General features: G+C 43.1%; 1 protein-coding gene across 1 annotated transcript; it reads right to left on the bottom strand.

Annotated features, from left to right (window-relative positions):
• Positions 1-59,057: 59,057 nt before the first annotated feature.
• Positions 59,058-197,919, bottom strand: ADCY4 (adenylate cyclase 4). Its single transcript, XM_082244054.1, has 26 exons — positions 197,714-197,919; positions 161,704-162,070; positions 114,419-114,616; positions 112,176-112,340; positions 110,250-110,399; positions 104,626-104,771; positions 103,793-103,904; positions 103,578-103,705; positions 101,990-102,148; positions 99,614-99,746; positions 98,543-98,722; positions 98,408-98,451; positions 82,412-82,489; positions 82,244-82,313; positions 77,376-77,473; positions 73,978-74,062; positions 71,551-71,688; positions 70,734-70,817; positions 67,697-67,881; positions 65,760-65,844; positions 62,997-63,155; positions 62,741-62,887; positions 61,731-61,838; positions 61,428-61,542; positions 61,167-61,291; positions 59,058-59,904 (listed from the first exon to the last, which is right to left on the bottom strand). Exons 2-26 carry the CDS (start codon positions 161,884-161,886, stop codon positions 59,752-59,754), a joined length of 3,228 nt encoding a protein of 1,075 aa, XP_082100180.1. The 5' UTR covers positions 161,887-162,070; positions 197,714-197,919; the 3' UTR covers positions 59,058-59,751.
• Between the last annotated feature and the right edge of the window lie 26,982 nt (positions 197,920-224,901).

Below are 224,901 nucleotides of genomic sequence, written 5' to 3'. Positions count from 1 at the left end.
AAAATGTTTTTCTTAATTTGTCAGTCAATTTTGGAAATAAGTAACTTTTCTCCTTCACTGATGTGCACTGATGAGGTGGCACTGATATGCTGCACTGATGAGATGGCACTAATGGGCACTAATAAGAAGGCACTAATATGCCGCACTGATATGCAGCGCTGATGGGCACTGACAGGCAGTACAGATGAGCAGGTGGTGGGCACTGATTGGTGTCACTGGTGGGCACTGATTGATGTCACTGATGGGCACTCATTAGTGTCACTGGTGGGCACTGATTGGTGTCACTGGTGGGCACTAATTGGTGTCACTGATGGGCACTGATTGGTGTCACTGGTGGGCACTGATTGGTGTCACTGATAGGTACTGTTTTTTCATTACTGTAATCAGGTCCTGTCCTGGACTCCCCTTTGAGGAGGAGCCGCCGATCGGCTCTCCTCTCCACACTCTGACAGTGTGAGGCGAGGAACGCTGATAAACGGCCCTTCCTCATTTACATGTGACCTGCTTTGATTGGACACAGCCGATCACATGGGTAAAGAGCCACATCATTGGCTCTTTACCAAGATCAGGATTGCACCGTGTGGCGGCTGTGATCCCTGCTCTGCACCCCCCCGCAAACGGCCATTCTGGAGCGCCGTCACATGACTTCCTCCCAGAACGAGAGCCGCACCGCTCCATTGTCATTTGCGGCAAGTAGTTAATGAATTAAAAAAATAAATACCCTTTTTTTTTTTTTTAAAATGTGAAAGATGATGTTATGCCAAGTTAATAGATATCTAAAAAGTCACGCCTTAAAATTGCGCACGCTCATGGAATGTCGACAAACTACGGTACCTAAAAATCTCGATAGGCGACGTTTTAAACATCTTTACAGGTTACCTGTTTAAAGTTACAGAAGAGGTCTAGTGCTATAATTATTGCTCTTGCTCTAACGTTTGCAGCCATACCTCACATGTGTAGGGAAAACACAGTTTACATATGCATGCTAGACTAACTTATGCGTTGGCTTCTGCGCGCAAGCACGGAGGGATGGGGGCTCTTTAATTTTTTTTTTTATTATTTATTTTACTTTTATTTTTACACTGTCCCTTTGAATTTTTTTTTTTTTTTATCACTTTTATTCCTTTTACAAGGAATATAAACCTCGCTTGTAATAGAAATAAGAATGGCAGGTCTTCATTATGGAGAGATCTGGGGTCAATAAGACCCCAAATCTCTTCTTTACCTTTAAAAGCAAAAGATCAAAAAAGAAAAATAATACAGTGATCAGTGCTAAAAAATATGCACTGTCTCTATACTAATGACACTGGCTGGGAAGGGGTTAAACTTCTGGGGCGATCAGAGGGTTAACTGTGTGTTTATGTGTATTGATGTATTTCATCGCACCAAAAGTCTCAGAATTTTTCTACCATTAACATCACCTCTCTGGGTGCATACGGATAATCATATCCATACTCGAGTGCCACCTTTTTCTGCAGCCACCTCTGCATTCAGGACAGCTGGGGAAGAGTTCTTCTGTGACCCCTCACCTGTGGAGAAAATGGAGTGAACACTCTTTGTATCATATTCTCATAGGCCGTGTTCTGGTCTCTCGCTCTAGCAGGGCCGATCCTGGGCGGGTGTGCGGGGTGCACCGCACCCAGGCGCCACGTGAGGGCGGGGGGGGGCGCACGCCACATATAACCCTAATCTCCCGCAAGTCGCGGGAGTCTCTCACTGCAGTGGCAGCCGCTACATCCTTTCTAGTTCCGGCACACAGGCGGAGTGATATCAAATGCACTCCGCCTGTGAGAGGAGGAGCCGTACAGAGGAAGCAGCGGCTTTGCTCTCTGCAGCCGCCTGCTTTCTCTGTACGGCTCCTCCTCTCACAGGCAGAGTGCATTTGATATCACTCCGCCTGTGAGCCGGGACTATGAAGGAATTAGAGGCGCCATCACAGTGACAGCTGCATCCCCGCCGGGATCTCGCACAAGAGCCCACACCACAGAGCCAGCAGCACTGCCACTACAGAGCCCACACCACACCACAGAGCCAGCACTGCCCCCACAGAGCCCACACCACAGAACCAGCACTGCCACCACAGAGCCCACACCACAGAGCCAGCACTGCCACCACAGAACCCAGCGCCACAGAGCACAGCACTGCCACTACAGAGCCCAGCGCCACAGAGTCCACACCACAGAGTCCACACCACAGAGCCAGCACTGCCACCACAGAGCCCAACGCCACAGAGCACAGCACTGCCACTACAGAGCCCAGCACCAGAGAGCCCACAGAGCACAGCACTGCCACTACAGAGCCCACAGAGCACAGCACTGCCACTACAGAACCCACAGAGCCCAGCACCACATAGGCATGTACCACAGAGGCCAACGCCACAGAGCCCAGCTCCACAGAGCCCAGCACCACAGAGCCCAGCGCCACAGAGCCAACACCGCCAGCACCACAGAGCCCAGCACCACAAAGCCCACACCACAGAGCCCAGCACCACAGAGCCAGAACCACAGAGCCCGGGCACCACAGAGGCCAGCACCACAGAGACCACAGAGCCCGGCACCACAGAGCCAAGCACCACAGAGCCCAGCACCACCGGCACCACAGAGCCCGGCACCACAAAGCCCGCCACCACGGAGCCCAGCACGACAGAGCCAGCACCACAGAGGCCACACAGCCCAGCGCCACAGAGCCCACAGTGCACAGAACTGCCACTACAGAGCCCACAGAGCCCAGCGCCACAGAGCCCACAGAGAACAGCACTGCCACTACAGAGCCCAGCGCCACAGAGGCCAGCGCCACAGAGACCTGTGCCACAGAGCCAGCACCACAGAGCCCAGCACCACAGAGGCCACAGAGCCCAGCACCACAGAGCCGGCACCACAGAGCCAGGACCACAAGCCCGGCACCACAGAGGCCGGCACCACAGAGCCAGGACCACAGAGCCTGGCACCACAGAGCCCAGCACCACAGAGGCCACAGAGCCCAGCACCACAGAGCCAGCACCACAGTGCCCAGCACCACAGAGGCCACAGAGCCCGGGAACCACAGTGCCAAGCACCACAGAGCCAGCACCACAGAGCCCGGCACCACAGAGCCCGGGACAACAGAGCCCGGCACCAAAGAGCCCGGCACCACAGAGCCAGAACCACAAAGCCCAGCACCACAGAGCCAGCACCACAGAGGCCACAGAGCCCGGCACCACATAGGCCAGCACCACAGAGGCCACAGAGCCCGGGAACCACAGAGCCAAGCACCACAGAGGCCACAGAGCCTGGCACCACAGAGCCCAGCACCACAGAGGCCAAAGAGCCCAGCACCACAGAGCCAAGCACCACAGAGCCCAGCATACCACAGAGACTGGTACCACCGCACAGCATACCACAGAGACTGGCACACCACAGAGGAGCCAGGAATCGGGACCAGCAGCCAAGAATCAGGACCAGCAGCCAGACCCCAGGAGGACCAGCAGCCAGACCCCAGGACCAGCAGCCGGAAAACAGGACCAGCAGCTCAGCCCCAAAAACCAGGACCAGCAGCCGGGAATCAGGACCAGCAGCCAGGAATCAGGAGGACCAGCAGCCAGAACCCAGGACCAGCAGCAAAGCCCCAGAAGCCAGGACCCAGTCCCAGAAGCCAGGCCCCAGGACCAGCAGCCAGCCCCAGTACCCATTATGTAAGGTAAGTGAAGTCTTCTAGTCTTGGGCCCGGACATCAAAGTGCTATTAATTAATATAATATTGTTTATTTTTCTATTGTTCAGTGACACTCTAATGTAGTTTCTCATGGGGAATGGAGGGGACTCTTTCTATCAGAGACTCTCCAATAGGAACAGAGAGGGCTTCTGTAAGATAACCCCCCCCCCCCCCCCCAGGTCCCATTAGACTCAGTTGTAGTCTCTAATGGGGCCTGGTGGGGGGTCTTTCTAACATAGACTTTAAAATGCACACAGAGATGACCTCTGTTCGAGAGACCCCCCTCCAGGTCCCATGATACGACCTCATTGTAGTCTCTAATGGGGCCTGGTAGGGGGGTCTTTCTAACAGACAGTCTAACAGAGGCCCTCTCTGTGTTCCTTGGAGAGACCCCCCTCCAAGTCCCATTAGGAAAAGGGGAGGAGTTAGTAAGATGGCCACGCCCATGTGGGGGGCGCCATAAATATTTCTGCACCCAGGCGTTTGTTACCCTAGGATCGGCCCTGCGCTCTAGCAATGTTTCCTGGAGGGGTGAGGTCTGGAATTCTCTCAACATACGTATCACAGAACCCCAGTTTCTGAGTTAAGTCTCCCCTCTCCAGGGCTTCCTTGGCCTCTTTATCAATGATCATTGGCAGGCACATCAGGCCCTGGGGAGCTGCTACCAGCTTCCAACCCCCAGTCCCACTCTGTTTCATCTGTGGATCCCCAGTCATCGATCCCCTCTTCTATTGAACCGTATTTGTACTGAAAAGACGCGGACCCGATGGGTGCAGGGCATGTTTCCTCCTCACCACTAGTGCTGGTGGGTGAGGCCTGAGTAACTGCAGACTTTTCAGGCTGCCGGATGCTAATAGGGGCGGATCCTGCCATCGCTGCTGAAGTTGATACATCCTCTGGCCACCCTCCGGTCACCGATGCTGGCATGGATCCCCTCCCAAGGGAGCTCTGCGACCAAGTTCCCCTTCCACATATTGAAGGCCCACTGACTGATGGCAAGGCCTCTAACTGCATCATCAGACACAACATGCCCCTCCCGCCTCCGCGGAGGAAGTTGGATTCAGTCCTGGTCACCTCCTGTGTGAAGCCTGATTCCCATGTAAGACATAGCTTCTTGGGTCGGCCCTCAATATTTTCTGCCCGTAGCAGCAGATAACCACACTGCCCACACTGAACCCACGCTTGGACTCTTAACATGACAGTGGCACACTGAGGACATACCGCTCCTAGAAACTCCTAGCCGTTTCCTGTGCACAGTGCGAGTCCGCCGTCCGGCACCATCCGGATACTGGTGTCCCAGACTAGGGACGGATTCGGCTGGTGGATCTGCTCCCGATTCTGCCTGGCAGAGTCTTCATCCATGGTGGCAGTGATAGCGGGTACACTCTTCGCCTCGCTCACGAATGACATGCTCCTCTCTCCTACACGTGTCTCCCGCACAGCCACACCCGAAGGAGGGGATATTAATAGGGTCCCCTTGGTCACTCCTGATTGGCTGGATGTTTCCGCTGTCTCCACCCTTTCGCCATATTGGGCGATGACTCCTCCTGCTAGGCAGGTCTGCATGTGGCGCGCTTTCCCGCGCAGTGCTGTAACTCTTCCCCTGCCATTCTCTTCTACTTTAGCCCACAGGGAAGTTACTGCTAAGCGGATCATGTCACTTGCCAGACATGCATCCACTCTTCTCAATTGCACTAAGGCCACAACTGTGTCTTCCTTCACTGAAACCAGCTGTCCCTCCTTGCTCGGCAAGAGTAATATCCCGCTGTCGGTCGCAAGGTCGATAGTACTCTTTCCAGCCATACATGTGCAATTCACATCTTCCATACTGTCTCTGAGGCTAGCCCCATTGCCCCTCTCGGCATGGCCGACTACGATCCTCACAGTATCTGGATTGGTCACCAATATCGTTGAAATAGCAACTAGGCAGATTTTTACTCTTGCATGAGAGAACATAGCAAATATTGAGTGCAAGGATTTTTTAACCACTTTACCACCGGAGGATTTTGCTGTCTTCCGTCCAGGCCACTTTTTGCGATTCGGCGCTGTGCAACTTCAACTGACAATTGCGCGGTCGTACGACGCCGTACCCAAACGAAATTTACGATCTTTTTTTCCCACAAACAGAGCTTTCTTTTGGTGGTATTTGATCACCTGTGCGATTTTTACTTTTTGCGCTATAAACAAAAAAAGAGCGTTTATTTTGAAAAAATAACAATATTTTTAACATTTTTTTATATGAAATTCCCCCCAAAAAAGATGTAAAAACCAATTTTTTAAAAATTTTTTGGCCAATTTGTTTTCTGCTACCTATGTTTGGTAAAAAAATCGCAATAAGCGTATTTTGATTGGTTTGCGCAAAAGTTATTGCGTTTACTAACAAAGGGAAAGATTTCTGTCATTTTTGGTGTTTTTTATTTTAACGCGTAATGGCGGCGATCTGCGATTTTTTTTTGCGGTACTGCGACATTGCGGCGGAACAGATCGGACCCTTGACTGACATTTTTGACACTTTTGGGGGTACCAGTGACATTACTGCAGTAATCAGTGCTATATATATGCACTGTTACTGTAAAAATGACACTGGCAGGGAAGGGGTTAATTTTATTGGAGAGGGACGGGTTAATGTATGCCTGGTGCTTACTGACGTGTAGGGGGGGAGGTGACTGAGTGAGTCATGGACAGATCGGATGTCCAGCTATGCTGAACAGTCCGATCTGTCACTCCCTGTCACTATGGAGATCCGCCCGCTGTGTTTACACACAGCGGGCGGATCTCCAGACTCGATCCCCGACGATCGGGTAAGAGCAGCGGCGATCGCCGCTGCTCCTCCCCTGGCCCGACTCCCGCTGTGAATGAAAACAGCGGGAGCGAGCCTCCGGCGGCGCGCAAGCGCCGCCCAGAAGGGGGAGTGTCTGACGACGTTAATACTACGTCGTCAGACGATAACGAGCCACTCTGCCGCAGTAGTATTACTGTGAGCAGACGCAAAGTGGTTAAACACAACGGTATCAGCACACAGCACTTTATATTTGGTAACACTGTATGATTATTGAAGCGGGTTACACATTTATTTATATAATCAGCATTGGAATCACATCAAAACATTGACTTTTCACGAAACAATTTATATCACACAGGTTTATATATATATATATATATATATATATATATATATATATATAATGTATACAGTTGATTTGGGCTGCTCATTCACAAGAATTACGTATATATATATATATATATATATATATATACAGTGGGTACGGAAAGTCAGACCCCCTTAAATTTTTCACTCTTTGTTATATTGCAGCCATTTGCTAAAATCATTTAAGTTCATTCTTCTTCCTCATGAATGTACACATAGCACCCCATACTGACAGAAAAACACAGAATTGTTGACATTGTTGCAGATTTATTAAAAAAAAAAAACTGAAATATCACATGGTCCTAAGTATTCAGACCCTTTGCTCAGTATTTAGTAGAAGCCCCCTTTTGATCTAATACAGCCAGGAGTCTTTTTGGGAAAGATGCAACAAGTCTTTCACACCTGGATTTGGGGATCCTCTGCCATTCCTCCTTGCAGATCCTCTCCAGTTCTGTCAGGTTGGATGGTAAACGTTGGTGGACAGCCATTTTTAGGTCTCTCCAGAGATGTTCAATTGGGTTTAAGTCGGGGCTCTGGCTGGGCCATTCAAGAACAGTCACGGAGTTGTTGTGAAGCCACTCCTTCGTTATTTTAGCTGTGTGCTTAGGGTCATTGTCTTGTTGGAAGGTAAACCTTCGGCCCAGTCTGAGGTCCAGAGCACTCTGGAGAAGGTTTTTGTCCAGGATATCCCTGTACTTGGCTGCATTCATCTTTCCCTCTAATGCAACCAGTCGTCCTGTCCCTGCAGCTGAAAAACACCCCCACAGCATGATGCTGCCACCACCATGCTTCACTGTTGGGACTGTATTGGACAGGTGATGAGCAGTGCCTGGTTTTCTCCACACATACCGCTTAGAATTAAGGCCAAAAAGTTCTATTTTGGTCTCATCAGACCAGAGAATCTTATTTCTCACCATCTTGGAGTCCTTCAGGTGTTTTTTAGCAAACTCCATGCGGGCTTTCATGTGTCTTACACTGAGGAGAGGCTTCCGTCGGGCCACTCTGCCATAAAGCCCCGACTGGTGGAGGGCTGCAGTGATGGTTGACTTTCTACAACTTTCTCCCATCTCCTGACTGCATCTTTGGAGCTCAGCCACAGTGATCTTTGGGTTCTTCTTTACCTCTCTCACCAAGGCTCTTCTCCCCCGATAGCTCAGTTTGGCCGGACGGCCAGCTCTAGGAAGGGTTCTGGTCGTCCCAAACGTCTTCCATTTGAGGATTATGGAGGCCACTGTGCTCTTAGGAACCTTAAGTGCAGCAGAAATCTTTTTGTAACCTTGGCCAGATCTGTGCCTTGCCACAATTCTGTCTCTGAGCTCTTCAGGCAGTTCCTTTGACCTCATGATTCTCATTTGCTCTGACATGCATTGTGATCTGGAAGGTCTTATATAGACAGGTGTGTGGCTTTCCTAATCAAGTCCAATCAGTATAATCAAACACAGCTGGACTCAAATGAAGGTGTAGAACCATCTCAAGGATGATCAGAAGAAATGGAAAGCACCTGAGTTAAATATATGAGTGTCACAGCAAAGGGTCTGAATACTTAGGACCATGTGATATTTCAGTTTTTCTTTTTTAATAAATCTGCAACAATGTCAACAATTCTGTGTTTTTCTGTCAGTATGGGGTGCTATGTGTACATTCATGAGGAAGAAGAATGAACTTAAATGATTTTAGCAAATGGCTGCAATATAACAAAGAGTAAAAAATTTAAGGGGGTCTGAATACTTTCCGTACCCACTGTATATATATATACACGTGTGTGTGTATATATATATATATATATATATATATATATATATATGTATATATATATATACTGTATATATATATATATATATACATATATTTACTAAAAACATTTACATTAAAACTGCAGGAAAGGGCACTGGGGGGCAATGTAATGTGATTTTTTTTATTTTGAATGATATCAGTGTGCTTGGTGTGTTTTACATTTGAATTTGCTGCCGGTTCCACCCCCCGGCGGACGTCACGTCGCCGGAGACGGAAGCCGGGGCTCGCAGACGATCGGGAGGAAGCTCCGCCGCTGCATACCGCCCACATTCTTTGCTGGATCACGGAGAAAAGGTAAGTAAAACCTCTACCAGGATCCAGCGATCTTCCTAGCGCTACCCCGAGTGTGGCTCGGGGTTACCGCTTTTGGCTCTAAAATCTAACCCCGAGTCACGCTCGGGAATACCGCTAGGAGGGTTAAACACAACGGTATCAGCACACAGCACTTTATATTTGGTAACACTGTATGATTATTGAAGCGGGTTACACATTTATTTATATACTCAGCATTGGAATCACATCAAAACATTGACTTTTCACGAAACAATTTATATCACACAGGTTTATTTTATTTTATTTTACATTTTTGGATAGCACACCATACACAGTACAATCTGGATTGGTCACCAATGTCGTTGAAATAGCAACTAGGCAGATTTTTACTCTTGCGCAACACTATTTATTGTATTTATAGCACAGAGCACTTTCTGAGGAGTGAGGTGTTTGCGGCAGTTGTAAAATCTAGATTAGGGGGGTAGCTCGCAGGATTCCAATCTGGTGCAATCACTATACAGAATAAATGTCCCGCTGTCAAATGCACGGTCAACATCAGTCCACATAGCATGCACGTACACTCGACCCCTGGCACCTCTCTTCCCGTGCCCCCTGCCTCCATCTTCACCATCCCCACTGGAACCTCTTCCTGTTAAGCAGTTGCAGCATTGATGCACTTTAAAACTTTTTCCCCCTGCTCTCCATTTTCTGACAGCAGAGTCCATATTAAAAGTTCTCATCAGATTGCAGGTTTTACTTGAACATTTGCATTGTCACAAGCAACTTTCCATATGTTCTTCTAGCTTCATCCCACTCTCCCTGCCTCCCGCAGATCCGGACTCACACTTGGCTTGATACTTGAACAATAGTTCTGGACACAAAAATGGACTTTCCTGACTTTTTCTTCTGTCGTTGCCAGGGGCAACCGGCCCAGTAACCAATGGCAAAATCCCGGACGAGCCCCCAAATGTTGCAATATTTCCAGGCATTTGGGCCTGGTATGTTTCTGCCATTGTTACTGGTAACACTTCCAACACATTTAAGTTGAAAACCCAAGTGTGAGAGCTGAGACAATGATCATTCCGCTATCTTTGGTTTGTTTTGTTTATTTTGTAATGGGGATGGGAGAAGGGAATGAGTGGGATACTCCTCTGGCTCAACTAGGTTCAACTGGGACACTGTACAGAAAAATGCCTGTTAGCGCTGTCTTGACGCCAGCTGAATGCCGGTCAACACTTCCTGGCGCTTGAAAATACTGTTTTGCTGAATTGTACTGAAACTTCGACTTTAATACTCAGAATAACTCAGAAGATCCAGGACTGTAGGGCATTTGACTCCTGACACTCTGTTTAGCTCAAAAGTCTGATGAACAGCTCCCTCCAGCCCTTCACTGACTGAGGTAGCTCCTTGTAACTGCTTCTGCTGCTGCAACCCTTAACACTGCACACTTAACTCTTCAGGGCCCAACCGCTGGCACCCCCTCTGACACTTCAGGGTCCTCTCGCTAAGCACCCCCTCTAACACTTCAGGGTCCTCTCGCTAGGCACCCCCTCTGACACTTCAGGGTCCTCTCACTAGGTACCCCCTCTGACACTTCGGGGTCCTCTCACTAGGCACCCCCCCTTGACACTAGCTGGCTCCTGGATCCCTGGGACCTTAACTGGAGTGGTCCCCTCTACACTTCAGGCAGACCCTCAGGGGTAATTTACAGTACTCACAAACTTGGCATGCTTTCCTGGAACTGAACCCCTCTATCTCCACTGGTCCTTGGCACACCGGATCCTCTCTGCAGCTCAGCTTAGCTCTCTCTCTGGACTCTCAGGCAGCCACCAGAGACATCCTTCTGACAGGAGGAGAGACAGCTGTACCCTCCCCAGTGGCGTACCTAGAGCATTTGGCACCCGGGGCGGATCCTATATCTGGCCCCCCCACTTTAAAATGTAAAAACATCCGCAAAAAATTGTAATGTCTCCAAGAATATTTATTGCACAAATTTCACAGCCCCCCTATCACAGTGCCCTTTGCAATCTGCCCCCCCCCCCTGTCTCTCTAATCACAGTTCCCCCTTTTGCACTCTCTGCCTCCCCTGCACAGTCCTACCTTTGGCATAAACAGATAGATAATACTATTATCAATGTGTTTAAGTTTGAGTAAGAGATTGGAGACATGCTAAAGGAGATAGTCAGAGACTGAGGACATGATACAAGAGATGTCAGAGACTGAGGACATGATACAAGAGATGGTAAAGAAGGTCAGAGACTGCAGACATGATAGAAGATAGAAGAGCACAGGGCAAGCAGAGAGCACTGGAGGAGCTGAAGGGCGCGGGGGGGGGGGGACTGAAGATAATTAAGAGGGGTTTGAAAAGCATTGTAGGGGGGTTGGAAGGCGCAGGGGGTGGAGAGCACTGGGGGAGACAGGGAAAACCAGGGTGATGGAGAGCATGGGGGGAACTTGAACTCACTGAGGGGGGAGCCAGGGTGCACAGGGGGTTGAAGAGCACTTGGGGAGCCAGAGAGCATAGGGGGGAGATGAAGAGCACTGGGGGGCTAAGGAGCGCTGGGAGGGCCAAGAGCCTTGAGGGGTTAAGAGCATGGGGGGATTAAGAGCAGGGGGGTGTTAAGAGCAAGGGGGTGTTAAGAGCACTGGGGGGGTGTTAAGAGCAGGGGGGGTGTTAAGGGCACTGGGGGGGTGTTAGGAGCAGGGGGGGTGTTAAGAGCACTGGGGGGGTGTTAAGAGCAAGGGAGTATTAAGAGCACTGGGGGGGTGTTAAGAGCAGGGGGGTGTTAAGAGCACTGGGGGGGAGGTGTTAAGAGCAGGGGGGATGTTAAGAGCAGGGGGGTTTAAGAGCACTGGGGGGGTGTTAAGAGCAAGGGGTTGTTAAGAGCACTGGGGAGGTGAGGTGTTAAGAGCGGGGGGGAGGAGTGTAAGAGCACTGGGGGGTGTTAAGAGCAGGGGGGTGTTAAGAGCACTGGGGGGTGTTAAGAGCAGGGGGGTTTTAAGAGCACTGTGGGGGGGGGGGGTGTTAAGAGCAGGGGGGTGTTAAGAGCACTGGGGGGAGGGTGTTAAGAGTAGGGGGGTGTTAAAAGCATGGGGAGGGGGGGCTGGAGAGCACTAGGGGGCCAGCAAGTTGTATAGGAGGGGCATGGGACAGCTGCATATAGACAATTTGATCTTTACATATTCCTCCTGCAGCCGCTGAATGACTGCAGGAGGGATAGGAGAATCAGCCATTCAACGGCAGCAGGAGGAATACGGAAAGATTAATTCCTCTATATGCAACAGCTGTCCCATCTCCTCTCCTATCCAGTCACACACACAGGAGGCTGCTCAGTGCTCACCTTCTTCCCGCCGGCCGCCGCCCCCGCGAGCAGCGCGGACTGAAGGAGCTGCTGCTGCAGCTCCTTCACACTGATATGCGGGCCAGCCTGACACCCCCCAGTGCGTCGCACCCGGGGCGGGCCGCCCCCCGCACCCCCCATTGATACGCCACTGACCCTCCCTCCTGGGACTCTGCTTCCTGCCAAAGACGCTGCATCATGCATTCCCCTCAAACTTATACCCACTCCCAGAATCCTCTGCGGCAGAATCTGCCTTCTGGGGTAGATACAGGCCTGAATGAGCCACTGATTGGGTTTCCTCCACTGCCCAATGAGAGTCCTCTCATGGAGGCAGTGGGGAGACTCCCCTCTCAGCAGCCACACCTGGGAGACATGACAGCCCAGATGAAAATCATGGCCCTGCTATTAGGCAGCCAAGGCCCACTATGCTTTTATCTAGCACCTACCTTGTAGGGTGCTACATGTAACAATTAAGTCATGTATGTACAGTCCTTTATAAATTACATCCAGATTTTAATTTTTGAAGTGTTGATGAAGAATTGTGAATTATACTAAATGTTTTTCTAATATAATCTGTGTCCAATGCAAACAGCTTTTAAAAATTTCAAAAGATCCATGTGTTTAATTATTAATATTTTAATCAACACAAGTCCATAACTTCCGTAAATGGGTGCCAATATTTGGAGGTGGTATGTAGATTGTACACAAGCCACTAACGTTTTATAAACACTTGTAAACCAGGTTGCTATGATACCAACTGCCGTTCTTGTAAGAAAACAGCAGCGGTATGAAAAGCTCAAAGTTATAAAATGAACATCGGAACTGCTCATTATCTTGGAGCAGATATAGGAAGAGAAGAGATTCAATATAGGAAGAGATTCAATATCAAATTTCAAAGAAAATACGACCTAAAGTAAGTTGACGAAGTAAGTTGACATAAGTTTGGCAGATAGGGGTTGATTTACTAAAGTCAAATAGGCTGTGCATTCTGCAAGTGCGGCTGCTCCAGAGCTAGGTAAATGAGTAGAAGCTCTGATGACTTCCATCATCCAATTATGGGCACGCAAAAATGCTGCTTTTTAAATTTTCCTTGCACATGATTGGGTACTTTTTTTTACTAAGCTCTGGAGCAACTTCACATGGAGAGTGCAACTGCACTATGCTACATGTACAGCCATTTTGCCTTTAGTAAATCAACCCCAAAGTGTCTAAAGCCTTTGTGTGATGCTCTTTGGTAAGGATCGCAAATGAGGTACCGCAATCATATTTTCGGTTTCCAAGGTTTTTAACTATGATTTTCACTTATTAATTTATTTTTTTTGTTTAGGGGCAATAAGTGTCTAGTCCTAGATGATGACGAATTGTTATTTGGTCTTTTGGACCCAGCAAATGACAGGATCATTCTAATTTGTCATCCATGATGAGGTAGTTTGGAAAACCTGAATGTTGTTAATAATACATTTAATTCCAAGTAAAGAAAATATTTAGCTAAAAAAAACTCCCTACAGCTTTAGCCATGTCACTTACCTGTAATGAAGTATGTCCCACATTCTGCAGGCAGCTGGATCCTGGAGGGATGCCTGTCCTCTTCCTACTGCTAAACTTCCAGTGCCGCAATGGTTAATAGCCTTGGGTATTCAGGCAGAACAGCAGTAAATATGGTCCAGACAGGGACCTGCCCCCTCATTCCCAATGGCGAAAGGTTCTTTGATTGTTTATATAGCCTGTAAGACGATATGTGAATGAAGGAGAGTCTGATCAGTCACAGGATTCTCTCCCCCATTCACAGATCGTGTTGTAGGCAGTGTAATCCATGAAATAACTTTTCTCAATAGAGGAGGAGGCAGGTCCTCCACAGGACCTTTTTCACACAGCTTCACAGAAGATTCATAAGTATTAACACCCACAGTGACAGAAGATCAGCAGCAGGAAGAAGATGGGGCAGACCAGCAGTGAAGATTTCGACAGGTTGCAGCTGCCTACACAGGATATACGTCATTACAGGTAAGTTATTTGGCTAAAGCTGTAAGATTTTCTTTATAGCTAAACTTCATCTTTAAAGAGAATATATTATCTTTTTTCATTTATTTTTCTAAATAAAGACAAGCAAGATCAGTTTGATTTTATTCTATATGTAAGGGTGTCAATCATATACAAGGCTGCGCTGTATTGCTCCTTCCAGAAGAAACACCCTAGCTGGTCATACAATTTTTAATTGATTTCAGCCACTTTCCATCCACCAAGTATTGCAGGTGGGGTATTTCCCAGAGGTTGGATAAAACCACCATTTTATTTCTTTAGTTGTTTGTTTTGTGATTTTGACAAGAGTTGGAACTAAAAGTTTGATTGCTGCATTACCTTGCCATGTATATGGCCAGCTTATACTTATATAGTGGCAACTCAATGAAATCAATGCACCGTGTGACTAAAAACATAACCCCTCATTGTAAAGGCAGAAGTATAGCTTATTTTCAGTGAGAAAATATTTTTTGAGTTATTATTGCAATATTTACCTTACTTTTTGTCTTATCTTTTATCTCATTTTTTGTATAATCCCTTTTTGAGTGATTCAGTGTTACAGTGTGGGTAACACAAATTCTTTACATTCAAACACCGACAATTCTTCTGGCTAATGTTGAAGAATGTCAAACCTTTTAAACCTCCCAAACTGATATCAACAGTTTAGTCAAAAGGATATACTGAGGTATACATCTTACCTCACACCTGACCACAGCAAAAGACAGGATTGCTCAACTAGTCATTTCTCATATTCTCACTTTCTGGGCCTTCCTGAAAAAGTCAAAGGCCCAGACCAGAGGTATCAGGACTTGGATCACCTACTGGTGGCACTGTGGTTCCCTGGGCAGTGGGTTGTAGTTCCAGGGTCCACCAGTGGGTGTCTCTCAGCAATCAGTCTCCAGCCTGTGTTGGCTGCTGGGAGGGTAATTTTTTAAATTCTTTTTATTGTCTGCTGGGAGGGTATTTAGTTCCTCCTTTACTGGTGCATCTCGCTTTAGTATTTTGCCTGCAAGCCAGATGCACGCTTTCTGTTAAGTCCTGAGCCTGATTCCTGCCTTGCACCTACTCCCCCTTGTTCCTGATTCAAGTCCTGGTTCCTCCTTCTTTGCATCTTCAGTTTTACCCTGTGATTTGTGTTCCTCAAATTGTATATAATGTATTAAAGTTCGGTATTTTGTCACTTGGTTTATGGTTCACTTGTGTTTTCACATTTGCTGTGTATTTTGGTTACGGGCAGATAGACAGATGGATGCCTAACACGGCACGCTTTAAAATTGTGTTTACCTATAGAATGGTGGCAAACTACATGTAACGCTCTGGGGTTTGATTTAGTGAACTGGATTTGCAGCTGCAGAATTTCCACTCAGTAGTCTTGTAGAGATGTGTTGAATCACCTTATCCAACTCTCCTGACTCATCATAGTGGCTCAGCCCGCTTCAGTATGCACATACACAAACACTCAGATAAGATGTTGCTGGAGTGATAGATATCTATGCAATAGTATTGAGGTGATATACTGAAGGAATAGGCTTGAGTAGTGATAGCAATTAATGATAGGCACTATCATAGTAATGTTGCAGGAGCGATAGCAGATGGTGATAGATAGTATGCAGAAGGGTTAGCAATCATGTACAAGTAACAGGTGGTAGGGGATAGCAGATGAAGTGTACAGGAGATGCTAAGTTAATGCAAGGATATAAGTTACAGGTGGTAGTAGGCTCAAGAGCTAGCAATCTAGGTAACGATGCAGGTGATAGATATGGTAGTGCATATATCCTAGAGTTTAGCAACAGTTCTTAATATGCAAGAATAGATAGCATGTGACTTGATAGGAAGGGATCCCCTGCGGGGTACTTATCACTAGCTGGTAAGCGAGGTAAAGGATCAGGTAGCGAGGTAAAGGATCAGGTAGCGAGGCTCCGGTCAATCCAGGTATAGGAAGATAGCTGGAGGATTCGGCAGCGTCAGACAGGGATGTATAACGAGTGGTTGCATGAACACCTTGTGAGTGCACAGCGTCAGTTGAAATAGCCGCTCAGAGCGGCGCCTAGTGATGACTTCATCAGATGTTAAAGAGACATGCAGCTATATGCGTTCCACCTACCTGAATGGTGGAACGCAATGCGGAAGTAAGAGGCTAGAAAGGTACTGAAAGTACCAGGATCTTACAGTACCCCCCCCCCCCCATAAGACCGGCTCCAGAAGGCCTATAGCACTGGTCTCTCAGGGTATTTAGAGTGGAACCTTCTTATAAGCCTGGATGCGTGAACGTCAGAAGCATCCAACCAGGTGTCATCTTGGGGTCCATAGTTTTTCCATCTGATGAGATATTGGAGTTTTCCTCTGTGGATACGAGAATTCAAAATCTCCTTAATCTCAAATTCTTCTCCCCCTTCAACTTGTACTGGAGGTGGAGGCAAGATGGTAGGTCTAATTCCTTGGTTGGGTATATGTGGCTTTAGTAGAGATACGTGGAAAATTGGGTGTATCTTAAGATCTGCCGGTAAAGTAAGTCGAACTGCAGATGTCCCAATGAGTTTCTCGATTGAGAAAGGTCCCAAAAACAGAGGTCCAAGCTTTTTACTGGGGATTTTCAACCTCAAGTTTTTTGTAGATAGCCAAACAAGATCCCCAATAGTATATTGAGGAGAAGGTCTTCTACGAAGGTCGTAGTACCTTTTTTGTTGGCTATGAGCATGTGAGATGGTGGTGTTAAGTAAACCCAGAGAGTCTTTTATTTGGGTAAGATAGTCAGAGGCTACTGGATTACTTGATGGTAGGATGCGTGGTGGAAGAAGTGTGGGATGAAACCCATAGTTTAGGTAGAACGGACTTTGCTTAGTAGTACTGTGGGTTGCATTATTATAAGCAAATTCCGCCAAAGGGAGGAGGTCCACCCAATCATCCTGTAGGTATGAGGTGTAGCAACGCAAATATTGTTCAATACACTGGTTGACTCTTTCAGTTTGTCCATTGGTCTGTGGGTGATAAGGGGAAGTAAGTTTTCGCTCAATACGTAGTATGTGACATAGAGCTTGCCAAAACTTAGAGATGAACTGTGAACCCCGGTCAGATAGAAGAGTCTTTGGAATTCCATGTAGTTTGAACACATGTTTCACTAGTAATTCCGCTGTTTCCTTAGATGAAGGTAGTCTGCGAATAGGAATGAAATGTGCCATCTTTGTCAGATGGTCCACTGACACTAGGATGGTAGTAAATCCTTTGGAAGGTGGTAATTCTACTATGAAGTCTAAAGACACAACTTCCCATGGAACCTTGGGTATTGGTAGACTGCAAAGTAGACCAGATGGTTTTGTAGTGTCAATTTTGGACCTTGCACAGATGTCACATGAGGAAACAAATTTCTGTACAGACGTCTTCATTCCAGGCCACCAAAATTGCCTGGTGAGCAAATTAAATGTCTTAGTCATACCCATATGTCCTGCCATAAGTACGTCATGTGATAGTTCCAAGATTTTAGTACGCATACCAGGAGGTATGTAAAGTTTGTTGTCAAAGTAGAGGAAGCCTTCTGCATCAGCACTTAGTTGTGGTGGTGGTGAATCCAGTCCTAGACTGTGCAGAATCTCTTCCTTTAAGGAACGAACAACACCAATAATACGGTTATGGGGTATTATAGGAAGTGAAGGGATTTCAGCACAGTTATCTTCGGTTAACCGTGATAACTCATCCGCCTTCTTGTTCTTATCTGCAGGTGTGTAGGTCACTAAGAAATTGAATCTTAGGAAGAATAATGACCAACGTACCTGCCGATGGGAAAGGGTCTTGTTGGTCTGAAGGTATTGGAGATTCTTATGATCTGTATATATGAGTATTGGCAACCGGGTACCTTCAAGTAAATGTCGCCAATTTTCAAGTGCCAGTTTTATGGCAAGCAACTCTTTTTCACCCACTGGGTAGTTCACCTCTGGGCTACTTAGTGCTTTAGAGAAGAAAGCAACTGGGTGGAGTGGTGAAGTATTCGTTGGTCGTTGGGAAAGAACTGCTCCTACAGCCATATTTGACGCATCCACCTCTAGGATGTATTGGAGGGATGGGTCTGGATGGCGTAGTATGGGAGCAGAAGTGAAGCTTGATTTTAACAAGCGGAAAGCTTTATTTGCTTCTTCAGACCATTTATATGTTTTTTTCACACTTGTAAGTTGTGTGAGCGGTCTTACAATAGAAGAAAAGTTCTTAATGAACTTCCTATAAAAGTTTGAGAACCCAAGGAATCGTTGTAATGCCTTACAAGTTGTTGGTACAGGCCAATCCAGAATACACGATATCTTGCTCATATCCATCTTGATGCCATTCTTTGATATAATGTATCCTAGGAATAATACTTCTTCCTTATGAAATAGGCATTTCTTCAGCTTTACATATAAATTGTGTGCGAGTAATCTGGACAACACAAGTCTTACATGTCTTACATGTTCAGACAAGGATTGAGAGTAAATGAGTATATCATCCAGATATCCTACAACACAAACATCGAGTAGGTCTCTGAAGATGTCATTTATAAACCGCTGGAATGCTGCGGGAGCATTACACAATCCAAAGGGCATCACTAGATATTCGAATAGTCCGTATCTAGTTCTGAATGCCGTCTTCCACTCATCCCCATTACGGATACGGATGAGATTGTATGCCCCTTTTAGGTCCAACTTCGAAAAGTAGGTGGCTCCACGCACTTGTTCAATGAGTTCCGGAATGAGAGGTAAAGGATAGCGATCCTTTATTGTGATAGTATTTAACTGCCTATAGTCAATGATAGGCCTGAGACTTAGATCCTTATTGCGGACAAAGAAAAGTCCTGCAGCTGTGGAAGAAGTAGAGGGTCTAATAAACCCTTTCGCTAAATTCTCATCCAAGTATTCCTTAAGATGAGAAAGTTCATCCTGAGATAGAGGATAAACATGTCTGAAAGGTAGTTTACTATTAGGGAGTAGATCAATAGAACAATCATAGTCCCTATGGGGAGGCAATACTTGAGCATTTTTCTCAAGGAAGACTTCAGATAGATCCTGATAGCATGGTGGTGGTGTGATTTCATCTGACACCATGGACAGGATTTTTTTATAAGATTGGAGGTTACACGTGGTCTCGCAATAGTGAGAGGGGAAGGTTAGTGTCAGCGTTTTCCAATCAATGTTTGGTTGATATATGTGTAACCAGGGAAGCCCCAAAATAATGGGAAAATGTGGTGAAGGTAATACATCAAAGGAGGTGGTCTCAACATGAGACTCGTTAGTAGTAACAAGAAGTGCTTGTGTCTGATTGGTAATTGGACCAGAAGATAACGGAATACCGTTAATTAAACGAACAGAGACAGGAATAGGTTTTGAAATAATAGGTATTTTATTCAAAGCAACAAAACTAGTATCAATGTAGTTCCCACAAGATCCTGTGTCGATCATAGCCTTGGTAGTGATTCTATTTTGGTCCCACTGTAAGATCAAATGAATGAAAAGATAGGGATTAGAAAAAGAAGTCGTTAATCCCGCCAGTAATACATGTGAACACTCACCCTCTTTTTTGCGGACAGGGGACAGACGCTTATCAGATGATCAGCGGAAGCGCAATACATGCAGAGATTTTGAGATTTTCTCCTGGCTCGTTCAACAGACGATAATGGTGGGCGTATGATTCCTACCTCCATAGAAGTAGGGTCAAATGACGAAAACCGAGAAGGATTGGGTAATGGTACTCCCATTTTCTCAGCCTTCCTTTCTCGTAAACGTCTGTCAATATTGATGCTGAGTTGTATTAAGGCATCCAAAGTGCCAGGTAAATCCGCTCGGGCGAGCTCGTCTTTAACGGCTTCGGATAACCTGAGCCTGAACTGGGTTTGCAGAGATGCATCATTCCACCCTGAATCAAGGGTCCATCTCTTGAACTCTGCTACGAAGTCTTCAACAGGTCTCCTTCCCTGTTTTAAAGCCCTCAATTGGCTGTCAGCAGTACTATGCCTATTTGGGTCTTCATATAGGCTAGAGAGTTCTGCTAGGAACGCAGGATAGGAGTTGAGAAGAGGGTAATTTTTCTCAAAGAGAGAGTCTGCCCAAGCCGTGGATCACCTGACATATATGAGATAGTGGTGCAGACTTTAATTTGGTCTGTATTGTAAGTACGAGGTTTTAAATTAAAAAGCAATTTACATGCGTTTTTAAATTCACTAAATTTTTTCCGATCACCTGTAAACACTTGTGGAGGGTTTATTTTGGGCTCACGGGGTTGAGCAGCAGTGAGCTGTGATACACGGGCTATCTGCTGTCTCAAAGTCTGATTTTCTTTTTGCACTTCGGTAAGAGAAACAATTAATGCATCTACCTTTTGTGTTAGGTGCATCACATGAGTGGCTAATTCTGCTGAATCCATTTTTTCTGGTTCGTGCAATCTGTAACGCTCTGGGGTTTGATTTAGTGAACTGGATTTGCAGCTGCAGAATTTCCACTCAGTAGTCTTGTAGAGATGTGTTGAATCACCTTATCCAACTCTCCTGACTCATCATAGTGGCTCAGCCCGCTTCAGTATGCACATACACAAACACTCAGATAAGATGTTGCTGGAGTGATAGATATCTATGCAATAGTATTGAGGTGATATACTGAAGGAATAGGCTTGAGTAGTGATAGCAATTAATGATAGGCACTCAGGTAGTAATGTTGCAGGAGCGATAGCAGATGGTGATAGATAGTATGCAGAAGGGTTAGCAATCATGTACAAGTAACAGGTGGTAGGGGATAGCAGATGAAGTGTACAGGAGATGCTAAGTTAATGCAAGGATATAAGTTACAGGTGGTAGTAGGCTCAAGAGCTAGCAATCTAGGTAACGATGCAGGTGATAGATATGGTAGTGCATATATCCTAGAGTTTAGCAACAGTTCTTAATATGCAAGAATAGATAGCATGTGACTTGATAGGAAGGGATCCCCTGCGGGGTACTTATCACTAGCTGGTAAGTGAGGTAAAGGATCAGGTAGCGAGGTAAAGGATCAGGTAGCGAGGCTCCGGTCAATCCAGGTATAGGAAGATAGCTGGAGGATTCGGCAGCGTCAGACAGGGATGTATAACGAGCGGTTGCACGAACACCTTGTGAGTGCACAGCGTCGGTTGAAATAGCCGCTCAGAGCGGCGCCTAGTGATGACGTCATCAGATGTTAAAGAGACATGCAGCTATATGCGTTCCACCTACCTGAATGGTGGAACGCAATGCGGAAGTAAGAGGCTAGAAAGGTACTGAAAGTACCAGGATCTTACACTACAGCGCCTAAAATTCTCCATGAGCGACACTTTAAATGTATTTACAGTTTACCAGTTTAGAGTTTCACAGGAGGTCTGGTGTTTTGGGGGGGGGGGGGGGGTTTATTTCATTTTATACAAAAAAAAAATGTTTTTTACACTTTTTTTGTACTAACCTTATTGCTTTCACAAGGGATGAACAACATCCCTTGTGACAGCATAGGCTGTGACAGGTCCTCTTTATGGAGAGATTTGGGGTCTATTAGACCCCAAATATCTCCTCTGGCCCCCCATGCAGCCAATCAGACCCACATTGGTCTATTTGGCTGCTTTCCTGGCCTGCTGGTGGCCAGGTAAAGAAAGGGGCCAAACTGAAAGTGAATAATTACTCGTCGCTTTCCGGTTTCCAGGGTAAATCTTCACTTCCAGTTCTGCCCCCACTTCCAGAGAGGAACAACGTCAGTTCCTCTCTCTCTGTACAGGGCAGCCATTGCTGCTGGCCGCATCGCTCCCGGCACCTGCAATGGGACCAGAGAGCCCAAGAGAGGCTGTGGCAGCAGCGGGAGGGGGGTGGGACCCCCTTCCGCAACCCGCAGAAGTGATAGAATGGCTGTTTAGCCACTTGGATCACTTCTGCATTGTACAGAATCGCGGGCTAAAAACCATGGTACAGGGATGTTGCCTGTAGGTGCGGGCATCATCCCGGTATAACCATTGAACCTGAAAGGACGTACAGGAGTGTCCTTGGGTGGGAGGTGGTTAATTAATTTTCATTGGGTTTACACATTTGTTATGTGCGTTCCTTTTAGATGTCAGACTAGATAGATTACAATCTCTACATTTTAAACAAACATCAGAGAATGCAATGGCAAATTATAGGTCAGCTTTTGCATATTGCTCCTGAAAAATCTGAAATATACCATCTGCCTCCACTTTAATTCTCTAGTGAATGCTATCTACCTTTTTAAAATAAGAAATTGGCTTCTAGCCGGATTTGCAACAGTCTTTTCTCTATGCATGTAAAGATGCCTCGCAAATTACCACTTAAAGCTGATCTTTAGCCTTACCTTTATTTTCCCTTATTTTCCACAAATCCTCTCCTTAAAAGGGAGTACTCACTTTGCTGCTTATGTCATATCCGCAATATAAATATTAGAAGCTGTAGTAGCTACCTTGTGCCCACCTAACTTCCATGCATCATTAAGTCCCCTCCTCCACATCTATCCTGTCTCTTGCCTGTCTCCTGCTGATATTAGATTTCAAATCTGTTAATCAATTATGCAAGACATTATGTGTGTGTATATTCTATAGGAGCTAATCAGTGTATGTGTACATAGTAGCAATACTCAAGACACTGATGCTGGAGTGGTGACAGGGGAAGTAAATGCTCCTCTTTCATTGCTTATGCAGCCACCCACAAGCCTGCCCATCAAGGCAGACATAATTTACATCAACACAACCAAGAGCCAGCCCACTGGTTTGGAGGGCTCTTGAAAGATGATGTTGTGATGTGGTGCAGGGATACCTTTTAGCCCCTCCCACAATATAAGAGCCTATGGATCAGCAAGGAATGAATGAGAGACCTAGTAATGACATCACTGGATTATCAAGGAGTTTATATTTGCAAATGGAAACTTTACATTCACAAATTTTGATTTCTTGTTGATCAGGAGGAGGGTAGAGGGGCAAGGGAACCCTTTATATGAATACAGTAAACTTTAGCTTTCACACAATCTTAGCAAGTTAAAGTAATTGTAACCCTAAGAAAAAAAAATGAATCCTGTTCCTGCCTGGTTCTACCCCCCCCCCTGTAAACTGACCACGTTTATCTTGGCTGCTGAGCCCCTGTCACCGTGGTCAGTTTGCATGCCTCCATAATCCTGTATGTGCTTTATAAAAAAAAAAAAAAAAATCTACTTTATTTCAAAGCGTCTCTCGCCGCTCACGTGACCGCCCACCGCTCTGCTCCTCTCCTGCCCTCTGCCCAGATGTCATGATGTCAGCGGGAGTTCTCGGCCCCTCCCCCTGTAGTTGTCAGACTGGGACAGGAGAGCGACGGGCAGTCACGTGAGGGCCGGGAGCCGTTTTGAAATAAGGTAGAAATCTGCATATTTTCTATAAAGCACACACAGTGGGGCATATACAATTATCTAACAGAGGGGATTGTATGATCATGACAAAGTGGCTTTACAACCACTTCAAAAGGATACTCACATACAGTACTTCTTTTTATTAGTTGAAGTTCTTCATAATTTAAGATAACAAAAAAAAAGCAGTGGAAGTGGAATGCAGGATGGGAAATTGGGTTTTAGGTTTTATGTTATTTTACTACTTTGGCATTCCTGTGTTAGCCTGCACAAATTCAGCTGTCCTGACTGTGTACTGTACTACCATAAATATTAGACACAGCACTATATTTTACTATGGCTATTCTATGAATATTGACATTGACCAAGGACATAGGTTAAAAATGACTGTAATCTTACATATCAAATACCAGAACCTAAATAAAGTTTCTAGTAAAATAGGAACGAATTCAATTAGCTGATTTACAGCTTGAACTCATGACATATTTGGGTACATCTATTTAACAGTCCGCTCTCTTTCTTTGCAGATATTTTCCTTCTATATACCTCCATCATTTAATGGAGCAATCACGCAAAAAGGCAAAGCATTTATAGCCACTTATCTCTCTAATCCAGTAATTAAAAAGATTTTAATGTTATCATTGATATTGGTCTAAATTTAGGAAAAATGCAGTGACACCAGACTCTTCTCAACCAATCTGGGAAAACAATGTCCAAATGGGGTCTATTGGATGGGTAGTGGTCTAACTCAGTGTTTCTCAAACTTTTTCAGTCAAGGCACTCTGTAAAATCGGGAGGCATCCCATTCTAAATTAATTACATAACGCAGCAACATGTAGGACACCCAACACTAGAGGTGGTTTATTCTTCCAAAACAAACACACCTTTGCACACTGGCATTGATCAATGTTTCTCTCCCTCACTCAGCTAATGTGACCCAAGTTCTGAAAGAGAGGGTAAAACAAGGTGGCTATATGGCAACCAGAAATTACGTTCCAGCAGGGTTCGTCGGTTGGGTGAGAAACCAGCCTTTTGGTGTGGTGTCCGCCGAGACCATGGGATGTGAGACGATATTATTGTTTTTAACACATATATGGACTTATGTGAGTGGAATCTTTGAGGATTTTTACTAATAATAAATTGGTGTGAAACGTATTACACTATCGGAGCTCTCCCCTTTCTTTTTATATGAGCCGTTTGATTCACTATTTATGGGCTGGAGATTGCTGCAGATGATACATTAACCCTGTGGGGTTAACTATCTACTGTATTTGCCAAACATGAGAATTTGAGGCAAATGTATCTGGTGAGTCTAAACCTACTGGGGAAGTGGTGGCATGCTCTCTCTTACACTATTGTGTTTATTTGGATTTTATATAAACTTTCCTTCACTGTCAACATTGTTTCACTGGGTAATATCTCAGTTGCTTTTGAGTTTAGCATACATATGGTTATTAAGGATTATATGCATTGATTATATTGATTCACTATTTAGCGCTGCTCTTTACCTTGAAAGTTTTTAGATGAATTTGGTTTTTGTCAATGTCATTGGTTATTGGGACGCCAGTGACTGGATGGTTGTAATGGTGCACAATGAAAACCTGTGACTTTGTGTAAATATAAAGTAAGCCTCATCCACTTGCTGGTTTCTATACAATTTTTGAGCAATTTTTGGGCATTTTGCCAAGGCACCCCTAAAGAGAGACCTGAAGGCTCTCTGGTTAAAAAAGGTTGGTCTAACCCATCCATGAAGGTACTCTTTTGCCCCTGCACTTCATATAACCTCCTCTCCAGTTAGTACAGTATTATTCTTATGTAACCCTTATTTTTCAGGATTACAATAGATAAAAACTGCTTGGACCTTAAAGAAGGGGACATACCCCAAAAGCTTTTCCTAAAAATTTAGATGTTATTGCACATAAAGTATCACGGACAGTGCTCAATTGTTCTTGTTGCAAGTGCACTAATACAGCTACATTCACCTCAAGATAGTGGATATAATCCCAGAATGTTTGAATTCACTCTTCTGCATTCAATTACAATGACTTGCCTGTGACGGTGGTGGGTATCAGACCCCTGGCCTTCTCATCCACCTTGTGACCAAAGACCAGGCAATCCCACACCCTGCCGTCACTTGCGTAACAATGCCACTCTCAGCTGCACCCAGCACACAGATTGTCCAACTTACGGGACCACAATGTAGATGCCAGCTGACTAAGAGCGATTGTCACCGGGCTAATTAAACAATTAACCCTTTCTCTGCCACCTCCTCTACGTTATAATGAGCCTAGAGGACGCTCGTGATTTTACAAATATCAATTATGACTTTAGAATAACCGTCTGTAACACACACTGTCACCTCAAGACAAGAATGTTTCAGATAGGTTAGCCTAAACAGTAGCGCGCTTTCAGGAGGCAGGTTCTTTTGGGTCAGTTTTCGTTTAGGAGCTTAGAGACAAAATTAACACTTTTCAAAATAAGGTTTAATTATAAGAAAGGTCAAAATTAGTGTTGAGCGAACACGGACTGTATTATTCGTGTTCGTACCGAATAATTGGATTTTTTGTACCCGAACACGGACACGGACACTTTACTGTATGTTCGGGTAAAAATCCGTGTTCGGTCGTTTTATTTCCGGGTTTTGCATGCTTTGGCGCTCTTTTCATGGCGGGCTTTCAACAGCCAATCAACAATCGTTTAACTGGTGTGCCTTAAGCCATCCCAGCCATGCCTGCAAATGTCTCAGTAGCTGTGATTGGCCGTCTGAAGCATGTGACCAAGTCTTTATAAGTTCGAGGCAGCCGCAGCGGCGTCATTATGCTGCTTAGATTCAGGGACAGAGCACACATCAACGTGCTGGCTGCTGATTAGGGAAAGATAGGCAGGAAAAAACCATTTGTGTCCGGATAGAATTGAGGGACAGGTCGGAGTGTTTAGGCAGGGCGAGTTGTAGGCATTTTAGGGATAGAGTCTGCTGAATTATAGGGTCAGTGTCTTCTACAAACTACAATCGATATTGCTGTGTGGGGGGTGGGGTCTGCACTCAATCCTGATCTACGATCTCTTCTCAATCCTGTTAGGGACAGAGTCTGCTGAATTTTAGGGAAACTGTGTTCTACAAACTACAATCGATATTGCTGTGTGGTGTGGGATTGGAGATAGGCAGGTGTCAGTGATCCACATCCATTTTTCTGTGTGTGAGCTGCAGTGAACACAATCTTTTTGGGCTGCAGTGAACACAATCTTTTTGGGCTGCAGTGAACACAATCTTTTTGGGCTGCAGTGAACACAATCTTTTTGGGCTGCAGTGAACACAATCTTTTTGGGCTGCAGTGAACACAATCTTTTTGGGGTGCAGTGAACACAATCCTTTTTGGTGTGCAGTGAACACAATCTTTGTGGGGTGCAGTGAACAAAATCCTTTGTGGGGTGCAGTGAACACAATCTTTTTGGGGTGCAGTGAACAAAATCCTTTTTGGGGTGCAGTGAACAACATCCTTTTTGGGGTGCAGTGAACACAATCTTTTTGGGGTGCAGTGAACAAAATCCTTTGTGGGGTGCAGTGAACACAATCTTTTTGGGGTGCAGTGAACACAATCTTTTTGGGGTGGAGTGAACAACATCCTTTTTGGGGTGCAGTGAACAAAATCCTTTTTGGGGTGCAGTGAACAAAATCATTTTTGGGGTGCAGTGAACACAATCTTTTTGGGGTGCAGTGAACACAATCTTTGTGGGGTGCAGTGAACACAATCTTTTTGGGGTGGAGTGAACAACATCCTTTTTGGGGTGCAGTGAACAACATCCTTTTTGGGGTGCAGTGAACACAATCTTTTTGGGGTGCAGTGAACACAATCTTTGTGGGGTACAGTGAACAGAATCTTTGTGGGGTGCAGTGAACACAATCTTTGGGGGGTACAGTGAACACAATCTTTGTGAGGTGCAGTGAACACAATCTTTGTGGGGTGCAGTGAACACAATCATTGTGGGGTGCAGTGAACTCAATCTTTGTGGGGTACAGTGAACACAATCTCATACTTCTGAAGGTTTGAGGGTGCTGCCTGTTCCATACTCCCCCTACTCCTCATCTAGCCTTTTAGGGGTACAAACAATAGTAATTGGGGCCTAGTGTGGTTGTGTACGTGTGATATACATACACTTTTTTGGGATCATATTTTCTATTCCGCTATTTAATCAAAAACCTTTGGGGATCAGTTAAATTGGGGGATAGTCTGTGTTGGTACGTGTGAGAGAGATCCACCTTTCCAAGTTGTTGGGGTTCATCTCATACTTCTGAAGGTTTGAGGGTGCTGCCTGTTCCATACTCCCCCTACTCCTAGCCTTTTAGGGGTACAAACAATAGTAATTGGGGCCTAGTGTGGTTGTGTACGTGTGATATACATACACTTTTTTGGGATCATATTTTCTATTCCGCTATTTAATCAAAAACCTTTGGGGATCAGTTAAATTGGGGGATAGTCTGTGTTGGTACGTGTGAGAGAGATCCACCTTTCCAAGTTGTTGGGGTTCATCTCATACTTCTGAAGGTTTGAGGGTGCTGCCTGTTCCATACTCCCCCTACTCCTAGCCTTTTAGGGGTACAAACAATAGTAATTGGGGCCTAGTGTGGTTGTGTACGTGTGATATACATACACTTTTTTGGGATCATATTTTCTATTCCGCTATTTAATCAAAAACCTTTGGGGATCAGTTAAATTGGGGGATAGTCTGTGTTGGTACGTGTGAGAGAGATCCACCTTTCCAAGTTGTTGGGGTTCATCTCATACTTCTGAAGGTTTGAGGGTGCTGCCTGTTCCATACTCCCCCCTACTCCTAGCCTTTTAGGGGTACAAACGATAGTAATTGGGGCCTAGTGTGGTTGTGTACGTGTGATATACATACACTTTTTTGGGATCATATTTTCTATTCCGCTATTTAATCAAAAACCTTTGGGGATCAGTTAAATTGGGGGATAGTCTGTGTTGGTACGTGTGAGAGAGATCCACCTTTCCAAGTTGTTGGGGTTCATCTCATACTTCTGAAGGTTTGAGGGTGCTGCCTGTTCCATACTCCCCCTACTCCTAGCCTTTTAGGGGTACAAACAATAGTAATTGGGGCCTAGTGTGGTTGTGTACGTGTGATATACATACACTTTTTTGGGATCATATTTTCTATTCCGCTATTTAATCAAAAACCTTTGGGGATCAGTTAAATTGGGGGATAGTCTGTGTTGGTACGTGTGAGAGAGATCCACCTTTCCAAGTTGTTGGGGTTCATCTCATACTTCTGAAGGTTTGAGGGTGCTGCCTGTTCCATACTCCCCCCTACTCCTAGCCTTTTAGGGGTACAAACAATAGTAATTGGGGCCTAGTGTGGTTGTGTACGTGTGATATACATACACTTTTTTGGGATCATATTTTCTATTCCGCTATTTAATCAAAAACCTTTGGGGATCAGTTAAATTGGGGGATAGTCTGTGTTGGTACGTGTGAGAGAGATCCACCTTTCCAAGTTGTTGGGGTTCATCTCATACTTCTGAAGGTTTGAGGGTGCTGCCTGTTCCATACTCCCCCTACTCCTAGCCTTTTAGGGGTACAAACAATAGTAATTGGGGCCTAGTGTGGTTGTGTACGTGTGATATACATACACTTTTTTGGGATCATATTTTCTATTCCGCTATTTAATCAAAAACCTTTGGGGATCAGTTAAATTGGGGGATAGTCTGTGTTGGTACGTGTGAGAGAGATCCACCTTTCCAAGTTGTTGGGGTTCATCTCATACTTCTGAAGGTTTGAGGGTGCTGCCTGTTCCATACTCCCCCTACTCCTAGCCTTTTAGGGGTACAAACAATAGTAATTGGGGCCTAGTGTGGTTGTGTACGTGTGATATACATACACTTTTTTGGGATCATATTTTCTATTCCGCTATTTAATCAAAAACCTTTGGGGATCAGTTAAATTGGGGGATAGTCTGTGTTGGTACGTGTGAGAGAGATCCACCTTTCCAAGTTGTTGGGGTTCATCTCATACTTCTGAAGGTTTGAGGGTGCTGCCTGTTCCATACTCCCCCTACTCCTAGCCTTTTAGGGGTACAAACAATAGTAATTGGGGCCTAGTGTGGTTGTGTACGTGTGATATACATACACTTTTTTGGGATCATATTTTCTATTCCGCTATTTAATCAAAAACCTTTGGGGATCAGTTAAATTGGGGGATAGTCTGTGTTGGTACGTGTGAGAGAGATCCACCTTTCCAAGTTGTTGGGGTTCATCTCATACTTCTGAAGGTTTGAGGGTGCTGCCTGTTCCATACTCCCCCTACTCCTAGCCTTTTAGGGGTACAAACAATAGTAATTGGGGCCTAGTGTGGTTGTGTACGTGTGATATACATACACTTTTTTGGGATCATATTTTCTATTCCGCTATTTAATCAAAAACCTTTGGGGATCAGTTAAATTGGGGGATAGTCTGTGTTGGTACGTGTGAGAGAGATCCACCTTTCCAAGTTGTTGGGGTTCATCTCATACTTCTGAAGGTTTGAGGGTGCTGCCTGTTCCATACTCCCCCTACTCCTAGCCTTTTAGGGGTACAAACAATAGTAATTGGGGCCTAGTGTGGTTGTGTACGTGTGATATACATACACTTTTTTGGGATCATATTTTCTATTCCGCTATTTAATCAAAAACCTTTGGGGATCAGTTAAATTGGGGGATAGTCTGTGTTGGTACGTGTGAGAGAGATCCACCTTTCCAAGTTGTTGGGGTTCATCTCATACTTCTGAAGGTTTGAGGGTGCTGCCTGTTCCATACTCCCCCTACTCCTAGCCTTTTAGGGGTACAAACAATAGTAATTGGGGCCTAGTGTGGTTGTGTACGTGTGATATACATACACTTTTTTGGGATCATATTTTCTATTCCGCTATTTAATCAAAAACCTTTGGGGATCAGTTAAATTGGGGGATAGTCTGTGTTGGTACGTGTGAGAGAGATCCACCTTTCCAAGTTGTTGGGGTTCATCTCATACTTCTGAAGGTTTGAGGGTGCTGCCTGTTCCATACTCCCCCTACTCCTAGCCTTTTAGGGGTACAAACAATAGTAATTGGGGCCTAGTGTGGTTGTGTACGTGTGATATACATACACTTTTTTTGGATCATATTTTCTATTCCGCTATTTAATCAAAAACCTTTGGGGATCAGTTAAATTGGGGGATAGTCTGTGTTGGTACGTGTGAGAGAGATCCACCTTTCCAAGTTGTTGGGGTTCATCTCATACTTCTGAAGGTTTGAGGGTGCTGCCTGTTCCATACTCCCCCTACTCCTCATCTAGCCTTTTAGGGGTACAAACAATAGTAATTGGGGCCTTTTTTTGGATCATATTTTCTATTCCGCTATTTAATTTAACTGGGCCTCCATGCGAGACCTGTGTGCCTTGTTGCGCTGTTTTGAGTACTCCACCAACATGGCCAGTGGCAATGACGCCGTTCTCAGCTTAACTATCCCACTTCCATGCCTCCTTGAAAAAACAATTCGGGCGATGATGGAAGAGGATGTGGCACAGGATGAGGAGGAGGAGGAGGATGAAGAGGTAACATTTCCAAGGCTTTCAGGGCAGTCATTCGCAAGGGGCTCCGAGGGTGGGTTCCTGCACACGCAAACGCCAGGGACGCAATTGTCCAGCAGGGGCACAGTTCTGGAGGATGAGGAGGATGAGGAGGAGGAGGAGCTGGAGGAGGAGATGGAACCATGTTCACAGCAGGGTGGCACCCAGGCCAGCTCATGGCCATCACTGGTGCGTGGCTGGGGGGATACAGAGGACACGGACGATACACCTCCCACAGAGGACAGCCTTTCGTTGCCTCTGGGCAGCCTGGCACACATGAGCGATTACATGCTGCAGTGTCTCCACAACGACCGCCGAGTTGCCCACATTCTAACTTGTGCTGATTACTGGGTGGCCACGCTGCTGGATCCCCGTTACAAGGACAACGTACCGTCCTTAATTCACTCACTGGAGCGCGATCGCAAGATGCGCGAGTACAAGCGCACGCTGGTAGACGCCATGCTGCTGGCATTCCCATCTGACAGCGGGGCCACAGTGGAAGCACAAGGCAGAGGAGGAGGAGGAGGAGGTCGCCAACGCAACCAGGGCACCGCCAGCACCTCAGAAGGCAGGGTTAGCATGGCCGAAATGTGGAAAAGCTTTGTCAGCACGCCACAACAAACAGCAGCACCAGCAGCTCAGATGGAACGTCTTAGCAGGAGGCAGCATTTTACCAACATGGTGGAGCAGTATGTGTGCACACGCCTACATGTAGTGAATGACGGGTCTGCCCCCTTCAACTTCTGGGTCTCCAAATTGGGCACATGGCTTGAGCTTGCCCTTTACGCCTTGGAGGTGCTGGCGTGCCCTGCAGCCAGTGTATTATCTGAACGGGTATTTAGCACGGCTGGGGGCGTTATAACAGACAAGCGCAGCCGCCTGTCCAGAGACAATGTGGACAAGCTCACGTTCATTAAAATGAACCAGGCATGGATCCCACGGGACTTTTCCGTACCTTATGCAGAATAGCAATGGATACCGACCTTACCCACCCATTGTTCCATTTTTGCTCTTTCTCACTCTTTTGGGGTGTACCCTCATTTAAAATTTTTGAAAAGAAGCAGTGTTGGCTACCTCGTCCTCCTCCTCAGGGCCAGATTAATGTAGGGGCTATTGGAGCTGCAGCTCCAGGCCCCTACCTTTTATATAGGCCCCGGGTTGGCCATATTCACTGTTACCGCTCTTCTGTCACTTGTAAACACAGAAGTCTGGCTTCTATGCTCGCTTCCCCAGGCAGCACCCTCAGAACCTCCCCACACAGCGTGAAGGCCGGACAAGGAGGGACAGTTGGCGATGCATGGATGTGTTTATGGGCTTCAGAGACAGCATCCCATGTTGAATTAGGCATGCATGGCTGCACCCTTCCTCCTCTGGGTGCATGGCAAGGCACGGCCCTTAAGGCCCTTCAAAATCCTCAGCACCAAGCCCATGATGCTGTTAATCCGGCCCTGGTCCTCCTCCACCGCCGCTTCCACCTACACCGCCCATAGGTGTGCGCAGCCTATTGCATTAAGGTGTGCACCCCAAAGTTGAAATACACATGCATGTGTTTGCCAGCAGGGAGAGTAATGTATCGGGGCCATGTACCTGTAGGCAAGGAGAAATAGAGCAGAGCAGGTCCCAGGGAGATCTTTCCCATCTCCTCACTGGCAATGCTATGTGCCCTAGGTGATTAGGGTGTGCCCAGGCACACCCAGCACACCCTGTGCGCACGCCTATGTCACCGCTAGGCTTGTGACGGTATCAGATTTTCATGCTGCGATTAATTGATTAAGGTTTTGCCACGGTATACGGTATTATCACGGTATTCTATTATTAAATTTAAATTATTAAATTTCCACCTCACTTCAATTTCATTGCTGAATTTAGGGGCTTTGGTTCACTTATGCACATTATTATATAGTCAGTCAGTACAGACTCTGTGAACCAGGCCTAAAATAGGTCATCAAGCAGTGTCTGGCCTAACTGGTGATAACTGGTTCTGGCGCTCGGCTCCGATCCGATGGCCTGGTCATTAAGAGGGCAAATCCTTGTGGTCAAGAAGTGGTTAAACCTGAAGGAGGTGTTGTTTATAAATTACTTTACTATTGCTTTAGGCCTGGTTCACATGTATGCGGGTTGGTGGTTCACATTTGCACAGGCATAGCAGCCCATTGATTTGAATGGGCTGCTATGCCCTCATTTTCCGCAGAAAAAAGGTGCATGCAGCATTTTTTTAAAATTCAGTGGCCTTGAAATCCATCCTGCTTTTGCACCATGCGACTAACCTGCAGTTCCTGCTCTGGCAAGCTTTCTGCATTTTTTGTATACGTGGGCACGGCATTTAAAAATAAACAGTTTGCGTGTGCAGCAACGGCAGGTAAGTCGCATGGTGCAAAAGAAGGATGGATTTCATGGCCACTGCATTTTTTTAAATTCTGCATGCACCTTTTTTCAGCTGAAAACGCAGGCATAGCAGCTCAAGCCCATTCACATCAATGGGCTGCTATGCCTGTGCAAATGTGGGCCCCCAACCCGCATACATGTGAACCAGGCCTAAAGCAATAGTAAAGTCATTAATTGGTTAAACCTGCAGGAGGACCGGTGTTTTTATCTATTAATGACTTTACTATTGCTTTAGGCCTGGTTCACATGTATGCGGGTTGGGGGCCCACATTTGCACAGGCATAGCAGCCCATTGATGTGAATGGGCTTGAGCTGCTATGCCTGCGTTTTCAGCTGAAAAAAGGTGCATGCAGAATTTAAAAAAATGCAGTGGCCATGAAATCCATCCTTCTTTTGCACCATGCGACTTACCTGCCGTTGCTGCACACGCAAACTGTTTATTTTTAAATGCCGTGCCCACGTATACAAAAAATGCAGAAAGCTTGCCAGAGCAGGAACTGCAGGTTAGTCGCATGGTGCAAAAGCAGGATGGATTTCAAGGCCACTGAATTTAAAAAAAATGCTGCATGCACCTTTTTTCTGCGGAAAATGAGGGCATAGCAGCCCGTTCAAATCAATGGGCTGCTATGCCTGTGCAAATGTGGGCCGCCAACCCGCATACATGTGAACCGCCAACCCGCATACATGTGAACCACCAACCCGCATACATGTGAACCAGGCCTAAAGCAATAGTAAAGTCATTAATAGATAAAAACACCGGTCCTCCTGCAGGTTTAACCACTTCTGGATCGCAAGGATTTGCCCCTTTAAAGACCAGGCCATCGGATCAGAGCGCCAGGACCAGTCATCACCAGGTAGGCCAGACACTGCTTGATGGCTATATAATAATGTAATGTGGGCTGCTAGGCGTGTGTGTGTGTATATATATATTTATTAGAGCTGCACGATTCTGGCCAAAATGAGAATCACGATTTTTTAGCTTGGAATAAAGATCACGATTCTCTCACGATTCTCTGTGTAACAAAAAAAAAAAAAATTGGGATAACTTTACTGTTACGTTTTTTTTTTTTTTTTTATTCATTAAAGTCTAATCATTGCGTTTGAAAGACTGCTGCGCAAATACAGTGTGACATAAAATATTACAACAATCGCCATTTTATTCTGTAGGGTCTCTGCTAAAAAAATATATAAAATGTTTGGGGGTTCTAAGTACTTTTCTAGCAAAAAAAAAACTGATTTTAACTTGCAAGCAGCAAGTGTCAGAAAAAGATCCAGTCTTTAAGAGGTTAAACTTCCTTTCTCCCTGGCAGAGGGAAGGAAAAGATACAAATGTAATCATTTTTGTTTATAGTTAGGAGACTTAATGCTGAAAGGTGTTAGCTGAGTGAGTGAATGAGTCATCCAGCTCACTGAAATGTATCAATTCACAAGTCAGGCAGACTTGACAGAGAAACTCGGTATTTTAAAAATGCCACAATAACAATACCGTGGCTATGCAATACCGCGATATATCGAATTACCGAAAACCGGCATATGTCTAGTCACCGCCACATCCACCACCACCTCAACCTCCCTCCTACTCCATATGGGCCTCGTCCTTCAGAGATGAAGAAGAACATTGTTTTATTTTTCTGTTTTTTTTTGTTGTTTTAAGTTATTTCCCTATCCACATTTGTTTGCAGAGCACTTGCCATGCTCTTAATTACGTTTTGCTGCCATTTGCAGCACTCTAGCCCTTTCCTTTGGTGTTTTAGAGCCATTTTAGTGCCTTAAAGTTCGGGTCCCCATTGACTTCAATGGGGTTCGGTGTCCGGGAAAAGTTCGGTAAAAGTCCGGGACACGGACCCGGACTTTTTTTTAAAGTTCGGCCGAACCCGTCGAACACGGACATCTAGGTGTTCGCTCAACCCTAGTCAAAATTGGTGCGAATAAAAATATTTACAGAAAAATGGGTTACAAAGAAATAGAGACACAATACAGCAATTTAGAAATATGAATATAAAGAGTGAAAATACTTGCATTAAAACGGTCCTGGTATTACCTTAGTTTCAGAAGCTGAACAGGTATGATTGGTTCCCCTTGGGCGATGTTATGGCTTCGATGTTAGGATGAGAGCTGAGCTCTCGATCAGTTCCTGCCCTTTTTCACTGACCCCCCAGGGGGTGTCACCAGAAGTACTTGGCCAATAGGCTCTGAGTCTATAAACTGCTAAGGGACCTCCCGGTTTGACAGATTATTAAAAGCACTCATATCTTGAGGTATGTAACGGTTACATGCTTGAAACCGATATTTTATGGTCCGATTTTGAATGTCCTATCTTTAGACACTAAACATGGGTTATCTCGGAATAACCTCTGACCTGTAAGGCATCTCATCGCTAGCTTGTCTTTCCTAGGCATGAAGGTGTTCAAGTTTGATCTTAATTCGATCGGTATTTTATCTGACATTCAAATACAGTAAACCCCGCTCCATCGCGGTTCAGTTTTTGCGGTCCCGGTAAGGCTGGTAAGAATGACCCATTTGGTTTGAAACACTGTCAACTAAGCTCGACATACAAGATGAATGCTTGCGACAGCGTTTGAACGAAATGGCTGCCTGACAAACTACCATTACACCTCCCCTTCTTATGGGCGCATAGGCGGGAATTTAAATTTCCCGCCCAACGCATTTGACTCCCGTGGGTTCGGTTTGTCGCGACAAACCACCAGCATTGCCATGGGTGCTGCCTTTCTTCTGCTGGGTGACAGAGGCTGCTCCCCTGGGGAGCAGCTTCCGGCTCAAATAGAGGATGAGAGTATCCTCTCCTTTAGCATCCCTCTGGCCTAGGGCTGCATCTGGCCCAAAGGTAATGGCATCGGGTTGTGCCGGGACTGGGCGTTTAAATTCTGGGCCCCATGTCCCAGGTGCACAGACCAGTACCTCCGTCAGGGCCGGACGGTCCTTCTGACACACTGGTGTCAAGGAGGCCCGTTGAGCCAGGGTACCGTTGGGTGGGTCAGTCACAGGTTCAGCTGAGCCACTCTCGTCATACCCAAGCATCCTCCTGGGGCCAGCTGTACCCAGGAATGACGTACCCAAATTTGTGGTTTGAGGAGTAGGCGAGGTCCTGGTATCCTCAGTTCCAGATCTCTGGGTGCCTACTCCTTCCTGCTGTTCCCAGTACCAAACCGCTGACAGGTCCATCTGACAGTTACTACGCCGCGCTGTCAAACTAGGCCATGCCAGAACGTTTGGGACTGTGGACAAGAGCTCTGGGTGTTCCACCCAGACAGGGCCAAACACTACCAGGCCCCTAAAGCAGGCCACTGCACCAGGTTCAACGTGACCCTTAGGGAGGTGTCTGATGCGTTCCCAACCCCATCTAGCATTGCCGTAGACGCAGTTAAGCCACATGGGGTGGAGAAGGCTGGCTCGTCCTGAGCCTTCCAGGTTAGAAGGTTTGGTCCACGCCCCCTGCTCAGGTTCAAGGTGGTTAGACAGCGGGCACCAGCCAGCTACTTTGACACCTCATGGTTCCTGGGCACGGGGTAGGCCACAATCGCAGGGCTGACGTTCAGCCTGCTAAAGGCTCCACAAAGCCTTCTCTCGGTTTCCTGTTCCCCATCGGCCTGCGCCTCCTGTGAGAAAGGGGGGGGGGTCGCAGGTATGGGGGGAGCAGACACCCAGGCACCCATCTCGTGGACATCAGGGTGTGTCCTCCCAGGGTCTCCAATATCTCTGACGCGGCATGCGGTTAGCACTGCCAGCGGCATAGATACCTGGAGGGAGAAGGGGGGCTTCAGCTGAAGGCCCAAACCCACGCCCTTAGTGTTAGCTACCGCTAACAGGACACCTGTCTTTCCCAGTTCAGGGGTATTAACTCTGCCCCTAGCATGTGCTGTGCTAGGATGCTGTTTGAGGATCAGGTCAAGCCATAAACCTTGGGGTTTCACTCCAGGCCCGGCCCGCCTAATCCCACAGGGATCCTTACAAATCATGTGACACCTGCAATACATGTCTGTGAGGTTGACTGGACATAGTGAACAGATGTTTAACCCCTTCAGTCTCCAGGCCTCCTGCCTGTTGTCCTGTCACACCTATCTGCCCATTGTCCCAGTCAAGCTGTTTACTCATCACAGCAGGGGGCCATTCAGCTCCATTCCTGAGTGATTGGATAGTCCGGTCGATCCGCAGTGCTGCCTGACAGGCAGTACTATAAGTCCCAGCCAGCTGTCCTGTGGTGAACAAAGACAGCTGCTGAGGCCTAACAGAGGTGGAGTCCATTGGGTCCGAACAGGGAGAGGGCCCCGAGACCTCCTCCTGCTGCTCTGCAACCAGGGCCTGCATCTCCACTGCCTGTGCCGCACTGCGAGGGACCACCAACATGGGTAAAACATCATTAGCATTATCATTAGTATCAACATTATCATCATCATCATTTTTATCATCATTAATATCAACATTATTGTCATCAACATTATTACAGCATACCCCTGGTAACTCCACAGGGCCCCCTTCCTTCTTCAAAAGATGGAGGACCTGGTAATTCAACACTACCCTTCCCCTCCCCCTCCCTCTGTCCATCCATAGGTTGCCCAGACATTAACCCAATATCTGCACACAGTACCTTGTCAAGTCCAGAGAGTTCCGTGGAGGCATCCAGGGTGCTCTTAGCAGGGGTGTAGTACGAAACAAGGGTACCTAGGTCGGCACCCAACAAAACATCTGTGGGGATTTCCTCAGAGACTCCCACCTCCCTCATCCCACTCCCAGCACCCCAATCAAGGAAAACACGGGCACGGGGTACCTGTGAGCGGGTCCCCCCAACTCCAGTGAGGGTAAAAAACTTTCCAGGAATGATGTCACTTCTTCTTATCACTTCTGGTCTGACCAGGGTGACTTCAGCTCCTGTGTCCCGGAAACCAGTGACTGTCCGGTTGCCCACGGTGATGGGCTGCAAGTTGGCGGCGGTCACCCGGGATCTCCTGCGGACAAACAGCACTGAGGACGAGTTGCTGGCTGGCTGACCAGGTGATGTCATCTGCTTCTGCTCAGGGCACTGTGTCCTGAGATGTCCGGCTTTTCCACAGGTGTAGCATCTGCAGGTGTCAGTTGCAGTGAAGGTGACATCAGGGCTGGTTGCTGGGGAGCTTGACTCCTAGGTGCAGGAGGTGTTTCCATGTGCGATTTCCATCCTTTCGCGCCATACAGAGGAGCCTTGCAATGGTCAGATACCCGAGTGTGGATGTAGGTATCTGCCAGTTCTGCTGCTTCTTGGGCAGAGGCTGGCTTTCGTTCCAGCACAAACTGTCTGACGTCTGTAGGACAGATGTGCAACAATTGATCTCCAATCATGAGATCCTCCAGGGACTCAAACGTAATGGCCTTCAAGCCCTTAGTCCACTGACGGAACGTGGTGTGTAAGCGGCTTACCACATCCATATATGAGTCCCCAGGTCCCTTTTGCAGGGACCTAAATCGCTTCTGGTACACTACCGGGGTTAACTGGTACTTTTGGGTGATTGCAGCCTTTATGGCCTCATAATCACCATCCTGTTCCGTTGGCAATTCGACGTAAGCGTCCAGGGCCTTGCCTCGCAGTCCTGGCGTCAGGTACCGAGCCCATTGTGCTTGGGGCAGCTGGTACTGACGGCAAGTCTTTTCAAATGACAGCAGGTACACATCAATGTCTCTGTCCTTTTCCATGACTGGAAATTTGGCTGCCGGGCTCACAAGCAAAGAGGTGTCCCTGTGCTCTATGGATCTGAGGTTCTGAGACTGGGGCTTCAGCGGGAGCTTAGCCATCTCCAGTTCGTGCCGACAATTAGCCTCCCTCTCAGCAGCCTCTCTCTCAGCCCTGCGTTTTGCTCTCTCAGCCTCTTTTTCAGCCGCCGCCCGGCGTTCCTCTCTCTCAGCCGCAGCCTGGCGTTCCATAAACTGCAGGTATGCCATAGGATCCATCTCCTTGACACGTTGTAGTGTTTCCTGCATTTGAGGAGAGTCTATGCTGGTTGCAGGCAAGCTGGGGCTGGTCTGCACATGCTGTGGAGTGGAGGTGACATCCAGTGGTATTCCAGTGTCAGTCTCTGCTGGCCCATCCTGCGTGGCCGTGCCTGAATCACTGGGCTCTGAAGAAATGGAAGCCCCTTTGCTCTGGTTCCGCCAGATTTTAGCTTGCCCGGATATCATACTCCTGCAGGGCATGAATCATTACTTCACGAGTTTTGCCACTGACGTCAAGTCCTTTTGATGTGCACTCCGAAGTAAGTTAATTTTTGTTCATTTTCTTATATTCCGATAAACCAGGCATGTTTGCAAGCAGAAAAGATAGAACAGAAAGCAAGATAGGAAGGAGCTGTAGAAAGTAGAGATTGCTGTATGTCTCTTTTCAAAAAACAAAAAATATGCACCAGTTTGTCTCTAAGGACTGCTTTCCACAACCGTTACAATCCTTCAGTGCAGAGCTAATTCCTAACAGTGCACTGAATACTCTTAAATGCAAGACTATCCCACGTACGCTGCCAGCTAGTATGTGACGGTGGCGGGTATCAGACCCCTGGCGTTCTCATCCACCTTGTGACCAAAGATCAGGCAATCCCACACCCTGCCGTCACTTGCGTAACAATGCCACTCTCAGCTGCACCCGGCACACAGATTGTCCAGCTTGTGGGACAACAATCTAGATGCCAGCAGACTGAGAGGGATTGTCACCGGGCTAATTAAACAATTAACCCTTTCTCTACCACCACCTCTACGTTATAATGAGCCTAGAGGACGCTCGTGATTTTACAAATATCAATTATGACTTTAGAATAACCGTCTGTAACACACACTGTCACCTCAGACAAGAATGTTTCAGATAGGTTAGCCTAAACAGTAGCGCGCTTTCAGGAGGCAGGTTCTTTTGGGTCAGTTTGCGTTTAAGAGCTTAGAGACAAAATTAACACTTTTCAAAATAAGGTTTAATTATAAGAAAGGTCAAAATCGGTGTGAATAAAAATATTTACAGAAAAATGGGTTACAAAGAAATAGAGACACAATACAGCAATTTAGAAATATGAATATAAGGAGTGAAAATACTTGCATTAAAACGGTCCTGGTATTTCAGAAGCTGAACAGGTATGATTGGTTCCCCTTGGGAGATGTTATGGCTTCGATGGTAGGATGAGAACTGAGCTCTCGATCAGTTCCATTAGTTCCTGTCCTTTTTCACTGACCCCCCAGGGGGTGTCACCAGAAGTACTTGGCCAATAGGCTCTGAGTCTATAAACTGCTAAGGGACCTCCCGGTTTGACACATTATTAAAAGCACTCATATCTTGAGGTATGTAACGGTTACATGCTTGAAACCGATATTTTATGGTCCGATTTTGAATGTCCTATCTTTAGACACTAAACATGGGTTATCTCGGAATAACCTCTGACCTGTAAGGCATCTCATCGCTAGCTTGTCTTTCCTAGGCATGAAGGTGTTCAAGTTTGATCTTAATTCGATCCGTATTTTATCTGGCATTCAAATATATATTTTCTAGAGACATATCTTGCTTGTGTATGAAATTATGAAGTTTGTGGTTACTATGTCCTAGACCTAGGAGCCATATGGCTGTGTTCAGATTACCAATTAACTCTAGAGCACGAGGAGACGGAATGTCTGGGAGGTCAGTCTGCTTGTGTATATTAAAGGTGTGAAAAGTTTTAGCTGTGCAGGAACCTGGCATTCAGTGACCCAGGAAGTCATTAACACTGCCAAAAGGCTGGGGGGATGAGGCTGGTAAGAATGACCCATTTGGTTTGAAACACTGTCAACTAAGCTCGACATACAAGATGGATGCTTGCGACAGCGTTTGAACGAAATGGCTGCCTGTCAAACTACCATTACACTGCCCACCCATCATCTCTATTGGGGGACTACTGTTTTTATGTGTGTGTATTTATTTCAGAGCAAAATTCAGGGGAAAGGTTTTCGTCACCAAAACTACAGCAGCACTTCAACTTTAGAAGTATGTGAACCCTTTAAATTATATAAAATTTGCTTTTTCATCTTCTATCGCTTTATAAAAATGTGTATAAAGTTACAATTAAAACTAAATAGGATGGCATTGTTTTTTATTGAGGCTAAAACCCTTTATGCTCACAAATGCAATGGCAGATAAATTGTGTAAATGCCTGGCAACAATCTACCAAAACTTATGGCTTTATTCCAAACAAAGGTTTTCACAATTTTGTTACACCTTCATTTGATTCTCTTATAAGGGACCTATAGACAATATTTTCTGTTTTAAGAACAAATACACTGATATATACTGTTCTTCCCTGTCTCTTCATACAAAAAAACCTGAAGAATCTGCAAAATCTTCAGTTCCTTGCCAATGTACATTTCCTAGCACAAAGGGCACTACTGGGTGCACCACTAACTAGATTGGAAGTAGAGTCTACCATAACCACGTAGGCACGGACTGTCCGTGCAGAATTTTAAAATGAAAATACCACCCCTGTGGTTCAATTTTCCTCATTCCTACCTCAAGAAATGTAGGACAGAGGCGTCTTGCTTTTAGACAAGAAGGTCTCATTATAATCCTCTTAATTCTGCAGTGACCTGGTGGCATATGCATCTTACTGACCTATTTCACTTCTGAAAACTAATTTTAAAATCCTTTCTGAGTTATAGGCCTTGAGGTTAATAAGCATGTGCTTGAAAATTATAATTAAGTCCATGCTCAGATAGGCACCCGGAGTACTATTATGCTAGATCTAAATGCCAGCAAAAGTGTCAGTAGAAAAACGTAAAAAAACGTATTGGCAACTAGAGATGGGTGAACAGTTCGAGCTGAGCATAAGTTCGGCCAAAACATCGCCTGTTCGTCCCTTTCAGTGAACATCCGAATTTTGGGGTAGCCTGGCGGGATGTTCGCCACCGAGAGCCCCACAATGCACTGCGCGCTTCACAGTACATTCTAGGGCCCTAATGGACCACTGGTGCAAGGCTTCCCAATTAGCACTGTCAGAGCCCTGATTGGACAAAGTGATTATTACTTTCTCCAATCACGGCTCAGTACTCAAAGTCCCACCCCACACTATAAAAGCTAACTTCCCATAGCCAGCGCTTGTTGTGTGTTGGAGTGGTGATAAATAAAGCAGGGCTCATTTTGCTACTAGCAGTTAGTTTGTTCACTTATTTTGATTCTTTTGTGTAGAGTGTGTTAGTTTAATGTTAGTATAATGTCTAATAATAGTATGTTTGTGTAGTGCAGTGTTTAACACAGCATTACAGAACATTTAGTGCTGTATACAGTGCTGTTTACCTTATTTTTTATTTTTTACTTGCTGCATGTTTTTTTTTTCTGTCCTCTGCCTGCCCCCTTTTTTAAATTGTCACGCCAGACGCAGTTTTTCTGACTGCGACATGGTTTTCCCCCTTTTTTATTTATTGAATTTTTTAGTTTTTACATTTCTGTCAGCGTCAGTCCTCAATTTAAAGTGCACCAAACACCACTTTTAATTGAATAAAGTGCATCCAATTACACCATTTCCAGTATCTATAATATTTGGGTAACAAGCCCCCTCATCATGTCTGGGGGACCAACTAGGAGAGGCAGATGTTCCCATGCCACTATGAGGGGACCAGCAGCATCTGTGTCCACAGGCAAAGGTGGATGTGGTCCATCCTCAGGCAGGGCACCTTTTTCTCTGTTTACTGATGTTGCTCATGCTATCCAGCCACAGCATATAAAGGAGATGTTGGGCTGGCTTACTAAACCATCCTCATCCCCCTCATCCTCTATGACCCAAGCTGGCACTAGTGTGCAGTCCACTGCAGCTGCCAGAGTTGCTTATTCTGCCTCCTTGTCCACAGCTACCCCTGCCATATCCCCCGCATCATGCATGGAGGAGTCAGCTGAATTATTTGAACACAGCTTCAGCCTCTTGCTTCTTGAGGATGCACAGACATTACATGATTCTGATGTTGGTCATGTTCCTCCAGCCGCAGTGTATTACCAAGTTGGCTCCAGTGATGATGAGGATGGAGGGGATGCTGATGAGGAGGTCACTGATGCGACTTGGGTGCCAGATAGAGCAGAGGAAGAAAGTGAGGGGGATAAACAACCCCAACGAGGCAGGATGTCCTCCAGACGCAGGCATCTTGGAAGAGTAGAGAGCAGCCACCCTATGCCGTCAGATTGCTGGCCCACTTCCCAGAGCTCAGCTGTGTGGGCTTTTTTTAGCACATGTGCAGCAGATTGCACTGTTGCAATCTCCTTTCGCAAGCAGATCAAGCGTGGCAAAAACACATGGGTAACACATGCTTGACAAGGCATTTAACCTCCCACCACTCTTGCCCATTGGCAAGAGCACCTGAAAGAGACACACAAGGGACACAATTCTTCTCCTCACTCGTCCTCACCTCTCATGTGTAAATCTTCTATATCTCATGACCTCTCAGCAGCCTCCACTGAAAGGGAAGACGTCTGCCAGGACCACACCACCAGCTGTAGAGTATAGCAGGCAAATTTCCCTGCCCCAGCTACTGCAGCGCAAAAAGAAAAATACACTCCCTGCCACCTACATGCCCAGCGTCTAAATTCCAGCTTGTCAAAACTGCTGACTTTACAACTCCTGCCTTTCCGTCTATTGGATTCTGCCCCCTTCCATGAATTGTGCTGTACCACAATGGCAGGTTCCCAGTCGCCATTCCAGCTCTGTACTATCACGTGGAAGCCACTATTTTGGCATCATTGGGCAAGGCATTTTGCCGCAAGGTCCACCTTACTGCTGACTTGTGGTCCAGCAAGTATGGTCAGGGACAAAATATGTTGTTCACAGCACACTGGTTAACTCTGCTTGCAACTAGGAAGCATGCAGGACAGGACTCAGTGCTAGAGCTTGCTTCTACAGGTCTGGCACATGTCCTCAATTTGGTGGTGCAGCATTTCTTAAACAGGTACCCAGGTTTGCAAGATCTTCTTAAGCAGAAGACTCTGTAGCCATTTCATGCGACCATACTCAGCCAGTGTTCAGTTGACTAAAATTCTGTGAGAATTCCACCTGCCAGTGTACCGCCTGATTTGTGACATGCCCACCAGGTGGAACTCAACTTTGGCAATGCTGCAGGAACTGCACATGCAGCAGAGGGCCATCAACAAGTACCTGTGTGAGTATGGCACAAGGACAGGCTCAGGGCACCTCTCCTTTTTTTTCCCACGCCCGCTTTATGCAGACACTATTCTTGCGACGCTACACACACAAGAACACACAAGTGAAGAGGTAGGAGGAGGATTCTGGCAGTTTTGGAGGCATTAAAGCAAAAGAAGACATACGCCAAACCTTAAGAGATGGTTTTCAGTCCCCAGAAACCTTGGGAGTAGTATGTGGCTGGAAGGAGGCAGTGCCAGATACTGTTTTCCTTAGAGATCTTCTAATGCCTCCACAAACTTGCGATGCATGGCTTCCCTTATTCTTCAAAGCCTGAGAAAGGACCCAATAATTTGTGGCATCAAGGATAAGGATCATTATTGGTTGGCAACCCTCCTTGACCACTGTTACAAGGAGAAAGTCTCAGAACTCATCCCGTCGTCACAGAGAGAGCAGAGGATAAAACATTTTGAGGACACCTTAAAGAGGAGTTTATGTAATGCCTTTCCAGACTCTGGTAGGTTACAGTCTCATGGAAAAGCTACTTTTGAGGCTTCTGTTGGTCAAAGGAGGAGCGGTGGAGAAGGGGCCACCTCAGTGATGCATTTCAAAATTTTTTTACTCCTCGACACCCAAGGCTGTTAGCTTCAACATCCTATCGACAGCGTCTGTATGGAATGGTGGAGGATTATCTAGGGGTGGAAACTGACGTGAAAGCTTTCCAGTAGATGATTCAGTGGGGTTTCAGGGTCATGAGAATAGATCACTGGCCAGAACTTGGCCAGTATGCAATTGTCAGGAAAAGGCTCACCTGCTGGTGGCACTGTGGCTCCCAGATCCATAGACTGCAGTTCCAGCATCCACCAGGGGGTGTCTTTCAGCCACCAGAAGCTCATATCATTATCCATCACCTAATTCTCGTTGTAGGAATTATGTTTAAGTCCTGTCTGTCCTTCTCTTGTTGCCTTGTCTTGTCTCTGCAAGACTGTCTAGGCTACCTAGTTTTGTGGGTGTTGATTTTATCTTGAAGTAATTTTATGGTATAGATTTAATGGGCACAATTAACACACAAGGACCAATTTTTCTGAACCTGTTTGACAGGTGCATCAAATTTAAATTTTTTTTACAGCAAGGCCAATCCTTGTTTTCATCAAGAGTACCTCTAGAACAGGCATCACTAAATGGCGGCCCGCGGTCCGAGTCCAGTCCCCATCACTCTACCTCCCTGACCGCAGAGGTCACGCCATTTAGGAGCCTGTTTTCCTTTCAGCTGTCATGCTTTCTTTGCAGAACCAACAGCATGAGGCGGGACAGTTCTGGAGGGAGGGTGGGAACTGCCAGAGGTAAACAAGCCAGTGATTGGTTGCCAAGATGAATGGCAATCTGGCAATCTACAGTAAGCAACCAATCACTATCGTGCAGCTTCCTTCCTCCATTCAGACCTGCTATGCCTCGAGTCCTCCTGTCTGTGTAAAGTAGGGGAGACGTACTGTAGGGAGGGGGGAGAGTACAGCAAAGAAGAGGACTCTAATGTGTGTGGGGGCTGAGTACTTTGATGTGTGTGGGGGCTGAGGACTCTGATGTGTGCGGGGGCTGAGGACTTTGATGTGTGTGGGGGCTGAGGACTCTGATGTGTGTGGGGGCTGAAGACTCTGATGTGTGTGGGGACTGAGGACTCTGATGTGTGTGGGGGCTGAGGACTCTGATGTGTGTGGGGGTTGAGGACTCTGATGTGTGTGGGGGCTGAGGACTCTGATGTGTGTGGGGGCTGAGGACTCTGATTTGTGTGGGGGCTGAAGACTCTGATGTGTGTGGGGGCTGAAGACTCTGATGTGTGTGGGGGCTGATGACGCTGATGTGTGTGGGGGCTGAGGACTTTGATGTGTGTGGGGGCTGAGGACTCTGATGTGTGCGGGGGCTGAGGACTTTGATGTGTGTGGGGGCTGAGGACTCTGATGTGTGTGGGGGCTGAGGACTTTGATGTAACTAGCCAATTTATATTACTAAATTTTGTTTCAGAGACAGAATCAATAGTGATGTCTTTTTTTTTTTTTGGGAGGGTAAACCCGCCAGGATTGCTAAAGATACTTTACATTTAACCACTTGCCGACTGCTCACTGAGCTGCTACTGCGGTAAAGTGGCTTGTTATTGTCTGGCGACTTAGACCTACGTCACCAGACTCTCCCCTCTCTCGGTGGCACGCGCGCGCCGCCGGAGGCTCGCTCCCCCTGTATTCAGACACAGCGGGAGTCTGGCCAGGGGAGGAGAGGCGGTGATCACCGCCGCTCTTCCCCGATCGTCGGGGATCGACTGAGGAAATCCACCCGCTTGTGTCCTATGTGAAAGACAGTGACAGATTACAGGATTCAGCATAGCTGAACCTGAGATCTGTGTCTATGTCACACAATCCCCTCCCCCCCCCCACACGTCAGTAAGCATGAGGCATACATTTAACCCCTTGATCACCAACAGTGTTAACCCCTTCCCTGCCAGTGTCATTATTACAGTAACAGTACATATTTTTAGCACTGATTACTGTAGTAATGTCACTGGTACCCCCAAAAGTGTCAAAAATGTCAGTCAGGGGTCCGATCTGTCCGCCGCAATGTCGCAGTCCCGCAAAAAAAATCGCAGATCGCCGCCATTACTAGTAAAAAAAAATAAACAATAAAAATGACAATACTTTCCTGTAGTTAGTAAACGCAATAACTTTTGTGCAAACCAATCAAAATACGATTATTGTGAATTTTTTTTACCAAAAATATGTAGCAGAAAACAAATTGGCCTAAAATGTTAAAAAATTTTGATTTATACATTTTTTTTGGGAATGTTATACATCAGAATGTAAAAAATATTGTTTTTTTTTTCAAAATTGTCGCTCTTTTTTTCAAAAATTAAAAATCGCACAGGTGATCAAATACCACCAAAAGAAAGCTCTATTTGGGGGGAGAAAAGGACAAATTTAATTTGGGTACAGCGTTGCACGACCGCGCAATAGTCCGTTAAAGTAACGCAGTGCCGAATTGCAAAATATAGCCTGGTCAGGAATGGGGTAAAATCTTCCGGTCTTAAAGTGGTTAAAAATACGCTCATTGAGAATTTTTTTGTCAAAGACATGTAGCTAAATACATTTTGGTCTAAATATATGACAAAATTTTATATATTGGATATTTTTTAACTGTAAAAGTAGAAAATGTAAATTTTTTCGCAAAATTTTCGCTCTTTTTTTTTATTAATATCGCAAAAAATGAAAAGCGCAGAGGTGATCAAATACCATCAAAAGAAAGCTCTGTTTGTGGGAAAAAAAGGACATAAATTTTGTTTGGGTACAGGGTTGCATGACTGCGCAATTGTCAGTTAAAGTCGCGCAGTACCAAGTTGCAAAAAGTGGCCTGGACGTTAAGCAGGAAAATCCTCTGGTGGTAAAGTGGTTAAAGCCTTCGGAGGGTGACCTGATGGTACCTAATTTTCAGACATGCTATTTTGCCTAACAAGTTACTCATGCCCACTGATGGCTATATCCAGAAGCCAAAAATGCAGCTGCTGCTTTAGAAGTGGCAATCCTTACATCATATGAATCCCTTTAAAATGTAATACATAGGCGATGTACCCTAAAGCGTGATAGTACTTAATTTTAACAATGACACTTTGTATATTCTGGGTGTCCCACTAGGTCCCGCCAGGTGGGAACACTGCCTGCTCACCTAATACCCCTTTGTGACGTAACCCACAACTGAGGGAATTTTTCTTGAGGACAGACAGTTTATTCTCACTGTGAAATATGTCTCTTATCTTCACAATTAGGGTACTTTCAAATTTTTTTTCCGCATGTTAACAGGAATTTAGGCTATTAAATACATTGTACTTTAGATATTTGCAAATATGCCACACTGTTTCAGCTAAGTTTGGCCTTACCAATGTAACGCTACAGCTCACTGAACCTGAAAAATGTCTCTCTCAACCAGATCATTGTAAATTACCTCCCTTATTTACTCCAATCTAAAACTAAGAGACTCACACCTACGGAATCTCACTGGAGAAATTATATTCCTGAATAACAGATGAGGCATGGCAGGCCATTATGTCTTCTCAGGTCCCTACTGTAATTTCTTCCAGAGATAAAATAATCCAAGTAAAATTTCTGCATTGTATATACTATTCTCCCTATGTCCTTTTTAGAATGTGTAGGCTACATCTCCTTCTTGCCCCAAATGCCTGGGAGCCAGTGACAAATTTGACCATATGGTATGGGATTGCCCAGTTATACACATCTTTTTATTCTGCAGTTACAAATTTTACTGGTTCTGTGCCCCAGCTAGCTAATATATGTAACCCCTCCCGGTGTTTACTGGGATATCTAGAGGATGATATTCTACCTAATTTCACAAAACACCTTCTTCACCCATTGTTTCGCTATGCTAAGAAAATGATAGTTACTTAGTGGAAATGACCAAATTGTCCTACACTGGACCAATGGGTTAGCTAACTGATCAAGTTATCCCAATGTATAAATTACCATACGAAGCCCAATATTGCCCTAGGAAATTTGAAAAAATCTGGTCACCCTGGTTAAATACACGAGTCACAATACCACCTAAATAAGAGCACATACAGTGCATCCTGAAAGTGTTCAGTAATTCCCTTTTTCCACATTTTGTTACGTTACCGCCTTATTCCAAAATTGGTTAAATTCATTATTTTCCTCAAAGTTCTACAAACAATAACCCATAATGACAACATAAAAGACGTTTGTTTGAAATCTTTGCAAATTTATTAAAAACAAAAAAATCACATGTACATAAGTATTCATGGCCTTTGCACAATACTTTGTTGAAGCACCTTAGGCACCAATTACAGCTTTAAGTCTTTTTGAGTATGATGCTATACCTATTTTTGGGAAAGTTCTTTGCAGGACCTCTCAAACTCCATCAGGTTGGATGGAACACGTTTTTATCAAGGATATCTCTGTGCATTGCTGCATTCATCTTTCCCTCAATCCTAGTTCCTGGCACTGAAATACATCCCCACAGCATGATGCTGCCACCACCATTCTTCACTGTAGGGATGGTATTTGCCAGGTGATGAGCAGTGCCTGGTTTCCTCCAGACATGACGCTTGCCATTCAGGCCAAAGAGTTCAATCTTTGTTTTATCACACCAGAAAATTTAGTTTCTCATGGTCTGGGAGTCCTTCAGGTGCCTTTTGGCAAGCTCCATGCAGGCTGTCGTGCCTTTTACTGAGGAGTGGCTTCCATCTGGCCACTCTACTATACAGGCCTGATTGGTGGAGTGCTGCAGAGATGGCAGTTCTTCTGGAAGGTTCTCCTCTCCCCATAGAGAAACGCTGGAGCTCTGTCAGAGTGACCATTAGGTTCTTGGTCACCTCCCTGACTAAAGCCCTTTTTCCCCGATTGTTCAGTTTGGCTGGGCGGCCCGCACTAGGAAGAGTTCTGGTGGTTCCAAACTTCTTCCATTAATGGATGATGGAGGCCACTGTGGTCATTGGGACCTTCAATGCTGCAGAAATTTTTCTGTACCATTCTTCAGATCTGTGCCTCGATACAATCCTATCGTTTTTGGTTTTACATAAATTTGCAAAGATTTCAAACAAACTTCTTTCACATTGTCATTATAGGATATTGTTTGTAGAAAATAATGAATTTAATCAATTTTGGAATAAGGCCGTAACATAACAAAATGTGGAAAAAGTGAAGCGATGTGAATACTTTCCGAATGCACTGTATATGTATATAATGTTATGCAGCTATGAGCTACAAGGGTTTTTTTACTCTCCCCTGGATAAACTTACTGGTCCATATACTATGTGCTGTTGGGACCGATGACATGTACTCTTGCTCTGTATGGTAGCGATGTATTGAGTGAACTCAAGTTCATTTACTTTTCTGGTCTTTTCTCTTTGTTTTAGTTTGGTATATTATATGTTTTTGTACCTTTTGTATTTGTGTTTATGCAAAAAATAAATATAATAATAACATCTCTCCTCAAAACAAAACACCTCTTCCTGTCCTAGGATGACAACGTTCATTCACTGTACTGTATCTATGGAGTAGCAGCATTTTCACCCTAGGCTTCTCTCCTGATTTACACTACAGAACACCTCCCTCTCTCACTTTCATAATATATAGGGGAGGAGTTCTGTAGTTTACCAAAGATAGCTAGGGAGGCTGATCATACTGAGAATTCAGTTCAGTGAAGTTACAAGAACATGGAGTTTCTGGCTGCATCAACAGGCATTTTACTTGCAGAAAATATACTTGGCCCAGTGGCATACCAAACAGGGGGAGCGGGGGGGGGGGGATTGGGGGTCCGTCCCAGGTGCCACACATTAGGGGGTGTCAGGGAGCACCAGGGTGACACGCGGGGCCGGCCGCCGGACCCCCTGGCAACCAATCACCTGCTCATTAATTAGCAAAGTTAACTCCGGTAGTTCCCACTGTTTATTCAGGGCTCCTGAGTCTCTCTCTTCTGTTCTGCTTGAAACAGTTCCTCCTGCTCTGCTCTCCTCCTAATAAGGTAGGAAGGGAGGGGGTGGGGGCTTTGTACTGTAAAGGGTTCTATTGGGGGGGGGGGGCTTTGTATTGTAAAGGGTTCTATTGGGGGGGCCTTGTATTGTAAAGGGTTCTATTGGGGGGGCGGGGGCTATATACTGTAAAGGGTTCTATCGGGGGGCAGGGGCTGTGTAATGTAATGGGGTTCTATGGGGGGGCGAGGCCTGTGTAATGTAATGGGGTTCTATTGGGGGCGGGGGCTGTATAATGTAAAGGGTTCTATGGGGGGGCGGGGGCTGTGTAATGTGAAGGATTCTATTGGGGGGGCTGTGTAAAGGGTTCCATTGGGGGGACGGGGCTGTGTAATGTAAAGGATTCCATGGGGGGCGGGGCTGTGTAATGTAAAGGGTTCCAATGGGGTGACTGTATAATGTAAAGGGTTCCATTGGGGGAGGGAGCGGGGGCTGTGTAATGTAAAGGGTTCCAATGGGGGGGTGGGGGGGCAGGGGCTGTGTAGTGTAAAGGGCTCTATGGGAGGGGAGCGGGGGCTGTATAATGTAAAGGGTTCCATGGGGGGGCAGGAGCTGTGTAATGTAAAGGGTTCCATGGGGTTCAGGGGCTGTGTAATGTAAAGGGTTCCAATGGGGGTCTGTGTAATGTAAAGGGGTCCATGAGGGTCAGGGGCTGTATAATGTAAAGGGTTCCAATGGGGGTCTGTGTAATGTAAAGGGGTCTAGAGGTACGGGGGCTGTGTAATGTAAAGGGGTCCAGAGGTACAGGGGCTGTGTAATGTAAAGGGGTCCAGAGGTATGGGGACTGTGTCATGTAAAGGGGGTCCTCCTACATTTTACCAGCAGTTATAGCTGCACACATGCGCTGAGGTGCTACACGCGACATCACGTCAATGTGCGGTGCGTCACCTGCCAGCCTGGGGGGGGGGGGGGTTGGGGGTGCCAGATATAGGATCCGCCCCGGGTGCCAAATGCTCTAGGTATGCTCCTGACTTGGCCTGAAAAAAATAAATAAATGCAGTCACCACATCTATTACATTTTTGTTCTCCGGTTCAGATATCCTTTATTCTTGAATACGCAACCTTAAAAAAAAAATAAAGTATGTTTAAACCCCTAAAAGTACCTTTTAAACAATGAAGTAGTGGGGCACCAATGCCGAAATCGCCCACTTTCTTTTTAAAAGGATACACTTCTGATGCAATTTTACTTCTAGAGTTTTACAGTGTAACTGAAGCTACATTTTTTTTTAGTTTGAATACAGAGTGGGAAAGGATGAGTTTTTAACATGTCTAGTTTGGTCTAGGACTTTTTTTGAAGACCTTCCCAATTTTCTACCATTAGGACAGGAGGGGGGTGTCCTCTGAAATAAGGACACAGACAATGTCTGGACAGTGTGGATTGTCCCTGTGCTGATCACATGCCCTCTAAGAAAAAAAAAAAATCTCATAGCAATACACACTAAACTGAGCATGTGCAGAATGACTCCACTGAGTCTTATCTTATCCAGGCTTGTTGTGGGAACAATGCAAGAAGGGAAGGATCTGTTCATACAGGATCAAACAGCCTTTTTACGCAATGCTTTACTCCATACAATGAGTATAACAAGCATGCTTTACTCCATACAATGAGTATAACAAGCATGCTTTACGCCTGTGAGTTTAGTAACACTATAAGATAAAGTGCATTAAATCTGTTGCATAGTGTGTTGCAGCACTGTTCATTTTGAATGGTGACAACAAACTATTGCACACATGCTCTCTGTTGTGGTCACAGTGCCTCACCAATCAAAAGTAGAGCTGAATGGGACAGATGTCAGTGTTTTAAACATCAGTGTCTGTTCATTTTGTGTCCGCATGCACCACACAGTAGACAGGGGTGGACTTGCGATGACTATGAGTGGCCAGATGTAAATGGACTTGTGTCCATTTACTGGGGGCTACCTCTGATGTCACATTTTAGGTCTGGAAAAATAGAAAACGATGCAGTCCTTTTCAAAATTTTTTTTTGGACCTGAATGGACACAGAGGCAGGCAGTTGTAAACAGAAAAAGTAAATTTACATCCAGACTCCTGTAGACCTACATGGAGCTTCCAATCAGGACCACATGAAAAACTGACAGACGGCCCTAATTGAAAAGCTTGGGTGAAAGGTTCTTAAAGGGGAATGGTTGGGACTCACATTACAGGTAGGCTGCAATTGGCCCTTAAACGTCCATGGGTGGGCTGGACCTATCATGCCACCCATTCCTTCTATTCACGGGTGTCTCGATCTTAGCAAAGTCAGTTGCACTCAGTGAGCACAGACCCCCTTGAAAGATACATTTTTCGACATGCCTCCATCTTTGGCCACCCATTGTTAATTCTAGCTTGCTATATCCCTCCCCCATACAACTCGACAATACTCACTGAGGGCTTAGCCTACATGTCACAGCACCCAGCTCCTCCTGTTCTGGTTAGGTGACTTTAATATGGCGCTAAACTCCAGTCTGGACTGTCTGACTCAGGGACCTAATCCAACTCTCACGAATCATCCCACTAGACTAAATCGTCTCCTTACTGACTTTGCTCTTACAGACTCCTGGTCTTATAAAAATCCTTCCCACAGAGCATACTCCTGTTTTTCAGCGCCACACTTGTCCATGTCCCAAATAGACTATCCTTTTGTCCTGAACTCTACTGCCTACGTTGCAGGATGCCGGTTTTTGTCCTAGAACCCGGTCAGACCACTCTCTATACTGGGTACAATTAAACATAGGCGCTTCATCACCAACACCCTTCTGGTGTTTAAACCCCTTTTGGTTAACAACTCTGGGGGACCCTCCAGCACAAGCTGCGGAATGTAGGTATTTCTTCTGCATTAATCCAAACATGGCACCCATGGTAGCGATATGCAAAACCTTTAAAATGCATGCACATACCATACATCCCTCACGTATTTCTCATTTAAAATCTTCCTCCAAAGAGATGCTGCAGTTGGCTATGAATAGACTCAGCCAATTAGAGGAGGCATTTATACATAATCCTATCTCAACTAATGCCACAGCACGGAGAATATACTGTACATGTTGGACAAGCTAAACAACACTTGCTTTTTAGTAAAACACATTTTTGAACATGGAGAGCGAACAAGCAAACTACTGGCATACTTGGTACATAATGACCACAGGCCTCAGGTGGTAATCTCTTTAAGCATCCCAGATGGGCCCCATTTTACAGATCCCAGTTTAGTGGCCGCAGAATTACGTACCTACTTCTCCAACATTTACACTTCTCTGGTAACTCACTCCACTGACTACCCAGGATTTCCTTCACACCTTGGATTTTCCTCATCTCACAGAACAAGTTAGATGTTTAGGCTCCCTAAAAAAAGATTTTAACAGCACTATCTCAATTGGCTGCTGGTAAAGCCCCCAGATCCAATAGACTCCCTCTCAAAATTCTATACAATTTACATTGAGACAGTTACTCTCCACTTATTGACCTTATATAATGCCATTTTTACATGGTCTACTTTACCTCCCTCTAGGAGAGAGGCTGTAATCATTGTCCTCCCAAAACCCGGAAAAGACCCCTTACGCTTATACTGCCCTATTTCCTTATTAATGGCAACATTAAGATTCTAGCAAAAGTTTTGGCCTTCCGCCTGAATTAAGCAATCATATTCCTAATTCACTCTGACCAAACAGGCTTCATGCCTGGCAAAAATACAGCCATCATTATCAGATGCCTATACATGAACATCATATGACCAAGTTGGCACCGGAGTGGTGGTAGCATTGGATGCCGCCAAGGCTTTTGACTCAGTGTAGTGGGGATACTTATGGGAGTGCCTAAGGGAATTTAGGTTTGGCCCCAAATTTATTAAGTAGACACGTCAGGGTTGTCCCCTGTCCCTACTATTATACACCTTGGCAGCTGAACCCTTGGCTATACATTTAAGATCCCACACTGGTGTTCGCAGGCTACGATTTTGTACCTAGAAGACCGTGGGCCATCCCTCCCATCTTCTCTCCAGGCCAATAAGCAGGTGGTGCCCATTCAGGATTGAGTATTAATTGGGACAAAGCCCAGATACTCCCCCTCGACCAGTTCCCTCCAACTATTTACCAGGCTTCAAGAAAAAGAACTCACTGCTCAAGGTGGTCTATAAGGCAAATGACACACACCGGTGCATGCCCCGGCTCGCCTCCGTGGATAATCAGTGAAGAAAAAGAAACGGCTGCACTCCAGATGAAGTCAAATTCCAGATTTATTGACTGGACATCCCAATGTGACAATAGTGACAAGGTAGACGCGTTTCACACACTACAATGTGTGCTTAATCATTATTAATTATTAATCACTTCATCTGGAGTGCAGCCGTTTCTTTTTCTTTATTGACCAGGCTTACCTACCCCTGGCACGTGTATCCCATTTTCGATACCTATGGGTAAGAGTATCTCACTCTCTATGGGACTACCTGCCATTAAATGTTGAACCTCTGTTTGCCTTACTTAAGCAGAAAACACAAGTTTGGTCCAAGCTTCCCTTAGGTGTGATAGGAAGGAACAATGATAAAAATGGTGCGGTTACCCAAACTTTTGTACATACCACTGAAATTTTTCCGTCTATAGACTCTATACCTTTGTGTGGGGGAGTGACCTGCACAAACTATCTTGGCGAACCTTGAAAAACCCAAAATCGTTGGGAGGAGCAGCATTGCCAGCCTTTATTGCATCTCAGTTGTCTCATCTATACCACTTTGACAAGACAGATTTGGAAAGATATCAAACAGTTTATAGACAGCCCACTCACCCAGCGCACACTCCACTAGAGTCAATTTTCCGAGGTGCTCTGAGTACTAATTTCCCACATGCCCAGGATAGTATACTTTTTCATCACCAACTTGTATGGGAATTACCTTTACACAAAATTGAGAAGCCTTCATTTCATAGGCATACTCCACTCTGGTACAACCATCACCTACCGGAGCTACTGCAGATCACAGACTCGGTGGTGTGGGCCTCTAGGGGCATTATATGTTTAGCTCATATATTCTCCGCAACAGGTTTGAAAAACATTCTGCCTTCCTATATTTTTCCGATATATACAGCTACGTCATGCAGTGAGAGCACAGTTCTCTGGAGTGACTCCTTTACATGACTGTGACAGAGGTGGTAGCAAGTTCAGAACCCACAAAGTTGATCTACACACAATACAATGCCCTACAGACACCCTCTGCAACCAAGCTTGCATACAGGGCTAAAAACCAGATGGAAACCCAACTTGGGCTCTATAAAGGATGATGAATGGGGGGAAATATTTGACAATTACAAAATGGTTTCTTCTAGGATCTCTGATAGTCTAACCCAAATGTGTATTTTACACAGAGCATAATTGACACTAGTGAGTGTCTCTTGCTGCAAACCGATACACATCTCAATGTGTCCTCTTCTGTGGGCAGCAATCAGATATGTTTTTTCACCTATTATGGTCTTGTCCCATTGTGCAGGCATTTTAGGCTCAGCTGATTAGATTTCTCCACGATCACATGGGATGTCCTCCTTCCCTGGACCTCAAACCCTGCTTGCTCAGGTTTTTCCCCTGACAAAAATATGGACACGTTTTGACCATATTTTTGCACAAGATGTTATTTGCGGCTTGCAAGGTGATTGCAGGCAACTGGATGCAGACGACTCCACCAAGACTGGAGATGTGGATACGGGAAGATAAAATCTCACCTTTCCATATAAAAAATAGATTTATACCCACAGAGGTTGCCCCACCAAATACAATAAAGTGTGGGACAGATGGTTAGCATAACCAGATACATGTACGGGAGAAGGCTTTTGAACTTTATAAAGCATGTCATCGTACTGGCTCCATTTTCATTTTGCGATCCTTACCTGTAAATTACTTTTCACGCGTAAGAGTATTGAACCTTGCAGAGCATATGAATAATACTTTGTCATTTGCTCTCAGTTGTATCATTGACTAAGCAATTGACATATTGTGACATTATATTTAATGGTATGTATACTGATGGTGATGTTCCTTGCTGAAATACCTGTGAAACCTCAATAAAAGTTTTTGTTTTGTTTTTTTAAATGTGAAAGGAGGAATGGCTGGGGGTGGTAAAAACAGCTCAGTTGCGTGTTTTTACTGCCCCCACAAACACATGTAAACTAGCATCTCACTGTGCTTATGATCATTATTATCACAGCACAGCAGGTGCTGTATGGCTCTGTCACAGTGTCACATGCCTCTTGGGTGCTGACTTTGGTATGGCTGTAAAGTGTTATTCTCTAACACACAGCACAGCCATAAGTTAACAAAGTCAGCACCAAACAGCCATGGGACACTGATCGAGCCATACAGCATCTGCTGTGCTCATCATAATGATGATAATCATAAGCACACAGCAAGGAGTCTGGGGACTGTACCTTCATTTTTACAGGACCTGTGTCAGTGTCACTGTGAGTGCGGAGTGCTGCTTACCTGTGCACCACCACCCACTGCCAGGATTAGTTGCCGACTGGTATCAGTCTCTCTTAGGCCCCTTTCACACATACGGTCCATTTGTCCGTTTTTCATCCATCCGTTGACGGATGAAAAACGGACATCAATGATCAAACGTTAACATCCGTTTTCATCCTCTTCCGTCAATGTCTGTTTTTTGGAATGGATGAATGCTCTTTTTTTCATCCGTAAAAAAACAGATCGGATGAAAAACTGATGTAAACGGACAAACGGTCCGTTTTTCATCCATTTTTGCATTGGTAGCGGATGTAAAAAAAACGGATCCAAAAACGGATGAAAAAACGGATGCAAATAGGATGAAAAACTGATACATTTTGACTAAACTGATGAACTGAACGGACCCTATGTGCGAAAGGGACCTTAGGCTTCAGCGCCGGCACTTGAGGGAGAAGAGCGGATTTACATTGGAATCAATCCGCCAGAGAACTGATGGCATAGACAGTGGCCGGCTGGTACAGTGTAGTGTGTATGCGGTGCAGGATTATCTGCTTGTGTCTGAAAATGGAAAAAAGTCCCTTCTCTGCTGTCATCTCCTGGGCTCCTCTGTTGACCTAATTTTCCCTAGAAATGAATTCTAAAGCTGCCCAGTCCCGGTACAACATGACCGGTTGTACTGCCTTATCAGCAGCCCTGCACACCTTAATGCATGATGACGCATTACATTACACACCCAAAGTGAAGGCCCCCTAAAGGATTACAAACTAAAGACTACATTTTCGGTTTTTGGTGGCTATGCATTGTAATAGAGGTCTTGTGAAATTGTCTAAAAGGAATGTTTCACTTTATGGAGTTCCTGAGACTTTTATATGAAGTCATAGGTTTCCTTGGTTAGGAACCCATTATCTGATCGCTGAAGCCAGTGCTAAAGAACGCTGCAGATAAAACCACGTATCTTGGTTCTGATATAATGGGGTTTATTTACTAAAGGCAAATCCACTGTGCACTTGGAAATGCACTCACTGTAGATCTGTACTCACTGCACTCACTGTAGAGGGGGACAGCATTTTTGCTTGCACATGATTGGATGACAGAAATCAGCAGAGCTTCCCCTCATTTCAGATTTTCCCCCGCAGATCTACAGCGACGGCACCTGCAAGTGCACTTGTAGTGCACAGTGGATTTGCCTTTAGTAAATCAACCCCAATGACACTCCGGTCAGCCTTAATATAGTCAAAAGAACATTTTTTTTTTTTATCCAACATTTTCCAAGCAGAGTTGGGGTCCTAAAAATGTACCACATGAAAAAGTTGAAATAATAAAAAAGGCAGATGTTTAATGAAGAAGAACAAATGACCTTCTTCATTTTTGGTCATTCTAACATTCCACTGAAAAAATATTTACTAACAAGATTTTATTACGATGAATAAATACAATGGGAGTGACAATGCTTTGTATAAATATAACTATGTACATGACATGTACTGAACTGCGCGGTGCAGTGATAGAGTACAGAAACACCTTCTCTGTCTCTGGTAATAACAGTGGGCTAGTCCCAGCTTGCTCACTCGCTCCTTCTTTTATCTTCATCACAGAAGGAAATCCAAAAGGTTCATTTAGGCAGCAATGTGCAGCAGTCCCCACTAGGGGGAGGAACTGCACTTTACTTTGGCAGGTCCCAGGCTGATAACATTTGCATCTTCTGTTTTACATTGTCACAGTTTTGTGTAGCAAATCAGACACAACATTCAAATGAGATGTTTGGGCGATTCCAAGAAACCGTCAAGACGATGTCCATTGTACTGTATGGCAGTGCTTGGTGAGTGTCCTCTCATGTCCTGCAGAGGGCACTCCAGAGTATATTTGTCTGTTCTCATGGTCCACAGCTTTTTTAATGTGGTTGTCCACATTTCCTCAGGCTTTGACGAGTCATGAGCCTCCTTTGGGTCTTTCAGAAGTGGTTTACATCTGGAGAGTTTGCATTCAGCTACTGAGTCTTCTCCCTCTGAAGTTGAAAGCTGAGGAATAATCTCATGGACTTTTTTTATGTTCTTGCCCTTGGAAATCCACAGTTGTCATTCCCATTCCATGGCTTAATTTAGAACATTTCCCTGGGAACTGGATCGTGCCATGTCAGTGATAACAAAATAGGTACAGAGTTGACCTTTACCCTTGACCTTAATGACTCCTCGCCTTTCACAAGTATATCCCAGCTTCTGAAGTACTTTACTGGTTTCTTCTGTGACCTAAAGGAAAAAGGCATTGGAAATAGAGAATAGAGTAAAGAGAAAGCAATTCAGGAGTGCATACTGTCTCTACGCTAACAGGAGTATTGGTAGCACTGATTAGAATGCTTGCAAGCTGAAAAATGTAGAGAATTAGTTTTCTTGCAGCACTTAATACAAGAAGATATGATCTATTCCCGGTTTTTAATACTGCAGTGATTTTACACAGTAGCTCAGTTGATCTTCAGTTATAACCATGCTGGAAGTTTAATATATCACAAGCACAGTGTGTAGATCAAATAACAAGGAGGGTTGATTGGACGGACAGAGCAAATGGGTTGGAAGGCATCCAATAAACCAAGGCTAAAAGGTCTGACTAAGCTAGCAGTCTACCATTCTATAAAGTAAGTCCTAGAATTACCCAATAACATTTTTATTTTAATGAATGGCCTATACACACACACACACACACACGTGCGCACAGTAAGCTATATTAATGTATTGAATACACAGTAGACTTTCCACTAATTAATATCATAAGAACAGTTGGCACAACTGCTCATCTCCAGTCTGCTGATAAATTGTATACAGTAATAATGAGACAATGGAAAAACGTGGGTTAGCACAGCTACTTAACAGAAACCCTGTTTAATAATGTAGCATGCTTTATGGTATTTTGTATAGAATGACAACACTTTAAAATTAGCACAAAGGCAGTGCTAATTAAAAATGAATTACAGTAAATATAACTAAATCTATATTAATGTAAGTGGTATAAAACCTTGACAAAAATGTGGTTTGATTCAACAGCTAACAAAGTAGCCATTGCAGTACAACTTTACTAAATACATTAAGGCCCCTTTCACACAGGGGAGTCCATCGGCGGACTCCGTTTTTCTCAGCGGGGAATCGATCTGCCGATCCCCCGCTGAGCAGGCAAATGGCAGCCGTGTCTCTGTGTTGTGTGCGGAGACAGAGCTGTCAGGTCCCCGCTGTCCTCTATGGGGGAATCGGATGGGAACGGACCGTCTGTTCGTTCTCATCCGATCCAATGGACGGATGGAAAATAGGGTTTCCATCCGTCCAGATTTGACGGGCCGGATCTGATGTCACCGGACAGGTCTCCCCTGACACCTGATGCCCCATAGAGAATAACATGAAATGTTATTGGCAACACCAGTAAGCAGAACATTGAACATATGAAGCATTTAGCCAACTAGTAAAAATACACTTCATTGCTAATTTAGAAGATTTAGCCAGTGTGGAAATAAGTATAGCACTACCTGGATTTTTCCAAGTACTCCAGTACTGTCCATACGACTTGCCACATTGACAGTGTTCCCCCAGATGTCGTACTGTGGTTTCTGTGCTCCAATTACCCCTGCTACTACAGGTCCATGGTTAATGCCTAGCAGGAAGTAAAAAAAGACAACTTGTTACAATTTTTTTTATTAAGTAGAAGTAAAAATACAAATTAAATAAAGAAAAGTTTGATGAAGATGAAGTAGCAAGCACATGATGAAAAAGGTTGAAACATGACTTACCTATGCGAAGTTTGAAGTTGTTAAAAGAATGCTTGTTGATCACGTCAAGTTTCCCAATTAATGCAGTAGCAAATTCCACCATGATACCAATGTGATTATAATTCCTGTCTCCATCCTGGTGGATTAGAGAACAAAAAGCTAGTACACTGACATGCAAAGTCAACACAACAATCTCAGTGGTAAAGATAAATATTCTCTCAATATTATGAGTGGCAATGATAGCAGAAACATAGTATCACACAATTGTCTCTGTGCATTCCATATACTAAAACAAACACAAGATCTGAAAAATACAAAAAATACCTGAGGGTTTTCCTGTCCTGATGTGGCATTTAATCCTGTTGCTGCCATGTATGCACTGCCAATGGTCTTTATTTTTTCTACGCTGCTAAACTTTGGCTTGGAGAGTAGCTAAAGAATATATAAAATGATGCATAAACTTGTTAGTAAATGTCAAATTTAACGAGTGTGTGGACAAAATTCATGATCACTAACAATCAGAGAAAGAAGCATAGGTGTGGGGGACTAGTAAGGAAAAAGAAGCAGACATAATAATGGTTCTGTTGTAGAGGGGAATGTGTTGGAATCTGGCCCTGGGGAGACATTGTGGGGCTGTGACATCTGGCAGATTCAGGGATTAGGGCATAACAACATTGGTTCCTATTCCTCTGCTGCATGGTTGCAACTGTCACCCCTGCTGTTAGAACAATGATCTTCTGTAATAAAGTGCACCTAATTTAACTACTCGTGTGTAAGGCTCCGTTCACATCTAGGCGTTTTGGGGCGTTTTTGGGGCGTTTTTCTGCTCTAGGATCAGCTCTCAAAACGCCCAACAAGACAAATCCTATTCATTTCAATGGCCCCTGTTCACATCTGAGCGTTTTGACGCTGTATACAAAACGCCCAACGCTCAAAAAAGTACATGAGCTTCTTTTTGGGCAGATTACAGGCGTTTTCCATTGATCTCTATTCAATCTAAAAACGCCTGCACAAAAATCGCGGTAAAATCGCGGTAAAAAACGCCGCAAAAATTGCGGTAAAATCGCGGTAAAAAACGCACGAAAAACGCTACGCTCAGGTGTGAATGTAGCCTAAAATTCAGAGAAAACACAAACTGTTTACTTTATGTAACACTATCTACTTCCACCTGAATTGATGAAGAGAGAGGAAGACAATGTTCAGAAAAAAGACTGGGGTGTAAGGTGAATCACTTTTAGGTCTGCCAACTCAGATACAATTTGCATTATCCTAGACAGGAAAAACATGCAGATGTAACATCTTTTCCACATTTATACAATTATTGGCCAACATACCTCATCAAAGTCAGCTATTATCTCATTAAGTAGTCTAAGACACTCTAGGCCCTCATGGTTTTCATCACATTCAGTGTAAAATTCCTTGAAATCAGGTATGGAGGCAAAGATGACGCAGACACAGTCATAGGACTGGTAATACAGGTCCTGCAGAGATTAAAAGTATGTACTGAGAAAGGCTATAACCTATACAAAATAAAAAAAGGTAAACACTTAAAAGAAATCAAATACTGGAAAACCTATTGTGATGGGTTACCTCATTCCTAAGGTTCTGCCCAATGAACTGCTGGGCTACATCAGCAGGGAGGACATTTTCTAGTAGGACCCGGTTCAGATTTTCCATGGTCTCAATACGTTCACGCTCCATCTTAAACTTCCTTTTCCACAGAAAGTCAAGACGACAATAGAATTCGTTCTACAGAAGGAATAACGCATATGTTTAAAGCAGGCCATGTAATATTGGACTGGGATTCATTACACAAAAGTAAAGTATAGTGTATTTGAACAAGCGTATATTTGGAGTTCAGTTTCTAATTCAGATCTATCACTAGAACTTTTATTTCCCTGTTCTGCTACTTATGGGACAATGTACACGTAGTACTTTGTCTCATGTTTCTAAGTGCTTTCTAACCCTAGTTCTGTTTACCGATGTGCCTCCCTCCCCTCCTGATGCGGCCGATCTGACATCAATGAAGGCGACACATGATTTATAACTGAAGCTTGTGTACACTTTCCTAAAACAAGCAATGGCAAGAGAAATGTAGAGGGAGGGCCGGCCATGTGTCAGCCTCTGCATTCCTCTTGCCTTTGCTTGTCTTGGGAAAGTGTTCATAGCCAAGACAAGCTGAAGTTATGAATCAGGTGTTTCCCTGTCAGATCAGCTATGGCAGGAGGAAAGATAGGTTGGTACTCATAGGGTTATGAGTTATTTGAGTTTTTATATATATATATATATATATATATATATATATATATATATATATATATATATATATATATATACACACATACACACACACACATATATATATATATATACATATATATATATATATATATATATATACACACATACACATACACATACACACACACACACACATACATACATATATATATAAAAACTCAAATAACTCATAACCCTACGAGTACCAACCTATCTTTCCTCCTGCCATAACTGATCTGACAACAGCTAAGGAAACACCTGATTCATAACTTCAGCTTGTCTTGGCTATGAACACTTTCCCAAGACAAACAAAGGCAAGAGGAATGCAGAGGTTGACACATGGCCGGCCCTCCCTCTACATTTCTCTTGCCATTGCTTGTCTCAAGAAAGTGTACACAAGCTTCAGTTATAAATCATGTGTCCCCTTCATTGATGTTAGATCGGCCGCATCAGGAGGGGAGGGGGGCACATTGGTAACCATAAATAGGGTTAGAAAGCACTAAGAAACATGAGACAAGGGGAGGAGGAGGGGGGGAGGGGGAGGGGAGGAGGGGAGGAGGGGGGGGGAGGGGAGGAGGGGAGGGGAGGGGGAGGGGAGGAGGGGGGGGGAGGGGAGGGGGAGGGGAGGCGGCGGGTCACGTGAGGGGCGAGTGGCGCTCTGAAAACTTGTATTCTTTTATTCTTTTATAAGACACAGGGGCACACAGGATTATTAAACAGACTGTAGACAGGATATGAAACTTTAAATAAAACTACAGCAGCAGGAGGAGGGGCGGACACTGACACAGGAGCAGACATGTAGGGAGGGGGGAGAGAGGACAGGGGAGGACAGGAGGGCTGCGGATGACTAAGGCACGTAAACTGACCACAGTGTCAGGGCTCAGCAGCCATGATATACCGTGGTCAGTTTACAGTGGGGAGGACATAGCCAGGCAGGATCAGCCAGGTATTTTAGGTGATAGAAGGGGCCAAATTACACAGCAAAGCACTGTGCTGTATAACATGCTTTAAGGGAACAGGATCATTTTTTTTTAGGTTAACAAATGCTTTAAAAAATAAATGCTGCTGTTTGCTCTTTAAAAATAAATACTCAAAATAAGTATAACTAATGACTAAGCCTCTACCCTTCATGACATCATGACATTGTTGAAAAGGGGCATACCACGGGTGACCTTAAAATTATGCCTCCCCTTGAAAAAAGTCCTGCGGATGCCCATGTATATATATATATATATATATATATATATAAAAGTTATAGGGTAACTCTTAGGGTTATAAAGCACTCAGAAGCATAGGATAAAGTACTAAATGTATTTGTCTCATAGGGAACTATAGCTAAACCGGCACTAAACCTGAAACAATGGTCAGACATGCATGCATGATGTGAAAGTCCCACAATGTCTACCTTGGGCCAGTGTCTCTCCAAATATGAATGCTTCCGTTTATGGAATTAAAGGAGAAAGGGGGCCAGGGAAAACAACAGTAATCAGGCAAGGTTTTTAAGCCTTCTTTTTTTCTCAAAAACTTTCATTTGTATAACAACACACATTGGTTCACACCAAGCTGTACTCCTTAACATTGATATCTAGTAAATCTAGTAAACACTGAAACAACTATATATCTTCCTTTATCACAAATCTGTCAAACCACAAACAGCGCTATAACTGATAGGCACTGTTAAAAATCCAGTTTGGTCTAAGCGCCCACAGCTTGGGACTAGGCAGTGATTCCTCACCAACAATTGCAGTCTAGTTAAGCAAGATCTCAGATGGGCATTCCTAACGCTGCTGTTTGAAAATGCAAATCCCATGGATTTATGGAGACACAAAGGACAAGGGGCCTGTTCCCAATCTGTCACTTCTCGCAGTTTATGCAAAGTGGGCCTCGTTTATTAAAACATCTTGTAGACAGAATGTCTCAGGCAAATTGTGTTACTATTGTAACCTAATCATTTTTTGCTCCATCAATCAAACTGTTCTGGGACAATGAAGAATAGAATCAGATGTATTGCTATAAAAAAATGACTGGGATAAATGTGTGTTCTGACCATGTTTAAAAACAGTTGGTACTTACCTGCCTAGCGAGGGCAACGAGAGTGAAAAAGAAGATAAATAATGCAATACTGCCCATTATCTGTGGCTCTTTTAGGACTCCAGGCCTGAAAAATGAGAAGAGTAGGTTAAAAAGTTGTCATTTCTTTTTTTTTTTTAGATGAAGTTAAAAAACAAGCTTTTTTTATGGCAAGTAACCTGAAGGTAGGTTACATTTTTGGTTTTAAGTCAGTGCCTTATTTTACATACATCATGTTTAGCTTGCAAAACTCTTCCTGCTATTAAACCGCCCAGCGTATGTAAATGGCCTGCACATACGCTAGAATCCTATTCTAGTGTATTTTTAGATTAGTACTCCCTTCCTCATTCCATCATTCACGGTTTCAATACATTTAGCTGCACTCCAAAAACAAATGTATTATTTTACCAGTTGCTCTTACACAATAGGAACAACAGCCCATAACATATCTCACTGCACATATATGCAGTTACATGCAAAGAGCTGTGGAATCTGTCACTGATTTATACAGGCTGCTTGCCGGGGTTCACTGTTGATTGAATACACGTGTGTACCCCACCCAAAGAAATGCTGATTCTTGGCGGCATACAGCCCAAAGGTGAATGAACCCTAAACAAAAAAGGCATCAAGCGGAAAAAAAAAAAAACACAAACAAACATTCTAAAATAGTAGGGGCTATAATAACAGACCAGGCTGTTTTTGACTACTGTCAGCCAAGAACTGGACAACTCAGGGCAGGAGAACCTCGTCTGCTCTGACAAATCTCAGTTTCTGCTGTGCCATGCAGTTGGTTGTGTCAGACATTGGGGTACAAGGCATGAATCTATGGATCCATCCTGTCTCGTGTCTACAGTTCAGTCTGGAGATGGGGATTTCTTTTTAATGCTATCTGGTTGGTACAAGCCAAAATCACTATAAGTGTTATCATAAACCTCCCTTAGTCCATATTTCAAACTGTTTCAATGTTATAAGAGGCTTTACATTGATGTACTTTTTAATATAGTGGTCATCAAAGTGGACTTTCACCCCATTTTTTCCCCAAAGTCCAGGTCCTTGAATCTTGCGTAGCCTCCGATGACATATCCAGACCTTGCGCATGCAAGGTCCTTCGCGTCATTTCTGTGTATGTTTGCAGTCGCACACACTGCCTCCTGGGATTTACACATCACATCGCATAGACCTAGCAAAAATCCCTGAGGCATGTCTGGGCACTTTGGATCTCAATTCAAGATGGTGGCATCGGAGGAAAGCAGTTTAGGGAGAACTTCCTCTACAAGCAAGACAACACTGAACTATAATTTTTTTTCTTACTTTTGTACAGGGACAAGTTTTAGAATTTAAAATGTTTATTTTTTATAGTAAAGGTGGATTTCCTCTTTAAGTGTATGTGTAGGTGTATACGTTTGTTTTCTTTAACTTTAACATTTTGACAGGTTGCATTTCATATATTTTATAGAACACCATGGAGGAAGTTGGTTCTATATCTTCATCAACAATCAACACCAGAGAAGACAACACATGCTTTAAAGTGGTTATAATAGTTAATTCTTTGCATTAATATAAATAACCTTCTGTGTGCAGCAGCCCCCCTAATACCTGAGCCCCATCTTGATCCAGTGATGTGCACAACTGCCTCGGCCATCCGGGACTCTCCCTCCTGATCGGCTGGGACACAGCAGCAGGGCAATTGGCTCCCGCTACTGTCATGCAAAGTCAGTTAGCAAATGAGAAAGGGGCGGAGCCGAACCGTGGCTCTGTGTCTGAATGAACACACAGAGCTGCGGTATGGCTCAGGTGCTCCCATATCAAGCTGCTTGCTGTGGAGGCACTCGACAGAAGGAGGGGCCAAGAGCGCCGGAAAGGGAGTATAACACGTATGGTATTTTTAAAGAAAAAAAACACAAGATTTTAGTATCACTTTAAGATACAACAGTGAATACCTGGAGATGTTCTGGTTCTCCGTAAGCAAGTCAATGTAACAGTCCGACAACCAGCTGTGAGTGTGTAAGAAGATGATATTGTATATCACCAGGGCAATGCTGAGAAGAATCAGTTTGACTTCAAAGTTCAGAAGCAAAAAGGCAGAACAAGCCAAAAGCCCCAGAATACAGCAATACATGTAATACTAAAGAGAAGAAACAAAGCAACAATTACAATATAATACATAAATATATACTAAACGAGTATTTCCAAAATCTTGCACAGAACTTTACAGTACAACAGGCTCTAAACATGTGTTCACCGAGACCAAAGGTCATGCTTGCATAATGTGGTTATGTGATTATTTTCATGGAATTTAAACCTAGACATGTGCAGACAACCTGATGCATTTACAATCAGTCTCATCGGTACCACATTAAATACAATCATTGTATTTAGGGACAGTCATCTGACATTCAGATCCTGCTACTGAATGCAACTGAGGAAACTTGGATTATATGTACCAATAGATATATACACGCGTGTGTTTGTACAGTTAAAGTAGAATTCTAGGTTTGCCATGGCTCTAAATAGTTTGTTTTGGCCAAGCTGCCCAAATGATCTATGTCCATTTCTAACTAAATAGGCTTGCTATGTTCACTGTACTTTACTGTATTAGCACTAGATAATGACAGGAAGCAGTGTTCCACTTTTGTTGAGAAAAAAACAGTCCCCTCTGGGTAATCTATGTACATTGCAAGGATTTTAAACTTTGTTGCAGATTCCTACCTTTTGTTATTCTGAAGAAATCCCTGTGTGTTTGTGTCCATGTAGGCAAGTGAGTCTAATGGCAGTGGTTTCATAATTATCAAGTAGCTGCTGCACCTGCAGGGCCCTAATGAGGAAAGCTGCTGGGAATAAAGCCCGGCAGACGTGATTTCCTATTGAGAGTATCTCACCAAAATAAATTTTTTGTTGCAGGGGATGCCTGAAATCCGACTTGTATCTTAGGTGTACTTTTAATAAACAGGGAAAAGCCGTGAGCCTCAGGATCACGACTGATCTCTGGTGTGTACCGGTTTAGGTAGCTGAGATGAAGAGCAGAGAACATGTTCTTTGCTTCTCATCATAGTACATGACCGTTCTGTCACAAACTGCCAGTTTAGAAAAGTGAGATCTGAAGATCTCACAACTGTTACTCTGAAATATCTCCATTCCAGATTCTCCAGCTCAGAGGTGGAGAATCAGGGAGAGAAGCTGGTGAGATTAGAGGAAGAAGACTTCTTTCTTCCTATATATCAGCACCAGTGGGTTCAAAATTAATTTTAAAAATATATATATATGTACATATTGTATGTATGCATACATATATATATATATATATATATACACATCCATACAGTATGTGTGTGTGCATATATATATATATATATATATATATATATATATATATATCGTATGTATATATATCGTATGTATATACTGTATGTATATATACTGTATGTATATATATATATATATATATATATATATATATATATATATACACTGTGCATGTGTGTGTGTGTATAGATAGATAGATATTCAGTTAGTTTTCATGTGTCAGAACATGTCATTACCAGTTCTTTTAAACTTTGGTTTCACTTTTTAAATTTAGCGGCACAGTAATCTCACAATATCTCGTACGATTACAGGCAGTCCTCCCAGTTATACACGGATCTCAGCCGTTTTCAGAGGAAAAACTTCTCCTCTGATCACCCTGTGAGAAGTGAAGTTGTCCGCCTTCTAAATAGGGTGCCAGAGGAGATAACTTTTCTCTGAGAACTGCCGAGAAGTGAAATGAAAAAAAACTTCTCAGTTTATTAAACGAAACACCTTAGTGTAGACTTCTGGGAAAATCAGTGGGCCAATCACATAAGCAGGAAATTATGTTTCTGGGGTGTGGTCAGTACACATTCTGTGTACAGAACACCTCCAGGTAGCCATATTGAATTGCATTTTACAGAAAATTACAGCGCTGCAGATTATAAAAGGAAAGGTAATTTTTAATAAAATTCAATTACAATATGACTTGTGCCACAATTGTATACACTATATTCATTTTTATTTATTTGCCATTTTTTCCCCATGAAAGTGGAGTTACCTTTTAAGGAGTATGGGCGACTGTTTGCTGCTAGAACGAAATCGAGTTGGCCTGAATGCTTCTCAGCCATTCTTCAGCTAAAGCCCTGTATTCTTTCAATGAACATAAATTTCATCTGATTGGCCGAAATGGAGAGGTAGTTAGATGATAATATGATCTATGCTTCGGCTAATCAGAGAAAGCCCTGCATTCATTGTTAACAATACAAAGTTTGCACTAAATGGCTAAGGAGTGTTCAGGCTTACTCAATCTAGTTCCAGCAGCAGGCGGTAAAATGTTCAAGTGTTGCAGAACACAGCACCAGATACTGTAAATAGCTTGTAGGCAGGTGCAGTCTGTATCCTCAACTGCAGCAGCAAAGCAGATGGGGGGGGGAGTTGAGGGAACTCGGTTCCTTTAAGAGCTCCTCAGACATGGGGGGGTTGGATGTTGGTTCCCATGTGACTTTGGCAGCCATCTTTGGTCAGACACAGTCTATTTAAAACTCCAGCTCCCAGGCTTGGCATGCTTTTGGCGAGTTGCTAATTTAGGGATAGAATCTCCTTCTGCCAGGGACAGTGCTTAGAGACAGGGAAAGGTTTTCGGAGGAGTAGGGACAGTGCAGGGACTATGTCCACCTCTCCAGGAAGCCTACCCTTTTGGGCATGGATCGACCAGGCCACATCCCGCTCTTCATGGTACAAAGCCTTAAAACATGTGCTTAGATGAAGGCTCATCCTCACAGTAGATTTTGAAAAGGTACACAAGGATGGGGTTCATTGTCAGCTTGGCAATCAAAAAAAAAAAGAAAGAAAGAGAACAAATGGTTCTGAATCCTGCACAGGGCTGAGCACTCATACTTTATTTTTCTCTACTTTCTGCTAATATACAAATTAAGAGAAAACAGATAATACACCCAGAGAACGTTAACTGACCGGCAGGCTATATACTGTTGAAATTACTGGAGTTACAGATGTATTAAATGAGATTACTGGGCATGCCCCATCAGGTAGAAAAAACTGAAAGAAAAAGAAAACAAGAGATTAGCTCTACTGAATGCTCAATGGAATGACTGAATGTTTTTAAAAAAAATGCCTTTCATGTAAAAAACTCCAACAAGGCAGGTACTAGTCTAAACATATCTTATGTGGGAGCTTTAAATTATTATATACATATTTCTCTAGTGAGGAACATTTTCTTTTTGCAGGTTTTCTGCTCACTATAAAATGTTTCTTCCCCTGGAATATGTTCCAAGACAAAAAAAAAAAAAAAAAAAACTATATAAAACTTGGATGATCGATAGAATATATGATAATATATATATATATATATATATATATATATATATATATATATATATATATATATATATATATATATATATATATATATATATATATATATATACACATACACACACATACATACATACATACATACATACATACACATATACACATACACACACACACACATATACATATCTGCACATATATATATATATATATACACATACACATGTACGTACATATACTCACACAAACACACACTTTTTTTCTTCGAATGGTGTTTCCAACAATTTCAAAAAAATGTTTACAGTTGCAAAAAATGATATACATTTAGATTAGCCATCATAAGCTGCTATAAGGTTTAAAAAGTAGTTGGTGACACTGGTTGTGTGGCTTGCAACAGTGGCTTATTAGGCAACTTGTTAAAGGCAAAAAATGATGATAGAAAAAAAATAAATATTACCAAATTGAATACTGCCATAAACAACACAGTAATAATAGTCAGGATTCCAAAGGGCACTCTGAACCAGGGCTGGCTGGAGACTGCAGAAGACAGAGAAGGAACCCAGTGCAAGATTTGAGGTCCTTTCAGGATACATTTCTGTTGGAGAAACAGAAGAAGGGTCTTATTAAAACTAGTTGGCAATGTATAAAGCTCTATGAAGCCTCAAATTTTACTGTGTAGATTGAATGAACACAGAAAAAGTCTACTTCTCATTTGGGACAAATAAGCTCTCATGTGTACAGTACTATATAAAATAATTTTAATCATTTTCCAGCTTTGAAAATAAGTTACGGAGATTCTGCTTGCCAGACTGCATTTGCTCACTGAACACATTTCAGCACTGTGTACCATAAACTGTCTCAGCTAGGAATGTTCAGTCTAGAGGATAGGGTTTGGCAGACAGTACTGAGATGTAGCAGCAAGATTTGGAACAGAAAAAAAAGAAAAAACAAAAAACTGGGGATAAAATACAGGCAGACATAATTATTACTAAATTTGGATTTTAGTTGGCACTGAAGATAAGAAATGTATCTACGATGTCTATCTTCCCCCTCTGTCTAACACTGATAAATACAGTACAACTTGGCATAAAAGGAAACCTCTTGCGAAACAGAGGAAGGCTACTGTTGTGGACTTCCTGAAAATACTAGTTGCTTAGCTATTATGCTGACCATTTGGCTTTAATTTTTATTTTTTTACAAATTGCTTTCTTGCCAAAGAGTCTGCCATCCGTTAAACCAGCTGATTTCGTTGTTTTTTCTTTTTTTTTTAAAAGTTCTAGCAAGCTCTGGTGCAGGATGACTTTAAGTAACATTAAACCTTTGTTTTTTGTTTTACTAAACTATCAAACCTGTTGTTATACTTACCTGCTCTGTGTAATAGCTTTGCACAGAGCAGCCCTGGGCCTCCTTTTTTGGGGTCCCCTGCTGGCGCTCCAGGCCTCTCCTCTTTGGCGAGTTTCCCCCATGGAAAGGCCCCACGTCACAGCGTTTGATTGACAGCAGCGGGAGCTCTCGCGCACATCGCTGGATTGGATCCGGTTCAGATTAGAATAAAGAAATGGGGGCTCCTGGAGCACAGAAAAGTTTTTACCTTAATGTATTAAGGTAAAAACTTGAGGCTTTAGAACTACTTTAATACTTAGCTTTTTTATGGAGCAATATAGTTCTGATCTTGGAAACCAGGACTCTTCATATTGTTTAAAGCACAAGTGCACATTTAGTAAAGTTATCCTTAAAAGGTTACCCAAACCCCCCCCAAGGTATTACATGTACTTATCCAGATTCCACAGAGATCTTTGCAGTCTGCATACAACCATCACAAATAATCCTTGTAATGGGTCTAATATGCTTATTTCCTTTGCTGGTCAGCTCCATCTAGTGACCATAGTGCAGTAGTTTCCTGTAATACCACAACCAGGAAAACACCACATTATGGCCACTGGAACGGACCATTATAGGAAATAACATATTCAACATTATACAGAGATCATATGTGACAGCTGTGCAAATCTTGAGGCATTTGAAAAAGCAAATTTATAAATAGACCCCAAATCACATAGCCTCTGCAGGCAATGTCTTTGATCCAGGTACTAGGTCTTTTATGTATGCAAAGAAGAGTCAATCCTTTCTCTGAAGAGAGTTTCTCTAGTATGCATGGCAATAATGAATGGTCATCTGGACCAAGAGACTTTTCATGAAGCAATTTTGCAGCCCTCAGTAGCCGCACAGCAAGATCTCTGCGGAAAGTGGACAGGTACATGTTGGAATTAGGTCAACTGTTGGAAGTACATCTGTACAAAAAAAGCTTCAACAAAATTGGGGCCATCTGCAAACAGACACCGACTCCCTGTTGCATAAATGTGAATGAGATGGGTAAAAGATGGCTTCAGCTCCTTCACCTGTAGAGAAATCCTTAAACATGTTGAGCCCTTTTTAGGGCTTAATCGCAGAGGCCTCTATGATTAAGCCCTGAAAAGGGCATAACACGTCTGAGGTGTTCTCTACAGGTGGAGAACAACAGCTGAAGCCATCTTTAGCCCATCTCATTCACATTAATGCAACAAGGAGTCGGTGTCGGTTGGCAGACAGCCACCATTTTGTTGAAGTCTACTGGAGCCTGACATGCCGATTCTATCTATCTTGCACCAGTTTTTTCACATGCTGATCCGACTGACACATGTTGGGGGGGCATTCCAGTGGTACTATTTTCATCATTTTGGGCTAGATATGTACAAAATAGCAGTTATCCTTTAAGCAAGAGATTTATTGTGAAGCTTGACAATTGTGGACTGGAAAAACAAACATAAGCAAGAAATCTAGCGTGAAGCTTCACGATTGTGGACTGGAAAACAAACAACACCCAGTTACTGTATATACTACTCACCGCCAGATGTCCAGCAAAGCAAGTAAATAGGTAGAGCAGAAAAAGGAAGAAAGAAATGCCATAGGAGATGCCAAGAGCGGGGTTCCTAAAGACAGAATGCAGAGTATTAGGCCACTGTGAGACAATACTTATGTTGTAAGATACTTAAAGCGAAGTTCCACCCAATTTTTCTTTTTTCAGATAAAAATACCCCTAGGACAGTCAGGGCTAGTGCATTTAAGCAAAGATAGCCTCTGAATTGTCCCCTGTTTAGCTTACCTGCAGGATGAAATACTTACCTTGTATATTTCTTGTCCAGCGCTGCCATCTGCGGTGTGGGCAGCTGAAGCCGCAGTGTCCCTCTTCATGTCCCTCTTCCTGGATTTCGGAGTCCCAGAATGCCATGCCTCGTCACTTCCGGTGCAGGCGCGTCATCCCACGGCTGGTTCTGCGCATGCCCAGAAGCTGTTCTCATTCATTCAGCAGGGAATGACGCACCTGCACTGATCCCTCGTCACTTCTGGTGCAGGCGCGCATTGACTCCTGGGATTGATTACACTCATCTCCCAGGAGTCAATGCAAAGCAGGAAAGTACGTCGGGGGCCGCGGCCGCATAAGGAGGAAGTGGCAGTAAGGTAAATAAATTCTCATTAAAAATAAGGTAAGTGAAACCAAAAAAAAAAAATAATAATAATTATCCAATTTGTTTTTACAATGTGCTAATGCTATAAAAATGCTCACAAGGCCTGCCCAAAGAAGTAGTGAACAACCCAAGTGCTTCAGGAAAAACCAGCTGCTAATCCATGGTGCTGCTACCTAAAGTAAAATATATAAAAACGGAAAACAAACAATATGTAAAAACATATAAAATGTAACCAGTAGTGCAAGGATGGTGGTAACCTCTCACCATCAATAGAATAAAAGAAGCATGTATGCAAACAATCCTTCTACTCAGCAATCTCAATTAATAAAATCACATTGATAAACAATAGGAATCACCTGCACATGGAAGCACATGCGTGGATCTGGAGCATATTGGTTCCTCTCATCCCTGTGAGCACCCGGGATTGTCTATGGTGGACATTACTGACATCTGGTGTGTTTGCTTGACCACAAGAGTGGCTGAGCCATTACTGTTGGTGAGTGTGATCTACTCCCCTTTGCTTGCACGGTGGTGGTGTTAAGAGGTGACCCGTACTACATCCACTTATCAAGTTCACATCCCATCAAGTTTACATTCTAGGATGTCTTTATCCGTTTATTTATTGATGGACATTCTGATGCCTTGACGGACTCTTATTGTTTATCAATGTGATTTTATTAATCTGATTTTATTAACCACTTTACCGCTGAGTACCGTAGTACTACTGCGGCAAAGTGGCTCTTGTAGGTCTGACGACCTACGTTGCCAGACTCCTCCCCCTGTAGGCGGCGCTCGCGCGCGCTGGAGGCGCGCTCCCGCTGTTTTCATTCACAGCGGGAGTCGGGCCAGGGGAGGAGCGGCGGCGATCGCTGCTGCTCTGCCCCGATCGTCGGGGAATCCAGTTTGGAGATCCGCCCGCCTGTGTAAACAGAGCGGGCGGATCTCCTAAGTGACAGGGAGTGACAGATCGGAGTGTTCAGCATAGCTGAACATCCGATCTGTCCCTGGCTCACTCAGTCACCTCCCCCCCCCACACGTTAGTAAGCACCAGACATACATTGACCCCTCCCTCTCCAATAAAATTAACCCCTTCCCTGCCAGTGTCATTTTTACAGTAACAGTGCATATTTATAGCACTGATTACTGCAGTAATGTCACTGGTACCCCCAAAAGTGTCAAAAATGTCAGTCAAGGGTCCGATCTGTCCGCCGCAATGTCGCAGTCCCGCAAAAAAAAAAAAAAAAAAAGAAAAAAAAAAAAATCGCAGATCGCCGCCATTACTCGTTAAAAAAAAAAAAAAAAAAAAGAAAAAAAAAAATCGCAGATCGCCGCCATTACTCGTTAAAAAAAAAAAAAAAAAAAAGAAAAAAAAAAAATCGCAGATCGCCGCCATTACTCGTTAAAAAAAAAAAAAAAAAAAAGAAAAAAAAAAAATCGCAGATCGCCGCCATTACTCGTTAAAAAAAAAAAAAAAAAAAAAACACCAAAAATGACATAAATCTTTCCCTTAGTTAGTAAACGCAATAACTTTTGCGCAAACCAATCGATATACGCTTATTGCGATTTTTTTTACCAAACATAGGTAGCAGAAAACAAATTGGCCAAAATTTTTTTAAAAAAATTGGTTTTTACATCTTTTTTGGGGGGAATTTCCTATAAAAAAAATGTTAAAAATATTGTTATTTTTTCAAAATAAACGCTCTTTTTTTGTTTAAAGCGCAAAAAGTAAAAAAATCGCACAGGTGATCAAACACCACCAAAAGAAAGCTCTGTTTGTGGGAAAAAAAGGACGTAAATTTTGTTTGGGTACGGCGTCGCAATTGTCAGTTAAAGTCGCACAGCGCCGAATCGCAAAAAGTGGCCCAGACGTAAGACAGCAAAATGCTCTAGTGGTAAAGTGGTTAATTGAGATTGCTGAGTGGAAGGATTGTTTGCATATATGCTTCTTTTATTCTATTGATGGTGAGAGGTTACCACCATCCTTGCGCTACTGGTTACATTTTATATGTTTTTACATATTGTTTTCCGTTTTTATAATGTGCTAATGCTACTGATGGTGTAAAGTTCAAAAATAGGGTGGAACTCCAATTTAACACATAATACCTATTTTAATAGAACCATTATAGTTATAGAACTATTTAGAGTTGGGATCTATTGTAGGGCTTTCAGATTTTTTTTTTTAGCTTTTTTTTTTTATTAAACCATCAATATAGATGAAGGTATATTACACTAGGTTTATTGTTAAAACATTTTGTTGCCCACTTTATGCTAATCTATGACTGGCTATCATGGGTTACTTTGTACTTAGACAAGCTAGCCAGAAACAACTGATTATGGCCAACATTCCAGGTCAAAAAGATGAATTATTCTGAATTTGGCACATATTGTAGAATTAAAAAAAAAAAAAAAAGTACTAGACTAAAAAATTCTGCACTTTTGAAGTATTCACTACTACTTTAAACAAATCCTTATATTATAAAACTTTAAAAAATCTTTAAAACTTTAAAAAATCATATTATTCAATGAGACAGAGGCGAATTACTCTTCTGTAGATTAAATTGTCATTCAGCATTTTATCTACAAATCAATATCACTTATGATAATGTAATACATGGCAGTGGCCAGTCATGCTTTCATGTTGGTATTCATACCCAATCCGATCATAAAACCCATCAGCTCGACAAGGTTTGTAGCCTTATCAACAGTTTACCGTACCTAAATGCCACTCTATTGTCAAGTGAGATATGTGGTCATGTGTTGGATTTCCATCACTTACTTGGGAGACACCAACATCTGGACAGTAAAGTTGCAGGTAAAGATGAAGAAGCAGCAAGCTGTGTAATATTTGAATGATGGTAGGTCAGATAGCCGGTACTGTGTAAAATAATAACAAATCGGAGACCAGTTGTTCATAGGTTTTTCTTTAAAAATTCAACAATGTTCAGAAAACATTTTTGACACGGTTTTATCAAATGGGAGAGATTTATAATGATTAAGCAAGCGGACAACTCAACATTTACTGCGCCTTGATTTTTCACAACTAAAAGCCTATTTCACACTTCTCCATTTAAAAATGCATTGGTTTTTAATAGATATTTTTTCCAGGTACCATTTGTAAAGGCTCTGGTATATTTTTGATGCATCTGAACACTACTTCATGCATTAAAAGACACATACGACAATATTTGTATAATTTAACATGTCATACCATTTATCTATATGGATGATGAATGGTATGGCATCTGCTTGCTGGAAGCTGCACCTAAAAAAGGCAAGCAGACATTTTGTAAAGGAAACCTGTACTAAGAAAAATCTGGGAGGCTGACATCCTTCTGAACATTCAATCTGCCTGTCTACTTATGACTTAAATGCAGATTCCCTGACCAAGATCATGTAGCATATGAAGTCAGAAATTCTAAATTTGCATACCAGGTCGCTGAATCACACACTATTAAAGCTACTTGATCAGTATTACCAGCAGGCGTGTAGCATTTTCAGATAAGAGGTCAGCAATGGCATATACATTTTTCTCTCAGTACAGGTTTCCTTTAGGCTTACTCTATCACCAACAGCAATACCCGAAAGGCAAAATATTGTATGCACCCCACTCTAATTACTGCAGGCAGCTACCAAGGAAGCAGTGGAGGAGCTGTGAGCTGGGGTCTCTGGAGAGACGAAAGTAAAGATGAAGGGTATTCAGACAAGGCATAGTTATTAATAAAATGCCTACATACTTTTCAGCACAGCTTTCCTTAGAAAATTCAGCACAGGAAAAGGCATGGGTTAGAATAAATACTAGTAAAAAAAAAAAAAAAAAGTCTGGAATTACCTATACACAAGTAAAGCTTAAATGTATATTTAAAGGCTAAACTTGTTTTTTCCATTTTTTTATGGAGTAGCAAAAAAATTAAAACCTCATTCAGGGATTTTTGTTTTTAATCTTTGCACATGATACAGACTTCCCTTCACTTCCTAACCCATGGACACTTCACAAGGTAAGAGGAAGTTTCTCCAAAGTAAAAGAAACCCCCCTCTTGACAGTTGTCACCAGAAAAATCCCCTCAACAGTTGTCACCAGAAAAAAAAAGTGTCCCGATTGGAAGATTTAACCTGTATTTCTGTTCCAGTGAGATCAAATTTAAGCTTTACATACACTTTAAAGAGCAACTAAGCATGCAATAAAGTGTACACGTGTGAATGTGGTCCTAAACAGGGCTTTTTTTCTCATCCAATAGGTGCAGGAACTCAGCCACAGCCCTCCATAACCCCCCTCCCACACACACACCCTCCAAACAGCATCAAATAGTGGGTGTGGTCAAATTTCACTAACAGTGGGAGGGTCTTAAAGGGGCATTAAATACCAGGAGTGCATAGTACAGTACATAGTAAGTACAGAGTTTAGGGGGGAGTCACACAGTGCAGAGTTCAGAGTTACACTACATGCAGAGTTCAGGGGTGCACTGAACACAGAATGCAGAGATCAGCCTTTTTCTACAGCTGCTTATCTCTGCATACCCCATCCACATCTCACTTTCACACCTATTCTGCAGTACCTTCTCATACACTGTAGGTGGCTCTGCCTCTGTCACTTGCAGGGAGATCTTCCAGTGGGGATGTCGGCACTGCATCAGCCTTGTCCCAACTCTGCACTCAGTGGGAGCCGCTCAGGAGACAAGCTGTCATTTGTAGACACAGAAGCCGGACTTCTGTGTTTACAAGTGATAGTGTTGAGCAGGGAGCAGAGAACCTGAGTCAGAGGTGGTGGAACTGAGTTCCACCAAGTTCCAGCTGAAAAAAAAGCCCCCGTCCTAAAAATGCAACTATATCTTTTCTATATTTAAAAGAAAGAATAGCAAAAACTCCACATTTCTGGAAATGTGCCAAAACCCATAGAGAATCTCAAATTGCAGACACTCCTACTATACACAGTATGCTGAACAACTCTCTCCAGTCCTTGAGTTTAAATAACTTTCAGTCTCGAGCTAAGAACTGCGAGAAGAATGTGGACTGTTCCTGGCTGCATGCGTTACCAGTAGGGCATCATGGAGTGGTTTTCAATTTTTTACAAGTCTCACATGTTTTATACAGCTGCATCTCACGACAAACTGACACCTCCTGATTACGCAGGGGAATGACATGGATAAGTGGAGTCCCCTTCAGCACAGAAGGTACCTTTAGGGCTTGTATGCCTATTTCAGAGGGGAAACTGTTAAACTCTGGGGTTCATTTGATTTTTCTTAGGTTTACACCTTATACACATAAACTTTGTTAAAAACGACAACTTTTAAAAGATAACACAAGATTCCCAGAGCACTAAGGAATCGCTAAAGATACAGCAAAGCAGTAGCTTAACTTGCAGGAAGCAATAAGTTTGGTTTGCACACTGCAGCTTGAGCTACTGAACTCTGTAAACAGACTTCCAGGCGATCGGGAAAAAAAGCTGTGGGCTCTGCCTGCTGGCCAGGAAAACTAGATATTATAAGAATTTGCAACATTTTATATTTAAATAAAAGGAAAAAAGATAACTTGGTTTTATTTTTTTGTCCTAACTATAATAAAGAAAATATAAATAAAACTATACATTTCCTTTTCCCCCCCCCCACATAGATCCTTATTACAGCAGGGATAAATCGCAGTATGAGCCTGATCGCTTTTACTGACAAAAGAGGTACAAGTATTTAGGAGTTAGTCTAGCCTTAGGAAGAAGTTAAGAATTAATTTATGGCCAGGATTAGGGATTCATTTTAAGTGCTAGGTTAATGTTAGTTAGGGGTAAGGTTAAGCATTAACTGGGAGATTAGTTTGCTATATTTTTTTTTTAGTAGTAGTAAGCTTTCACACTTAGGCTTTTGATGAAGGCGACCTTTGAGCATTAGATGGAAGATTAAGTAATGTATTGTTAGTGTAAATTTGAACATTATTATTGCAGGGAGGGATAGGGTTAAGCAAGAGGCAGGGGATAAATATTATAAATAGGTTACAGGTTGAGGTATGAGTGGTTACAGTTTAATTTATATGTTGCTTATGGTGCCAAAGTCCCAATATGAAATTTACTGCTGTGGGTAATGATGCCAGAAAGCTAGTGTACCGTACCCGATGGCCCAGCTGCATTCACTGGCAAATACAGAGGAAAATATTGGTCTGTAAACTGGAGGAAATGAAAAGCATCTGTGTTGCCCATAGGTATTTAAATTCAGTTTCTGCTCATTAGAAAAATGACAGATGAATCTTGGGGCAACAAAACTATATGCTCTCGTTTATCTTTAGATCGATGCCTTATGCGAATTTTGAGGGGGTTTGAGTGTTCTTAAGCTGGTCATACGCATATAGGACTTATCTAACATCTAACACCTTCTTCCATCCTCGTTCCACAATGCAGATGGACAAATCTCACATCTACTGTATTTTGGCCCTGTGAGCAATCAAAATGCTCGAAGAGTGCCTGCATATGACTGGAGGAAGACATTGTTCAGTCAACGCTTTTCTCCCCAGCTCCGTTGATTTTGTAAAACAAGGAATGTTGAGAGAGAGGCAGCTGACATAGCCACTCACTGAGTGAATTTCCTCCAGTTCATCAGGAACCAGGCAAAATTAACTCTGTGTACGACCAGCTTAATTGCCTAAAGGTTTTCATTTTCTTGTTCCTATTTTGACAGCTAGAGAAAACCTACACCTAAATTAGAAATTTGCCATTCTAAAGAATGCATTTTTAAAGAGTCCTTTTTCAAATTAAAGGTCAGCAGCTACAAATACTGTAGCCGCTGACTTTTACTAAACAGACAATTGCTAGCCCAGGGTCTTTATATCCCTGGTGCCGCCATCTTTATTGTGGAAAGTCGGCTGTTACTTCCTGTGTTTTCACACCCAACTCCCCACTGCAGACGCGCTGCACTTCAGAATGGCTCTGCTACAGTCACCTCGGACATGCGACACACGAGAAAAGCCTTTTAAGTGGTGTTCCACTTTAAGTTATTTAGGTTGGTAGTCTGTTAAAGCGGTAGTATCCCGCTTTTTGACACTTTTACCTACAGGTAAGCCTATAATAAGGCTTACCTGTAGGTACAAATAATATCTCCTAAACCGGCATGGTTTAGGAGATATTTACAGTGCATGAAGCTGCTCGCGCAAGCGGCGCATACGCTCTGAAGGTCCGGGGGGACCATCAATTAGTTTGCCGGGAGCTTGCCGGAAAATCACTCCTGCGCGCATGCGCGGGAGTGACGTCATCGCGGCTCCGGCCAATCATCGCGCCGGAGCTGTCTCTTCCGGCCAATCACCGCGCTGGAGCCGCCGAACCCGGAAGACACGCGAGGGATCATGGCAGCGCCCGCAGCGATGTCTGGGGGTCCGTGTTGGGGCTTCGTTCTAAGGTAAGTTATACATAATGGGCTAGTATGCGATGCATACTAGCTCATTATGCCTTTGTCTTGCAGGTTTTTTATTTTGTTTTATTTTTTAGGGTTTACAACCGCTTTAAGACTAGGTTAGAGCTTTGGGAGGGCTTCCTGAATAGAGGATGGTACTGGTGTTGAGCAACTCATTAAACACCACCTTTTGTTCTCTCTCCGGTTTCCTATATTAGTATCTCTTACCATTTTGAAACAAGCATACTGTATGTGGCAAATGACACACACCACACCTTACCTCTTTCTCTATTGCTGGCTGATTGAAGTAGAGGGTAACCCGGTTAAAATCATCAGATTTCTTCCACTGCCTGAGAAGCAGAAACAAGGAGGTTACAGACGACGGTTATATATATCCTTATACATGTGTCTTTTTAACGTTTGTAATAAATGTATTAACACTTCATACCTTAAGGAATTCAGCTCCTCCAAAACATTAAAGAGATTCTCATTGGTTGGCTCATTTGTCTCCTTTGGACAACGAGATCTAGAAACAGGAGGAAATTTGATGTAAAAAAAAAAAGTAAATGTTAATACAGGAGTAAAATCTAATTCAAAGACTAACTTCTACAAGCTTTGGGAGGGCGCAGACAAGTAAAATAGTACATTGGTATTTTATAGTAAACACAGACTGCTGTGGTGAGGTTTACCTATAAAGGTTTCTGTTATTAACCTAGTGGTAGACAAAGTCACCAAGGGGCTACTGTGAAAGATCAATGTCTGGGACCCCCATTCAACAAGTGGTCTAAAAACTTCTAAAGGATAATGCATCTAAAAAGATAACCAGCAATTTTTGTTTTCCCTTAAAGTTATGCCATGTTAATGGGAACACTTCAATTTGAAGCAGGTGTCATGGCAATCTGGCTGCAAAAGTAGAAAAAAAAAACTCTAAGCCATTGAGCTGAAAATAAAAAAAATTAAATGATTTCCCTATCCACGCCACTGGGACGTTGTATTCTGACAGTGGCAGAAAGAGTGTCCCTTAAATAGAAGCGGATTTACAAATCGACATCCGGTCGAGCAGTGAAATCCACAGATTGATTGAAATTTGGCCAGTCCATGCTGGACGAGCTGAATTTAGATCAGTGTATGGCTAGCTTAAGTGTTTTGACTAAAAGCTAGATAGGAAAAAAAATGTCCAAGCCTACAATAAAATGGGAGATGGTCCCAGTACTTATCTTACTCGCATCCAATATACTGTAAATTGGCCCTCAGTGTTATTTGCACCATCTGCAAAAATGGTGTGTTCATGCCTGCTCAGACATCTCTTTTGCAGCAGTATTCCTAATTTTTTAATTATTCTTTATTACCAACTCTTGTGAAATTAGCAAAGGCACAGAGTGGTGTAACAAGTCATAACATAGTCTCATGTGTCAGCAAATAAATTAAGTGAAATTTGTTTTGAGTTGAATTGACCTTCAAAATTACATGGATATATTAACTTCATTATGTTAACCCCCAGACTGGTTTGCATACAGTTATTCTTTATAAAACACAAGCATAGTCAGCAGCAATTTTTAATATTGGAAGATCACATAATATACACACAGGGATAAACATGATGAAACAAAGACGCAAAACACCAGGGCTCCCGTAAACCTTAGTCTAAGTTCACGTGGAAACTAAAATGGGGTTCATTTCTAAGCTTGCTATTTGAGCCCCACTATTGCATTCATTTCAGTTGCTGGCCTGGCAAGAAAATTCCTTAAATGAGGGTGGAAAGGTGCCTTCAAAGTTAGGTGCTTAATAGGAAATATTAGGAATCAAGTGAAACGAATAACTTAGCAGCTAGTGTTGTGCAGGAAACACTGCAACTGTGCAGATCCATTCAACGTTATGAAACCCTTGGGGGTTATGGAAGGAATATGTAAGCTGCTTTGCCAACTTGTTTTTAAAGTTGCATGCTTCTAGGGTAAATATCCTCAGTAAGTGTGTGTGTGTATATATATATATATATATATATATATATACATACATTATATTATATATATATATATATATATATATATATATATATATATATATACATACATACATACACACACGCACGCACGTACACACGCTGCTCAAAAAAGTTAAAGAAAACACTTTGAAAACACATGAGATCTCAATGGGGAAAAAAAAAAAAAATCTCATGCTGGATATCTATACTGATATGGACTGGTATTAGTGGTGGTAGTATTGGTGTTAGGAACAAAAGGATGCCACATTGTTTAATGGAAATTAAAATTATCACCCTACAGGGGGCTGAATTCAAAGACACCTTGAAAATCAAAGTGAAAAAAAGATGCAGTAGGCTAGTCCATTTTGCAAAAATTTTATTGCAGCATCTCAAAATGGTACTCAGTAGTATGTATGGCCCCACTGTGCTTAAAGGGATGCCTGGCAATGTCAGGGCATGCTCCTTGTGATGGTGTCCTGAGGTATTTCCTCCCAGATCTGGACCAGGGCATCACTGAGCTCCTAAACAGACTGAGGTGCAACCTGGTGGCGTCAGATGGACCCAAGTATAAATGTCCCAGAGATATTCTATTGGATTTAGGTCAGGCGAGCATGGGGGGCATTCAATGGTATCAATTCCATCATCCTCCAGGAACTGGAGTGCACCAGGAGGAACCCAGGTCCAGGTCTGACAATGGGTCCAAAGATTTCATCCCAATACCTAATTGCAGTCAAGGTGCCATGGTCTAGTCTGTAAAGGTCTGTGCGTCCCTCCATGGATAGGCCTCCTCAGACCATCACTGACCCACCACCAAACCGGTCATGCTGAACAAAGTTACAGGCAGCATAACATTCTCCATGGCTTCTCCAGACCCTTTCACGTCAGTCACATGTGCTCATGGTGAACCTGCTTTCAACTGTAAAAAGCACAGGGCGCCAGTGGTGGACCTGCCAATTCTGGTGTTCAATGGAAAATGCTAATCAAGCTCCACGGTGCCCTCAGGCCACCCTCATGAAGTCTATTTCTGATTGTTTGGTCAGAGACATTCACACCAGTGGCCTACTGGAGGTCTTTTTGTAGGGCTCTGGCAGTGCTCATCCCATTTCTCCTTGCACAAAGGAGCACATACGGGTCCTACTGATGGGTTAAGGACCTTCTCTTTGGCCCTGTCTAGATCTCCTAGAATAACTGCCTGTTTCCTGGAATCTCCTTCATACTCTTGAGACTGTGGTGGGAGACACAGCAAACCTTCTGGTAATGGCACGTATTGATGTGCCATCCTGGAGAATTTGGAATGCCAGTGCAACCTCCATAGGGTCCTCATGCTACCAGTAGTGACATTGACCCTAGCCAAATGAAAAACTAGTGAAAAACAGTCAGGAAAGATGAGTAGGGGGAAAAAAAAAGTGGCCTCCACCTGTAAAACCATTCCTGTTTTGGAGGCCGTCTCATTGTTGCCCATCTAGTGCCCTTGTTGTTAATTTCATTAACACCAAAGCAGCTGAAACTGATTACCAACCCACTCTGCTACTTAACTGACCAGATCAATATCCCAGGAGTTAACTTGATGCTATACTCTGGTTAAAAAGTGTTACTTCAATTTTTTTGAGCAATATATAATAAATCAGGCTCCAGACATGCAAAAAGTACATTGGTGTGAAGTACCTGTGGCATGTTCGAACAATGTAAGGGAAGCTGGCAAAGTTCAAGTCCTTCACACTAGTTAAAGAGGAAGTAAACCCCCCCAAAAAATGAAAAAAAAAACCAAAAAAAAAAACCCTGTAAGACAAAAGGCATAATGAGCAATTATAATGTGCATCACATCAAAGGCATAATGTGCATCACACACTAGCTCATTATGAAATACTTCCTTAGGATGAAGCCCCCGCAGTGCCGCCCACTCAGCAACAGGACGGCCGACATGTTCGAACCTGCTTCCTGGTTCGCGTCCTCCGGCCATCTGATTGGCCCGGAGGTGCAAATACATCACTCCCGCGCATGCACGCAGGATCCACCATTTTGCGGCACAGGGTTCTGAAGGAACGGCACGGGTGGCCGTTCCTTTAAATTGCATGCGCCGATGATGTCATCGGCTGCATTAAAGTAAATATCTCCTAAACGGTGCAAGTTTAGGAGATATTTACAGTACCTATAGGTACAAGTTCTAAGAGAGGGTTTACAACCTCTTTAAAGAAAGGTATGCCAGTCCTGAAATTTGGAAATCAGGTTAACAAATAAAACGCCCTAACATTCCTATACTGACATCTTCCTTTCAATCTGAGTTTTCTGTAATAATCTGCAGTCAAAAAACAAAGCTCTTTACGTGCAGGTGGCAACTTTCTGAAGCATGTACCATGTAACGTCTTCTCTTCCTGCTCAATTTATTACTAATCCTATTCACATTATCAAGGTACAAAGCTTTTACTACAGGAACTTTGTGTATGTTAAGAGCCTGCATCACAAAAAAGATTACTGACAAAATGAAATGGGAGTGAAGTGGTATATTACAACAACGCTTGGGCGGAAAAACTGACATACAGCTTGGGTGGGCTGCATTTCCCATATGCACTTCAAGGCTTAATTATAAGAAACATGCTACTATCCTTTAAATTAGCCGCACTCAACCTTTTTACTCCAGAGTAACCACTGAAATAGTTTTCATGTCTCAGGGAACCCTTGCAAAAACCAACCTATTGGTGGCTAGTAAGAAGTATACCCATCCTTAAAGAGGTGGCAGAGGCAAGTGGCACTGGCCCCCAAACTTTACAGGCGCCATCAGATTGGAGGTTAATCAGCTTCAGCTCAAGGAATCCCCAGCAGTGTTGACAATTACCCGTATTTTTATGGGCAGCCCGTAAAAACAGGGCACTTTTCTCCTGCCCGTAAATGCCCATAGCAGGAGAAAAGTGCCAGTAAAAATGGGTGTGAACGGTTCAGCTCGGAACTGCACATGCGCATCGGATCATCTGATCCGATGCTGCATTCAGGTGGCAGGACCCAAGACCGGGGGCGGGTCTGGCAGAAGCTGTGCGGCACGCTTACTCATCAGGAGTGATGATGTCATGGCGCATTCCCGCCACACCGCGCCAGGAGCCAAGCGGGTGGAACCGAGAAGCTGGACTCCAGCCCTTCTGATAGTAGGTGTTATCTGCTATGTACAGATATATAATGGCATTTCCTGGTTGTATAAAGCCCCCTAGGGACAGACAAAAAGGTTATATAAAGCTTGCCCTTAACAGTCTTTCAGTGTTTGGACTTGCTGCAGCCTTCTTATTGTGAATTTGATACAAGTGGAAATGTGTTGGGATTAAAAACTCTCACAACTTTCTGGTTGTGCTGTTATGATAGTCAAGCCCAGTGTCAAAAAGGTAATTGACCATTAAATATGCTATTTGGATTTTTCTGTTAATTCACAAACACCTGTACTTAAAGTGGTAGTTTGTAAAGCCTACACATTTTTTTTTACCTTAATGCATTCCCTGCATTAGGGTAAAAAATGTTCCAGTGTGGACTCACAGGCTTTGCTGAGTCAGCTGCAACCATTTGCTCCAGTTGCGGTCAGTCAAATTCTATGATGAGAGAGTGGGGGGCAGGGCCGAGCTGAGCGGTCTGTGTCTATGTACACAGGCAGTGTGGCTTGGGATCAAGTCCGCAGGTATGCCACCATAAGAAGTGGCTTCCTATGGTGGCACCTCGAGAAAAGGAGGAGCCAAGAATGCTAGCAGGGTACCCCAGAAGAGGAGGGTTGTGGACACTGTGCAATTCTATAACATTTTTTATTAAAAAAAAAAATAATGACTTAAAATCAACCATATCCAGGCTTCTCTGCTATACCTTTCAGAAAGGGAGTTAAGCTAGGGATGTAAGTCAGTGTTGCCAACTGTCAGGATTTTTACTGGCAGTCAGTAAAAAACTGACACTTTTCTCCTTCCAGTAAATGGCAGTGACAGGAAAAGAGTTGCCAGTAAAAAATATGGCTGCGACGCTCGGCTCAGCACTGCACCTGTGCAGTTCTGATCCAGAGCTGGCCGAAACCATCAGAGTGCCTTCTACAGTGTGTTTAGGTGGCGCTGGCAGGGTGGGCTGGCTGAGGCGGTGCCTGAGCGTATCATGTGATGTCATGGTGCAAGGGAGCCAAGCAGAGTGACCAGACATCTGCAGGATGGGAACAAAGTAAGCCAGGAGCGGGACAGTCAGTGCTGTTTGGACTGGAGTGGACTAAACGGACCACCTGGCATGGAGAAAGACGGTCACTGTGACTCAGGAGAGGACGTGTTGTGTCGGTGAGGTGTCCTCATTATCTGTGCTGCTGCACACTGCTGTCAGTGTCACTGTGAGAGTCCGTTTCATGTGTGAGTCCTGACCCTAAAAGATGTTTTTTTCCTAAAAATCTACCTTAAATCACATTGCTAATTGCATGTCGTTCTTGTTTGTAGCCTAAACACTGACATTTGCAATTAAAAACTGTAATTTTGTAACTTTTGGAAATGCCAGTAAAAACTTGGCTGTGCCAGTAAATTTCAATCTGGTTGGTTGGCAACACTGATCCCCAGCAAGGTCTGAAGGAACCTTGATTGAAAATGACTGCTTTAAAATGAATGTGTTTTAGGGGTAAGATGACTTCTTTAAATATTAGCTGTTTGAATTGAATTCAATATCAGGAGCGGCACAGAAATCCTGAGGATGAGGCTAGAACTATTTATACTGTAGGCTGATATTTGAAGGTCATTAGCAGAGCAGTTTGCACAGGTAATGAGTCAGATGGAAAGAAGATGTAAATTAAGTAAAGATATGAATGACTTTATAAGTAGGAAGATAAAAAAATGGAATTCTGTTCTGAATGAAAATTTTATCCAGTACAGCAACTGGTAAAGAGCAGCAGAATTATTGAAGCATAGAAAGCGGTCAACACCACCAGAAAACATGAACATGAATGACAAAGATATTCCATGTGGCTTTCGAAGTGCTTCCACTACCCTCTGTTAGCAGTAAATTGCAATATGCTGGACCCTGAGGGTTTTTTGGTCTGACAGTTTAATTAAATATCATGTGGGGACAATATTTAATTGGACAATTATCCTTTCTCTTTTCAATCACAAAAGCATTCATCTGTTTCTGCGCTATAACATGTTACAGTAAAATCTCGATGGCCATCACTAACTTGGATCAATAATTAAACTGTAGAGAGGGATCAAGCTTGCAACAGCTCATTACCTGAATATTTTCCTGACTGTATAGCCATTGCACGCTGAATATACTGAGAAAGCACATCAGTATGCCAGGCTGCATGTGTAGGCATGTCAATCACATAAAACGTTATCAGTGCTATCTGAAGGATAGAGATACAGCTATGAATCCCCACTTCTGTTACACTACACAATGATGCAAAATATCTGGGTATTGCTCGACATCAAACTACTACACAGTATCTTTTACTATAAACTTCAGTATGACAAAGAAAGAAAACAGTACATGTATAGAAATGTTGATTTAGTGCTATATTCCTTCAGGCAGGAACATCATACAAAAGCTATTTGCTTGCTTCTACTGGCATTCATTTTACTGCTTTTTTCACCTGACATACAGTTGTGTTCAAAATTATTCAACCCTCACTGAAATTGATTGTTTTGGCCAGTTTGACATTGATTTTGATCATTCAGTCATCCTGCTTACAATTAAATCAAAGAGGCACGTGTAGGTCAGACAAATATAACATAACATTTATAATGAAATAACCACAAATGTCTTTTCTGTGCTCACATCATTATCAGTTTTATTCAACCCCCAAGTGACATTCAATCTTAGTACAACATCCTTTTACAGTTATAACAGCTTTTAAACGTGAAGCATAGCTTGACACAAGTGTCTTGCAGCGATCTACGGGTATCTTCGCCCATTCGTCATGGGCAAAACCCTACAGTTCAGTCACATTCTTAGGCTTGTGCACTGCAACTGCTTTCTTTAAGTCCCACCAGAGGTTCTCAATCGGATTTAAGTCTGGTGACTGTGATGGCAACTCCAAAATGTTCCAGCCTTTAATTTGCAACCATGCTCTAGTGCAGTGGTCCTCAACCCTGGCCCACTAACAGGCCAGATTTGCAAGATAACTGAAATACATCCCAGGTGATATCATTTGCTGCTCAGTGATTGCAGTACTCTAGTCTGCATCTCCCCAAGGTAATACTTAAAATCTGGCCTGTTAGTGGGCCCTGAGGACCGGAGTTGAGGACCACTGCTCTAGTGGACTTGGAGGTATGCTTGGGATCATTGTCCTGTTGAAAGGTCCAACGTCTCCCAAGCCTCAGGTTTGTGACGGACTGCATCACATTGTCATCCAATATCTCCTGGTACTGAAGAGAATTCATGGTACCTTGCACACGCTGAAGCTTCCCTGTACCTGCAGAAGCAAAACAGCCCCAAAGCATGATTGACCCCCCGCCATGCTTCACAGTAGGCAAGGTGTTCTTTTCTTCATAGGCCTTGTTCTTCCTCCTCCAAACATAGCGTTGATCCATGGGCCCAAACCGTTCTAATTTTGTTTCATCATTCCACAGAACACTATCCCAAAACTTCTGTGGTTTGTCCACATGACTTTTGGCATACTGCAGTCGACTCTTCTTATTCTTTGGAGACAGCAAGGAGGCCTTCATTACGCAGTGTGCGCCGTATTGTCTGAGCAGAAACTTCAGTACCCACATCTGACAAATCTTTTCTCAGTTCCACAGCAGTCACACGGGGACTTTTCTCCACTCTACGCTTCAGGTAGCACACAGCAGTCGAAGTCAGCATCTTCTTTCTGCCACGACCAGGTAGCGTTTCAACAGTGCCCTTTGCCTTGAATTTGCGAATGATGCTTGCTATGGTGTCTCTTGGTATGTTTAACATCTTTGCAATCTTCTTATAGCCATTGCCCTTCCTGTGAAGAGTAATCACCTCTTCTCTTGTCTTCCTGGACCATTCTCTTGACTTCACCATGTTTGTAACCACACCAGTAAATGTCTAGAAGGAGCTGAGTATCACAGTCATTTTAAAGCTGCCTAATTGGTGCTTATTAGGCTTTATTGCTGCTCCCTGACATCCACAGGTGATTTCAATACCTGAAAACACTTCAATGAACCTCTGTTCTTCAGAGTGGTAGTCTTTAAGGGGTTGAATAATTGTGTCAATGAAGAATTCACAAAAGAAACATTTACTACTGTATTACAAAACCAATTGATGTCATTTTAGTTGCATATGGTTCTTTAAGAAGTCCTTGTAAGATTTAATTCTGAATACAATTACAAATGTACACTAAATTCCCTAAAACCCTTTACAGCATTGGGGGTTGAATAATTTTGAACACAACTGTATTTAGACTCTATTACAGCAAACTATATCCACATAAGTTTTCCTATCCTGTGGATAATACTTTAGAATGCTTCAATTATTATTATTAAATTAAAGACAGCCTTCGTTCCAACATATTTGCAGCTATCTTAGTAGATAAACCGATGTGCATATAAAAAAGTGCTCATTTGGGCTTCAAAAACCCTTATTATACTAGCTCAGTAGTACTAAATACTAATTTATACAAATATGTGTAGCGGTACTTTTTAACACTGGATTATAAATCTTAAACCTCTTTCTTTTATTTAACAGTCTACAAAATCACTGTTAGACATTCTGTATACACCCACTTGGGATTTCCAAAATATCTTTACGCGCAAAAAAAAAAAAAGTTAAATATAAAAACTGTTCAAACCTAAAAAAAAAAAAAAAAAAAAAAAAAAAAAAAAAAACTTATGCTACCCAGGTAATTTAAAAAAAGTTTACTATTAAGCATTTACAAAGTAGTCTTTCAAAAACGAAACCAACTGAGTCACAGCAGATTATAAGAAACATGTTCAGGGCTTCATTTGCATTTGGGTTTAAGGGCAGGCTACGAATTCCTGCAGGAAACTTAGCTGGGTTTATACGAACAGCTGTGGGAAGCCCTGTACAAAGCAATGAGAGGCTAACAGTGCCCGCCACCACTTGCATGTATATCAAACATGATTACTGTGGGTGCAAACGGTTTGCATAAACCCTGCTGAGTCAGGAACTCACAATGTGCCCCTAAATGCAAGTGGGAATGCAGTCTTAAACCATTATACAGTTGTGGCATCCACAAGAAAAAATTTCCAGTACTTGCATTAGTAATCCTCTAAGTCAGGCGGTTCCGACCCCAGTAACCATTCTACTCGGACCGCAGCCTAGCCAAGTAGTTGCCCGTGTGTCCTGTCCCTGCTGCCGGCTCGCCTGCCTGCCGCTATGTTCACAGCACGGCAAGCGCGGCACATCTGGCCCTTTCATAATATCCCTGCATTTTCCCCTCCCCACATTGCCTGTTTTTTTTTTCCAAAAATGCCTGTCTTATTTACACAAGATGTAAAGCACAGCTGTGAACAAAGAGCATGACTCTTTCTTGTAAGAAGCGGGTGATTGATTGCTGGGACCGCCCCACTGCCTAGCAACCAATCACCCACCTTTAACGTGAAAAGTCCCACCCTTTGTCCAGGGCAGCCGTGATTTCCGTCTTGTGTGAATAAGGTAGGGCTAGGATAGGTCGGGGGGGGGGGGGGAGTGCTGTGCGGTTTTGAAAAGGACAGGTGTTTAATATCGAAAGAGGACTGTGATGGGGGGGGGGTCTGTGGTGGGGGGGGTCTGTGATGGGTCAGTCTGTAATGAGGGGGGGTCTGCGATGGGTCAGTCTGTGATGGGGGGGTCTGCGATGGGTCAGTCTGTGATGGAGAGGTCTGCGATAGGTCAGTCTGTGATGGGGGGGTCTGCGATAGGTCAGTCTGTGGTGGGGGGGGTCTGCGATGGGTCAGTCTGTTATGGGGGGGTCTGCGATGGGTCAGTCTGTGGTGGGGGGGGGGTCTGTGATGGGTCAGTCTGTGGTGGGGGGGGTCTGTGATGTGTCAGACTGTGATGGGGGTCTGTAATAGGTCAGTCTGAGGTAGGGGGTCTTTGATGGGTCAGGCTGTAATGGGGTGTCTGTTATAGGTCAGTCTGTGGTGGGGGGTCTGTGATGGGGGGGGGGGTCTGTGATGGGTCAGTCTGATTGTGGTTTTTGTGAGGCGGTCTGTGATGGAGGGCCTGTGATGGGGGTCTGAGATGGGTCAGTCTGTGGTGTAAAGGGGGGGGGGACTGAGGACATGGATGTAAAAGTGGATCTGTTATGTGAAGGGGGGGCTGAAGACACTAATGTAAAAAGGGGGGTCTGTGATTTCTGCACTTGCAAAACACAGGTCTCTGCAAGCCCAATAGAAAACAATTGTTTTCTATGTGTCCTAATAACACTGCAACAGCATCCCTTAGTGCTGAGCAGTCTAGTGCAAAATGCATACTGTTTCTATGCGCCGCAACTGAGCTGCGGTGCATGAACAAAAATTAAATGTAATTTTGACATTTCAATAAAGTTGAAAGAAAATAAGGATAAATCGTGATGTGTGTGTGTGTGTGTGGGGGGGGCACTGTGACTTGCACAGGAGGCTGTGATGTGGAGGATATCATGTGGAGTCATAGAACCAATATGACACTCAAACCTCCGCTGGAAGAAAATTTTTCCGACCAGATCCCCATGAATTTTATTTAAGTACCCCTGCTCTAGGTGGATCCTCTAAAAATGCGCACATATCAAGTCTCTATAGAACATATCTGCTTTGATTAATCAACGGGATGTGATGCGGGTTCAGCACATATTTTAGATGTCGAACATATTTTGTACTATATAAATACAGCTAGGACAGTGGGGAAAATAATTATCTGCAGATTTGGTAAGTTTGCCCTTTTACAAAGAAATGAAGGGTATAAAATTTTATGTCTATTTTAAATGATGAGACAGAATATCAACCGAAAATCCGGAAAAAAAAAAAAGTATTTGATCCCCTACCAAACAACAATAATTCTGGCTCCCACAGACTGGCTACAGTATGTTCTCATGTGGTACACAGATTAGTCCTGTCAATTTAAGAAGGAGCTCCTAAGGACAACTGGGTATGTGTAAAAAAGACACCTGTCCACAGGATTCTTTCTTTCATTCATACCCACCATCATGGGCAAGACCAAAGAGCTGTCAAAGGATGTCAGGGACAAGATTGTAGACCTGCACAAAGCTGGAATGGGCTACAAGACCATCAACAGGAAGCTGGGTGAAAGGAGACAACCATTGGAGGGATTCTTTGCAAATGGAAGAAATACAAAATAACCATCTGGAGCTCCATGCAAGATTTCGCCTCATGGGGTAAGCATGATCATGAGAAAAATGAGGGATCAGCCCAGAACTACACGGGAGCTTGTGAATGATCAAAAGGCAGTTGAGACCACAGTCACCAAACAAACTATTGGCAACATAATACGCCGCCATAGATTCAAATCCTGCAAGGTTCCCCTTCTCAAGAAGGCACTTGTACAAGCCTTCTGAAGTTTGCCAATGAACATCTAAATGATTCAGAGAAGGACCGGGAGAAAGTAGTGGTCAGATGAGACCAAAATGGAGGCATTAACTTGACTCAAAGTGTTTGGAGAAAGAAAAATGTTGACTATAAACCCTAAGAACACCATCCCTACAGTCAAGCACGGAGGTGGAAATATTATGCTTTGGGGCTGTGTCTCTGCTAAAGGTACAGGACGACTAATGCATCGAGGAGCCCATGAACAGGGCCATGTATTGTAAAATCTTGGATTAGAACCTTCTTCCCTCAGCCAGAACACTGAGGATGGGTCATGGATGGGTCTTCTTGAATGACAATGACCCAAAACATGCCACCAAGGCAACAAAGGAGTGGCTTAAGAAGAAGCACATTAAAGGTCATGGAGTGACCTAGCCAGTCTCCAGACCTTAACCCTATAGAAAATGTATAGAAGGAGCTGAAACTTCGAGTTGCCAAGTGGCAGCCAATAAACCTTAAGGATTTAAAGATCTGTAAAGAAGAGTGGACCAAAATTCCTTCTGAGAGGTGTGCAAATCAGGTAACCAACTACAAGAATCATCCTACCTCAATACTTGGTGGAAAAACCCTTGTCAAGCACAAAGTCATGTTTTGCTTGGGGATCAAATACTTATTTTACTTACTGAACTGCAACTCAAATGATAACATTTATATTGTGTTTTTTTTACAGATTTTTGGTTGATATTCTGTCGCTATCATTTAAAATATGCCTATGATAAAAAATTATAGACCCTTCATTTCTTTGTAAGTGGGCAAACTTACAAAATCTGCAGGGGATCGAATATTTATTTTCCCCACTGTATATATACACATACACTATTTTTTTTTTTTTTTTTTTTTTAGGGTGCCATATAGCGTGGGTGTCATCTCCACTAAAGCTTTTTATTCACCAACTGCTAGTCCTGTACCCATTTCCCTGGGTGGGTATTAGAGCACTGTTATAACAGCCCAGATTCCCATCTTTCTAGATTAACAACTCTCTATAGCTGAACTTCTCACAATCCAATCCAGAAATGTAGGTGACCCTGGAAAAGTTAAGCATGCAAATATTAGACAGAGAAAAACTTGACTAAAAGATTACCAGTGTTAACCTCTACATTTGTTCGCACATCCTTTAAACACATATCTGTCCAACTTGTATACATTAATATGAATGCTCTGACTTGGCCATCCTAAAGCCTAAAGCCCCGTACACACACACACAGATTGTTGGCCAACTGATCGGCCAACTTTTGTCCAGTGTTTGTTGGTTGAAATGTGCTCTAGACTTGCACTGGACTTTTGTTGGCCAACAAAAACCAACTTCAGAAGTGATGTCATGTTCTGGTTGACTTTCAGTGTGTTTTTTCTTCTCTGAGCATGCCCAGTCTTGCTCATCTGATTTTTGTCTGCCGAAATCTGTACTGACTGAGGAACAATCGACCGTTCTGTTGTTGGCCAACAAAAATTGTATAGCATGCACACCAGATTTTTTTCGGCCGAAAATTCGCAGTTGGTTGTCGGAAGCATCATACTAACAAGCCTACAATCGGCCGATCGGACGTTGGCCAACAATTTACGGCCAACAATCTGTGCGTGTGTACGGGGCTTAAGGGTCCTTTCACACAGGCGGTCCGTATGTCCGTTTTTCATCCCATTTTTTTGTGGATGAAAAACGGACATAATGCATGTCAATAGGATTGCGTCCTTTCCTATCAGTTCCGTTTTTTGGAACGGAACAGAACCCTATTTTTCTTTTGTTTAAAAAAACGGAACAGACTCAAAAACGGATGTCAGCGGTGTCATCTGCTGACATCCGCGATCCCATTGACATACATTATCTCCATTTATCATCCTCAAACGGATGGGATGATAAATGGACATACGGACCGGATGACACAAGTGTCATCCGTAAAAAAAAAAAAAAAAAAATGCTGGAGCGGATCAAAAAACGGTCCGCCCCATGTGAAAGGACCCTAACTCTGGGTAAATAAAAAAATAAAATAAAAAATAAAGTTTTCCCATGCAGTGGGGCTGTTCTTGCATTTCACGGGACAACTGCTTGCTTTGTTCAGGGGAGAGGAGAAAGCTGTATACTCATCTGATGCTCTGCTCCACCGGCAAACGGCGCTCGCCAACAATCAAACGGTAGACTTATCCTGACTTCCTTATGTCCACAGTAGGTCTACAGTATGAACTTGATGTTAGGAACAGTTTACTGAACAAGACCTCAAGGGTGGGATGGGTTGTTAATTTCAATGGGGCCCTGTCTTGTATGGGGAAGATTAGGTAAGTATATCTCTGTTCTCCAATCCTCTAGACAAAAATGAACCGTTGACCTGTGCAGTGCGGACACAGCCCCACTGCATGGAAAAGCTATTTTTAACTTTCAACTTTAAAGTATTACAACAGTATAAAAATGAATGTCCTTTAACATAAAATTGTGAGGAACATCTTATAAATACGTATGCATTTTCTAAATACTGTTCCTCTTTATTTCGATCTATCCAGAGACCGCATCTCACAGCTACTCATATGCATCCTCAGTAGTTGCCTATAATATTAGGGTAGGGTGTATTAATACTAGTGTTAACATGAAGTGGAATTAGAGTATGGGGCAAAGTTAAAGGAAACCTGTACTGGGACAATACGTAGGCTGTCATTACAGGCCACACTTTTTAAAAATGAAAGTTGCCTGACTATTGATCTAATGGCTTCAAAATGTTTTTAGGTCACTGACCCATAAAAAAGAAATCTGATTTCACTTGCAGCATAGTATGCGTGATTCAGGTTAGTGGCTCATAATGTACTGAAGCTACAGCTTAAAGCAGTAGTATCCCGCTTTTTGACACTTTTACCTACAGGTAAGCCTATAATAAGGCTTACATGTACGTACAATTAATATCTCCTAAACCGGCAAGGTTTAGGAGATATTTGCAGTGCATGCAGCCGCACACGCGAGCGGCGCATGCGCTCTGAAGGTCCGGGGGGACCTTCAGTTTTCCTTGCCGGGAGCATCACTCATCTTGGCTGCGGCCAATCACAGCGCCGGAGCCGCCGAACCCAGAAGAGACGCCGAGGGATCATGGCAGCGCCCGCAGCGATATCCGGGGGTCCGTGTCGGGGCTTCGTTCTAAGGTAAGTAATACATAATGAGCTAGTATGCGATGCATACTAGCTCATTATGCCTTTGTCTTGCAGGTTTTTTTTGTTATCGGGTTTACAACCGCTTTAAGCTGGCCAAACATTAAGCAAATTTCAGTCGGCTCCTGATGGACCGGATGCAATTTGCTTTATTGGTGGCTCTGTCAACACTTTCCCACCAGATAGCCTTTGACTGAAAAATCAAAGAAGCCGTGTGGAAAACTGTTGGCTGAACAGCAGCTGCATCCAGGGGGTTTCAGAATAGCCAACAGATTCATAGATGCAGATCTGCAATGTATACCTGTTGAATGGAAGAAAAATATATCCATGTAAGGCTATTGTAACATTTTCAAGAGGTGGTAAGCAGTGGAAGCCTACTTATCTCTCTCAGGCTAGGCTTCCTGCAATGAATCAGACAGTGAATTGCAAACTTTATCTCCGAGAGAGAAGCTAGCTCAGATAGTCGCATCACAGTCACCAGGACAATTCCCCAGCAGGGACAGCAATTAAAACCTAAATAGGTTCAACACTTCATCACTAATGAAAACTTGCAGGAATACCCAGTTTAATGACCTAAAGATAAAAAGGATAAAGGATATAGTATTCTGGTTTCTTTGTGGAGTAGGGGAGCCATGGTGTGATAGGAGCAAAAAACACGCAGACAAAAGAGATACAAGTACAGAAAAGCAGGGTCCATAGTCTCTACCCACAAGAAGCCGTGCTGACATCAGACAGAAGGCCACAGGACAGATGGGCCAAGCAGGAGAAAACAAGACAGCAGCAGCAGTAGATCCATTAAAGAGATGTATTTGACATCACAAGGCATATAGGAAGGGGCAGCAAGAGAGAAGCAGGTTTCAGTTCCTACTTGTCAGTACTCCGGTTTGAAGGTATTGAAGACATTGGGAGATCCTGTGAGGTAAATAGCAAAATAAGTTTAAATATGTAATGTGTAATGGATAAACAGTAATGTATGTTACAGTGTAGCATGAGCAATACTCACCATAATGCGGGAGGCACTAAGGGCTTCAGGTATCAGGCTGTCCCTGTGATTAAGGTGAGCAAATGGCTTAGCAGCCCCCCAAGATTCCAGATAGCGTGTCATGCGAACAGATGCCCTTGTCTTGGTGACCTCGGCAGACCTGTTTGGCAATATGTCATCTTCCTCACTGTCATCACTAGCCTGAAACAAGAGACAGCTGGGATTTAGCATCTTGCTATTGTAAGTCTATTCTTGGCCAATACTGATATTTTTAAATAGTCGCTCATTTGCTTATAGTAGCTAAATCATTTGCAGGTTACTTTTGCAGTTAAGGTTAAAGTTTATGAGCAACTAATTATAGGCATATAAATATTTTAGCAGCTTGATCTAAATATTTTGCAGTGTAAAACATAGGGCATGTTTACTGTTCTTAAAATGGAGTATGTGTAAATTGAATACATGTGTTTATTGTTTTATCTGCAAAAGATTTGGTCATTTTGGCCATTATTGGAATAGACTCCCCTCTTGATAGTCAGGATGACCAGCCTCCCACTTCTCTGCTTAGCATTACTGCTTCCTGGTTCAACTTTACGTCTCACTAGACCCTATGGATAATGATGATAAACGGTTAGGTCAAAGGAAGCTGTATTGTAGAACCAGGAAGGTGCATTGTTAAGCTAGGAAATACAGTATACAGTAACATGCCCTATTTACATAAACACACAAAATAAAGTATCTTACTCAAAACTCTAACTTTGGATAGAGGTCAAGTTTTTTTGCTGCACATGTTCCCACCCGGAAAGTTCACCCTTACTTCCTGCACTGGTGGCCACCATTACCAGGACAAAAAGTGATGGGAAATCCAAAATATAAAAAGGTGTGAACAGAACAGAGGGAAAATCTTCCAATGGATGTTCCTCTTATGGTCTTACCATTCCCTGCTCCAGCCACAAATGTAAAGTTTTGACTGGCTATACATTTTTATTCCAGAGTAAGGCCTCATTCACACGGGCGTACTTATACAAAATGTTTATATACAGCATGAAGGAATATGAAATGGATGTAAAAATGTAGATATACAAGACGACTTACCCTGGGGTCAATAACCAGAAATGTTTTTATGTTATTTTCTTTAAGGTAGGGGTCCCTCTGCACATAAGCTGCATCCTCTACTTCATATTCACCTCCAAGATGGGAGAGAGTGGCTTCTGTTATATGAACTCTCCTACAGAAAAATAGATAAGGGTTATATAGCATGCCATTATTAAATATAAGCTTATAATGATTGTAAAGGCTTGTGTGTTCTTTCCTAAAATAATAAACATGTTATATTTACCTTCTCTATGTATTGCACTGAGCAGAACTTTTCCTGGGGTCGCCAAGCCCCTTGCTATATAGGGGCATTTGTGTGGGCTCAATCGCGAGCTGGGCTGGGTGTGTCTATAGACACACAGTGTGGCGTGGCCTGGCCTTGACCCTGCTCCCTCCACACAGCCAATGGCTCCCACTGCTGCCCCTGAGTCCTGTAAGGAGAGAGAGAGAGAGGGGAACAGCAGCCCTGCTGCTCTTGGGCACACTGCTGAATTATTTCCCTCCCTCCCTTATAGCTGAAAGACAGCTACAGCACAACGCTACAGTTCTGGGAGGACATCCATGGATGCCCTCCCAGAACTGCGCATCTGGTGCACTCCGTGACCATTTTGTCCTGTGGACACAGCTGATCACAGATCATGGTAAAGAGCCAACCACTGTAGCCCTTTGCCATGTGATCAGCTGTGTCCAATCACAACTAGTCACATGTAAACAAGACTTGCCAGTTATTGGCATTCCTTTCCTCACAGCTGTCTCTGTGTGAGTAAAGGAGAGCCAATAACCGGCAAGTCTGACAGGGCACAGGGAGTACATGGCTTACACTGATTATCAGTGGCACCCCATCATTGCAGGTTATTAGTACCACCTCACCAGTGCCCATCAGTGCCGCCTCATTAGTGCCCATCAGTATAGCAAAAATTTACTTACTTACAAAATTTTTTAACAGAAACTAAGAAAAACTTTTTTTCTCAACATTTTCCGTCTTTTTTTGTTTGTTTAGGAAATAATAAAATACCCAGTGGTGATTAAATACCCCCAAAAGCTCTACCTGTCTCAAAAAATGATAAAAATGTAATTTGTGTAAAGTGTTGCATGGCCACGCAATTGTTATTCAAAGTGTGACAGCGCTGAAAGCTGAAAATTGGCCTGGGCAGAAAGGGGGTGAAAGTCCCCAGCATTGAAGTGGTTAAGATCAGGCTCAGGTATTTAAAGGGTGGGAGATGAGCATGGAACCTTTTTGTACCTTAAAGCGGTTGTAAAGGTGCTTTTTTTTCCCCCTAAAATAACAAACATGTAATACTTACCTGCTCTGTCTGTGCAATGGTTTTTCACAGAGCGACCCGAACCTCCCCTTGAGTCTACTAACACACACAGGACAACTTGGCCCCACCCCAACCCCGCCTCACTGGATTTGATTGACAGAAGCAGAAGCCAATAGCTTTTGCTCCTGCCTCCATGTCCTGTGGGGAAAGCGAGAAAAGGGAGCAGTGCTGCAGCTCTTAGTCACAGTGCAGGAGTGAGATTGGGCTTAAGTAATTAAAGGGGGGCTGGGGGAAGCCAACATTAAAAGGTTTTTTACCTTAATGCAGAGAATGCATTAGGGTAAAAAAGTATGCCTTTAGAACCACTTTAATGCAGAGAATGCATTAAGGCAGGGGTCTCCAAACTTTCTAAACAAAGGGCCAGTTTACTGTCCTAAAGACTTTAGGGGGGCCAGACTGTGGCCATTCGGAGTAGAAATTGTCCTGGCGTCAGTGGAAGTAGATCATGCATCTTTAGTATTAGGGGGAGGAAAAGTGCCCCATTATTAGGATCAGTGGGAGGAAAAGCACTCCATCCTTAGTATCAGTAAGAGGAATAGCACCCCATACTTGGTATTAGTGGGAGGAATACTTCCCCACCATTAGCATCAGTAGGAGGAATAGTGTCCCTTCAGTCGGATCAGTGGAGGGAATAGTGTCCCTTCATTTGTGTCAGTAGGAGAAATAGTGCCCAATAATTGCTAACAGTGGGAGGAATAGTGTCCCATTGTTGGTGTAACCCCTAGGAATTATGCCCCATTGTTGGAGTCAGTGGGAGGAATAGTGCCTATCAGTGGAAGGAAAAGTACCCCAAGGGCCGGATAAATGAGAGCAAAGGGCCGCATCCGACCCCTGGGCCGCAGTTTGGATTAAAGTAAAAAAAACGTAATCTTTACAACAACTATAATCTTTGTATAAAGAATTATACATACAAGTGCTTCCTCTAACAAAGAGCCTAACAATAATTGCATTATAAAGGGAATGAGGTTTCCATCAAAAAATGTCAAAATTAAGGGTTCTGGTATTAAATGGTAATGTATGAAATGGAGGCCCTGTATTGATTTCCCAGTCTTACCCTGGAACGCCTCCTGCTTCCATATGATTGGCCAAAGTTACATCATGGGACCAGACATCATATTGCCATTTCTGGAGCCCAATTACTCCACACAATACGTTTCCCGAATGTACTCCAACACGCATGTTAATATCCACACCTGTAGCCTTACGCAGCATCCTAAAGAAATGTTACAACAATGATTCAATTCACTGGATCCAACAAAAAAATCAACATCTACACAAAGATTTTACAAAACAGCCATATTTGCACACATTTGGGTATTTGGTGTAACAGTGAGTAAAATCAGCTTTTGTATGGCTTGCCACACTAATCTGAAGAAATCCGGCTTCTGGTAACTCTCATTCACTGTTTACAAAATTGCTAAAGAAGCCCATTGGTGTACAGTCATTTCCTATTGAGACCTCTGCCTTTCACTATTCAGAAGGTCAGTGCAACACAAAGCACAATTTCAGTTACAGGCAGTTGAGCAGGCAGAGTTATCTGCTGGCTTCCTATATCTTTTCAGGTAAACGGCAACTGGAAGATATCTGTACTTGCCCACCTGGGTGTTTCAAAATGCCTTATGGAGTTCCTGCTCCTCTTGCTGCATTCTAATACACAAATCAATGTAAATTCACAATGGGGGGGCTTGAGATCCCCATTATTAGAACAGCAGCAGCAGGACTGCAAACCTAGAAGCTCAAGCTCAGAAGATCTCACCCACAACATTTGGGAAGCAGCAGTTGTCAGCAAAGGAGCTTCCTCCATTCACACTGTCTGGCATAGATGGCGGGACTATGTTGACTTTTCTTTTTCAGACCGTGGGGCTGACCAAGAGGAATTCTAATTTGCATGACTATCCTTACAATGAATAAGGCAGTGCGGGGGGAGTGCATGAAGGGTAGAATTCATTTTTGTGGATTAAAATGGTGGGGGGGGGGGCAGGCTTTCAAGTGACTATGTTACTTTGCTTTAAATCTGCAAAGTACAAGTTCTAAAGTGGAACTTTAGTCAGAAATTAGCTCCAGGTCCTGTTGGATCACTTCAGGCTGGCCCCTTTTGTAGGTATAGATATGCAAGACATTACGAAAAAGTGCCTATACAGTTTAAATTCCAATACACAGTCTCCCCCTGCTCTGCACATGCTCAGTTGCTCCCTGTTTTTCGGCACTGTGCTGAAAATGTAGAGGCCAACCTGCTGCCACTCTAAAGATTTACTGCTGCTCAGGGGTTCTTGGCTTGAGCAAAATGGCAGCCTCCAGCAAGAAGAAGCAGGAACAATGCTGGAGGCAATTTACAGCACACTGTAATTTTGGTAGCTTAATTATTAATGTGGAATATATGTTATTAGGAACATTAATTGTTATAAAACGGTTATCTGTAAAGTTCTGTTATAAAGACAAAAAAAAAAAATATCAACTTTAGTAAAAAAAAAAAAATTATCAGAGTTTGCTCTGAATGGAATATTGATATAAAAACAGACAAGCTACTATTGTCTATACCAGTATCACTTCATACACAAATCTACCAGTCAACTGTTAAATCAACAACATAGACAACTAAAAAACCACACACAAGTCTAGAAGGGTATCATGAAACCTCTCACCGGATTGCCTGGCACATGTCTAAACCCATCTGCACACAGTTTTTGGCATGGTCGGGTAGGCATTCTGGCAGCCCTGACACACAATAATAGCAATCACCCAGGATCTTGATGCGCATGCAGTTATTTTCCTATAGAGAAGAAAATAGATCTTAGATTTTATGACCTTTCCCTAGTTACCATCAATCTAAATCATGTTCACACCTTGCTCTACTTACCTTTGCTATCTGGTCAAACTTTCCAAAAAGCTCATTCAACATGAGGACCAACTCTTTTGGGGAGCACTCACTTGAGAGGAGCGTGAAACCAACAATGTCTGCATACAGGATACTGCAACATTCAACACAAGGTTATGTCACATACTATGCACAGACTAGATGGGATAAACAAATAAGACACTAGTAGTGGGATCCTTATATGGCTGTGGTGGACCCAGATACTTAAAAATAACCCACCAATGTCCAAAGAGATAAAATGCCAGTTATACATTTTACAATGCAACCACTGGACCTTATGTAAAGTGAATACCAAGATATTTGGTACTTGTGCCAAACATCTGGATTGCATAGGGAATAAAAAAAGAAATAAAAATAAAAAATGATTGAAATGGTCACAATAGCGTTTACATCCCACTAATCTGATATCCAAGTAGATATTAATGAAACGGGACATTTGCCTCACATGGATAACCTGATTACTGGATGCTTAAATTTAATCTAATTTATATGTAAAAGCAAATAAACATTGCTTGACACATGGATGATACCCTTTCATAACAACACTACTTTTCTTTTCTGTCCAGTAGTCCTACCGAAACTGAAGACTGAAGACAGACTCCTGGATCAGTATGGTTAATATTACGGAATTGTAGACAAGACTTGGGCCTCAGCAAATAAAGTTCAACACAGAATAATAAAAGTGCTGCACTGATATAAAACTTTTCCATATTTATTGATGGAATTAACACTTTTTTACACCGTACATAAAAGCGACTATTAGCTTCTGCTTCTTTAAAGATAATAATCTTGAGCTGTGCATCGGTTCTTCTCACCTTACATCTTTGTGCCGTTTGATATATAGATTATGAAAGTTGTTGGTACTCTCTGGCTGCGGCTTCTTTTCTTTCAGCCTCTCTATGATCTCTTCTTTCATCTCTGTTGCAATATACTGTGGTAAGATGGAAAGTAACAACTGTTCCTGTGTTTACAAAAAAAAAATAAAAAAAAATGTAAAAAAGTGGTAATGGAAAAAGGCACATAGACTGTAAATACCATCACAGTCACTACAGGCAAGTAAACACAAACCCTATTTGGCTGACATTTTAATGAACCACTACATTATAAGCAATTTCCTTTTTTTTTTTTTTTTAGAATTCTATAAAATAAAAATATATAATTACAGTAAACCCCCCTCCATTGCGGGGGTTACGTTCCGGACCCACCCGCGAAAAGTGAAAATCCGCGAAATAAAAAAACCCTATTAAAATACACTCTAGGCATTTTTTTTACTGTCACTGTACTTTTAAAAGCATTTTAAGGTCTTTAAACACACTTTTAAAAAACAATAGAAACACATTTAAACACATAAAAGATACTGAGAGACAGAGCAAGATCTATGGAAAACACAAAAATAATTAATTTTCAATGTTTTAATTAGTAAAATAACATTACAGAAAAAAACGCAATATACCGGGACCGCAAAAACTGAACCGCGATAGAGCGGGGGTTTACTGTATATAAAAAATATATTATAATTTTTCATCCTTTCTTGCATCACCAGCCTTTTTTAGTTATTTCCTGTCTGCATTCATTCTCACTCCATTACTGGCTGCAACATCATTGCTCCAGATTAGGTTCCTGATAGCAACATCGGTGGACCATATATGTACTATGTGTTGGGACATGGGACAATGGATTTTAGTTGAGTGGCAAAGCAGGAGAACAATTCAGAGACTGTTGTCAACCCATAGCAGAAGATATCTCAACAAAGACCTTTGTAGCAGGATTACCAGGGTTTCTAATCAAAGCTGCATATTAAAACAATTAAAATCATCTTTTTAAATTAAAGTATAAAGGCAATAACTAAAGTGCAGAGAGAAACGCCTGTCGGTTTTAATTGCAGTCTGTGCCCCCGTTAACGAGATTCATCCTCTCTATTTGTCCCGTTTACAATTAAAACTGAAAGTGAAAGTTAAAAAATAAAAAATGTCGGGTTGTCTCCGGAAAAGTAATAGGGGGAAATCTTCCAATTAGGACATTAGTTCCGGTGACCTGGGTGACCTTTAATTTGCAGAGATTTCCTCCCACTTCCTGTTTGGCTATGGGACAGGAAGTGAAGCGAAATTTCCAAAATGAGACACAAATGACAAAAAACAAATCTAACAGGGTTTATAACCATCCCTTACACTAACTAAATGGAAAAAAAATAGTTTTTCCTATAATTCTTCTTTTTCTTTCTTGTTCTGGTAGTTCATTGAGAACTACAAGCCAACAGCTGGAAAGGCTATCAGTAGTAGTAGTTTTCACATTCACAGAACACTGGATGAATCACGTAAAGTCCTGCACAACACAGGGGGGTGGGGGGGTGGGTTGCGGTGTGGAGACTGGTGCATCTGTAACATGTTACACCTTGAATATGGGTGTAACCTGTTACAAAAGGTGGACTTATGCCCCGTACACACGTGCAGATTATCTGCAGACTTTTGTCTGCAGACTTACCAAAACCATATAATATGGAGGTCAAATCTAAACACTTTCAATTTGTATGCAATCCGGCAGGCCCTTGCACTACATAGAAAAGGTAAGTCTGCAGACAAAAGTCTGCAGATAATCTGCACGTGTGTATGGGGCATTATCCTTTAAGTAGTCCTAGCACTCATTAAGAACATACCAGTCTTGATATTATTTCTGGGTTAGCCATTCAGACAGCATTGACGTATCAGAATGACCGCCACTAAACTAGCATTCCGAAAAAGGAGTTCAGTCACGGAGGCCTCCATTAAGGTCTCATGATGTCCCTTAAAAAGGAAGTAAACCCAGTGTGTTCCCCCCACCCCCCTGAAAAGTAAATGCATAATGTGTTAGTATGCATCACATATTAGCACATTATGTGACACTTGCCTCCAAACAAAGCCCTCGTCGTCCCCGCTGGAGGCCGCATCCATTTTCAGCCGTCTTCCTTCCTGGTCTGCAGACTTCGGCTAGGCTACTGGCCAGGACTCAAGTGACGTCACTCCCATGCATACACCTGGGAGCCGCCAGTCATGGCACAGGGCTCTGAAGAAATGGCACAAGCAGCCGTTTCGTCAGAGCGCATGTGCCAATTACGTCATCTGCTGCATGCAATGTAAATATCTCCTAAACAGTGCAAGTTTAGGAGATATTTACAGTACCTATAGGTAAGCCTTATTAAAGGCTTACCTATAGGTAGAAGTTAAAAATATGGGTTTACAACCACTTTATCAGATTTACTGTAATTGCTATACTAGACTTTTAACACTTTGCTCTGTGTAAACTTTACTTTCAGCCAACATAAAAAAGAGGGGGTACAAGCACAGACAATAGCCTATAAAAATTTTGCTTTGAAGCACTGGGGTCTCAGGTTTAATCGTGGTCAGGACACAATTTGCATGCTCCCCCTCTGCTTGTGTGGGTTTCCTCCCACACTTCAAAGTCATGCTGGTAAAATAATTGGTTCCTGCCAAAATTCATTCCAATGATGTTGGACCAGTTCCTGGGTCATCTTTCTAGACCACACAGGCTTTCTAGCACATGGAAACCAAGAGCAGGCAAGGCATATAGGTGAAGAGAACAAATCTTCACTACAACAAAATATTTAGGAAGGATACTCTAAAGAACAAACAAATCTTATTTGGTATTCTGACATTCCAAATGATAAAAAATACAACAAAGAATAAAAAAAAAAGAGACAAAATTAATTTCCGCAGTATATATTGACAATCAAATCAAGCACTCAAAGTACGAAAACAATAGTGCAATAAAAAGTGTGATATTTTCAAACCTGAATAAAATGAATTAATAATTAACTAGTAACACCAATTTACATGACTTCATTTGTTTTGAAACAAAGCCACAGAGGCATGTACATGTGAAAGGCTCTGAAGGACTATAGTACATCCATGTGATTTAGTATGGACGGATGAATAGCAGTACGTCAAATTGTTCCTTGTATACATCCAAATAATTTATTCATTTAAAATATTGAGTGACTTGTGCTGCATTCCGGTGCACCACTGGGAACGTCACAGTCTAAAGATTTGTTACATTTATTTTAGCAAAGATAAAGGCTTTATTTATTCTTTCACTTCTATTCAAGATTGATTTTAGATTGTGCTCACACCCAGTGCACTCGGCATGTACAGTATTCAGGTATAATACTCAATGACACTTTGCATATTTGCTGAGACACCTAAACAAAGCATTTCACACACAGGCGCAGCAGTCTACAAATGTCAATGAATTTGGGATTCCTTTTCCACCATCTCAGTGATAAACATAGCTAAACAATGTACTCCGGTGTTTATAGGTTTGTTCACACTGGCTTGCATAGGGCAATACATACTGTGGAAACATGCACTACCATGCATTTTTTTTTAAATTATAATTTTTATTAAGAAAAGAAGGTTACAATGAATAGAGAGAGATAGAAACAAAAAGAAACAAAATAAAATAAGGGTCGGTGCCGCCAAAAACTGAGCAATATATTATCAGATCACCAATGAGAAATGCCGAAGTAACATGTGATCATATTTGGAGAAATATTAGAGAGGACAGGGAACCAAACCAGAAAGGGGAAGGCCAGCATAACTTAGCTCAACCTAGAGTGGTAGAGGTCCCAGTCAGCCCGAATGGCATTAAATTTAGTAATTTCAACATGGACCCTAGCAGTAAGGCGTTCCATTCCCCGGATCTCTGACATCAATCGCAACAGGAGAGTTTCGCCAGGTGGAGCTTGCTGCAGCCAGCAAAGCTGAATAGCCCGCCTGGCAGCCAAAAGAAGGAAAGAAAGTAATCTATTGGTCAATTTGGGGATACCGGGGAACGGAAGACCCAGCAGATAATGCAAGGGGGTCCAGCGGAAGTTGTAGACCAGTAACATTAGAGAGTAATAACATAACCATGGCCCAAAAAGGTTGCATTTCAGAGCATTGCCAAAAAATATGATACAGCGTGCCCATTTCAGCTCCACACCGCCAACACAAGGCTTATGGAGGCGGGCAGGGGTTCTATACCAGAATAGAATAATTTTTAAGGTGGTCTCTCTCTGCACCACACATCTAGAGGCCTTAAAAGGCAGATGTCCATATCTTACTCCACATGGGGAGGGGGATGGGATGTTGCAAAATCTTAGACCCACTACCATGCATTTTGTGCTGCGGTTTTGAGGATTACATTCAATCCAACTGAAAGGGACTATGTTGGCCAACAAGCGCAAAATGCACTATCAGGACTTTTTCTAATTTTTGCTACAACAAAAGTAGTAGGAAAGAGTCCTTGAGAAACCAGCTTCTGCAAATTATCAAAATCCATAGAAACATAACTGATGTGAACCAAGCCCAAAAACACACGAGTGTATCGGTTGGAATTCTAATAAGTACTGGCCTGTAATATGGTTTTCCCCACTTTGAGTTAAAGGGTTAGTCCACCTTTTTTTTTTTAAAAATGAAAAGGCAAACTAATACCCTACACAAAGGATTTCTAACCATTTTACCTTCCTGGGCCTCACTGGAAGAAGAGAAATTGTCTTGGGCTTGATGAGCGGAAAAAGTCGGGCAGATCACAAGTTAACAATCATGGATATAGATAATGTAAATGAGTAAAAAAATTTAATTTTTTTGTAATGTTTTTTATTATAAAAGTAAAAGAGGGCAACATAAACCTAGTGTGATATTTGACACTGCTTTTGATAAATTAATGCATCAATAGCTGGTTGGTTGGATGGATGTAGTAGTCAATTCTCAATTAATTCTCATGGTGCTCATCAGATATTTTGGTTCTAATTTTGCCTTTCATGTGCTTCATCCTTGGAAATAGTTGCTCAAAAATATAAGTGCTGTTGAAAAATGATGATATGAATAAGCAGTGATCGTGAAGAGTGGGATTTTTGATTTTTTTCTTTGGGAAGTGTAAAAGGTATTTTTACAACCCCCCCCCCCCCCCCCCCCAAAAAAAAAAAAAAAGTTTGCGATTTTGTGTTGGGCTACATTCATAGCCATCTAGGGCCACGGGTTCCACACCCTTGCCCTACACCCTCCCCAATGGTCCAGGGATCTGAAATCCCTGCTATTCTCCCCCTTCTTTCTTCAGGGCTTTCAGGACAGATCAAATCACTTCCGAATGGTCAGTGCCAGCACAGAGAATCACTCTGATCCTTCCTGGAAACATGGGGATTTCAAATCCCCAGATCGCTACACACACCTATTTTTTTCTGAATAGGTAAATGAACTTGTCAATGAGAAAAAAAAGTAGCTATGCCTTTAAAGTAGGCGGACATTACTTCTCCATTGAAGGCGATTCCCACTTCACAAAACATTAAGGAAAGCCCCCAAATTATAAACTTAAAAGTAAGACATTCTCCTGTGTGGAATCCAGCACCACTGGTTGGTAGTGATGGAAGCCCCACAACCCAAGGGTGTTCCCATAATGGCCACCACACCTGCTGCCTCTCCTGAGAGTCCAGCTTACGTCTGGAATGAATGAAGTTGATGGCTTCGTGGTAGGTGTCCTTCAATGCACTCTCCGTAACAACTTTATGATAACCGCCCACCACATTTCCACAAAGCAAAATGACGGCATTCGCAATCATCTGCAAAAGAAACAGTCAAAAGATTTCAAATTTCATTATTAAATATTCAATATAAATACTACAGCAAATCTATGAAGAAGTTAATAGAACATTCAGCTCATGTTCACTGCAGGTGTTTCTTCCTGATGCACATGTTTAAAGTACAGCGACTGATTCACCTGCAGTGAATATCACATATGCCCCTATTTGTAATGGATAAAACATGGTTTTACAGTTTTTTATGAAAGAGAGATCATACTATGCTGCACTAATTACCAATCTTTAACTAATCGTTAGCTTCATTATAACAAAACTTTAATATAGTGTTTTGCCACGTTGCATTGTTGTAAAAAAAAACTAAACAATTAATCTATGTCTATGACTAACACCTTGGCATGCAGAACACTATGTCACCTCATATTTAACCTTTAACAAGCTCAAATTCTTAGACAGTTGTCACCAGTTTGTTGCTGTTCCAGTGACAACTGAAAATATAATTATTGATAAAATAGACAGGGTAATTGGTCATGTCCGCTGTGGGAACAGCAAGAGCAAAAAACACACAATTTGGATTGGTGACCTTTACCTTCTTTATCCCCAAAAAATAAAAATATCGATTAAAAAAAAAAAAAAGGCTTTAGAGATCAGTACTTGTCAACTCATTAGCTGAAGGGGCCCTCAAATGCAGCCCCTGACATCACCAAATAGCCACACATACAGTTCAATATATCTAATGCTTGAGAGGACTGCCAGAAACTGCAGACCTCAGAGGAATAAGAGCCCATTCAGACTAGCGCGACACGACTTTGGGGGGCGACCTGTGAAGTCGCGTGCACCGATGTGCACCGCGACTTGCAGAGACTTCACATAATGGAAGTCTGTGCAAGTCGCCTCCAGGTCGCCCCAAAGTAGTACAGGACCCTTTTTCTAAGTTGGAGCGACTTGTGTCGCTCCTATTAGAACGGATCCTGTGCTAATCAATGGACCGCGACTTGTCAGGCTGACAAGTCGCCTGACAAGTCGCGCTAATGTGAATGGGCTCTAAGGGTCAGGGACTGTGGAAATGCTACATTTTGTGGCTGGGGATATGCTGAAAAAGACAATACGAAGCTGGGAACATGTTCCATGAAGGCCGCAGGTTGGGCACCAGGGCTTTAGATGCATATACATGATTATATTCCAGAGCCCAGGACAGCAAAACTATCTACATAATACTGGTCACAAGTGCTTGTTATAATTATGAAACAAAGCTAGAGGGGTACATACAATGCTACAACCCCTATTAATGTTAACATAAATGCATCTATCTGTTTAGAATTATGACAGCGAGCATTAATAATGCTGCACCTAGCAATTTTCCAGCTGACAGGAGAGAAGTCTTTTTTAACCATACAAATATAAATTGAAAGCAGACAAAAATGAAAGCTTAATACCATATATAAAACTTTATGACACGTCTGATCATTTATTTTTATAATAGGTTCTTAAGGGCTACGGAAACTACTTTAAATTCGTCTTATTCTTTCCAAATTGCTGCCTTTAGGGCTCATGGAGTGTTTAGAATGAGCACAGTGATTACGGAAGGTTTTCCCAGACCAATCTGCTCATTGCTATTCTAAGGTCTATTATACTGTGTTCACAGTTTAATGGTTAATTACCTGTATGTACACACCTTTATGAGAACCCTACAGTTCGCGTGCTTGGAAAATCTACCCGTAAAGTGAATAACAAATGTCCTGACTACAGGAAGCGGTGGCGCCTGGAAGTTGCATGCAGTTTATAAGAAGAGTTTCCTACCTGTAAGGCAAAATCCCCTGCAGGCTGCTTACTGGTTGAGGACACATAGACACTAAGCACGATGATATGCGACGCTGAGCAGGTAAGCCCAGCAACGATCGCTCCACTCATACATAATGGAAGCATGGTGTAGAGGCTAATTGTCACAAATAACGTCCAATAAACCTGCAGAGAGCAACCAGATTACGGAAAGTTAGGAAAGAGGAAAAATACTCATGTCATCTAATCTTTTTAAATACTGACACATCAAAATACACCTTTAGCTTTAGTGGAAGTAAACCCATCGATTTAAAGCAGAGTTCCGGCCTCAAATACCTTTTTTAACTAAAAATACCCCTATAATACTAATCCATCTCCCTTTACAGAACCGCTATTCTCATACTTACAAGGTGTATAGTATTGGATTTTAGTCAAAATCTTACTTTTAAAAACGCTGTCTGGGCACAACCATCTTAGACGTGGGCATCTGAAGCCACAGTGTAATCTGCTGTGTCCTTCTTCCTGATTCCAGGGAGTGTTCTGGGAGTTCTTCCTGATTCCAGCCTCCTGGGAGTGATGACAAACAGCTCCCAGTATGCAATGCAAAGGCAGAAGTGATGTCGGTGGCCGTGGCCACAGAGGGGGGGAGAAGGAGGAAGTACAATCAAAAATGCCCTGAAAATAAGGTAAGGGACCCCCAAAAAAAATTTGAAAATGCCCAATTGTTGATCAGCATAGCGAGCACTCCAGGAATCACTAAAGTTGCAAAATAGGCCGGAACTCCACTTTAACAGTTTCAAAAAATAGTTACAATCCTGGCATGTGCCGGGAATGTAAGTCACATTGGTTATGCTTTCAACCAAACTGTCAAACCATCCAATGGCTGGTGTCATAACTGATCACACGTGCAGCACCATGGCAGTTGAGATTAAACAGAGGCCAAGATGGCAGCTTTCTTGGCTGAAAACGATGAGAGTTTACTTCCACTTAGGTCTTCTAGATTGTAAGCTCTAACGAGGAGGGCCTTCTAATCCCTCCTGTATTGAATTGTATTGTAACTGTATTGTCTTCCCTCATATTGTAAAGCACTGTTGGCGCTGTAAAAATCCTGTATAATAATATTGTCTCAACTCTGGATTGAGGAGCATTGGACATGCCCTTGGACAGCAGCATCGTCCTTTGGGTAGGGGGGTGTTCAATGGATTAGCAGATTTAGATCAACTAACAAAAGCAGAACGCTTTTTAAGCAGTCACAGCAAATTTTTATTTTTCATTTGAGGATAAAGTTTTTACATAAATGGATAAAAGCTGAACTTTATAAGAACCCCTCAGTGGTAAATGTTTTTCCCAACCCTCCAACCCCTGGACAGCTTGGTCTGTTAATAGGAAGTGACAAATTAAGAATCACCAGATAAAAATCAATAAAAAAAATAAAAATAAAACTTAAAAGTGGTAGTAAACTGCATTAAAAATAAATATATAAATAGGCACCAGCCAGTTTAAGTCATAATGTGCTAGTATTTATCGTCTACTAGGACATTATGATAGACTTACCTGAAAACGAAGCCGCCCTCCAGTGGCACGCTGTCACCACTGAAGGCACTTCCATCTTCACCCGGTCTTGCTATGTGAATGGCCAAGCTGGAGATGACATCACTCCTGCAAATGCACACAGGAGTGGCGGTTTACAGCATGGCTCTGAAGGAACAGCACGGGTATGCTGTACCTTCATAGTGCATGTGCCAATGACAACACTGGCTGCATCTAAAGTAAATATCTCTTAAACGGTGCACATTTATGAGATATTTACTGTACTTATAAGGTAAGCCTTTCCAACTTGTCTCTTCGACAGAGGTCAATAAAACAAATGTGTTTAGCAGTGATGGCCACACACTGCTCGAAATAAGGCCAGTTCCTGCTGAACTGGCCTAACCTCAAAAAGTATGGTCAGCATAGCTTCCATCAGTAACTTGAACCCATATATTCAAATAATTTCCTCATCCAGAGCTGGAAGCACCTGCACCAAAAAAAAGTCTGTAACTAGATCATACTTTGGTCTGTATATAGGCTATATATCATCTGTACTGTTGCTCAATGGGGCATAAAGGAGTTATTTGAAAAATTCCCATTGTTTTTTGTGATTGAAGCAATACCATATAAATACCTTTAGCCAATGCTGTATTCATTGGTGTCAGTAATTAAAAGGTTGAGTTGTCAACTCTATTCATGGCTTACTACATGTCTTATTCAAAGCTGTCTCTTACCTGGTCCCATGGAGTAACAAAACTGCTTGTGAAAATAAACGCATAGCCCATGGCTACCAAACATCCCCAGATGATGACCGCCAATAACTTCATGCCCTTCTGTAGCACAGTCTCTATGCACACCAGTATGAAGAGTATAGTGAACACCCCCAAGGCACAGAAAACGCTCACTAGGAAGCCAACATTGTCCGAGAACGTCTGAAAGCACAAACAAAGCAGAATGAGGTCACCACACCCATTACAACATTGTACACCTTTAATGTTGCATAATAACAAACTTTACATTGTTAAAAGTATACAATAAAGACTAAAAGAAGTCAACAGAAAATTACATTCATCCAAATAATAGGAAAAACAACAATACTTTCACTTATGATTCACTCCTTTTCACATACTACTCCAAAAAAGTGAATCTAGGGTGAAAGTTGTGTAAATCTTGTATGAAAACATTGATAAACTAGATCCCTAAATATATCCATGAAATCTTTTAATTTAAAATAAAATGTGTGCTAGCGCTGCTCAAATTAACATGTTTATGAAAAACAGCGGCTATATAAAAAAAAACTCCCACAAAAATAAATTACAGTGCAAAAAAAGAAGAAAAAAAAAAACACATCTAATATAATAAAGTGCAACCAAATTGAGCAGTTCCTAAAGTGCAGAGATAGTGCAAAAAAATTCAGTGTATCTGATCAATTAAAGTGCATGTGTTGAAAAACTTCTTAAATGGCTTGAAAGTATAATTGTAGACCCACTGGGGGGTCGACACAGCAAATAATGAAAGTACTCTCTAGTCTCTGGCATCCAATCGCTAAATGGCTCAACAGCACTTAGCAATGCTTCAGAATGAAATATAAGAAGAAACAATCTCCAATAGTGCAGTATCCAAGTTAAAATTTGCAATTAACACATAATCCAAGCTTCATACATTCCACTCACATTTATTAGAAGAAAAAATTGCATATAAAAATAATTCTAGCAGTAATTCCAATAAGTAGCTTCAAATCTGCCCACCGTTTGGTACCTCTACGCGTTACGACACATCCAACGTGGCTTCAACTGGAGGAGTTTTCATAGCCACTGATTTTCATATACATGTTAATTTGATAAGCGCTGTCACACATTATAGGTTGTCACACATTATAGGTTTTATTATTTAGGATGTGGAAACACATTTCGGCCATAGCAGCAGTTCTACTCCTAATTGTTTTTTTATTACTTAGGGTTTATTGGATATAGGTTAATTATTCACAGGGGTAGCACACAATTATTTTCTTTACATTTTAATTTAAAATACTGCAATTTTTTTTCCCCATAACCTCTTGCACAATATACACTTTATTACCAAAAGTATTGGGACACCTGCCTTTACAAGCACATAAAACTTTGACGTCCCAGTCTTAGTCCGTAGGGTTTCAGTATTGAGTTGTCCCACCCTTTGCAGCTTCAACTGTCACAGGAAGGCTGTCCACAAGGTTTAAGAGTGTGTTTATGGGAATGTTTGACCATTCTTCCAGAAGCGCATTTGTGAGGTCAGGCACTGATGTGGACGAGAAGGCCTGGCTCGCAGTCTCTGATTAATTAATCATACCCTGTTCTATCGGGAAAAGGTCAGGACTCTGTGCAGGCCAGTCAAGTTCCTCCACCCTTAACTTGCTCATCCATGTCTTTATGGACCTTGCTTTGTGCACTGGTCCAAATAATTTGGTGGAGGGGGGGTTATGGTGTGGGGTTGTTTTTCAGAGGTTGGGCTTGGCCCCTTAGTTCCAGTGAAGGAAACTCAGCATACCAAGACATTTCGGACAATTTCATGCTCCCAACTTTGCAGGAAGTGTTTGGGGATGGTCCCTTGCTGTTTCAACATGACTGCGCACCACTGCACAAAGCAAGGTCCATAATACATGGATGAACAAGTTTGGGGCGGAGGAACTTCACTGGCCTGCACAGAGTCCTGACCTCAACCCGATAGAACACCTTTGGGATGAATTAGAGTGGAAACTGCGAGCCAGGCCTTCTCATCCAATATCAGTGCCTGACCTCACAAATGCGCTTCTGGAAGACTGGTCAAACATTCCCATAGACACACTCCTAAACCTTGTAGACAGCCTTCCCAGAAGAGTTGAAGCTGTTATAGCTGCAAAGGGAGGGTCGACTCAATATTGAACCCTACAAACTAAGACTGGGATGCCGTCAAAGTTCATGTGCCTGTAAAGGCAGATGCCACAATACTTTTGGTAATGTATTGTATAAATTGATTTAGAACTCGCTCTCACTGGTCTTGTTATGCAGTATTTGCAATGTAGACAAAATGCAGGGTTATGAAAAAAAAACAATGCTTTCAAATGGAGCATTTCAGACATACCAACTACAAGAAAAGGCCGTGTGATGCAGTTTTGGCTGTACTGTTCTGAGAGTTCCACCCAAGTTCAGGATTGTTACCACAATGTTCATTGCTGCATTTGTGGAGTGGAAGCATAGTGTGAGCTCAAAGAGTGAGAGATCCTGTACTGGGAGCTAGGTAAGATCTTCTGAAATGCAAAGCGTTGCCAGTCCAACATGAATTTAGGCTTTGGAAGCTGGAAGTGTGTTCAGTTAGGAATAAGGACAGCAAAAAGAGAGAGTCTTCTAATGGCACTTTTCCACTGCAAGTACCGGCTAGTACCGGCTCGGCTCTACTCGGCCCTGCTTGGCCCAGTTTGCTTTTCCACTGCGGTACCGTATGATATAGTGTCGGAACGGTTCGGTGCGGTACGGTATAGGTTTGCTTTTCCACTAAAGTAGTACTAAAGTTAAGTGGGTGGGATAACAACGGGGTGGGTGTGATTCTCTGACCAATCAGTGGCTAGTAGTGATTGCATGCAAAGGATTGTGGGATATGGTACCAGTTTGGTACCTGTTGGAACCACAATCGAGTAGGTACTGTTTTTTCAGAGCCGTACCGTACCGTTCGGTTCCATGCAGTGGAAAAGCAAACCTATACCATACCGTACCGTACCGAACCGTTCCGACCCTATACCATGCGGTACCAGCAGTGGAAAAGCACAAAAGCGTGCCGAGCCGGTACGGTTCTATGCAGTGGAAAAGCGCCATAATGGAGCCACATGTTACAGTGACAACTGTCTAAGGGGTCATTTCCCTCATTTTGGAGATATGTCCTCTCACCTGTATGTCTACATGACAGGAATGAAATTTGATTATAGACACAGACAGTGTATAAAAAAATGACAGAGGTTTATCATTCCCTGTGCTATAAAGCAAAATTAAAATGTTTTGACTTTATATATACCTTACATTCATTTAGGGCCCATTTACACATTCAACTGGATAGACAGTCCAAAATCCATGTTATCTAATGGAAGAACAAGAAGGAAGGAGGAGAAAGAAGGAAAGAGAGAGAAAGAAGCAAGAATGAGGAGAAAGAAGAAGAAACTGTGCCATTGGGGCACAAACGCAGGCACACTCCCAAGATAGGCTATATGTGTTCATAGACAGACAGAGCAAAGCTCCGACATGCCTCCCCCCCCCCCTTCCTTTTCCAGTACCAACTTCTCATAGGATTTGACTGACAGCAATAGGTGCCAATGGCTCCCGCTGCAATCAGAGACTCTTGTAACACCAGGAAGTGAAGGGAAAAGAACTACAGCCAGAAACAGAACTGGATCAATGAAAGGCTCAGGTAGGTGTTTAGCTTGGGAGAGAGGGATAAGGTGAAACAGAGGGGTACTTTTTACCAAAATGCAGGGAATGTATTGAGGTTAAACTCTCAAAATAATAGATTTTGAGATTTTATCAAGTTCTCTAGGTATACATATGGAAGGTCTTAGACCTATTTTAGTAGTGCACTATGCACTACTACTTTGGGCACAGAATCTACCTAAAAAGGTGAGCAGCCCCTCTTACTGCGAGTTTATAATCTCTTTATATTTGAAGTTCAAGATTCTGGTTCAACACTTCTGTTCTCTTTATCTGGGTTCACTCGTGCCTTTAAAACCCTGGCACCCAACATACCACCCAAGGGCACATACGTCTCCTTGGTACTTACTGCGCAGCCCTTGGACCCAGCAGCCTAGACTGGGAGTGGGAGCACTGGTTTGTAGTAGCAGTGATCTTTACTAGCCTCATGTAATATATCCTCAATCTCTCACTGTCTTCGGCAGCAGGTCTCCAGTCAAACTTTTAGCATGTCCTCAATCTCTGACCATCATTTCCTCTACAACGTCTGCAGCCTCTGAAGTCCTATAGAGTATTACTACTAAACATTATGCACAACAGTTTGGTGATGTCAAGGGCTGCAGCAGAGGCCTTCTATACCTAGTAACAACCATTGCTCTAAAAACTTACTCAAAAAAAAAAAAAAAAAAAAAAAAAACTTACGGAGATACATATGGAGGCTACCATTGATGACCCCCTTCCATAAATACTAGTGGTCTAGTTTTATGTTAAATCTGTTTTAATCATTTTTAAACAGTATAGAGCATAAACGTGAGAGTACATGTCTACTGCCAGCAGATATGTATACATAAAGATCATAGTATTATAAGGCCAGATCTCACAGATTTATGATAAAGTAAAGGTCTCTAAGACATATCAAGGCTAACAGAGCATTTGTACATAAAATTACCTCAATAGTCCTCTAGTAGTATAATGTTAGAGATCACAACAAAAATGATGCAAACATATAGAGGTGCTATAAGTAAGAGAACCATAGCAGTACATTCCAGAGTGCCAGAAATAAGATAAGCCCGGTGAAAAATGAAGAATAGTTGAAAAAGTAGAAGGAGGAGGAGGAGGAGGAGGAGGAGGAGGAGGAGGAGGAGGAGGAAAGGGGAAGAAAGGGCAGAATATGAAAAGAAAAAAAAAAAAAAAAAAAGGGGGGGGTGAGGAAGAGGGGAAAAGAAGAGAAGGGGGCAAGGGAAAGGAGGTATCCCGTACATGACAGGTCCCACAAGAGGCAGTGTTGAATTTATCTGCTAAAAAAAAAAACTTCGAAAAGCGAAGGAAAACCGGAAGTGTTACCACACGGTCCACATAATGTTGTGGAATTCAATCTTAGTATTCTAGATGTCTAGTTTTCATAGTTTAAGCCCCGGTTCACACTTCTGCGTGTGCGGGGTTCGCATGTAATGTCGGAGCGCACTGCTCCGACATTGGAGGCTCGGATCACACTGATGCGATGCGGGAAGGCTGCGAATTCGCAGCCTGTTCCCGCATCGCACACGCACCCCCGGCAGTTCACACTGCCATATGCCTCCTGTGCGTGTTTGCTGCGGGTGCGATGCGAATTTAGCCATACAAACTGCATGGCTAAACTCGCACCGCACAGCTGATCGCATGTCATGTCGGAGCAGTGCGCTCCGACATGACATGCGAACTCCGCACACGCAGTAGTGTGAACCAGGGCACATGCGATCAGCTGTGCGGTGCGAGTTTAGCCATACAGTTTGTATGCATAAATTCGCATCGCACCCGCAGCAAACACGCACAGGAGGCATTTTTGCTGCCGCATCAGGATCGGATCGCACAGCGGTTCACACTTGTGCGATCCGATCCAGTGCGAACTGCACGATCGCACTGCGATATGCGATCAAACTGGGGGTGTCGTTAAGATTACATTGACACCCCCAGCGTATCGCATATGGCAGTGTGAACTGCCGGGGGTGCGTGTGCGATGCGGGAACAGGCTGCAAATTCGCAGCCTTCCCGCATCGCATAACTAAATGTGAACCGAGCCTGAGTCACTGACCTAAAACAAGCACAGACATCAAGGATCTCAAGTCAGAATGCCCGCTCTGCATATATCTTTTAAGTTAGTGACAAAACTACAGAAGCCACGGATAAAACACTAAAGGCAGGAAATCAAAAAACTTTGAGATGCAAAAGATCAACGATAATGGCTTCCAAGCTTCCTTTATTGTAAATGTCTTTTAAAAATATTGTAGCACAAAGTAGAGGATATCACAAAATTCACTTTATTCATCCATTACTTTAAACAGAGAAGCTTATCCCAGTTGCAGATATAAATAGTGGAATAAATGCAATATGTAGTATACTTATAAATACTGGTCTTTGAGAATATGCAGTTTCTCAGGTAATGCCCTATGCTTCTAGATCCATAACCTGTGTGCAATTTATGTACAGTATCTAATCTTCTAAAGTTACAATCTTGTACTGTGAAATCCTAAATTTAAATTATTGAAAACATTAATTATTAATACCAGTATAGAGCAAATCTAAACAACATTTGCTTTCACCAGTGTGCACCAACAGTAATTTCCGCTAGTCAAGCAACCTTCCCAGTGACCCTAATACTTATCATCGCCATCATCAGAGAATTAAATTATACCTAAAATGTATATAGTGAAAAAACTATCAGCGCAAGACTAAGTGAAATTCAAATGTGTATAAATGTGCTAGAATAAATCAATATATAAATCCGGCTGCATACACAAATTGTGTCCACACCTCACAACAAAAACATAAAAATCAAAAAACGTGCTGCGCCAGAAGTGCACAAAAATAATAAGTGATTAATGAATCAACAAGTGTTATCAACAAAATATAGTGTCCATCATATGTGCTCTGATGAAACATAAATGTTCATATAAAGTGCTCCAAAGTAATGATTAGTATATCCAGGTGATGACAGGACAGCCTCAATCCCTTGTGAATCAAGCAGGAACCACCAGTGTGTGAACTCCCTCCACCAGTAAGATTGGCCTCTCACCTTGATACCAGACCCAAACGGGCCAGCATGAGCATATCAGGGGATAAACAGACTATCACAGGTAACCTCTCCAGCCTTCACCTCCGGGGGTCGCCAGGACATAAAATAAAGATAAAGCAAAGATCTAGTGCTCTCTGAATGTAAATAATGAGCTTTTATTGAGCATAAAGGGGTGACTCACATTTGTTGGGCACTCAGCCGTGCCTGCTGTTATGGCATTCAGTGTTAGAGAGTAGCACCCGAGCGATCGGCGTCAGGCACGCAGGCTCCGCCTCCCTATACGCGTTACGCCTGGAGCGTGGGCTCTGTTTGGCTTCTTCGGTAGGGGTGAAGTTTGCATGTCCAGCCTCGCCTATTTACCAATGCTGCTAACGGTGGATTGGCCAGCGGTCACATGTCCTCCTCACTCTGAGCTATGCACAGGACACCGGAACCAAAAGATACACTTCCTGTGATCTTCGGTGTCACTAGCTATTATATCGAGGGGGCAATTTGAAACATATATAGATCTACTAAATCACTACCAGAGACCGCGTGACTGCGCCGCCATCCCCCGGGTGTTTCTCCTAAAATCATCGCATAAAAACATCTTTATTACATAAAATCGCATCATAAAATCGCATTAAATCAAATTATTGCCATAATGTTAAAAACTCACAAAATATATTATTGGTAAAAGTGGAATACCTCTAATATATTGCTAATTCTATAAAATGACACAAAAAAAAAAAAAAATATTTTATGTATATAAAAATATATAAAAATTAAAAATCTGTATAAAAACTATGACAAATGTCTATATATTAAATGATGAATATTGAGTGAATCTACAGATATTTCAGGGAGGGGGGGCTATCTATCACTAATGAAGCAGTAGAGGTCAAAATCCTTATTTAACCCCCTGGGTGCCAATACTTTCGTCTCATACACCCAGAAGGACTCTCTTCTGCTTAATTGTCGAATGTAGTTTCCCCCCCTCCAATGTGGCTGGACATGTTCAATTCCCCAAAACTTTAGAGAATGAGGGTTTCTATCATGGACTTCTCTAAAGTGCTTGGAGACGCTGTGTGACACCTCACCCTTTTTTATATTTTTGATGTGTTCTCCTATTCTTACGTTCAGGGGTCGTGATGTGCGACCCACATATTGGAGTCCACAGCCACACTCCATCATGTAGACCACCCCAATGGTGGTACATGTAATTAAATCTTTAATATGGTATTCGTTGCCTGTGCTGTTAGATTTAAACGATTTTCTTTTCTTTATGTTTTTCCTCGTTTGTCGACAGACACCGCATTTCCCACATGCAAAAAATCCGGATAGAAACTGGAAAACAGTATTTTTCATACGCTTAGGGGGATCTACCACTCCCGGTGCTAACCTATCTTTCAACACAGGTGCTCGCCTGTATATGAAACCAGGTTTCTCCGGAAGGTGGGGTCCCAAAACTTTATCTTGTTTGAGGACACTCCAGTGTTTTTTAATGATGCGTTCAACTTGCTTGTGTTGAGCATTATAATCAAGCACAAGCTTAAAATTATTGTTCACCTCCCTTGGTGGTGTCCTCTTGTTTTCCAAAAGTTCAGTTCTATTTAATAATGCTACTTGTTGTAAATCAGAATTCACTTTCTCCATGTTGTATCCCTTTGCCTGAAATCGTTCCACTAGTACTTTGGACTGTGTAATAAAGTCATTGTCATTTGAGCAATTTCTTTTAATCCTGATAAGTTGTCCCCTCGGAATGTTAAATAGCCAATTTTTATGGTGACAACTATCCATAGGTAAATAGGAGTTGCGGTCGGTGGGTTTAAAAAAATTTTTTGTATGTAAACGACCATCTTTTATAAAAATCTCCAAATCTAGGAAATTCAATTTCTCCTTGCTCTCAGTCCATGTAAGTGCGATATTCTTGTTATTAAAATTCATTCTGGTTTTAAAAAAATTAAAAGATAAAATGTCTCCTTCCCAGATAATAATCAAATCATCAATGAATCTTTTATAGAAGATTAATTCTGGGGGTCTGTTCACTAAAATCTCCTCCTCCTCCCATTGGGCCATAAATAAATTAGCTACGCTGGGGGCAAATCTTGCCCCCATAGCTACGCCTTTGGTTTGTAAAAAATATTCTCCCGCATACCAAAAATAATTGTGATTGAGGCAAAATTCCAAACTTTCTAAAAGAAATTCTACATGTTCCCCATCTAAATCTGATTCATCTAAGGCCCATGCCGCTGCCTCCATTGCAGCCTCATGGCCGATGATAGTGTAAAGAGAACCTACATCCGCCGTAGCAAGGATGCAGTTCTCTGATATGGGTAAATCCTGTAGCAATTGTATCACATTTTTGGTATCTTTGATATATGCTTGTGTTCGGGTAACCAATGGTTGTAAATAAAAATCGATATATTGGCCCAATCTTGAACTGAGGGAGTCAATGCCATTTATAATGGGCCTCCCCGGAGGTTTCTCTACACATTTGTGAACTTTAGGGAGGAAATAAATAATAGGGGTTCTACAGGCAATGGGATTCAAATAAAGTGCTTCTTTCTTATTTAAAATAGCATTAGTCAATCCATTTTTGATAAGTTTCTCCAATTCTTTCTTGTAATCATTCACCGGATTGTGTCGTAATCGGGAATATGTGTTCTGATCTGAGAGTTGTCTCCTCATCTCATTATCATAGTATTCTGTGCTCATGACAACGATACCCCCGCCTTTGTCAGCTGGTCGTATCACCACTTTTTTGTTTTTCTCTAGGCTGGCTATGCCGTTTTGGATCCACTGTGGATCTTGCATTTTTCTGACTTTCAAGTGTTCAACATCATGAGCTACCAGATTTTTGAACACTTCCATATATTTGTTATCTTTGTTTGGCGGGTTAAACACCGATTTATTTTTCAAAGTGGAGTGATGTGTTCTCTCACTCACATTGGGTCGGTTGTCCGGTTTGGCCAGAAAATACTTTTTTTGAGTTAGCGTTCTCATATATTTCTGTAGATTCACATAGGTGTCGAATTTGCTTAGGTTCTTCACCGGGGCAAATTTCAACCCTTTATCCAAGACTTTCATCTCTTCTTTACTAAGGGGTATTCCACTGATGTTAAATACACCCGCACCTATTGGCTCTTGCTTTTTTTGGAAGCGTCGGCCTGCTCTTCGTCCTCTTTTTCTTTTCTTTTTCCCCCAGATGGTTTTCCAGTTGGTCCCTTGTACCCCCACAGGGCACTGGGTTTCCCTAAAAAAACATCTGGGGGATTGGTTGCCGCTGGCTGATACAATGGAGAGAATCTATTGGTGGTGGGGATATCATATGAGGTGGAGGGACGAGGGGACTCATAAAACGATGAATCCTTTCTTTCTCTCCACTGATTTTGGGTACCCCTTGGTTCTTGGTGGTACCAGTTCCCCTGTACTGGTTGATAAGATTGGTTCCCCTGTACTGGTTGGTAGGATCCACCATTATTCTTCCATTGTCCTCTACCCCTTCCTCTAGGGCCACCTCTTCCTGCTCTTCTCCCTCTTCCATTCCCTCTCTGAGGGGGGTGGTAGGGGGGTGCAGGGGTTATATTTGGTTCATTCCTTATTGGGGCCGGTGGTGGTCTACTCCACACCGGGGGTGTCATATTGACTCTTTCAGGTGTACTATCTCTAGATGGTGCAGCAGAGTTGGTCTGCAAATCTTTTTGCCATTTAAAAACCTCGTTACTCCTATAGTCGTTCATATCGCGGATGAACTTTCTCCTCTTTTTTTCTTGAGTCTCTTTATCAGTTTTTTCTAATTTTTTCTTGAGCTCACTCGCTAATTGGTTGAACTCTGGAGACTCCTTTAGGGGTTCTAGTTTCTTTTTAAGCTCAGCTATATTGAGTTCTGTTGTTGCCAATTTTTGCCGTTTCCGTTTAAGCAAAAGGTTCATCAACTCCTGACCTTTAGCATTGAAAAAGATAAACCATTCATTGAGTGCATCCTCATCATCCAGTCCGTCATTAGGGGGAACATCCCACCTAAGGCGTCTGGGGGTGAGTTGGTGGGCTATATATTGTTCAAAAGATACAATATCCCACCAGGCTCTGGTTTTCTTTTCCATAAGGAAACCTAGCTTTCTAAAGCTCTGTGACAGATCCTCATATTTACCTCTATTTTTGTCCCCTGAGAATATGTCATCAATTTTTATCTCTCTGTTTTCAAAATAATCGAATATCTCCATAGCTGCTGCTGATAGGTAGGTGAAAGGCTAAATGAATATAGTGAAAAAACTATCAGCGCAAGACTAAGTGAAATTCAAATGTGTATAAATGTGCTAGAATAAATCAATATATAAATCCGGCTGCATACACAAATTGTGTCCACACCTCACAACAAAAACATAAAAATCAAAAAACGTGCTGCGCCAGAAGTGCACAAAAATAATAAGTGATTAATGAATCAACAAGTGTTATCAACAAAATATAGTGTCCATCATATGTGCTCTGATGAAACATAAATGTTCATATAAAGTGCTCCAAAGTAATGATTAGTATATCCAGGTGATGACAGGACAGCCTCAATCCCTTGTGAATCAAGCAGGAACCACCAGTGTGTGAACTCCCTCCACCAGTAAGATTGGCCTCTCACCTTGATACCAGACCCAAACGGGCCAGCATGAGCATATCAGGGGATAAACAGACTATCACAGGTAACCTCTCCAGCCTTCACCTCCGGGGGTCGCCAGGACATAAAATAAAGATAAAGCAAAGATCTAGTGCTCTCTGAATGTAAATAATGAGCTTTTATTGAGCATAAAGGGGTGACTCACATTTGTTGGGCACTCAGCCGTGCCTGCTGTTATGGCATTCAGTGTTAGAGAGTAGCACCCGAGCGATCGGCGTCAGGCACGCAGGCTCCGCCTCCCTATACGCGTTACGCCTGGAGCGTGGGCTCTGTTTGGCTTCTTCGGTAGGGGTGAAGTTTGCATGTCCAGCCTCGCCTATTTACCAATGCTGCTAACGGTGGATTGGCCAGCGGTCACATGTCCTCCTCACTCTGAGCTATGCACAGGACACCGGAACCAAAAGATACACTTCCTGTGATCTTCGGTGTCACTAGCTATTATATCGAGGGGGCAATTTGAAACATATATAGATCTACTAAATCACTACCAGAGACCGCGTGACTGCGCCGCCATCCCCCGGGTGTTTCTCCTAAAATCATCGCATAAAAACATCTTTATTACATAAAATCGCATCATAAAATCGCATTAAATCAAATTATTGCCATAATGTTAAAAACTCACAAAATATATTATTGGTAAAAGTGGAATACCTCTAATATATTGCTAATTCTATAAAATGACACAAAAAAAAAAAAAAAAAAAATATATTTTATGTATATAAAAATATATAAAAATTAAAAATCTGTATAAAAACTATGACAAATGTCTATATATTAAATGATGAATATTGAGTGAATCTACAGATATTTCAGGGAGGGGGGGCTATCTATCACTAATGAAGCAGTTGAGGTCAAAATCCTTATTTAACCCCCTGGGTGCCAATACTTTCGTCTCATACACCCAGAAGGACTCTCTTCTGCTTAATTGTCGAATGTAGTTTCCCCCCCTCCAATGTGGCTGGACATGTTCAATTCCCCAAAACTTTAGAGAATGAGGGTTTCTATCATGGACTTCTCTAAAGTGCTTGGAGACGCTGTGTGACACCTCACCCTTTTTTATATTTTTGATGTGTTCTCCTATTCTTACGTTCAGGGGTCGTGATGTGCGACCCACATATTGGAGTCCACAGCCACACTCCATCATGTAGACCACCCCAATGGTGGTACATGTAATTAAATCTTTAATATGGTATTCGTTGCCTGTGCTGTTAGATTTAAACGATTTTCTTTTCTTTATGTTTTTCCTCGTTTGTCGACAGACACCGCATTTCCCACATGCAAAAAATCCGGATAGAAACTGGAAAACAGTATTTTTCATACGCTTAGGGGGATCTACCACTCCCGGTGCTAACCTATCTTTCAACACAGGTGCTCGCCTGTATATGAAACCAGGTTTCTCCGGAAGGTGGGGTCCCAAAACTTTATCTTGTTTGAGGACACTCCAGTGTTTTTTAATGATGCGTTCAACTTGCTTGTGTTGAGCATTATAATCAAGCACAAGCTTAAAATTATTGTTCACCTCCCTTGGTGGTGTCCTCTTGTTTTCCAAAAGTTCAGTTCTATTTAATAATGCTACTTGTTGTAAATCAGAATTCACTTTCTCCATGTTGTATCCCTTTGCCTGAAATCGTTCCACTAGTACTTTGGACTGTGTAATAAAGTCATTGTCATTTGAGCAATTTCTTTTAATCCTGATAAGTTGTCCCCTCGGAATGTTAAATAGCCAATTTTTATGGTGACAACTATCCATAGGTAAATAGGAGTTGCGGTCGGTGGGTTTAAAAAAATTTTTTGTATGTAAACGACCATCTTTTATAAAAATCTCCAAATCTAGGAAATTCAATTTCTCCTTGCTCTCAGTCCATGTAAGTGCGATATTCTTGTTATTAAAATTCATTCTGGTTTTAAAAAAATTAAAAGATAAAATGTCTCCTTCCCAGATAATAATCAAATCATCAATGAATCTTTTATAGAAGATTAATTCTGGGGGTCTGTTCACTAAAATCTCCTCCTCCTCCCATTGGGCCATAAATAAATTAGCTACGCTGGGGGCAAATCTTGCCCCCATAGCTACGCCTTTGGTTTGTAAAAAATATTCTCCCGCATACCAAAAATAATTGTGATTGAGGCAAAATTCCAAACTTTCTAAAAGAAATTCTACATGTTCCCCATCTAAATCTGATTCATCTAAGGCCCATGCCGCTGCCTCCATTGCAGCCTCATGGCCGATGATAGTGTAAAGAGAACCTACATCCGCCGTAGCAAGGATGCAGTTCTCTGATATGGGTAAATCCTGTAGCAATTGTATCACATTTTTGGTATCTTTGATATATGCTTGTGTTCGGGTAACCAATGGTTGTAAATAAAAATCGATATATTGGCCCAATCTTGAACTGAGGGAGTCAATGCCATTTATAATGGGCCTCCCCGGAGGTTTCTCTACACATTTGTGAACTTTAGGGAGGAAATAAACAAGATAAAGTTTTGGGACCCCACCTTCCGGAGAAACCTGGTTTCATATACAGGCGAGCACCTGTGTTGAAAGATAGGTTAGCACCGGGAGTGGTAGATCCCCCTAAGCGTATGAAAAATACTGTTTTCCAGTTTCTATCCGGATTTTTTGCATGTGGGAAATGCGGTGTCTGTCGACAAACGAGGAAAAACATAAAGAAAAGAAAATCGTTTAAATCTAACAGCACAGGCAACGAATACCATATTAAAGATTTAATTACATGTACCACCATTGGGGTGGTCTACATGATGGAGTGTGGCTGTGGACTCCAATATGTGGGTCGCACATCACGACCCCTGAACGTAAGAATAGGAGAACACATCAAAAATATAAAAAAGGGTGAGGTGTCACACAGCGTCTCCAAGCACTTTAGAGAAGTCCATGATAGAAACCCTCATTCTCTAAAGTTTTGGGGAATTGAACATGTCCAGCCACATTGGAGGGGGGGAAACTACATTCGACAATTAAGCAGAAGAGAGTCCTTCTGGGTGTATGAGACGAAAGTATTGGCACCCAGGGGGTTAAATAAGGATTTTGACCTCAACTGCTTCATTAGTGATAGATAGCCCCCCCTCCCTGAAATATCTGTAGATTCACTCAATATTCATCATTTAATATATAGACATTTGTCATAGTTTTTATACAGATTTTTAATTTTTATATATTTTTATATACATAAAATATTTTTTTTTTTTTTTTTTTGTGTCATTTTATAGAATTAGCAATATATTAGAGGTATTCCACTTTTACCAATAATATATTTTGTGAGTTTTTAACATTATGGCAATAATTTGATTTAATGCGATTTTATGATGCGATTTTATGTAATAAAGATGTTTTTATGCGATGATTTTAGGAGAAACACCCGGGGGATGGCGGCGCAGTCACGCGGTCTCTGGTAGTGATTTAGTAGATCTATATATGTTTCAAATTGCCCCCTCGATATAATAGCTAGTGACACCGAAGATCACAGGAAGTGTATCTTTTGGTTCCGGTGTCCTGTGCATAGCTCAGAGTGAGGAGGACATGTGACCGCTGGCCAATCCACCGTTAGCAGCATTGGTAAATAGGCGAGGCTGGACATGCAAACTTCACCCCTACCGAAGAAGCCAAACAGAGCCCACGCTCCAGGCGTAACGCGTATAGGGAGGCGGAGCCTGCGTGCCTGACGCCGATCGCTCGGGTGCTACTCTCTAACACTGAATGCCATAACAGCAGGCACGGCTGAGTGCCCAACAAATGTGAGTCACCCCTTTATGCTCAATAAAAGCTCATTATTTACATTCAGAGAGCACTAGATCTTTGCTTTATCTTTATTTTATGTCCTGGCGACCCCCGGAGGTGAAGGCTGGAGAGGTTACCTGTGATAGTCTGTTTATCCCCTGATATGCTCATGCTGGCCCGTTTGGGTCTGGTATCAAGGTGAGAGGCCAATCTTACTGGTGGAGGGAGTTCACACACTGGTGGTTCCTGCTTGATTCACAAGGGATTGAGGCTGTCCTGTCATCACCTGGATATACTAATCATTACTTTGGAGCACTTTATATGAACATTTATGTTTCATCAGAGCACATATGATGGACACTATATTTTGTTGATAACACTTGTTGATTCATTAATCACTTATTATTTTTGTGCACTTCTGGCGCAGCACGTTTTTTGATTTTTATACCTAAAATGTACCTGATATCTGCGAACCTAGTTAAACACATGAAGACTGTTGCACCACAGTTGTCTGCATCATTTATCCCTGCATAAGGCTAACCCTACACTTACCTATTTGTTTTCTCACAACAATTTTAACAAACCAATATTTTAAATTGCTATTCTTTTGGCAAACACACACTAATCCTATCTAAATCTGGCCAAAGATGGATCAAATTTCGAAATCAGCAGGGATGGTCTTAAAGAGAAGTACAGGTTTTCCTTTTTTACCCCCTTCTACTACACCTAGGTGGATGCAGCATCGTTCCCCCGCCACTTCTGCACTGAACACCACCGATCACTCGGTTCTGACAGCTCCCTGAGCAGAGAGCTGATGACTGTCAGTCACTGCTCTCCGCTCTGCCACCTCCTCACTCACTGGAGAGCTGGGCTGTGGAGGGGCAGGAGATGCTGAGCCGGGTGTCGGTCAAGGCAACTGACAGATCCCAACTCTGTGGTCATGAGGACATGGGTCTGGACCGACATTGGACTGCAGCCCACACTCTGCTGAAAACCAGTCACAGGAGTGCAAAACGAACTGCACTCCTGTGATCTATAGGAGATGTATAGCCAAACCAGCTATGGCTGTACATCCCCTTTAAATTCCACTTTATGTGTGGCAAATCAGTGCAAAGCCTGTCAATTTAGTCATCCAGTCACAAGATTGCTGCCCTCCAGTGGAATGCGAAATATTTCTTTAACCCCAATGCAACAGACGCTATTTTTTACTTTCAAAACCAAAGCAAACGCCATTTTACAGTGTACATATTTAACCACTAATAAATTTACCATATTTATCGTATTTAACACACGTTTTTCCCTTACAGAGTACATGTGCATGTTATACACTGATCTATGCCTCGGAGGGGCCTGTCACACTCTTCTGTAATGCGAATTGAATGCGAGGATTCAATTTACTCATCCAATGCGCATCAGTGTGAACCCAGCCTTACTGTGCGTTCTCGTTGGGGTGATTGGTTGGGGTCTGGTTTACCATTACTTTTAAAAAGTAAAAAAAAAAAAACATAAACCCGACTATTGGGTTGTCCTCAAGATGAAAATAGAAGGATAATCTTCCAATGAGGACACTAGATCTTGTGGCCCTGGGGACAACCATAAATTCTCTCACTTTGGAAGGATTTCCTCTCACATACAGTTTTGGCTATTGGACAGGAATCGGACACAGATGGCCAAAAAAAAAAAATGGCCAAAAAAAGAAGAAGGACGGGGGTTATAATATCCTCAAAGTAAAACTAAAGGATTTTTTTTTCCATTTTGGATAGAGTAAGGGAGGGTTAAAACCTGTGTCAGTTTTTTCGCCATCTGTGTCCCACTGACATCTGTAGCTCCTGGGCCCTAATGACAAAAACGTCCCCATTGGAAGATTTCCTCTCCATTACAGTTTTGGAGAAAACCCAAAATTTGGGATCTCCTTTCACTTTAGTGATAATGGTAAACAGAACAAACAGAGAGGGTGAATCTTCCCTAAGGCCTCGTTCACATAGGGGCGATCCGACTCTGACTTCATAACATTGAAGTCTATGGCGGTCGCCTCCGGGTCGCCCCAAAGAAGCTCCGGACCCTTTTTCTAAGTCGGAGCGACTTGTGTCGCTCCTATTAGAACGGGTCCGCAGCTTCCCTATGGAAGGCGACCTACGGCGACCTGTGAGGCGACCAGGTCGCCTCACAGGTCGCCTTAGTGTGAACGGGGACTAATAGGAGCACAGATCACAATAAAAACCAACAGGTGTTCTAATACTTCTCCACTCTGTCCAAAACTGAAAAAAATAAAAATAAACCAAGCCCCTTTAATTAAACTTCAAATCATTGTTACATTCTTGGTGCAATAATATTGATAGGGAAAATACTTCTGTAAAAGCGCTGTATACAATATATAGGGCAAGAAGCGGAGATCCTGACATTAGGACTGTTGTTGCCTGATGTATCACTTTAAAACAGAACAAAAGCTTTCCAGAAAAAAAAGGTACATAGATCTATTCATACATCAGCTGAGATTTTAAGTTTGTTGTCCAAAAAAAACTGGGAGTAACATTTTAATTTCCTATTTCTATTAGCATTCACAAGTAATTGTAGAAGGAGCAACTATAAATAAACTGAATTTGGATGAGGGCCGGGATGAATGTTTTCCGAACCGAGCAACTATATTGCTTGGCCAACATTACATTTGAGCACCTTGCAGCAATAAAATGGTTTACTGAAGACCACAGCTCTTAAAATAAAAAGTCAGCTCCAAAAACCTAAAAACACTAAAGCATTACAAAATGGAAATAAAAACACAATTGATCATACAAAGCTATTCCTTATGTGTTCTTCCTGGGTGGAGGTTGTGTACATTCCTTTCTGGATACCAACTAGTTTTCATACTCAAAGCGCTCAATAAAATTTTGAACAAGAACACAGTGGATCATGGTCGTGGTCAAACATTAAACACTAATTTTAACCTGATTTCAAGCTCTAGTACAGCTATATTACTCAGATCAGATAAAAAGGTTCTTTAGAAATTAAGTTGCTAAAAGGCAATGTACAGTGGTTTTAAATATATTTTCTCTCTTTAGTCTGGTCTAATCTAAAAAAAAAAAAAAAAAATTTGGTTATGGAGTATAAAACATTACATATGAATACTGTTGCAGCAGGTGGAGCTTCATGCTTCCTATGTTTTAAAGACTAGCTTTATCTGTTGAAAAAAAATCCTGCAGCACACAAAACTGAAGGAGTCAGTTGTATCTCCTGCTGTGTAAAGAAAGCTCTGAACAAAGTTACAATCAGAGAGAGGGAGCCTGAGAGCAAACAGCTGCTGCTGCTGTTCTCTCATTGGAAAGGCTATAATGTTCTAAAGAATCTTTTGTACCATGTATTAAACATATATAATATCAGACAATGAGTGTATATATAAAACAAAAAATTATTACTATTATTATTATTATCATCATTAGATTTAATTTTTTTTTTTTTTTTAATCTTACATCACCAATCCTGATTTTTGAAAAAGGTTACATCAACCAACAAAGGAGAAAAAAAATAAAAAAAAGTGTCCAGATCAACTATTGCTTTTCATGTTTATACATCTTTTATCAAGCTTCCACTAAGCCTTGGAAAAACGCTAATGCTAAAATCCTATCTGAACACTGCTTGTGCTAATCGCATAGTTACTGAACAATAATAAGCACTATGTTGGTTACAAAAACCTTTAGGCAAAATGGAAAAGGTCTACTGTTTCACAATAAAACTGTTCAGAAAATTACTATTTGCCTGAGTAAAAATTACCTTCTAACAAGTCAAAATGAAAGAAAATGTTGAAGTCCTTGTTAACTATTTAAATGGAACATAAATCCTACATTTTAAGCAGAAAGTTTCCAGGTAAAGAACTAATTTGCTACAAAAAATAAATAAAATGATGAATAAAAAAAAAAAAAAGAAAAACTACATATTAAAAAGAGCCAGGTAAAGAACTAATTTACTACAAAACAAGAAAAAAACAAAAACAAAATAAAAAAAAAACCTACATATAAAAGAGCTATAGACGGCCCAGCTAGAAATTAGACTGAACTTTGCTGTGCGGTCTATTATTATATGTTATAATAGGTATATACAGTATCTCACAAATGTGAGTACACCCCTCCCATTTTTGTAAATATTTTATTATATCTTTTCATGTGACAACACTGAAGAAATGACACTTTGCTACAATGTAAAGAAGTGAGTGTACAGCTTGTATAACAGTGTACATTTGCTGTCCCCCTCAAAATAACTCACACCACTATTAAGGTCTAAACCGCTGGCAACAAAATCTAGGTACACCCCTAAGTGAAAATGTCCTAATTGGGCCCAATTAGCCATTTTCCCTCCCTGGTGTCATGTGACTCATTAGAGTTACAGGGTCTCAGATGTGAATAGGGAGCAGGTGTGTTAAAGTTGGTGTTCTCGCTCTCACTCTCTCATACTTGTCACTGGAAGTTCAACATGGCACCTCACGGCAAAGAACTCCCTGAGAATCTGAAAAAAAGAATTGTTGCTCTACATAAGATGGCTTAGGACAGACATCACTAAATGGCGGAACGAGAGCCGGATCTGGACCGAGTCACTGTCCCATCTGGACCTGAGGTCGCGCCATTTAGGAGCCACTTTGGTTACCCAGCCTCGGCAGCTGTAATTCTCTGCATGTCGGGAGGCACGAATATTCTGTGCCAGGGAGGTACAGCTCTGCATTGAGGGCAGGTAATAGGCTGCTGGTATTAGGCTGACTTCGGGAGGCACGGCTCTACATTGGACCGGAGCGAGAGCTGCTGGTTGCTTTTACATATTAACCAGCAAGTGATTGATGGTTAGGACCGCCCTTCATCCTAACCACCATTCACTTGCTGGTTAATATGAAAAGCAGCCAGCAGCTCTCGCTCCCATCCAATGCAGAGCCGTGCCTCCCAAAGTCAGCCTAATACCAGCAGTCAGCCTTTTACCCGCCCCCAATGCAGAGCTGTGCCTCCCTCACCCGGTATTTTAGCAACGTGCCGCCCATCCTCGGCTGGATATCCAGAGCACACTACTGTGGGGGGGGGGGGGGTAAAGGGGGGTTTAGGGCTGTGAACATAGGCAGTGCTGTGTGTGTATGGGGGGGGGGGGGTGCTGTGATTTGAGAGGGGCCAGTGATGTAGGGGAGTCAAGAGGGCAGATCACACTACTGTGTGGGGGGGATTTGTGAGGGGGCAGTGCTGTGGGGGGGGGGGGTGATGTGAAAGGGGCATTGTTTTGTGTGTGTGTGTGTGTGTGTAGGGGGATGAGGTAAGTGTAGGGGGATGATGTAAAGGGGGTCGGTGATGTGAAGAGGGGCAGTGCTGTGGGGGGAGGGGGGATGTGAAGGAGGTGGGGCCAGGTGATGTGAGGGGGGGGGGAATGCTGTGGGGTGGTGATGTGGAGGGGGGTTGGGGCAGGTGATGTGAAGGGCAGTGCTGTGGGGGGCAAATGATGTGAAGAGGGCAGAGCACACTACTGTGTGTGTGGGAGGGTTGTAATTAGAAGAGGGTGGGTGATGTAAAGAGGGCAGTGCTGTGTGGGGGGCAGAGGACAGTACTGTAGGGGGGGTGATGATTTAAAAGGGGAGAGAGAGAACTGCTTTGAATAGATAGGTTGTGTTATGTAAAGGTGATTCAGTACACTACTGTGAAGAGGGTGAGGGTGATGTGAAGGGGGCCCGAGGACACAGATGTAGGAACGGGATTGTGATATAAGAGGGCCTGTTATATACAGGAGTCTTCGCACGATTGAGACCTCTGCTGAAGGAAAATTTTACTAATCGGACCTCCGCAAAATTTTATTTCAATACCCCTGGCCTAGGCTATAAAAAGATTGCCAAGACCCAAAAACTGAGCTGCAGCATGGTGGCCAAGACTATACAGCGGTTTAACAGGACAGGTTCCACTCAGAACAGGCCTCACCATGGTCAACCAAAGAAGTTGAGTGCACATGTTCAGCGTCATATCCAGAGGATTGCCTTTGAGAAATAGACCTAGAGTGCTGCTAGCATTTCTGCAGATCTTGAAGGGGTGGGGGTCAGCCTGCCAGTGCTCAGATCATATGCCACACACTGCATAAAAAGTGGTCTGCGTGGCTGTCATACCAGAAGGAAGCCCCTTCTGGGATGTATATTTGTAGGCTTAGCACAGCGCGGCACTTATATTGATTTACAATATTACAGGTTAGGTTAGCTGCCTTGTAAGAAATGCTCTTACAGTCTGTATATAAGGCCCTGTTCACACTGGAGTGGTTTTCTGCTCATAAAAATGCTCATCTCTGAAGCTCCAACCGCCCAACAAGCAAAATCCCATTCATTTCAATGGCCCCTGTTCACATAAGCATTTTGTTGTCTGATGCAAAACACCTGAAGCTCAAAAAAAAAGCTGCTTTTTTGGCAGATTATAAGTGTTTTTTTTTTTTTTTTTTTTAAGATGTCAAATGACTGCCTGAAAACACCTGCAAAAAAAGCCTGGAAAAATGCTTGAAAAAGAAAAAAAACACACATGAAAAACGCCTGAATAAACGCCCAAAAAACACCTGAAAAACAATACGCTCAGGTGTGAATGGAGCCTAAACTCTAAATTCTTTGCAACCAGTCTTGTAAACCAAGCACCCCTGGCTGGCAGTGCAGCCAGATCCCAGACCTTCCTGCAGTGGTAGCATACCCTTAAGCTGGCCATACACTATACAATTTTCTTATTCAATTTCCTTTAGATTTACCTTAAACTATGTAGTGCAAGGGACTGTCTGATTACATACAAATTGAAAGTGTTTAGGTTTGACCCTATATCACATGGTTTTGGTAAATCTAAAGCAAAGTTGAACAAGAAAATTGTATAGTGTATGGCCAGCCTTAGCCTTCTGACAAGCCAATGAAGAGGTAACCGCAGTCAATTAGCAGTCAGCATGTCATGACCGGCTCCTGCACCTCCCACTCTCAGTCTGAGTGCTGCTTTACAGGTGATAACAAGATACTGCTTAACCACTTCAATACCGGGCACTTTTCCCCCTTTCCGCCCAGGCCAATTTATAGCTTTTAGCGCTATTGCATTTTGAATGACGGACAATTGCGCGGTCATGCAACACCGTACCTAAACCAAATGTATGTAATTTTTCCCCACAAATAGAGCTTTCTTTTGGTGGTATTTTATCACCGCAAGGTTTTTTTCTTTTTTGCTACACAAATAAAAAAAGACCTAAAAGTTTGAAAAAAAAAAAAAGTTTTGTTTGTGTTATAAAATTTTGTAAATAGATACGTTTTTTCCTGCACTGATGAGCACTGATGAGGAGGCATTGATGGGGTGGCACTAATAGGTAGCACTGATATGCAGCATTGGTGAGCACTGAAAGGCGGCACTGCTGCGAACTGATAGGCGGCATTGTTGGGCACTGATAGGTGGCGCTGATGGCCACTGTCAGGCACGAACTGAGGAAAGCCGATCAACGGAACTTCCTATTTACTATTTGACCAGCTGTGATTGGACACAGCTGGTCACATGATAAAGAGTCTACGTCAGTAGGTTCTTTACCGAGATTGGAGATGCGGTGTGTCAGAGTGACACACCGCAGCACAGATCAGAGGGGGGGCGCGCAGAGCGCATTATCCTGCTGCCGTCATATGACGTCCGGTCAGGATAATGTAACCACCTTCCCACCGTCATTTGCCTATAGGGCGGGCAGGAATTGGTTAAACCAAATTAGGCACTTAAAAATTCAATTAATATTATTATTTTTAATGAATGCATAACTGTTTTCCGATAAAGCCTGGAGTTCAGATTTATCTAAAAACCGCACACCACTGCTGTTTCTGAGCCTCCTATGAAGAGCATGAGTTCCATTTTACTATTGTTTATATTGTTTGGAAGACTAGAAGTAGAACCTGCATATGGAATAAACCAATATGACTGCTACAAAGATACAAAGCACAAGAGCATTCACATACAATAAAATCCCCTACAGTACATCATTCTTCTTTATTTTACAAAAAATATTGCAAAGACTATGCATCAACAGCCCCTTAAATTTGTAAGAGAAAATAAAGTCCCAAACATCAATTTAAGAATCCATAGCTTCAGTCTCCTCCAGTGCAGATTTATCAGAAATGTTTCCTTTAAAATGAACAACCACTTGCAGATTGCAGATGAAGCATCTTCCTCTACGCAAGCACCCAAATAGAAACTAAATGAGCAGTTTCCATCAGTTATCTTTCATTGTCTGTGAAAGAAATTGGCAGAGGAGTACAAGATCCATTTTTATCTCTTATAGATTAAGATCCACCACATTCCTGGAAATGAAAGGCTGAGGAGGCTTCAGTAAAAAATAAAAACACAGCAAGCAGACATTGAACAAAGGGCCATCTATTACAGCGACACAAATCTGGATATCTGAGCACTGGGCACGGTTCATTGAAGATTTGTTTATATCAGATGTTATCTCATTATCATTTGATAAAAGTACAACTACACTCCATGATTAAACAAAGCACAAACACCTTTATGTAGTATTAGCTCTTTGTAAATTGTCAGATAAAATAGTCATTATATCTGGACTATGTAAAGCTCTACGCCTGGTTTAGATAATTTAACAATTACAAAGAAAAGTTTTAAACAATTTAAAGGCCTCATTCACACTGGCAGTGTCAAACCTGCATTTCTAGGCATTTAAGTCGGTGACAGATGGATTGAAATTTGGACGAATCAGCAGGGACTGGCCAAACTCCGATCCATCCATGGGCAGGCTGGTTGTAAAGAAGGACAAAATCAGAGAAAATTCCCAGCTCAACTCACCAACCAGTCTTCTTACAAACCGAATTAACCTGTCCCAACAGGACAGCTTTGCTGCCATTGTGCTATGTGCATGGTGTCCATGGTGCTCCTGCATCTTTAAAGCAGAGTTCCGGCCACAGAATCATTTTTTTTTTTTATCAATACCTCCCAAACTGTCACCACCCCCCCCCTTTATACATCAACTAATCCTGTTTTTTACAGTACAATAATTGATTGGCAATTAGAAAACCTTATTTTATAAAAAGTCTCCTGAGCGCCACCATCTTTGTCCTGGTTCCCCCTGAAGCCGCTGTGTTAATGAATGCCCTGCTTCGAGAAGGAGAGGGGCCGGTGAATGCAGCGCGAAATCTCGCGCATGCCCAGTACTATGCGATCGGTATAGTATAGGGATGCCTATCATCGCGTTATTTCCTGTTTGGAAATAACCCGATGAGAGGAGCGGCCGGCCGCCTACGTCACTGCCCATTGCATCCTGGGAGCGACGAGTAAGAGCTCCCAGGACGCATTGCGGGACAGGAAGTGACGCGGAAGGAGGAAGTGGATGTAAAGGTGAGTATATTATCCTCTGTAATAAGGTAAGTTTAAAATTAAAAAAAAAAAGGTGGGAATATCCAATTCTAGCTCAGGTAAGGATAAGGAAGCGGATGCCATAAAATCTAAAGGCATGATTTTGTGGCCGGAACTCCGCTTTAAGGAGGACTGGGTTACCTCCAGGCCCCCCTGCCCCTTATCCATCTACTAGAATGCATGTGCTCCCACTGTGGAGACTTGGAAATTTAGAAGGGTTAGGACTGCAGATAAAACATGGTGCCATGAAGTAGCCTTGCAGCTTACCCATGCGCTTGCAAATGTGTGCTAACTAAACCCCTGTTTTGTACGCATACTGTTGGACAGGTTAGTTTGGTTGGTAAGCAGACTGGTTGGTGAGTTGATGTGGTATTTTCTCTGGTTTGGTCTTTCATGTGTTTGCCCTTCCACGTGCTCCTTGCTGTGAAGGCCAGTTATAGATGGGGCAGGGGACATTTCTTTGTTGGTTGTAAAGAAGTCGACCCCTCTATTGACTTCTATACAACCAGTCCTTTCTTTTTTTTTCATTTGATAGTGCTTATGGCTATAGCTAGCAATCATTGTATTCTGAGAGCAGGGAACTGGATAGGAGGAAGATCTGTGGAACAGTGACGCCTGATGTTGAGCGGTCTGTACCACACTGAACAAAATGATCAATGCAACACTTTTTTTGCTCCCATTTTTATTGAGCTGAACTCACAAAATGCCTATTTCTCTCAAATATTGTTCACAAATCTGTCTAAATCTGTGTTAGTGAGCGTTTCTCCTTTGCTGAGAGAATCCATCCAGCTCACAGGTGTGGCATATCAAGATGCTGATTAGACAGCATGATTATTGCACAGGTGTGCCTTAGGCTGGCCACAATAAAAGCCACTCTAAAATGTGCAGTTTTATCACACAGCACAATGCCACAGATGTCCCAAGTTTTGAGGGAGTGTGCAATTGGCATGCTGACTGCAGGAATGTCCACCAGAGCGGTTGACCCAGAATTGAATGTTCATTTCTCTACCATAAGCCGTCTCCAAAGGCGTTTCAGAGAATTTGGCAGTACATCCAACCGGCTTCACAACCGCCGACCACGTGTAACCACACTAGCCCAGGACCTCCACATCCAGCATCTTCACCTCCAAGATCGTCTGAGACCAGCCACCCGGACAGCTACTGCAACAATCTGTTTGCATAACCAAAGAATTTCTGCACAAACTGTCAGAAACCATCTCAGGGAAGCTCATCTGCATGCTCAACGTCCTCCTCAAGGTCTCGACCTGACTGCAGTTTGTCATTTTCAATTCTATTCTATTTATTTTCTACTCTATTCTTTTCTATTATATTGTATTCTAATAAAGCCATCCAAGTAGGAATCATCATAGACTGGAAAACCAAAATAGCAAGTTCTACCAGGAGTACAGATATTCTAAATTCCCTACTGGGGTTGTCTCTGCAACAAGTGGTTGAGGAGCCAACCCGGAGGGAGGCCATTTTGGATTTGGTATTCACAAATGGGGATTCGGTATATGATGTCATTGTAGGCGAAACCTTGGGATCTAGTGATCACCAGTCAGTGTGGTTTAATATAAGAACTGTGAAAGAATCACACCACACAAAAACAAAAGTTTTAGATTTTAGAAAAACAGACTTTTCAAAAATGAAATTAGTCATAACTGAGTCCTTATCAGACTGGAACGGATTACATGGAGTCCAGGAGAAATGGGACTACTTAAAAGGTGCACTATTGAAGGCAACAGAAAATTGCATTAGACTTGTCAGTAAAAGCAAAAAAAGGAAGAGACCACTGTGGTACTCAGCAGAAGTGGCCCAAATCATTAAAAATAAAAAGCTAGCATTTTGTAATTATAAAAAAACCCAGAGCAATGAAGATAAGGAAATCTACAAGATTAGGCAGAAAAAGGCCAAGCAAGTTATAAGAACTTCTAAAGCGCAGGCAGAAGAAAAACTAGCTCAGTCTATGAAAAAGGGGGATAAGACATTCTTCAGATATATAAATGAAAAAAGGAAATTAAAACAAGGAATAACTAAATTAAAAACAAAGGACGGAAGGTATGTAGAAGAGAATAAAGGGCTAGCCGACTGCCTTAATGAATACTTCTGTTCAGTTTTTACAGAAGAAAAAGAAGGAGAAGGACCTCCACTTGAAAGGATGACTAATGAATCGTTTGATGCATGTGTCTTTACAGAGGAAGACGTTCTAAGATTGTTGTCTAAAGTGAAGACAAATAAGTCACAGGGTCCTGATGAGATACACCCAAAATTATTAAAAGAGCTTAGTGGTGAGCTGGCAAAACCATTAACAGATTTATTTAACCAATCATTAGTAACAGGAGTCGTCCCGGAAGATTGGAAATTGGCAAATGTCGTGCCCATTCACAAAAAAGGTAGTAGGGAGGAATCGAGCAACTATAGACCAGTGAGTCTGACATCAATAGTAGGCAAATTAATGGAAACCCTATTAAAGGATAGAATTGTGGAACATCTTAAATCCCATGGATTGCAAGATGAAAAACAACATGGGTTTACTTCAGGGAGATCATGTCAAACAAATCTTATAGATTTTTTTGACTGGGTGACTAAAATAATAGACGGTGGAGGTGCAGTAGACATTGCATATCTAGATTTTAGTAAGGCTTTTGACACTGTCCCACATAGAAGACTTATCAATAAACTACAGTCATTGAACATGGACTCCCATATTGTTGAGTGGATTAGGCAGTGGCTGAGTGACAGACAACAGAGGGTTGTAGTCAATGGAGAACATTCAGAACAAGGTCATGTTACCAGTGGGGTACCTCAGGGATCTGTACTGGGACCAATTTTGTTTAATATCTTCATAAGTGATATTGCAAAAGGCCTCGATGGTAAGGTTTGTCTTTTTGCTGATGACACAAAGATATGTAACAGGGTTGATGTTCCTGGAGGGAAATGCCAAATGGAAAAGGATTTAGGAAAACTAGAAGAATGGTCAGAACTCTGGCAACTGAAATTTAATGTGGATAAGTGCAAGATAATGCACCTGGGGCGTAAAAACCCAAGGGCAGAATATAGAATATTTGACACAGTCCTGACCTCAGTATCTGAGGAAAGGGATTTAGGAGTAATTATTTCAGAAGACTTAAAGGTGGGAGGACAATGTAATAGAGCAGCACGAAATGCCAGCAGAATGCTTGGATGTATAGGGAGAGGTATAAGCAGTAGAAAGAGGGAAGTGCTTATGCCGCTGTACAGAACACTGGTGAGACCTCACTTGGAGTATTGTGCGCAGTACTGGAGGCCATATCTCCAGAAGGATATAGATACTCTGGAGAGAGTTCAGAGAAGAGCTACTAAACTAGTACATGGATTACAGGAAAAAACTTACCAGGAAAGGTTAAAGGACCTTAACATGTATAGCTTGGAAGAAAGAAGAGACAGAGGGGATATGATAGAAACCTTTAAATACATAAAGGGAATCAACTCGGTAAAGGAGGAGAGCATATTTAAAAGAAGAAATACTACCACAAGAGGACACCGTTTTAAACTAGAGGGGCAAAGGTTTAAAAGTAATATGAGGAAGTATTACTTTACTGAGAGAGTAGTGGATGCATGGAATAACCTTCCTGCAGAAGTGGTAGCTGCAAATACAGTGAAGGAGTTTAAGCATGCATGGGATAGGCATAAGGCTATCCTTCATATAAGATAGGGCCAAGGACTATTCATAGGATTCAGATATATTGGGCAGACTAGATGGGCCAAATGGTTCTTATCTGCCGACACATTCTATGTTTCTATGTTTCTATCATCATCTTATTTTACTTTTCTCCCTTACTGTGTTTATGTTTCCATTTCAAATTCATTTTCAAATAATTTGTTTCATTATAATTTTTTTGGGGATTCGTTAAAATTCGGTACTTTTGTGATTCGGATACATCTGAATCTCAGAAAAACAAAGATTGTCCGAATTTGAATTCTTAATGAAACACTCATGTCTACACTGGACACTTTACGTTGGAAAATGAAAGAATATAGATGAATTATGTAAAGCACGTCACTTTAATTCACATTGTGTATATTTATGATCACGTTCGTGCAAGAGAATATTATTATTGTATATTAATTATTTTATACGACATTGTAGACAATGGTATTTATGATGTGGGTTTTAGCGCTTATGTATATTTTGTTTATTGGACGAGTTCCTCTTCTTAGAAATAGCAGCTGTATACAGTTTACACCTCTGTGGCGCAAGTCGTTGCTATACACTGCTCAAAAAAAAATAAAGAAACACTTTGAAAAGATCTCAATGGGGAAAAAAAAAAATCTCATGCTGGATATCTATACCGATATGGACTGGGTAATGTGTTAGGAATGAAAGGATGCCACATCCTTTGATGGAAAGGAAAAATGATCACCCTACAGAGGGCTGAATTCAAAGATATCCAGAAAATCAAAGTGAAAAAAATATTGCAGCAGGCTAGTCCATTTTGCTGAAATTTCATTGCAGCGACTCAAAATGGTACTCAGTAGTTTGTATGGCCCCACATGCTTGTATGTATGCCTGACAATGTCGAGGAATGCTCCCAATGAGACGACGGATGGTGTCCTGGGGTATTTCCTCCCAGATCTGGAGCAGGGAATCACTGAGCTACTGAACAGACTAAAAGGTGCAACCTGACAGCGTCAGATGGACCGAAACATAACGTCCCAGAGGTGTCCTATTGGATTTAGGTCCCGCGAGTGTGGGAGTCATTCAATGGTATAAATTCAGTCATCGTCCAGGAACTGGCTGCATACTCTTGCCACATGAAGCCGGGCATTGTTGTGCAGCAAGAGGAATCCAAGACCCACTGCACCCAGCGTAGGGTCTGACAATGGGTCCAAGGATTCCATTCTGATAACTAATGGCAGTCAGGGTGCCATTGTCTAGCCTGTAGAGGTCTGTGCGTCCCTCCACGGATATGCCTCCCAGACCATGACTGACCCACCACCAAACCAGTCATGCTGAATTATGTTACAAGCAGCATAATGTGCTCCATGGCTTCTCCAGACCCTTCATGTCTGCCGCATGTGCTCAGGGTGAACCTGCTCTCATCTGTGAAAAGCACAAGTTGTGAAGCCTGTTTCTAATTGTTTGGTTAGAGACATTCACACCAGTGGCCTGCTGGAGGTCTTTTTTTTTTTTTAGGGCTCTGGCAGTGCTCATCCTGTTCCTCATTGCACAAAGGAGCAGATACTGGTCCTCCTAATGGGTAAGGACCTTCTGCGGCCCTGTTCAGCTCTCCTAGTGTAACTACCTTTCTCCTGGAATCTCTTCCATGCTCTTGAGACTGTGCTGGGAGACACAGCAAACCTTCTGGCAATGGCATGGATTGATCTGCCATCCTGGAGGAGTTGGACTGCCTGTGCAACCTCTATAGGGCCCAGGTATCGTCTCATGCTACCAGTAGTGACACTGACCCTAGTTAAATGCAAAACTAGTGAGAAACAGAAAAGGAGTCAGTGGCCACCACCTGTAAAACCATTCCTGTTTTGGAGGTCATCTCATTGTTGCCCATCTAGTGTAACCTGTTGTCAATTTCGTTGACACCAAAGCAGCTGAAACTGATTAACAACCCCCTCTGCTACTTAAATGACCAGATCAATATCCCAGGAGTTTACTTGATCTGATCCTATACTCTGAATAAAAGGTGTTCCTTTGCTTTCATGCAGAGCTATGGGCACAACTACTATTCAATAAACACATTAAATGGAGGTCTGCAAACCCTAAACACAGTAGATCTGTAACATAACTACAAGAAGCACTTGGAGACTAAATCGACTACCCAGGAAGGTCTCAAGAGGACTATCACGCAATTCAAATATAAGCCAGGCATTTTTTTCTGCAGCCAGTAAACTCCACAGCATATTATCCTAGCCTGAGATATATTATTAAAAAAGGTACCAACATCCAGCATGAATAGACTGATATGGGAAACGGGGAACAAGGACCAATCCTCCCCAGGGAGGTCAAAGAGGAAAGGGGGAAAGGAAATGTTGAATTGGATTTTTCCAGTACCATAAAACTTGTATAACATGTAGAAAAATGATTTTTCACAATTTTTATTCAAAACAAGTTAAAATCAAAACATTGATACAAAAATATCAACATTGTGATTTTAACTTGTTTTGAATAAAAATTGTGAAAAAATAATTTTTCTTCTTCTACACGTTATATAAGTTTTATAAGTTTTATGGTACCGGAAAAATCCAATTCAACATTTCCTGTCCCTTTCCCCCTTTCCTCTTGGACCTCCCTGGGGAGGATTGGTCCTTGTTCCCTGTTTCCCGTATAATGTTATCCTATCTGTCCATGCACACATGGGCTTTTTATCAGCAGTTTTTGTCAGGGGCGTTTTCTGGCTGGAAAAAAAAAACCCAGAACTAGTCGGTTTTAAGAGGAGTTTTTCAGCTGTAAAAACACGAACGCTGATAAAAGCTTAAAAACGCAGCTATTTGGTGTTGATCAGCTTTTGTGAGCCATAAGCTTTTATTCTTTTTTTTTCCAAAACTATAGGCCTAAAAAATGCTACAGCGAAAAAATGCTGAAAAACGCTACTGCAAAAACGCTGCAAAACTCATTCTACAGCGAATGTTACTGCAGTTTTGCACATGAGGCATTAGCATAGCAAGTTTTAGATTTTGTATTTGCTGTATTTGGCTGTCCCAAACAGGGAACAAGGACCAATCCTCCCCAGGGAGGTCCAAGAGGAAAGGGGGAAAGGGACAGGAAATGTTGAATTGGATTTTTCCAGTACCATAAAACTTATAAAACTTATATAACGTGTAGAAGAAGAAAAATTATTTTTTCACAATTTTTATTCAAAACAAGTTAAAATCACAATGTTGATATTTTCGTATCAATGTTGTGATTTTAACTTGTTTTGAATAAAAATTGTGAAAAATCATTTTTCTACATGTTATACAAGTTTTATGGTACCGGAAAAATCCAATTCAACATTTCCTTTCCCCCTTTCCTCTTTGACCTCCCTGGGGAGGATTGGTCCTTGTTCCCCGTTTCCCATATCAGTCTATTCATGCATTAAGAATGCATTAAGATAAAAAACCTTCTGGACTTTACAACTCCTTTAATGTTAGACAAATTAGACTGGCCATACATTATACAATTTTCTTTAAATTTTCCTTCAACTATGTAGTACAAAGGCCTGCCTAATTGGATACAATTGAAATCGTTGTTTAGTTTTGACCTCATATTATGTGGTTTTTGGTAAATCTAACTGAAAATTGTACAAGAAAATTGAACATGTATGGCCAGCCTTAGTCACTTGTCTCATCTTACCCAAATAGCTCCTATTTAGAGAAGGCGAGACAAGTGATACATTTCTTGCATAAAACCTGCAGTAGGAGAAAAATGGGGTCTGCCATTTCTGAATTCCCTCTACAATAATAGTTCCCTGTCTTTTCTTTAGCGTCAATACTTTCTAAGTGATTGATCTTTTACTTCCTCACTCCCATATTCTTCTACACCCCTAACTATTGGATTTGGTCTCTTTTTACTTTCCACTCCTTGATGTCTCCCTTCATGTTTTCACTTATCATACTATCCCCATGTGTTTTCACGATTGGGGTTTTTCATTTCTCACTACCTGTTTTCCTCCACATTTAGGCTTACAAGCCCCCCACACACACTCGGTTTATATTCTTTCATTTCCTTGAGTGTCACCCTCTTATCAGTATACTTTCTTTATCCCAGCATTTGGCATGCCGCACTATATATTTTTTTACTCTATATTTTTTATTACTTTATATACTCATGGATATCAATATATTTTTTCTGCTGCTTATATGCATCATTTTTACTCCATCTAGTTCAGCCCATACTCCTCGGTGTGTGGCATCCTTGCTTCTGCCCGCCCTGTGTTCCTCAGCTACCATGGGAGACCCCTGGCCCCATGTTTTGCCTCTCATGCCAGCACTTATTTCATTTGCAACGTATGTTTTGGTTAATTGGGAGATTTATTCTCTCCCCCTCCCTCTTTTGTCCAGTCTTCATTTAACATTATTGTTGTTGCAGCTCGATACATATTTCATATATATTTTTTAGATATGAAACCAACATCTACTCTACTGATGAAGTGGCACTACCAGTCCACGAAACGCGTAGAGTTTTATGATGTTTCGATTATACTTTACCATTCCTACATTGTTGCAACATTGAGTTTATTTTGTTGTGATTTTATCCAACCATTCCATTACTCTTGTCCCAACATCTATATTTGTTTCTATGAACACTGGATCTGAGGAACATTTACCAGTTTATGTAATACCTATGAGTTTTTGCTTCATTATTCTGTATTTTCCATGATCATGTGTATATCTGTTGATATCATTAAATGTATTTACTTATCCTGACAGACTGATTAGGTCTCTCATTTAAAGTCCCGACCCTTCTCTTAAATATTCTAAGTGATTGACCTAGGACAAGCATGCAGATTAGAAAAGGCAGAAGTCAAAACTCCTGGTCTACAGACATGTCCTAGGCCAGTGACTCAAAGTACTGAAGCCATTGGATCAGCATGAGAGTTGAGAGAACTTTTTAATGGAGACCTCAGGAGTGTTTGTACTATACAGGCAGTCCCCGAGTTACAAACATGCAACTTACATATGATAACAGGAAGGGAGAGCAAATCTACCTCTAGAACATGGACGTGGGTTCATCCTACGAGAAGTTCCCTCATCCACATACTGAATACTGACAGGACACATATTACTTTGTCTGCCTATGTTATGTATGGGGCTATGATAAATCCATAATGGCTGTCTACACTGTATATATGGGATAAAGAAAAAAAAAAAAAAATTGTTAAAAATAATAAAATATTCTATTTTATTTCAATGGTTTAAATGTAGCCTCTGCAGTCTCCATATGGAGAAATCAGAGAACATTTTATTTTTACTTCTGATCATCCAAGCCATAAAACATTTTCTACCCAATGTTATTTGCTCAACAAACCATACTCTGCTAATTTGGATGACATTTGTAAAACCGCCTGACAGTTGAGGTTCAGTGACCTGAAAGTCTGCATGATGATTTTTGTTGGATAGTAGCACCCATTTTACAATACTTCTTTAATACTAATTTTTCATTATTGCAACAACTCTAATAATAAAATTACAATGCCTACTAGGCCCCTATTAAAATACATTGAACAAAAGATAGACATTCATAAAACTGAGGCTGATTACACAGCATTACTTTGTTATACAGAAAACTTGAAGGGATTATGATGCTGTTCATAAACTGAGCTTTCATAGCTCAGCACTGTGTGAAATGCCATTGTTTCTCCATCTTCTACCCATAATTCCTACAGAGCCCTGTTCTTTTATTCTGAGCTGTGATAATCCTCGCAATACTGTAGCCTGGGGATGTCCTCTGGCTGCGTGAAAAAAGTCACATCATTGGTGGTTGAACTTAAAAATTAAAAAATTTCACTTTAAAAAAAAGTATATTTATCCATTTGCCCCCTTCCCCTGATCTAACCTAACCTACCCTGCCCCTCCACAGATGCATACTTACTTCTGTTCAATTGGCGTGGTTCTGCTATGTCCAACGATGCAAGTCCTCACTGGCTTGGACAAATCTGCACTTTATTGTCACATAGATTTCTATGGGGCTGTGGCCCAAGGCCATAGGGGATCTCAGAAGTCTATGAGTCTGTAATGCACATGTGCAGAAAGGACAGTAAAAAGTAAAGACCTGTGGCCCAAGGCCATAGGGGATCTCACAGAAGTCTATGGGTCTGTAATGCACATGTACAGAAAGGACAGTAAAGACCTGTGGCCCAAGGCCATAGAGGATCTCACAGAAGTCTATGGGTCTGTAATGCACATGTACAGAAAGGACAGTAAAGACCTGTGGCCTAAGGCCATAGGGGATCTCACAGAAGTCTACGAGTCTGTAATGCACATGTGCAGACAGGACAGTAAAGACCTGCGGCCCAAGGCCATAGGGGATCTCCCAGAAGTCTATGGGTCTGTAATGCACATGTGCAGACAGGACAGTAAAGACCTGCAGCCCAAGGGCATGGGGGATCTCACAGAAGTCCATGGGTCTGTAATGCACATGTGCAGACAGGACAGTAAAGACCTGCAGCCCAAGGCCATAGGGGATCTCACAGTAGTCTATGGGTCTGTAATGCACATGTGCAGACAGGACAGTAAAGACCTGCAGCCCAAGGCCATAGGGGATCTCACAGAAGTCTATGGGTCTGTAATGCACATGAGCAGACAGGACAGTGAAGACCTGTGGCACCGAATGTAAACCAACAGTAGAACCTTGGCCATTAAATCCTGGTAAAATATGCATCTGGAGAGGGGGAGGCTACTCTCATTTGTCCAGCGTATCTATGGCAGAAGTCATTGTGGTCACACAGGATGAAATTTAAACAGGTCTGCCTTTGCTCATTTCCATTATATGGTAGTTGAAAGAATTAGTAGTCTACAAAAAGGAAGAGAACATTGTGTTTGCTTTTTTTTTTTTTTTTTAGCTCACAGGAAGAGACAAGGACATGGCATTTCTGGCAAGATCAACGGGTATTTTCCGTACTTGCCAAGAATATTCCTAGCCTGGAAATTAAATCCAAAGACTGTTAAGCCACAATGTATTACATGTTTTGTACTTTGGTTTTGTTCTGCTTTAAAAACAAAAAAAGGAATTGGTTCGCCTATACATCACTTTTAAAAAAATAAATAAAAAAATTAAAATTACGCAAGCATTCCAGCTTCTCTTGTATATTATATTTGTAGTACTAGTCGGTTTATTTTATGGAGTTAGTTTTTAAAAAAGATGCTTAAAGCAGAACTAAACTCCCATTCTATCCAGCGCTTTGGTTTCCTGTAGCTCCCTACCAGCAGCTGTCGTCTTCAGCCAAATCAGCTTTCGGGTATCAATCTTCGGCATTTCTCATTGGCCCAACTGATCCGAAGTCACTCCCAAACATGCGCAGGAAATCATTCACCTTGGCATTGACAAAATTGTACACAGAGCAGCATGTGTGCAGTTCAGTGTACAGGGGCACACAGGCGGGTAAAGAACTTTAATGCAGGAGAGACATAGTGGGGGCGATTTACTAAAAATGGTACACATAGGATCTGGTGCAGCTGTGAATAGAAACCATTTAGCTCCTGGGTTTTATTGACAAAGCCTAATTGAAGAAGCTAAAGTTAGAAGCTGATTGGTTACTATGCATAGCTTTAAACCCACACCAAATCCCATAGCAAACCTGTAGGCCAGGGGTGCTCAACGTTTGGCCCTCAGAGCCCTCTGATGTGGCCCTTGACTCCAAACCAAGGATGGTGGGTCGGCAAGCCCAGATCACGGTCAACAGGTTGTCAACCCACCATCCCAGAGCATCAGAATGCATAGACCCGGAGCAGGCGCCAGCAGCAGAGGAAGCAGGCAGCTGTGGAGGGAGCAGGAGTTGCATAAGTCAATGTGTCTGTAGCAAAGGTTAACTCTGGGAGTCTTGCAAACAGGCTGGGGAGAGGCCACTCACCACCTACAAGTATGCCTTGAAAAATTAGTCTTTTGTTTTTTTTTGTTTTTTTTTTTTAAACATGAACAAGACAAAATAAAAACAAAAATATCTGAATTAAGAGTAGGATCACATAAACAAGGAACCCTTGATGTGAAGATCCTTTATTCAACCTTTAAAACAAGGGTGTCCAACCTTTTGGCTTCTCTGGGCCACATTGAGTGTATAGAAATGTTCTCGGGCCGCATATAAAATATATACTATAGTTAAGGTATATAAGTAATAAAACGCTGCCGCGCCCTTCCCGCGCTGCCACCCCCCCCCCAGCACTAATTTAACACAACTAGAGGATGATCCCTTCCGAGGCAGCCTCTGCCTACAGTTAGTTGGAAGCCGATGTGGCCGTGCCCCCCAACCCCAACTTCCTTCCTCCCCAGCAAAAAAAAATAAAAAATTGTCAGGAGGCAGTGGGCCGCATTGCCTGCGGTTCTGGGCCGCATGCGGCCCCCGGGCCGCAGGTTGGACATGCCTGCTTTAAAAGAAGGATATTTAAATGCTTTCAATCACCAGTAGCCACCTATTTTGTGTCTGTATAATTTGCAGGTAGTCTTATTGATAATAAAGAGAGTATGGATTCAAATATGTACAATTTACACCTGTATTACCAAATGGAACACTAAAAAAAATTAAAAATAAATAAAATAATATGAACTTTGATTACTAAATGTTAATTTGCCATTAAATATAACGATGTGGTTTAGGTCTAATCCGAGATTACTATTAGAGTTTTGTATACACCTATGGAACAACTGGATATCTTAAAACTGCATATATTTATTTTACGCCAAGCTTCTTATTTTTAAATTGTATACATGTTGTAAAACTTTTGTGATTATATGTGAAATACAAAACCTCATGTATGTTTAACTATTCCTATGTTTCAAAAATTAAGAAAAAAATGTATTGTACTAAATAATAGCAGCTTTGAGGTGCTAAAATTATTTTCACAAAAAGGACTTCCAGAAAGCCTCTCTGATGTTACATAGCACCACTCTCTTCAAAGGAGGAAGGACACAAAGAACTTTGTACTGGTATGAGATAGCCCTCCAGCAGTAAGGAAGAGAATCAGTTTTCATGCAAGTCCAACAAGAGTTTAGGAGGGAGGGAGGAGGGAGGGGGTAAAGGGGGGGGGGGATTTTTGCTGCGAGGAGGTAAACCAAAAATAACAGTGGTGTATGGATGCGGTTGGGGTCTTTGCCTGCTGCCTCTCTGGTTGTGATAAGAAGATTGCTCATCAGAAGGTAAAAACTCTAGGATATGTGGTTAGAAGCACCTACTGAAAAAATAGTCATCTAGATTGATGGTTTGGTTGAATTCACAATTTGAACAGAAATGTCAGACACGGCAAATGCACTTTTGGGCAACTGGACTCCCCTTTCCTCAGATCCCCGAACAATAATGTGTATTCTCACTGCAATCGGGTAATAATGACATTCAATCCCTATCCCCAATTAAGATTTTATTCACACCTGAGTATCATTTTCAGGCGTTTGGTTGGGCGTTTTCCTAGGCGTTTGGGTGTTTTTCCAGGCTTTTTTTGCAGGTGTTTGGAGGCAGGCATTGACATCTAACAAAAACGCTTGTAATCTGCCAAAAAAAGCTCATGTACTTTTTTGAGCTTCAGGTTACAAAACGCTCATATGTGAACAGGGGCCATTGAAATGAATGGGATTTGGCTTGCTGAGCGTTTTGAGACTTCAGAGATGATCTGAAAAACTCTCAGGTGTGAACAGGGCCTTAAGGCTACAAAGACCTTTTCTTCATGATATTACACATTATTGCTCAAGCCCTGATAGAGGGGGTGTCCAGTTTCCCAAAAAGGTGTTGTGTATATCTGACAAATAAACCATCAAATCCTCCAAGGAAGATGATGGTTTTTCACAAGGCACTCCTAACAACATATCCAGGATGAAAAATTTGTGACTGGTACTATTTCAAAATTCTCATTATTGTTACAATAACTGTTAGCAAGCAGTGCTAAGACCCTCTAAGTGGGGAGGCCAGGGGTAGTAAAAACAGGGGGTTGAGCAACAGTTTTATTGCCCACCTAGCATGCACAAAGGAAGGGGCTGTTCACATGGTGTCACCTGTCAAAAAGGTAGTCATTAGGGCCATGCTGCAACCATAAGCTAAATGCTCGGCTTGCGATTGCAACACATTAGTCCCATTGTATATTGCTGGGTGCAAAAAAAAACAAAAAAACACACACACACACACACACACACACACACAGCTCACCATTTTAGAATGATATCACAAACAGACCAAATAGACCTCAAACATTCTTAAAATAATATTGTTACTCTAATGTAAATTTCTATTTTTAGACACACAACTTTTATCCAAGCTCCTGATGAATGGACAGAGGTCCATGAAACGCGTCGAGCCTACAAGAAATTTAGATGTTTAACTGTATTAGACATATTTTGAGACTGTGTGCCTATCAAGATTCATTTTTGAATTAAATTTACTTTTTAGATCTATTTATAGCTCCTTGAAATATTGTACATTTTTTTTTTTAACAATATTGTACATTTTTATTCAATATGAAATGTTAGTTTTGTCATATGTCAGTTTTCTATACATATGTATGTATTATAATTGTTTATTTATATATGCATTTATACCCATCAAGGAACACCTAATAAAATCTTAATGTCTAGTTAACCCCACTTAAAGTCCCAAAACTTTATTTTTTGCTTTATAGACTAAAATAGGTTACAATAGCAACTACTCTGCATTGTAAAGTGGTTTCATCTATATATAAAAGTTTGTATACTTACACTTGCAGCATAGCGCACAAATGCACAATACTAAGGATTTTGTTACAGCAGTCTATTAAAGAAAACGAATACAGCCACCACATCTAATGATCGGTAAGCTTCAATATATTACATTTTTGATTCTAATACTGCCTTGCCAGTGTCAAGGTTGTCGTGGTGAACAGCATGTAAGAATAGGAGCTTAATTTGAAAATTCCAGCCTGGATGATGCAAGTTCCATTAACCCGTTCTTGACTGAGGATAAAACAAACCATAACGCCCAGACCCAATTTTGCAACATTGATATGGGTTAGTAAAACTGTACATATGATCACAACTTCTTCGTGTATCCAGGTGGATTATATCTTTTTTTTTTTCCCCAGGACAAAAATTGGGCTTTCATTTGCTGGTAAATGGTAATGGATATCTTTTTTTTATTATTATCAAAGGAAAACTGGCCAAAAATAGTAAAAAATTGGTATCTTTAAATTTCTTGCTATTACTAGAACCCACCTACAGAAGATCCCCCCCCCCCCCATTTAAAATTCTCCTTCTCCTGACGATTGCAGCAATACCACACATGTGTATATTATCCGTGGTTTGGGTTAGGGCCCAGAAACAATAGCACCTTGACCCCAACACTAACCTAGATCAAACTTTGATCTAGCCATTTTTTTTCTTAATTTTTTTTTTTTTTTTTTTTTACACACTTGTTTGTTTACACCTTTCCCGTCTCTCCATTCAGAAGAAAAGGAAACCACCTTGGCAGGCTGCACAGTGACTGATCACTGTGATAGCCAATCAGAGTCTATCACAGTGATCAGCTGACCAGGAACCAGGAGGTCTGGGTTCGGCGAGAGCCCGGTCTCTGCATTGGTAGTGCACAAGCACAGGAACACATATATGCGCCGCCCAGGTGTAAAGTCCTCCTGTGTATTACTGTATCGTTATAGGGAAAAGGTTCTCTTTACCAGAAGCTCATAAATTTGTGTTCTTTTACATTTTTTTCCCAAAACTGAACTCAAAAACAAAGCATTAAAAAATAAATAAATAATAATAATAATAATAATAATAATAATAATAATTAAATAAAAACACATATACATACACTATATTACCAAAAGTATTGGGACGCCTGCCTTTACACGCACATGAACTTTAATGGCATCCCAGTCTTTGTCCTTGCTTTGTGCACTGTTCCCAAATAATTTGGTGGGGGGGGGGGGGGGTGATTATGCTGTGGAGTTGTTTTTAACCACCCAATTCCAGTGAAGGGAACGCTTAAGGCGTCAGCATGCCAAGACATTTTGGACAATTTCATTCTCCCAACTTTGTGGGAGCAGTGTTTGGGGATGGCCCCTTCCTGTTCAAACATGATTGGTGCACCAGTGCACAAAGCAAGGTCCATAAAGACATGGATGAACGAGAGTGAGGTGGAAGAACATGACTGGCCTGCACAGAGTCCTGACCTCAACCCTATAGAACACATTTGGGATGAATTAGAGCAGAGACTGAGTCAGGCCTGCTCATCTACATCAGTGCCTGACCTCACAAATGCGCTTCTGGAAGAATGGTCAAACATTCCCATAGACACAGTCCTAAATCTTGTGGACAGCCTGCCCAGAAAAGCTGAAGCTATTATAGCTGCAAAGGGTTGGCCAACCCAATATTGAACCCTACGGACTAATGCCTCGTACACACGCAACGATTATTGGCCGACCGATCGTCCGACTTTTGTCCAGAGTGGTGTTTTGTTGGTTGGAATGTGCCTAGACTGCACACGAATTTTCTCGGCCAACAAAAATCTACTTCAGAAGTGATGTCATGTGTTGGTTTACTTTCCGTGTGTTTTTCTACTCTGAGCATGCCCAGTCTTGCGCATCAGATTTTTGTCTGCCAAAATCTGTGCTTGTGTTGACGGTTAACAAAAATTTTATAGCCTGCACACCAGATCTTTTTCAGCCGAAAAGTCGGAGTCGGTTGTCGGAAGCATCATACTAACAAGCCGAGAATCGGCCGATCGGACTTTGGCCGAAAATTCACGGCCAATTATCGACGCGTGTGTACGGGGCTTAAGACTGGGATGCCATTAAACTCCGTCAGGAGACCCAATACTTTTAGTAATATATAGTGTGTGTTTATAAATTTATATATATATATATATATATATATTTATAAAAAATAAAAAAAACAAACACACATACATAAAAACTGTATCTCACTCCCTTACATTTTTGTAAATATATTATATCTTTTCATGTGACAACACTGAAGAAATGACACTTTGCTACAATGTAAAGTAGTGAGTGTACAGCTTGTATAACAGTGTAAATTTGCTGTCCCCTCAAAATAACTCAACACACAGCCATTAATGTCTAAACCACTGGCAACAAAAGCGAGTACACCCCTAAGTGAAAATGTCAAAATTGGGCCCAATTACCCATTATCTCTCCCCAGTGTCATGTGACCCATTCGTGTTACAAGGTCCCAGGTGTGAATGGGGAGCAGGTGTATTAAATTTGGTGTTATCGCTCTCACTCTCTCATACTGGTCACTGGAAGTTCAACATGGCACCTCTTGGCAAAGAACTCTCTGAGGATCTGAAAAAAATTTTGCTCTACATAAAGATGGCCTAATCTATAGGAAGATTGCCAAGACCCTGAAACTGAGCTGCAGCACAGTGGCCAAGACCATACAGCGGTTTAACAGGACAATTTCCACTCAGAACAGGCCTCGCCATGGTCGACCAAAGAAGTTGAGTGCACGTGTCATATCCAGAGGTTGTCTTTGGAAAAAAGACGTATCAGTGCTGAAAGCATTGCTGCAGAGGTTGAAGGGGTGAGATGGTCAGCCTGTCAGTGTTCAGACCATATGTCGCATACTGCATCAAATTGGTCGGCATGGCTGTCGTCCCAGAAAGAAGCCTCTTCTAAAGATGATAAACAAGAAAGCCCGCAAACAGTTTTCTGAAGACAAGCAGACTAAGGACATGGATTACTGGAACCATGTCCTGTGGTCTAATGACACCAAGATAAATTTATTTGGTTCAGATGGTGTCAAGTGTGTGTGGTGACAACCAGGTGAGAAGTACAAAGACAAGTGTGTCTTGTCTACATTTAAGCATGGTGGTCGGGGTGTCATGGTCTGGGGCTGCATGAGTGCTGCCAGCACTGGAGAGCTACAGTTCATGGTTCCCTCAATGAATGCCAACATGTACTGTGACATACAGTACTGACGCAGATCATGATCCCCTCCCTTCGGCAACTGGGCAGCATTCCAACATGATAACGACCCCAAACACACCTCCAAGATGACCACTGCCTTGATAAATGAGCTGAGGGTAAAGGTGATGGACTGGCCAAGTAGGTCTTCAGACCTAAACACTATTGCGCCTTTATAGGGCATCCTCAAACGGAAGGTGGAGGAGCTCAAGGTCTCTAACATCCACCAGCTCCGTGATGTCGTCATGGAGGAGTGGAAGAGGACTCCAGTGGCAACTTGTAAAGCCCTGGTGAACTCCATGCCCAAGAGGGTTAAGGCATTGCTGGAAAATAGGTGGACACACAAAATATTGACACTTTAGGCCCAGTTTGGACATTTACACTTCGGGGTGTACTCACTTTTGTTGCCAGCAGTTTAGACATTAATGGCTGTGTGACCGCAAATTTACCCTGGTATACAAGCTGTACACTCACTACTTCACATTATGGCAAAGTGTCATTTCTTCAGGGTTGTCACATAAAAAGATATAATAAAATATTTACAAAAACACGAGGGGTGTACTCAACTTGTGAGATACTGTATGTATAATAAACACACACACACTATAATAATATATATACGCACACATACATAAATATACATACACACACACACACCTATGGCTACATTAGGCAGGTGATGCTTTTCATAAACAGGAGAGGATGACAGGATAGGAAAGGCTTTGTAAAAAGTGCTTTATGCTTGAATGAAGACATAGTACTCTTTGTGACTGCACAGATTGCACATGCTAAAGGCCGACTCGGATCTGCAGTCACAGTGACATTCCTCTGAAAATCTTGGCATTGAATCCCACAAGATTATATAATGATCAGGGCATAGCTTAAGCTTAGCGATTTATATGGCCGAAATTATCTCTACTGGACCAGATACTATGGAGAATTGTTCTATGAAACCTGTAAACCACTGCAGAATTTTATGGTAGTATGTAGATTAATTATATAAAACCATATTTTGGTGACCAATACATTTTTTTACAAGTGTTCCTTTGTCTCGGAACAAAGCTGCACAGATCATACAATAATTGATATAGCTGGAACAGTAAGGCAGGCCATACAATTTGCTTTACTTCAACCCAATTGCTTGATTCGCCCATGAATGCATTCAGTGTTGATAGGGGAATCCCTCTCATTGCACCATTGTATCCTGACAGGGAGGTTTCCCTGCCGTCATAATATGATTAGTGCTGCCCTCTATAATCATACCAAAAAAAGAGTTGATCGATAGACCGACTTCAGTACCACCAGTTTGCCCATAGGATGGATTGAAATTCGGCCGTCTATGGCCAGCTTAACATTTGTGAGATTAAAGTATATGTAAACCTTTACCTTGTAACACAACTCATTCAGTTTAAAATAGAAATGCAAGGCAAAATGTTTTGCTCTAATTTAATACCTTTATTTATCCATTTCATTTTTATGGTGGTAAGGGGCTTAGAAAGGCTGGGGCAATGGGGGGGGGGGGGGCGCTTTGGCATCAGCAACTTGAACAGAGCACCAGCACAGTCCAGGGTAAAATGCAGAGACAGACACACTAAGGAGCTAGATGGTTGAGGTCTCAGTTGGGGGCAGAGAAACAGTGGTACACTGATCTTCCCAGCAAGAAGCTGTGCAAGATGACATGTCAACATAAGTCTGACCACTGGAGTACAGGGAGATTGTGCTCCCACATAGAATGCAAAAAGTAGATTGACCACACTGGGATGGATGTGCCTAAATGTCCTGGCACAGGCAGTTTGAAATAGGAAAGCAGGGGGATTGACTGGATCTCCAGATATTTCACACAAAAGAAGGAAATACAAGGAGAACAGGATACTTTATAATACAAGTACACACATTTTAGAAATATGAATTGTTGGCATAACTTACACTTTAAGTCCCTTCCAAACACTAGGCTAACCTGCTAAAATGGGCCCTATGTGCGCCAGAGGTTAAAAGGAGTATTACTGATGTAGCATCCGCCTAAGTAGGTGCCAGGTAAAATATATTTGTGACCCTGTTCTGCTTATCAGGAGGGTCTGATCTGTCAGTGAGCCTGTCACATGTTTCCAGGTGTGTTCTGTTGAGTCTGGGGAGTCTCCCCACTGTATCCAAAGAGGGACCTTGTTGGACAGTGGAGGAAACCTAGCAAATAGCAGACCAGGGTTTATGACTGTCCCAGTGGGTGGGCATTGCTGCAATGCATCCTGGGATTGGGAATAAATCTGGAGGGAGCATGTGACAGGGGTGTCTTTGGGCGGGAAGCCAGGTCCCAGGAGCAGGGTGACGGCTGTCTCTCCTCCTGTTGCTGAGGAAGGTGGTCCGGGCAGTCGGCCTAGGGACCAGGGGATGAGCTGTGCTGAGAGGATCCAGTGTGTGCTGACCAAGTGGAGCTGCGGGGCAGGATTCTTCTGGAAAACAGTATCATGAGTACCTAAGCATCTGCCCAGGGGTCTGCCTAAGAGAGGGGACCACTCCAGGAAGGTCAAGGGGATCCAAGAGCCAGCTAACCCAGAGTGTTACTGTAAAAGGGGGTGCCAAGTAGTAAAGCCCTGAAGATTAGGGGGTAAAGGGGGAGCCAGGATGGGCCCTGAAGTTGTTCAGCAGTACAGTCTACTTTTAAGGACAGCTACCTCAGGAAAGGAGTGCCTAAAGCTAAAGGACTCTTTCACAGTCAAAGGCAAAGTAAATTTAGTGGCCTAGCCGTGACTAGCTCGACCCAGCATTTAACCAGCGTTAAGCAGCACTTATCAGATCGTCCCTGTTTATTGTGCATGGTTTAGCTCCGTTGGGAGTATCCCACTCTTCCCTTCTCCTATCCAAGTTCCTAATAAAACCTAAAAAAACTGGACTGGTCCTTGTCTGAGGTAAAAACACTTGGAAACATGTCAGAATGTTCTACTGTTGCTAATGGTAACCCACACGCAGCAGCTCTCATGGGAGTAGTGCTACATTGAAAAAAAAAAAAAAAAAGAAGAAAAAAGGATCAAGGAGAAGCCTGCTGCCTGTGAGACCAAAGTACAGCCTAATACACATCATTTGCCTAGACCCAAGAAATAAATCTTGTTCTTTATGAAAGGAAAAGTATGGTCTGATTTTCACTCAACACATTCATTTCAGTGGATAAGCTGCCTGCCAGTTCTGCCCATCCACTCCAGCTTATTTAGCCTTACGGTTGGTTAGTACATACAACAGGAAAAACCCTCTGGGTGGGACTTTTAAGGGCAATGGGTAGACAAAGTATGAGTTTCAAAAAAGTATAAGAAAATATAGGAAAAAAAAAAAAAAAGGGAAAAAAAAAATGTTAAATGTTCTCATGTTTATTGCATGAAACATGTAAAAAAGATCACATGAATCCAGAGAGAACCTCCAGATTAGATAAAACAAAATGATGCGGTTACACAATGTCATACACAACACCTGACAAAAGAATGTCATACACAACAGCTGACACCTCGCTGTGCAGCCACAACACCACATTGTCTCTGCCTCCCCTGGTCTCTGCATTTAACAGACTCTGTAAGCTGACTCCAACCCTCCTCTGGTCCTCCTCCAGACCTTGCGCTCTCTTCTTCCCAGATCCACCCGAATCTCCCTGGCAGTAGCTCAAGGTAAGGGGGTGCATTGTGATGGAAGGAAAGGTGACTCTTGATGGTGGGGGGCTCTTGACATCTCATAAGGGTGTAAGGGGGCGAGGGGTGCTCTGGAATCTAATCCTACAGATGTAACCGGCCCTTTGAGGGCAGCCATAATGCTGATGCGGCCCGCGATAAAATTGAGTTTGACACCCCTGCTTTACAGCATTATTTCACTCCTGCCGAAAACGTTTGCAGAGTAGTGTATATTGATCAGCATTACTTGAAAACCCAAAAGGTATACTTTTGAAAAACTTGACAGTTTTTTTTATGACCAGGTAGGTAACACCTATGGAACAGTGACCAATGGTACAACCAGATTTCAGTCAGGGCCCTGCCTGGCCTAAAACGTTTAAAAATACCTATAACAAAGCAAGGCATTAAGCCAACAGAGCAAAAGGCAGAAAATCATACGTTTGAATCAACTGTGATACCCTTTATTAGGTCCTCTGAGCACCCTCCCCAACTGCCAAACATATACACAAGACAATTCTATTTGGAGGGACGAGGCCAAACCTTCATTGGATTTAAACATCAGCATCTTTACTGAACCAACTTAAATCTATACAATTTACAACGACTATGAGAGCCCAATATTATACCATTTTAACATTGTCTAAATACTTGACTTAACCACATATTCCAGACAGGTGCCCACTTGCCATTGCTTTCAAAGGACTAAAAGCCAAAATCATGTAAAACTGGCAAGGTAAAAAAAAAAGAATCTACCAATAAAAGACCAACTCAACAGTGGGAACAGGTGGATACTTCATAGCTGGTCAGACTCAAAGACCAGTGATCCCACCACTCAAAACATTTTAAACTTTTCGACCCCACATACGGTGTTTGCGTAATTAAACCAGGTTCTTTGGGGAGGAAAAGGGGCTTGTATGTAACAGATCATGTTTTTAAACAATCAGGTCTTCCTTTCCTAAAAATGTTGCTTATGGTGTGAATACACGATTAGAATATCGCCCGATCATTCGACCACCGACTTTTGAAAAAGTATTTGTCCGTTGAAAACGTTGCCAACATACACGGCCCGAATATCGTCCGACCGGTGCCCGCCGATCATCGAAACAGTGTTTGTCGGTCGAAAACGTTGCCAACATTAACGATCCAAAAAAAAACGTTACAGACCAATCCGGGTCAACAAACATTTCCGGGAAAATATTTTCGGGCATGCGTGAGGAGGTTAAACTGAACGACCTCAACACCAACGTATAGAATATCGTTCTTTCGCAAATGAGACGACAGAATTTTTCGGGTTTTTCAAACGGTATTTTGCGTTCACAATATCGATATCGCTCATTGATGGCTGGACATTAACGAGTAGAATATCAGCCGATCGCTCGCTGAACGGAAATTTTCGTCCGATATTCTTATCGTGTATTCCGGCCATTATTTTGGTAATGCTTTACCTTATACTAATATTTTCTAAAAAGACAACTGCTGACTCGGAGAATGATAGCCTGGTTGAACATTTATCTGAAACAATCTGGCTCTCTTCAAAACACTACATTTATTGCTAGATAGCGCAAAACTATGACTATACAACATTAAATAAATGGCTACATACCCGCCTGGTGCCAAAGGTGATGGCTATAAGTGCACAGCATATTGCCAGGACTATAAGCAGCAGCAGAAGGATGACTGGATATTGCTGACGCAAGCGATAGTAGGACTCATAAAAGAGGGCTTCCTTTTCCTTGCAAATTCGTGTTGAGTAAGGGCTCAGGTGAGCCCTGCTGTTCTCTGGCATCTGTATCAACTATCTGTGTCTTTTGCTCCTGGAACAAGCTGGTACACGAAGGAACTGGTAGAAGAGTATGGAGCATAATTTAGGGTCCATCACAAAGGTCCAGAAACAGAGTTGTAGGATCTCCATATACAAGACATTGCACTGAGAAGATTACCATTACAGGAGTCTCAGTTCAAAATGCGATCTAAAAAAAAAAAAAAAATTAATAATAATAATAATAATAATAAGACAATTACAAAATGAATGAAAATTAAGAATTCCCCTCACTCCAAAATTGTGATCATGCAGTCATAATATCTGTAGCCATGTAATCATTGTCCACAAAATCTATGCATTTGGTGCAGATGCCAGTTACACTATGTAAAAAACTATGATAAAAGCCTCCCTAACACTGCACATTAGGAGAAAATGAATAAAACCATTTTTCAATTGATGGGGGTGAGGGAGATTGTATCTAAACAGCAAGGATCTTGAAGATGTGTCCATTCACGTTTTGATGATGGTGGGGAGAATTTCTAAAGGGACCTATCAAAAACTTCACAAGGCTGCATGAATGCATTTCTGAAATGACAATACAAAGCAGCAACAGGGCTGGATCTTGGATGAGGGTTTGGGGTAAGCTGAGCCCCCAAGATTTCACTCATGCCCCCCAGTGTCATCAGTATCAGGGTGGAGGTGTTGGGAGCAGCTTGCAGCCTTGGCAATGGATGGCTGCACCTCTATAAGCTTTATTACACCAATAATTTCCATGGTACAAAGGGGTGGACCAAGACACATGATGGCACTTGCTTTTATGGTGCCTTGCATCATGGAAACAGATGACATTGATCCAGGGCGGGGATTCAGAAGAGGACACAAGTCCTGGTTCCATCCAGACCTGTTTTTTCCTTCTGCCCCCTGCCATGATGTTACAGCCATAGTGAGGATTTGAAGGTGGGGGGGGGGGCATGGCGCTCTGACGTGAAAGGAGGAGGGAGGGCTGCTCTGTTGTGAAGGAGGAGAGGGGCGTGCTCTGATGTGAAGGAGGAGGAGGGGGGCTGCTCTGATGTGAAGGAGGAGGAGGGGGGCTGCTCTGATGTGAAGGAGGAGGAGGGGGGCTGCTCTGATGTGAAGGAGGAGGAGGGGGGCTGCTCTGATGTGAAGGAGGAGGAGGGGGGCTGCTCTGATGTGAAGAAGGAGGAGGGGGGGGCTGCTCTGATGTGAAGGAGGAGGAGGGGGGGGGCTGCTCTGATGTGAAGGAGGAGGGGGGCTGCTCTGTTGTGAAGGAGGAGGAGGGGGGCTGCTCTGATGTGAAGGAGGAGGAGGGGGGGGGCTTCTCTGATGTGAAGGAGGAGGAGGGGGGGCTGCTCTGATGTGAAGGAGGAGGAGGGGGGGCTGCTCTGATGTGAAGGAGGAGGAGGGGGGGCTGCTCTGATGTGAAGGAGGAGGGGGGGCTGCTCTGATGTGAAGGAGGAGGGGGGCTGCTCTGTTGTGAAGGAGGAGGAGGGGGGCTGCTCTGATGTGAAGGAGGAGGGGGGGCTGCTCTGATGTGAAGGAGGAGGAGGGGGGGCTGCTCTGATGTGAAGGAGGAGGAGGGGGGGGCTGCTCTGATGTGAAGGAGGGGGGGCTGCTCTGATGTGAAGGAGGAGGAGGGGGGGCTGCTCTGATGTGAAGGAGGAGGAGGGGGGGCTGCTCTGATGTGAAGGAGGAGGAGGGGGGGCTGCTCTGTTGTGAAGGAGGAGGAGGGGGGGCTGCTCTGATGTGAAGGAGGAGGAGGGGGGCTGCTCTGATGTGAAGGAGGAGGAGGGGGCTGCTCTGATGTGAAGGAGGAGGAGGGGGGCTGCTCTGATGTGAAGGAGGAGGAGGGGGGCTGCTCTGATGTGAAGGAGGAGGAGGGGGGGCTGCTCTGTTGTGAAGGAGGAGGAGGGGGGGCTGCTCTGATGTGAAGGAGGAGGGGGGGCTGCTCTGTTGTGAAGGAGGAGGAGGGGGGCTGCTCCGATGTGAAGGAGGAGGGGGGGCACTACGATGTGAAGGAGGAGGGGGGGGCACTATGATGTGAAGGAGGGATTTAATGTGCTGTTAAAATGTAATTATTTTGCAGAAAGGTGGGTTTTAAAGCTCCAGTCCATTGGTTACAGCTGGGCCTAACAATACAACAACTTTTTACCCATCGGGTAAAGTCACCCCATCATCATCACTGCCATAGGTGAATGGAGCTGAGTAAACCTTCACCTTGTAAAACAACCCATTCAGTTTAAAATAAAAACAAATGAGAAAATAGTTGTGTATAGATATTGAAAAAAAAAAAAAAAACCCACAGCATTATAAATTCCCCCCCCTCTTTTTTCCTTTTTCTTTTTAGAAGAAGTGGTCACATAACCTCTCAGCTGCATGGGGGGAGAGAAGCGAATAGCTGTGCAAGGGGGCATGTAAGCACACGTTTGAGCATTGCAGAAGAACACGCTGGGGTAGATTTACTAAGCTATGCACTCAGAATCTTGGGCTGAAGGTAGCCAATAAGCTTCTGAATTTTATCTCATTCAGTTAGGCTTTAACAATAAAACCTGGAAGCGGATTGGTTTCTATGCAGAGCTACACCAGATTTTGCACTCTCCAGTTTTAGTAAATCCCTGCACAGCCAGAAAACTGACCACACCGTGCTCTCATGTCTAGTTTGGTCAGTTTTTAATATGAAAAGGATAGGACTGTCAGGAACACCAAGGATTTCACACAAAGGAAGAAATACAAAGCGAAGAGGATACATTCTCATACAAGTACACAGTACAGCAGGCACATATCAAGAATTTGAAATTCTGGGTCGACATATTCTTTAACCACTTTAGGACCGGAGGATTTTGCTGTCTTACGTCTAGGCCACTTTTTTCAACTTGGCACTGTGCGACTTTAACTGACAATTGCGCGGTCATGCAACGCCGTACCCAAACAAAATTTACGTCCTTTTTTTCCCCCACAAACAGAGCTTTCTTTTGGTGGTATTTGATCACCTGTGCGATTTTCATTTTTTGCGATATTAATAAAATAACGAGCAAAAATTATGCAAAAAATTGACATTTTCTACTTTGACAGTTAAAAAATATCCAATATATTCAATTTTTGTCATATATTTAGGCCAAAATGTATTTAGCTACATGTCTTTGACAAAAACATTCTCAATGAGCGTATTTTTAACCACTTTAAGACTGGAAGATTTTACCCCATTCCTGACCAGGCTATATATTTTGCGATTCGGCACTGCATTACTTTAAACGGACAATTGGCGCGGTCGTGCGACGCTGTACCCAAATTCAATTTATTTCCTTTTTTCCCCCCCCCCACAAATAGAGCTTTTTGGTGGTATTTGATCACCTGTGTAATTTTTAATTTTTGAAAAAAAAAGGAGCGACAATTTAAAAAAATAAAAAGATATTTTTCACATTCTGATATACAACATTCCCCCAAAAAAAGTATAAATCAAGATGTAACATTTTAGGCCAATTTGTTTTCTGCTACATATTTTTGGTAAAATAAATCACAATAAGCGCCGGTTCACACTACCGCGACGCTACTTCCCGGGGCGACCTCCGAGATCGCGGTGCGAGCAGCGCGCCGCGACCTCGGAGCGGCCGCCACGGACTTCATAACATTGAAGTCTATGGTGGTCGCCTCCTGGTCGCCCAAAGAAGCTCCGGACCCTTTTTCTAGGTCGGAGTGACTGGTGTCGCTCGGTCCGCAGCTTCCCTATGGGAGGCGACCTGCGGCGACCTGTGAGGCGACCAGGTCGCCTCTCAGGTCGCCCTAGTGTGAACCGGGGCTAAGCGTATTTTGATTGGTTTGCGCAAAAGTTATTGTGTTTACTATCAACGGGAAAGATTTGTCATTTTTATTGTTTATTTTTTTTTTTTTTACTAGTAATGGCGGCGATCTGCGTTTTTTTTTTTTGCGGGACCTACGACATTGCGGCGGACAAATCGGACCCCTAACTGACATTTTTGACACTTTTGGGGGACCAGTGACATTACTACAGTAATCAGTGCTATAAATATGCACTGTTACTGTAATAATGACACTGGCAGGAAAGGGGTTAACACTGTTAGTGATCAAGGGGTTAAATGTATGCCTCATGCTTACTGACGTGTGTGGGGGGGAGGGGATTTTGTGACACAGACACAGATTGCAGGTTCAGCTATGCTGAATCTTGTGATCTGTCACTGCCTGTAACAGAGGAGATTTGCCCGCTTTGTTTACACAAGATGGCGGATCTCCTCACTCTTTCCCTGACGATCGGGGAAGAGCGGCGGTGATCACCACCTCTCCTCCCCTGGCCCGACTCCTGTGGTGTCTGAATACAGCGGGAGCGAGCCTCCGGCGGCGCCAAGAGCTGGAGGGATCCAGGGACGTAGGTCTAAGTCGCTGGACCCAGCCGAGCCGCTCTGCTGCAGTAGCATCAACGTGAGCGGACGGCAAGTGGTTAATGCATTTCTGTAATGAGGTTTGGGGCTGCTCTGTGCAAAACCACTGCACAGAGCAAGTAAGTATAACAGGTTTGTAAAAAAAAAAAAGAAAAAAAATAACAAACAAGGTTTACAAATCACTTTAAGGATGAACTCCTGCCACAAAATCTCTCATTTAAAAAGAAGTACAGATAACGTTCATTTTTAGCAGACAGCAGGCTGAAGCCCGTTGTTGGCTGATGTCACAGAGCCGGTCCAGGCTTGGGAAAGATCGCAACTATATGGTCAGGATCATCCATGAACCGCTCCCGCCCCCTCCAGAGCCCAGCGCTGCAGTGAGTGTAGGTGGATGTTCTTTAGAGCAGACAGCGATGGCCGGTAGTCACCTGCTCAGGGAGCTCTGAAAACCGAACGATCGACGGTGTTTGATCTCGCTTCTCAGTCTTAGAGCTGGGAGGGGACAGATACAGCATCAAAACGATGCTACATCCACCCAAGTAGAATCTGAAAAAACATACCCCATACTTCTCTTCTGAATATATTTCACAATAGCCACAAAGAAAAGAAATCCACTCTGTGTGCACCAAAATACATTTACAAACCCAGATTTTACCTTGTAAAAATAGCAATGTAATTTTCACTGTGCTGTACATAGCCAATGCAGAAAATAGAGCTCTGAGAGGGACCAAGTAAGCCTGATCCACTGAAGCCTGCCTTTTTTGTAGGGGAAGGAGACTGGATTTGATACACAGAACTTTGCCAAAAATGAATATACCGGTGTTTCACATGCGTTTTATTTTTTTTTAGTGTACTCTACTGGGTCAAAATCATGCTCCACCACCTGTTCCAAAAATGTGCTGCATTGATGTGAACGGGCACCATTGAAAACAAATACGATTTCCATTTTCATGCGATAGCAGTGCATCTGAAATCGCACTAGTATAAATGGGGACTAAGGGCAACCACACACTATTCAACCTAATTGTGAAATTTCCTTAGGGCTCCATTCACACTTGAGCGTATCGTATTCAGGTGTTTTTTTTTTTTTTTGCGGGGGGTGGGCTTTTTTCAGGCGTTTTTTGCAGGTGTTTGGAAGCAGGCATTGACATGTAACAAAAACGCTTGTAATCTCCCAAAAAGCAAGCTCATGTACTTTTTTGAGCTTCAGGTGACAAAAGGCTCAGATGTGAACAGGGACCATTGAAATGAATGGGATTTTGCTTGTTGGGAGTTTTGAGACTTCAGAGATGAGTGTTTTACAAGCAGAAAAATGCTCAGGCGTGCACAGGGCCTAAAGCCAAACTCTGGATGAATAAAAATGATCCCTTGCAGTGGGGCTGTGCCCACACTGCAAGGAATTATTGCTTGCTTATGCCTGGGGGGGGGGGGGGTAATGATTATTTACTTACCTGATCCCCCAATTCTACCCACAGTCAGACAGGTCCCCCACAGCATGTGCACCCACATGCTCCACTGGTCTAGGATCCTGACATAATCAAGCCCAGAGCAGGGTGCACAGTCCTGCACTAAAAGTGATGACACAGAGGGACAGTCCACTGCCAGAGGGTGGGGGAGCACCATTTGAAAAGAGGACCAGAGGATCAGGAAAGTAAAAGTGTTTCTCCTCTAAACAAAACAAGCAATTATCCCTTGCAGTGGGGTTGTGCCTGCACTGCAAAGGTTAATTGCTTGCTCTTATTTCCCCGGAGTTGGGCTTTAAGATTTACAAGTCACTATGTAGTATAAAGGACTGAATATTTCGATACAATTATTTAAAATGATTGATTAGGTTTGATCCCATTTTGTATAGCTTTGGTAAAGCTGAAGGAGATTATAAAGTCGAATTGTACAATGTATGGCCAGTTTAAATCTGCATACACTATATGTTCTGATTGTACAATCTCCTTTGGCTATACCATCTGCTCTGTAGTGCAAGAGCTCACCTGATTTGACACAACATGAATATATTGTTTAGGTATATCCTCATATTACATAGTATTGGTAGATCTAGGAGGAGATTGTACAATCTGGTTGTATAATGTATGAGCAGCTTTAACTTTGTCCTCCTTTTCCGCTCTCGTTTTACAGGAACGGATCAGTATGAGGTGTGAAGAAGAAATGATTTGAGAATATCCATTTGTTTATGCCTAAGGCCAGAGTGACAGGGCACATATAGCCCCAGGCGGCTCACAGGGCAGTAGACTATTAGAGCAGCTCTCCCATAGAAATGAGAGGTGACAGGCATCACTGCAGCTACAGCTGACCAGCCAATCTACGACGTCACTTTTTCCAGTCACGATGGAAATAGCAGGTGGTCAAAGCTCAATTTCTTGGAAAAGGACTTTATTTTTTTTCTTTATACTGCACCCAATTTATAAAAATTAAAAGCTAAAAAGTTTTTTTTTTTTTTTTTCATTCACCTGTGTCCATATTTGTCTGATCTGCACAGAATTGCACAGTTCACAAAGCCTGACTGCCTGGATTTCATTCTTTTCATTCTGTACTATTTAAAAGCTTTTCAATAATTCCTTCTCGACACACACACACACACACACACACACACACACGCTAACCACGTGATCCCAGATTTTTCAACCAATCTATACATGCTTCAGATCCTCCAGTGATCAACCTACATTACATGCGATAGCTTTTGTCATAGTTGTCATTTCCTTTCAACTTCCAGTGCATTAAATTCTAATAGATGTCCATTCCAAGGAATCCTATTCATATAACAAAAGTTGGAATTTGAGAAAGATTAGCTTTCAAAAAGAGTGCTAAAGCGCCCAAAAAAAAGAAATAACAAATAATCTGTACTGCACTGGGAAAACTAGGACACGATGGCTAATGTGGAGCACGATTCCTCAGCCTGTCGTACATGTACCCCCGGGGGTGCCTGAGATAGATGCAGCAAACCTTTCAAATTAAACCAAATATACACACACACACACACACACACACACACACACACACACACACACACAGTATGAAAAAAAAAAAACAATATTTACAAACCTGTCAAAATTAACTCCAAGGAAAAATAAAAAATAGAATCTGACATATTCTCAACAAACCTCTTTTCTTTGTTTATAGGAGTGGTTTGTCTATAAATATGTATTACAGATATAACAAAAAAAAAAAATGTGTACATATACATACTATTTTTTTCTTCCTAAATTTAAGTTATGTTAGATCAGTTAGTATAGCCTAGAAATACTCTGTCAATTTTGGTTTAAAAAAGAAAATGTCAATTTTGGTTTAAAAAAGAAAAAATGTAATAATAATTTTATTAATATATAAAAAAAAAATTTCCCCCTTTCACTTTTTTTTTTTTTTTTTTAGGATAAAAAATAAATATCCCCCCCCCCCCTGTCTTCCCTCTCTTATTTATGTATTAAATTTAGTTAGATCTGTAATATAAAACTTTATAGACAAACAACTCCTATAAACTAATAAGAGGTTTGTTTAGAATAGGCCAGATTCTATTTTTATGCTCATATATATATATGTGTGTGTATGTATGTATGTATGTATGTGTATATATATATATATATATATATATATTTTTTTTTTTTTTAACACACACTTACAAAAAAAAAAAGTATTATGGACAATATTGCATCACAATGAAAGTGATCTAAGTAGATATGCATTTATATCTGAAATACAATGTATATAATGTTTTCAGAATATTTTGAGGACATCTACCTAGATTGTAAAAGGAACTAAAAGGGCAAGCCATTGGAGAACTTACTAGGTGACTATAAGCAGTGTACAGTACAGTGAACACCTGATCATACACAATGCATGATCACTTACAATACATTGAACACCTGATCACATGCAATACATTGAACACCTAATCATATGCAATACATGGAACACCTGATCAAATACAGTACATTGAAAACCTGATCATATACAGAACATGGAACACCTGATCACACACAGTACATTGACCTCCTGATCATTTACAATACAGTGAACACCTGACCTGATCACACACAGTACATTGAACACCTGATCACACACCACAATGAACGCCTGATCACTTACAATACAATGAACACCTATCATGGAACACCTGATCATATATAGTACATTGAACACCTGATCACTTACCATACAATGAACACATGATCATATACAATACATGGAACACCTGTTCATATAACAGTACATTGAACACTTCGCATAAAATAAACACATTGTATATTTAATACATGGAACCCCTGGTGACATATATTGGGGAGAATCGTAGCCTTCCCATGTATGGAAGTTGTGCAGTGTGCTAATGAGGAAAAGTTGTCGGGTAACTGTTTGTCCCCCCAGTGATCATACTGACCTGGGTGTAGGTGAGCTGCCATGGTGTGTTCGCAGTGCTCTTTGTCACTCTCGGGTGGATAGTTCAGTATGATAAGATAAAGTTGGAGAATCAATAACAACACTCCGGGTTGGATCCCGCCCCGTGCAGAGTGCGGCTGGCTATGTGCACTGAGCTGTGCGGGGAGGAAGCGGGGGCTCAGGATGACGCCACGAGGAGGAAAGCTAAGTACTTCGTGATAGAAGAACGGAAGAGAACTTTGATCTGCAGGGTGGAGGAGGAGGGGGGAGGTAGAAGGCTGTGTGTGTCCCCTGACTTCTACAGACCTGGGTGTACTGTACTGCTCTCCTTTTATTAATTAGGAGCAGTGTCCCGGCTCTATGTCAGCTCCGTGCCGTCCTCCTGCCTGCCGTGCTTTCTCACTCCTAGAAGTGATAATAGGAAAAGCCGACCGTGTGTGTTCTGCACCGAGCGTGCTCCGACTAGCACATCTCTACATTACTCTTCTACGGAGGGATAGTCTGTCACGGTGACAAATAAAGGCTGCCTGTGCTGAACACAGAACACTGAGCTCTACAACATGTAGACGGGACAGAGATCCCGACCTAGAATGGCCAGGGAGAGGGCAGGGATCCCGACCTAGAATGGCCAGGGAGAGGGCAGGGATCCCGACCTAGAATGGCCAGGGAGAGGGCAGGGATCCCGACCTAGAATGGCCAGGGATCCCGACCTAGAATGGCCAGGGAGAGGGCAGGGATCCCGACCTAGAATGGCCAGGGAGAGGGCAGGGATCCCGACCTAGAATGGCCAGGGAGAGGGCAGGGATCCCGACCTAGAATGGCCAGGGAGAGGGCAGGGATCCCGACCTAGAATGGCCAGGGAGAGGGCAGGGATCCCGACCTAGAATGGCCAGGCAGAGGGCAGGGATCCTGACCTCGAATGGCCAGGCAGAGGGCAGTGATCCCGACCTAGAATGGCCAGGCAGAGGGCAGCGATCCCGACCTAGAATGGCCAGGGAGAGGGCAGCGATCCCGACCTAGAATGGCCAGGGAGAGGGCAGCGATCCCGACCTAGAATGGCCAGGGAGAGGGCAGCGATCCCGACCTAGAATGGCCAGGGAGAGGGCAGCGATCCCGACCTAGAATGGCCAGGGAGAGGGCAGGGATTACGACATAGAATGGCCAGGGAGAGGGCGGGGATCCTGACCTAGAATGGCCAGGGAGAGGGCGGGGATCCTGACCTAGAATGGCCAGGGAGAGGGCGGGGATCCCGACCTAGAATGGCCAGGGAGAGGGCAGGGATCCCGACCTAGAATGGCCAGGGAGAGGGCAGGGATCCCGACCTAGAATGGCCAGGGAGAGGGCAGGGATTACGACATAGAATGGCCAGGGAGAGGGCAGGGATCCCGACCTAGAATGGCCAGGGAGAGGGCAGGGATCCCGACCTAGAATGGCCAGGGAGAGGGCAGGGATCACGACCTAGAATGGCCAGGGAGAGGGCAGGGATCCCGACCTCGAATGGCCAGGGAGAGGGCAGGGATCCCGACCTCGAATGGCCAGGGAGAGGGCAGGGATCCCGACCTCGAATGGCCAGGGAGAGGGCAGGGATCCCGACCTCGAATGGCCAGGGAGAGGGCAGGGATCCCGACCTCGAATGGCCAGGGAGAGGGCAGGGATTCCGACCTCGAATGGCCAGGGAGAGGGCAGGGATTCCGACCTCGAATGGCCAGGGAGAGGGCAGGGATCCTGACCTCGAATGGCCAGGGAGAGGGCAGGGATCCTGACCTTGAATGGCCAGGCAGAGGGCAGGGATCCCGACCTAGAATGGCCAGGGAGAGGGCAGGGATCCCGACCTCGAATGGCCAGGGAGAGGGCAGGGATCCCGACCTCGAATGGCCAGGGAGAGGGCAGGGATTCCGACCTCGAATGGCCAGGGAGAGGGCAGGGATTCCGACCTCGAATGGCCAGGGAGAGGGCAGGGATTCCGACCTCGAATGGCCAGGGAGAGGGCAGGGATCCTGACCTTGAATGGCCAGGCAGAGGGCAGGGATCCCGACCTAGAATGGCCAGGGAGAGGGCAGCGATCCCAACCTAGAATGGCCAGGGAGAGGGCAGCGATCCCGACCTCGAATGGCCAGGGAGAGGGCAGCGATCCTGACCTCGAATGGCCAGGGAGAGGGCAGGGATCCCGACCTAGAATGGCCAGGGAGAAGGCAGGGATCCCGACCTAGAATGGAGAGGGCAGGGATCCCGACCTAGAATGGAGGGCGCAGAGATCCCGACCTAGAATGGAGGGCGCAGAGATCCCGACCTAGAATGGAGGGCGCAGAGATCTTGACCTAGAATGGCCAGGGAGAAGGCAGAGATCTTGACCTAGAATGGCCAGGGAGAAGGCAGAGAGCCAGACCTAGAATGGAGAGGGCAGAGAGCCAGACCTAGAATGGAGAGGGCAGAGAGCCAGACCTAGAATGGAGAGGGCAGAGAGCCAGACCTAGAATGGAGAGGGCAGAGAGCCAGACCTAGAATGGAGAGGGCAGAGAGCCAGACCTAGAACGGACAGGGAGAGGACAGACATACCGACCTAGAACGGACAGGGAGAGGACAGAGATACCGACCTAGAACAGAAAGGGAGAGGACAGAGATACCGACCTAGAACGGACAGGGAGAGGACAGAGATATCGACCTAGAACGGACAGGGAGAGGACAGAGATACCGACCTAGAACGGACAGGGAGAGGACACAGATCCCGTACTAGAATTGCCAGAGAGGACAGAGGCCCCGACCTAGAATGGACAGGGAGAGGACAGAGATACCAACCTAAAATGGACAGGGAGAAAAATAGATACAGACCTAGGATGGACAAATACATGGAGCAGATACATATAGAGAATGAACAGGGAGAAGGGATAGACAGACATTTAGTTGATAAAACATTGTCAGAGCAGATCAGTGGGTTGATACAGAGCCAGACCTTTCATGCTCTTAAATTTATTTTGTAACCTAATTTTTGTTTTTCTAAAAAAGCACAAAAACAAACAAAAAATATGGTTGCAGACGATGGATTTCACCTCTTCTTTCTGGATTCTCATTTTATAATCTGTAACCTCCTTTAACCACTTAAGCCCCGGAGGATTTGGCTGCTAAAGGACCAGGGGTTTTTTTGTGATTTTTTTACTGCGTGACTTTAACGGACAATTGCGCGGTCGTGCGACGCTGTACCTAAACGAATTTGACGTCCTTTTTTTTCCCACAAACAGAGCTTTCTTTTGGTGGTATTTGATCACCTGTGCGATTTTTTGATCACGCGCTATAAACAAAAAAAGAGCGTAAATTTTGCAAAAATAACAATATTTTTCAAATTTTTTTATATGAAATTCCCCAAAAAAAAAAAGTAAAAATCAAAATTTAACATTTTTCGGCCAATTTGTTTTATGCTACATATGTTTGGTAAAAAAAAAAAAAAATCGCAAAAAGCGTATTTTGATTGGTTTGCGCAAAAGTTATCGCGTTTACTAACAAAGGGAAAGATTTTTGTCATTTTTGGTGGTTTTTTTTTTAACGCGTAATGGCGGCGATCTGCGATTTTTTTTTCGGTACTGCGACATTGCGGCGGACAGATCGGACCCTTGACTGACATTTTTGACACTTTTGGGGTTACCAGTGACATTACTGCAGTAATCAGTGCTATACATATGCACTGTTACTGCAAAAATGACACTGGCAGGGAAGGGGTTAACTTTATTGGACAGGGAGGGGTTAAGTGTGTCCTAGGGGCGTGCTTTCTACTGTGTAGGGACATTCCTATTGGTGTAAAAGCAAAGATCAACCGTTCTACATAGTAGAACGGACAGATCTTCACTTTTACACAGGGAGAACTGACAGGCAGCTTGTTTACACAAGCTGCTCTGTCTTTCTCCCTTCACAGGAGCGATCGCAGTGTAACTGGCGGACATAGAGTCCGCCGGTCACACGCACTGACTTGCCTGTGAACGAGCCACCCGCGATAGGCTCGCAAGTCAGTGACAGGCGAGTGACGTACCGATACGTCACTCTGCCTGGCCGGGGCTGACCGCCGCAGTATATAGTCGTGCGGCGGTCGGCAACCGGTTAATATCTATCCCTTATATGTGATACATTTAAGGCTCTCCTACTTGCTTTATTCTCTAATCTTCTATAGCAGAGGTAGGGAACCTATCGCTTACGAGCCAGACGTGGCTCTTTTGATGGCTGCATCTGGCTCGCAGACAAATCTTTAAGAAAGGGGAGCATGTCTGGACGTAAGCCGCGCTGGACACTGCGTCTACCACTCAATCCAGTGCCATCCGCGTAGCTGTGCCTGGTGCCAAGGAGATTTCTGCACCTATCGACAGTACACTTTGTGGGCTACCCACCACTACCCTCAGTTCGTCTCTGGGTGACCGGATTGCCATGCTACGAACCCCGCAGCCTATTCACGGTACCGCCGCCAGCTCGTGTGCTGAGCATCTGAGGGCCTTGGCAATCACCGGCCGGTAAGGAGACCTGCCATCCGCTCCCTGTTTCCCCAGACAGACACAATCTCCTTCCCCTCTGACACCTGGGGACCCGCCTCTCACATCCACTTCTGAGGCCTTCAGCGACCGGCCATTTTCTCAGGGCCTATACTCCTCTCCATCACTCGCAGGCCTGCAGGCGCTTCACCACTCCCGCCTCATTGCATACCTGCCTGCTCTGCTCTCTTCCCGACCGGACTCTAGGCACTTTCACACGGCTCCATCTACTCACTGTATAGCTGCGGCCCATGAATATGAATATTAAATAAAGGTTCCCGACCCTGAAATATAGTGTATGGCTCTCACGGAATTCCATTTGAAAATATGTTGTGTTCATGGCTCTCTCAGCCAAAAAGGTTCATGACCCCTGTTCTATAGCTTGTAAACTCATCTACCTTTTCATCCGATACATTGTAAACTCTTCTGCTTTCTACAGTATTCTCTTTTGGTCTATAGGCGATTGTAAACTCCACCTTTCATATCCCTCATACCAAATACATTTCTTTATATATATTATATAATATAATATATTTCTTATATCGAAATACAGCTTCTCTGCTTTCTGTACTGATTAAGGATTTTTAACTCTTCTACCTTTTATATTCAGTACATTGTATCCTCCTGCTTCTTGTATGATGCTCATAGAGGTTAATTAGAATTTTAATATCTTTTCATTAATTTAATTCCAGATACAAACAACAAAGTTATTAAAAGAATTACATTACATACCATTACAAGACAACCAAAAATAATCAACATATACATAACCAAAGATATGGGGTTCCCAACTTGTACACATTGCATCACTTTTCACGTACCCTGAAACAAAACTCCTTCTCCCCTCCCTCCCCCATCCCCGCCCACCCAATCGGTTTAAAAAGGGAGACACTAACGACACCCCCCCCCCTTCTCATACCCTAAATTAATACATTTTATTTAAAAAAAAAATCATAAATATATCTATTATTGATCACTTAAGAGGTTTATCCCAAAATACTACACCACTCATCTACCAATTCCACCCTGTGAATAAATGTGAGGAAAAATAAAATAAAAAAAAAGGGGGGGGGGGATTACCCTCTCTCGTGAATTATTATATAATTAATTCGTGATCAATTAGGAGGTGTATCCCAAAAATTTCTACACCATTCACAGGAAAACAAAAAAGGGGAGGGGAGGGAAAGGAGGGCAACAGGGGCATTAAGAACAAGGAAGATGAAACCTAATTTTAATCTCACATTTTCACCTAAATGTCCTTCTCAGCTAAAAGTCTCCTCTCCCCAGAGGGGTTCTCATTGCCCATGTACCTCATATGTTAGGGTATGTTTAAACTCAAGCCAGCTTCCCCAAATCCCACAAAATCGCGTTCCAGAGTAATTTTGTCGACATATATTAGTTCTTCCATAAGCCTAGTTCTATCTACTTTCCTAAACCATTCCTGTGCCATTTATATTTTCTTTTATTTCCAAAATTTCAGAATTAGTACTTTTGCTGTATTTAACAGGTATGGAATAATAAGTCATCCTATACTTCTCTTAGATTCATTTGTGGCATGGAATAAACATTGCCAAGGGTCTTGTCCAAATTCTACATTGCTGATATTTTTAATTACGCTCAGCACTTCCTCCCAATAGGTCTGGATCAGAGGACATCCTCACCATATATGGGCGGGGGTTCCCTCACCCCCACATTCCCTCCAACACAGAGGTGATAGATTTGGGTCAATCCTATGTAGTTTCAATGGAACTTAATACCACTTCATTAATATTTCCTTAATCCTTGTATCCATTAAGGTGGAATGTACCAAATCTAAAACCTTATATTTTAGTTCCTCTGATAGTGGTTGGTACAGTTCACATTCCCAGCGCGCCCCCCCCCCCCCCAAGAGACCCACTGGGCCAGGGTCCAATTGGGAAATCAGAATCTTATAGAATCTTATATATACTAGAGATCCCCTGTTTGCTAATGCCCCCCCGGTTCACAAGATTTTCACAATGGTTGAGCTCAGTAATCGAACGCAATGGTTTAGGGAGAGTCTCCACGAAATTTTGGAGTTGTCTGTATCTCCAAGCATCCCATATCCATGTCAAAGTTCCTGAGGAGTACGAAAGGGCGTTCCCATTCAGGACATCCTTCAATCTTAGAAAATCTGCCAGAGTCCATTTCAGGAATGACTTATTCTTCTTGCCTGATTGGGTTATTGATTGTAAGCTCATTTACCTTTCATATCCCTCATACCAAATACATTCTAAGCTCCTCTGCTTTCCATATTAGGCAGTTGGGCTTGAACTGTAGCCAATTCCTGCTGAATTGTCCGAAATTCAAATTGTGGTTGGCCACTTTAGCACCACTTGGCTTAACACACTACAACTGAAGAATCAAAAGGAGCCTTCTGGGAAAAAAAAAAATTGGCTGAACAGCTAATAGGATGCAGTCACTGTTCAGATATTCTGACAGCCACAGGTGCTACATCTACATCTAATAGGATGCAGTCACTGTTCAGATATTCTGACAGCCACAGGTGCTACATCTACATCTAATAGGATGCAGTCACTGTTCAGATATTCTGACAGCCACAGGTGCTACATCTACATCTAATAGGATGCAGTCACTGTTCAGATATTCTGACAGCCACAGATGCTACATCTACATCTAATAGGATGCAGTCACTGTTCAGATATTCTGACAGCCACAGGTGCTACATCTACATCTAATAGGATGCAGTCACTGTTCAGATATTCTGACAGCCACAGGTGCTACATCTACATCTAATAGGATGCAGTCACTGTTCAGATATTCTGACAGCCACAGGTGCTACAGCTGTTTGAAAACAACATTCCTTCAACCACACAGTTAAGCATGGATGCGACAAGCCTTAAACTGGCCATATGCTGTTAGATTTCTTTCATTTAGTCTGCAGACTGAACAAAAGAAATCTAAGACTCTTCTATTCCTGCTAAACAGCATGGATAGATGAATGCCGGGCTATTCGCCCAAAAAATTTCCAGCAGGCTTCCTTAGGACCGTGGTGGGGTCTGCAGGACCACCCACTTAGTGAATTTCAGCCAGTGAATTTCAGCCAGTTAATCGAGAATCACACAAAATTTGCTTAAGCTGGATACACACTATAAGATTTTCTGAAGACTTTCCTTCAGATTTACCTTTTCTATGTAGTGCAAGGGCCTGCCAGATTGCATACAAATTGAAATTGTTTAGGTTTGACCTCATATTATATGGTTTTGGTAAATCTAAAGGAAAAAGTCTTCAGAAAATCTTATAGTGTGTATGGCCCATTAGTGTATGACCAGCTTTAAGCTGGGTGCACACGTTCAGTTTTTTTTTCCTCTCTATCTATAGATATATATGTCTGATCAAATACTGGTTTGCTAGCAAGACTGCTCAACAGTAGGCAGTTAGTCATTTGTGGAAGATGCTGATTTTAGACATATTTGCCTAAGGCGGTAGTAAATTTGAAAAAAAAAAAAAACAACAACAACAACAAATTTCTCCCTGCAAAATAAAGGCATTTATTGCATACTAGCACATTATAAAAGAATTGCATTGAAACGAAGCCCTCCAGCTAAGCGCAGTCACTGCTGCAGAGGCTTCCAGTGTCACTCGGTCTTCTTTCCGGGTTAATGGGCATCATCCGCTCGAATAGCCAAGCCCCGATGACGTCACAGCCAAGCCCCGATGACGTCACACCCACACAAGGGTCATGGCCACGGGTATGCAGTTCCTTCAGAGTGACAACACTGGCTGCCAAATAAGCAAATATTTCCTACCTAAATCGAACACGTTTAGGAGATATTTATCTGACCTACAGATAAGCTTACTTGTAGGTAAAAATCTAAATGGGGAGTTTACTACCACTTTAATAATGCCCAAGCTACGAAGAATTGTTAGCACTTTCAGATGACTGCTATTACAGGCATATGTAAATCATGGTCTGATGCGATTTTCCAGCAGAAACTTATCTAAAGAATGATTTAAAAGTAAAAATGCCCTGGTGATCCTGTTCAACCCTAATATGCACGACGTACAGTAAATTTAGTTTAATGTTGCCTTTACATCAGCTGATTACTATGGTTGCTTATACAATTTCAAGCTTAATCTGGTTGATAATCTTCCTTTGTAATAGGGCAATCTCTCCTCTAGCCCCTAGTTATCTGATTACATACTGGATGGCTGGAATGAAAAACCCACGTGCCAGTGCATGTGGTCACTATATAGGCCGCCATAGATTAGATTTTTCTTCTAAAGTCACCAAGGAGAATTGTGGAATGCAATGTCTTTTATTTAGAAAGATTAGAAAGAAAGAAAGAAAAAACATTTAGCAGAATTGTCATTTTTAAATGCAGCATGTTGTTTATTTTGGTAATTAACATGAAAAAGAGCCCTACGGGAATAAAGGGAAGCAGTAAACCAAAAAATTACACGTTCCGATTTACAGGACTAATAGAGGTAGTCGTCTTTCCAGCTTTGTGAACTTATAAGGAAGCCCTGAGGTGTGCATATATTATGGAAAGTCCAGATTTTGTTTCTAGGGTATGGATGTAGGTTACAGACTGTAGGTAAATATTTACTTAGTCTGGTTGAAAAAGGACAAGTTCATCCAGGTATCTTTGATTCTACCAATTACAGCAGTAGTAGTAGTCGTCAAGGATCATACAAATCCAGCTACAATCTTATATCTATGGCGACTTGCAGAGAATGTTAGTGGTCTTTATCAGAAAAGTGAAAACATGTTGATAAATTAATGTTAATCTCTAAAGTAAAAGGTTTTAAAGATTTAAAATCGTCGGTTTTTATTTTACTTAAAAAGGAGAAGTATAGCAAATACTTGGCTGTACTTTCTGCACTTCTGTGACCCATTTTCAGCCAAAAGCGTGCTGAAGTCCACTGTTGACTGACATCACAGGGTCGGTCCAGGCTCTGAAAAGATCATGACCATATGCCCATATGGTCAAGATCCACCCAAATTGCTTGGACCGGCAGCTGGCTCAGCCTCTCAGCGAACCGCTGAGAGCCTAAACCAACTGCTCCCACCTTCTCCACTGCCCAGCGCCCAAGTCACAGACAATCACAAGCTGTCTGAAGTCTCAGAGCTGAGCGATCAGCAGTGTTTGATCACTTAGTTCTCAGTCTAGAGCTGGCAAGGGACAGATGCAGCATCAGACTGATATTGCATCCACCTAGGGGCAGGGCCAGATTAACGTAGGGGCTATTGGAGCTGCAGCTCCAGGCCCCTACCTTTATATAGGCCCCAGGTTGGCCATATTCACTGTTACCGCTCTTCTGTCACTTGTAAACACAGAAGTCTGGCTTCTATGCTCGCTTCCCCAGGCAGCTCCCTCAGAACCTCCCCACACAGCACGAAGGCCGGACAAGGAGGGACAGTTGCCGATGCATGGATGTGTTTATGGGCTTCAGAGACAGCATCCCATGTGGAATTAGGCATGCATGGCTGCACCCTTCCTCCTCTGGGTGCATGCCAAGGCACAGCCCTTAAGGCCCTTCAAAATCCTCAGCACCAAGCCCATGATGCTCTTAATCCGGCCCTGCCTAGGGGAGTATAATTTTATTTTTTTCATGAATCTATAACATCTCTTTTAAAATTGCTTCATCTGAGACCAACACTATACTTACTATAAGAAGAATGCCTTTTATGAAGGTGGTACACCCAGCAGTTGATATTCAGATGTACGTTTTGGAACCTTTGCTATACAGGCTCAAGTTTTATGAATGTACTAGAGCAGCCATTCTCAGCCAGAATTCTATGGAACATTTGGTTTCCTCCAGAGTTTCAGCGTTTGCTAGGGATTACTTGATCAGCAGGCACTGGCATTCTGACCTCCTTCTTGATAGTGCCCACATAATTGCAGAGCAGACTAGACTCACCATATCCAGCAGTGTGGTGCCAGTAGAGCTTCTCCACTGACAGCAGCTGTCTTCATGGCCATTTATAAGACTGGCATTCTACCCTTTGATCGCTTAAGGGGCATTTTTCCTCCAACTGACAATACCTGTAAGGAAGTCCTTTTCTATTGATCAGGAATGTAATCAGGCCCCTCTCCACTAGCGTTTAACGTAAGAGGGCATTTCTACATTTACACTTTGGGTGTCAAATACTGTAGATACACATTATTGTTGCTACAACGTAATGATCACATTAATGTATAAGTAGTAGACAATTTTAGCAGGGGTTACGCAAAAACCTAGGAATTATTTTAAAGATTGTTTTGGGGTAAAAAGGTAGACATGCTTTTAGAGAAGTTTAAACTTTAATGGCATCCCAGTCTTAGTCCGTAGGGTTTAATATTGAGTTGGCCCACCCTTTGCAGCTTTAAATCTGGGAAGGCTGTCCACAAGGTTTAGGAGCGTTTCTATGGGAATGTCTGACCATTCTTCAAGAAGCGCATTTGTTAGGGCTGGCACTGATGTTAGATCGCAGTATCCGCTCCGATTCATCCCAAAAGGTGTTCGATCGGGTTGAGGTCAGGACCTTGCTTTGTGCTCCTAACTTTGTGGACAGCCTTCCCAGAAGAGTTGAAGCGGTTATAGCTGCAAAGGGTGGGCCAGCTCAATATTAAACCCTACAGACTAAGACATTCCATTAAAGTTCATGTGCGTGTAATATATATCTCTATCTATCTCTCAGTGAATGCGGCATTCAGCAAGTGTTCGCTAGGGATGAACCAACCGCAAAGTTAAAACATGTACCAGGAGGCTTTATTTGCAGTAAATGTTTAAGGGAATGTCACATTTACTGCTTAAGGCCCCATTCACACTGGGGCGATCCGACTTCCCCAGGCGACCACACAGGTCGCGGCACGCTGCTCGCACCGCGACCTCGGAGCGGCCGGCACGGACTTCATAACATTGAAGTCTATGCAGGTCGCTCCGGGTCGCCCCAAAGAAGCTCCGGATCCTTTTTCTAAGTCGGAGCGACTTGTGTCGCTCCTATTAGAACGGGTCCATAGCTTCTGTATGGCAGGCGGCCTACGGCGACCTGTCAGGTGACCAGGTCGCCTGACAGGTCGCCCCAGTGTGAACGGGGGCTTAGAAGTATACCTATATAATGATAGATCATCCCCTTTTCTGCATAAAAAAGGGCCATCCTTTTTTAATTGTGTAAGCATGGAAACCGTATACTGTCCAAATCAAAGCAAAGCGCAAGGTAGTCTCATGACAAGTGCAAGAAGGTTGATAATGTCTCAGTCATCAATGAGAAGTCTATACCCAGCTCACAATGCTTTCATTACCAGTGACTTCGCGTAAGATGCAATTATGGGATTTCCGGTTACATGTGTGAACCACAATTGACACATTGATGTGGTCTCAAAGTAATTGGATGCAGTTAGGGAGTACCCTTATTTTTGGCACACACACCATAGAAGCGTGTACACAATTTTAGACAATAGGTCCCACATTTGTACTTTCTAAACCAACTGTGACAGCTCTGTATGAATCTGTTACAAAATGATAAATGTAGCTATACAAATGTCTAGGCATCAGTGCAATTCTCCTAGTTCCCCTAGGTCCTGTCTACATTTGTTACGTGTGAGGATATGTTCAAGCATTGTCCAGCAGTAATATACCGCTAATGAGATCTGGGCGCCTACCCTTCCCCATCACTAACAAGAGTCTTCTGCAAAGCTTTACTACAAGACTAATCATCATTGTTACTGAACCATTCCAGAATCAGAACATTCCCAGCAGCGGGGCTGTCGCACTGCTTCTTAATTACTGAACCATTTTAAATGGCAAATGTAATTGCCTCATATACTTATTGAAGTAAAAGCAATAAGATGGTCGCGGGATCATTACCGAATCATTCCAATGCAGGAGCTTCATTAAAGAACTGCTCCAGTACTACCATATAACTGCTGAAGTATATAGAGCCAAGATCGTAATGAACCATTCAAAAATTAAACTGGCACTATTGTGTCAGTATGCTGTACGATCACGGTGACAAAGTCATTCCTATCTAATTGCATGTAAATATTATTTAGCCACAGCATTGCCACAACTAGAACCATAAACGCTAGAAAAACACTATTTGTGGTTTAACAAAATGTAGCATTGGGGTTGGCAGGTTTCCTACAGACCTTGAGAAAATAGCATGTATTTTTCCCTCAGCAGTCTGGGTGATCATCTATTCTTCTTGCTTAATAATAAATGCATTGAGTGAAAATAGTTCTTAATGCTTCCGTGGTTGGCAGTGGAAGATGTAATTCTAGGACTCAATTTGGTTTAGTAGATCATAGGATTATTGCTGATAAAGCACTACGGGTAAAGACAAAGACCATGATTGTACACCCCTCACACAACACTGAAGAAATGACACTTTGCTACAATGTAAAGTAGTGAGTGTACAGCTTGTATAACAGTGTACATTTGCTCTCCCCTCAAAATAACTTTAACACACAGCCATTAATGTCTAAACCGCTGGCAACAAAAGGGAGTACACCCCTAAGTGAAAATGTCCAAATTGGGCCCAAAGTGTCAATATTTTGTGTGGCCACCATTATTTTCCAGCACTGCCTTAACCCTCTTGGGCATGGAGTTCACCAGAGCTTCACAGGTTGCCACTGGAGTCCTCTTCCACTCCTCCATGACGACTTCATGGAGCTGGTTGATGTTAGAGACCTTGCGCTCCTCCACCTTCCGTTTCAGGATGTCCCACAGATGCTCAATAGGGTTTAGGTCTGGAGACATGCTTGGCCAGTCCATCACCTTTACCCTCAGCTTCGTAAGGCAGTGGTCGTCTTGGAGGTGTGTTTGGGGTTGTTATGTTGGAATACTGCCCTGGGGCCCAGTCTCCAAATAGAGGTGGGGGGGGGATCATGCCCTGCTTCTGTATGTCACAGTACATGTTAGCATTCATGGTTCTCTCAATGAACTGTAGCTCCCCCCAAATTGACAAGATTTGGTAAATGCCTCAGGGTCACCCTGAAATGAGACTCGAGACCTTGGAGTACGATAAGTTATATTAGGAATAGGAGTAGTCAAAAACAACAGGAAATCACAATGCAGTTCACGTTATAGCATACACCATTTCAAATATCAATCAATGCAGTAGGAGTGCCTTCTTAGGTTTTTATATAGCTGCATAAACGGTAGCCTTTTCCACTGGAAATAAACATCATGAGGTGACGGTAAATTTGGTATCAATAGAACAATGACTGTGTCGCCTAGAGTCACTTAAGAGTGAAGAGGCTAGGGCCTAAGCAACAATGCAATGACGGTAAAAGAACTATAAACTCTTGACTGAACAGGGAAACAAGCGCTCTAATGCAGCCTTCAAAGCAAATCTTCAGCCAGACACATTGGAGCTCTTGAAGTTTAAGAAATAAAGAAATGGTTGTAGAACACTGAGTTCCCAAAGGCACTGAGTGGCAAAGTGTTAATTATCAGGAGTATATTATGAGATGTATCTCGGATGTTCAGGGTTAAAATTCTAAAACAGCAGGATTGTTGCAGAACATCAAAGGATAGTTGGTGGTGCCTTTAGGAGGGATAGTGCGGTTTGTCTTACAATGAATTTCACTACAGAGTCAGTCAGTGTGACACAAAGGATTAATATTCCACTCACTAAAGCCCTGTACACACGAGTCGAAATTTGGCCGGGAATTTTTGTCCGACGACCGATCTGCCGATTTTCGGCTTGTTAGTATGGTGCTTCCGACAACCGACTCCGACTTTTCGGCCGAAAAAATTCTGGTGTGCAGACTATAACATTTTTGGCCTCCGTCAAAACACGTCCCGATTTTCGTGCAGTCAGTACAGATTTCGACAGGGAAAAATCCTATGAGCAAGACTGGGCATGCTCAGAGAAGAAAGAACACAAAGAAAGCAAACCAACACATGACATCACTTCTGAAGTAGAATTCTGTCGGTCGACAAAATTCGTCCGCAGTCTAGAGCACATTTCAACCAACAAAACACCACTCTGGACAAAAGATGGACGACCGGTCGGCAGAAATTCATTGCGTGTGTATTAGGCTTAACAGCACAGTATTTGTAGCAGCAGGTCTCCTTCGGTAATGAACGGGGGCCTCCTTTAAGATAAAACTATTCCAGGTGTACCTCTGCAGTATTCAGGCAGCAGTACCTCTGCAATACAGCAACAGCGTTTAGATACTCAGCAGCGTCACAGCAGGTCTGTGTCTCCAGCACTAGGCCTCAGGGTGATCACTGGCTCCCGCACACGGCGAGATGGACGCAGACTTGTCTTGGAAGATGGCAGCACCTTCTCCAGTTCTCCAGAACTGACAGGCACTGTCTCTCCTATAAAGTACAGTCTTCACTTTGATCTTTCTCCCTGTCTCTCTCCCAGACAGGGCCTGCACTTCCTCATGCACCAGCCAGACCCTCCTCTGGCTTCCGGAGTTTTCTAATTTATACAACCCCTCCCATACAACAGCAGGCTGGTCTTTGAAGTCCTTTTGGGTTGGTTTAACATTGGAGTTCTTTCTGACTGGAACCACAACTCCCAAAATGCAATCCTCTTAACGGATGATTAATTCAAGTTCATAAAGCTCCATCTTGTGGCAGAAAAAAAGAACTTCTTGCAATAAAGAATAACTATGATAATACATTAGTAAACCTGCACATTTCGGGTTACAATGAGCATTGTTACAAGTGTAACAAAGATAGGTGTTTAAGGAAGTTTGGATTAGGGTTATAGAGTAATTGTGTGTAATGGAATTTTGTCAGAACATACAACATCTTTATAATTATTATTGGTATTATTCCTTTATTTTGACATACTTAGTGTGATAGTATAACTAAAAGGAAAAAAAATATATATTTTTGGTTTTGGCTAGAGTGGAGAGGGATTAGAAAACTGTTTTTACTGCCATCTGTGCCCATTAGGCCAGGTTCCCACGGCTGCGGGACACTGCATTTAATTCAAACAGGAATTGCAGCACATTCCTGAGCGAATTACATGCGGTGTCTCTGGGGTGCAGTTTGAGCCAAGGATTTGTATGGCTCAAATGTCACCGCATTCGCACCAAACTCATGCAGGACCCTTTTTTTGTCTGCACCAGATTAAGATACACCTATGCGATTCGATTCTACAATCGCACTGCGATTTCGGGGTGTCGCTAACTAACATACACTCCGCAATCAGTTCACATTGCAATTTTGATGCGATGTGGATTTTGCAGCGAATTCACACAGCATCCAGTGTGAATCGAGCCTTAGGCTGGGTTCACACTGGCGCGTTGCGGGAAACCCTGCGAATCCTGTGCGGGTTCCCTCATCACACCAGAATCGCAGGCGGTTCACACTGCCATATGCAAACCGCTGCGGGCTTCAATGCAAAGGACATCCCCAAATCAGTTTGCAGATCGCAGTGCGAACTGTGAAAATGGTACAGTGCAGACCAAAAAAAAAAAAAAAAGGGTCCTGGACCATTTTGGTGCGCAAGTGATGCGATTTCTGCCAGTTGTATGGCTGAATTCACATCGCATGGTGAAAATCACATGCGATGTCTGGGATTGCAACAGTGTGAACCCAGCCTTAGGGGAATCCCCCCTCTCTATTTGTCCGGTTTACTGTCATCACTGAGAGTTAAAGTATTTCAAAAACTATGAGAGGTCCTCTGAACACGATGAGAGGGAAAATCTTCCAATGGGGACACTAGTTCTGCAACAATCAGTTACTTAGAGGATTTCCTTGTGGCTATGAGACAAGAAGTGAAACAAAATGTCCAATGGGAAACAGATGGTAAAAAATAAACTAATAGAGGAGTTAGAATCCTAGGTTTTGCCTTTAGTTCTACTTTAAGATCAATGACTATTTTTAGAGTTGACACTGCAAGCTGCTACAGAGAGAGTTAGCCGGAGCTGGCACATCACAATTTTGCAGTGGAGTCCCATAATTCATAGTTGTGCCCCTGCCTTTAGTGATACATTAATGACCATATGGGTGTGCTAATTTGTGTATTTTCATCTGCCTGGAGTTCAACATTAAATAGAAGTGTAATGTTCAAGCTGTTCTAATGAGCTCTGCCAACCTGTAAAGTATCCAGTTATTCTATACAGAAGCTCTTGATTTGATCAGTGTTCCCCATGCCATATGGCTGATATACCCAGAGGGGGTACACCTTCCTGGAGGTTACTATTGTAATTCTGGGACGTTATGGGCCTTCCACACAGGTCTGAAAAACAATATGAAAGCGGATACTGTTGTAGCTATAGACAGGTTTGTTATGGGTCAGTCACACCCAAAGACACCTGTAAACAGTCAGCAGATTTTAGTTTTACATTTTTCACTATTGTAATGCCTAGCAGGCCATTTATAAATAGAACAAGTTGCGCTCAGAAAAAAAATCTGTAAGCAGGGACATAACTACAGATAATGGGGCCCCATAGCCGAATTTAGATGGGGCCCTCTCTACTAAAGGACGGGTAGCAGGAGAGGGGTTACCATAGCCAGTACACTACCATAGCTCCCAACTGTCCCTGATTTTGAGGGACTTTCCCTGATTCAGAACAAAGTCCCTCTTTCCTCATCATTTGTCCCTCATTTTGGTCTGATCTATATACCTATTATAAAATGCACTACTTATCAAAAAGTGTTTCCCAGTGCTAAACCTTTCATCCAATTTCTAAATTGCTGCATTTTTTCAATTCCAAAAGCCAGTATAAAGGAATAGTAATGGTAAAAAAGTACTTGTGGGTTTAAGCAATCATTTTTTGTACAATTCTTCGTTAAGGGGGCGTGGCGGGGGGGGGGGGGCTTATCCTATGGCTACATACTTTTGCTAATAGGTGTCCCTCATTCCCATCTCAGAAAGTTGGGAGGTATGCACTACTAGGGACCAGTGCTATGGACAATAGTTAGGAAGAAGTAGTTCTCCTACTACTTCCACCACCACAGAAAACAAGTGCTGAAAGAAAACAGCCTAGTAGTCAGTAAGCCCCCGTTCACATCGGCGCGATTTGACATGTCAATTGGGATATTTTTATGGAATATTTATTACAAGTAATGGGGATGATCAGCAATTTTTAGCGGTACTGCAAAATATTGGCAGACAAATCGGACACTAAGAGACGAAAGAAGAAAAGAAGGAAGAAAAGAAGGAAGAAAAGAAGAAGAGAAGAAGAAGAGAAGAAGGGTCACTGTACTAATGACACTGGTTAAGAAAGGGATTAAGATCAAGGGCAATCATAGGGTTAATGTGCTCATAGGGTGTGCTTTATAACTGTGGGGGCAGGGTGCTTTGGATGTGAGAAGACAGAGATCCGTGTTCCTGCTTAACAAACACAGGATCTCTGTCTCCTCTGCTAGCAGAATTGCGATCTGCCTTGTTTGCATAGGCAGACCACCGTTCTGCCCCTCTTGGCAATGATCGGCAGGTCCCAGCGGACATCGGGTCCGCTAGACCCGTTCATTGGCTCCCGCTGTGTCCAATCACAGCGGGAGCTGGTCACCCACAGTGTGCGTACGCACGGCAGACCCGGAAGAGTGAGATCACATACCTGAACGTGATTTTACAAAAGAGAGTCTCCGCCCCATAGTATATATACATGGGGCGGTCGGCAAGTGGTTACATTTTCACCAAAAATGTTTGGCCCCCGGAGCTTGTAGCCACAATTTGCTAATGTGTACAGCATATTAGTGTAGCACTACTCCCATGGGAGCTGCTGTCTGCGGGTTCCCTTGGGTTACCATTAGCAAGAGTAGGACATTCTGACATGTTTCCAAGTGTTTTACCCCAGACAAGGATCAGTCCAGTTTTTTTGGTTTTTATGTTTTATTAGGAACTTGGATAAGAGAAGGGATGAGTGGAATACTCCAATTAAACTGAACTATGCACAATAGGCTGGAACGATATAGAACAATGCTGATTAACACTGACTGACGCTGAACAACGCTGTTTGAGCTAGTCATGGCTAGGCCACTTACTTTACTTTGCCTTTGACTGTGAAAGAGTCTTCTTAGCTTCCTAAGGCACTCCTTTCTTGAGGTAGCTGTCCTTTATAGTAGACTGCACTGCTGAACAACTTCAGGGCCCTTCCTGGCGCCCCCTTTACCCCCTAATCTTTAGGGCTTATCAATTTGGCACCCCCTTTACTGTTTCACTCTGGGTTAGCTGACTTCTGGATCCCCTTGACCCCTCTGGAGTGGTCCCCTCTCATAGGCAGACCCCTGGGCAGATTCTTGAGTACTCACAATACGGTTTTTCCAGAAGTATTCTGCCCAGCAGCTCCACTTGGTCAGCACATTGGATCCTCTGCAGCACAGCTCAACCCCTGGTCCCTAGGCCGACAGCCTAGGCCACCTTCCTCACATCAGCAGGAGGAGAGACAGCCGTCCACCTCCTCCTGGGACTTTTTCCCACCAAAAGACGCCCTGTCACATGCTCCCGCCCTATTTATGGCCAATCCCAGGATGCATTGCCACATGCCCTTCCACTAGGACTGCCAACAGGATGTGTCACTGGCTGGGTTTCCTTCGCTGTCCAACAAGCTCCCTCATTGGATACAGTGGGGACACTCCCTCAGACCCAGTGAATCACACCTGGAAATATGTGACAGGCAAAACTAACAGATCAGCTCCCCTGATAAGCAGCAGGAGCAAAATAGTTGCTTTTACCTAGCACCGGTCTAGGAGGGTGCTACTGCTACATCAGCAGACTTATCTGGCAGGCGCTCCCCTGCAGCACAGCGCTGCCATCTTCTACCGGCTTTCCTTCCAGGTTCTGAATGTCCAGCTGCTTGGTCGACCAAGCTTTGGTGTCGCTCCTGCACATGCGCACGGAAATCACATGACATAGAACACTGCCTTGAATGTATGATGAACTTCACATGCAATGTACACTAACACGGATAAGCAGAGAGAAGGGTTTGTGACAGAAAAGACCAGTAGGGTCAAAGTTTTTTTTTTCTTAATGTTTAATTGCACTTTCTCCAAGTATAAAGGTATCCTTAACCGGTTGCCGACCGCCGCACGACTATGTACGGCAGCGGTCAGCCCCGGCCAGGCAAAGTGACGTATATATGTCACTAGCCTGTCACTTCCTTGTGAGCCAATAGCGGGCGAGCGCGCGCCCGCGGAGGCGCGCGCCCACCCCGACTCGTTCACTGGGAAGTCAGTGTGTGTGACCGGCGGACCCGATGTCCGCCGGGCACTCGCGATCGTCCTCCGTGAAGGGAGAAAGGCAGGCGGCTGATGTAAACAAGCCGCCTGTCATTCTCCCCTGTGTAGGAATGGTGATCATACGGTTCTACTATGTAGGACCGTTGATCACTGTTCCTACACTAGTAGCCATGTCCAATCACAGTAAAAAGCACTCCCCTAGGGACACACTTAACCCCTCCTTCCCCAATAAGTTAACCCCTTCCCTGCCAGTGTCATTTTGCAGTAACAGTGCATATGTATAGCACTGATTACTGCAGTAATGTCACTTGTAACCCCAAAAAGTGTCAAAAATGTCAGTCAAGGGTCCGATCTGTCCGCCGCAATGTCGCAGTACCGCAAAAAAAAAAAATAAAAAAAAAATAAAATCGAAGATCGCCGCCATTACGCGTTAAAAAAAAAAAAAAAAAACACCAAAAATGACAGATATCTTTCCCTTAGTTAGTAAACGAAATAACTTTTGCGCAAACCAATCAAAATACGCTTTTTGCAATTTTTTTTACCAAACATATGTAGCAGAAAACAAATTGGCCACAAATGTTAAAAAAATTTAGATTTTTACATTTTTTTTTTTTGGGAATTTCATATAAAAAAAAATGTGAAAAATATTGTTATTTTTGCAAAATTTACGCTTTTTTTTGTTTATAGCGCAAAAAGTAAAAATCACACAGGTGATCAAATACCACCAAAAGAAAGCTCTGTTTGTGGGGAAAAAAGGACGTCAAATTTGTTTAGGTACAGCGTCGCACGACCGCGCAATTGTCCGTTAAAGTCACGCAGTAAAAAAAAAAAAAAAAACCCCTGGTCAGGAAGGGGGTAAAATCTTCCGGGGCTTAAGTGGTTAAACTTAACTATGGAGATTTTTTTTTTCTTTGCAAGACTACAAACAACTGATTTTTTACATTTAAATACAAATCTGGGCAGGTACTTCTACACAGTCAAAGCTAATTTTTTTTCTCATTACAGATAGTATATGCCCAACATGACATAGACATCCATTAACCCTGGATAATGCTGGTCCTGCACTATACAAGAGGACGTGGGAGTGCCAGCCTGCATTGCCGCATAGCAAAGAATAGATTGGGCTACCATGGAGTAGGACAAGTAGTACACTTGGTTAGATTATCCCATAGAAAACAAGAATCATGTTCTTCATCAGCTTGGGTTGGTGGCAAGAGGTGACAAATTACATTTTTGCCTTGAGCCCTGAGTTCCGCTTTAAGCACTTTTATGCTCCAGTCTAGAGAGCTCATTATAGATCTGTGCAGGAGCACTGCCAATAACTTTAACAAGCATTTAAAAGACTTCAGCAGGCATTTCGCCAGCTCTGGGAAACTACTGGGCTAATCTCTGCAGGCAATACCTAAATGTATAGTATATTCCAGTTGAAGCATGCTAAATGCCTGCTGAACATGAGCCTTTTCATGATTGTGTATACAAGCCAAGATTTACATTCCAGCACCTTAGTGGTACAGAAGGCATTCTATTTCCATAGAAATGGTTTATTATGGTAGACTACAGCAGATCTGTCTTACATCCTGTAGAACTGACATAAAACATGTGGCATTGGTGAAACAAAAATTAAAAAAATGTGGTTCGTGCAGCTCTGCACATGGATACCAAATCATCATAGTTTTCTATGGTGAAAAAAATGGCGTTTGGCTGGTACTTTCGTTTATCCAATTTGTATTTCCTGGTCTCTAGAGCAGTGGTCTCCCATCCGTGGGCTGGATGTGGCCCTTTGTTAGCCATTATGTGGCCCTTGGGGCACCATTCCTCCTCCTACTGCCACCAGCGACGGGGCACTAGGCCTTCCTCCTTCTCCTACTGCCACCAGCGATGGGGCACTAGTCCCTCCTCCTCCTCCTACTGCCACCAACGGTGGGGCACTAGTCCTCCTCCTACTGCCACTGACGACGGGGCACTAGTCCTCCTCCTACTGCCACCGACGACGGGGCACTAGTCCTCCTCCTCCTACTGCCACCAACGATGGGGCACTAGTCCTCCTCCTCCTACTGCCACCAACGATGGGGCACTAGTCCTCCTCCTCCTACTGCCACCAATGACAGGGCACTAGTCCTCCTCCTACTGCCACCAGCAAGGGGGAACTATTCCTCCTCCTACTGCCACCAGCAACGGGGCACTAGTCCTCCTCCTACTGCCACCAGCAACGGGTCACTATTCCTCCTCCTACTGCCACCAGCAACGGGTCACTATTCCTCCTCCTACTGCCACCAGCAACGGGGCACTAGTCCTCCTCCTACTGCCACCAGCGACGGGGCACTAGTCCTCCTCCTACTGCCACCAGCAACGGGGCACTATTCCTCCTCCTGTCACCAACGACAGGGCAATATTCCTCCTCCTGCTGATCACAGACACTGTTAAATCTATTTACTCCCACTAACCACCAAGTCTGAGGCATTGTTTATTTTCACTGAATACGGGACATTTTCTACCCCCACAAATCACAATCTGGCCACCCTAAAGACTGTAAACTAGCCCTTTGTTAAGAAAGCTTGGAAACCCATGCTCTAGAAGAACTGAGGATGTAGCCAGTGCCTCCCATATGTATCCTGGAAGGGCTACTCCACCCAGTGTCTTCCTGGGAAATATTATAACAGTGCGTAGTCTTGTAAAATATCTTTTCTATTTCTTTTTAATCTAGTGTCTCCTGGGGGGTGATATCTAGTGTCTCTGCCCTTTTTTTTTTTTTTAAAAGAGTCACCAAGCAGGAACTGCTTAAATAAGAAAAAAAGTTATTAAAAAACGTATTAATATTTAATAAAAACAAATGCCCGCAAGGAAGAGTAAATATGTTTTTTGTTATGTCTTAACAACCTTTTGCATGGCGACTTTACTTTTTTGGGACAATACAGACAACGTCCGCTTTAAAGTCAACTTGTTCTAAAGATAGGCTGACCTGGAGATCTTTAGCTAGAATACCATCCAACACAGACACTGGCCCTGTAGATTTTGCAGGTATTGATCCATTAATTGTTGTAAATGATACTATTGATGACTAACACCACTTTTGGGTGTGTTGAAATTGTTTAAACACTGTTTATCTCTATGGAGATGTATAGAAATCATTGCATCCCAGAAATACTCCCAAGACAGCAATAATCCTATTCCTTGACAGACACAAGAAAATGCATGCGCTGGTTGGGCAAGCGGAGGAATGATCAGATATCTGATCTGCTCCGATCAGATCCTTCTGGGTATGGCCAGAATAGGGATTTCTATAAAACATCCCATCCTCTCTCTCCTAAATTGTTCTAGATTTTTCTCTGTTGCTGAACAACTATTTAATCCTTGTTCATGCTAGTGTTAGGATAAAATCTTTTCCTCCATGATATTATTTTTTGGGGGGCATAACTGACAAGAGGCTATTTGTATAAGGAGCTGTGATGTGGAATAGCATGAAAAGCGCACCTATGTGCTTTAGGGAGATGAATAATGGATCTGGGATGAAAAAAGTAGAACATTCGCTGGTAATCTAAAACCTACATCTATCTCATGTCTTTAGCTGTCTCCAAAGCATCTGCATACATAGCAAACTCTGGAAGCGGGTTTACCCCATAGAGATCAGTATTCCAGCACAAGAAAGTGTGTTGCCCATAGCAACCAATACAGCTGTCATTTTTCTAGTTTTTGTTTTCTTTATTTTCCTATGTGCCTTTGTTTTTGATTTTTTTTACCATGGGCATAGGAATAGGGGGAAGGGTACAGAAATATCTTTATCAAAGCATTATTTTCCCTCGGTTTTCATACTATGAGGTTGATTTCATAAAACTGGAGAGTGTAAAATCTGGTGCAGCTGTGCATGGTAGCCTTCGAATGCTGGCCATACACTTTACGAAAAATAGTTCACACTCATTCTCGAAAAACTAACACTTGGTTGGGAGAGCAGGCGATCATGCCATCATGTAATAACCGATAAATCGTTCAATGGACATAAATTAATCAGTTTTGTCATATATGCCTAGTGCAAAAAGTTTTGACGAGAAAAACATTAACCTTTCAATTTATCATTCATTCGGCAGAAAATTTCCAAACTTGCCCTTGTTTTTTTTGGCTCAAAAAGGTCACAACCAATTTGTGCCCATTAACTGGCCGAAAAAAGAAAGAACAGTCCAAATGACCGGATTTCGGCCGATTTTTGTATAGTGTATGGCCACCATTTCTTTAGCTTGTTCAATTAGTTTTGACAAAAAAAACAAAAAACCTGGAAGCTGATTGATTTCTATTCAGAGCTGCTCAAGATTAATACACTCTCCAGTTTTAGTAAATTAACCTCTAGATTACGACAAAGTTTAACCACTTCTTGACCGGAAGGATTTACCCCCTTAATGACGAGGCCATTTTTTGCAATACGACACTGCGTTACTTTAACTGACAATTGCGCAGTCATGCGACACTGTACCCAAATAAAATTGAGCTTTTTGGTGGTATTTGATCACCTCTGCAATTTTTATTTTTGCGCTAAAAACAAAAAAATAGCGTCAATTCTGAAAAATATAACATTTTTTACTTTCTGCTTTACAACATTCCCAATAAAAAAAAAAAATAAAAAATAAAAAATGTGTTCATCATTTTAGGCGAATTTGTATTCTGCTACCTATTTTTGGTAAAAAAAAATCCCAATAAGTGTATATTGATTGGTTTGCGCAAAAGTTATCGCATCTACAAACTACGGGAAAGATTTAGGTCATTTTAATTAATTTTTTTTTTTTTTTAATAGTAATGGCGGCGATCAGCAAATTTTTAGCGGGACTTTGACAGATCGGACAGCTGACATTTGACACTTTTGGGGGGGACCAGTGACATTACTACAGTAATCAGTGCTAAAAATATGCACTGTTACTGTACTAATGACACTGGCAGGGAAGGGATTAACACCAGGTGTGATCAAAGGGTTAAATGTGTCCCTAGGAGTTCTTTCTAACTGTGTGGGGGGGGGGGGTGAACTTGCTGCATTAAAACACAGACCTGTGTTTCTAAATAAGAGGAACACAGGAAGCCTGTGTTCATAACAGACAGAACAGCGGTCTGCTGTGTTTACAACTGCAGACCCCTGTTCTGTCTCTACAGGGAGTGATTGCGGGTGCCGGCGGCAATCAGACCCGCAAATTGCCTTCCTTTGTGGCAAATGGGCGCGAGCGCCCCCGCTAGTGGTCCCGCAAAGCGACTTACAGATGGCGGGACAAAGCCGACCTGCCGCAGTATATGTACTGCTGGCGGTCGGCAAGTGGTAAACTTCCTAAAATTACCATTGTTTCCAATTTCTGGGTCTAAAATACTGATATACAGTACGCGCCCACACACACACACCATGATCTCCTAATATAAACAGCAATACTTTGAGGTTGATTTACTAAAACTGGAGGGTGCAAAAGCTGGTGCAGTTCTGCATAGAAACCAATCAGCTTCCAGGTTTTTTTTTTTTTTTTTTTTTTTTACCCTTGTCGAAGCCTAATTGATCAAGCTGAAGTTAGATGCCGATTGGCTACCATGCACAGCTGCACCTGATTTGGCACTCTCTACTTCTAGTAAATCAACCCTTTGTTTTTTATTACTGAATTCATCAGTTGGCACAATATAGTTTTAAAACACACACAAAAGAAAAGCATAAAACCTGCTAGTGTCATTTTTATGAAACTTATAATAAAAGCCAAGTCTTGTAAAATAGAATGGAACATAAAAGCTAACTACTTGACCATGCATTAGATTTTGTAGAAATACAGGGGGAACAGTTTTATCTTTTGCATCCAGAAGAGAGTTGCAATGAATGTTTAAGTCACAAAGTGCGATCGATTTACCATGTTAGTGCAGGAATCTACCGCTAAGAAAAACCGCGGCAATAGTGCGAAAGCAAAGCCTATTGCTCACACAGATTTTATAAATTTGCGCCACTGTTTTCCTATTATATACCCTATGCATGTAATGTTTTGCATTGCATTCAAACAAGTTTTTGCAGTGTTGGTTTGACTCATTTCAAATTTTACAAAGTAAACAACCCCCATAATTATCCAATTATTTTTGGTATATTTAAAAAAAGAAATGAACAAGATACAGTATTTAGGATAGGCACCCCTTTCAGAATACATCATTTATACAAATGGAACATAAAAGAGGATTACAGTAATCCCCCGCTCCATCGCGGTTCAGTTTTTGCGGTCCCGGTAATTCGCGTTTTTTTTTGTTATTTTACTATATAAATCATTAAAAATGAAATATTTTTGTGTTTTTCACAGCTCTTGCTCTGTCTCTTAGTATCTTTTATGTGTTTAAATGAGTTTCTATTGTTTTAAAAGTGTGTTAAAAGACCTTAAAATGCTTTTACACGTACAGTGACAGTGACAGTGACAGTAAAAAAACATGCCTACAATGCATTTTAATAGGGGTTTTTCTATTTCGCGGAATTTCACTTTTCGCGGCTGGGTCCAGAACGTAACCCCCGCAATGGAGGGGGGTTTACTGTATTAATATTCTAATAAGTCAGCTAAAATGAACCTGCTAATAAAGAAATATTGTCATTTTATGCCAAAGTCATTTAAATGCTGTGGGCAAGCTGTATATAATCAGAGCCATCCCATACAGCCTTGCTGTTGTTGAACTACAAATTCCAACAAGCCTTGACAGCTTTTAGTATGCGGTTATACCGGTAAGAGCACCAAATGCTATAATGTACAGAGATACTTCAGGTATCATTACTGAACACTTCACATCAAAATTTATTGCTACAAATATTACTGTGCTAATTTGTAAGCTCTCAAAATGCACTCTATCAGAGTAGGACAAAGTAATGATATTAAACCACTGGGAATATCACAGTTCAGCCGACAGGCAGAGAACATGGAGTTAAATGTTCCAGTAGTGTGCTGTCGCTAATGACTGTTCTGGTATCAGTGCATCAGGATTCCTGCTTCCCCACATAACACTGATATCCATCACTCCATGTCTAAAGATTTCCAGCTACACATCTATTTCCAGGGAATAAAAATTCAGAGCGCACCAGAATCCCAGCTTGCTTAATAATTATCTTACCTCGCTGTCGAGACGCATGCCAACATCTGCTCAGATCACAGTCTTTAACGGTACTTACTCTTACTCGCTAATCTTACTTGTCTGTCAAGTGGAAGCCAACTTTTCTTTCCTCAATGAATAGTCTAGACCAGACTAAAAACCTATATTGACAGATTCCAGCATGCACTATTGGCCATGGCCATCTGGGACTTGCAGTCCACCCCAGATGGAGAGACTACCCAGATCTGATCTTTACTAATATATCCATTTATCCTATTATTTCAGTTCTTGAAAGCCATGCATCTCCGCAAACACAGCAGCAATCATTCAGCATCATTACAGCACATCTTTTTCAAATACCTGCTCATGAAGAATGACTTGCTAGCACCTGTCCTGTTAGCATTGGCCTTTCCCCATTCCGTCCAGACAGATAGACGTAGTCTGTTTCATGCATTCCCTTCTACTCTCTTCTGAGATTGCCTTCAGGTTGCCTGTAGACTGAATGTTCAAAGCTTAGAGTCCCACCCCAAATCTTATCCCTCCTTCTCCTTCTCTTATTTCTCTGGATATCTACTCTTGTATTCTTTCTAGTATGTCTCACCTCAATATTGGTGTATCCTTGTCAGTCCTCTTCCCCCCCCCCCCTTCTCTTGCACAGCTAATTAGTTGTCATTAGCAGAGTTTATTAGTATTTTCCATCTTTGTTTCTTGTTGTCTGATGTCTGACCCACCCTGCGGTTTCCTGTGTATCCCTTTAACTCTTCCTGCTCCTCTTCGGCTTGTCAATTTCAAAGAAGAAACCTTAAATTGAGTTGTAACCCCCTGCAATCACAGAACCTCCATCGTGTATGGAAGTCCAATCTATTTTTGTACTGACAGACGCCTTCTTCCTGTCTCACATCACAATCTATTCCAGCGCTGAATGATACCTCCATCCTGCCAAGCACTTTGCTCTGCTAGTCCACTTTTGCCTGCTTTCAAAAAAAAAAAAAAAGTCCCTCTTGTGCCCTAATTGTATTTTCCTTCTACAGTTATTTCCTCTTCTTGCTATAATGTTATCAGCTTTTCATCACAAATTCCCCTAACGAATTCTATTTGTTCCTAATTTACTAACCTCATTGCAAGGACAAAGCCAGCTTCTCTGGTATCGGTTCTAGTTATGTCTGCGGGTGGGAACTGGCAGTAAGAGACAAAGACGCAAATAATAATTAGATTGTTTTGTGTCCACACAGTACCGTGTCAGCTGGTGGGCCGCTGGCACAAGCATCGGGACATTGTATAAAAAGTGCCCAGCAATGTTTGTCATCAAATGCCATTAGCAATTCAGGGATCTGTTTCATGCCAGCTAAGCAGCACAATTGTGTTGTCTGTAGCAGTAGTGTCAGGAAATGGTTAAAAAGACACTTGTGGGACGCGATGCAGTTAAGCCTGGTAGGTCATGTGCTTGCAGGTAATTAAGGTGTGATATTGTGCAGATTCCTCAAAAGGAATCCATAATTATCTCCATATCTGGGGCATTTGATTTAATTTTAATTAGATGCCATGAAAAGAGAAGACAGAGGCAAGAGAGAAACCACAGAGGTTTAGAGGGAAAGCGGCTAAACCCAGACAGGTAAGTGGTGGATGAGACATAGATATTGTATATCAGCAGAGCCAGTGTTCCATAGAGCAGGTGAGAAATTGGAAGTGACAGGTGGGAAGGAGGCTAGACAGAAAAGATAGGGACAAGTATGAGCATTAGATGGGCATGGAATGAAACAACAAGAATACATAAGATGAACATAGAATAAAAGAACGGGGACATGTATGAGCATGTGATAAACATAGAACACAAGAATATGGACATGTTTGAGATGGACATGGAACAAAAGAATGGGGACATGTTTGAGATGGACATGGAACAAAAGAATGGGGACATGTATGAGATAGACATGGAACAAAAGAATGGGGACATGTATGAGATGGACATGGAACAAAAGAATGGGGACATGTATGAGATGGACATGGAACAAAAGAATGGGGATATGTATGAGATGGACATGGAACAAAAGAATGGGGACATGTATGAGATAGACATGGAACAAAAGAATGGGGACATGTATGAGATGGACATGGAACAAAAGAATGGGGATATGTATGAGATGGACATGGAACAAAAGAATGGGGACATGTATGAGATAGACATGGAACAAAAGAATGGGGACATGTATGAGATGGACATGGAACAAAAGAATGGGGACATGTATGAGATGGGACATGGAACAAAAGAATGGGGACATGTATGAGATGGACATGGAACAAAAGAATGGGGACATGTATGAGATGGACATGGAACAAAAGAATGGGGACATGTATGAGATAGACATGGAACAAAAGAACGGGGACATGTACGAGATGGACATGGAACAAAAGAATGGGAACATGTATGAGATGGACATGGAACAAAAGAACGGGGACATGTATGAGATGGACATGGAACAAAAGAACGGGGACATGTATGAGATGGACATTGAACAAAAGAACGGGGACAGGTATGAGATGGACATGGAACAAAAGAACGGGGACAGGTATGAGATGGACATGGAACAAAAGAACGGGGACAGGTATGAGATGGACATGGAACAAAAGAATGGGGACATGTTTGAGATGGACATGGAACAAAAGAACGGGGACATGTATGAGATGGACATGGAACAAAAGAACGGGGACATCTATGAGATGGACATGGAACAAAAGAACGGGGACATGTTTGAGATGGACATGGAACAAAAGAATGGGGACATGTTTGAGATGGACATGGAACAAAAGAACGGGGACATGTTTAAGATGGACATGGAACAAAAGAGCGGGGACATGTATGAGATGGACATGGAACAAAAGAACGAGGACATGTATGAGATGGACATGGAACAAAAGAACGAGGACATGTATGAGATGGACATGGAACAAAAGAACGGGGACATGTATGAACAAGCGATGGACATAAAACTCAAGAATAGGGACATGTATGAGATAGACATGAAATAAAACAACAGGGATATGTATAAAATGGAAGAAAAGGACTGTGACATGCATGAGTATGAGATGGACATGGAACAAAAGGAGAGGGACCTGTATGAGAATGAGGTATACATGGAGCAAAACGACATGTATGAGCATGGGATGGACAGGGACATGTACGAGCAGGTAATAGAAATTGGACAACAGGGCAGAACATGTATGAAAATGCATGGGCCAAAAGGACTGCGATGTGTGTGAGCATGGGAAGGACTGTAATTGTATGAGATGAATATTAAACAAAAGGACAGGGACATGAATGAGCATGAGATGAACATGGAACAAAAGGACAGAGATATGTATGAGATGGACATGGAGCAAAAGGAGAGGGATATGTCTGAGAATGTGACAAACACGTATAACACCCTTCTAGTGTAGAGCAGGCTACTAGGTTAAATTTATTTTAGTCCCTCTCTAATCAGTGCAGCAAGGGTTGATTATTTTGGGCTGCTCATTGTTTCACATGCTACTGATCTGTTATCTCCCCCTTGAGGATTCAAGAATCATAGTGGCAGGAAAGACAGGGCATGCATCCTGAACAATCATGGAACTCTAGCCAATCCCTTGGGAGGTGTGTCAATTGAGCCCACAATTAGTCTGAGGCCTGGGCAGCAGTGTGCAGTGGTCCTGGGTCCAGTTTTGCTGGAAGTGACCCCTTTGCAGGGGTTCTGCCCCTGGAGCAGGAGTGCAAAAGATGCCTTTATGAAGCCATTGAGGTCCCAGCTAGGCTTAGCTTGGGAGCCTATTAGCAAGTTAAGGGATTAAGTTGGGTCTAGAGAAGCTCCCTGGAGAGAGACAGAAGAAAGTTGGTGGGAAAGAGTCCAACTGTCCTATGGTGGTGTGAGCAGTGGTGTATTTAGGTTTTGTGCTGCCCTAGGCCTGACTAAACTTGTGCACCCCCTTATTTACATATGACCCACCCCTTCCTGTAAAGGCCATGCCCTTTACTGTTTAAGACCCGCCCTGTCAGCTGTGAACCACAGACCACAAGTCTATCAGTGCCCATCAGCGTAGCCTCATCAGTTCCCACACGTTCAGCCTCATCAGTGCCCATCTGTGTAGCCTTATCAGTTCCGCCTCATTACTGCCCATCAGTGCATCCTCATCACTGACCGCTTTATGGGGGTGCCAGACCGATTTGCCTCCTGGACTCTGCCCTCTGGCCCAATTCACCCCATAAGACTGGCACTATATTAAAAGTGTAGCACAAGCCGGCGGAGACCCTTTTCGTGCGGGAACTGGGAGGAGGCTGTTTTTTTTTTTTTTTTTGTGCAGGGTGCAGCTTTTTTGCTGCCCCCCTGCAAAGTGCCGCTCTAGGCCTGGGCCTTGTTGGCCTAGGCCAAGATACAGCACTGGGTGTGAGTCTACATTTCCCACACTACAAAAAGCCTAGTGGATATTGGCAGGAGGTAACCGATGATCCTGTGGCTCTGTGAGTAGATGAACCCGAGTGCTGAAGAATAGTGACTGTTTGTAGCTTTTAGCTCTGGAAGAAGTACAGGTCACAAACAGCATAAGAGATCCTGTGGGGCATTCAGTTTGTGTAGTGCAGCAGGCAGTTTGTGCAGTGTAGCCAGAAATTAAGGAATCCTAAAGTTGTTCAGTTTCACAGTTTATTGGGGTATCCCATCCTCCCTACCCCTATCCATTTTCAGAATTTAGAATAAAAGGAAACAAAAAGAGACCCCTAGATTGTTATTTGGAGCCAGTGGAAGAGTGCTTAAAATGCGGTGTGCCTGGCTGTGGGTGCTGTAAGTGGCACATGGTACAAAAGGACTGGGACATAGATGAGCAGGTGATGAACATAGAACAAAAGGACAGGGACACCTATGACCATGAGATGGACATGGAACAAAACAACAGGGACATGTACGAGCATGATATGAACCGGGACATGCATGAGCAGGTGTGATGGACAGGGAAGAACAGGACATGTATGAGCAGGCATTTGACATGGATCAAAAGAACAGAGACATGAATGAGCATAGGAAGGACTGAGAAATGTATGTACAGTATCTCACAAAAGTGAGTACACCCCTCACATTTTTGTAAATATTTTATTATAGCTTTTTTTGTGACAACACTAAGAAATGACACTTTGCTACAATGTAAAGTAGTGAGTGTACATCTTGTATAACAGTGTAAATTTGCTGTCCCTCAAAATAACTCAACACACAGCCATTAATGTCTAAACCGTTGGCAACAAAAGTGAGTACACCCCTAAGTGAAAATGTCCTATTTGGGCCCAATTAGCCATTTTCCCTCCCCGGTGTCATGTTACAAGGTCTCAGGTGTGAATAGGGAGCAGGTGTGTTAGATTTGGTGTTATCGCTCTCACTCTCTCATACTGGTCACTGGAAGTTCAACATGGCACCTCATGGCAAAGAACTCTCTGAGTATCTGAAGAAAATAATTGTTGCTCTACATAAAGATGGCCTAGACTATAAGAAGATTGGCAAGACCCTGAAACTGAGCGGCAGCATGGTGGCCAAGACCATACAGCGATTTAACAGGACAGGTTCCACTCAGAACAGGCCTCGCCATGGTCAACCGAAGAAGTTGAGTGCACGTGCTCAGCATCCTATCCAGAGGAAATAGATTTATGAGTGCTGCCAGCATTGCTGCAGAAGTTAAAGGGGTGGGGGGTCAGCCTGTCATTGCTCAGACCATACGCCGCACACTGCATCAACTTGGTCTGCATAGCTGTCGTCCTAGAAGGAAGCCTCTTCTAAAGATGATGCACAAGAAAGCGTGCAAACAGTTTACTGAAGACAAGCAGACTAAGGACATGGATTAATGGAACCATAGAAAAAAGGGGAAACAATTGCGCTAATCCAAAAATAAAATAAAAGCAGCAACCTCAAGTGAGACTAGCACCCAAAAAATGTCCAATATAAAATAAGTTGCGCTGTGGATGATGTATACAAGTTGATTGTATGGTGAAATAGTAAAGGATCCGAATAATGTCCAGAATATGGAAACAAAAACGGGTAACTTGTGCAGGTACCGCTTACCGGAAATAAGATAAACAAAGGCCCATCAGTATGTTCAAAATACGTCCTAGGGATGAGGTCCAGGTGGACTACCAGGTTCCAACGCGGATCCCTCAATGGAGTGGTAACATGTGTGATACAAAAAAATATACCGCCATAGCGTAAAACCAAAAAATATGTGTAAAGAAAGGACACCCAAAGTGCATTGAGAACACCACTGCTCCCGTAGTGAAATAAACGTGATAAAGGATGCCACAGAACCCCAATAGGTACTCCTTACCGAAATATAGATGAAAAATAGCAGATACACCAAAAAGGGGGGAAGGGGGATCACCCCAATAGGACAGCAGCTTACCACAAGGATGAGTATGGAGAGCTTATATAAGACTGGATAGGTGTGACTTGAACATGCAAGCAAGTGGGGGGACACCTCTGATGGATAAAACACCCTTACCGACTCCCGATGATATGGAGGCAGGAGGGATATGTATGGAACCGATCCGTTGTGTCTCCTCACTCAGATAGGGAACTCAGATAGACGGTATTGGATCAACATCAACACTGCAAGCTCTGGTGGTCGACATGTTTGGCTGAGATTCACCATCATAAGATGTCATACTCATCCTTGTGGTAAGCTGCTGTCCTATTGGGGTGATCCCCCTTCCCCCCTTTTTGGTGTATCTGCTATTTTTCATCTATATTTCGGTAAGGAGTACCTATTGGGGTTCTGTGGCATCCTTTATCACGTTTATTTCACTACGGGAGCAGTGGTGTTCTCAATGCACTTTGGGTGTCCTTTCTTTACACATATTTTTTGGTTTTACGCTATGGCGGTATATTTTTTTGTATCACACATGTTACCACTCCATTGAGGGATCCGCGTTGGAACCTGGTAGTCCACCTGGACCTCATCCCTAGGACGTATTTTGAACATACTGATGGGCCTTTGTTTATCTTATTTCCGGTAAGCGGTACCTGCACAAGTTACCCGTTTTTGTTTCCATATTCTGGACATTATTCGGATCCTTTACTATTTCACCATACAATCAACATTTATTAATGGAACCATGCCCTGTAGTCTGATGAGACCAAGATAAACTTATTTGGTTCAGATGGTGTCAAGCGTGTGTGGCTGCAACCAGGTGAGGAGTACAAAGACAAGTGTGTTTTGCCTACAGTCAAGCATGGTGGTGGGAGTGTCATGATCTGGGGCTGCATTAGTGCTCCCGGCACTGGGGAGCTACAGTTCATTGGGGGAACCATGAATGCCAACATGTACTGTGACATACTGAAGCAGAGCATGATCCCCTCCCTTCGGAGACTGGGTCGCAGGGCAGTATTCCAACATGATAACAACCCCAAACACACCTCCAAGACGACAACTGCCTTGCTAAAGAAGCTGAGGATAAAGGTGATGGACTGGCCAAGCATGTCTCTAGACCAAACCCTATTAAGCATCTGTGGGGCATCCTCAAACAAAAGGTGCAAGGTCTCTAACATCCACCAGCTCTGTGATGTCGTCATGGAGGAGTGGAAAAGATCTCCAGTGGCAACCTGTGAAGCTCTGGTGAACTCTATGCCCAAGAAGGTTAAGGCAGTGCTGAAAAATAATGGTGGCCACAGAAAATATTGACACTTTGGGCCCAGTTTGGACATTTTCACATAGGGTGTACTCGCTTTTGTTGCCAGCGAGTTTAGACCTTAATGGCTGTCTGTTGAGTTATTTTGAGTGGACAGCAAATTTACACTGTTATATAAGCTGTACACTCACTACTTTACATTGTAGTAAAGTTTCATTTCTTCAGCGTTGTCACAGGAAAAGATATAATAAAATATTTACAAAAATGTGAGGGGTGTACTCACTTTTGTGAGATACTGTATGTATAAACATTGAACAAAAAATAGGGACATCAATGACCATGAGATAAACATGGAATAAAAGGACAGGGACATATACAAGCAGAAGATAGAAATGAAACAAAACAGGGACATGTATGTGCAGGTGTGATGGACTGGGACATGTATGTGCAGGTGTGATGGACTGGGGCATGTATGTGCAGGTGTGATGGACATTGAAGAACAGGACAGGGACATGTATGAGCAGGAGATGGACATGGAACAAAAGGACAGGGACACTTACAAGCAGGAGATGGGTATGGAGCAAAAGGAAAGGAACACGTATGAGCAGGAGATGGAGAAGGACACTTATAAGCAAGAGATGGACAGGGACACGTATGAGCAGGAGATGAGCGTGGAACAAAAGGACAGAGCCACATATGAGCAGGGGATGGGCATAGAACAAAAGGACAGAGATACGTTCGAGCAGGAGATGGACATGGAACAAAAGGACAGGGACACGTATGAGCAGGGGATGGGCATAGAACAAAAGGACAGAGATACGTTCGAGCAGGAGATGGACATGAAACAAAAGGACAGGGACACGTATGAGCAGGAGATAGACAGAGACACATATGAGCAGGAGATGGGCATGGAACAAAAGGACAGGGACACGTATAAGCCGGAGATTGGCATAGAACAAAAGGACAGGGACACGTATGAGCAGGAGATGAACATTGAACAAAAAGACCGGGACAAGTATAAGCATGAGATGGACAGAGATATGTATGAGCTTGAGATGCACAGGAGCATGTATGAGCAGGTTGTGGACATGGAAGAACAGGACAGGGACATGTATGAGCAGGAGATGGACATGGAACAAAAGGACAAGGACACGTATGAGCAGGAGATGAACATTGAACAAAAAGACAGGGACGGGTAAAAGCATGAGATGGACAGAGCTATGTATGAGCTTGAGATGCACAGGCGCATGTATGAGCAGGTTGTGGACATGGAACAAAAGGTCAGGGACATGTATGAGCAAGTTGTGGACATGGAACAACAGGTCAGGGACATGTATGAGCAGGTTGTGGACATGGAACAAAAGGTCAGGGACATGTATGAGCAGGTTGTGGACATGGAAGAACAGGACAGGGACATGTATGAGCAGGATGTGGACATGGAACAACAGGTCAGGGACATGTATGAGCAGGATGTGGACATGGAACAACAGGTCAGGGACATGTATGAGCAGGTTGTGGACATGGAACAACAGATCAGGGACATGTATGAGCAGTATGTGGACATGGAACAACAGGTCAGGGACATGTATGAGCAGGTTGTGGACATGGAACAACAGATCAGGGACATGTATGAGCAGGATGTGGACATGGAACAACAGGTCAGGGACATGTATGAGCAGGATGTGGACATGGAACAACAGGTCAGGGACATGGAACAACAGATCAGGGACATGTATGAGCAGGATGTGGACATGGAACAACAGATCAGGGACATGTATGAGCAGGATGTGGACATGGAACAACAGATCAGGGACATGTATGAGCAGGATGTGGACATGGAACAACAGGTCAGTGACATGTATGAGCAGGTTGTGGACATGGAACAACAGGGCAGGGACATGTATGAGCAGGCTGTGGACATGGAACAACAGGGCAGGGACATGTATGATCAGGAGATGGTCATTGGACAAAAGTACAGGGACAAATATGAGCATGAGATGGACATGGAAAAAAACAGCAGGGACATGTATAAGCATAAAACGGACATTGAACAAGCAGGGACATGTATGAGAATGAGATGGACGTAGAACAAGCAAACAGAGGTGTGAGAGAGGATGATTAGAGGCAGTTGTGGCAGCACGCCACTAGATGCAGCCAATTTATCCGTGCTGATTTTTAATTACCAGATTCATTTGGAAACAAGCCCAAAGGAAGACGACAAAACAGCACCCTCTCTATCTTTTCTCTTCCATTCACTCCTGTGTGTCCCGCGCCTGTCTTATCTCCGCTTGTCTATCCAGTTTTCAGCCAACTTGTCTATTCTCCATAGAACTGGTTTCATCCATGTGTGTCTGTCTGCTACTGTCCACCCCCCCAACTTATTCCCTGACCGTCCATCTTGTCTGAAGCCTCCAGTTCAAGTTTAGTTCTATTATTATTTTTTTTTTTTTTTATGTCTCCCTCACTTCCTCATGTAATCATTTCATGCATTCTGATTTTTATTACCTGCCATTGAGTTGAGTGGTTCACCAGTCAGCACCTCTTGTTTCAGGTTAGCAGATGAGGAAAAGCTCCGCTCTTACCTGCGTAAGGAAGTAGGGGGCACAGCGAGGGGGAAGAAGCGGCCTGCGACCGACAACTTTACGTGAGGGTGTCAGAAACATCATCTGCCCCACACCTGACAGCCACAGGCCTTTGGAATGAAGTAAAACCAGTCGCTGCTTTAAAGAAGACGGAATATAGCAGCCTGGCTGGTATCTATTTTTAACCCTTTGTAAGACAGAAGGCATTCTTGAAAAGGTCAGCTGTTGTAGTGAGGCAATAAGGAACTGTAGGGGTTGGGTTACCACAGATTAAATCCACTTCATCAAAGAGGAGGCTAAAGCCTCTGTAAGCGCAGTTAACTCCTTAAGATCTGGAAACGACACGAAAGTACACTGCTGAGTTGTCCTGGGGTGACATGTTTTTTTTTTTTTTTTTTTTAACCGATTAACCATTTATTACCTCCAGGCATAATCGCAGTGCTTCTAAGTTCAAGGGAACTGTCTGGAGTTATTTAGGCAGTCTAATTTAATTATGGTTAGAGGGTACTTGTCACAAAAACGGGAGCTGCCAGACTTCTGGGATGCATACCAGTTCTGGGCCAGCAACATCGCTTACAGAGAAGCGGAATAGGTCAGACTTTAGTGCCTCGGAGCTAGTATGCTGCAAGAATGGCAGCCCTCGTCTGAGGCTTCTCACACAGGTGTCTTCCTGTGTGACAGGTTCCTGAAATGAATTCATGCGTGATGGAACCAACCACCTTTTGCTTCAGGCGTTGGCACAAAGTCACAAAGCATTCAGTACTATTTGCAGAAATGGCAACCGGAATGTAAAAAAAAATTACAATATTACTATTTTTTTTTTTTTCCAAGATTTTTCTTGATTTTGCCTTAAATAGCATTTAAAAATGTTATATGTCCATGATCTGTAATACACAGGAAAAAACATCTACCTAAAACTAATATCCGATATTATAATATAGAATAATACCAGCAATTGAGCCTCAATAGACAGGATTGAAGAACATGATGCTTGGTTATGAAAGGTTCATAGCAATTAAAACTCTTCTTTCATTTTTCCATTGCATGTGTGAGAATGAAAGCGAAACCCTAATTGCTTGATCCAATTGACACTTCCAATTTATTTTTTGCTTCTTTTTATTATGAGTCAGGCCTTCTATGCATGCATAGCATCTGGAAGAGAACAAAGATATGTATGTGTGTGTGTGTGTGTGTGTGTGTGTGTGTGTGTGTGTGTATATATATATATATATATATATATATATATATATATATATATATATATACAGTAAAACCTTGGATTGCGAGCATAATTCGTTCCGGAAACATGCTTGTAATCCAAAGCACTCTTATATCAAAGCAAATTTCCCCATAAGAAATAATGGAAACTCAGATGATTCGTTCCACAAGTCCTTCAGTTTATAGTCTATATACAAAGATTATAGCAATGTGATTGGTTGTGTAACCATAAAATGTCCATCCACAATATGCAGCCTTCCCAAGGGGATTAGAAGCAAAATCTAGCAGAGCTACAGAATATAAGAGAGATGAGAGGTGCATCTAAGTGTAGCAATATGGTTACATTTAATGAAGGTTCAACATTTAGCAACTCACATGGTTGATGATTAAAATAGGCACACCTAAGTATGCAGGCATCCGGGGTAAAGCTGTCCACATAGACCATCTTCTGAACCACCGTCTCTCACCACTGTCAGTCTGCAATCGTGACCGGGAAGAATAGCCTGCAGTAGAGTGATCTGAAAGTAAGGCTTTGAATCACTCGTGGAGTGCAGCGGGGAAGGGATGATGAAGATGGCGGTGCAGAGGATGGTCTACGTGGACAGCTTTACCCCAGATGCCTGCATACTTAGATGTGCCTGTTTTAATCATCAACCATGTGAGTTGCTAAATATTGAACTTTCATTAAATGTAATGATATTGCTACACTTTTGAGGCTCCTCTCTTCTTTTTTATACATGACGCTACTTGTATATCAAGACATCGCTTGTATATCAAGTCAAAATTTATTTAATACATTTGCTTGTCTTGCAAAGCGCTCTCAAACCAAGTTACTCTCAAACCAAGGTTTTACTGTATGTATATATATATATATATATATATATATATATATATATATATATATATAAAATACACCCACTGGCTACTTTATTTGGTACATCTTGCTACCCTTTTTCCCCGAAAGTAAGACATCCCGTGAAAATAAGACCTATTTACAGTTTTGCCTCTCGCTGAAATATAAGGCATCCCCCCGAAAATAAGACCTCCCCAATAATAAGGCCTCCCCCGAACATAAGGTCTCCCTGATAATAAGGCCCCCTGAAGCTACTGTAACTCTGGACCGTAGCGGCGGGCGCCGCTGCGCAGCTCACTGTTGGCCGCAGCGCAGCCGGAGCAGACAGGAAGTGCGAGGTCTCTTTTAATCAGAGAGCCCGCGCCGCCGCCAGGACAAGCTGCCGCCTGCAGCTCGCTCTGCCCTGACGGAGTCTGGCTGACTCATAATTAGACAGTGAGTCGTGCCGGGCAGGAGTCGGACACATTGTGTGGACACACAGGGGTGGCTGAGATAGGGGGGAAATGTCTGATAAAGGGGTTGGGTGGATGTCGGGTGAAGGTGTCCACTGGCACAGGGGTGGGGGGAGTGGGATCACTTAAAATGACACAGGAGGATCAGAGGGGGCAATCAAAATGACACAGGAGAATCAGAGGAGGCAATCAAAATGACACAGGGAGATCAGAAGGGGGGGGGGGGAATATAAATGACACAGGAGGATGTAATTTGCTGGTTTATGATGACAACTATTACCGTACTGTATACAGGTAATAAATTTCCTTTTTTTTGTTCAACAATAAATGTGTACCGTGTTCTTCTTCATGGAAAAATAAGACATCCCCTGGAAATAAGACCTAGCGCATCTTTGGGAGCAAAAACTAATATAAGACACTGTCTTATTTTCAGGGAAAGAGGGTAGTACCGGTTTGGACCCCCTTTTGCCTTCAGAACTGCCTTAATTATTCGTGGATTTGTGGCATAGATTCATCAAGGTGTTGGAAACATTCCTCAGAGACTTTGGTCCATACTGACATGATGGCATCACGCAGTTGCTGCAGATTTGTCGACTGCACATCCAGGATGCAAATCCCCCATTTCACCACATCCCAAAGGTACTCTGTTGGATCTGGTGACTGTGGTGGAGGCCATTGAAGTACAGTGAACTCATTGTCACATTCAAGAAACCAGTTTGAAATGATTTGAGCTTTGTGACATGGTGCATTACCCTGTTGGAAGGAGCCATCAGAATATGGGTACACTGTAGTTATAAAGGGTGGACATGGTCAGCAACAATAGTCAGGCAGTGTCGATTAAACGATGCTCAATTGGTACTAAGGGGCCCAAAGTGTGCCAAGAAAATATCCCCCACACCATTACACCACCACCATTGCTATATAGTAGGATGAATCCAAGCTTTCACGTTGTTTACGCCAAATTCTCACCCTACCATCTGAATGTCTCAGGTAAAATTGAGACTCATCAGACAGGGCAATGTTTTTTCAATCTTCTATTGTCCAATTTTGGTGAGTCTGTGCGAACTGTAGCCTCAGATTTCTGTTCTTAGCTAACAGGAGAGGCACCCGGTGTGGTCTTCTGCTGCTGTAGCCCATATGTTTCATTCTTCGATGTGTTGTGCGTTTAGAGAAGCTATTCTGCATACCTTGGTTGTAATGAGTGGTTATTTGCGTTACCGTTGCCTTTCTATCATCTCGAACCTTCCCAGGTTGCCAACTTGAGGAACAGACTTTGCCCGGGAAAATCTGGTTCTCCCTCTTGCTGCTGCAAAGCTTAATGGGGCCTGTAGTTCATCATCCATTGTTTTCAATGGGCAGCTTATCTCTGGGGACTACATGTCTCATGATGCTCCTCTCCTCGATGCTGATTGGTCCATTCTTGCTGTTAGAAGGGAGGGGGAGAGACAAAGAGTGTGGAGAGCAGGCAATTATTGCAGGCATCCTACTGCCACTTCAGTGTCCTGCTCCGGTCCTCTCTTCCCCCCCCACCTCCACTGTTAACAGGAGAAGAGGGGGGGGGTGGGAGTCAATGCTTGCAGTATGCTCTGTGTGTACATCCTGACCATGGTAAAAACAGCAGATGGGGATTACACAGAGCCGTTCCTGTGGTCAATCTTCACACTGCTGACTGGAGGAGGGTGGGGGAGGATCTGCTGGTCGGCTACACCAGAAAAAAATTTGTGGGCTCAAGGTCAAGGAGCAGCTGCTTTAGGCCCCACAACAATGACTGGCCCGGAGCAGCTGCCCCTTTTTTCTCCACATTAAAAATGGCTCTTCTACCAGGGCTCACTGGAGCGCCGGGCTGTGGAGTGGATTGGAGTGGCAGGTCAGGCTCTCAGTAGCTCACTGAGAGGCTGAGCCAGCTGTCAGTCCAGACATCTGTGTGGATCCTGACTGTAAAGTTAGGATCTTTCCTGAGCCTGGGCCAGCTAAGTGATGTCAACCAGGCTTTAGCTGTCGAATGAAAACAGTTGACAGGAGCGTTGAGCGAAGTGCACTCCTGTGTTCCATAGGAGAAGCCTTGCAAAGCTTTTCCTTTCTTAAGGGATAAAACAACCTCTGTGCTACAAGATCTCCCCCTCGCCCTCCCCCCCATCCTTACCTGAGCCAATCTTGATCCAGTGCTGTGCCCAAGACCAGTGCCTCTCTCCCCCCCTCACAGGGCAGATTGAGAGTAGCGGAAGCCATTGGCTTTTGCTGCTATCAATCAAATTCTGTTGTGAGGGATTGGGGCCGAACTACGCTGTCTATGTCAATAGATGTAGATAGGGCAGCTCGGGAGCAAGCCCAAATGAAAGTAGCTTCTTATAGGGGTGCTCACTGAAAGGAAAGGAGCCAGGAGCGCCAGTGGGGGACCGCAGAAGAGGAGGATCATGGCGGCTCTGTGCAAAACCATTGCACAGAGCAGGTAACTATGGCATGTTTATGATTTAAAAAAAATGAAAGCTTTACAATCACTTTAAGGCTCGGTTCACACTTGTGCGATGCAGGAACGCTGCAAATGTGCAGCCTGTTCCCGCATCTCATCCGCACATCTGGCAGTTCACACTGCCATATGCGATACGCAGGGGGTGTCAATTAAAAGTTAACGACACCCCCAGTTTGATTGCATATCACAGTGCGATCTGCAAGTACACACTGAATGGGATCGCACAAGTGTGAACCACTGTGCGATCCGATTTTGATGCCGCTCAAAAAATGCCTCCTGTGCGTCTTTGGTGCGGATGCAGTGCGAATTCAGCCATACAAAGTGTATGGCTGAAATTCGCACCGCACATGAGATCGCATCGAATTACATGCGATCTCCGCAGCCGCACAAGTGTGAACCGGCACTAAGATACATTTTTTTTTTTTTTGGTATTAGAGTTAAATAATACTGTTGTTGTCTAACTAGTATGTGCAGTTCTGTCACTCCAACTTAAACTGCACAAAAGCTCTTAGCCACCTCTGTCCTGACTTTTCTGTTTCATTCTCTTCTCAATGGGAGCTTGCTTTTCTATTCTTTCACTGCTGGAATTGTCACTAATTAAAGTCGCTCCACTCCCAGAGCCTGGAGAAGCCTCCCAGAATGCTCTGCTCCATCTACTAATGAATATAAGGACAGCGGCAATTGTACGATGACAGATGAGGGCACACAGTGGCCTATAAGGTGGGTGTGTGGGGGGGTTAACACATATTAAGGGAGGAGATGGTAAAGGACAGAATTCCTTTACATCTCCCCCTTCTTTTTTTTTTTGCAAATATTTTTAAAGATTTATTTGAAATAAAGGAAACCTGTGATGAGTCATGGCTTTCTCCAAAAGAAAGTTCAGTTGTGGCAGCCTCCCATGTTTCTTTCATGAGGGTTTTCCTTCCTTTATGAAATTAGGGGCATAGTTATTATATCTTAGCTTAAAAAGGAAAAGCTAAAAAATATAGGTCCATTTATAAAACCCAGTGGTGTGCTATAGGAATCCATAGTACATAGAGTACCATTCAGGTGATTTACACTGCATTCACAGCTGAGCAGACTGATTTTCAAGATCATTTTTTTTCTAGCTTTTTTGCACACATTTGCGCACATAATCCAAGTGTTTTTAGAAGTGTATTTCAAGCTTTTTTCATGTGTAGATTAGCTCAAGACATTTCTGTTTATGCCAACGGAAAGCACTAGGTGGAGATTAGTTCTTACAAGCTAAGAATGCCTGAAATTTGTGCATTTCCCATTCAAGTCTATAGAGCCAAAAAAAAACATTCTTCCTCAACAAGTTTGTGTAGCATCAGGCTTTGAGCTACAGGCATCTAAACCCTCATCTGATTCTCTGAACATAAAGGAAATCTATGTTCACAGCATACACTTTGATTTTATAAAAACAGAAAAGCTTATGGCTGCCGCTCAAAGCAATCACCGGTGACTCACACCGAAGGTGGGGGCCAGCGCTAAGAGCCCGTCCCCGCTCTGGTGTATACATGTGTAGCACCCTACAAGGTAGGTGCTAGGCAAAGTATAGTGGGCCTTGGCTGCCTATCAGCAGGGCCATGATTTTCAGCTCGGCTGTCATGTCTCCCAGGTGTTACTATTGAGACTGGGGAGTCTCCCCACTGGCTCCATGAGAATCCATGAGATGGGTTCTCATTGGGCAGTGGAGGAAACTCAATCAGTGCACATTCAGGCCTGTATCTACCCCAGAAAGGCAGATCCTGCAGCACAGGATTCTGGGAGTGGGTGTAAGTTTGAGGGGAGCGGATGACGCAGCATAATTGGCAGGAAGCAGAGTCCCAGGAGGGAGGGTATGGCTGTTTCTCCTCCTGTCAGCAGGATCGGGTGTCCCAGGCGGCTTGCCTGAGGTGACAGAGAGCTGAGTTGAGCTGCAGAGGAGATCCGGTGTGCCGAGGACCAGCGGAGTTGAGGGGGTCCAGTTCCAGGAAAGCATTCCCAGTTCGTGAGTACTGTAACTGCCCCTGGGGGTCTGCCTAGCTGAGAGGAGACCACTCCGGTGAAGGTCCGAGGGATCCAGAAGCAAGCTAGCGGTAAAGGGGGTGCCAGTGTTGACCCTAAAGATTAGAGGGGGTGCCTAGTGAGAGGACCATGAAGTGTAGAGGGGTGCCTAGTGAGAGGACCATGAAGTGTAGAGGGGGTGCCAGCGGTTGGGCCCTGAAGAGTTAAAGTGTGCAGTTTACAGAGTTAGAGCCAGTTCACACAGGCACGACCCGACTTGCCGGGGCGACCTGTCAAATCGCGGTGCGCAGCTCGCACCGCGACCTCAGAGCGGCCGGCACGGACTTCATATCATTGAAGTCAATGAAGGTCGCTCCGGGTCGCCCCAAAGAAGCTCCGGACCCTTTTTCTAAGTTGGAGCGACTTGTGTTGCTCCTATTAGAACGGGTCCTGTGCTACTCTATGGCAGGCGACCCACGGCGACTTGTCAGGCGACCAGGTCGCCTGACAAGTCACCCCAGTGTGAACGGGGTCTTAAGAGTTGCAGCAGCACAAGCAGTTACAAAGAGCTACCTCAGTCAGTGAAGGGCTGGAGGGAGTTTTTTGCAGGACTTTTGCGCTAACCAGAGTGTCAAGAGTCAAGTCTCACTACAGTCCAGGATCTTTTGAAGTTAACAAAAGTGTTAAGGTCAAGTTCTAGCACAGTTCAGCAAAACAGTATTTTTCAAGCACCAGTAAGCGTTGGTCGGCATCCAGCTGGCGTCAAGACAGCGTTAACAGGCATTTTTTCTGCAAAGTATCCCAATTGTACGTAGTTAAGCCAGAGAAGCATCCCACTCATTCCCATCTCCCATCCCCATTATCAAATAAACAAAACAAACCAAAGATGCCAGAATGGTCATTGACTCAAATCTCACACTTGGGTATTCGGCTTAAATGGGCTGAAGGTGTCACCGGTAACAATGGCAGACCCACATCAGGCCCAATGCCTGGGAAACCTGCTACACATGTAAAGAAAGTAGGAAAGCAGCACTGCACACAGAAGAAACGGCCCAAGTGTATATAAGAAGCAAAACTGCTTCAGCCCAACTCCTCCCAGACTGTGCTCTGACGCATTTCATCCCACTCACAGGGCTTTGCAGCTTATGCTCTGCTGTTTACTTAGGACTACATGTCCCATGGTATCTTGTTGATTCCTGTACTACTCCTGAAACTCCTCCTCTCAGCACCTCTGTAATTCAGAAGGCAGGCTTTGCGAAATGTGTGACACAGCAGTGTCTACTCACAGGGCATAGTCAATAAATGTCACAGAATCCAAGGAATAAATTATTCGGGGATCCTCATTCGGGAAGTTTACAAACTTCAAGATTGCTCCGTGTAAAAGGAGTGGACTAGAAAGAATTGAAATACAATATGGGAACGAATGCATGATTCTTTACTTTGAAATAAATGCGCTTTAAGGATTAGCACTCTTTTGAGTGATTAACTTTCCATGCGATAAGGAAGATTTTTAGCAGTTTCTAAAGACTGCTTTGCACATTACAATTGATCTTCATACAGCCTAACCAAGCAAGCCTTTAAGGGGCTGTATTTATTTTTTTCAATTTTGGCTCTAAGTATGATGCAAAAAAATTAGCACAAAATTGAAATTTGACCTAATAGAAACAAATGATATATATTTTTTGTTAATTACAGGGTGACCTAATAGAGTTGCTCTAAAACCAATGCTAATTTTATTGCTCAGTGTTTTAGTTTTTCTGCTTTCAGGCTTTTTAGTCATGGCCAAAACTGCAAAAATACAGAGCCCAGGGCATCATGCAATGGGTAATGAGTAGTTTTACTGTTCCAAATACACTGATAGGAGTGATCATCCTTCAACAGTATCTAGCACACCTCCTCCATTAGTGTCTTATTGATTGACCGGCTGTGCCATTCGTAAAGCGAAACTCAAGTTTTGTTGAGAAAAACAATCCTTTTAAGTAAATAGAGATCAGCTAGCTAGGACATCTTCCAAACTCATCTGTAACATAAACTGTGAACCCCCACTTTTGTACTCCAATAAACTGTGTCCTGGGTCATTCCCCACCCTGCAGCTTATGTGAGCCTGGCCTGCAGCTCACTGGGAGTAAAAAAAAGTAGGATTTCTAAATTTGGGATAGAGATGGGTTCAGAGGACGCCCTAGTTCATTTCCACTTCTAAACTGGGACAGACCTGGTATCATCCACATGCAATCCCTTTACAGAAGAACTGGAGTATGAGGGGAAATAACAGTATGAGGATCAAATCAGTTCAGGTGCTGACCAGAAGCATGCTGGTAAGAAGAGAAAGCAGAGTAAAAGAGAGATGAGCTTATCAGTGTGCTGCTCCTCCTTTCACTATCCAGTCATAACCTGGACTCAGAGAATGTGGGATACATTTTGCTGGCCATCAGAATGAAGACATCTAGTGGCAGAAAAATGTACTGCAAGGGAAATCCCTGTATCACAGCTATAGAAACACACACAGGAATATTGCACCAAAAGCTGATTTTCTCTTTTTTTTTTTTTTTGCACAAAACTTTTTAATGAGGTACAGCTGGTATATAGAATATGGGGAAGGAAAGGGGGCCTGAAGGGCCAAAACATGTAATATGAAAGGTAAACATAACACATGCATACAAAAAGTTCCCATAAGAAATGTTCACTACATGGGCGTCTGCATGTAGGGGCAAAATGGGGCAGATGCCCCCCCCCCCCCTGGAATCTCAAGTTCCCCTTCCAAGTGGTTGCTAAGCCTGTCTGGTCTGTTTAATAATCCTGTATGCCCCTGTGTCTGTGTACATGTTTTTAAAAAATAAGCCGTTCTCTACCAATTTTCAGAGGGCTTCGATCGCCGCTCACGTGACCCACCAGCTCTCTCCTCTCCCCATCTGACAGCTGCCTGCAACTGCGCAGCGCGGCCGAGGATTCCACACTGATGTCGGGAGGGGAGGAGGGGGAGAGAGGAGGAGAGAGGCGGCGGGTTTCGTGAGCGTCGATTGACGCTCTGAAAACTTGAAAAAAATTGCTTATTTTTATAAAAGAGACACAGGGGCACACAGGATGAAGGAGGCACGTAAACTGACCACAGTGTCAGGGGTCAGCAGCCACGGTATACGGTGGTCAGTTTACAGAGGGGAGGACATAGCCAGGCAGGATCAGCCAGGTATTTTGGGTGATACAGGGGGCAGATTACACAGCAAAACACTGTGCTGTATAACATGCTTTAAGGGAACAGGATACATTTTTTTTTTAGGTTAACAAATGCTTTAAAAATAAATGCTGCTGTTTGCTCTTTAAAAAAAAATACTCAAAATAAGTTTAATGACATTGTTGAAAAGGGGCGGAGCATGGGTGACCTTAAAATGTTGCCCCCCCCTGAAAAAAGTTCTGCGGACGCCCATGGTTCAGTACAGCATATCAGGAGCAGGAACAATTGTACATTCAGGTTAATTATGTAAGTAACAGACATGAACCACAAAGGTGTAAAACTAAGGTCCCACCATGTGGGAGGGGGTTGACTGAAGCGATAGGGTCATGCAGTGACCCGGGATCCCTTTGCCGTTGGGGCCCGATGGGGCCATGTTAGAGCAAGAGGGTAGGGCAGTGGGTAGGGGCCTGGCGGAACATGTGTTGAAGGGAAGAGTTTGGAACTTAGACTACCAAACTGCGCCGGAGGGGTCAGGTGGCCAAGGGGGGAGTAGCAACAAAGGCTGGAGAGGCGGGCACAGAAGACAGTGGCATAGGAACAGGTGTAGAAAAGGTGGTACAAAGAGGGGATGACAGTGTGGGGGGGGGGAACCAAAAGAGGAATGAGTGGGGGTAAATGGAGTGTAAAGAAAAGGGGGGATTGGGAGGGGAGGAGGGTGATGTAGGGTGGGGACCAGGGGAGCCAGCCAAAATGTGGACTATAGGGCCAGAGGAAGGGGTGGAAGGAGGGAGAGGGGGAAACCCCACACCTGGAAACTCCCTCTGCAGGAGTGGTGATAATGCTTGGGGAAAGGCAGTGGTAGTGGTTAGGCAGTCAAATACCCTTATGATCGAGAGATGTTATTTTCTCTTTTTCTAGTAGTTTTATCTTGGTTTTGGCTGGAGTTAGGCTTTACATATAGTAACCAGTTTGAAACGTATGCAACCTATGTAGGCACTGTGCACATGAGGAGTCCATTTGTGTGGTCGCCTTGCCAGGAGCCATCCCCTTTGCCATCTTGAACTATGGTTTACTCAGCTATGCTTCTACAGGAGGATTTCAGGAATAAATATCCTTCGATCTTATTTATTTATTTATTTTTTAATGGCCATTATGCGTACTGCCCATGAAATGTCATTCAGGAAATGCCAGCCTAGTACAAAAGGCTGTATCTCACACCATTTCCAGTGTTTCCCTATCCCGTTGTGCTGTGCCCTCTACAAGGTGGGAGCTGACCTCTGCCCTCTGTATTACAGGGATTAAAGCATGGTACAGGGCGGAGGGGCTCTTTCCTGTTTAAAGGAACATCAGACAACAGGGTGTCTCTGGGGAGGGCACAGACACTGATTGTGCAAACTATTATTAGGGTGCCAAGCTTTGGTATCTACAGAACAATAGTGGGATAATTGGCATCATTTGTAATATGCCAGCGCTGTGAAGAAAGAAAACAGCCTCATGGTTAGGATCTGTCTGTTTCCCTGAATGTAGATGTGTTATTGGAACTTCTTTTTAACAATGTGGTTTAACCTTTCAGCATGAGAACTAGCAACACTAGTATTTGCAAGGCGGAGAACGAATGCTGTGCCACAGTCTTCAGGGATAAACCAGTGCGCTGCCAATCGAGATTTTCAAAGGATCCTTTATACACATGTGAAAATGCTAACATATCTAGGTATTCCATCCCCCCAATGTTACAGGTGATCCTTTCCAAGTGGTGAAAGGTGTGCTGTGAGCAGGATGCAATGCTCTGCAGATCAGAGTGTACCCCCCCCCCCCTCCTCCTCCACTCTAGATGATGTTTCAGCAGGGAGTGGGGGCTTGTGGACTCCTATGTCCTTCCTGTCATTGTGTGTGATCAGTACACGCCTGTCCTGCATCACTGCCGCTTCCCCTGCCAGCATTCATTAACCTTTGCCTGACTAAAGCTTTCCGTAATAGACCTTATGTATACAGTAGTGAGGTTAGCCAGTCAGTATTACTATACCGGGGGGTCTGGGCACCCCCACAATACAACGACACCGTACAACAATGTCATAATCCATCAAGAATACTGTATAGAAGGAATAAAATGAAGCCGGCCAGGGTTGTTCCTGCTAATAACGTATTCTTTACAGATCTTGCTGTACATATGAGTTTTATCATATAATCATTTATTCATCTTATGTGTCTGTGTTGTATCCAACTTCTTTATCTTTGGTGCTGCCTTTCACAGGGGCTTTCCACCCGGCGGACTCCGTTTTGCTCAGTGGGGGATTGATCCGCCGATCCCCGCTGAGCAGGCGGATGACAGCTCAGTCTCTGCTTACTTTGCAGAGACAGACCTGTCAGATCCCCGCTCTCCTCTACGGGAGCCTGTCTGTTTTCATCCGATCCGATCCTCCAGAGGGATGGAAACCCTATTTTTTGGATTTCACGGACCGCATCAGATCAGATAGCAGCGGGTGTCAGCAGAGATGTCTCCACTGACATCTGCTGTTCCATAGGGGTGCATGGAGCATCCAATTAGGTCCACCTGAAAAACTGACAGGCAGACCGGATCGGAAAGCCCGTGTGAAAGGGACCTAATGTGGAAGTGTAGCTCATTTATTTATTACCTCTCTCAAAGATCACAGTAGTCCCTCTCTAACCATGCCTTTACCTGCTTCTCTAATCAGGACTTTTTTGTTCTAGGGTCACCATCTACTTCCTGGAGATTGAGAAGCTGGCCCACAGATGACATGATTATATAAATCCAGGTACCACTGTGGTTCTTGATTGTGTTCACAAAAGTTTGACACACATCAGCCCCTTGCTGCAGCCCCTCACTTTGTGACTTGCTTCCGGTGTACAGTCTTTTCACCAGAAAAATAAATGCCTGCTTCTGACTGCAGCAAACCCATCTCAGCCTAGTGAAAAATCTCTGAACTCAAAGTGATTGTAAAGTCTTGTTAAAAAACAAACAAACATATTATACTTACCTCCTCTATGCAGTTGATTTTGCACAGAGTAGCCCCGATCCTCCTCTTATTGGGTCCTTCTTCGGCTCTCCTGGCCCCTCCCACCTGTTGAATGCCCCCACAGCAAGCAGCTTGCTATGGGGGGGGGGGGGGCACCTGAGCTGAGTCACAGTTCCGTGTGTCCATTCAGGCACGGAGCTACGACCCGGCCCTGCCCACCCTTTCTCCTGATAGGCTGACTGATTTTGATTGACAGCAGCAAAAGCCAATCACCTGAGGAGGGGAGTCCTGGGCAGCTGAGACACTCCAGCAACCTCACTGGATAGAGATGGGACTCAGATAAGTATTAGGGGGGCTGCTGCACACAGAAGGCTTTTTATCTTAACCTCTTGCTAACCAGCTGCCGTACTTATACTGCAGCAGGGCAGCTCTGTCCTGTATATCATTTCACAGGATCACTAGTGAGGGCGCGTGCGTGGAGACAGAGCGGTGCTCTGCTGTTGTAAACATGGCAGACTGCTGTTCTATCAGTAATGAACACAGGGATCCTATGTTCCTCTTATTTAGGAACACAGGTCTCTGTGTTTATCCAGCAAGCCCATCCCCCACACAGTTAGAAAGCACCCCCTAGCCCTTTGATCGCCCCTGGTGTTAACCCCTTCAATGCCAGTGTCATTTCAGTAACAGTGCATATTTTTAGCACTGATTACAGTAGTAATGTCACTGGTCTCCCCCAAAGTGTCAAAAATGTCAGTTAGGTGTCTAATCTGTCCGCCGCAATGTCACAGTCCCACTAAAAATTGCTGATCATCGCAATTACTAGTAAAAAAATTAATAAAAATGACATACAGTATCTCACAAAAGTGAGTACACCCCTCACATTTTTGTAAATATTTTATTATATCTTTTCATGTGACAACACTGAAGAAATGACACTTTGCTACAATGTAAAGTAGTGAGTGCACAGCTTGCATAACAGTGTAAATTTGCTGTCCCCTCCATATAACCCAACACACGGCCATTAATGACTAAATCGCTGGCAACAAAAGTGAGTACACCCCTAAGTGAAAATGTCCAAATTGGGCCCAAAGTGTCAATATTTTGTGTTGCCACCATTATTTTCCAGCACTGCCTTAACCCTCTTGGTGATGGAGTTCACCAAAGCTTCACAGGTTGCCACTGGAGTCCTCTTCCACTCCTCCATGACGACATCACAGAGCTGGTGGATGTTAGAGACCTTGCGCTCCACCACCTTCCGTTTGAGGATGCCCCACAGATGCTCAATAGGGTTTAGGTCTGCAGACATGCTTGGCCACTCCATCACCTGCATGCATACTAGCTCATTATGCCTTTGCCTTTCAGGTTTTGATTTTTTATTTTTTTGGGGAGGTTTACAACCTCTTTAATGCATAGAATGCATTAAGATAAAAATAACTCTCTGCCTTTACAATCCTTTTAAACTCAGACTGCTTTAAATGCTAAAAGGTAAAGCATATTAGAAAAAGGATACAGTTAGGCCTTGCTTGGGATGGAAAGTTGTAAAAAATTTTCAGCTGGGAGGTAGTAAAAACACATCTGAACCATGTTTTTGATTGTAAACGATCACCTTGTAAAAAAAAAAAAAAAAACATTCAGCTGAAAATTGGTGTAAAATGAGAGGCAAAACATTTGTGTATAGATATAATAAACATTATTATTACCGTTTTTTCTCCCCTTTTATTTTAGGTAATCACATACCCTCTGTTTTCGGATGCATAAGAGCTGGGGGGAGGAGAAGCAACAGCACACTGATCCTCCCAGTAAAAGGTGGTGGGGGGGGGGGGGGGGTTCAGGACTTTGGAGGGGAGCACAGCTAGAGAACTGACCACAGTGTGTTCTCCTGCTTAGTGTGGTCTGTTTTTAACCACTTTACCACCGGAGAATTTTGCTGTCTTGCGTCTGGGCCACTTTTTGCGATTCGGCACTGTGCGAATTTAACTGACAATTGCGCGGTCATGCAACGCCTTACCCAAACGAAATTTACGTCCTTTTTTTCCCCACAAGCAGAGCTTTCTTTTGGTGGTATTTGATCGCCTGTGCGATTTTTACTTTTTGCGCTATAAACAAAAAAAGATCGTAAATTTTGAAAAAATAACAATTTTTCACATTTTTTTATATGAAATCCCCCCCCCCCCCCAAAAAATGTAAAAATCTAAATTTTTTATCATTTTAGGCCAATTTGTTTTCTGCTACATATTTTTGGTAAAACATTTTTGGTGTTTTTTTTTTTAATGAGTAATGGCGGCGATCTGTGATTTTTTTTCGGGACTGCGACATTGCGGCGGACAGATCGGACCCTTGACTGACATTTTTGACACTTTTGGGGGTACCAGTGACATTACTACAGTAATCAGTGCTATACATATGCGCTGTTACTGTAAAAATGACACTGGCAGGGAAGGGGTTAATTTATATTGGTGATCAAGGGGTTAATGTATGCCTGGTGCTTACTAACGTGTGTGGGGGGAGGTGACTGTGTGACACAGGGACAGATCGCAGGTTCAGCTATGCTGAACCCTGCAATCTGACCCTGTCTGTCACTTAGGAGATCCGCCCGCTTTGTTTACACAAGCGGGCGGATCTCCACACTCGATTCCCCGACGATCGGGGAAGAGCGGCGGTGATCACCACCGCTCCTCCCCTGGCCCGACTCCCGCTGTGACTGAATACAGCGGGAGCGAGCCTCCGGCGGCGCGCGTGCCGCCCACAAGGGGAGGAGTCCAGCGACGTAGGTCTACGTCGCTGGACGGGAACGAGCCGCTTTGCCGCAGTACGCTCAATGGGAGCGGTCGGCAAGTGGTTAATAAGAAAGCAGAGGGACTGGCAGGAACACCAAGGATTTCACACAAAGGAAGCAATACACACATGCTCATGAACTTTAATGGCATCCCAGTCTTAAGCCTCATACACATGATCAGATTATCGAACAAATTTTTGTCCATTTTTGTTACATGCTAGTCTCATATCAAGTGAAGAGGTTACTTTCATACGAAAATTCTTGTATGATAGAATTAAACTTAACCGGTTGCCGACCGCCGCACGACTATATACTGCGGCGGTCAGCCCCGGCCAGGCAGAGTGACGTATCGGTACGTCACTCGCCTGTCACTGACTTGCGAGCCTATAGCGAGCGGGCGCGCGCCCGCCGAGGCGCGCGCCCGCCGCGGCTCGTTCACAGGCAAGTCAGTGCGTGTGACCGGCGGACTCGATGTCCGCCAGTCACACTGCGATCGCTCCTGTGAAGGGAGAAAGACAGAGCAGCTTGTGTAAACAAGCTGCCTGTCAGTTCTCCCTGTGTAAAAGTAAAGATCTGACCGTTCTACTATGTAGAACGGTTGATCTTTGCTTTTACACCAATAGCCATGTCCCTACACAGTAGAAAGCACGCCCCTAGGACACACTTAACCCCTCCCTGTCCAATAAAGTTAACCCCTTCCCTGCCAGTGTCATTTTTGCAGTAACAGTGCATATGTATAGCACTGATTACTGCAGTAATGTCACTGGTAACCCCAAAAGTGTCAAAAATGTCAGTCAAGGGTCCGATCTGTCCGCCGCAATGTCGCAGTACCGAAAAAAAAATCGCAGATCGCCGCCATTACGCGTTAAAAAAAAAAACACCAAAAATGACAAAAATCTTTCTCTTTGTTAGTAAACGCGATAACTTTTGCGCAAACCAATCAAAATACGCTTTTTGCGATTTTTTTTACCAAACATAGGTAGCATAAAACAAATTGGCCGAAAAATGTTAAAAAATTTTGATTTTTACTTTTTTTTTTGGGGAATTTCATATAAAAAAATGTGAAAAATATTGTTATTTTTGCAAAATTTACGCTCTTTTTTTGTTTATAGCGCGTGATCAAAAAATCGCACAGGTGATCAAATACCACCAAAAGAAAGCTCTGTTTGTGGGAAAAAAAGGACGTCAAATTCGTTTAGGTACAGCGTCGCACGACCGCGCAATTGTCCGTTAAAGTCACGCAGTAAAAAATCGCAAAAAAACCCCTGGTCCTTTAGCAGCCAAATCCTCCGGGGCTTAAGTGGTTAAAAAGTGATGTAATATGTTGAATTATTTTGTATGTGTTGTTTAGTTTCTGAGCATGTGTACTCTTGCTCTTACGATTTTTTTTTTGGACGAAAACTGTACTAATTAAACGAAAATCGGACATTGTGT

The sequence above is a fragment of the Pelophylax lessonae genome (genome assembly GCF_965119305.1).
Source record: "Pelophylax lessonae genome assembly, chromosome: 1".
In the NCBI taxonomy this organism is placed as follows: domain Eukaryota; kingdom Metazoa; phylum Chordata; class Amphibia; order Anura; family Ranidae; genus Pelophylax; species Pelophylax lessonae.
The sequence above is the reverse complement of the archived record's forward strand: the minus strand, read 5'-3'. Positions and strand labels throughout refer to the sequence as shown.

Excerpts from the sequence above, each read along its gene's own strand:
- ADCY4 (XM_082244054.1), bottom strand. The coding sequence starts at position 161,886 with ATGCCAGAGAACAGCAGGGCTCACCTGAGCCCTTACTCAACACGAATT. Across the intron at positions 74,063-77,375 it reads CAGATGTTGGTGTCTCCCAA|GAACCCCGCTCTTGGCATCT; the intron begins GTAAGTGATGGA and ends TTCTGTCTTTAG. Across the intron at positions 70,818-71,550 it reads TTATGGCAGTATTCAATTTG|TTTTTTCTACCTGATGGGGC; the intron begins GTAATATTTATT and ends TTTTTCTTTCAG.